Consider the following 256,953-nt stretch of genomic DNA (forward strand, 5'->3'; position numbering starts at 1 on the left):
GGACGCAGCATCCCCCGAGCTACCCAGAGCTCTTCATCATCACCACACTCCAAAACTCCGTCTGAACCTCGCCGTAGAAAACTTCCGCTTAGTGGCGCCACAGAGTTAGGCTACCCGTCACGTAGCAACCAGCTAACGCCACCCAGGATCCGGCTTTTCACCCCACAAAACCAACTTATTGTCCCTGTGACCACAACAACTGACCACCAGCCGAGAAACGCCGTGCTAAGAGGAACCCATGCTTGTAGGAGCATTCAAACGCAAGTACATGGCCCTTCATTCTGGCTGAACAATCATATCTAAGCGAACAAACTAAGGTTGACCTGCTAGTATAATGATTCTCAGTTTGTGGTTAAGAAATCATTGGGACTTCACTCCTTTCCATTAACAACCATCCCTTCCCAGTAACTGTATGAATGTGTGTTTTTGTTAGTTTGTGTGCGTTTAGAATAGTTCGATAAACTTTTGTTTACCTTTTATCATATACACAAGTGTCTTTGGCTATGTGTTTATAAGTTACTACCTCACACTGATCGATTGTGTTGTATTCCGATTCGGGATTGATAATGTACTCTAATTTCAACGTATCGCTGGACGAATAGTTGATAAAGTGTTAAATATTAATTTTGAATCATTTAATATGTATCACGGTTCCTTTCACTGTAATTCAATACCCCTTTGAGTTATTTGATCCGAATCAATTCCTTACATATATGTTGATAATGCTGAATGTGATTGCTATAAATTGAGTTGAGGACCTATCAGCCTGCGCCATCTATGGGTTTATGACATAATTTGTATTTGTGCTTTTTGATATTGCTTAAATGTCGACATATCCAATTGCCTGTGGTGTGTTTTGAAATGCATGCTGCTAATAAGAGACATGGGAAATCACCACTGGAAATATAATCATAATGCTGTTCTAGGTATTATAATACTTGTCACTGAAGATGTGAAATGGATGTTAATGTATGAGTATCTAAAGAAGCTCCCTGCAGAGCAGCCGACACCAGCTGTGCAGCACTGAACACCGACTCTAGTTATGGCATTTTAATGCTTAAATGCAGTGCTTTGAATCCATCCAGCCATGCATAGCAAATAAGCTGCAAAATACAATTACTTCTAGTTTGGGATGGTTTTCTCTATGCTGCTTCTTCAAGAATATCGGATTGTATCAGTCAAAGGTCAAGTGGATCTTTGTTTGAATATAAAACATTCTGAACTTTTGTAATGTTCAGTAGTTTTATTTCCCATTGTCTCCATGACTGGAGGACAAGGAAACCAAAGGGAAAAATCCAAAGCCAACTTAAGCATAAATCCAATCACCCTCTGAAACCATGGGGTTCTGCTGGACTTTTGACAATTTCTGCACTGATTTGGAGGACAAAATAAACAAATGCATGAACATATTTAGCATACTGAACATATGAAAATATTTATTCGTTTACGACAATCTAGATTAGACGACTGAGACTGGGGGTGCCTCGAGTGGCACAACAAAAATCAATAAGTGCTATGTCTTATATCATTCTAATCAAAATCATTGGTTTTCTAATCTCATGCAGAGTAGTCTACTTTAGAAGTTTATGTTCCCAGTATGATCGTATTAGTATTTGTACGTTATGATATATTTGGATATATAAGCTGAAATGCACAATATTGTGTGTTTCATATTGACATAATAAACATATTGAGAGCATCTAAAACTTTAAATTCAAGCTAAACTGTATTTTGAGCAACTGTAATGTTCAACAGTTTAAGCATTATTGTACAGCCATAATGCTTGACTTTATAATTATTTTTTTTAAGATTTAGCTTGTGTACCTAACAAGGTAAATACCATTTCCATGAAAGGGTGTACATGCAAAAAAAACAACAAAAAAAAAACAAAAAAAAAAACCACGTGATTCATCAGACCAGGCTACCTTCTTCCATTGCTTCATTGTCCAGTTCTGATGCTCACATGCCCACTGTTGGCGCTTCCGGCGGTGGACAGGGGTCAGCATGGGCAACCTGTGATGCATTGTTTATTCTGACACCTATCAGAACCAGCATTAACTTCTTGAGTAATTTGAGCTACACTATAGCTTGTTTGTTTGATCGGACCACATGGGCCAGCCTTCGCTCCCCACCTGCATCACTGAGCCTTGGCTGCCCATGAACCTGTCATTGGTTCACCACTGTTCCTTCCTTGAACCACTTTTGATAGATTCTGACAACTGCACACCACACACTGCAACACCGCACAAGAGCTCGTCTTTTGGCCAATTTGGCCCTTTTCAAACTTGATCAAATGCTTAGGCTTGGCCATTGTTCCTGCTTCTAACACATCAACTTTGAGGAAAAATGTTCACTTGTATATAATATATCCTACCAACTAACAGGTGCAGATTCACTTCACCTGTCACCAATTATAATGTAATGCCTGATCTGTGTGTGTGTGTGTGTGTGTGTGTGTGTGTGTGTGTGTGTGTGTGTGTGTGTGTGTGTGTGTGTGTGTGTGTGTGTGTGTGTGTGTGTGTGTGTGTGTGTGTGTGTGTGAGAGAGAGAGAGAGAGAGAGAGAGAGAGAGAGAGAGAGAGAGAGAGAGAGAGAGAGAGAGAGAGAGAGAGAGAGAGCGTGAGGTGAAGACCACATGTCCCAAGATGCTGCACTCAAACTTAGCGTCATCAAACTACACCTTTGTTTTGAATAGGCGCCCTCTAGCGGACGGAAAGTTGCATAGTGCACCTTTAAGGTATGAACATCTGACATTTTTAATATCACATTTAATTTTTGAACAATGTGTCACCTAAAGAAAAGGTCATTGGAATGCTGCTATATTGAAGGGTTATTTTATATTTTTATATTTATTTTATATGTTTTCTTTTTTCTTTTCTTTTTTATTAGGAGTGCAAAACTTACAACAGAGTAAACACAGAACACAACAACAAAACGCAAAAACAAAAATAAAACAGCAGTAATAGTATCTTGTCAATAGTAATTGTCAATATTTATATATAAACAATAATGCTACTAAAGATGTTGATCAGTTGTGCTGACGGCAATAGTATCAATAATAGATAACATCAATAATAATGATAATAATCACAGTAGTGGTACTAATACACTGTCAGAAAAAGGGACATTCCTATCACTGGGGCAGTACCCTATGGTACAAAACTGAAAAGGTACTAATATGTACCTTTAAAGTACTACTATGTACCTTTAAGGTAGCCTACTAATACACACTCTTAAAGTACTGATATGTACCTTTTAAGGTACTAATATGTACCATTTAGTGGTGAGTAAGGAACAAAGATGTACCTTTTCACTTTTGTACCTTAGGGTGCCGCCCAAGTGACAGAACTGTTCCTTTTTCCTGAGAGTGTACAATTTTTAGTGTAATGTTTTCTGAAATATTGATAGCTTAAATAGCATCATTAAACCATCTGTCTACAAATTTGTCTTCCACTTCTCTAGACGGGACACCAAAGATCCTCTCTGCCTTCAGCGAGAAGGTGGTGAGGCCGAATGAGCCCGAATGAGCCCATCTCGCTGGTGTGTCATGTGAAAGGAACGCCGCTCCTCACCGTCACCTGGACGACGACCCCGTCATCAAAGACAGCAACCACCGCATGGACCGCGTCATCACAACGGAGGGCCATGTGCTCAGCTAGAGAGTATACATAGTATATGTTTTTTTTATTTTATTTTGGGGTCATGAGAAGGGCAAACTAAATATCAAATAAATTATCAAAAGTTATGAAAATACTAAAAATTAGGTGAATAAATAGCACAATAAATCATCAAATTAAAATATCTATTTGATAAAAATCAAATTAATCAAATTAAATATTTAAAATAAATATATTATTGAACATTGAACATCATTGAACATTTTAAATTAATCAGATTGATCACTATACAAATGAACTATCATCAACTAATTCCGTGAATTTAATATTAACCTAAACAGATTTTAAAACGTAAATATATTTTTATCTCTTATTGCGTTCATACATAAAAAATCTTATTTTGGAGGTTGTCAATAAATTAATAATTTATACTAGAACCCCATTTTGCATAATAACTTGTATGAGATCACATTTTCTTTTCACTTCAGGGTTTGGGTGCAGGGCGTGTGAAACAGGATAGGGTTTAATGCTATGTTTTTCTACAATGAGCTTTTGGCCCTTCCTTGAACCGATTTACAGATTTCTCTTCCATCTAAAAGTCAAAGAAGCTCACCAGGACACCTCCTAACTGTCCTTGCTCAGATCTATCCTGCTCAGTAACACATAAAAAAGACAAAAAGAGAAACTTTTTTTACCGAAAGACTGCCTCACACTGTTCCACTTAAGTCCTGCTTTGGTGTTATAGATGCACAAATGCATTATTTTGATGTGTGCTGTTTTCCCAGAAATGTGCCTAAACCTACGGAACACTCTCAGCATGAGGAAAAGAGTCATGCTGAGCAGTGCTTTTTGGATACAAAAAAATAACATTTTTTAAAAGTTAAATAAGTTCCCCAGTCACTACGGATACACTTCCCCTGAATGCACATATTATAAATGTTCCAATTAATGGTGAATATATATAATTTTTATACATTTTTAAGAGCATTTTTTGAGAAACAAACATCAATAAATAAAAACTCTTCAAGGTGTAAAATAAAATGTGTTGATATTAATTTGTTGATATTCAGACAATACATTCTAAGTGTCACCAAGTTAGACATTCAAAACACAGCTGTATATTTGAGCCAGAAAACACAGCTGTACATTTCTACCAATTTAAGTTTAACAACCTTGCACAGCGCTTACAGTACACTTCAAACTTTCTCCCACAGATGTGAGGCTTGTCAGACTGTCTCAGTACTGCTCTGGGCAGGTTGCACTTCTGAGGCTCAACGTCACATGGGATATTCTTCAGACACCATTATGCCACAGCTATGGGAATCGTTCCATTCAAAAGTCTGTGTTACTATCTGCACGTTATCAAAAATTTAACGTGTGCGTGATGTGAGCCTCTGTCTCCTGCACGCCAGCACCCAGGGCAGTCTTTGATCAATTATTCGAGATTTGCTAGGTCCCCTTTGAGTGCGGATCAGTGTGTTTGCCGGAAGCGTGATGTTAAAGTTGTTTAATTACTGAATTGTTTGTGTGAGAGGCGCGCTCGCTGGTGCATTTGTGTACTGAAACGGTGTTTACACAGCTTCACCTCAGCAAAACAATTTACAAGCGAGTCATTTATCACAGATTATTTGAATGAAGTTTCTTAATGGCTTCTCATAAGGATAAGCTGCAGAATCTGCACTAAATACATTAGATGTTTTTCCTGGCTGTTAAAAGACAATGTGAAAGGACACTGACATTTTCTGGGAGAATGACAAAAAATAGTAATCCCAAAATGGATTTTCATAATATGGATAGATAAGGTCCTGGATCCTGATTGGATGTCATGGTAAAATAAACAGACAGTAATATAATAGGAAGTAGGCAGCAATTGCACATTTTATCGACCCCCCTACACCCCAGGTCAACCAAAAGATGTGTTAGAAGCAGAAAATAAATAAATAAATAAATAAATAAATAAATAAATAAATAAATAAATAAATAAATAAATAAATAAATAAATATTGGAGCGAGTTTGACAAGGGCCAAATTGTGATGGCTTTACGACTAGGTCAGATAACTGCAGCTCTTGTGGGGTGTTCCCAGTTTGCAGTGGTCAGTATCTATCAGAAGTGCTCCAAGGAAGGAACAGTGGTGAACCGGCGACAGAATCATAGCTCATTGATGCATGGGGGGAGCGAAGACTGGCCGTTTGGTCCATTCAAACAGACAAGCTATACTGTAGCTCAAATTACTCAAGAAGTTAATGCTTGTTCTGATAGAAAGGTGTCAGAATACACAGTGCATCACAGTTTGTTGCTTATCGGGGCTGCACATGGCGTCTAGCCAGCGCCCACACCAGCAGTATTGATCCAACAGGTGGAGTTGGTTCATAGACAGATAAAATCTATCACATCTATTACTGGGGTCAATTATTACACTCTAAAAAAATGCTGGGTTAAAAACAACCCAAGTTGGGTTGAAAATGCACCGACCCAACAATTGGGTTGTTTTAACCCAATGGTTGAGTTGTTCTTACCCAGCAATTGGGTTGTCTTAAGCAACATTTAACCCAACCACTGGGTTAAAACAACTCAACCACTGGGTTAAAACAACTCAACCATTGGGTTAAAACAACTCAATTGTTGGGTCGGTGCATTTTCAACCCAACTTGGGTTGTTTTTAACCCAGCATTTTTTAGAGTGTACCATTGGCAGGGGCCTTCACCTATTACCTTTAAAATTACTTTGCAGCATCTATTTTAGCACTACACCTGTCAAATAGTGAACTAAAATTAACTGACTAAATGATCCAGTTGCAACATTTCCCAAGTTAATAGTCCCTAGAGGGAAAGATTATCATAATGACTAACAAATAAATGACTTAAGTTGTTCCTTAAGCACATTTTGTAAGACAATATGCACAAGTCATATAGTATACATTTATGGTATCAAGTAATTCAAATGATATTGCATGTAATTTCAAGCGTGGTTAATATGTAATTATTTTTCATTTCATATTTTCCCAGAGTCAAATTTAGCTCTCTGTTGCCCTTCTCTATTTGACTCACATTGTATGCTGCCCTCCCCTTGAATAATTAATTTTTGCTTGAACAAACTGTCACATCATTTTTAAATCATAATTTGACCAAAGCTGCAGGTTAACAGAAAGAGATTCTGGTGCTGAAACATAACTGGTGTAATCAACGCTGCAAAACCTTTTGGTAAAATGAATTATATATTACCAAATATAGTTCAATATAATATGATTAGGATTGGACAGACAGACAGACAAACAGATAGATAGATAGATAGATAGATAGATAGATAGATAGATAGATAGATAGATAGATAGATAGATAGATAGATAGATAGATAGATAGATAGATAGATAGATAGATAGATAGATAGATAGATAGATAGATAGATAGATAGATAGATAGATAATTATACATAATATGATTTAATTCTCCTCTAATTAAATCCATAGTGCTTAAACATTATATAAACAAAGTGTCCACTGGGTAATGTGATATTCACTGTGTTAACAAAAGCCCTCTGTTCTCATTTTCTCAAACAACAGACCAGGCCTATGTAGCAAATTACTGAATCACGCCCCTAAAGCCTCTCCTCCCCCCCAGGAGCCCAGGTGAGGTGGTTCATTCAGCCCCTCGGGAAGTTTCAAACGGTGTATCAAGGTTGTTCTCTCTTTAATTTGAGAAGAAACATGGTAACTTGGCAAGATAACAGACAAAGTGAATGCTCCGAAATAATTTCCGCTGCATTAGCGCATCAGCACGGTGCTTCACAAATTGTTGCATTTAACCCTGAAGTGCTGTTCTACACAACCTGAATCTGTCCATTCATATTTAAACTCCCGCAGTGCATCACTCAATGATTGAGTTGTAGCGCTCGCAGAGGAGGCAGAATGGGAGGAGCTGAATAGATTGCAATAGACCTCGCTCCTCCGAGAGTGTGCTCGTTTCAAAGAACGTCTCATTTAAAATTTGTCAGATTGTCATCTGCTGTGGCACGAGAGAGACAGAGGAGACGAGGACGGTACCTGCTGGGGCCCAGATTAAAAGCATGACAGATATCCACATGCTTAAACAGAGCGTTTGCTGAGAGATGTGCCACATCCCAGTTCAACAGGTCAGTCCAAGTACAGGGGCAATCTCTCTAACAAGAGCAAAACACTTCTTTGCCAGATGAATTATTGATGTGTCTCCCTGACTGAGGCCACAGTCCAGTCCCTAACTACTCGCAACAGTCATTTGGGATGGAATCGAGTGGCTCGTTTTTCAAATGATGGTCTCTAACCTGTGAGAATTTAATTAGGGATGAGTATGAGTATGAATTGAGAGCAATGATCGATCATAAAAGCTTCCACATTTTTCAGACCGTTCACAATATAGTACAACCTTACACAGGCTGCTATTTTTATTCTGTGAATAGTTGAATGACATTTTCAATAGTAGGCCTAAACAAACAACAATGTACATACGAAACTCGCCCATATGTATCTCATTATATTGTGGCGGACTACCATCGTCCCAACATCAGTCATCAGTCAGTTTCTATCACTAAAGAGGGGGCATACTTTAAATGTTTTGAAATTAATAAGGTATCTTTGAGTGTCCTGGTTTTTCGATAATCAAAACATGGTCACCCTAGGCTAAAGCTTAATATCTTCAATCCACTTTCTTCAAGACTCTCAAAACAAAAGCACAAGAGCACCAACTTCTTTCATCACCATTGCACAAGAAATAAACAAAACCACTTAGTTTAACAACTTGCAAACTTGCTCTCCTTTTTCCCAAAGCCCTGCTACAATATCAGTAAATAGAGTTGCTCAGGCTACTTTGTGTGTATTGATATGATAGTTGCATAGGTTAGTTGTTACAACAAGTTAGTTGTTTCAATATTTACAACATAGATTACATATCAAATGTTTAAACTGAGAAAATGTATAATTTTAATGTAAAATTAAGGGGAAAATAAGTTGATTTAAAATTTCATGGCATCAACACATCTCAAAAAAGTTTGGACAAGGCCATGTTTACCACTGTGTGACATCACCTCTTCTTTTTATAACAGTCTGTACACATCTGGGGACTGAGGAGACAAGTTGCTCAGGTTTAGGAATATGAATGTTGTCCCATTCTTGCCTAATATAGTTGCTCAACTGTCTTAGGTCTTCTTTGTTGCATCTTTCTCTTTATGATGCACCAAATGTTTTCTATGGGTGAAAGATCTGGACCGCAGGCTGGCCATTTCAGTACCCGGATCCTTCTTCTACGCAGCCAAGATGTTGTAATTGATGCAGTATGTGGTCTGGCATTGTCATGGTGGAAAATGCAAGGTCTTTCCTAAAAGAGACGACGTCCGAATGGGAGCATATGTTGTTCTAGAACTTGGATATACCTTTCATCATTGATTGTGCCTTTCCAGATGTGTAAGCTGCCCATGCCACATGCACTAGTGCAACCCCATACCATCAGAGATGCAGGCTTCTGAACTGAGCTCTGATAACAACTTGGGTTTTATGGCATCTCAGTTTTTCAAAAAGAACTTCAAATTTTGATTCGTCTGACCACAGAACAGTTTTCCACTTTGCCACAGTCTTGTTTAGATATGGCTTCTTTTTTCACATATAGAGTTTTAGCCAGCAACGGCAAATGGCACGGTGGATTGTGTTCACCAACAATGTTTTCTGTAAGTATTCCTGAGCACATGTTGTGATTTCTAGCCTAGAAATCTAGACGCACCCTAGCGGCAGCAAATTTAATCTGCCCGCAAGTGTCGTCTAGGGACTCTCAATACCCTTCTGAGCTGTATTCGTCAGAATCTGGACGGGCCAATCACATTGTGTATAGAGTCGGCGGGCGGGGCCATAATGACGATGGCCGAGTTGCGTTTGCGTGCTTCTAGTAAACACAGAAACTGGCGAACGGCGGTCTTTCGAATCAGCTTTGACCGCAACTCTGGAAGACTTGGATTTAAGCTTTTCTCTGAGAAAAGAACAAAGAACGGCACTGAAGTCAGTCTGGTTGGTGTAGCGCTATCCTATCGCGTGCAGAGGGAGTTTGAAAGACAACCGTTTATCCCGCCCCTCGGATTGAGCTCTGTCTATGGTGAGTTTCCAGACCAAACATCTTGATGTGGGTCTGGCTTGTCAGGCTATGTGATTTCCATTACAGTAGCATTCCTGTATGTGATGCAGTGCCGTCTAAGGGCCTGAAGATCACTGGCATCCAGTATGGTTTTCCGGCCTTAAGCCTTACGCACAGAGATTGTTTCGGATTCTCTGAATCTTTGAAAAATATTATGCACTGATAACTTCAAACTCTGTGCAATTTATCTATTAGAAACTCCTTTCTGATATTGCTCCACTATTTTTCACTGCAGCAATTGATGATCCTCTGCCCATTTTGACTTCTGAGAGACACTGCCACTCTGAGAGGTTCTTTTTAGCCCCGAATATTTTGCCAATTGACCTAATAAGTTGCAATTTGGTCCTCCAGCTTTTCCTTATATGTACATGTAACCTTTCCGGCCCATTATTGTTAACTTTTTTGGAATGTGCAGCTCTCATGAAATCCAAAATGAGCCAATATTTGGCATGTCATTACAGAATGTCTCACTTTGAGCATCTGCTATGTATATTCTATTTTGAATAAAATATAAGTTTATGAGATTTGTAAATTATTGCATTCCTTTTTATTCACAATATGTACAGTGTCCCAACTTTTTTGGAATCGGGTTTGTATTTATTTTTATATATTAAATATTAAATGTTTTCTTTACAATTCTTTGTTCAATACAGTTATTAGTAATATGCAAAAAAAATGCTTTTTTATTATTGGTTTATTTTAAAGAAATTAAATAATTAAAGGATTAAAAGGGATTTAAGAAAATAAAGAAACAAGTAAGGTAAAAGTTCCAGGTCTGTTATGGTTATGAAGTAAACTATTTGCAAAATGTTTCTTTCAAATTTAGTTATGATTTACATGAATAATGTAAATAATGGCCAATTTTCAATTCAAAATTGTGAAATTTCATAAAGTAGTTTGCATCATTGGATATTACTGTTAGTCACTGAATGTTTCTATGGAAAAACATTTGTCATATAATACATTTTTAGCTTCTTACAGCTTACAAAGCATTTCTTCACTACTACAACTAAAGTGTTACACTGGAATCCATATTAACAGTTAAGCCATGCCTTCTTTGATTATCTAATAATGTGGGGAGGGGGGACTTGTCCCCCTCAATGTCTATGGTGGTCACAGCCCTGTGTTTAATATAATTACATAAAAGCAAGCACTTAAGTTAAGTTTTCAAGGCATAAAGCATGGATGTACAAGCTCAATTCATGTAAAATTGTGGTAATACAGCCTTTGCCCTTAAAGGGGTACTTCAGCGCTGGGAAGATGAATCTGTATTTAAACTGGGCCATCAATGCAGTAGAAATGTGAAATTATTTTTGAATTTGGTGTCTTCTAGACTGAGAAAAGACAGAAAATGTATTTTTGTCCCATGGGGATGAAAGACTACAATTCCCAGAATGCTTCGCTGCCCTGTGAGGCCATTCCCAACGCCAACAACTTCATTACTGTGACTGAGTTAGAGACACTACAATTAAAAACTGAACGTGTCTGTTCAATATAATGAGTGAGTCACCGCGTGAGTATCACAGCACTGAGCACTAACTGCACGAGTGATGAGAGCTGAGGTAATCGCGACTACACTCGTGGCATACATTCACAACGCAAGTTCAGTCTGGTGCGTTTCAGTTCATGCCTTTGCAAGCTTAACTTTCATAGAAATGAATTTGAGAAGTTAAAAGACTTACATTGCTCACCATAGCTCCGTTTAAATGATCCTGTCTGCAAGCTGAGCTCTCCCTGCAAGCTGAGTGTAATCTCCCATCCCCCAATGCCGGATTCAAAACATGCGGAAATGGCTCCCTCTGCTGGCTGTAGTCTTTAGCCTCTGGGCAAACATTCCTCCTATGATGCAAAAATCGTCATTTTGCATCATAGGAGGAATTTTTCCAGAAATAAAATGCATAAATCTCTCGTCTCAGGGAGATATGAGAGGGGAAAGCACAATAATTTGAATATTCTCCAGGGTTTCTACTGATACAAAGCCATATGCTAATCGCTGAAGTAACCCTTTAAACTCTTCCATACTGAACTCTGGACAATGGGTCAAAATTATAGTTAAACCCTGTATAAATCAGAGAGAAAAAAAAAATGTTCCAGGCTAAAAATGAAAGAAATAGATACTTCAGTCTGTAATGTATAATAAATAAAGTATTTCATATAAAAAAGAAGCCTTAGGCCTCTTTTAATTAACATTATATAGGTTTCTTTAGTGCTTAAAAAAATTGAAGTGAGTGACAAGCTTTTCTGAGTGCAGCTTTGAATAATGTGTCTTTAGACCCCTGTGTTTTGCTTCACTCTGTTGCACTCAGTCTAGCTTTTAATATAATTGAAAGCTTGCATCGTACACCTACCGTTTTATCATAATGCAAACTGCCTCTTACACTAAGTTCACTTTTGTGTCCATTGTAGACATTTCACATAATAGTTTAAAATATACACTGCATACTTAAATGGTACATAACACAGTCTCACGTTAAACTTGAATACCTATAGAACAGTATTGATCCTTCATATCTTTGAAGAGGCTTCAGTTATATCATAATTTATAAAGACAGATACGCTGTACCGATTTATTCTGAAAACAGCCGTCTAGGCGTGCAGTGGGCGGAGCTAAAGAGTCACACGCACACGCACACACACACACACAAAAAATACATCATGGCATTATCCCTGGATAACTTTCGATTCACTATATGTTTGTGTTGTTTACATTATATGCAATTACATGCAGTTACCATCAAAACACATTTGATGATGATGTCATTTGATGCAGTTTCACTCACCACCTGCGGTTTCGACTCATGACCAGGAACAAGCAAACACACTTGCACAATCGAAGTGCGAAGTTCGGATCATTTTACTGACTCAGATCTTTGAGTCTCGTTCAGCAAAATGAACAAATCTTTTTTCGAGTCATTTCGTTCATTTCAGCAAAATATTATTAAAATGACATGTTAAATAGCCCAACACATCTAGTACTTATGAAAATGTTGATTTTATAAAACTTAATTTTTGTAAAACTTTTTGTAAGTTTTTGTAAAACTTAATAAAAATAAGCTATAAGGTATTGCAACCAAAGCCAAATTATAATAAACGGAAATGTCTAATTAATTGATTAGTTGTTGGGTCAGGCTATTGCAGTCTAACTCTGTTAGTTCACCTCACCTTCTGATCCGAGACATTCTTTCTTTTGCAACTTCATATTTATCGCCTCTAGTGTCTTCGAACTCCTCGAGACGTACGTTAGTTGAATGTCGACTCGTCTGTGTCTGACTCTGACTCGTGTCCGCTCGTTTTTTCCGGAAAGACTCAGTACAGCCTATCTTTCTTTTATAATTATAATAAAACTAAAGCATTTTCAGAGATATGAAGGATGCAATACTACTCTATAGGTACTCAAGATTAACATGAGATTGACTGAAACTGACTGTGTCCCCCCCCACCCCTTTAACAGCGTAAATAAGTCAGAATGCATGGAATAGCTATAGACTCCCCTTTAATTAGTAGTCACTCTACAGCAAGATGTGCGTGAGTGACAAGATAGTAAAGGTTTGCGTGAGTCCTAAAACAAAAGCACTTCCATGCATGCATTTACCATGCGTACCATGCATTTATAAAGATCCCTGTACACTAAAGTGGAGGCACTATCCTTTTAGCTCAGTTGTTCGAATACAAAATATGACAGAACCATGCTTTCTTCTCAAGAAGGATGCTTGACGAGTATGTTTGTGGAAGAAAGAGAAGAAACAGTGCTAGAGATGCACTTATTGTCAAAACAATTCTTGAGTATGTCAGATCTGATAAGACTCATGAAAGCAATCCGTGTCTGTTGGGAGGCTGATTCTTCGGCTCAGCATCTGTGCATGTCACACATAAAACAAAACAAAAAAGTAAAGTGCAGGGCGTTTTCCTGACAACGCCTGAAAAAAATGAGCATGAGAAAATAATCAGCAGTACAAAAATAAAACTAATATTGAAAAATGAATAAATGTGATGCAACAACGCCACCGACAGCAGATACAATGTTGTCCATTTATACATTATATGTGAAGGTAAATGTGCATATCATGTAGCAGTGTTTCTTAACTTTAAGTTCACTGCACAATTAATTTGTTTTGATGAATTTAATATTCAGCTTCCTCATAAGAGTAACGCATTCTGTGCTGCTCAGCAAGAGGCAATCCATCATTTTAAAGTTGCTAAAAAAACAAAAAAATACAAAGTTAGACTGTCAGCTTCATTCGACATGCACTCACAACCCATTCTTTATTCTGTGGAGCAGAATGCCTCTTCCTGTATTTTATCTTTACTAGCTGTTTTAGCATTGTATTAGTGCTTAATGCTTCTGTGTGATTAATTACCCAGCAGCCAAGCTCCATTAGAACATACAGCCTTTTGAAGTGCTGTGTGCTGTGCTCTTAACTGCTTGTGTTAAATGCAAATGCTGCTCATCAGCGGACTGGGAGATAATCAATTAGAATCTCTAGGGAAGGACTAAAATTACCTGCCACCTTTGCCATGTGGAGATATAGGTGTGCGAGAGAGGAATTTGTGAGCAAACGAAAATAAAAAAAGAGAAAAGATTGGTAGAGCATTTGTATAATCGGTCAAAACTGGACAATTCAGTGGCACAGAGATCGCCACTATTGCGGATTACTGCGTAATTGTCAAAGCGAGAACATGACTTGTGAAGCAGAGATGCTACAGACAGTACAGTAGTCACCAACATCTTGCATTTTTCATCAGCCACCCGCAAAATTACAAACATAACCCCATTGTTACGAACCCCTGCTCTTTCTCTTATTTTCTCGTTTCTTTATGAGTATAGTTTCCAATTGGATGGGGGCGGAGCCTTTGGCCTACCTCAGGAAACCTGGTGTTTATGGTTTTGGTGTTTGATTTTTCCTTTTCTTTTGTACATGATGGTAAGTTTTGTTTTAGTTATATTAGAATAGAGGGGGCATAGGTAAGTAAGCTGACCAGAAAGATTCTTTTGTGTTTCTTGGTAGTTAGGAAAGCATTAACTCTGAGTTGTAGTTTAGATTCGTTAGCTTACCTTATTTTAAGTTTTGTATGTTTATATTTTTGTTTGTTTTTGTTACTCTCAGTTGCCAATCAATTTTATACTTTGCGATTTTTTATTTTTGCTACTTTCTTGAATAGCTCTATGTTGGTCCCTATGTAACACTTATATATACATTATAAAATGTTAGAGGCTTCTGGAAGTATTTACTATACAAAATGTAACAATATAGAAAATCAAGAATCTATAGAGTGAATGCATGACAACAAGATTAAATTAAATAAATAGTCACATTTCCAAGTCAATAGTTTTAATTAATTTAGCACAAAATCAGAATATTAGAATGATTTCTGAAGGATCATGGGACACTGAAGTCTGAATTAATGATGCTGAAAACTCTAACTCTAATTTATTCCTGTGATTTTGCCATCACAGGAATAAATTATTATCAGCATAAAAGAAACATCATATCGATCAAATTGTTCATAAATACAGCTAGAAAAATATCTAGGGTTAAGTATGTAAACCCGGTTCCCTGAGAAGGGAACGAGGCTCTGCATCAGGTGCTGACACATAGGGGACGTCCCCTCACAGAATCTTAAACATGTACAAACCATACACTATATGTAAAAAAGATGGATAACACACCTTTACTCTCTTCCGTTGAAGTAAGTGAAGCCGACAGTGTCCAAATATGGCACTGACATCCTGGGTCTCGGGTCTGAGCAGTAGCAACTTGGAGCCCAAGTCTGCATAGTAGTGAGCGTGAAGTGGAGCCACGATGTCCTGGTCCCACCTACACTCCTGCCTAAACAACTTTTTGTGAACTAAACAGTTATAACAAAATGTAAGTGTTAATGTTCCAATCTCCTCGAAAAATGTGTTCCCGAAAAATGTTTGTTGGTGCCTCAGTGACTAATTTTTTTTTAGAGAAGCGGTCAGTCTCAGGTGTAAATCATAACGCTTAACTCCCATTTTAATAGAATCAATTAACTAACTAAAGCCAAACTTATTTAAATTGACTTTTGAACTACCATCAATGTGATAAAAACTTTTTCATATGATTTAGTTTAATTTTTACGCTTCAACTAAATAAAAGCCACAAGTGGCAGACTCAACCTAATGCCAGCCTTCCCCTTTTTTACCCCATCACCCTCCTTAAATGGGGAGGGGGGGGGGTGACTGGGGAAAGGAAGAAGAAAAAGAATAAACAATAGGCAAGGGCTTATGTAACAACACTGCTTAATCACTCTATACTCTATTGCACGCCCCAACCAGTGAGGAGGCATCTGTTGAAACGGTCTTCCGAAAACATGATGCTCCAAGCCCTGCGACCTGGGACAGAAACCAAGGATTCTTCCATATGTTGAGAGAACGAAGGCACCTGCGTGTTACTCTGATTATAGGGAAAGGATTTCCCCTTTGGGAAATCCCCCTAGCTTTCAGCCACCACTAGGGGGGCACATGTGTTCGGGCTCTTAGTGAAACAGTGTTCATATTTGGACAAATATAGATTTAGCTCCCGAGTGACAGTGCAGATCGCCACGACAACCCAGCGCGCGTCGCCCGGTGCTTCAAATGCGCGGTCGAGTCTATGAAGCCTCAAACCCCTGCGCTTTTACTCCGATCTAGAATTACACATCTCTGTCGCATAGCATGTTCGTGGGTGGTTCACGTTCTCTTATCACGTCGGTGCGTTGTTCATCTTGCCAAACAGCGTGCATATTTGGACAAATATAGTTTTATCACATTTGCTAAATATTTTGTCATGCAGAATAACATTTATTTTAATTTCTCACTGAATTATGCTGGTTTGAAGAGCTGAATGATTTGTGATCTCTGCTGCACGCCACTCATAGCTCCCTCATTTGCTGTACTCATCCCTCATTTAATCTCATTAATTGCTAATCTTAATGCACCTAATGACACTCCCCTATTTATGCAAACCTTTCCCTTCTTCCACACAATACCATCCCACCTTTTCACAGTCGACCACTCCCCTTTTAACAAGCCTTTTCTTAAGGGGGGGGGGGGGGGGGGTGTTCATGACCCTTTAAGTGCAGCAGAATTTTTTTTTTAACCTTGGCCAGATCTGTGCCTTGCCACAATTCTGTCTCTGAGCTCTTCAGGAGTTTCTTTGACCTCGTGATTCTCATTTGCTCTGACATGCACTGTGAGCTGTAAGGTCTTATATAGACAGGTGTGTGGCTTTCCTAATCAAGTAAAATCAGTGTAATCAAACATAGCTGGACTCAAATTAAGGTGTAGATCCAACTCAAGGATGATCAGAAGAAATGGACAGCACCTCAGTTAAAGATATGAGTGTCACAGCAAAGGGTCTGAATACTTAGGACCATGTGATATTTCCGTTTTTCTTTTTTAATAAATCTGCAAAAATGTCAACAATTCTGTGTTTTCTGTCAATATGAGGTACTGTGTGTACATTATTGAGAAAAAAAGAACTTTTAGCAAATGGCTGCAATATAACAAAGAGTGAAAAATTTAAGGCGGTCTGAAAACTTTCCGTACACACTGTATGTTTTATTTAGAATTGTGTCCGCTATATGTTCATGACCACTTTGAGAAAATGTATATTGAGCAGTTTCATGATGCTTTGCTGCTGATTATTCATGAAACATTGAGTGACCATCCATCTGTTTCTCTGCTGATGTATTACCATCAAGATCAACACAGTTATACATATATATATACAGTCTTGTTCAAAATAATAGCAGTACAATGTGACTAACCAGAATAATCAAGGTTTTTAGTATATTTTTTATTGCTACGTGGCAAACAAGTTACCAGTAGGTTCAGTAGATTCTCAGAAAACAAATGAGACCCAGCATTCATGATATGCACGCTCTTAAGGCTGTGCAATTGGGCAATTAGTTGAAAGGGGTGTGTTCAAAAAAATAGCAGTGTCTACCTTTGACTGTACAAACTCAAAACTATTTTGTACAAACATTTTTTCACAGCAATCCTGTGAATCACTAAACTAATATTTAGTTGTATGACCACAGTTTTTAAAAATATGTGTGGCATGGAGTCAACCAACTTGTGGCACCTCTCAGCTGTTATTCCACTCCATGATTCTTTAACAACATTCCACAATTCATTCACATTTCTTGGTTTTGCTTCAGAAACAGCATTTTTGATATCACCCCACAAGTTCTCAATTGGATTAAGGTCTGGAGATTGGGCTGGCCACTCCATAACATTAATTTTGTTGGTTTGGAACCAAGACTTTGCCCGTTTACTAGTGTGTTTTGGGTCATTGTCTTGTTGAAACAACCGTTTCAAGGGCATGTCCTCTTCAGCATAGGGCAACATGACCTCTTCAAGTATTTTAACATATGCAAACTGATCCATGATCCCTGGTATGCGATAAATAGGCCCAACACCATATTAGGAGAAACATGCTCATATCATGATGCTTGCACCTCCATGCTTCACTGTCTTCACTGTGTACTGTGGCTTGAATTCAGAGTTTGGGGGTCGTCTCACAAACTGCCTGTGGCCCTTGGACCCAAAAAGAGCAATTTTACTCTCATCAGTCCACAAAATGTTCCTCCATTTCTCTTTTGGCCAGTTGATGTGTTCTTTGGAAAATTGTAACCTCTTCTGCACATGCCTTTTTTTTAACAGAGGGACTTTGCGGGGGATTCTTGAAAATAGATTAGCTTCACACAGACGTCTTCTAACTGTCACAGGTAACTCCAGACTGTCTTTGATCATCCTGGAGGTTATCATTGGCTGAGCCTTTGCCATTCTGGTTATTCTTCTATCCATTTTGATGGTTGTCTTCCGTTTTCTTCCACGTCTCTCTGGTTTTGCTCTCCATTTTAAGGCATTGGAGATCATTTTAGCTGAACAGCCTATCATTTTTTGGACCTCTTTATAGGTTTTCCCCTCTCTAATCAACTTTTTAATCAAAGTACGCTGTTCTTCTGAACGATGTCTTGAACGACCCATTTTCCTCAGCTTTCAAATGCATGTTCAACAAGTGTTGGCTTCATCCTTAAATAGGGGCCACCTGATTCACACCTGTTTCTTCACAAAATTGATGACCTCAGTGATTGAATGCCACACTGCTATTTTTTTGAACACACCCCTTTCAACTAATTCAACTAATTGCCCAATTGCACAGCCTTAAGAGCGTGCATATCATGAATGCTGGGTCTCATTTGTTTTCTGAGAATCTACTGAACCTACTGGTAACTTGTTTGCCACGTTGCAATAAAAAAATATACGAAAAACCTTGATTATTCTGGTTAGTCACATTGTACTGCTATTATTTTGAACAAGACTGTATATATATATATACAATATATATATACAGCTTCTTTTTTATGGATTCATTTTGCTCCCAGTTCCTCAGAAAGAGAGCTATATAGCCACACTCGCCTTTGCTCTTCTCCACAACAACTTGTTCCTGGAAAGGGCCTGAAAAAAGGAGTAAGAGGTTGGCCCTCAGTCCCGCTCAATCACTCTCCTCTTTCTTCACTGTAATCACTGTTCTGTTCCCTCTTCACAGCTTCACTTCTTGGAGGGGGGGCTCAGGCAACCACACTCACCTTGTGCTCTTTTCTGCATGAACCATTCTCTTTTCTCCATTCCAGGAAAGGGCATAAACGATTTAAGAGGGGCCTGAACAAGGGATATACATCCCAAAGGTGGCCAACTGCGTTCTTACCTCTCTAATCATGTCCACAAACATCTTGATGACAGTGCCAGACTCCTGAGGGTGAGACAGGGGCAGAATTTTGACTCAGAGCATCTCATCAAGGGAACTGCTCAACCCAGGACCGTAAAGCCCCACAGAGAGTGCTGTGTTCAGTGGAGCGTATATTCAAAACTGTTCTCCTTTCTCTGCACGACAACCAAACCATGCAATGCAGGGCCAGGGCTGTCAAGATTCTCGTGGACTCAACCCATCCTGGAAACTTACTGTTCAACCTGCTGCAATCCATAGCACACTGCACTTTATGTTGAGTTGCTTTGTAACTCACCCTTCTGAACACTGTAGGTTTAGTTTTAACCATCTCTGCACATTGCCAATTCTAGGTTTAAATGTGTGTATTATATTATATTATATATATATATATATATATATATATATATATATATATATATATATATATATATATATATATATATATATATATATATATATATATATATATATTGCCTTGCGAAAATATTCAGCCCCCTTGAACTTTGCGACCTTTTGCCACATTTCAGGCTTCAAACATAAACAATAAGTGAGACACAATCATTAGGTGGAATGGAATTTATTGGATATTTCAAACTTTTTTAACAAATCAAAAACTGAAAAATTGGGCATGCAAAATCAGTGCAGCAAACTCTCTCCAGAAGTTCAGTGAGGATCTCTGAATGATCCAATGTTGACCTAAATGACTAATGATGATAATAGAATCCACCTGTGTGTAATCAAGTCTCCGTATAAATGCACCTGCACTGATCTGAGACCCCTAGTCTCAGAGGTCCGTTTAAAGCGCAGAGAGCATCATGAAGAACAAGGAACACACCAGGCAGGTCCAAGATACTGTTGTGGAGAAGTTTAAAGTCGGATTTGGATACAATAAGATTTCCCAAGCTTTAAAGGGTCATGAAACCCCAAAACACTTTTTTTGAGATGTAAACAGATATGTATAGGCTGCACATCATTGAAAACACTAAGGGTACTCATTAATGGTATGCATATGTGAAAATAGTTATTTTTGCATTTTTCAGAGCGATTTCTGTCTTCCGGTTTGAAAAGTTTAGTCGGAGCAACGTCACAAATGCTGACGTCGGCACGGCCTTTTCGGCCCAAGTATGGGGTGCTGGGCACATGCTGACGTCGACCGCTCTGAGCAATTCTCGATATATATTCATGACATAAAGCTCATTCAGTCCAATCCCTGCGCTGTACTATGCATACAAGATAATTTAGTTAATATGCATGAGACAGTCACTTCTGTCAGGCTCGTCTTACATCATTATTGTAGAGATATGGTGGGGAAGTTTTGGAAGCAGCGTGCGGAAAAGTCACGGAGGAAAGCTAGGCGTTGTGCTGATACGAAGTAACGTAAAGGGTGCCGAGCTAGCTGTACCCGGCGCCCGTCTGTGGAAGCCTTTGCTACAAAGGCTCGGTAAAGTAAAATTCACCTGAGGAATCGCACGCCGAACCTGCAAGCGTTGACTATCTATGTCAGGAGTGCAAAATAACCAATCTGTAGGCTAATGCAGTGGTTCTCAAACCTGTCCTAGGGACCCCTCACCATTGCACATTTTGCATGTTCCCTCATCAAACAAACTCAATTCAAGTCTTGCAGTCTCTACTAATGAGCTGATGATTTGAATCAGGTGTGTTAGATGAGGGAGACATGCAAAATGTGCACTGGTTGGGGGTCCCCAGGACAGGTTTGAGAACCACTGGGCTAATGAACAAAAGCCACGTCCTCTCCGTTTTATTTGTCGTCACAGCCATGCACTAAACCGCATGTGTTCGGGCTCTTAGTGAAACAGTGTGATGCATATTTGGACAAATATAGATTTAGCTGCCGAGTGATAGACAGCGCGGATCGTCACGGCAATGCGCGGTCGAGACTAGCCTCAAACCTCTTCGCTTTTACCCCGATCTAGAATTACACATCTCTATCACATCGCATGTTGGGTGGTTCACGTTCTCTTATCACGTCGGCGCGTTGTTCATCTTGCCAAACAGCGTGCATATTTGGACAAATATAGTTTTATCACGTTTGCAAAATATTTCGTCATGCAGAATAACATTTATTTTCATTTCTCACTGAATTATGCTGGTTTGAAGAGCTGAATGATTTGCGATCTCTGCTGCACGCCACTCATAGCTCTCTCATTCGCTGTACTCATCCCTCATTTAATCTCTCTGTGGTAAACAATGCCAACGTGAACCAAGAACATGTCTCAGAACCGCTCAGCACCTACTGACAGACACTCCCCTATTTATGCAAACATTCCCTCTTTCCACACAATACCATCCCACCTTTTCACAGTCGACCACTCCCCTTTTAACAAGCTTTTTCAAATCGAAGGTGTGAAAAAACACCGCTGCAGCAGGGGGGTTTCATGACCCTTTAAACATCCCAAGGAGCACTGTGCAAGCGATAATATTGAAATGGAAGGAGTATCAGACCACTGTAAATCTACCAAAACTTTCAGCTCATACAAGGAGAAGACTGATCAGAGATGCAGCCAAGAGGCCCATGATCACTCTGGATGAACTGCAGAGATCTACAGCTCAGGTGGGAGACTCTGTCTATAGGACAACAATCAGTCATATACTGCACAAATCTGGCCTTTATGGGAGAGTGGCAAGAAGAAAGCAATTTCTTAAAGATATCCATAAAAAGTGTCATTTAAAGTTTGCCACAAGCCACCTGGGAGACACATCAAACATGTGGAAGAAGGTGCTCTGGTCAGATGAAACCAAAATTTAACTTTTTGGCAACAATGCAAAACGTTAAGTTTGGCGTAAAAGCAACACAGCGCATTACCCTGAACACACCATCCCCACTGTCAAACGGGGGGGGGGGGGGGGGGGGGTGCTCGATGTTTGCAAGCACACATGCTCATATGTACATGAAAATAATGAACATGCTCCTGAAAACTAAATTGTTCTGTTATTTTCTGTCTCTCCCATTCACTTTCAATGGTCGGCTATTGCGCCCATTTTTGACCATGCCTACTCTCAGATTGTGACGATGAGTGTGGAATGAGCAGACAAGGAAGCAGATCTACGTGCAGGAACATTTACTGAGGAAAACTAAGATAAACAAGGAGCTCATGACACCACAACAATACATTACGTACAACGACTGATAAACCACGGGTGAAACGCAAGTACTATAAATACACAAGCTTAACAAGGTAACAAGGGGGCGTAACAGATAGAAAACACCTGAAGAACTAAATCAGCATGAAAAACTACAAAGGACTACAAAACTAAACACACAACAGGAAATAAAATAAAAGTCCACAAAAACACACAGGGAATGTGACACAGATAAATGAGGCCCACGATTAATCAGATGCAAACAGAAATATAAAACCAGTCCTGAATTGAAAGAGAACAAGTTGACAAAAAGACTGAATCCAAGATTGGGTGAAAATATGGTATAATGATTTTTTATAGGCTGGTCATTTTTGACCGGGAACACCACAAGTGTGACTATGTGCCATATTTTTTACAAAACAAAAGTTTCAAAATAAAATTCCTGATGAAACATTAGAGAAGACTAGTATGATCAACCAGCGGCGTAGCACCAAATTTTGGGCCCTGGGTACAAACCATCTTGCTGGGCCCCCGTACCATGTATATGTATGTATAGAAAACTGACTTCTAAGGGCCCCCCCTGCCTCGGGCCCTGGTTACTCGGTACCCTTTATCCCCCCAGTCCGACGCCCCTGTGATCAACAATACCAATTTTCTTCAGATTTTATTTAATATTTACAAAATGATTCTAAAAAATTATTCAAAAAATGAAATGCCTACTCTCAAATAAATGAGACCTATGATTATTCAGATGCAAACAGAAATATAAAACCAGTCCTAATTGAAAGAAAACATGTTGACAAAAAGATTTAATCCAAGATTGGGTGAAAATATGGTATAATGATTGATTTATAAGCTATTTTTTATGGGCCGGTCATTTTTGACCAGGAACACCTGAGGTGTTATAGGGTTTTGAACACCTTAATATGGGAAAAAATAAATACTCTGAACCCCAAGTGTATTTACACAAACTGAGGCAGTCAAAAAGTGCCCTGCTCTCCCCTACATCTTTAATAATAAACTTCCTCAACAATCACAAGCATCTCCTCCTTGGTGTGTGCGTAACAATTCACGAAAAGCAATTCACGAAATTTCTTGCCACATCCGTCCATAACCCTACTCGGCTCACGCAGTTGGGTGTCTAAAGAGTCAAGGGTTAAATGAATAACTGTGGCACTGTTGAATCATCTTGTGGCAGCAGTGTATTTCTTTAATGATGTTCATGAGAGCTCTGACCCTGTGGCTCCATGTAGCAGCATGCTGATGATTTTCACAGGTGCTTCACTCTGATCTCTGGGAACAAAGACACCACAGTAACTGAAATGTAGAGCCTACACACATTCCCATAAAATTCCCACTGAATTCTTTCAGTTTTCATATTCTTCCACTCATTTCAGGTTAGCTGGTGTTTTTTTGATAAGAAGCATCACTAGGCCCATTTTAGGAGGGCTTCAGTCCCCATCAGAAGTAGAGGTAAGTAGTGTAAGTAGGTAAGTTGTGTGCTTTTATTGATATATTGTCATAACACCTACGTATGTACATATGTGTTTTTTGTTTCTAGTTTACTTAATGTTATGCAGGAACAAGATATTTTCCAATCCACTGTAATAAATTTTGCTGCGTTCACCCCTCATCACACTACAGTTGTTTTCCTCCAATGTAAAGGATTTTATAAGGGATTTTAAAGTAAACTGTCCTCAGATTTAAACATTCTCTTAGGTTGTTTCTTTCTTTTTTTCTTTTTAAATTTTGGTAAGGATTTTTGGTAATCAAGACATCCTTAGAACAAAATAAAAATTCAATGGTTTTTGGTAATCAAAATATGGTCAAAAATGTTAGAAGTCAAAGATTCCTTGTTAGTCCAAAAACAGCTTTATAAATCCAAGCTCAGAAAACTTTAAAATGTTGTCAAAAATATGGCATCATGTTGTGACAATGATGCCATCAATGCCTTCTACCTCATTGCATCTTTGCACCTCAGGAAACATGATAAAATCATTTTAAAAAACACGGTTCATGACACCTGTAAACTTTTTTTTTTTAATACACATGTATTTAACAGACACAAATGGGACCCATTTGGTAAAACAACCCATAAAATGATCATCTGTGAGAGAATACTATCAACAACTGTTATTGCCAATAAATCCCACATCGCCCCCTCTAAAAGATTTATATGCAGGTCATAAACACCTATTTAAAATATATTGCTTCTTCATAAACACATAACAGGCATTTACAAGCTCTGAATTTTCTACAGCCATTGCCTCATGCTTCATATAGAAGTGTCTTAGTGATTAAGTTGTACTTCGTAACAATTACACAAGCATGTGTCTTAGAGTCTTGAATAGACTCACAAGTCAAAACTTGCCTGACTTAAACTACCGTCCCTTTGGGTCAGGAGAAACAGGAAGTCCTGCGGCTGTTCACTGATTAATGAGGATGTCGGCAGAGGTCACACAAAGCATGTGGCAGAATAATTGGTACAATCAAGCCAGGGTCTTGCTTACCTGAAACCAGCAGTTGAAGGATTTTTTTTGGATAATATCCCTATACTTGGCAAGTGATGTGAATTAATTACTCACGAGGATATGGAGCGATAAAGAGAAGGGAGAAATTACCTGCCTGTGTGAGTCTGTCTTCTGAGAGCTATCACAATCAACCCTCTCTATCACTTACAGACACAAAGACGAACCCATTATTCCCTCTTAACCAACAAACTGCTGAAAGCATAGTGCAACCAAAAACTTAATATCATTATCGGCCTTTTATCGTCGCAAACTCATCTGCTGGATTTCACACTGCTATTTTCCAGTGCTTTGATCATGGTTGTCAAATGTTTTGAAAGTGTGTAACTCAGCCCATGTGAGCTCTAGCACACTGCAGACAGTGTGGGCTGTTTCCACTAAGTTCCAGAAAATAGTGGAAAAAAGACGTTTGTCTGTGTCATGTTGTATGCAAGATTTACTCAAATGGATCTGAAGGGAGGAACCCCCCCCCCCCCCCCCCACTTACCCTGCTACAACCCCCACCCCACTATATACAGTGGTATAAATGCAATATCCCAGTGTCATTCAATTCATTTAATATGCTGGAAACACACTTTACACACTTCCGAAATAAAAACAATAAAGCATTTTTTGGGGGGGGTTATTACAGCTCAGAAAACCTATACTTACATGTTTATCACTTTAGCAGTGTTTTATGTAACTCCAAAGGGTTTCCTGTAAAATGACACCAACATTTTGAACTTAGACCACTGTATGTGTGTATGGGAGTCTTTTCAATTTGGGCAGACCAAATCAAGGCAGAAATGATACCAGAGTAATTTAGTGTAAATGCATTACTTTGTCTAAAACAAGTGATGCATATCTCCGGAAAATAGAGACTCTAAGCTTTCAAATGGTACCACATATAAGGTCAGAGCTCCTCCACAGACATTGAATACTGAAAGTATATACATGTCAATGTCATGCAGGGTTCGCGGAGTGTGGATATAATATTTTACATAGTACTATATATCTATAGTTTGATTAGATCCAGAAGATTTACAAGCTTGTGAATCTTCTGAATCTAATCAAACTAGGAAATTGCACTTCAACATGCTCTATTTAAAAGGAATACAATGCATGTTTTTTTTGCCGTTTTTTTTTTTTTGCCGTTTTAAAGCCACGGTAATGAATTGTTGTATTGAAAATAAAGTATTGAGAAGAATCTTAGACAATTATATGGGATAATCAGAGCATAAAGATGTTTTAATGATTTTCAGGCAAGGTAATTCCAACCAAGGCTGCTAGTGTTACATTTTTTGCTGATGTTCATGAAAAGAGCAATGTAATAAAGGCTGAACATGGTTAAGTGGCGCCTACATCTCTTCTGGTGATTGACTTTCATGAAGCAGCATTCCTTGTAATGAAAAACATGTCTCTCTCAACTTTTCATGCAAGCATGAATCTGAAAATGAAAAACAACGTGAAAATGTTACAGAGTTGAATTGCAAGATACAAGTCCAGGATTATATCGGCTAATATTATTAGGTGCTACAAAGTCCCGCACCTAATTTTCTCCCATGCTGCTCTGTTGGAGAAATGGAGATGCTCTCATCTTTGAATTATGTGGGTGAGAGTTGTTCATGTCTCTCATGAAAAGGTATGCACACTTCAGCTCAGAGTTATCATATTTACGCGCTGAAGTGATTCTCAGGATAGAAAAGCTTGGTAATTATAGCGACTGGCTGAGTGGTGATTGCTTTCTCATTTACAGTGAATGCTGACTGCAATATCACACTTCACAACAGCTTATGGACCTAAGAGAGAGATATTACTGAAATATGACTGCGTGTGCAAAATAAATGCAACATATTATGAAAAACAAATTTCTTTTTTTAAATAAAAAAGCTTGATATGATACTTTAACACTCGCAATGCAAGGGTAACAAAGCTGCAATAACGGTATCAAGGTCTCAAAAATATATTGATGATGATAATTATTAATAATAATAATAATAATAATAATAATATGCTATTCAGCAGCAAATTAGCATATTAGAATGATTTTTGAAGAATCATGTAACACTGAATAATGGAGTACTGATTCTAAAAATTCAGATTTGCCATCATAGAAAATTGCATTTTTAAAATGTATCTTAAAATGTTTTATTTTTTTGTTTTCTTTCTTAAATTGTAATAACATTTCACAATATTAGTTTTTTTTTTTTTGACCAAATAAATGTAAACCCAACTTTTGAACAGTAGTGTATCAACACATATTGGGATGGTTTGACATCATGAACTATGCCGATACTCAAACATCAGGCAAATCAATCACAGCAGGTGTATAAAAAAGTCAAAAATGTATAGTTCAAAAACCAGCCAGAAATTATTAAAGGGGGGGGGGGGGGGGGTTGTGAAACACTCAGTTTCAGTCAGTGTCATGTCAATCTTGAGTACCTATAGAGTAGCATTGCATCCTGCATATCTCCGAAAAGGCTTTATTTTTTTTATAATTATATAAGAAAGATGCGCTATTCCGAATCTTTCCGAAAAAAGCCAGAGCGGGTGGGGGCGTATCGTGTGGGTGGAGATAAATAATGACGAGTGCGCGCCGCTGTTATTGTGTTGAGTGCGTCGTAAAGCTGTGTCATCCCTAACAGCGGGAAAACTTTATTCAAAATAAAAAAATTGCTTTTAATCAGATACAGCCATATATCTATGATCTGGAATCAGACCCAGAGGCTGAAGTTGAACAGGAGCAGCAGCAAAAAACGAGCACGTCTCTATGTGGTACAAGTTATACACTAACTATATAATATGCTTAGCAACTTGTGTTATTTACATATTTATACTTGAATTATACCGTCGTATTTTTTGTCTTTGAAGGTGTACATGTGGGAAGTGCAGTTGTGCACGTGTGTGTGTGTGTGTGTGTGTGTGTGTGTGTGTGTGTGTGTGTGTGTGTGTGTGTGTGTGTGTGTGTGTGTGTGTGTGTGTTTACGCGTGGTTTGTGTAGACAATTGTAGTAAGCGGGCTGGTTTTGCACGGCAGGCTAGTGTTTACATAGAAAGACACGGAATAGTAGCGCATTTGAATGAAGAAGCGCGCTTATTTAGTTCAACATATTTCCCCACTCTTTGTGTATTGTTGTTTGGAGTGCTTTTACAATACACAAACATAAAGTTACACATATAGTGGCCAGCTAAACAAATGTACACGCACTACACATCGCATGCACCATTGATCAATTAACTATACGTGATCATGTTTGGGCTACTTGATGAGCATAGGCAAAAACACAGACATTTGAAGCAGTCTCACTCACCGCCTGCGGTTCTACCGTTGGGACCTTTATCGTTGGGACTGCTCCATCATTCAGCATTAGGCGATCGGAAAATCCGGCGTCGAACTGGGCCTTGTTTATGAAACAGTCGGCACCGAAATGCAGTGAACAGACATAAACCTTTGCGCAACTCAACCTTAGCTGATCCGGAAAACCAAATTACATCCACTGTTGCCTTAACGCGGGGGTTTTTGGCGATCTGTACAGGACTGTCTTGGTCTGGAAACCAAAAACGCACTTTTTTGGTGACATTGTTAATTTCTTGAAGTCACATCACCTGTGCAGCAGCCTACGAGCCAGCGCTTTGATGGGCGTAGCCTGTTGCTTTCGCACTCTCTCTCTCACGCTCTTCCGGTAGAATTGTCCGTAAGGCCCATACAAGGAAATTCCGACCTATTAACGTCAAGTGGACCCATGATCTCAAAAAACTTGCCGAAACTTATGACTAACCGGAAGTAGTATTTTTGACAAAGAAATACTCCCATCAAACGTCCACCTTAACTTTTGAAACTTTGTCTATGTTTAGTATGGGATTCCAGTGTAAAAAGATCAGTATGCATGAAACAGCATTTCACCCCCCCTTTAAGAATAAATACAGAAACAATTTGTGAAAAGATTTAGTAACAGAGACTCTTTTTTTTCCACATGAACTAAAAGTATTTTAGTTACAGACTAAAGATATGTATTTAATGTGGTAACAAAAAAAGTACCCAAAGAAATAGGCTGGAGTTGTTATTTTCAGCTAAAACTAAATTAACCTCAAAAAGCATAACAATTAGAAAGTGATCCAATAGCAACTAACTGAAGTATTTAAATAACTTGAACTGAACTAAAAAAATAAATAAAAGTTATATAGAAATGTAAAAAAAAAAGAAAAAAAGGGGGAAAGGCAAAGGCAAAGGAATATAACAAAATAAAAGTTATCTCAAAAAAGTTTCTCTTCTAAGCTTTAGTTCGTTTTTGAAGTCCATAGTGCATCTATCCATCATACAACTGCTCCAGTAATGTGCCTCTGGCAGGGTTAATTAAGGCCTTCTGAAGTAAATGGTGTGTTTGTTTAAGAAAAATATCCTTTTTAAAACTGTGTAGTCTAAAATAACTGTCACAGGGTGTTTTGGTGTTGGTTCATGTTTATGTTCATGTTTTGTCATGCACTTCCTGCCATGTGCTCCCTGGTCTTGTGTCATGTTTTCATTGGTTTATTAGTTGATCATTGTTCACAGGTGTGTCTTGTCTAGTCCTCAGTCTTTGTGCATTTAAAGGGATACTTCACCGCTTTTTCATATTAAACTATTTTATACCCTTAACTAAAACGAGTTGATACACACCTCTCTCGTCTGAGTGCGTGCCCTTAATCTCTCTGATGCACGGTGACGATCTGATAGCATTTAGCTTAGCCCACTAAGCCCAGTTCAGAAAATCCTCCCTCACTTCTCTCATTTCTGTCAATAGGGGGGAAGGGGGAGATGTGTTTTTCCGGCATACATTATAGTTCTCCTTTTTAATCCCCTTTAGAAAAGCGCCACGTTTTATGTCATCATACTTGATTGTTCAACTATTCGTGTAACTGTATTTAAATAGGGAGAACGTGGATGTGTTTGGTCGCTTCTAACTTGATCTCTGTTTGGTACCATAATGAATGAACTGAGCTTAGTGGGCTAAACTAAATGCTATCAGATCTTCACCGCACGTCAGAGAGATTAAGTGCACGCAATCAGACGAGAGAGGTAGGTATCAACTCGTTAAGGGAATAACATAGTTTAATATTAAAAAAACGGTAAAGTATCCTTTTAAGCCCTCAGGTTGGCCTTAGTCTTGGTCTGTTATTTAATGTGTAACCCACAGTTAGTGAGTCTGTTTATGTCAAGTCGAGTTTGTTTAAGTCAAGTCAGGTCTTTTTTTTTTTTTTGCCGAGTCTTTGTTTCATGTTTGGGATTTAAATTTGCTTTAATAAAGCAACACTTTGGTTCTCAACCTCGGCTCCAAGTGAATTATGTTACAAAAACTAACTTCCGGCGGTCAGCGGTACGCAAGTCGACTTACATTGAAAGAGTAAACCCTGGCGTATGCGTATTGATGAACGCAGAGGATGGAGGAAAACAAAACACCAGTAATGAATTAGAAGTCTAAACAGATAATTTTTAAAGGGGTTATGAGCTGGAATTTTTTATTTTTTTATACTGTTGTCTGTGGTCAACTTATGACGTTCGCATAGTTTTACATTCAAAAACATCGAAATGAATAAATAATAGGCTATTTTCTACACAGGTTTTGAGGCTCTCTCCTGGATCGCTCAGTATTTATGGACATGCCGCACTGAAGACTTGGAAGTAAATGCCCACTGCTATGATTGGATAAGATTTGCATATTTAATGAGCTTCAGCTTCCCTGTCAGTGAACGTGAGGGATTGTTCTGAAAGTGTATGGGGAAACGGCAAACGGAATGAATCGCTCACAGGGCTCACAAAATAGCTTTAAAGGATTATTCAGCCTTTGACAGCGTGCTAAGGTAGGCTATTTTCAGTTAGACATGTACACAATCAATATATGTCAAACATGTAACAATGCAATACTATCCCAAATAAAAAACATTTTTATATGTTATACATACTTTTATATATACATACTCTCATTAGTGTGTTGCTTGATTCATTTATGTAATCTCATCCTGTCTAAAAATCTCAAGTACTTATACAAGTACTTTTGTTTACAAAATACATATCCGTGGTGAAATGAAGGAACAAACGTGCAATGTCTTCCCCACGTGAGCTGGATATTCATTTAAAATAAAGGTCATCCATGCATTCATTATATTGGAATCTGAATGAAGCTTATGCGGCATGTTTATTGCTTAGAAGTTCGATCTGGTTTATCTCTATGTAGACCTATGTCATGACAGGCACGAGTTGATGGATGGTGCTACAAAGTCATTCATTGTTCTTTTTCTGTTAAGGCGGTGTTTCACTACACGATGACGTTATAGAGGCACTTTTATGGACATCAAAAACGAACCAACAAGCCACTGGCATTATAAAACCAGATCTTTTTTTTTATATGACTCTGATTGTATTCGTCTGAAATAAGAATGTTATATACACCTAGGATGACTTGAGGGTGAGTAAATCATGGGATAATTTTCATTTTTGGGTGAATTAACCCTTTAAAAATATTACAAATATATATATATATATATATATATATATATATATATATATATATATATATATATATATATATATATATATATATATATATATATATATATAAAAAAAAATATATATAAATATATATATATATATATATATATATATATATATATATATATATATATATATATATATATATATATATATATATATATATATATATATATACGCACATAAATAATAACATAACAGACGATAAGGTTGGCCAACACAATCTGTACGCATCTGTACAACCTCACCACAGTAATCTTGTGCTCTCAAACCCAACAGCCCTTAATTTATGTGCCTGAAACACCCTGCTGTCTCAGATGACTCAGTGAGCGGTTTGTCTTGTGCTTGTGTGAGAAGAGGAGCTGTCTGAAATGCTGATCGCTGGCCTGTGAGGGCGGCACAGAGGGACCAGTGGAGGGCACAGTCAGTGGCCCCTAAACACAAGCACACAGGCTTTTGAAAAGTTACCCACAGGCTAGGCTCTTTGTAGGGGCTGCAATCTTCATCTCGCACGCAATCGGTCAGGCAGCAGGGAAAAGACAAGGCTGCCGAACCTCCCAGACTACAAGCTGTTCTTTAACTGTCAATCATCTAGGTGTGGATTTTAGTGGGTGAATGAATAAAGCTGTCCTGTTATATTGATGTTGGTTTACAGCGGGCTGCATTGATTTCTGTTGTGCATTTGTTGCTGGTTTTGTTTCTGCTTGTGATTTGACATGTTGGCAGTTTATTATAGCGTGACATCTCCATCATTTCATAGTTCTGCCTTTGTGACAGTTTGAGCACTCATAATGGAGTAAAACATGGTCGATTTCAAGAAATGATATGATGTGAAATGTGATATTTACTGTCACTGTCATGCACCGCTTTTCCACAGGGATTCTATTCATGCTGGATTATATTCCCAGACAAATCGAGTCATCCTTGACTTCTATTTTGCTGCATTAGAAATCCTACAACACCTTATTTATACAAATATTAACTTAATTTTTGTCCCGCTTGGCTGTTTTGAAACACGCACAATGAATGAGTAGAGAAACAAAACAACCACAATATCATTTGACGAGAACGGACAATGGAACACTGAAAATTGAGGGCATAAATTCATTAAACTACTCATTTGTTAATTAAAGTTTCTTGTTAGTTAATTGGAGTTACTAGAATGTTAATATTCTACTCATTTGTTTTTGTACAGTTATTCATCAATGACGGAACAGTATTCTAAAGTGCTACTAAAGCCGAGCATAACAAAATAAATGTCTTAACGGTACTGTAGCAAATACTTCTAACAATTTAACCTGAATGGTCATACATTGACAGTTTTTAGTATTAAAAAGAAGTCGTTTCCTGACGTTGGATGGTCACAATCTCTGCCTAAAGGGCTACTTTGGTGCATGGCCAGGGTGCTTGAGCACCTGCCTCTTTGCCCCTTGATGCCAAAAGTGCCCTTTTTGTCAAGGCAAAAAAATATAATAATAAAAAAATAATATTATATATATATATATATATATATATATATATATATATATATATATATATATATATATATATATATATATATATATATATATATATATATATATATAAAATCAAAGGCCCTTTTGTGAAGGCCTGCCCAATCTAACTATTAGTAAAATTAAATAAATTAAACAATAAAATGATTCACATGATGATGACCTTTCACCCGATGACCTCATCTCTCACGCCCCTTGCGCGCACCAGTGGAGAGTGGACTTAAAGAAGCGGTAACGTTAAGTGTTGTTCTCAGCGAAGTGTTTGTTTAGTTAGTTATTATTTGTTATCATTTGACAAGAACGACGTGGAGAGAGCATGGAGCTGTTGTTTATATTGCTGTTTCCTGTATGTGTATTGTAGAAGTAACGTTAACGTTAGTTTGTTGTTTGAGGGAGAAAAGTTTCACGGGCGTAGAGTTACACAGTCTTGTCTTTGTTATTTTACTAAAAACTATTTATACTTTAACCTATTATTTTTATCCCAGTATGTATTGTAAAAACACTGGTAAAGGCTTATACTGATTTTTCATCCTCTGAATCTGTTTTTTATTATCATTAAAAATATAACGTTATATCAATTCGGAACAGGTTTCAATCATGTTCATGTCAATGTTCATCACAGAGAAAAGTGTAGCTTTAATGATAATTAATCTATATTTTATTTATTTGTGCAGTTCAGAAAGGTGTTACTATTACATTTTTCTGTCTAAAAGGCCACCGGTAAATATAAAATTTATTATAATGGGCTTATATAAAGATTGTTTTAAGTTCACTTAAATTAAGTGTTTTTTTTTTAAGCCTAATAAATATTGAAATTGGTAGCTTTCATTTATACTGTAATGCAATGTCATAATATTTCATAGAGACATTAGTATCAGTGATACTGGCCTTCATTCATAAAATGATGCCAATACAACACACATTTGCAATATGTTGTCTTTAAATTGTTTCAACATTAATTTGGAGATTAACTGAAATTATTACAATATCAAAATATAAAAAATGCCCATGTTTTTAAATCGTGATTTATCTTGATTAATTACGGCAACAATGTGATTAATTAGTTAATTTGTTTAAACTGATTCCCAGCACTAATTTTAATATGAAAAAAAATATGTTTTTCTGTAACAGTAGTGTTTACAACAGCAAAATCACTATAGCCTCTAAACTCAATAATATATCTCTGGAAATAATACTTTAAAATGTATTATTAAAAATATCGATGTCAATATAAAATGAACCTGACCTAACATCAAAGCTCAGAGTACATGAGATATGGCCCTAGTAGATTTCAGGAAAAGGTATGAAAATACCAGGTTATGAATATGAAGGAGTTTTTATGCATGTTTATGAAAACTGTCATTAAGTGTCATTTGCTCAATTATGTCATTTTTAATGCAAAGATGACATTATGTGAGATGTCTTTGTTATGACAACTTAACATTTTAAAGTTTGTCACTATCACTAACAAAGACATCTCACATAATGTCAGCTTTGCATTAAAAAAATGACATAATTGAGCGAATGACACTTAATAACAGCTGTTATAAACATACATAAAAACTCCTTCATATTCATGACGTGTCATGTCATGATTATGAATGTGTCATGTCAGTCTGATGCACACCCCTTCAAGTAAAGTGTTAGCGCTTGTTTTAATGTCTATAGTCTCAGATATACTCCAGCAGTATCAGCAGCAACAACAACAGCAAAGGCAGCAAACCCACTAAAGGATTTATTTAGGAATTTAGAATTAAGATTTTACCAGAAAAGGTTTTAGAAGTTAATGTTAAAAATCTTGCATAATATTGCTTTTTTGTGTGTTTTTTTTTTTTTTTTTTTTTTTGCTTGGTTTTTATTTTTATTGCATAAATGTAACTCTTGTATATTTGTAATTCAGTTTTTGCCATGAAAATAGCCACAGATACTGACATGACGTTAAATACAACTATTCAGTACTGTACGTAACGGGCCACGTTGATATGGAATAATGACCATGTCCTACCTACACAGTTTACTATAACAGCTGTTCTTTACTATTCTGTATAACAGAATCATAAGTATAACAGTTTCTAATCCCAGAGTTATTAATAGGTGGAAAGTAACTAAAGTACTAAAAGTAAAACTTTTAAAATATATTTTTTAACTTTTGACCTTTTAAAGGTTTCTTTTCAGAACTGCGTCACAGCATTTTCTGCCATATCAATACAGAAACATCCGCATTGAAACGTGTATCAGAAAGGAATGTGTGACAATATATTGCTGTATTAATATTTTGAGCACAGCCCGATCCATGTGCCCCTTTTATACTTTGAGCACCTGCCCCTCTAAGGGTCTCTGCACGGCCCTGCTTAAGTCGTCTGAGGATGAAGGTTTGGCTACATTACTGCCTTTTGTATGCAGGATGGTAGGCCTGACCCAGAGCTCTTGCTTGTCCCTCCACCGATATGAAGACCGGATTCTACAGCACTTCATTGTACCCAAGAAAGTTGGTGGGTTACTCAAAGTTGAACATTCTTCAACTCTCTCAACACTCAACGCTAGACACTCAACACTTTGTTACTCTCATGCCGTTTTAAAAACATGGTGATCCCATTGAAAACAGTTTTTTGAAAACAAAACAAAAAATATGCCAGCCATGTGAAAAGAAAACATGTTGGAGGACACACAGTCTTTACAGAGCGCAGAGAGAGCAAAAAAAGTCTGACAATTACGCAACCAGTTCTTCGAACAGAAAGGTATATGTTTATCTGTGGAGCTTTCTTTGCTGTAATGTTAGTGCTAGTTGACAGCAAAAAACTACCTGGTAGTCGATTCAAAATTCAATAGGTTGTTTTTCACCATTGAAAATTAAAATAATGTAATTTTGGCTTTTGGCATTTATGTCAGTAGTACTTTTTTGTGATTTATGTGGTTTCTAATTGTTTGTTAAAAAATCCATAATGCAATGTATTGCATATTGCACTCTGCTTATACTGTATGTTTGTGTTTAATATACAGTCCCTGACAAAAGTCTTGTCGCTTGTGTACAAATTGACCTAAAATGCCGCTGAAATATATTTCTAATCAAGATTTTTTACAAGAAATGGCTCATTTTAATCCCACCAGCTTTTGTGATAATGTTTCAGTGAAAAACTAAACTTTCAAAAAGTATTCTAATATTCACAGCTTGGTAAAGCCCATTGAGTCAATTTTTTCAAAGACATAAGTGTTGTCACCTTGTCATATGAGCTTCACCTGTGACTAATAATGGATCAATTAGGTCTCAAGTGTGTATAAAAAGAACCCCAGTACACTAGACCTTGACATCAACTGCAACTAGACCTCTGCAAACATGCCTAAGATTCACCCTGAGACTAAAGTTTTGATTATCAAGAGGCTGAAGACCAGATCCACTGCTGATGTGGCAGACACCTTCAATGTGTCTCAGCGTCAAGTACAGAGGATAAAAAAAAGATTTGAAGTGACTGGAGACGTTTTTGACAAGCCCAGGTCAGGGAGACCCCGCAAGACAACTGCTCAAGAGGACCGTTTGTTGGCTCGAAAATCCAAGGCCAGCCCATTTTCCACTGCAGCAGAGCTCCACGAGACCTGGTCACCTGAAGTCCCTGTGTCAACCAGAACAGTTTGTCGGATTCTGTCTCGAAATGGCCTCCATGGTCGAATCAGTGCCCAGAAGCCAGCACTAAACAAAAGACAATTGAAAAACCGTGTGGCATTTGCCAAGGCCCCCAGCCTGCTAAAAGGATGGACGCAGGAAAAGTGGCAGAAGGTGGATTTTTCAGATGAATCTTCTGTTGAATTACACCACAGTCGCCCCAAATATTGCAGGAGACCTACTGGTGACCGAATGGATCTGAGATTCACCCAGAAAACAGTGAAGTTTGGTGGCGGAAAAATCATGTTCTAGGGTTACATCCAGTATGGGGGTGTGCGAGAGATCTGCAGGGTGGAAGGCAACATCAATAGTCTAAAATACCAAGAAATCTTAGCTACCTCTTATATTGTTATTATATTATCTTGATTAAATGATAAATATTTTTTCTGTGAAAATTATTTATTTCAGTGCCTTAAACATCATTTGGGAGGGTTTTAGCTTTTCATATGAGCTATTTCTAACACCAATGAATTAATTAAAAGTCAGGTTAATATCAGGTATTTCTAGAAAATAGATAAGCGACAAGACTTTTGTCAGGGACTGTAATGTATTTTTAATCATTGTTTAAGAATGTTGCAGTTTTTATGAATAGCCTTTTTAATTACTGTACTGTAGGCTAATTTTTGTATTACATTTATATTTGCATAATAAATAATTTGCTAGCTAAGGCCATGGTAGGTATCTGACTAAATACTGATTCCTAGTGGTCGAAAGCAATAGCAAAAGTAATAGGTCAGTATTATTACATTGCAGACAAAGATTTTGGATAACTATAGGTTAGCTTGTATGTTTGGTGCGGAATGGGTACGGTAGGGTGCCCAACCTCATATTCTCTCATAGGACTCAAAACTGCTAGTGGCACCCCTTTTTGTCACAATCACCCTGTTTGGACTCAGTTTGCACCATTTCCCGCCACTAGTTATCACCATAGTTTCTGATTTGAGTTCATCCTTATGTTCAACTGTGTTGTTGTTGTCACTTTGTTTGTCTGTGTATTTAAGTCCTTTATTTTCAGTTCACCTTTTTCCAGACTCGTTCTTGTATGGTTGTGTTTTGCTTGCTCTTTGTTTGGATTTATTTTGTTGATACTATTACAGTTTTTACCCCCTATAAAAAAAGTATGTTTTTATCCACGGTATTTAATGCTTTGCCTTATTTTATGTTTGTCTTTCTTTCCTAATAGGTAAAATACAATATGTAAAATACATATTATGCAATAATATTATAATAATATATAATATGTAAAATAATAATAATAATATAATACAATATCATGTAAAATACAAAATCTGTTTGTATTTATGTATTTATATGTAAAAGTCTTTATATGTAAAATACTTAAAAAGTATTTTTGAGCAAAATAAGAAAGTGGGAGACTTGATTGTGTTTAATAGAGTTTAATATTCAGTTATGTTGGAATTATTAGAACAATTTAAATTATTGTGGGTTACCATTGTGGAGAAGAGTGTGACTCCTGGGAAGAGCATTTGCTGTTGAGCGTCTAATACAGCTAATGTCATAATGGCTTTGTTCAAGGAGATTTTAATGCTTAGCATTTAAGATTTGAATGTGTGCTATTGCTAGCTTAAAGTTTGTCAACTAGCTAGTGCAGTATAATAATTCAGTTATATCATATAAAGTATATGAAAATGGATGAATGAATATATGAAATTGAATGTCTGAATCATGTCAGGGAGCCATATTGACCTTTTACTTTGAAACTTCTTAAATGAGTCGCTTAAAATGTATTTATTCTATGATGTTGAAGTTACATGAACAAATTATGTTTGTTTAAAGCAACTGATTCATGTGGGACCGATGTACACAATTAAATAATGTAAATCCAATGCTCTTTTTTTCAGTGTAGGCTAAATAAGGCTACATAAAGCTAAATTACATTGTAATTATGAACTAAATATAACAATATGATTGATTATTGTTCAAAACTAAAACAATATGTGTACTTTATATTCCTACAGTAAACAAACTCTAAGAGGTCCACAAGGAAATATTAAACTCAATGGATGAAGAATGTTCTAAATGAGTATTTAATTGAATTGAAGACAAGTCATCATGCAGTGACCTTTGAGTGATCAACTGTCTCATTTCAAGGTGAAAAGCAGTGCAGCCTTTCAAAGCATTGCTATAATCTATCCCTTCCTCAATAGTTAATGCAGAAAAGATGGGTGGTCCCGGTCTCCACAGGGGCGGGAAAACTATTATTCATCCCCACATGAGGAATGATGGGATGTGTGAGGGATGATAATAAGAGAGCTGTCCATGGAAGACACCACAGAGCCATGTCTGAGGAGTCCCAAAATGCACATCTGCTCATCTCTTTACCCTTTTTAGAATTGGATAATTTTGAGCATTTCATTTTCATTTAAAAATGTAAACCCAATTATCCTCCTTCACATTTCAGGTTATAAGGCTAATCAGAGAAATACTACTAGCACAAAATTCTTCCCAGAAAAACAATCTGTATTGCTCAGACACACACAGGGGGACCCGTGGACACTCAGACGCCATATTTATTACTTGTTAACAGCTTTTATGAAATATAAACCTTATTGTTGCAAACTGGCAACTCACTTCTTTTGAAGTTCACTTTCAGGGTCATTCAGAATTTAACTTAGAAAGTATTGAAAACAAAGTCAAATGAACAGTAGAATAAACAAATATAACAATAAGAACTAGATAGAATGATATAATGATAGACTGATATAATGATACAGACAATAGTTTAAAGAATAGAAAGTTACATAGATATCATGAGATAGAATGATATAGGTCACATAACACAATGGTTAAAACAATAAAAATGATACAGAAAATGATAGAACACAATGAGCGGGAACGATTGAGAGAACAATAGCAGTATACTTATAGAATATTTCGGATGAAATTACAGACAGAATGACAGATATAACAAAAGACAGACAGAACTAGAGTAAGAGCCAACTGGATACCAGGCAACAATATTTGCAATCAAAAATGTTCACCAAAACCTAATGGTTTGTATTTCTTGAGTTTCACCTTTACACAGATCCGTTTTTGTATCTTTCACTCAGCTCACCCACACACTGGTTTAACATTCTCCAGTGAGGTGATCTTACATTTTTCAGGCTAGAGAACCGTAAGGCGATCAATAAGCAGATTTTGCATGTGCATGTCCTAACACTGCAAGATTAAAACCCAAAGGAAAAAGAAAAAAACAGGAAGCATCGATACACCTCTAGCGTTTCCAGCATGCTCCTCTTACCTCAAATACCTCTAAACAGTAAGAGAACACTCAAACCACTTCATTTCCACCAATATGCTGGTGCTAGAACTGTGAATCGCTCTTGGAACATTTCCATTGACTTGAGAGTCAAGAACTATTCTTGGTGAGAATCTTATACCAACCCCACAAACCCAAACATTTCCAAACCTGGCATCAATACTGGAACAATCATACCGTCAGAGGAAAATGCGCTTTTAAAATCATAGGTTATGGTCTTCTGCTTTTCACTTGAGCGGTCTTTCATTTTTCATGACAGACATGAAGGCATAAGAACAACTGATATCCGAGTTTATTTCATTAGATTTCTTCAGATTTATAGATAGGGTGCATCCTGCATCTTTGTCAATTTGCAGCTGAATGGAAAATGAAATATACCCCTCAGATGACCAAGACAGCCACATCTACAGTGAACTAAAAAGTATTTGGATACTTCAGCCACACTTAAAAATGTATGAATGTCAATGCATTATAAAATCAAATATCAAACCATTGTAGCTGCTCTGTGAGAAATCTAGGGCCCATGTGCACAAGGAAGAGATATTATTAAAATTAACCAATTAGGCAGCATATTCAACCGTGCAATTTCACACAGTATAAGTCACAAACTACCACACACTTCTCAAAGAAATAAATGCAAAATGTTGTCCTCAAGACAACCTCATCATCCAAATGTCATTGTCATTAGGATCTGCTCATATCTGGCAGAGATACAAAACAACAGCAATCTACACAGAAAAAACTCAATTACCAATCAAAGAAATGTGTTATCTAATTAATTTGCGCCTATATAATGGAATGTGTTGGCTAATCATTTAACTACTCGTGGCAATACACACATGTATATAAACTTATCAGGTTGAGGGGGTCTATATTATGTCCTGTAAATAGCAAATCTGCCATGGTGCAAGCAGAACTGTCTTTTAAAGGGAACGGGAGATGAGACTGATTGGTTTATTGCACATTACACCCAAACTACACGCATTACTCATTAAGAGAATATGGACAACCCTTTAAGACCATTCATTTTAGACCATGCGTGCCAACCATTTCTCCAATCGTTAAAATAGATTGTTAAAACAGATCCCAATATCTCAACCGAATTGTATTACTCAAGACCTTAAAGGGATAGTTTACCCCAAAATTTAAAATGTATGTTTATCTGCTTACCCCCAGTGCATCCAATATGTAGGTGTCTTTGTTTCTTCAGTAGAACACAAATGAAGATTTTTAACTCCAACCGTTGTTGTGTGCCATTCATAAAATGCATGGGAATGGGTAACAATTCTATGAGAGCAAAAAACAAAAAAAAAAAAAACATGCTTAGACAGCATGCACAAAGAGCCCTGTTGCTCATGATGACATTGACATCTTAAAACAATCAGTTTGTGTGAGAAATTGAGCCATATTTATATTATTAATTTTTACCTAAAATACAACGCTATATTCAACAGCCTGGAACGTGCTTTACTTCTGGTAAGGTCAATATACATGCTCTGGCGGTGTGTACGTGAAAGGCTTTTGGATATAGCGTTGTATTTGAGGTAAAGAATTATATAAATATGGCTCGATTTCTCACAAAAACTGATCGTTTTGTGTCTTAGGGTGAACTATCCCTTTAAGACTTAAATGTGTGTCATGACCCACAGGGCTCTTTGTGCATGTTGTCTAAGCATGTTTTATTTATTTATTTTGCTCTCATAGAATTGTTACCCATTCACATGTATTATATGACTGGCACATAGCAATGGTTGGGGCTAAAAATCGTCTCGGGTTATGACTATAACCCATGTTCCCTGAGAGGGAACGAGATACTGCATCATCGGATGACAGATTGGGGTCAATCCTCAAAGGCCAATCCTGATTGGTGTTGCGTCACGACGTATCGAGTGACGGCATACCCTGAAGGTACAAAATGACCCATGCCCCTGGTAGAATGAGCCCTCACAGATATAAGTGAAGGCAAGTTGCACACCTGATAAGCCGTGGTTAAGCCTGGACAATCCAGTTACTGCTTGTCTGTTTTGCCACCGGCAGCCCTTTCTTAGGTGGACCAAAACCCACCAACAATTGGTCTGACTTCCTCCACTGTGAAGTCTGCCCTCTTCTGCCATCACATGAGGCGGGGGATGGAAGATTCCCCTGTTTCCCCTGACCGTTTCCCCTGGGACCACTGGAGGACCTTATGCGCCAGTCTGCACAGAGGGCGTTACCTCAGGCCCCCCTGATAGTTTAGATACGATACTACGGCCATATTGTCGGATCATATCAGGACATGGTGGCCGCGGAGGTTTGGGCGAAAGCTCCTCAGAGCTTTGTAGACCGCAAGCATTTCCAGGCAGTTGATGTGCCAGGAGGAAGGCTAGGTCCCCCATGGACCTCTCGCAAAGTGGCCTACCATGACCGTGCCCCAGCCAGTGAGGGAGGCATCTGTTGAAACAGGGAGAAAGAGCCAGGCCGAAGGGTAAGAACCCGATATTGGTTCGCTTCACCCTCGAAAGTGAACCTCAGGAACTTCCTGTGACATGGAAGGATGGAGATATGGAAATATGCGTCCTTTAGCTCTATCGTGACGAACCAGTCCTTGAACTGGATCAGACCGGTTCAGATACCTGAGATCTATTATTGGATGCAACCCTCTATCCTTCTTGGGGACTATGAAGTACCAGCTGTAGAACCCGGACTCCCTGTTTGGCGGAGGAATACGTTCTATCGCCTCCTTGACCAGCAGAGAGTGTACTTCCTGCCCCATTACCCCCACCTGCTCAGGACCGACCAACGTCTAGACCACCCTTCAGAGGTGTGAAACTGAACTGTAGTCTGTAACCCTCGACCATGCGCCGAGATATTCTGCTAAGAGAACCAGCCTCTCGCTGGTCTCGGGTATCAGCGAGCCTCCTCCCTGACCCCCTGAAGCGGATGATTGGCAGTGAATAATCAAGGAAGTTTTTTGGTGTATCACGGGCCGTTGCTTTGGTGATGCGAATAGACAAATCTTTTGCCTGTTGCCTGTTGCCAAACTGTCATCTCGATGATGCAGTGCGAGTTCCCTCAAAAAGGGAACTTCATTTGTGTTCTACTGAAGAAACATAGACACCTACATGTTGGATGCACTGGGGGTAAGCAGATAAACATATAATTTAAATTTTTGGGTAAACTATTCCTTTAATAGTTATTAAATGTAGACTATAGCTGAATGATATCAGAAATAAGAAATGTAATGAGTTGGAAAAGGTCAGTTAGCTCAACATTAGATTTCATATTTTAAAGTAAATTCTCAAGGCTAGTTTAGAGGTCCTCTCACCCTAAACATTTTTTTTTTACATTAAACCCCCAGTCAGGGCCATACTAAAATTTACACCCCAACACCCCAGCGGTCATGGTCATATAAATAGCCTAATAAATATTAATAAATATTTTCCTCACCATAAACAAATCACAGGTAAAAAACACCATTAAAGTTGGTAAAAATATCTGTAAAAATATCCTTCATAAATATAGGCAGAAACTGATTAATTTATCTACTACATGCAGCTGTACTCTGCAATTTACATGTTGTCACCCAGAAACGTCTGCATTAGATATCACCTGCTAATAACCTTGTTCCACCCTGTTTCCACCACATATCTCCAAATTCCTCATAACACATTGTGAAGGTTACCAGGTTGCCGGAATGGCAGACAGGCTAATAGAGAATTTGCACCATTACAAATTGAGCTTTACGGATGTTGGGCTCATTACAGCCCGCTGGAAGACAGACATTCAGGCCGTTAAATGCCTTTAGGTAGAATGTCACCATTTTCCGTGAGTCCTCATTACTAGTCATGCAAATCTGTTTCCATCACAAATTTCCCATGCAACGATCGTGTCACCCATCTGCACTCGCGTGTGTGCGGTGCTTCTCTTATTAGCATTGTATGATCTATTCCCACATTAAACCTGTCAGTAGTTTGATTTTTACAGACAGATGCCATATCAATACAAGTTGTTACTAATAATTCACAGCAAATTTGTGTTTGCATCTTTACGTAATTTGCCTCAGAAAGCAATTTTCGTTTATGTATGAACTTCACAAGTTATTGAACTGTACTTTAAGGTCCCGTGCTGTTCCTCCTCAATTTTCTACAGGTATCTCATCTCTATTTCAAAGGCTTAGAGGTTATCAGGTGCTCGTACTTCATGCTAGTTTGTTGGTAAAAGCTCATGGGGGAGAACTGATGATGCCAGTGGCTCTCAGAAGTTGATGTCGCCGGTGGTCTTAGGGGACAAGTAATCAGCCTGGAAGCGATTAGAGCCCTCCTGTGAACAGGGCAGAAGGTGAGAGCAATCATCTGCTAGGTTACAAGCTGCCTGAAAACTTGTAGAGACTAGCACTGAATCACTTTTACCTGACAGATATGAGGTTTGGGTAGAGTTATTAATGCTGTAAATAAGACCATTAAACTGGAAGGCAGAACTTTTAAAAGTTCGCATTGGCAAAATGAGGAAAATAAAACTTTCTGTTTCATAAATGCAATGAAGGGTCTGTATTCTACACATTTTTTTTCCCCCTAAAGACCACTCATAAGCTAGGTTTCTTGCACCAAAAGCAGCCGTGATTTAGTTTTGCACTACTAATTTTCCACCTTCTCTTTGACCCTGAAACAAGCTGGCAAATTTAAGTTGTTTGGTGCTGTGTCTATAAAGGGTAGAGCAGCAGACTTTTTGTGTCTTTTTTTTTTTTTTAAAAGCTCGATGCTGGTCACTATTCACTGCCATTTTATGCAAGAACGAAAGTAGGATGTTGAGGTCCATTTAAGAAAAAAGGGCAACAACAGCAGGCAAGTAAATTATGACTTCATTTTCATTTTCATTTTCATCTCTTTAAGGCTTTTATATTTACAGTATGAATCCTGGTATGATTAGCTAACCTCTGAGCATCAATGGTCATCAAGGTGGATCCTGATTTGAGTTATTTAAAGATAGACAGGGGTTTGCTTAAAGGGAAAGTTGACCCAAAAATGAAAATTAGCCCATGATTCACTCACCCTTAAGGCATTCTAGGTCTATATGATATTCTTCTTTCAGACGAATACAATCTGAGTTATGTTAAAAATGTCCTGGAGACCATAATTTTAAGCCCAAAAAAGGGCATCTATGCATTATAAAAGTAATCCACATGGCTCCGGGGGATTAATAAAGGACTTCTAAAGCAAAGCAATGAATTTGTGTAAGAAAAGTATCCATATTTAAAACTTCATAAAGTAAAATATCTAGCTCCCTTCAGACCACCTTCCATATTCAACTTACGGAAAAAGCGTAATTTACGCAACATATGACTTTTGACTTATTGTAAGAGTTATGAATTGCGAGAAGGAAGGAAGTCTGGCAGAAGCTATGTTTCTTTTGGGGTAAACTGTCCTTTTAAATTAACATTTAGAGAAAAAAAACACACTAAAAATAAAGGTTCCTTGTTGGCAATGATGTTCACAAGAACCTTTGACATCAATGGAAACTTTCCATTGCACAACCATTGTGGAAAATGGTTCTTCAAAAGTTCTTCTGATTTTAAATCCTCCAAAAATTGGCCCCTTTCACTCTAAGGTCTTCACTACAACCTATTTTTAAAGAACCTGAATTATTCCTTAGTTATGATCACTATAACTGCAGTCCTGAAACATGATTAAATGGACTTTGAACATCCATCGCAAAACAGAGCCAGGCAAATGTCTACTATTTAAACTATGTTAAACTTACATAATCATAAAATGATCAATCAATAATCATAAATCCTTGGGGTTCAGAAAAAAATTAAACAAAGAAAAAATTCAAACGGGGTTAAAAAGACAGTGGGGTTAAAAAAGACTTCAGAAAGATGGTATCATCATTATTTTATGTTTATATATTGGTAGGTCTATTAATAAAATGTGTTGACTTTAGCAATCTTTGTTGCATTATATGCCAACGTTAACAGAAATGTGTTTGTGCTTGAATGCCTTTAACTCAAGGAGTATTACAGATATCTTAATATCCTTTTTGATTCTGATTCTTAAACTTTTCTTTTGGTATCTCCATTTTAAAGGCCCTTGAGGGTTAATTCCAAATGCATTTGCGCCCATGGGTGTGCTGGTCTGAAAGCATAGGAGTTAGAAATAGGAGTTCTATTGAGGTGATACATTGTGGCGCTAATGATAATTATTCAGTTTCAACACCAGACCGGAGAAAGAAATCACAGGTCTGTCATTTGAATCTCTGAAGCCCTAATAAAGTAGAAACAGACAGGTCTTAGTGCCAGTTTCCCCCGTGACGCTGGTAGACAGCTCCCCTCAGAACTATGCTATGCTGTGGATGAATTATCAACAAATCGTGACGACTGCGTATTAAAGACGGCACCTCCTCGTTCACCTCGCTCAAGCAAATCTTATATTAAATCTGGGTAAATGCGAGTTAGCTGGGGTGAGCGATACATACCTCAACAAGGTGGAGGGGCAAGGACAGGGGCGTCCAGTGAGAGAAAAGGTGAGGTCAATAGACGATTATGCCACTGAGAAAGATTTAATGCATTTTCTGGGTCTGGTGGGTTTTTACAGCTGCTTTTGCAGGACTTCTCCACAGTTGGTGCCCCTTTAACTGACCTGCTTAAAGCTAAAGCACCATTTGTTTGGTCCGAATCCTGCCAAAATTCCTTTAATACAGTTAAAACTCTGCTGACTTTGGCACCAGTCCTGATGGCACCTCAGCTAAAAATAAAATAAAATAAACTTTAATATCAAGGCAGATGCCAGTAAAAGAGGGGGCAGGTGTAGTACTAGTCTAAGATAATTATGCAGGAATTGAGCACCCTGTTTGTTTCTTTTTATGGAAATTTAAGTTATCATCAGAATTACACAATCGAGAAGGAGGTGCTTGCATTAATCTGGGAAAAAACAAGATACATTTCTAGTTTAAACATTATTTATTCTTCAAACATTAATTACAACAGTCAATTACAATAGTCCATTTACCAGTTGCTATCACAAAAACACTTTAAAATTGAGGCACATTTAATGTCAAACAACAAATATGTTAACAAAACTTATATTTTAGTCCGAATTATTGTGTTCATATTCTATTGCAAATCTTTGCATGACTTCCTAATAGGGCTGTTAATTGATTAAAATATTTCATTGTGATTAATCGCACTATTGTCATGAGTTAACTCATGATTAATCACAACTAATTGCATGTTTTTAGGTAAATGTACCTTAAAGTTTTTAATACTCTAATCAACATGGGTATATGGACAAATATGAATGTTTATACAAATTTATGTTTATTATTAGTGAAACCATACTCAGAGCATGAAGACTAGACATGTATCAAAGGTCATAGATGTTTTTCAAAGAATTAGTCCATGTCTCTTAAGCCTGAGCTTAAAAATTCAGAATGTACAGTGATTTCTCTCATTTTAAGAATATAAATAAAGGGCGTTTTCACACAGGCAGTTTAGTTCAGAACTGGGCACAGTTCACATGAAAAATTGGTAATGTAAAAGCTGTCATGCAGACCTGGGAGCGCGATACCAAATCTTGGAGGAGGCACTCTAGTTTGGTTACGAAGTGAGAAAAGGGTGTGAGAAATACGGACTCGGGAATGCTCTTGTTCAGAAAAGTAAACTATGCATTCATTTTAGCTGATTGCAATGTATAGTTCAATAAAACACATAATGGTGATTGTGTTAATGATTTATCTTGAATGTGAGCGAGAGCGAACTTGCAGTGTATTTGCGCATCGCGCAGGCAATCTCCTCAAATTCCCTTTACAAGCATGCAACGAAAGCCTCCTTCATCCAATATATTGACTCACATTCTGTTTTCTATCATACCCTGTGGATGATTGAGATTATGTAAGATGCACGCAAATGCACCAGGGTTCAACAGAATCAAGTTGACCAGTACTATCCGAGAACTATCGTCCTCAGACTTGGACTGCAGCAAATGTGTTCAGTTTAATTTTCTTTTATTTTGACCTGGAGTCTAATAAAAGTTAAACAGAAAAAAATGGTATTTTTTGTAGGCTATATAATGTCACTTGTTTCCTTAATGTCTACGGCTGCTCTCGATTTCTCCAACTACGGGCTAGGCCTTAGGAAACAGATCTGCTCATGCGCAAGGTTAAAGCAAATGCGCTCATGCGATCAGACCAAATTCCACCAAAGCTCCCTAAGCATATGACATGTAGGCAGTTTTATATTTATGTACTCAATAACAATTTTAATCCTTGCATGTTTCATATTTAAAAAAATGTATGTGTTGTTGACCTCTTGACTATGTAAACCTGGATCACATAAGTGGGATTGCGTGAACTTCAATGACTTTTTATAAACCGCTTTAGTCCCAACTTGTTAGGTTCATTCACATCAGGTGTTGGAGTTTAATCACCGCTTTTCTTAGCGTCTTTTTTGAAACAGGCCTCAGGTCTCCATCCAACATGTTCTTAATGATGCCTCTTCCCATTAATTTTTATTTTTTTTACTGTGTGGACTTTGCCTTCTCTGTCCCAGTAATTGTGCTCGGGGTTGGAGTTAATCTCCAGAAAATTACATTCGAGGGAAGGACAAGGTGGGAAAAGTCATTATTTCATCTCATATTATCATTATCCCCAAGACTGGGACGGCCCTGGTTGTCGACGGCCTTACTCTCTGCGAGTGCCGGCATGTCACCATTATGGACAGCATTTCCTTTAATCATGACTGCACATTACCAGCACTGGGATAAGAACATGATTTATGGCTGCCACCGGGAGAAAGGTTACAAAATAGACTGGCAAAAGATACCTTTCATAATGAGGTAGAGCTGATTTGCAAAATACGCATTTTCGCATTGTGAGCTAGAGGTCTAGATATGTTTGCAAACAGCTGTATATTACAATTGTAAATGGAGCAATGCTAGTAAATTGATCTCAACATAAAATCTTAACCAAACATAACATAAATGGGCCTCAGTTAAAGGGTTAGTTTACCCAAAAATGAAAATTATTTCATTAATTACTCACCCTCATGACACCCGCAAGGTTCATCTTCAGAACACAATAAGAAGATATTTTTGTTGAAAGCTGATGGCTGAGAAAGGCATCAGAAAGGCCTCCATTGGCATTCAGTACATTCCCACTCACAAGACCCATAAAGGCACTAAACACACCAATACAAAGTCCATCTCACTACAGTGGCTGTACAATAATTTTACAATGCGCAGAAAATAGTTATTGTGCGCACAAAAATCAAAATAACTTTATCTGCCAAGTTATTGACGTGAACTCGACGCATGCACGAGAATATGACGCAGATCCACCATTCAATACATGACCCGGAAGCGAGGAGGAGCGCTGCTATCGTGTGAGTTCACATCCGAGACCTACACGGAAGACAATAAATTGGGGGATAAAGTGTTTGTTTTTTGTTTTTTTTTCGCACAAAAAGTATTTTGTCACATTGTAAAATGATTATACAGCCACTGTAGTGAGATTGACTTTGTATCGACATCTTTAGTGCCTTTATGGGTCTTGTGAGTGGGAATGTACTGAACGCCTTTCTCAGCCATCAGCTTTCAACAAAAATATCTTCATTTGTGTTCCAAAGATGAACGAAGGTCTTACGAGTAATAAATGAAAGAATTTTCGTTTTTGGGTTAACTAACCCTTTAAGGTTTTTTTTTTCCCTTGATTTAAAATGTTTACATCTAACTAATTACATTTTATTTTTCGAAGAATTATAATACCACTGCTGGTTTAAACCAAGTTATTTTATTCTACTTGAGGACAGCAACAATGAAATCACATGACCAGACAAATACTACTCACTAAATCTTGGTAATTAAGATATTATCTTATTTTTATTCCACAGGGTAAATATGCAATAGCATCAGTAACCAGAAACATTTGCTTCGTTCATGCTGCCAAAATAAAAATAAATAATAATAATTATTTAAAAAATACTAAATTGTTTATTTTTTTAGTTACCTGAACAGCTTATAGGTTGTTCAGGCAAGATTCATATTTCAACACACCAATACTTGGTTTTAAAGCATTTATTTTCAAGCAAGTTTGTATTTTTGTTGAAAAAATTGCAAAACAATGTTCTTTCTAAATGTGATGAAGGCTAATAGACTACTGTCCCATGACTACAACTAAACAGAAAGAGACACGAATGAATAAGTAGCTACGCATGTCCTCTTTTGTTAGTGAAATAATGGTAAATAGGCTCCCACTTTATTTCTGTCGGACTAATTTGCAATTCAATTCTCACTAGTTTCCAGTGATTTCTTCCTGATTAGTTTTCTGATAAAACTTCCATTTGTTGGTGAAATTATGTGTTTGCATGACGTTGTTCCAGAGGCTTGTTTATCAAAGCGTTGCAGAGCTTTTGGCCTGATAGTGAAAATGCAGCGTGGTTTTGGACTAGGTGCTACAGGCCCAAGGCCATTAGCCCAGCCTGGCTTGTTGAAAGCCCTGACTCACACTGGCCCAACAGTGGAAACGTTGCTAGCCACAGCTTTTACAATTTCACCCCAACAACCCTGAATCTTGGGAACTCACCAGCATACGGAAACTTGTACATGCTCAGTCTGATATTAACTGTCTTTCACATTTTGTTTCTGAGAAGGCTTTACTGACATGCAAATACTGCCAAATAAATCCAAAGTACAACCAGTTAGTCTTCTAAAGAAAAACTAAACTAAACAGCTCAAAACATTTTCGCAACTGAAATAATTATTGCAATATAACAAATAAAAAAAAGATGTTAGAAAACATCACAGGTTACATCTGTAACCCTGGTTCCCTAAAGAGGGAACGAGACACTGCGTCAAGATACTGTGGGATTACTCTGTGTGATTATGACATGAAGCACTTATGAATAATAATAATTATAATTTGTTACATATATATAGCGCTTTTCTAGGCACTCAAAGCACTTTACATAGAAGGGGGAAATCTCCTCAACCACCACCAATGTACAGCATCCACCTGGATGATGCGACGGCAGCCATATTGCGCCAGAACGCTCACCACACACCAGCTGATTGGTGAAGAGGAGACAGAGTGATTAAACCAAGCATTATATGGGGATTTTTAGGAGGCCATGATGGAGAGGGGCCAATGGGCAAATTTGGCCAGGATGCCGGGGTTACACCCCTACTCATTATCGAAGGGGATTTTTAACGACGACAGAGAGTCAGGACCTCGGTTTAACGTCTCATCCGAAAGACGGTGCTCTTTGACAGTATAGTGTCCCCATCACTATACCGGTTTGTTAGGACCCACACAGACCACAGGGTGAGCGCCCCCTGCTGGCCTCACTAATACCTCTACCAGCAGCTACCTGGTTTTCCCAGTTGGTCTCCCATCCAGGTACTGACCAGGCTCAGCCCTGCTAAGCTTCAGTGGGAAACCAGTCTTGGGCTACAGGGTGATATGGCTGCTGAAATCAGTCCAATGGTGTCATCAACCAGAAAACTTTAACGCATACCCAGAACCAACAGCTCTAGCTTCTGATGGGCTGAAGCTATGCTGCGTATCACTCCATTATTAGACACGCACTTGCAAACTTTCCTAACTACTTTCCCTCGGGGGAATCCCCACCGCCATTTTGAAGTGCACTCCACTTCGTGAAGGGAAGTTTATATGGACAGACACTTGTTTCCTTGATTTTGACCGAGGGAGCGAGTCTACCTCATATGTACACCTATATACATATAAAATACTGCATTAAAGGGGGGGGGGGGGACACTCATGTCAATCTTGAGTACCTATAGAGTAGTATTGCATCCTTCATATCTCCGAAAAGTCTTTAGTTTTATTATATTTAGAAATATAGGCTGTACAGAGTCTTTCCGGAAAAAAAGAGCGGATGGAGGTGTGGGCGGAGCTAAAGAATGACGAGTGCGAACAAAGCAGTGACGTCCTCAAGCGTGGAGAAGAAAACGCTACCCTAAATAAACCATGGCTATCAATCAGATTCAACTAATACAGATATGATCCAGAATCAGATCCGGAGGCTGAAATAAATTGAACAGGGGAAGCAACAACAGGGGACGCACATCTGAGTGAACAAAACGGAGGGAATTTTGCGAGTGAAGGGCATATTAAAAAACAAACTGGAACGCATTACAAGTCAATTATCGGCATGCATCTCATAAGGTAGGGCATCTCATTCCCTCTTCAGGGAACCAGGGTTACAGTTGCAACCCGAGACATTCCCTAGGGAACTTAAACTGCGTCGAGACATGGGTCGCCTTGAAATTTCAGTAGCAAAACTTTATTCAATTTTCCATTGCAAAATCAGTTTAGCATACAATTTTATTCTCCATTGTATTTGAATTTCAGTTTATTTAAAGTGAATATTTCATTGTCATTTAGAAATCTACACCCACCGGCCACTTCATTATAGGTATACCTTGTTAGTACCTAAACATAAAAATAAAGGAAAGGCAACACATCCATGCATTTCCAAAAGCCTTAAATCTCAGTGGTAAACTATTCCAATATGAGCAGGAAGCTGTTCATTTCTGCAGGTGCCCACATGAATCAATCAATAAAACTGTGGTATTTAAAAAAAATTATCATGTCCTTGAGAATCTCAGCATCGACATTGAGAGCAGTAATATTGATTATGCAGAACATTATATTGAGAGAGAGGGTTGTGAAGCTTGTTCAGGGCCATGTACGAGTCAGTCCTCTGGGGAGGTGCACGATCCGGACGTGGGAGAATTGAACCCAGTGAAATCCTTTTGCTCTCTCCTGCTCAGCATTTCTAATGAATGTAACTTGAGGATTCTCAAGAAGTTCTTGGGCCAGGAGAATTATCTCTATCACTGCTGACACCGACTAAAACTGGCTTTTAATGGTGACTTGGGCATTATCTACAATTATAAAACATCAATCATATCTGAAGTCTTTACTGCTGGTCAGTAGAAGCTTACATAAGCAGCCTTTAAATACATTTGCTGGCTTTCTCCATTTAAATCAGGAAAAACAGGCTGTTTTTGGGGAAAAGGTGCCATTCGTAAAATTCATATACATTTCTGTTCTCTTCAGTCCACAGTCTCTGAGCTTTAAACTCAAAATTGTAGCCTGTTGTGCAATATTAAAAATCAGAAATAAAATCTTGCACCTCAGTGCATTACATTTATGGTTCTCTTTCCTGTCTGAAAAAGTTTACTGTTCTGAACCTAAACTTGAATCAGCTGATGTATTTGTCTGGATATCCTTCCCTGCCTGTCATTTTAGTTTCTTCCTTGTATTAAAATAAAAAAACAAAGAACTGTACAGATACAGGAAAGACTGTCCTTGCAGATATGTCCTAAAAAGAGTCTCCCAAACTGAATCTGTCACTCAATTTATATTTGCAGCTTCCTGGTAGGTGTCAGTGCTAGTACATGTGGGCAGGATAAGGGCTGAGAACAGATAGATCAAAATAGATTTGAAATTGTGATATGGTTATGTGTATTATTAAACTGCAAAAGGCTGAGATTAAATATAGCCTAATAGCAAGTGCTGTAAACTTTATATAGCTGAGACACCCCATACTGTCTATTTCACATACTCTAGGTAGGGGAAGATTTGGGGAAATACCCTCTTTAAAAAGTTAGTTTGCATTTGTTTTTGAATTATAACATAGGTATATTTGAAATTAAAGTTTAGTATAGCACAAAATTCCTCCTTCCATATAGATACACCAAAATTTTGGCCGGTGAAATTGTTGGCTAAAAATTATTCGGACAAAAATAAATTTAAAAAAGAGCTGCCGCTCAAGCCTTGAAATTGAGCTGAATATTATGGCACCAGATCAGCCTCAATAATAATACATTTACAAAACAAAATTCATAAATGCACAGCACAATTCATATTTATAAAATCGGATTCGTAAATTCAAAACACAATTCATAAACGCACCAGTAAAAGCATAAATATTTCCCCAAAAGGCATCTTACCTAAATAAAAAAAAATGTTTACACAAATATGTATATATCAAGTTCTTGAATTAATTTTCCACACGCATTCATGAAAGATTTTGCATGTATTTATGGATCGTTGAATCTGCATTTGCAAAAACTCACACGTGTGTGGGCTGCTTTGAATTTGTGTGTGGGATTTTTGAGACCTTCCTGGCAGGTTACGATTTGTAAATATCTTTTTTTTGGAGGATGTTCTGTTTAGCCAATTATGGTGAACTTTTAATCCACCAATCAAAACACTCCTTACTGATCAGACTCAAGAAGCTCAACTCTGCACTTGTTCTGTGCATTGTTCTGTTTCATGATCGGTTGTTTCATCAGCTTTATGTAAAAACATTTTAATGGGTACTCTTTTTCTAGCACCTGATTACAATTTCTACAAAATTATAATTTACATTGTTCGCACAAAATACAACTGCCCGGTTAGCCTGCTGTCACCATGGAAATGGGGCGGCAGCTCTGACAAGCAGCTGTCATTGTTGTTTTCACCTAAGGTAAGTTTAGACCCTAAAATTACACAGATAATACATACAACTGTTCCTGACCCTTTCTTGCAAGCTTCTGTTGAATATTAACTTCATAGAAATTGTTTAGTGTCTTCAGAAAAAGTCTGTTAGCGTCTCATTAGGCTAAATATAAGCGGTAACGTTAGGCTAACTATAGCCAGCTATTATTGAAAGTTTAGGCTCTTAATCACATATTATATGCAGATAAGAGGTTTTAATAGTTTTGTAAATGTTTTGCTGGCAATGTGTCATGAATGGAAGTAATGTTAATCTAATTATTTAACCTTAAAGTTTTCACTGCATCATTCTGTGTAAGGTCACATCAGCTGACTGGCAAAATTCCTACCTCGCCTATATCAACTTATCTGATTCCTAGATGCACTCAATTGGCAACTCTTAAATAGTATGTCTGTCTGCTTGCATGCTGCTTTGCAACCCAGCTCCTCAAATCTCAGTGGGGGATTAAAACTGCTCTCCCAGTTAAAAAAATAAAATAAAATAAAAAACATACAGGTTGTCCCCAGAAGCTGCTGCTGTCCCCGGTCTTGGGTTTTCATGAAGCTCATGAAAAGGATGGAGAATTTAGAACGGAGCCATATAGCCAAATGCACCTTTAGAAAATATTTTCTATTAAAATTAAAGTTTGTCAGTGGTGTTTTTGACAAAAGTGGTCCTGACTGAAAGGGGTTTGAAGTACTAATAATTAAAGTTTAACATGATTTAAAATATATATATTTTCCCTCATTCATGGCATGTAGGAAGTCTGTGGCCTAATTGATGCAGGGTCTGTGCAAGGATGGATTCGGCATTCAAGAAAATTCTTCAATTGCAATTGTACAGGGGTTCCTGTACACTGGAGAAAATTTGGATTATTTTTATTATTCTTAGAGAGAATTATTATTTTTCCCATTTTTTACCCAAAATAGGGTGGAGTGAGCATGGGATCCTTCGCGCATAAGCACATATGTCTCACCATTGTAAAAGTAACTTATTATGTTCTAGGAATAACTATTGTGGACAAAGTCATCAGGCTAGCACTGTAGCTGAATAAAAAAGATTTAAATGCTTTGACTGAACAGGAAGACAATAAATATTCAACTACAAATATATGGTGTATTTGAGTTCTGCAAGACTTGTTGGGTATTTTCATATACATAAAGTATAATGCAATGCTAATTGACATGATCTTCATCACTTATAATTTTCTAAAATAATATTGTCTGTCTCATTCTATTATAAGAGGCCACAACATCTCACAAAATGAAGTTGTCTAAAATGTTGTCTTTTGTGGACAACAGGTTTAACGTTTCTCATCACAAGAGTATGAAACGTGTTGCTTTTTAAAATGTGCGTTATAAGTGACTTGACCTGGTTTCTCTCCACAGTGTAAAATTAAATCAAAGCATTTCCAAAAATTGCATTATGTACGGAAAATCAGAACCTATTCTAAATACATTATAGTATATGAACAAAAATCTTTGTAGACACAAAAAGCAAACAAAAAAAAATGAAAATTGACAAATTAAACATTTTGCATCTGGCCATAGCACTTCAACATTACACTCTCCCGCAAGACAGCAATTGAAGAATTTTCTTGAATGCCAAATCCATCCTTGCACAGACCCTGCATCAATTAGGCCACAGACTTCCTACATGCCATGAATGAGGGATATCCTGACATAGGGCTGGAGATCGTAAACCTTCCACAGCAATGCCACCTAAAAACCCTCAATGGGGTTAAGGAACAAGTGAGAGTATGGTGGGAGGTATTGGAGTGAAAACTGAAACCATGAAAACAGTTTGGGACCAGAGCAGATCGGTGGAAAGATATATTGTCCCAGATGAGAATGTATCTCATCTGCTCTGCATCCATTTGGTCTTCTGCTGTGACAATGTTAGTCAGACTAAAAACCTTGCAGACTTACAGATCCAAGATCATTTGTATCTCAATGCCTTCCTTGGGTACAATGAAGTAAGGGCTGTAAAACCCTGATTTCATATCGGCCGGAAGAACTCTGTTGCGTCCTTCCCCAGCAGAACTGCAATCTCTGTGCTCAGGACAGGGTCATGGTTGCCTGCTACTGAGGTAAAGAGCACGTCACTGAATGTGGGAGGATGCCTGGTGAACTGAATCACATGGGTCTGGTTGTTCACATGAACCAGTAGGAATGGCTGGAAAATGTTAGCCAAGCTCTGTGTGAGTAGCACCAAGGGGACAACCCGATGTACCAATACAGAGAGGACAAGCACTGAGGCCCAACACGGAAAGCGTAGCGTCCCAAAGTAGAAGCAGTGAGTGTGGTGTAACACTTACCTGGCTAAAAGGATTTTGCAAGGAGGTGGCTAGAGATGCATGAGGCAGCAACACGTCCTCGAACCGCAACCATTTTGGCTCATGGCAAATGGGGAAAGGGGAAAAGTGAAAGGCGCCTTCCATGACTTCTGCACTTCCGGGGAAAAAGTTGCCACACCCAGGAACCTATCTTCCAATTGCGAGCATTCAGGGCCTGTTCGGTGCCTGTGGCGCCCCCCGCGAGCATGCCCATCCACTCTGAATACGGTTCAGAGTGAGTAACCACCCCAGAAGGTTGAATCTCAGCTTCATCTTTCTCTCTATATCGACATTTGCTCCTCACCCAGAGTACCGCATAAAGGCCAGGTCCCCTATGAGAAGTACCCGCGTCATCACTCAGCAGCTCGAAGGCACACAATATGCTGGAGAATCGGGAGGTCTGTTGGTACTGGCCCTGTGGAAGCATTACCACTATAACCATCAGGTCTCTCAAATTGTTAATGCCTCTGTGCAGTTCTTGTCTCGGTTCATGAAATCATTGTCTCATTCTGTCTGTGTTATGTGGTGTTGTTGGAGGCGTGGTCACTGATTACTCATCAACCGATCACTCTCACCTGCTGCACCTCATTACCGGGCCTATTTATTTATGTTTCATTCGGTTTTATTGTCAGATCGTTGCAGTGTGTCCTGTGGGTTTCCTGTGTCTCTCGTGTTTCTTCATGGGATTGCTTCGCTCCGGTTCCAGCCGGTTCCTGTGCCTGCCTGTTTGCCTCCCTGCTTCACGGATTCATGCAGTGCCCTGCCGTCTTCCCTTCTTGGATCGAGCTGCCTTCTGAGACATTACTGTTCTGATCTACCGTGTGTATTGAGAGAAAAAAAATCATTGTTCATTCGCAATTGGATCCTTCTGTTCTTTCCTACCAGCACTCACGACAGTTCTGCAGAGGAACCAGGCTGGGAAACAGCAGAGAGGACTCTAGCCTCGCAACCACAGTGTCGGCAATGTCACGTTCTCACAATGAGGACATGAACCATCCACGAGCACCATCTCAGCATACCCATATTAGATTGCGATCGTGGCCATCAGATGAGGACGTGTAACGACTGCCTGCAGAAAGACACGGATGTAAAGGCATCTTTAAAAAGGCACTCGTTTAGGGAAATTGCTCTTTTATGCTAAAGTGCTCAGGGGAAAACACTGCACTTAACTGTGCAAAACACAGACAAGACACCACTAAATGCACCATAACACTAGCAAGGGGGCTTACACTGCATGTAGAGGTGACTGGAAGATTGATCACTTAGACTTCAGCTCTGAAGCAAAAATCTGAATATGTAATTTTTTTTTATTTATGAAATTTTTAGTTAATGAACTCATTGGTAGAGTTCATACTGTGCAAGTTGTCAGGATCTTGTCAAACTGATCAAGTAGGATTCAACAGGTAATAGCAAAATCGTGACTATTACCTATATTACAAATACTGGATTGACCAAATGATGGCTCAAAAATACTGTTTCAACATGCTAAAAAAAATTATAATTATAAAATGGTATTTTATTGATAACTTATTTTGCACTCAAACTAATTTTAGAACAAAAGCAACAAGAATAATAAAAATAATTCTCTTTTATATTCAAATATTTAATCTGGCCAAGTTATAAAAGGCATGCTGAAAAATATAAAATCCATTTTCAAGTCCGATTTCATTGTTAATACAACGGGAAATGGATTATTTTTTGTTTGTTTACTGTTGGCTAAATTTGGATTTTCAATAGAGAGAAGAACTGAAAACTCCTAAAGAGAGTAACTGTTTCCATCGGCAATAAAACATAAGGTTATTTGGAGGCATAAGCAATTACTTGTTATTCATTTTGTTAATTTAATCTTGATATCTTATCAGCAATATCAATGTGTTCAAATCACAAGATATTTAAGCCCCTACTGGAGACAGTGAGATGGAAAAGAGAGTGGGCCAGTGGAAACAGCATTAATCTGCTTTGAACTGCTTTTGATCTTGCTTCAGTGTACGTAGGTCACTACCTTCACTCAACAACAAAGCAATGTAAACTACTAAGTCTCTCACTAAAAAAATGTACAAACTCATGAAATCAATTGTTACGCTATACAGAAAACCCTCTGAGAATCATCTTGTTCTGCTTTCGCTGCCAAAGACATTTCAAGGAGCTTCACCACTTAGCCACTTCAGTGGGCAGAGTAGAGTAGCAGGGGATGACACTGCAGATATCATATCTTGAGAAGACATATCCAGAGCAGTTATTACACACATGAAACGGACTGTCAGAAAGGGATATAGCACGCTTTTCAAACCTCAGCATTTTCCCTGTGAAATACACTTACACACTGGAATAACATATCCTATGCATTTATAGTTGGCAGTTTAGGTACAGCTAGCTGGAAGCATGCGGGATCTGTTTTACCTCCTGAAAAGATTTTTGTGAATTCAACAAGGCATAAACTCAACAAGGTGCTGAACATTCCTTGGGGAATTTTATAGGGTTATTGTCAATTTTTGGCCACACATGCCTGTATCCTCCTCATCTCAATGCGTTCACTGTTAGAAAGATACTGAAGGGAGTGTGTGTGCCTTTTAAGTCTACACTAAACAGCATTTCAATGAAACAGCCTGAGATGCTTTGGGGGGCGGGGTGTTAAGGCCAAAATGTCACAATATTGAGCTTTTAATGATCTTCACTGAAAATTGTATCGTACTATGTTACACTATGGTAACAGCTTCCTTACCCTGTTCAAGACAGCACTTTGCTTCAAGTGTGTGACAGAATGGCAGTTTTTCCCATACATTTGTCCGAAAGCATGGTCCTTCAATTTGAAATATTGACAAAAAACACTTCGAATTTTCTGATTTTCAGTTGAGATGTTCATCTGATTGCACTTATTCTCACTAAATGTTTCCTCTTTAAATACTTGCAATCTAAAACAATACAAGTCGACACCATTATGACTAGAAGTTTGCTAAGAAGTCTGTTATTGATACGATTACTCCGGATTCATGCTTCCAAAACGCCGGATCTGCATGGATATGCTGATATGGTACAAAATGTATACGTATACAGCTAAATGCATCTCCGTGTGGACTGGACCCGAGGCTCTCCAGAACTGGAATTCACCACCCCTGAGCTAATCAAAGAGGTCTCAATCCCCCAAATACTGATCACCCGCACCTGCAGCTCATTTCCTCACCAAACACTGGCTGCACCTCACACATCTCAAACACTCACATTAGCTGTGTCTCATTTTGTTAAATTTCGAAGGCTGCGTCCTCCTGTGTAGAATGCAGTATACGTAGTGTCCTCAATCAGAATTAGACAAGACGTCCTTCGTAGGACACACAGGCAGGAAGTATCCCGTTGCTATGCCAACAAGTTCAGCCTAATTGCGCTCTCATGCCAGTTATATGAATGAAAATTATTTATAACTGGAAAATGACTATGAAATGTTTCTTGTCTTGACAGCAATGTACTGTTCTAAACGTTTAAAATGCACTAAATAGTTATAATCCTGTTTACCACAACTATCTGTTTGAGGTGAGCTTAAAAAAAAAACTTGAACTGCTTAATTTAAACACCACACCTACGCTTGCATGTATATCTGGCGGTGGTGCCGTTTTTCCATATAATAAAAAAAATATGACGGTTGTTAACGGAGACGCAAAGAATTGTGGGTTATCTCCAGCCATGAAGGATACACCTCATGCACACTCCGAATTCCTGTGAAAGAAGGACGCATTCGAAGGTCGCATTTGGAGTGTCCTTCTCACTTTTTTTAAATGAGACGGCCTTATGACGTATGCACCCTTCGAATGTGACCTCCGGAGGACGCAGCCTTCTGAAATGAGACACAGCTGTAGTCTGGTCTCATTAGAGCTAAGGAGGCTCCTAATTTCTGAAGTTTATGATCCTTCACTTGTCTTTCAGTTCCTTGTTGTCTCCAGCTTCTTTTGTTCTGTGTTCCTGCAAAACTGATACTTAAATGTTCATTTGTCGAGGCAATTGACAGCCAAGTTTTAGTGAAAGCCTATTTTGCGAGTGCAGAACTACTCCTTTAAGCAAATAAGCTTTCATTTGAGTAGACTGTTCTCAGGGAAGCAAAAACATATTTTCTGATCCTGTGTAGGCTACAGGTTTCCATTATATAGTTATATAATTTAAAGACATTTTTATACCTATTTAAGTTAATTGTTACACAACAAATGCATGTCATGGGTATTTTTGAGAAATAAAATATATCTTTTGGCAGGGTGTGGATGTGTAGCTATTGGCTTTGTATAATATCTTGCCTTGTTTTTACGCAAATTGCTATATTTTATTTTTAAATGTAGTTATATTTACATATTTGTATATTTAGCAAAGACATAATTGGTCTGGGAATAAGACATTGCGTATATGTATGCACCATGAGGGGGGCGGATTGGGGGGGGGGGTATTTAAGGGGGTCATATAATGCACTTTTTCAAGTTGATTGTATGGAAATGTGTGTTGGCAATGCCTTTACACAACCATCCTATAATGATACAAATCCATCCAGTGTTTTTTTTTTTTTTTTTTTTTTTTTTTTATCTCCACACGATTGATGATTGACCACAGTGTTTCAGCACAGACCCGCCATAAGCACGCTGTCATCATAGTCCACTATTGTTGATAAACTGGAGCAGAATGGCGTCTAAGCGATTATGGTGTTCTGTTCTTTGGTGTAATAACAAACACAGCAGTCATTTTGATTTCCTTAAATCTGACTTAAATCTGAACCGCTGAAGATGCGGTGGTTGAGCCTTGACTGTTGAATTTCGTTGGAGCTGTCATCGTCTCAGGTCCGACTCTAGTTCAAATTGATACAGTTGCACAGATGTGTTCTCAGAGACTCCCGTCGCCATTCTTACCCCTCTACTGTTGTCAAGGCATGTCAAAGAGCAAAGCTCATTAGCATTAAAGACAGAATTTCATGCACTGAAATGTCTTGCTGAAAACAGAGCTGTTTTTGAACTGGTAAAATGAGTGTTTTCTTAAAATACTAATGAGAATTTTTAATAAAAGTATATTATAAAGTTATAATTTAGACACTACAGAATCATATTAACTGGTACAAAAATGCCATTATATGACCCCTTTACAAAAATGCTCCCAATGTAAAATGGTCAAAAAGTGTTTTCTTTTTAAATGCACATTTCTTTTAGAAATGTATATAATTATAGGCTTGGGACTCATGGAAACCAAAAATAAGTAGATCCCTATAAATTAATCCCTATAGTTCCCTATAACGCATACTCTCTCTCTCATCACATGGAATAGAAGAGATAACTCTTTCTGTTGGCCTTTCCTTAAAATATAGCTATAGTTTTCATTTTCTGAAGGGAAGAGATCATTTTGATACAATAAAAAAATTTCACAATTCAGAAAGGCACAAATGCGAACAATTTCTTCTTCACTCATGAGCCCAATCGGATCATCACCCTAGTGATGTCTGGTTCACGAATGAATCATTCTTTTTAACCGGTTCTTTTTAGTGAACCAGTTCACCAAATCAGACTGAATCATTCTAAGCGGTTCGCGTCTCAAATCAGCGATGATCACACAAGTTACTTTAGTTACTCACTTTCTGACATGAGTGACAGTCCCTCCGAATTTAAATAAATTAATGTCTTGAATTATATATTGTAACTCCAACCGTTCACTGAACTGAGACATGTTTTGCTGAGAGATCTGATGAACTCACGACGAGCCGCTGATACTGAGCATGCGGGAGTAACTAAACGAGCAGCGGTCCTCAGATCAGCAGTACAGAATCGAAAACCGTTTCTCGGACACGTTCAATACTGAGAACCGACGAGCTGATCAGCAGAGCCTCTTCATACAAACGATGCTCTTTCCTGGACTATTTCTCCGTCTACAATGGCGTTCCCATGGGACTTCAGCACGAGACACAGCTAGCCGGCTAAAACAGGTGAATTTAAACAATGGCTAAGTGGCTAAACTCATCTCGTTGTCATGTAAGGGCCCTGTTCATGTTGGACAGACATTTAATTGCATTTTGTGTCTGTTAAGAGGCACAAAGAAACCCTTTACGTTATGCCCCCAAAGCTGCCGTTTTAGCTGAGGGGGGGACGGGGACTCTGGGCATTAACAATATTAATAATCCGGTTCGTTTTTTTTCTATAGACTGTACTCACAAAGATATAACGATCAAGATAAACTTAAAAAATTTGCCGGAGTTGTCCTTTAAAGTGATTCTGGAGAACTTCATGGGGTGTCTTCAGTGTGAGGGTGACAGTGGGAGAGAGTTGGTGGGGAGGGGGGATGGGGGATTCAAATTTAATTTGATTTTTAAAAAAAGCACAAGGAACAAGGAAATTAGTAGAAATTAACTGTTGCCATATGGCAACGCTGTATTAAAGATCATTTTCAGCTATCTCTGGCTCTTTGCACTGACATCAGACAAAAAACAAAACTGTAACACTTTATAATAAGGTTGCATTAGTTAGCATTATTTAATGCATTAGTTAACATAAATACCATAAACAACACCTCTGTTCAGCATTAGTTAATATTTGTTAAAGGACAACTCCGTTGAGAAATGAACCTAGGGGTAATTAACAGATGGTTACCGAGTAGATCGTTCTCTGGGATGCGTTTTCATGAAAATCGAATGTAAAGAGTTTTATCTCTAAAAACAGATTTGTTTATAGCGCTTGTCTATGGGGCACAGGGTAGACACAGGGTAGTAAAATTAAATCGCTAGTTAATACCACTAGCAAGGCTCAAAATAGCCTCCCACTAGCACAATGAGGGTCCCTACATGCAAACTGAAGCATTGAGAACTTTGTAAGTGTACAAACAGTTTAATAAGAAGATACTTTATAAAAACAGTACATTACGCGTTCGCAGACAGGTGCCATCTTGGAAAACAGTCTCGACGAATCGATCCACGAGTGCTGTTCTAAGTGAGCTGGTCGATAGGAATTAAGTTTGTGAAATGTAATAACATGGACATTTTTATTTTTATTTATTTGTTTTTTCCTTCGCAATCAGTGTTTTCTTCCAGAAACAACAGACCATATGAGATTCCAATTCATAGTTCATCACTTAGCAGAGCGCTCGTGGATCGATTCGTCGAGACTGTTTTCCAAGATGGCTGCTGTTCGTGAACGCGTAATGCACTGTGTTTATAAAGTATCTTCTTATTAAACTGTTTTTACACTTACAAAGTTCTCAATGCTTTGGTTTGAATGTAGGGATCCTCATTATGCTACTGTGTTAGTGTGAGGCTATTTTGAGCCTTGTTAGTGGCATTAACTAGCGATTTAATTTCACTACCCTGTGCCGCTACCGTTGTAAGCTAATCTGTTTTTAGAGATAAAACTCTTTACATTCAATTTCCATGAAAATGCATCCCAGAGAACAATATACTCTGTAACCATCTGTTAATTAAACCTAGGTTCATTTCTCACCGGCGTTGTCCTTTAACATTAACTAACACATATATTAATACATCTAATTACATTAACAGCACAATTAGTTAATGCATTAGTTAACATGAACATTTCTTTTCAACATGAGTTAATCTGTATTCATACATATATTAATGAATCTATTCACACTAACAGTGCAATTAGTTAACATTAGTTAATGCATTAGTTTGCATGAACTATCCATGTGTCACAATTCACCAGTGTGAGTGCCCGTGATTACCACCAGAGGGCACTCCAACCCAGACTGTCATTATGTCATAGACTACATTACCCATAATTCTGTGGCCAGATTCATTAGCACTCAGTGTTCACACCTGTGTCTCATTACCCCATTACCTCTGCCTATATATACCTTGTTCACTCTGTCATTCATTGTGAAGTTTTGTTTAGTGTAACACTGCATTTCTGGGCATTTCCCTGGTTTCATGTCTCTTGGTCTTCAATTACTTACCTGTTCTGTGGATTAACCTTGTGCGTGTCTCTCCTGTTTTGTTTGCCTGATTGGACTAATGACCTGTTATGACCTCTTGCCTGTTTTTGGATTTTGATTGTGGATTACCCTTTCATTAGGTGCACTATGAAATATTTTTGCAGTAAAATATCCAAAAACCACAAGGGCAGTGTTATATATTTTGTGCCGTCTTACAATATCCTAAATGTTTCCAACTATTTGAAAATTGTGAGAATTTCTATTTTAACTAAGGAGCCGGGATTTCTGAGTATAGTGTCTGAGGGAGTCGCCTGTCAATTGTTTTATATCTGCGTTACCCTTGTTTTCCGGTTTTATTAGTCAGAAACCCTTTACTCTTAGCAGTGTGAACAAGTGTCATTACACCATGAACAACACCGCTTTTCAGCATTAGTTAATCTTAAATCACAAAAATTAATGTGTCTATTCACATTAACAGCACAATTAGTTAACATCAATTAATGCATGCGTTAAAATGAATTAACCATGAACAATGCCTGCAGCTTTACTGTTTTGTTAAGATTATTTTACTGTACATATTTAGATTAGTTTACATAGCAGTTGAAGTGGTGGAGGAAGTAAAGAATCACAACCCTACTTAAGTAAAAAGTAAAGAGTAACTGATTTTAAATGTATATGATAATTTACATGTACATAATGTAAAAATGTTCATAGTAAACAATTTATTTTCTTAATGTCTATATTCTAATAATTAAAAAGAAGAAAACAGTATGGGCTGTGGCATTTTAATTAAATTAGTTTGGGTTAATGTAACTGCTTACCATCTGTTGACCAGTTTACATTCTGCCTTAGAGATCTGGTTATCTATCAGGGTGATCTGCATAGTTAAATATCATTATTCTGAAGCAACATTCTCATCAGCTTTGATGAATTTAAATCTTCATATAATATTTTTACCTTTTATAAATGACGTTTCCCCTCTAATCATATTACATATATGCTGCTTCAGCTTTTCTTTTATATTCTTAAATTCAATCATTAAATTAAATTAGAATAAGACACTATAGGGTTGTCACCAACTAAATTAAATAATTTACACAAAAAAAAATTCAACTGCATTAACCTTTAAATGCATGACTGTTTCGCCAAACATTCTTACATATTCGTGTCGTTAGCGACCCGGATCTATATTTAACATGGATAGACCTCTAGCTGTCGCAATAATATAAAACTCCTGATGTTAGAGTAACAGCTACAGAAGAATAAAATAAACCTATTTCGTTTCCTTTTGGAGCTTGGAAGGGTTCAGTTTGAGCAGATGTTTTATACCATCTTATTATGTCCTCATCAGAGCTCGTTTACCAGTACATTCAGCATTCACCATACATTCTGGCTCATATGTGCGATCTCACACGTATTCTCCAAACTCATTTTCAACGTCTTCAAAATCAATATTTTGATCATTGACAGCTTCTTGACCACATCCATCATCAAGAGACAGTGACACTAATATTTGATTGTGTTTAGTACTTACTCTCTGCAGTAAATCACTAAGCCATTTCAAGTTTTGCAGATTCATTGAATTGAATCATTGAGTCAACCAATTCATTCAAACGCCGAATCATTCAGTAACACACTGTTGTTGTGAGATGCGTTATGTATGGAGCCAGAATGGTGACTTTAAAATTTGGCATCACAAATTGAAAATTTGAAAACAAAAGATGAACTGAAAAAGGAAACATTTGCATTGAAAACAGTTGTATTGGCATTGAAACAAGTATTGGCAATGAAAAAATAAAATAAATAAAATCTTACAATCTTATTCTTTTATTGTATTGGGATTTATTTGTATTTTTCAATGACAATCTTCAGATTTTTTCTTCATGTCACTCTTTTTCAGTGACAGATTTTTTTTACAATGTCAGTTTTTTTTCAATGTCACTGATTTTCAGTTTCAACTTTCTGTCGCTGTTTTGCGTGGAGAGGGGCGGGGTCTGAGGGGAGGGGTAAGTAGAGCGTAGTTTGCATATCATTTGCATATAGGTATACTGAAGCAGTAGGCCGAGCCGAGCGTCACTTTACTGGAACTCGTCGTCAGCTCTGAAGCCTCTGGCATGACAAATGTCCAGTTTACCGGGAACTTCCAAGCCGCAAGTAAGTCTGTTTTTTTTTAATCTGCCATTTACATGTTTATTCACGTGCAACCTGGCCGGTTTGCTTAACTTTTAACGGCCGTTATGCTGTTTTTTTTCTCCCGACGTCGACTGGAACATGTAAATTACTAATATTAGCCGTGTTGGCTAACTTAACTGTGGTTAATGCAGGGTCAAATATAAACACTGGTCACCATGCATATGCACCGAATAAGGCTAAAAGTCCGGTTTGGCAAAAAAATGAATTAACGCTAGGTGTCTGTCGGTAGGCTGTACTTGTTGCTGTAGTATGAGTAGCCTACATCACAACAGTGGCTAAACAGTAACAAAGCCTGTGACATTAACACATACATGACTATCAGCAGGGCTGTGTAAGTTACACTACTGACATCCCCAACCCCACACCCACCCACACACACACACAGGAGAGCCGCTAGTTCGGCTTAAACGCAGCGTTACACAGTAACTCCTAGGGCCGCGAATGTGCTTCTATCTGTATTTAATGGTGCTCATGTGACGGCACTAGATTCTGCTGTGCTGGTGTGATAACAGTTACTGCTGAACGTTTTGCGTTAGCACATTTATGAGGTCTTGTGCAGCAGCAATAAGACTGGCCTCTAACTCCTAAAGAAAAATGAAAGGAGACATCACAGGGCTGGAGACTTAACGCTAACTACCATTAAATACAGATAAAAGCACATTCGCGGCCCTAGGTGGGGATGTCAGTAGTGTAACTTAGGCTACACAGCCGACGCCCTGCTGTTTATCATGTCAGTGTTAATGTCACAGGCTATGTTACTGTTAGCCACTGTTGTGATGTACTCATAGGCTACTTAGCAGCAACAATATAGCCTACCGACAGACACCTAACGTTTAATTAATGTATTTGCCAAACCGGACTTTTAGTCTTATTCAGTGCATGGTGACCAGTGTTTATATTTGACCCTGCATTAACCACAGTTAAGTTAGCCAACACGGCTAATATTAGTAGCCTAATTTACATGTTCCAGTCGACGTCGGGAGAAAAAAAACAGCATAACGGCCGTTAAAAGTTAAGCAAACCGGCCAGGTTGCACGTGAATAAACATGTAAATGGCAGATAAATAAAAAAAACGGCCTTACTTGCGGCTTGGAAGTTCCCGGTAAACTGGACATTTGTCATGCCAGTAAAGTGACGCTCGGCCTACTGCTTCAGTATACCTATATGCAAATGATATGCAAACTACGCTCTACTTACCCCTCCCCTCAGACCCCGCCCCTCTCCACGCCAAAACAGTGACAGAAAGTTGAAACTGAAAATCAGTGACATTGAAAAAAACTGACATTGTAAAAAAAATCTGTCACTGAAAAGGAGTGACATGAAGAAAAAATCTGAAGATTGTCATTGAAAAATACACATAAATCCCAATACAATAAAATAATAAGATTGTAAGATTTTAATTATTTTATTTTTTCATTGCCAATACTTGTTTCAATGCCAATACAACTGTTTTCAATGCAAATGTTTCAATGCCAATGTTTCCTTTTTCAGTTCTGCTTTTGTTTTCAATGACAATTTTAATTTGTGACGCCAAATTTTAAAGTCACCATTCTGGCTCCATATTTATTGAGAACAGCAGCACAGATGATGACAGAGATGTAGATCCAAAGCAAAGGAAAGGTATGGAAGCGCAGGGACGCTGCAGACAACCCAGACCTCTGGCGAGAGAGTGCTGAAGGTGGAAGATGAAGACGACAACGACAACGAACACACAGGACACATACAACGGCAGGAGAAACACAGGAACAGGCAGGACACAGGGAACATCCAAACAACGCTCTGACAAAGACAGGTAGAAAGCAGTGAGACTAAATAGGGTGTGATGATGATCAGCTGCGACAGGTGGAAACAATGATCAGCTAAGCAGCGGCTCCGCCCCAACACAGCCACACATACATACACACAAGAATGAGACAATGAATTCATGAACCGTGACAGGTATTCAGGAAAAAACACTCTTGGCCGTGTCATGTGATGTTTTTTAACTGTATTATATGTTATAAAATATAAAAACTTAACATTTTGAATGTTTACTGCACTATGTTACTGAGTTTCTTTGTATGAGCGGGGCTGATTTGTTTCCATTTTTCCTCGAGAGGCTGCGCGAGCCTCAACAGCGCTACTTTGTTACCGTCAGTTATACATTATATAGGCTATTATTATATATCCACTAATTATCTCGACAAGCCTTAATCTCGAGTCCTAAAACTAATCAGAAAATGTAACAAAAATGTAACGAAATGTTGTAGAAATGTAGTGGAGTAGAAAGTATATTTGCTGCAAAATGCAATGAAGTAAAAGTATGCACTATTGATTCTACTTAAAGGAATCCTTCACCGCTTTTTCATATTAAACTGTTATTCCCTTGACTAAAACGAGTTGATAGACACCTCTCTCATCTAAGTGCGTGCACTTAAGCCTAGTTCACACTGCCCGATTTTTGCCCCGATTTTGAGTCGCCGACAGGTTTTGTGAAATCGCCGACAAATGCCCGAGATCACAGGCAAATCGGTGCTCGTGCACGCGAGTGACAATCACGCAGTGTGAATAATCAAAGACGCGATCAGAGAGAATCGCCGACGAGTCGCCGACGCCGGTGAGATATTTGGCATGCTAAATATCTGGACCTGTCGGCGATTCAAACTCCTGCTGTGTGAACTGTGTTCTGACTGAAAATTACACCGACAACCAATGAGAGAGTGAGATACAGGGCAGCAGGAGGTTCAGGGAGGAGTTATAAAGCAGAATTTCAGTATTTTAATAGATATATTTACAATTCTATCAAACAGAAACAAAGGCCAAACATTTGCACATCCGGCCACAGCAGCAGCACATTACACAATTATTTATTTACCTCAAACTGTCTTTGCAGAACAAAATCCTGGCTCCCTCTGTCTCTCCAACAATTTCTTCCGCCATAATCTTTTTTCTTTTTCTCCACAAATCAGCGCACATACAATTTGAAGCAAACTTTGTGCAGTTTATCATTTTTAATAACAATTCCAAGTCTCGCGCGAGAACTCCGGTCTGACGCACGTGTGCTCTCGCGTTGTTTACGTGTCACATCGCACGTGTGTTTGGGAAACGTAGTTTGCACACCGGAGAGCGAGAGAGTTGTCGGCGATTCTTCCTCTTGTTCAGTCATGCAGTGTGAACTCCTCTGTCGTCAACCCATCGTGCAGTGAGAACACAGCAGTGACTGAATGATACCCCAGATAGTCATGCAGTGTGAATAGAGCAGTGACCCGACGAGTTTGAAAATCGTGCAGTCTGAACTAGGCTTTAATCGCTCTGACGCACGGCGACATTCTGATAGCATTTAGCTTAGCCCACTAAGCCCAGTTCATTCACTATGGTACCAAACAGAGATCAAGTTAGACGCGACCAAACATCTCCACATTTCATCTATTTAAAAACAGTTACACGAATTTTTGAACGATCAAGTATGGGGACATAAAATAAAACGTGGCACTTTTCTAAGCAGATTAAAAAGGAGAACTTAAATGTATGGTGGAATAACACTTCTGAGAGTACTATGGTGGGCTCAAAACTCTGGCCAGTTGATAATACCTAGAATATCTAAATCAATTGCAGGCGGTCGATCCTTTTCTTATTTAGCACCTAAACTCTGGAACAGTCTTCCTAGCATTGTTCGGGAGGCAGACACACTCTGTCAGTTTAAATCTAGACTAAAAACACATCTCTTTACTATGGCATACACATTCTTTCATTATTCTTTCATTATTCAAATCAATTGACTGATTGTTAGGCTGCATTAACTAGGTCAGCCGGAACCAGGGACCCGGAACACTTCCCATAACACCTGATGTACTTGTTACATCATAAAAAGAGTGGCAACCACACTAATGTTAGTCTCTCTGTATATCCCGAGGTTTACTGCAGTCGGCCGGATCCAGGCCGTGTCCGATGGTGGTCCTGCGTCTGGACATGACCAGCTCATCCTGGAGTGTCTGCAGAGACCGTGTCCATTGGTGTCTTCTCTGAATTTGCTTCGCCGACACGTCATCCTCAATTAACCCGTCTCCGGCGCAATAACTGTGTAATCGACGCCCCGTCCTAAATGAACCTGTCTCTTGCTTGATACCCCAAATTTTGAATATTCCTATCTAATATGATTTATGACCTGCAAGGTTGCCAGAGTAATAATTATACACTGGCACCCCAGCTGAGTCTGGTTTCTCCCAAGGTTTATTTTTCTCCATCATGCCCTGATGGAGTTTTGGTAGTTTTGGAGTTTGGATAAGAAAGCAGCTGATGCATGAAATCGCTGTCCAATAACACAGTGTGCCGTAGGATTGATGACATGGCCGTTGATATTGTCGATCAAGTAGTGGGAAAGTTAAATCTTTCTGGTTCATTCACGCTGCAGTTGGACGAGCCAACAGATGTAAGCGGCGAAGCCCAGCTTATTGCATTTGTGTGATACAGAGAAATTAAATTTCTGAAATTAACGAGCACATTCTATTCTGCAAGAAGCTGACAGGGATCACTATCAGTAAAGATGCGTTACGTGTTATCAACACCTTTTTCTCAGAGCACAATCTGGATTGGATGTCCTGTTTTCATGTGCGCACGGACGGTGCAGCATCAATGGGTGCGTTTACATGCACGTTCTTAAGCCAGTTATGCCAAATAAGCCGACAAAGAACATGGTCATGTAAACACAATAACCCGTTTTCTTTTATCAGAGTAAGATCATGAACGGCGTAACAATAAACCAGTCAGGACAGGTAGTTTTTTGCCTCTTACCCCGATTTTACGCTGCATGTAAACGCATTAACCTGCTTTCTGACGGCTTATTGAAGTGCGATGTGTGATAGTTGACAAAAACGCAATCTTCGAGCAGATTTAAATGCATCCAGACAGAGCGAGCTAGCGTTTTGCATGAAATAAGGACTTATATCACAAACGAAGACTCTTTTAAGACCCAGAAAATTAAAAAAAATGTGTTCTTCTCATCTCATGCAACAGAAGTAGAAGGTTCAGTCAAAACACTGCATGAGAGAATAATATGAGCTGTAAATCTCCCGCTGACACGGTGCACGCTTTATTTAACATCACAACTGATGTAACATTTGAAAAACTCAGTCAGATCAGGACATTATTATTTTTGACGTCACTACAAGGAAATAACCTGATTTATTAATAAAGTCATGTAAGCACGGTTTACTTGCGTTGTCACTTTATTGGTTTGCATGTAAACGGGGAATACTGATTATTTCAATAAGCTGATTTGTTCCTTCAGTGGGATCACTGTATCATCCACAGAGAGACACTGGCCAGTAAAATAATGACTCCTGAGTTACATGAAGTTTTGATTGACGCAGTGAAGTGATAAACTTTGTCGAATTGCAGTCTCTGAATCACAGACAGTTTGAAAGGCTCCGTCATGATAGTGACGCTGAGCACAAACAGCTGCTGCTTCACACCAATGTACTTTGGCTTTCGAAAGGAAAAGCACTACACAGGATTTTGGAGCTGCGCAACGAAGTAAGCACTTTTCTGGGAGAACACTCACATCCCCTTGTTTTTATGTTGGAGAACAAATACTAGCCAGGGTAGCCCGCCTTGCATATCTCACTGATTTTTTTAGCAAACTGAACAACCTGAATTTAACTTTGCAGGGTACAGACACAGACATCATAAACTTGTATGACAAAGTGTACAGATTCATAAAGAAGATCAAACTGTGGGAGAGTAAATGTGAATATGGGGACACAAGTTGTTTCCAGCAGCTCAACAGCTACCTTTCTGTAGGTAATGTTGACAGAGCTCCTATACTGCAACTAGTAAGCACACATTTATCCAGAAAAAACATTGAGTTCAACTACTACTTCCCTGATATTGAAAGTAAGTCTGCCAAACTTGACTGGGTCCGTAATCCTTTCATGACTGAAAGTAAGGATAACAACATTCCTACCAGACTATAGGACAATCTGCTGGATATGTCCTTAGACTGTGGACTGAAGATGAAGTACTCATAAACAAACCTGCATTTCTGGTGTGATGTGGGGAAGGAATATTCTGATTTGGGGAAACATGCACTGAATTAACTCCTGTCATTTGGATCTACATATTTATGTGAAGTGACATTTTCATCCAGAACTCGAGCTGCGTCAGCTGACGCTATGGGGAACGCCTCCAGCGTGACCGGTGTCTGAGCTACTATCAAACCACAGCAATCCTATTGACCGGCGACAGCCTATGATGTCATCAAGGTGCGACCAGGAAGTATATAAGGGCGCCTTGCAAACATGACACCAGCATCTTCGTCTTCAGGGACTGTTTTTGTCTGAATGCTTCAAATCAAAGGTAATCCAGATTCATTTATTTTCTGCCTGGGATTAAGAGCATGCACAGTCAAGCTCTTGTGGAGTCATTTGTTCGATTGTGTGTAATGTGAGCGAAGTTTTCAATCCGAGATCGCTCCGTTCTCGTCTAGCGCTCTTCCTGAGGGAAGAGCGTTTTTGCATCTGAGATTAGTGATGTGATCCCCGCTCACGCTGAGGCTGAGCGCGGATGCACGTCACATTCCCTCGGATGGGGTCGCCGATCGCCGCGAGGGGATGTTTCCCTCCGGCGATCTAGCGACTGACGAGACTAATCACGAATGCTCGTAGGGATGGCTGGTGAGAAGGGAAATTAATTTCTCAGCCATCCTGACTGTGTATGCTGAGCCGATGGCTGTTATGAGCACGCTGCATGCAGGCTGCGGCCGTCATGTGGGCGCATTAAAGGAGAGATCGCTCGTTTAAACGGAACGATCGATTTCTCCCCGGCCATAAAACCGTCGGCTCAGTTGAGCTTTTCCATTCCTTCCTGATCTCCTGACTGAGATCGTGAGGGTATGGAAGAACCCATATTCAGTGTATTCACGGACATCAGCGGGTGTTAAATGCTGATGTTTGGAGGAAAGAAGATGGGTGTTCTAGCTCCAACCCTGCCATCTGAGCTTCTTTCAACTATGTTTCAAGAGGTTTAGATGGCGGGGCATACACGGCAGCGGGTCAGCCTGGTGCTACTTTTACGCCGTGTCGGTGTTGCAAGTATACTGGGAAGACCTGCTGAGGGATCTCAATCAGGGAAAATACCCTGACCCGCGGCGCAGCTGTGCGCCATATCAGCGATAGCAGGGCCTGAGGGCCAGTGTCACAGAAGCGCGGGTGGTGGTGTCCGAGGACCCGCACACCGCTGAGATCCGGGTCCCAGGCAGGCGGGAGGCGTCACGGTATACGGACCAGTGACAGGGCCTGAGTGCCAACATCGCCTCTCATGCTCCCCGCGGTTAAGGGCGGGGCGCAAAGAGGCGGACTCCCACATAAGAGGAATAGTATCACAACGCTGTTGGCGTGAATTAAATATCCCTCCCTTAGGTGGGTGAGTTAAGAATTACATCTCATTTACTGCTCTTCTTCATTTTCTCCCCAGGCGCTTCTTACATCCGGCCCTGAGGGGGGCCATGACGATGATACTCTAGACCCCGCCTGGCTGGGCTGTGAGAAGCGCACCCTCAGGCGGTTGCGCTCCCAAACATGCATACTGTGAGTAAAACTTATGTGTGGATATCGTCGCGCAGGAGGCGAGCTGGTAAGTCCCCCTTGCGAGGGAAACATTTATTATTTATGTTGTGTGAGACTTCATGCTCCCCGCCAAGGGTTTGGGGATCACGGTATCGATGGAGGACACCATAGGGCCCTGTAGTTCCCCTGTCCGGTGGCTAGAACGATTTTTTAGATGCCGTTATGTGGTATGTTTAGAGCTAGCTTTGCTAGGAGAGAATAGCCGCCATTGTATGTACAGCTGTGCGAACAGTTTTTTTTGCCTTCTCTCTGTGTGATGAAGCAGTATTGAGGCAACCGCTCATTCTTGTAGGAATGTGCTGTTGTTTTAGGCGAGTGTGCTCTCCTAGTCAAACAGGAAGCTCTTAGCCACCCCAGGGTAAAGCGGTCAACGTTGCCCCTCGTGGAATTTCATAGACGGGAGGGTGAGTTTAGGCTTACGCACGAACTACAGATTTATGTCTAGCCTCGCAGGGCTTAGACGGAGTATTATTGAGGTTTTTTCGCTTCCCCGAGCCGCGTATAATACTCTTATGTAGGCTGGCCCTCTCCGGGCCACTGCATCGGTTGGCCTAGGCTTTTGCGGGATGGGGGGCATTTCTTTCCAAAGAAGGAAAGTAATTATCGCCCGAGGCCCTCGGTTTGAATATTGCAGGGCATTTTCTTTCGCATCCCTAGTCAGCCTCCTCTTACATTAGAGTCGTCCGGCCAAGGCCCGCCCCCTTCTCTGCGTTTTGGGGTTTTTAGTAATGCAGGTTGGTGTGAAGCAGAATGAACAGCGACTTAGCCAGTGGTCGTGGGGCGGGGTTTGGCGTCCCACGCTTGTACGCAGATGGGCTATTTTTGCGAAAACCCCGCTTTCCAGAGCTTGCTGTGGCTGCCACCTTCTGGCGGCCCCTGGCCCCATCCTGGAGGATGTTGGGCCGGTGGGTAGCATATTTGTGAATATATATATATATATTTTTTTTGCCCTCTGCTCTGTGTCTTCTGCTCCACCTTTTAGGGCTCGGGTTGAGCTGCACTCGCAACCTGCGTGCTTCGTAATGGTTCGGTCGGATGCTCCCCTGGAAGCCGAAGCATTGCCATGGCTGACGCCCTAGCGTGAACGGTAGGCCGCTGCATGAAGGAAGAGCGGCCGCCCTGACGCAGGTGACGTAAGTTGTACTCCCCTCGCTTTGAGGGTCTAGGTACTTTCTGCTGAGTACACTGCTTTTGGCAATGTGTTTAGGCTATGTCTGTAGGCACTGCCGGATGGGACTGCGTCATCGCATGGAGGACCCCGTGAGCCTCCGGGATGAAGCCAGCCCCGGGAGGGGCATGGGCTACCAGCTGGCTGTGAGCAGCCAGCTTGGGCAGTCCTGGCAGTGGACTCTGAGCAGGAGGCCTCAGCAGGCCTCCTTGCGGGTGAGTCGCGACATCGGGCCAATGTGCGCCTGGGAGGAATATCCCCGACGATGTCGGCTTCAGCAGTACCTCGTCGACAAGCAGGACCATCATGGCCTCCCTGGGGTGATTCCCCAGGTGGTAACTGGATGTCTAGGTCTTCGTCAGCCAAGCAGACAGCCACTGTCAGCCCGACTTGGAGCGGCCACCATTCATCCGACCTGCCAGCGAGCATTCGTCGCTGGCATGGCTACAAGCCCAGTTAGTAGGCCTCCCTAGGCCTCCCTGAGGGCCTGCTGGGGTGCAGCAGGCCTTGCCGGGTTTCCCTTGAGGGGGTATTCCCGTGCTTCAGGTGTTAGACGGCAGGTAGTAGGCCTCACCAGGCCTCCCTGAGGGCCTGCTGTGGTAGCAGTAAGCCTCGTCTGGCTTCCCCCAAGGGGTCGTTCCTGGGCTTCAGTCACTGGATGATAGGTAGAAGGCCTCGCGGGGCCTCCCTGAGGGCCTGCTGGGATGCAGCAGGCCTCATCTGGCTTCCCCTGAGGGGGTACTCCAGGGAACTAGCGCTGGATAACAGTTCCTGGGCTCCAGTCACCAGATGGCAGGTAGCAGGCCTCACCAGGCCTCCCGGAGGGCTTGCTGGGTTGCAGCAGGCCTCATCTGGCTTCCCCTGAGGGGGTGGTCCAGGGCCTCGGCCACTGGGTGACAGGGATTAGGCCTCGCTAGGCCTCCCGGAGGGTGAGCCCCGGTTCCCGGTTCCTATGACAGTGAGCATGGTTGCTAGCCAGGGCGGCTAGCATGATCTGCTATCAGGTAGCAGGCCTCACCAGGCCTCCCTGAGGTTGTTCCCTGGTCTCAGTGCCGGCTACGAGTAGCCTGGCAAGTAGTAGGCCCTGCGGGGCCTCCCAGGGGGAATGAGTTCCTTGGACGGAGACACATAACTGGCTCAAGCTGACAGCTAGTGGTTCCTGCCATCAGGCTTCGGTCCTAGCCGGCAGCACCTGATGGCAGGCGCATACTCTAGCACGACGAGTTTACACTGCTGCTATGCGGTCCTTACAGGACAGGGACTTGCATAGGTTGCCTACAGCATGGTACCTACCAGGCAGGCTTAAGAGCTCCCCTCTTATGAGGGTTGTCTGTGAGCTTACGGCCGCCTGGGCCTGGTCAGTTGGTCGTAGGCCCCTCGGGGCCTCCCTGTGAGATCAGCCTGTAGGCCTTCTCAGGCCTCCTGAGCACCCCTGTAATGTATGTGCTCGGTAGATCCTAGGATCGAGCAGCAGACTCCCCTCGCTAGCAAGGGTGGGAAAGCACTACGCTGAGCGCTGTTCTCCAGGATAGCCCGTCTCTGAGTTCCGGCCTGAGGCGGACACTGCCAGTTCGCAGTCCCTCAGCTTGATGCCTCTCCAGAGGCGAATTTCCAGAGGCTCTGTTGTTAACAGACTGGGCTGGCAGACGGAAGCGTCCCGCATAGTGACGCCAGGTCAAGCCTCCCTGGTGGCATTCGGTGAAGTTCTTCCCGAATAGTGACTGGCTGGGGCGCCCTCGGGTCCCCCAGCCACATTCCCTTAAAGGAACCCCTTCTGTCGAACAGGTTGGTTCCAGGTCTTTGAGCGGCCGGGGTAGGGTACATGAAGGTGCCCCAAGGCCACAGCTCGGGCTATGACCGTAGGGAATGCTGTCACTGACAGCCTAATGTGACCAGAGGGGGAGTGGTTCAGGCATTTCAGTTGAATTTGCTTGTCCTGACAGTTGTCACTGCCAGTAGGCATGCACTCCCCTCGGCATGGCGGCGTGGGTATATCGTTCCCCATAGCGTCAGCTGACGCAGCTCGAGTTCCCTTTCGAAAGGGAACGTCCCTGGTTACAAATGTAACCTTAGTTCCCTGAGAACAGGGAACGAGACGCTGCGTCACTTTTGCCATGCCTCGGGGCCTGCCTGCGAACAGTCCCTTCAGACGAAGAAGCTGGTGTCATGTTTGCAAGGCGCCCTTATATACTTCCTGGTCGCACCTTGATGACATCATAGGCTGTCGCCGGTCAATAGGATTGCTGTGGTTTGATAGTAGCTCAGACACCGGTCACGCTGGAGGCGTTCCCCATAGCGTCAGCTGACGCAGCGTCTCGTTCCCTGTTCTCAGGGAACTAAGGTTACATTTGTAACCAGGGACGTTACCACACTGTCCCCAAGACTGAGCAAGCTTTCGAGTGAGTGGCAGGATCAAAATTTTGTGTCAAACATAGGTCTAAACATATTAAGTGTTGGCTGCTACTATGTATATAAAATGTGATCTTTGTTTTTGTATAATTTGTATGGACATGTGAAGATGTGAAAAAATTGCATTATCATTATTTACAGCCAAGGTAAATGATATAGATGTTACACTGTGTAAACCTTAAATTTACACCAAATCTAAAATTACACCTATCAGATGTGGGGTACTGCAGGCAGGAAAAAAGTGTTTTGGGGATACAGTACAGTTTTGGGGGTGCAGTGGGACAGCAACATCCAATGTATAATAAATAAAATGGGGTTGACAGGTGTCTTTATGCAGCTAAGGACCTCAAACAGGTGCATCTAATTTAGGATAATAAACTTAAGAGAAGGTCGACCGTGTGTCTGCAACTGTTTATACACAAGTATGAAAATATATCTGCAATAGATTTCAGCAGATGATTTTCATAGGATTTAATATAATACAAAATTGTTAGCTAACACAACATTAAAAAGTTATCATCATTTAAAAACCTGTCATATTGAGTTAATACCAACACATTCTCACCAGTAAAAGGTAATCCTATTTCTTCAGGGAATTTAAATCTTAGCAGTTTTCATAACCACAGGCTGTACAATGTTGTGGTATCTTGGAAAACTCATTGATTTTGGAGTGACAACAGCATTTGAAGTGTCAAGATGCTGGATGTGTAAGCGTGTCTGGAGATGTCGAATGTGGCATCTACATATACATATTTATGTTTGTACTTGTGTTCTTGAGTATTGAAACTACCCTTTGACGATTGATGATGGCGCGATATGAGAAAACACACATGCAAGAATGCATATTGAGACATTTTTATGACATTTTCATCTGACATTGTTTTCCATAACCATGGTCCCTTTAAGGGCTCCTCATATGTTTACATGAAATATAAAAATATATTTAAATTTAAAATAGCATTTAACTGTGCAACATATTGTTCATCAAGCTAAGTATTTAATTTAATAATAATAATAACTTTTAACGTGTTAAATACACTCCTAAATTATTATTTTTAAACTGTTAAAATATCATTATAGCCCTAGTTGACATTTTTTAAGTAATTTTTTGCAGGCAGGGAGAGAACTTTACAGAGCATATGCTGAATAAGGATCGTCCCTGTAGCTTCAGTGTGAGTGAAGAAATGCAGTGTGCTAAATTAGCCCTCAGTCTCCCCCACATGCTATAACCTACTAGAATTCTTCATTTCATAATGACCATAAAGGATCCAGTACAATCTATTATTTTATTTCTACTTAGCCCTTCTCCTATAAGGTTACTTGATAGTTAGCACACATTTATTGCCTATTCGTGTCAACTCACAGAACACTAATTCAAAGGACAGCCAACAAGAAGCTGGCTAGCATTCAGTTTCTTGCTAAAGGGCATAACTGTGATTGGAGAAGAGGGTCCTCAGTTACTCTCCAGTCGCTAGGTCTTTTCTATTTAGCATCAAACCTAAAGCACTGACTTGAATTCAAAACAATTGGGCTCCATCAGAGGAAAGCTGTAACCTCTGAATTTACCCTTCACCTGGAGCTTGATTGACAGCCGATCTGACCAATCATAATGCAGAATCTGCCCTTTTGTCAGACAAACAAACCAGACAGTTAAGTTAGTAAATTAACTTAAAGGGTTACTTCAGCGATTAGCATATGGCTTTGTATCAGTTGAAACCCTGAAGTATATTCAAATGATTGTGCTTTCCTCCCTCATATCCCCCTGAGACAAGAGATTTATGCATTTTATTTCTGGAAAAATTCCTCCTATGGTGCAAATTGACAATATTTGCATCATAGGAGGAATGTTTGGCCAAAGGCTAAAGACTACAGCCAGCAGAGGGAGCCATTTCCGCATGTTTTGAACCCGTGCATGGGGGATGGAGATCACACTCAGAGCTCAGCTCGCAGCTACAGGCACTCATTTAAATGGAGCTATGGTGAGCAATGTTAGTCTTTTAACTTCTCAAATTAATTTCTATGAAAGTTAAGCTTGAACTGAAACACACCAGACTGAACTCGCGTTGTGAATGTATGCCGCGAGTGTAGTCGCGATTACCTCCGCTCTCATCACGAGAGCTCATCAGTTCATTTATCTCACTCCTGCAGTTAGTGCTCAGTGCTGTGATACTCGCGCGGTGACTCACTCATTATATTGAACAGACACATTCAGTTTTTAATTGTAGTGTCTTCTCCAACTCAGTCACAGTAGTCCAGTAGGTGGCTTTGGGAATGGCCTCACAGGGCAGCGAAGCATTCTGGGAATTGTAGTCTTTCATCCCCATGAGCCAAAAATACATTTTCTGTCTTTTCTCAGTCTAGAAGGCACCAAATTCAAAAATAATTTCACATTTCTACTACATTGATGACCCAGTTTAAATACAGATTCATCTTCCCAGCGCTAAATAACCCCTTTAATTTGAAAGCCTAGTTTTATTTGTATTTTTAGTTCAACATTTTATTTTGAGACTTAGTTTTTATATCAAAAGTAACCTGCTCTGTCTTGTCTGTCTGCATGCTGTTATCAGTGTCCTCTTTTGCTCCATTGAGATACTGCAGCAATCATAACATAATCAGTATCATAACACTACACCCAAAACACAATTATACCTTGAACAAGTGCACTTGATAAGTCCAAATCCTTCCAGGTTTATAAATCAGGGGCTGTATTCACAAAACATTTTATCTTATCATTAAGAGTTCTCCTGAATAGCAGTAAAAGTTCCTAACTGCACATGGGAGTTTTCTCTTAAAACCTATTCACAAAGCTGCTGAGACCAACTTTTACTAAGGTTTAGTGAGAAGTCTTAAAGCTACACTGTGTAACTTTTTTAGTTTATTCTTAGCTAAAAACAATTAGTTCTTTCAAAAATATATGTGCTCATTAATGTATATTTACTTCTTTCAAGTAATAAAGTATTCACGTAAGTTTATAATATACCATTGAAAATACATACGGGTGAAGGGTTCGAATGCCGGTGGCCATGTTGCCCCTCCATCTTGAAAGTACATTAGCCAAAGAGGGACATACCCATAAAATCAAGCTTCGTCTTTTGCGTTTTAACACTCAATGGCACAGTCTCGAATGTGAAGAGGGGGATTGCCATGTTAATCTTGGACTAAATCGGCCACCATATGAGTTAAAACGAAATCAGAATTGAGAGGAACAGAAACTATTATTCACTGGAAGGTCATATAGCTTTTCACCGCTAGATGGGGAAAAATATCACACATTGTAGCTTTAAGCTAAGAGTAAGGGGCAGGGTTGACCTCGTTGCTATGTATGATGTGATGTTAATTGGCTTATAGGGGTCTCTGTCGGTTATTTAATCATATAAATATTGTAGAACGAGGTATCAGGTTACCAAATTCTAATAAAGGTTTTAAAATAAGAATGTTGCCATATTCAAATAAACATTTTAAAATAAACATTTTGAAAAAGTAGACAACGTGTCACATTAAACTAATATATGTTTAGGTAATTGTAAGCCTCTTACATGTCTTCATTGCAGAAAACGACAAATGATGTTTTAAAAACAAAGTTCGGGAGGAACACTGTATAATCAGCACAAGTATACAGTATACACTGCTGACTTACCTAGTTATCTCGACAGCTTTCTGCATCCCTCCACCACGCCGACTCCTCACTCTTGGCCCAGCTGGGTATTTGGGGGAGAACTCTGGGTTTGGGCTAAATTCTAAGCTCGAGCCCATCTGACAGCATGCCAAATAGGCTTGTTTTACTCTTTTACTCTATCCAATCATTTTAAGTGTGAACTGACATTATTTAAACAAAAAATATTACTTATTTAATAAATAAATATTAATTTGGGCGTTTTTGCCTTTTTATTATGCTAGTACAGTGAGTAGATGAAGTGAAGTGGAAGATTAGGGTTGTTTGTAATTTGGTTTTAGTGTCTTAATTCCTCTTGACTACTCCTGACATTTCACAGATTTAGGAGCTAGTTTAATAGCTAAAATACTGTGTGAAATACACTTAGAGCAAAAATGTAGGTGTTCTAAAATTAGGACCGACACACCCATTATTTTCTCCTAAATCGGCAAGATAGGAGCTAATTCTTCTTCTGCTGATTTGATTGCCGGTTGGCAACCAATTTAGAGGTGCATTACCGGACCTATTTTTGGGCAGTTTCTCCAATTCTTCTTTGCAGGACCTCTCAAGCTCCATCAGGTTGGATGGGGTGCGTCGGTGCACAGCCATTTTCAGATCTTTCCAGAGATGTTCAGTTGGGTTCAACTACTTTGTTATCTTAGAACTGTGACCCTAAGCACACAGCCAAGAAACTTGAAGATGAACCTTCACCCCAGTCTGAGGTCCAGAGCGCTCTGGAGAAGGTTTTTATCAAGGATTTCTATGCACATTGCTGCATTCATCTTTCCATCCTGACTTATCTTCGAGTTCCTGCCACTGAAAAACATCACCTCAGCATGATGCTGCCACCACCTCGCTTGCTGACTTGATGCAAAAAGGCATGTGATGAAAACAATACCTGCCCCATGGCGTGTTGAAAGAACACAGGTTCCAATAGTCATCTTTCTCATCCAGAATGGTAAACAACTTTTTGCCAGCTAACTTACTCCGTATGCCCTCCAGGGTCGGTATGTTGAGCTTACGGATTATGGCCCTGTTAAGGTCTCTAGGGTCCTGGCAGACTCTCAGTGCACCGTTTTACTTTTCTGTGATGGACAGACTGCTAACCCTTGCAGTAGGCTTAGAAACTTGCTTATCAAATATCTTTTTTTTTTCCCAGTTCATCCAGAGTTTCTCTGAGTAGACTGTAGATTTGGACTGCATACGGAATCTACTTGCAGCCATGTATCACAGGAGGAATATTAGGGTCAGTGTAGATATAGTGCAATTCTGGAAACTGGCCCAAACCTTAAAACACTGATAAATAGTGGCCAAGGAGCTCAGTTTTTGTGGTGGGCGATGATGGTGTAAGAGCCTCTGCTTTTCTTATGAGGTCAAACTGCACACATGCCTGTCTCCCAAGAAGAGCTACATCTGATGTTGAGGTCACAAAGAACATCATGTCAGTTATTTTATTTTTAGCTTGCACATTAAACACAAGTTTAACAACACTGTCTGGTTTGATGTGAATACCTCTATATGATACAAGCACTGTGTTCGTCTTTTGAGTTTTCACTCCAAAGCTGATCAATAATTTTCTTTGGAATGACATTCGCTTCAGCGCCCTTGTCGAGCTTGAAGTTGACAATCGTGCCTGCCATGCACAGTGTGCCACCCTGTGTCAGACGTGTTTGAGTGAACTACAGTACCAACAAACAGTGTGTCTATTCCAGAAAGCTCAGTGTCCATGTCAAGCGTGTCCATTCTAGCTTTGGATTTGCACACAATTGCAAATGGTTATTTTTTGCCATATTTTTTTACAAACTTCATTAAAGGCAGGGCACTGTCTTAATGTTAATGCTTTCATATTTGCCACAAGTAGACATGTCGGTAATGCGATATATTGCAGTAATGATTATGTAAGGTATTGTTATCGTAGGCACTTCAAAATACCATAAAAAATTATTTATTATAATAAAAAATTACAATGCACTTTAATAATATTTTGCCCATCAACCAATTTTGCCAAACCCCGAAAACAAAAGCAACCATGCCAGGAAAGTTTTTTAAATGCTCCAAACAGCCATTCATTTTTGTAATCTCAATGTTGTTCATCACAGAACCAAATACTTAAAGGGGTGGTTGCATGCAATTTTACTATTTTTTTTTCTTTTATTTTTTTTAACTTTAGTTAGGGCCCGATCACACAGAACGCGTTTTTGCAGCAGGAGGCACCTTTTTTGAATGTATTTCGGTTGGCAGAGAGCAATATGCGCGCTGCTTATGCGCCCTGGGTGTTTCGCGTTTTTGAAGGAGCGCTCCGAGCGCTGAAGTTGAAAAAAAGTCAACTCTAGGCAGAAAAGCACCCGACGTCATCGTGTTTATTTTCTGTTGTCCAATTGAATGAATTGAGAGGCGGGCCTTCCGTTGTGTTGACCGTTACATTGATTTGACTGACAGTACCGGACAGTACAGGTGATTCGGGGGTTGCCTAGAAACATAAAAAAAAAAACGCAGTGCACTGCTCTTTTCTGAATGAAAAAACGCTTACCAAAAAAGGCAGTGCGCCTTTTTCGCGTTCGGTGTGATCAGGGCCTTAGTGTGTAATGTTTCTGCTTGAGCATAAACAGTATCTGCAAAATAGTAGCACTGAAAGTTCAATGCAAACAGAGATATTGTCTTTTAAAGTTATGGCAGTTTATTGCCTTCAAAAACGGCATGTCCACGGTATGGACTAAAACAAGCTTCTTCCCGGGTTGGTGACATCATAAACCCTTGCTATTAACATAAACACTGCCCAAGATGCGACTTCTGGTAAGGGGCGTGGCATTTCCGGACAACCTGTGCTTGGCACTTCAGCCAATAAAAATACATGAAACTACATTTGGCCATCTAACCAATCTAAGACCATTGCATTTTTTCAGAGGGATGGAAGCAAGCGAGCTGTTCAAAGGACAGAGGAGACAGCGGTGTGGAATAAACATAAAATATAAGAAAAATATGGCGTTAAAAAAAAAAGTATTAAGACATGTTATAATGCGCCCCATAAACACAAGGAAGCCTAGAAAAAAACACACAACCACCCCTTTAACACTTAAAGACTTAATAGGGTATTTATTTTCAGACTTAAACATGTTTATATTTTATTCTGGAGTACAACATGCCGTAACGATTAGAAATGTTCTGATTATTTGTTACTGCTCAGTAAAACTTTGAGACATATGGCTTCATTAGTTAACATGTTAATTTATTTTTACCAAACTGACAATGAAAAATAATAGAATTAAGAATTCATTATTCTAAGTAGGCTAATGTTAATTTCTTAGTTACTGTTTAATAACATTACTTAAATAAAAATAACTTATTTTATGTACCTTAGATAAAAAAATAACAATAATCATTTGTATTTCTTAACTAACATTAACAAAAAAAACACTTTCTGTAACAAATGCAGCTATTGCTCAATTTTAGTTAAAGCATTAAATAAAGAGACCTTATTATAATGTGTTTCTTGTTGTTGTTGTTTTTATAGCATTTTGCACTTTAATCTGTTTGAAAATTGTACTTTTATATGTTTTAGTGCATTGTATTATTGTATTTAAACAGAGTTATTTTTGTTATTACAAAAAGAGTTAAAGCTGTTATACTATGACAACTTATTTTAATACCATGATAATACCATATACTGTGATAAAAGCTTCAGCAATTAATCACAAAATGAAAAATTGATACTGGAACATGCCTAGCCACAAGTTTTTGTGTTTCCTCTTATTGATTTGCAAGATTGTTTATTTGCTGAAGTTTTGCATGATTTTAACACACGCTGTTAGCCATTTGAGCTTCTGATGATCCCTTTGTGACTTCTTTAGCTCTGCATATGTTGATGGCTTTTGAAAGCGTCAAATCAGATATGGACAGTAGCCGGTCACGATGCCCAGAGTCATTCATACTGGTGTCTCGTATCATGAGATCTTCAGTTTCTCTGAATTCACATGTGCGTAACTCTGTGACAAATTTGTCTATGCCTGCTTGCTTAGAGAATGTGGACCCAGAACTGGTGTCAAAGACGACATTCTTTCACGGAGCACAGTATCTCTAGAATGTCACAAGCACCTCTCACATTTTTTTTATATTGTGGATCTGCATATTCAGTCCTCAGTGATCTATAGGGGTGCTTTCACACTTTGTTTGATTGCCTGGATCGAACCCGAGTTCGATTGCTCCACCCTCCTCCTGCCCCCGCTGGACTGTCTTCATATTATATTCTTTGGGTCCGAACCGGGATGGGCATTTGCATCATCAAAGCAGCAGCTGGTTAGCGAGTTGCATAGTAACGACGCCAAGCGTTAAGGCAGCGAAAAGCGTAGTGTTGCTCACCTCACTTAATAATTTTGTTTTTAAACCGTTGGTCTTGTTTCTAAAGCTTCAGTACGTCTCTCTGAATGTGAATGTACTGCAAATGCTCTAAAAATGCAGAATACAAGAAGAAATAATATCTACAGCTCTCTGCTTGCAGTACGTCAGTGATGTTCATCAGGTTAATGAGTGAAACACACACAAAAACACATTTTTATCACATCATACGTCATTAATAGGGGTTCACTTCCGCGATTTAGTACGGTTGCATTCACATCAGTAGTGAACCGTCCTGTAGTTAAGGAGTTACAGTTTACCCTAGACCACCTTTTTAAGCGGACTCGGGTACTTATGTAGGTGTGCACCTGAGTTCGGAAGACCGCATTCACATCATCCAAATGAACAGAACTCTGACATCAATCGAACCTGGGTGCACACCAAAATTGCTAGTGTGAAAGCACCCTAAATGTCTAGCGCCTCTTTTCTTATGTAGTGCAGCAGCAAAGCAACTGTCTAGATTCAGGTTTATCCACTAACGCTGAGGGGGTTGGATACAAATAAAAAACAATTGTTCCCACTTACACCAATTTTCACTCCCCATCAGAGACAAAGGTGAAGGCGGATAAAGCATTTCCATCTTATTCCTCGCTTTAGCGTGCAGGGCTTTGCTAGTATGCTCTGGCTGTGATCCTCACTGGTTGCTGGTGCAGTGGTGATCTTTAGTCACTTCTTGATGTGTGTGGTGTTAATCAGTGGATACAGTCACTTCCGAAACCATGTTGTGTTCTTTGTTTTACTTTTTCTTACTTATAGTACATACACAGGATTTATTATGCTGAGCTTGTGCAGTTAACATGCTCAGTTATAACAACGTACATCTGTGGTTCATACCAACTAAACTGACTGGGTGACCTAGACTGAACCATTTACTGCATATACCAAAGGCACATTAGTCATATGCGTAGAAGGCGGTTGCACAATGAGTGTAGACTGCTTATAACACAGGGAAGCACTGCAGCATATAAATAGTTTTAAATATTAAAAATAAAAGGATTACAATGTAAAACCTTATTATTGTGTACATAAATATAAAAATGCCTACATGTCATAATTAATATCATAATTGATACCTATTTGCAGTAATGGTGAATGAAGTTGGCTACTTGTTTAACCCATTGTGGCAATATACACATATATTTAAACTGACTCGTCAGGTTGAGGGTGTCTATGTCACCATGTATATAGCGAATCCGCCATGGTTCAAGCACAACTGGCTTTTAAAGCAAATAAGAGATGAGACTCTGACTGGTTTATTCCATGTTACGCCCTAAACACACCCATTACTCATTAAGAGAATAAGCGTACTAAGTGCACTTGTGCTTTGTGCTTTAGACAATGCACTTAGATCGTAAAAATATGGCCCTTATAGTGTCTAAGCAAGTTCTTCGCCTTTTTCCTGGTTTGACTTTTTTACTGCATAATTTGACCTTTTTTCTGTTAGCTCCTTACCTTGGTTGGGACGAGACTTACAAGACTTGCAAATGTGCAATAGATCCTCACATTTGAAGTTACTGCTCTATTTTGTAATTTTATGCCCATCTTGATCTATTTTTATTGTTGAAATAACATTATTTCAGGGAGCAAACATGATGAAAAATGTATGTTAAATTTCAACATTGAACATTTTACATTTTAGTTGACAACATCGATTCAACATTAATTCAGTGTTTGTCTGTTATCTGGGTTGGATCTTAAGTCCAATGCCTTAACCACTCTGGTTGGGTGAAGACTTTCGTTACTGCAACATACCTTCACATTTGATGATGAGCGGTGTGTTATTCAATTTTGGCGGATGTTATCTGGGAATAACACACCGCTCATCCGGGTACTACGAGTTATCTTGATCGGTACTACTTATGTGCTGAACGTGTCACTCCGCCGGCACTGTCGTCGACTGTCTGGTGCCATCATGTGACTGGAACACTTAACCACCACGGGTTACAATCAGGCCCGGTTCTACGGGGGTGCTAGAGGGTGCTAGGCACAGTAACAATATAGTGGCGAAACAGATTTGGCATATTTTCACATTTGTGACCGAGCTCTGGAGAGAGTCAAATGCATCTATTTACAGGGTGTTTTTGCAGCTGTGAGTGGTGTAGCCAATCACAGATACAGCAGTTAGATATGCAGCCAATCACAGATACAGCTGTGAGTGATGGAGCCAATAACAGATAGTTGTTGATCTCTGGAACTATCAGAATCTCACCACTCGAAATTGCAGAGCTCTTATTCAGTGCGGAGTAAATGCAGGCTCGCGAAACCTCTTAATAACAAACAAAGTCAAGCCACTATGCAAGTAAGAGATTTACTGTTGACAACTTAATTGTTATAATGAAACTTTGTGAGATCACGATGAACTGACAAAACAACAGCATTGTAGTGAGCGATCTTGGATCTCTTTCGAGGCTACAGTCATTCATAGATCGATGTCAAATATTGCTTGCTGCAAAGTTTTGGAATTGACATCTAAATATAAATGGAACTCTGCACGAGACAGACATATCCCCCTAAGACCCAGAATAGAGGTTTGGCATCCGTAGATGACATTATTTAGCGAATTCCTCTAACAACACACAGTTTTAAGCCTGTATATTCTTATTGAATATAAGACATTCTTGTGAAAATATCATTACATCTTTGAACATTACACACATATTGCATTAAGTAAAATGGTAGCCCATATCAAACTATTCTGTATCTTTCATAACATTGAGAATCATCTTTATACAAAGTATGGGTAAAATAAATGGATTGGATGAATGAAAAAAAAAATCCACTGTTTGTCTATTCATGTCTTTTAATTTCCTCAATAAAGGGGTTCTGCTGTCCTCTGTATAGTAGAATATATCGGATATAACATAGAAATAAATAAAAAAGAACAAAAGAAATCTAAATTCAAATACCCTTTTTTAGCTCTCAGGAAGATGACATGTTAAAATACTAGAAACACATTAAAGTAAATGACCTGTAAATAAATAACCATACATTTCTCACTCTATACCGCTATGGTGTTGCTTAGAGCACCCTCAGTAATTTCAGAAGCACCCTCAGTGATTTGATTCTGGAACCGGGCCTGGTTACAATGAAGAAGACTTCAAGGTGTTTTACATGATTTACTCACTCTCGAGTCATCCTAGGTGTATATGACATTCTTCTTTCAGATGAATATAAGTTGTATTTAAAAAAAATCCTAGCTAATCCAAGCTTTTTAATTAGAATAGATGTGTAGATGATGTTTTGTTTTTTAAAGGTGCTCTAGAATGAGCTGAAACAATATGTTAAATTGTTCTCTGATATCTATATAGAGGGTGTGTGGCTTATTTAAGTGCAAAAATTGTCCAGATACAGTTTTACAGGTCCATTTACAACCCTATAAATTGTCCCTAGGATGTAATACTCTGTTTTTGCCTTTGGAAGAGTCATTAATATTAATGTTGAGCTCTGCTCTGATTGGCTTATTTCAGCAGCTCACAGCAGTTCAGTTATTCAACAAAGCGGCTTGTGAGTCCTGACTCTCAGTCCCTACAGATCACAGACCAGACTGAATGACACTCTAAGCAGAACATTTCAAATGGAGCTAAAATGCAGCCTTCTTGTTTATTGGTGTTTTCAGATCATCCGTGAGCGAGAGAGAGCTCGCATGCATATGGTTGCCAGATTGTACATGTTTAGAAAACACACACACACAATGTAGGCTACGCAGTGACTGTGATGTACTCTGAAATACAAGCATAGAAAAAACATCATACTTAAGTTCTCAAATATATATATATATATATATATATATATATATATATATATATATAAATATATATATTTTTACAAAATGAATAGCCTTGTCAAATGACTATCATTTTAACTTATATGGTGGAAAAGGTGACGTTTGCTAGAAGGATTGAGAGAACAATCTGTAAGCAAGTTATCTATGGTTGTATTTTGTAATACAAAATAAAATGAACCTTTGTCATTAGACACACTATTTAGTTTTGTATGGTACTTGGTGTTTCCTGTTGTTACTGTACTAGCATCTTGCGTTATCTAGACAATGCGCTCTCTCTAAGAAACTTTAAATTTAATCAGAAATTGTTTAAACAGTCAATAGGTGGATAAAATTGCTACTTACTGCTTGCAGGAATATAGTTGTAATTGCCTCTTTCTTCAGTTTAAGATGCTGAGCGAAGCTTGCTTGAAATGGTCCAAACAAACGAAACGATCTTGAATTAAATTGTTGTGGTATCCGATTATAATAAACATCAACCATGACTGTTGAAATGTTGTATCTGTGGGAAGAGTAGAAAAGTCATCATGTCCCCTGCACAGCCTGAAACATGACATTTGAGTCCATGAGAGATGCCGTTTTTGCTATCCTCAAGTGTCGTTTTTTTACCTGCAGATCCCGATGATTCGGATCCGTCACTTCCACCTGACAATGAACATGTTCGGACATATGCAAATGTTGGGGGGCGTACATATAAATGATACCCAAAGATGATTGCGTCCCAGTTGGCATTATGCTAAAAATCACTTATTTTTCTGTGGTGTTTTTCATGCACAAGATTTACATATGAAGGAGGAGGCAATGGTGTTTGAAACTCACGGTATGTGATGTCCATGTACTGAACTCTTATTATTTCACTATGGCAAGGTTAATTTAATTTTTCATTCTAGGGCACCTTTAAGTCTATCGCCTTAAACAGCCTTCCTCATCGGTTGAGGACTTTTTTCGTTATTTCAACAGGACTTCACATTTGAACTTACTGATCTCTAATGTAATTCCTAATGCTTCATTTGTGCTTAAAAATCGCACTTTAATTACCAGGAGTATGGTTTGAGCACAACACGACATTTGCCCATTGGATCTTGAGTCCAACAACTTACCTTGACTGGCAGACCCTTATGTTTGATCTTACTGCTCTCTACAGAAATTCCTACTGCTTAATTTGTTACTGTAGCAGACCTTCAAATTTGAAGTTGCTACTCTGCACAGTAATTTCAAATGCTTTGTGCTTACAAGTCTCGCTTTAAATACCAGGAGTGGGGTTTGAACCCACAAGGACATTTGTCCATTGGTTCATAACTCAAACGCATTGACCACTCAGGCATCCTGGTTTGGTGAGGTTTTATGTTACTGTAACAGGCCTTAACATTTTAACTTACCACACTCTACTGTTGAAAAAATCTGCAGGGTTTGAACGAGGACATTTGCACTGTGTAGTTTTTGCTTCATGTTTGAAGTTACTGCTCTGCACAGTAATTTCAAATGCTTAATTTATGCTTAAAATCCCACTTTAATTACCTGGAGAGTGGTTTGAACCCACAAGGCCATTTGTCCACTGGTTGTTAAGTCAAACACCTTCACCACTCAGCCATCCTGGTTCGGTGATAGCTTTGTGTTACTGCAACAAACCCTTACAATTGAAGTTGCTGCTCTGGCATTCAAATTTGAACTCCACTCTCTAATTTAATTCCTAATGCTTAATTTGTGCTTAAAAAGCACACTTTAATTACCAGGAGTGGGGTTTGAACCCACGAGGACATTTGTCTATTGGGTCCAACACTTTAACCTGATTGACAGACACTCACATTTAAAATTGCTGCTCTGCACTATACTTTCACATGCTTAACTTGTGGTTAAAATCCTGATTTTAACTACCAGAAATGGGGTTTGAAACCCACAATGACATTTGTCCATTTGATCTTAAGTCCAAGGTCTTAACCACTCAGCTATCCTGGCCCATTAAAGTATTTTTGTTATTGTAACAGATCCTCACATTTGGTTTTGCTGCTAATGTGAGTAAAAGTACTTTCACTGTAATTTCAAATGCTTAATTTGTGGTTTACATCCTGATTTAAACTACCAGAAATGGGGTTTGAAACCCACAAGGATTTTTGTCCATTGGATCTTACGTCCAATGCCTTATCCAATCAGCCATCCTGGTTAGGTGAGGACTTTGCTTTACTGCAACAGACCTTCACATTTGAAGTTGCTGCTCTGCACTGTAATTTCAAATGCTTATTTTTTTGCTTAAAAAGCACACTTTAATTACCTGGAGAGTGGTTTGAACCCACAACAAGGCCATTTGTCCACTAGTTTTTAAATGAAACACCTTCACCACTCGGCCATCCTGGTCGGTTGAGGACTTTTTTCGTTACTGCAACAGGACTTCACATTTGAACTTACTGCTCTCTAATGTAATTCCTAATGCTTCATTTGTGCTTAAAAATTTCACTTTAATTACCGGCAGTAGGGTTTGAACCCACAAGGACATTTATCCATTGGGTCTTGAGTCCAACAGCTTACCCTGATTGGCAGACCCTCACTTTTGAAATTGCTGCTCTCTACTGTACTTTCAAATGCTTCATTTGTGGTTAAAATCCTGATTTAAACTACCAGAAATGGGGTTTGAAACCCACAATGACAAATTTTTTATTGGACCTTAACTCAAACGCCTTGACCACTCAGACATCCTGGTTCGGTGAGGTTTTTTTGTTACTGTAACAGGTCTTCTCATTTGAACTTACCGCTCTCTACTGTAGAAAAATCTGTAGGGTTTGAAAAAGGACATTTTGTCAATTGGATCTTCATTCAAAAGACTTAACCAATCAGCCATCATGGCTCGGTAAAGGTTTTGCGTTACTGCAACAGACCCTACATTTAAAGTTGCTGCTCTGCACTGTAATTTCAAATGCTTAATTTGTGCTTAAAAATCACACTTTATTTACCTGGAGAGGGGTTTGAACCCACAAGGTCAATTGTCCACTGGATCTTAAGTCCAACAACTTAACCACTCGGCCATCCTGGTCAAGTGAGAATGATCTTTGTTATTGTAACAGGAATTTACATTTGAACTATCTGCTCTCTAATGAAATTCCCATTGCTTTATTTGTCCATTGGATCTTAAGTCAAACCCCTTAACCACACGGCCATCCTGGTCTAGTGAGGATGATCTTTGTTATTGTAACAGGCATTCACATTTGAACTTTCCGCTCGCTAACATAGTTCCCATTGCTTAATTTGTGCTTAAAAATCACGCTTCAATTACCAGGAGTGGGGTTTGAACCCACAAGGACAGTCGTCCATTGGATCTTAAGCCCAACGCCTTAACCACTCTGCCATCCTGGTCAAGTGAGGTTGATCTTTGTTATTGTAACAGGCATTCACATTTGAACTTTCCGCTCACTAACATAATTCCCATTGCTTGATTTGTGCTTAAAAATCACACTTTAATTACCAGGAGTGGGGTTTGAACCCACGAGGACATTTGTCCATTGGATCTTAAGTTCAACGCCTTAATCAATCGGCCATCCTGGTTAAGTGAGGGTGTTTTTGTTGTTGTAACATACATTCACATTTGAACTTTCCGCTCTCTAACGTAATTCCCATTGCTTAATTGGTGCTTAAAAAACACTTTAATTACCAGGAGTGGGGTTTGAACACACGAGGACATGCGTCTATTGGATCTTAAGTCCAGCGCCTTGACCACTCGGCCATCCTGGTCAAGCGACGATGATGTTTGTTATTGTAACCGGCATTCATATTTGAACTTTCCGCTCTCTAATGTAATTCCCATTGCTTAATTTGTGCTTAAATATCACACTTCAATTTCCAGGAGTGGGGATTGAACCCACGATGACATTCGTCCACTGGATCTTAAGTTCAACACCTTAACCACTGAGCCATCCTGGTCAGGCGAATATGCTTTTCTTATTGTAACAGGCATTCGAATTTAAACTTTCCACTCTCTAGTGTAATTTCCATTGCTTAATTAGTACTTAAAAACCACACTTTAATTAGCAGGAGTAGGGCTTGAACCCATGAGGATATTCATCTATTGGATCTTAAGTTCAACGCCTTAACCACTCAGCCATCCTGGTCAATTGAGGACAATGATTGTTATTGTAACTGGCATTCATATTTGAACTTTCCGCTCTCTAAAGTATTTCCCATTGCTTAATTTGTGCTTAAAAATCACACTTTAATTACCAGGAGTGGGGTTTGAACCCACGAGGAGATTCATCCATTGGATCTTAAGTCCAACGCCTTAACCACTCGGCCATCCTGGGCAAGTGAGTATGGTCTTTGTTATTGTAACAAGCATTCACCTTTGAACTTTCCGCTCGCTAATGTATTTCCCATTGCTTAATTTGTACATAAAAACCACAATTGAATTACAAGGAGTGAGGTCTGAACCCACGGGGACATTTGTCCATTGGATCTTAAGTCCAACGCCTCAACCACTCGGCCATCCTGGTTAAGTGAGGAGGTTTTGTGATTGTAACATACATTCACATTTGAACTTTCCGCTCACCAACGGAATTCCCATTGCTTAATTAGTGCTTAAAAAACACACTTTAATTACCAGGAGTGGGGTTTGAACCCCGAGGACATTCGTCCATTGGATCTTAAGTCCAACGCCTTAACCACTCGGCCATCCTAGTCAAGTGAAGGAGTCTTTTTTATTGTAACATGCATTCACATTTGATCTTTCCGCTCGCTAACGTTATTCCCATTCCTTAATTAGTGCTTAAAAATCACACTTTTAATACCAGGAGTGGGGTTTGAACCCACGAGGACATTTGTCCATTGGATCTTAAGTCCAACGCCTTAAACACTCGGCCATCCTGGTGAATTGAGGACCCTTTTGATATTGTAACATGCATTCAAATTTGAACTTGCCGCTCTCTAATGTAATTCCCATTGCTTAATTAGTGCTTAAAAATCACACTTTAATTACCAGGACTGGGGTTTTAACCCACGAGGACGTTTGTCCATTGGATATTAAGTCCAACGCCTTAACCACTCGGCCACCCTGGTCAAGTGAGGGTGCTTTTGTTATTCTAACATGCATTCACATTTTAACTTTCCGCTCGCTAAAGTAATTCCCATTGCTTAATTTTTGCTTAAAAATTACAATTTAATTACCAGGCGTGCGGTTTGAACCCACGAAGACATTTGTCCATTAGATCTTAAGGCCAACGCCTTAACCACTCGGCCATCCTGGTCAAGTGAGGAGGTTTTTGTGATTGTAACATACATTCACATTTGAACTTTCCGCTCACTAACGCAATTACCATTGCTTAAATAGTGCTTAAAAAACACACTTTAATTACAAGAAGTGGGGTTTGAACCCACGAGGACACTCGTCGATTGGATCTTAAGTCCAACGCCTTAACTACTCGGCCATCCTGGTCAAGTGAAAGCGTCTTTGTTATTGTAACATGCATTCACATTTGATCTTTCCGCTCGCTAACATTATTCCCATTCCATAATATGTGCTTAAAAATCACACTTTTATTACCAGGAGTGGGGTTTGAACCGACGAGGACATTTGTCCATTGGATCTTAAGTCCAACGCCTTAACCACTCGGCCATCCTGGTCAATTGAGGGCCCTTTTGATATTGTAACATGCATTCAAATTTGAACTTGCCGCTCTCTAAAGTAAGTCCCATTGCTTAATTTGTGCTTAAAAAACACACTTTAATTACCAGGAGTGGGGTTTGAACCCACGAGGACATTCGTCCATTGGATCTTAAGTCCAACGCCTTAACCACTCGGCCATCCTGGTCAAGTGAGTATGGTCTTTGTTATTGTAACAGGCATTCACCTTTGAACTTACCGCTCGCTAATGTAATTCCCATTGCTTAATTTGTACTTAAAAACCACAATTGAATTAGAAGGAGTGAGGTCTGAACCAACGAGGACATTCGTCCATTGGATCTTAAGTCCAACGCCTTAACCACTCGGCCATCCTGGTCAAGTGAGGAGGTTTTTGTGATTGTAACATACATACATTCACATTTGAACTTTCCACTCACCAACGGAATTCCCATTGCTTAATTAGTGCTTAAAAAACACACTTTAATTACCAGGAGTGGGGTTTGAACCCACGAGGACATTCGTCCATTGGATCTTAAATCCAACGCCTTAACCACTCGGCCATCCTGGTCAAGTGAGGGCACTTTTGATATAGTAACATGCATTCAAATTTGAACTTGCCGCTCTCTAATGTATGTCCCATTGCTTAATGTGTGCTTAAAAAACACACTTTAATTAACAGGAGTGGGGTTTGAACCCACGAGGACATTCGTCCATTGGATCTTAAGTCCAACGCCTTAACCACTCAGCCATCCTGGTCAAGTGAGTATGGTCTTTGTTATTGTAACAGGCATTCACCTTTGAACTTACCGCTCGCTAATGTAATTCCCATTGCTTAATTTGTACTTAAAAACCACAATTGAATTACAAGGAGGGAGGTCTGAACCAACGAGGACATTCGTCCATTGGATCTTAAGTCCAACGCCTTAACCACTCGGCCATCCTGGTCAAGTGAGGAGGTTTTTGTGATTGTAACATACATACATTCACATTTGAACTTTCCGCTCACCAACGGAATTCCCATTGCTTAATTAGTGCTTAAAAAACACACTTTAATTACCAGGAGTGGGGTTTGAACCCACGAGGACATTCGTCCATTGGATCTTAAGTCCAACGCCTTAACCACTCGGCCATCCTGGTCAAGTGAAGGAGTCTTTTTTATTGTAACATGCATTCACATTTGATCTTTCCGCTCGCTAACGTTATTCCCATTCCTTAATTAGTGCTTAAAAATCACACTTTTATTACCAGGAGTGGGGTTTGAACCCACGAGGACATTTGTCCATTGGATCTTAAGTCCAACGGCTTAACCACTCGGCCATCCTGGTGAATTGAGGACCCTTTTGATATTGTAACATGCATTCAAATTTGAACTTGCCGCTCTCTAATGTAAGACCCATTGCTTAATTTGTACTTAAAAAACACACTTTAATTACCAGGAGTGGGGTTTGAACCCACGAGGACATTTGTCCATTGGATCTTAAGTCTAACGCCTTAACCACTCGGCCATCCTGGTCAATTGAGGATAAAGTTTGTTATTGTAACGGGCATTCATATTTGAACTTTCCGCTCTCTAATGTAAATCCCATTGCTTAATTATTGCTTAAAAATCACACTTTAATTACCAGGAGAGGGGTTTGAACCCACGAGGACATTCGTCCATTGGATCTTAAATCCAACGCCTTAACCACTCGGCCATCCTGGTCAAGTGACTATGGTCTTTGTTATTGTAACAGGCATTCACCTTTGAACTTACCGCTCGCTAATGTAATTCCCATTGCTTAATTTGTACTTAAAAACCACAATTGAATTACAAGGAGTGAGGTCTGAACCCACGAGGACATTCGTCCATTGGATCTTAAGTCCAACGCCTTAACCACTCGGCCATCCTGGTCAAGTGAGGACGTTCTTGTGATTGTAACATACATTCACATTTGAACTTTCCGCTCACCAACAGAATTCCCATTGCTTAATTAGTGCTTAAAAGACACACTTTAATTACCAGGAGTGGGGTTTGAACCCACGAGGACATTCGTCCATTGGATCTTAAGTTCAACGCCTTAACCACTCGGCCATCCTGGTCAAGTGAGGGCCCTTTTGATATTGTAACGGGCATTCATATTTGAACTTTCCGCTCTATAATGTAATTCCCATTGCTTAATTATTGCTTAAAAATCACACTTTAATTGCCTGGAGAGGGGTTTGAACCCACGAGGACATTCGTCCATTGGATCTTAAGTTCAACGCCTTAACCACTCGGCCATCCTGGTCAAGTGACTATGGTCTTTGTTATTGTAACAGGCATTCACCTTTGAACTTACCGCTCGCTAATGTAATTCCCATTGCTTAATTTGTACTTAAAAACCACAATTGAATTACAAGGAGTGAGGTCTGAACCCACGAGGACATTCGTCCATTGGATCTTAAGTCCAACACCTTAACCACTCGCCATCCTGGTCAAGTGAGGAGGTTTTTGTGATTGTAACATACATTCACATTTGAACTTTCCGCTCACCAACGGAATTCCCATTGCTTAATTTGTGCTTAAAAAACACACTTTAATTACCAGGAGTAGGGTTTGAACCCACGAGGACCTTTGTCCATTGGATCTTAAGTCCAACGCCTTAACCACTCGGCCATCCTGGTCAAGTGAGGGGCCTTTTGATATTGTAACATGCATTCAAATTTGAACTTGCCGCTCTCTAATGTAAGTCCCATTGCTTAATTTGTGCTTAAAAAACACACTTTAATTACCAGGAGTGGGGTTTGAACCCACGAGGACATTCGTCCATTGGATTTTAAGTCCAATGCCTTAACCAGTCGGCCATCCTGGTCAAGTGAGTATGTTTTTTGTTATTGTAACAGGCATTCACCTTTGAACTTACCGCTCGCTAATGTAATTCCCATTGCTTAATTTGTACTTAAAAACCACAATTGAATTACAAGGAGTGAGGTCTGAACCCACGAGGACATTCGTCCATTGGATCTTAAGTCCAACGCCTTAACCACTCGGCCATCCTGGTCAAGTGAGTATGGTCTTTGATATTGTAACAGGCATTCAGCTTTGAACTTACCGCTCGCTAATGTAATTCCCATTGCTTAATTTGTACTTAAAAACCACAATTGAATTACAAGGAGTGAGGTCTGAACCCACGAGGACATTCGTCCATTGGATCTTAAGTCCAACGCCTTAACCACTCAGCCATCCTGGTCAAGTGAGGGCCCTTTTGATATTGTAACATGCATTCAAATTTGAACTTGCCACTCTCTAATGTAATTCTCATTGCTTAATTTGTACTTAAAAAACACAATTTAATTACCAGGAGTGAGGTCTGAACCCACGAGGACATTCGTCCATTGGATCTTAAGTCCAACGCCTTAACCACTCGGCCATCCTGGTCAAGTGAGGAGGTTTTTGTGATTGTAACATACATTCACATTTGAACTTTCCGCTCACCAAAGGAATTCCCATTGCTTAATTAGTGCTTAAAAAACACACTTTAATTACCAGGAGTGGGGTTTGAACCCACGAGGACATTCGTCCATTGGATCTTAAGTCCAACGCCTTAACCACTCGGCCATCCTGGTCAAGTGAGGGCCCTTTTGATATTGTAACATGCATTCAAATTTGAACTTGCCGCTCTCTAATGTAAGTCCCATTGCTTAATTTGTGCTTAAAAAACACACTTTAATTACCAGGAGTGGGGTTTGAACCCACCAGGACATTCGTCCAATGGATCTTAAGTCCAACGCCTTAACCACTCTGCCATCCTGGTCAAGTGAGTATGGTCTTTGTTATTGTAACAGGCATTCATCTTTGAACTTACCGCTCGCTAATGTAATTCCCATTGCTTAATTTGTACTTAAAAACCACAATTGAATTACAAGGAGTGAGGTCTGAACCCACGAGGACATTTGTCCATTGGATCTTAAGTCCAACGCCTCAACCACTCGGCCATCCTGGTTAAGTGAGGAGGTTTTGTGATTGTAACATACATTCACATTTGAACTTTCCGCTCACCAACAGAATTCCCATTGCTTAATTAGTGCTTTTAAAAACACACTTTAATTACCAGGAGTGGGGTTTGAACCCACGAGGACATTCATCCATTGGATCTTAAGTCCAACGCCTTAACCACTCGGCCATCCTGGTCAAGTGAAGGACTCTTTTTTATTGTAACATGCATTCACATTTGATCTTTCCGCTTGCTAACGTAATTCCCATTCCTTAATTTGTGCTTAAAAATCACACTTTGATTACCAGGAGTGGGGTTTGAACCCACGAGGACATTTGTCCATTGGATCTTAACTCCAACGCCTTAACCACTCGGCCATCCTGGTCAAGTGAGGACCCTTTTGATATTGTAACATACATTCACATTTGAACTATACGCTCACTAACCCAATTCCCATTGCTTAATTAGTGCTTAAAAAACACAAATTAAAAAAAACAGGAGTGGGGCTTGAACCAACGAGGACATTCGTCCATTAGATCGTAAGTCCAACGCCTTAACCACTCGGCCATCCTGGTCAAGTGAAGGCGTCTTTGTTATTGTAACATGCATTCACATTTGATCTTTCCGCTCACTAACCCAATTCACATTGCTTAATTAGTGCTAAAAAAACACACTTTAATTACCAGGAGTGGGGTTTGAACCCACGAGGACATTCGTCCATTGGATCTTAAGTCCAACGCCTTAACCACTCGGCCATCCTGGTCAAGTAAGGGCCCTTTTGATATTGTAACATATATTCACATTTGAACTTTCCGCTCTCTAACGTAATTCCCATTGCTTTATTAGTGCTTGAAAAACACACTTTATTTTCCAGGATTGGGGTTTGAACCCACGAGAATATTTGTCAATTGGATCTTAAGTCCCATGCCTTAACCACTCGGCCATCCTGGTCGAATGAGGCCACTTTTGTTATTGTAACATGCATTCACATTTTAACTTTCCGCTCACTAACATAATTCCCATTGCTTAATTTGTGCTTAAAAAACACACTTTAATTACCAGGAGTGGGGTTTGAACCCACGAGGACATTTGTCCATTGGATCTTAAGTCTAGTGCCTTAACCACTCGGCCATCCTGATCAAGCAAGGATGGTGTTTGTTACTGTAACCGGAATTCATATTTGTACTTTCCACCCTCTAAAGTAATTCCCATTGCTTAATTTTTGCTTAAAAATCACAAGTTAATTACCAGGCGTGCGGTTTGAACCCACGAAGACATTTGTCCATTAGATCTAAAGGCCAACGACTTAACCACTCGGCCATCCTGATCAAGTGAGGAGGTTTTTGTGATTGTAACATACATTCACATTTGAACTTTCCGCTCACTAACGCAATTACCATTGCTTAAAGGGGGGGTGAAACACTCAGTTTCAGTCAGTGTCATGTCAATCTTGAGTACCTATAGAGTAGCATTGCATCCTGCATATCTCCGAAAAGTCTTTATTTTTTTTATAATTATATAAGAAAGATGCGCTGTTCCGAGTCTTTCCGAAAAAAGCCGAGCGGGTGGGGGCGTGTCGTGTGAGCGGAGCTAAATAATGACGTGTGCTCGCTGCTGCTATTTTGTTGAGTCGAGTGCGTCGTAAAGCTGTGTCATCCCTAACAGCGGGAAAAAAACTTTATTCAAAATAAAAATATGGCTTTTAATCAGATACAGCCATACATCTATGATCCGGAATCAGACCCAGAGGCTTCAGTTGAACAGGAGCAGCAGCAAAAACGACTAGAGCAGGACGTCTCTATGTGGTACAAGTTATACACTAACTATATAATATGCTTAGCGGCTTGTGTTATTTACATATTTATACTTGAATTATATCGTCGTATTTTTGTCTTTGAAGGTGTACATGTGGGAAGTGCAGTTGTGCACGTGTGTTTGTGTTTACGCGTGGTTTGTGTAGACAGTAAGCGGACTGGTTTTGCACGGCAGGTTAAGTTAGTGTTTACATAGAAAGACACGGAATAGTAGCGCATTTGAATGAAGAAGCGTGCTTATTTAGTTCAACATATTTCCCCACTCTTTGTGTATTGTTGTTTGGAGTGCTTTTACAATGCACAAACATAAAGTTACACATATAGTGGACAGCTAAACAAATGTACACGCACTACACATCGCATGCTCCATTGATCAATTAACTATACGTGATCATGTTTGGGCTACTTGATGAGCATAGGCAAAAACACGGACATTTGAAGCAGTCTCACTCACCGCCTGTGGTTCTAACGTTGGGACTGCTCCATCATTCAGCATTAGGCGATCGGGAAAATCCGGCGTCGAGCTGGGCCTTATGAAAAAGTCAGCACCGAAATGCAGCGAACAGATATAAACATTCGCGCAACTCAGTTGCTGATCCGGAAAAGCAAATTACATCCACTGTTGCCTTAACGCTGGGTTTTTGGGGAATCTGTGCAGGACTGTCTTGGTCTGGCAACCAAAAACGCACTTTTTTGGTGACATTGTTATGTGCACATCACCTCTCCAGCATCCTAGAAGCCAGCGCTTTGATGGGCGTAGCCTGTTACTTTCGCTCTCTCCCTCTCTCTCTCTCACGCGCTTCCGGTAGAATTGTCCGTAAGGCCCATACAAGGAAATTCCGCCCCCATTAACGTCAAAGGGGACGCATGATCTCAAAAAACTTGCCGAAACTTATGACTAACCGGAAGTAGTATTTTTGACAAACAAATACTCCCATCAAACGTCCACCTTAACTTTTGAAACTTTGTCTATGTTTAGTATGGGATTCCAAGTCTTTAACAGTGTAAAAAGATCAGTAGGCATGAAACAGCATTTCACCCCCCCTTTAATTAGTGCTTAAAAAACACACTTTAATTACCAGAAGTGGGGTTTGAACCCACGAGGACACTCGTCCATTGGATCTTAAGTCCAACGCCTTAACCACTCGGCCATCCTGGTCAAGTGAGTATGGTCTTTGTTATTGTAACAGCCATTCACCTTTGAACTTACCGCTCGCTAATGTAATTCCCATTGCTTAATTTGTACTTAAAAACCACAACTGAATTACAAGGAGTGAGGTCTGAAGCCACGAGGACATTCGTCCATTGGATCTTAAAGGGATCCCCTGGTGTTGAGACTTGTATGGCTTAATATAACATAAATGATGTCTCTTACTGAATTATGTAGTAGACAACCCATGAAAGATCTACGTTATTTTAAAAATCGATTTTATATTTGGACCATGGGCGGCGCCATTTTGTTTGCGTTCTAGGTTGATGACGTAGAGTGGTTGAACTCCTCAATCAGCTGGCGTTACCCGTAGCTATTTTTACCACAACGCAACTCGAAAATTGTTTCAGAGTTAAACAAAACCAATGAATTCCTTTGTAATTATACTTAAAACACACTCAAACATACATGTGCACACAAACTCACCTACACAAGTCACAAACAGATCGGCGGGCGCGCACACGACAGGCAGCTCTGTCTCAATCGAGATGTTGGGCTGCTCAGTCTCCACGACAGGGGCTGAATCCGAAATCGACCCTATACCCTTAAATAGGGCATTATTTGAAGGGACGGACATTTGTAGTGTTGTCCGACACCATAGTGGACATGTTCGAGTGCAGTCATTCAGTCTCACGTTCCACCGCAATAACGAGTAAAGCCGATTTACAAACAGCTGTCCGACTTCACGCACTCAAACATACAAACTCTCTCTCTCACACAGACTCACACACACCCCAACAGATCGGCGCGAACACACACACACACACCCCAACAGATCGGCGCGAACACACACACACCCCAACAGATCGGCGCGAACACACACACACGCACGCACTGCGCGCGCATACATAACCCTCAATCTATTCCCTGTTGATATCCTGTTCAACACATCCTGTTCCCTAGATAGACTGTTGATAGTAGATTAACTATAATGCCTAATGTGACCAGCAGAGGGAAATATCTAGGTAGGACGATGGGATAAAGTAACGTGAGGAAGAGAGGCAGGATGTTTTGGTGATGATGCATGCGATTGAGACAGAGCAGTGTGTGTGCGCGCCCGCCGATCTGTTTGTGACTTGTGTAGGTGAGTTTGTGTGCACATGTATGTTTGAGTGTGTTTTAAGTACAATTACAAAGCAATTCATTGGTTTTGTTTAACTATGAAACAATTTTCGAGTTGCATTGTGGTAAAAATAGCAACGGGTAACGCCAGCTGATTGAGGAGTTCAACCACTCTACGTCATCAACCTAGAACGCAAACAAAATGGCGCCGCCCATGGTCCAAATATAAAATCGATTTTTTAAATAACGTAGATCTTTCATGGGTTTTCTACCACATAATTCAGTAAGAGACATCATTTATGTTATATTAAGCCATACAAGTCTCAACACCATGGGATCCCTTTAAGTCCAACACCTTAACCACTCGGCCATCCTGGTCAAGTGAGGAGGTTTTTGTGATTGTAACATACATTCACATTTGAACTTACCGCTCACCAACAGAATTCCCATTGCTTAAAAAACACACTTTAATTACCAGGAGTGGGGTTTGATTCCACGAGGACATTCGTCCATTGGATCTTTAGTCCAACGCCTTAACCACTCGGCCATCCTGGTCAAGTGAAGGCGTCTTTGTTATTGTAACATGCATTCACATTTGATCTTTCCGCTCGCTAACGTTATTCCCATTCCTTAATATGTGCTTAAAAATCACACTTTTATTACCAGGAGTGGGGTTTGAACACACAAGAACATTTGTCTATTGGATCTTAAATCCAACGCCTTAACCACTCGGCCATCCTGGTCAAGTGAGGACCCTTTTGATATTGTAACATGCATTCACATTTGAACTATCCGCTCACTAACCAAATTCCCATTGCTTAATTAGTGCTTAAAAAACACAAATTAAAAAAAAACAGGAGTGGGGTTTTGTTACGCCCCGTGGCTCATAGGGACGCAACAAAGTTTGGGACACACACGAAAGCCGAAATAAAATACAAAATTTATTAACAAAATAGAACTATACAGAAAAGAAACAGTATTAAGTGTAACAGTCAGGAATCAGTGTGTTGTGTAAGGAATGCATGAAAGGGTAATGTGCTGTTGTAGTGTTGGATGTACCAAAGAAACAAAGTCAAACAAAGCAATAATCAAGTCCAGCCTGCCACGCCTTTGGGCCTTTTCCTCAGACTCCTTTTAACAAGGCCCAACAGGATGTCAGCAACAGGTGTGCTTAATCAAGCTATCTGAGAACAGCCAGTTGAGGGCGGAGCCAGCAAACCAGCCTCCTCAGCCTGGGGAAACCCCACTAAACACAGGAGTCGTCACAGGTTTGAACCAACAAGGACATTCGTCCATTGGATCGTAAGTCCAACGCCTTAACCACTCAGCCATCCTGGTCAAGTGAGTATGGTCTTTGTTATTGTAACAGGCATTCACCTTTGAACTTACCGCTCGCTAATGTAATTCCCATTGCTTAATTTGTACTTAAAAACCACAATTGAATTACCAGGAGTGGGGTTTGAACCCACAAGGACATTTGTCCATTGGATCTTAAGTCTAACGCCTTAACCACTCGGCCATCCTGGTCAATTGAGGATAAAGTTTGTTATTGTAACGGGCATTCATATTTGAACTTTCCGCTCTCTAATGTAATTCCCATTGCTTAATTATTGCTTAAAAATCACAATTTAATTACCAGGAGTGGGGTTTGAACCCACGAGGACATTTGTCCATTGGATCTTAAGTCCAACGCCTTAACCACTCGGCCATCCTGGTCAATTGAGGATAAAGTTTGTTATTGTAACGGGCATTCATATTTGAACTTTCCGCTCTCTAATGTAATTCCCATTGCTTAATTAGTGCTTAAAAAACACACTTTAATTACCAGGAGTGGGGTTCGAACCCACGAGGACATTCGTCCATTGGATCTTAAGTCCGACGCCTTAACCACTCGGCCATCCTGGTCAAGTGAGTATGGTCTTTGTTATTGTAACATGCATTCAAATTTGAACTTACCGCTCGCTCATGTAATTCCCATTGCTTAATTTGTACTTAAGAACCACAATTGAATTACAAGGAGTGAGGTCTGAACCCACGAGGACATTCGTCCATTGGATCTTAAGTCCAACGCCTTAACCACTCGGCCATCCTGGTCAAGTGAGGACCCTTTTGATATTGTAACATACATTCACATTTGAACTATCCGCTCACTAACCAAATTCCCATTGCTTAATTAGTGCTTAAAAAACACAAATTAAAAAAAACAGGAGTGGGGTTTGAACCAACAAGGACATTCGTCCATTGGATCGTAAGTCGAACGCCTTAACCACTCGGCCATCCTGGTCAAGTGAGTATGGTCTTTGTTATTGTAACAGGCATTCATCTTTGAACTTACCGCTCGCTAATGTAATTCCCATTGCTTAATTTGTACTTAAAAACCACAATTGAATTACAAGGAGTGAGGTCTGAACCCACGAGGACATTCGTCCATTGGATCGTAAGTCCAAAGCCTTAACCACTCGGCCATCCTGGTCAACTGAGGGCCCTTTTGATATTGTAACATGCATTCAAATTTGAACTTGCCGCTCTCTAATGTAAGTCCCATTGCTTAATTTGTACTTAAAAAACACAATTTAATTACCAGGAGTGGGGTTTGAACCCACGAGGACATTTGTCCATTGGATCTTAAGTCTAACGCCTTAACCACTCGGCCATCCTGGTCAATTGAGGATAAAGTTTGTTATTGTAACAGGCATTCATATTTGAACTTTCCGCTCTCTAATGTAATTCCCATTGCTTAATTTTTGCTTAAAAATCACAATTGAATTACAAGGAGTGAGGTCTGAACCCACAAGGACATTTGTCCATTGGATCTTAAGTCCAACGCCTTAACCACTCGGCCATCCTGGTCAAGTGAGGACGTTCTTGTGATTGTAACATACATTCACATTTGAACTTTCCGCTCACCAACAGAATTCCCATTGCTTAATTAGTGCTTAAAAGACACACTTTAATTACCAGGAGTGGGGTTTGAACCCACGAGGACATTCGTCCATTGGATCTTAAGTCCAACGCCTTAACCACTCGGCCATCCTGGTCAAGTGAGGGCCCTTTTGATATTGTAACGGGCATTCATATTTGAACTTTCCGCTCTATAATGTAATTCCCATTGCTTAATTATTGCTTAAAAATCACACTTTAATTGCCTGGAGAGGGGTTTGAACCCACGAGGACATTCGTCCATTGGATCTTAAGTCCAACGCCTTAACCACTCGGCCATCCTGGTCAAGTGACTATGGTCTTTGTTATTGTAACAGGCATTCACCTTTGAACTTACCGCTCGCTAATGTAATTCCCATTGCTTAATTTGTACTTAAAAACCACAATTGAATTACAAGGAGTGAGGTCTGAACCCACGAGGACATTCGTCCATTGGATCTTAAGTCCAACACCTTAACCACTCGCCATCCTGGTCAAGTGAGGAGGTTTTTGTGATTGTAACATACATTCACATTTGAACTTTCCGCTCACCAACGGAATTCCCATTGCTTAATTTGTGCTTAAAAAACACACTTTAATTACCAGGAGTAGGGTTTGAACCCACGAGGACCTTTGTCCATTGGATCTTAAGTCCAACGCCTTAACCACTCGGCCATCCTGGTCAAGTGAGGGGCCTTTTGATATTGTAACATGCATTCAAATTTGAACTTGCCGCTCTCTAATGTAAGTCCCATTGCTTAATTTGTGCTTAAAAAACACACTTTAATTACCAGGAGTGGGGTTTGAACCCACGAGGACATTCGTCCATTGGATTTTAAGTCCAACGCCTTAACCAGTCGGCCATCCTGGTCAAGTGAGTATGTTTTTTGTTATTGTAACAGGCATTCACCTTTGAACTTACCGCTCGCTAATGTAATTCCCATTGCTTAATTTGTACTTAAAAACCACAATTGAATTACAAGGAGTGAGGTCTGAACCCACGAGGACATTCGTCCATTGGATCTTAAGTCCAACGCCTTAACCACTCGGCCATCCTGGTCAAGTGAGTATGGTCTTTGATATTGTAACAGGCATTCAGCTTTGAACTTACCGCTCGCTAATGTAATTCCCATTGCTTAATTTGTACTTAAAAACCACAATTGAATTACAAGGAGTGAGGTCTGAACCCACGAGGACATTCGTCCATTGGATCTTAAGTCCAACGCCTTAACCACTCAGCCATCCTGGTCAAGTGAGGGCCCTTTTGATATTGTAACATGCATTCAAATTTGAACTTGCCACTCTCTAATGTAATTCTCATTGCTTAATTTGTACTTAAAAAACACAATTTAATTACCAGGAGTGGGGTTTGAACCCACGAGGACATTTGTCCATTGGATCTTAAGTCTAACGCCTTAACCACTCGGCCATCCTGGTCAATTGAGGATAAAGTTTGTTATTGTAACGGGCATTCATATTTGAACTTTCCGCTCTCTAATGTAAATCCCATTGCTTAATTATTGCTTAAAAATCACACTTTAATTACCAGGAGAGGGGTTTGAACCCACGAGGACATTCGTCCATTGGATCTTAAATCCAACGCCTTAACCACTCGGCCATCCTGGTCAAGTGACTATGGTCTTTGTTATTGTAACAGGCATTCACCTTTGAACTTACCGCTCGCTAATGTAATTCCCATTGCTTAATTTGTACTTAAAAACCACAATTGAATTACAAGGAGTAAGGTCTGAACCCACGAGGACATTCGTCCATTGGATCTTACGTCCAACGCCTTAACCACTCGCCATCCTGGTCAAGTGAGGAGGTTTTCGTGATTGTAACATACATTCACATTTGAAATTTCCGCTCACCAACGGAATTCCCATTGCTTAATTAGTGCTTAAAAAACACACTTTAATTACCAGGAGTGGGGTTTGAACCCATGAGGACATTCGTCCATTGGATCTTAAGTCCAACGCCTTAACCACTCTGCCATCCTGGTCAAGTGAGTATGGTCTTTGTTATTGTAACAGGCATTCACCTTTGAACTTACCGCTCGCTCATGTAATTCCCATTGCTTAATTTGTACTTAAGAACCACAATTGAATTACAAGGAGTGAGGTCTGAACCCACGAGGACATTCGTCCATTGGATCTTAAGTCCAACGCCTTAAACACTCGGCCATCCTGGTCAAGTGAGGAGGTATTTGTGATTGTAACATACATACATTCACATTTGAACTTTCCGCTCACCAACGGAAATCCCATTGCTTAATTAGTGCTTAAAAAACACACTTTAATTACCAGGAGTGGGGTTTGAACCCACGAGGACATTCGTCCATTGGATCTTAAGTCCAACGCCTTAACCACTCGGCCATCCTGGTCAAGTGAGGGCACTTTTGATATTGTAACATGCATTCAAATTTGAACTTGCTGCTCTCTAATGTAAGTCCCATTGCTTAATTTGTGCTTAAAAAACACACTTTAATTACAAGGAGTGGGGTTTGAACCCACGAGGACATTTGTCCATTGGATCTTAAGTCCAACGCCTTAACCACTCGGCCAGCCTGGTCAAGTGAAGGAGTCTTTGTTATTATAACATGCATTCACATTTGATCTTTCAGCTCGCTAAGTTTATTCCCATTCCTTAATATGTGCTTAAAAATCACACTTTTATTACCAGGAGTGGGGTTTGAACCCACGAGGACATTCGTCCATTGGATCTTAAGTCCAACGGCTTAACCACTCGGCCATCCTGGTCAAGTGACTATGGTCTTTGTTATTGTAACAGGCATTCACCTTTGAACTTACCGCTCGCTAATGTAATTCCCATTGCTTAATTTGTACTTAAAAACCACAATTGAATTACAAGGAGTGAGGTCTGAACCCACGAGGACATTCGTCCATTGGATCTTAAGTCCAACGCCTTAACCACTCGGCCATCCTGGTCAAGAGAGGACGTTCTTGTGATTGTAACATACATTCACATTTGAACTTTCCGCTCACCAACAGAATTCCCATTGCTTAATTAGTGCTTAAAAGACACACTTTAATTACCAGGAGTGGGGTTTGAACCCACGAGGACATTCGTCCATTGGATCTTAAGTCCAACGCCTTAACCACTCGGCCATCCTGGTCAACTGAGGGCACTTTTGATATTGTAACATGCATTCAAATTTGAACTTGCCGCTCTCTAATGTAAGTCCCATTGCTTAATTTGTGCTTAAAAAACACACTTTAATTACCAGGAGTGGGGTTTGAACCCACGAGGACATTTGTCCATTGGATCTTAAGTCCGACGCCTTAACCACTCGGCCATCCTGGTCAAGTGAGGACCCTTTTGATATTGTAACATACATTCACATTTGAACTATCCGCTCACTAACCGAATTCCCATTGCTTAATTAGTGCTTAAAAAACACAAATAAAAAAATCAGGAGTGGGGTTTGAACCAACAAGGACATTCGTCCATTGGATCGTAAGTCCAACGCCTCAACCACTCGGCCTTCCTGGTCAAGTGAGTATGGTCTTTGTTATTGTAACAGGCATTCACCTTTGAACTTACCGCTCGCTAATGTAATTCCCATTGCTTAATTTGTACTTAAAAACCACAATTGAATTACAAGGAGTGAGGTCTGAACCCACGAGAACATTCGTCCATTGGATCTTAAGTCCAACGCCTTAACCACTCGGCCATCCTGGTCAAGTGAGGGCACTTTTGATATTGTAACATGCATTCAAATTTGAACTTGCTGCTCTCTAATGTAAGTCCCATTGCTTAATTTGTGCTTAAAAAACACACTTTAATTACCAGGAGTGGGGTTTGAACCCACGAGGACATTTGTCCATTGGATCTTAAGTCCAACGCCTTAACCACTCGGCCATCCTGGTCAAGTGAAGGAGTCTTTGTTATTATAACATGCATTCACATTTGATCTTTCCGCTCGCTAAGTTTATTCCCATTCCTTAATATGTGCTTAAAAATCACACTTTAATTACAAGGAGTGAGGTCTGAACCCACGAGGACATTCGTCCATTGGATCTTAAGTCCAACGCCTTAACTACTCGGCCATCCTGGTCAAGTGACTATGGTCTTTGTTATTCTAACAGGCATTCACCTTTGAACTTACCGCTCGCTAATGTAATTCCCATTGCTTAATTTGTACTTAAAAACCACAATTGAATTACAAGGAGTGAGGTCTTTGTTATTGTAACAGGCATTCACCTTTGAACTTACCGCTCGCTAATGTAATTCCCATTGCTTAATTTGTACTTAAAAACCACAATTGAATTACAAGGAGTGAGGTCTGAACCCACGAGGACATTCGTCCATTGGATCTTAAGTCCAACGCCTTAACCACTCGCCATCCTGGTCAAGTGAGGAGGTTTTCGTGATTGTAACATACATTCACATTTGAACTTTCCGCTCACCAACGGAATTCCCATTGCTTAATTAGTGCTTAAAAAACACACTTTAATTACCAGGAGTGGGGTTTGAACCCACGAGGACATTCGTCCATTGGATCTTAAGTCCAACGCCTTAACCACTCGGCCATCCTGGTCAAGTGAGGGCCCTTTTGATATTGTAACATGCATTCAAATTTGAACTTGCCGCTCTCTAATGTAAGTCCCATTGCTTAATTTGTGCTTAAAAAACACACTTAAATTACCAGGAGTGGGGTTTGAACCCACGAGGACATTCGTCCATTGGATCTTAAGTCCAACGCCTTAACCACTCGGCCATCCTGGTCAAGTGAGTATGGTCTTTGTTATTGTAACAGGCATTCACCTTTGAACTTACCGCTCGCTCATGTAATTCCCATTGCTTAATTTGTACTTAAGAACCACAATTGAATTACAAGGAGTGAGGTCTGAACCCACGAGGACATTCGTCCATTGGATCTTAAGTCCAACGCCTTAACCACTCGGCCATCCTGGTCAAGTGAGGGTACTTTTGATATTGTAACATGCATTCAAATTTGAAATTGCCGCTCTCTAATGTAAGTCCCATTGCTTAAAAAACACACTTTAATTACCAGGAGTGGGGTTTGAACCCACGAGGACATTTGTCCATTGGATCTTAAGTCCAACGCCTTAACCACTCGGCCATCCTGGTCAAGTGAAGGAGTCTTTGTTATTATAACATGCATTCACATTTGATCTTTCCGCTCGCTAAGTTTATTCCCATTCCTTAATATGTGCTTAAAAATCACACTTTTATTACCAGGAGTGGGGTTTGAACCCACGAGGACATTCGTCCATTGGACCTTAGGTCCAACGCCTTAACCACTCGGGCATCCTGGTCAAGTGACTATGGTCTTTGTTATTGTAACAGGCATTCACCTTTGAACTTACCGCTCGCTAATGTAATTCCCATTGCTTAATTTGTACTTAAAAACCACAATTGAATTACAAGGAGTGAGGTTTGAACCCACGAGGACATTCGTCCATTGGATCTTAAGTCCAACGCCTTAACCACTCGGCCATCCTGGTCAAGAGAGGACGTTCTTGTGATTGTAACATACATTCACATTTGAACTTTCCGCTCACCAAGAGAATTCCCATTGCTTAATTAGTGCTTAAAAGACACACTTTAATTACCAGGAGTGGGGTTTGAACCCACGAGGACATTCATCCATTGGATCTTAAGTCCAACGCCTTAACCACTCGGCCATCCTGGTCAACTGAGGGCACTTTTGATATTGTAACATGCATTCAAATTTGAACTTGCCGCTCTCTAATGTAAGTCCCATTGCTTAATTTGTGCTTAAAAAACACACTTTAATTACCAGGAGTGGGGTTTGAACCCACGAAGACATTTGTCCATTGGATCTTAAGTCCAACGCCTTAACCACTCGGCCATCCTGGTCAACTGAGGGCACTTTTGATATTGTAACATGCATTCAAATTTGAACTTGCCGCTCTCTAATGTAAGTCCCATTGCTTAATTTGTGCTTAAAAAACACACTTTAATTACCAGGAGTGGGGTTTGAACCCACGAGGACATTTGTCCATTGGATCTTAAGTCCAACGCCTTAACCACTCGGCCATCCTGGTCAAGTGAGGACCCTTTTGATATTGTAACATACATTCACATTTGAACTATCCGCTCACTAACCGAATTCCCATTGCTTAATTAGTGCTTAAAAAACACAAATTAAAAAAAACAGGAGTGGGGTTTGAACCAACAAGGACATTCGTCCATTGGATCGTAAGTCCAACGCCTCAACCACTCGGCCTTCCTGGTCAAGTGAGTATGGTCTTTGTTATTGTAACAGGCATTCACCTTTGAACTTACCGCTCGCTAATGTAATTCCCATTGCTTAATTTGTACTTAAAAACCACAATTGAATTACAAGGAGTGAGGTCTGAACCCACGAGGACATTCGTCCATTGGATCGTAAGTCCAAAGCCTTAACCACTCGGCCATCCTGGTCAAGTGAGGGCCCTTTTGATATTGTAACATGCATTCAAATTTGAACTTGCCGCTCTCTAATGTAAGTCCCATTGCTTAATTTGTACTTAAAAAACACAATTTAATTACCAGGAGTGGGGTTTGAACCCACGAGGACATTTGTCCATTGGATCTTAAGTCTAACGCCTTAACCACTCGGCCATCCTGGTCAATTGAGGATAAAGTTTGTTATTGTAACGGGCATTCATATTTGAACTTTCCGCTCTCTAATGTAATTCCCATTGCTTAATTATTGCTTAAAAATCACAATTGAATTACAAGGAGTGAGGTCTGAACCCACGAGGACATTTGTCCATTGGATCTTAAGTCCAACGCCTTAACCACTCGGCCATCCTGGTCAAGTGACTATGGTCTTTGTTATTGTAACAGGCATTCACCTTTGAACTTACCGCTCGCTCATGTAATTCCCATTGCTTAATTTGTACTTAAGAACCACAATTGAATTACAAGGAGTGAGGTCTGAACCCACGAGGACATTCGTCCATTGGATCTTAAGTCCAACGCCTTAAACACTCGGCCATCCTGGTCAAGTGAGGAGGTATTTGTGATTGTAACATACATACATTCACATTTGAACTTTCCGCTGACCAACGGAATTCCCATTGCTTAATTAGTGCTTAAAAAACACACTTTAATTACCAGGAGTGGGGTTTGAACCCACGAGGACATTCGTCCATTGGATCTTAAGTCCAACGCCTTAACCACTCGGCCATCCTGGTCAAGTGAGGGCACTTTTGATATTGTAACATGCATTCAAATTTGAACTTGCCGCTCTCTAATGTAAGTCCCATTGCTTAATTTGTGCTTAAAAAACACACTTTAATTACCAGGAGTGGGGTTTGAACCCACAAGGACATTTGTCCATTGGATCTTAAGTCCAACGCCTTAACCACTCGGCCATCCTGGTCAAGTGAAGGAGTCTTTGTTATTATAACATGCATTCACATTTGATCTTTCCGCTCGCTAAGTTTATTCCCATTCCTTAAAATGTGCTTAAAAATCACACTTTTATTACCAGGAGTGGGGTTTGAACCCACGAGGACATTCGTCCATTGGACCTTAGGTCCAACGCCTTAACCACTCGGCCATCCTGGTCAAGTGACTATGGTCTTTGTTATTGTAACAGGCATTCACCTTTGAACTTACCGCTCGCTAATGTAATTCCCATTGCTTAATTTGTACTTAAAAACCACAATTGAATTACAAGGAGTGAGGTTTGAACCCACGAGGACATTCGTCCATTGGATCTTAAGTCCAACGCCTTAACCACTCGGCCATCCTGGTCAAGAGAGGACGTTCTTGTGATTGTAACATACATTCACATTTGAACTTTCCGCTCGCCAACAGAATTCCCATTGCTTAATTAGTGCTTAAAAGACACACTTTAATTACCAGGAGTGGGGTTTGAACCCACGAGGACATTCGTCCATTGGATCTTAAGTCCAACGCCTTAACCACTCGGCCATCCTGGTCAACTGAGGGCACTTTTGATATTGTAACATGCATTCAAATTTGAACTTGCCGCTCTCTAATGTAATTCCCATTGCTTAATTTGTACTTAAAAACCACAATTGAATTACAAGTAGTGAGGTCTGAACCCACGAGGACATTCGTCCATTGGATCGTAAGTCCAAAGCCTTAACCACTCGGCCATCCTGGTCAAGTGAGGGCCCTTTTGATATTGTAACATGCATTCAAATTTGAACTTGCCGCTCTCTAATGTAAGTCCCATTGCTTAATTTGTACTTAAAAAACACAATTTAATTACCAGGAGTGGGGTTTGAACCCACGAGGACATTTGTCCATTGGATCTTAAGTCTAACGCCTTAACCACTCAGCCATCCTGGTCAATTGAGGATAAAGTTTGTTATTGTAACGGGCATTCATATTTGAACTTTCCGCTCTCTAATGTAATTCCCATTGCTTAATTATTGCTTAAAAATCACAATTGAATTACAAGGAGTGAGGTCTGAACCCACGAGGACATTTGTCCATTGGATCTTAAGTCCAACGCCTTAACCACTCGGCCATCCTGGTCAAGGGACTATGGTCTTTGTTATTGTAACAGGCATTCACCTTTGAACTTACCGCTCGCTAATGTAATTCCCATTGCTTAATTTGTACTTAAAAACCACAATTGAATTACAAGGAGTGAGGTCTGAACCCACGAGGACATTCGTCCATTGGATCTTAAGTCCAACGCCTTAACCACTCGGCCATCCTGGTCAAGAGAGGACGTTCTTGTGATTGTAACATACATTCACATTTGAACTTTCCGCTCACCAACAGAATTCCCATTGCTTAATTAGTGCTTAAAAGACACACTTTAATTACCAGGAGTGGGGTTTGAACCCACGAGGACATTCGTCCATTGGATCTTAAGTCCAACGCCTTAACCACTCGGCCATCCTGGTCAACTGAGGGCACTTTTGATATTGTAACATGCATTCAAATTTGAACTTGCTGCTCTCTAATGTAAGTCCCATTGCTTAATTTGTGCTTAAAAAACACACTTTAATTACCAGGAGTGGGGTTTGAACCCACGAGGACATTTGTCCATTGGATCTTAAGTCCGACGCCTTAACCACTCGGCCATCCTGGTCAAGTGAGGACCCTTTTGATATTGTAACATACATTCACATTTGAACTATCCGCTCACTAAACGAATTCCCATTGCTTAATTAGTGCTTAAAAAACACAAATAAAAAATCAGGAGTGGGGTTTGAACCAACAAGGACATTCGTCCATTGGATCGTAAGTCCAACGCCTCAACCACTTGGCCTTCCTGGTCAAGTGAGTATGGTCTTTGTTATTGTAACAGGCATTCACCTTTGAACTTACCGCTCGCTAATGTAATTCCCATTGCTTAATTTGTACTTAAAAACCACAATTGAATTACAAGGAGTGAGGTCTGAACCCACGAGAACATTCGTCCATTGGATCTTAAGTCCAACGCCTTAACCACTCGGCCATCCTGGTCAAGTGAGGGCCCTTTTGATATTGTAACATGCATTCAAATTTGAACTTGCCGCTCTCTAATGTAATTCTCATTGCTTAATTTGTACTTAAAAAACACAATTTAATTACCAGCAGTGGGGTTTGAACCCACGAGGACATATGTCCATTGGATCTTAAGTCTAACCAGAGGTGGGTAGAGTAGCCAAAATCTTTACTCAAGTAAAAGTACAAGTACTTACGGAAATATTTACTCAAGTAAAAGTAAAAGTAACAATCGTAATAGTTACTTGAGTAAGAGTAAAAAAGTATTAGATGAAAAAACTACTCAAGTACTTAGTTACTAGTTACTTTCGATCTGATTGATAAGATCCAAAAACCCTGAATTTCAGACTTAGAGAGCTATATATATATATATATATGTGTGTGTGTGTGTGTGTGTGTGTGTGTGTGTGTGTGTGTGTGTGTTTAATGGTTAAACAGTGTAAATTAATGGTGTGCTGGGCTAACCACAGCTCTTTTTAAAACATACTTTGCTCTTATACTTTTATAAGTATATGCATTCTTAAAAATAAAGTCCCATTTTTAAATGTATATATACACTGCAGACTGTTGTCTGTCCGGATATGTGTATAAATGCAAGATGTTACATTAGGCTATTCAATTTGTTTCGTTTTTAGCCTGATCTCATCAGTACCTATGGCAACGTTTTTGCAAACCACAAAATATGTACCAATACGTACATATTGCGACAGTTTCAAAGTGAAATGTCCACTGGGTGGCGCTAAAAGCTTATATTTTTCCAGAACAGATTTGCGTGAATCTGACATGTTTTGTTACGTTGTGTTTTTAACGTAGCCTACACCCACACTAAACCTACCCGAAAGTGGTAACAATAGCAAATATGACAAAAATAAAATTGTGTCCATGTATTTTTAGCTTGTGTTTAGAACTCGTCTTTGAGCTCTTTTATCATGACTCGTTCTTCACCGGGTTCGCTCTCAAGCTTTTCACATTGCAAATACAAATCTGTATCAGCTGAGCTATCGAGCAAATCTGGTGAATCAGAAAAGCAGAACATGGAGCTGTGACGCAAAATTCAAAATGTTTTAGTTTACAAACCATAGACTAAAAAATGCAGTTTTTCTGATAGTGTTCATTTCTGTTGGAAACTGCAGTTTATTGGTACGTATTTTGTGGTTTGCAAAAATGTCACAGGTAACGTACATTTTGCCAATGAGGTTGCTCGTTTCATGAGAAAAAAAAAGATATGTAAATGTGCAGATGTGAACGTTTGTTTGTGGACGTGTGTTCGGAGGATTCAAACGATTTGTCAATGCTTGCACAAGAGAGCATATGAGGAAAACACTCGGACAGTGTGTGAAATAGTATTACAATAAAGGAAAAGTGCCCATAGTTTCCAATTTACCATTAATAGTGTTAAAATATAGGCATCATTGTTACACTTACCGCTGTTTTCTCAGGTTGGAGCTGGAATTAATGTATGCTGAGATGTCCGTTCATATTGGTGCACACAGCATGCATTACATTATGAAACTGTTCTTTTTGACATCTTTGACTGAAAACAGGCTGAACTTGAAGCCACGTACGGGTGATCTGCCGTAGCTCACACATCTCCCTCTGCTTCGGCCATCATCTTCTGACTAAACGCGCGCTAATTTTATGCGGGTGATGCGTATCCACCTCTCGCGAAGCAGCCTCTCCAACGTTTCGTGAGACTTGCGAACAATTCATAACTTATTTTAAAATATATAATTAACTATCATCATTGACAGTAGCGGAGGAACGCCACCGAATGTAACGAAGTAAAAGTACAGTTTTTTCACAAGAAATGTACTTGAGTAAAAGTAAAAGTACCCATTTTTAAATATACTCTAAAAGTACAAGTTACCCAAAAAATGTACGCAAGTAAATGTAACGAAGTAAATGTAATTCGTTACTACCCACCTCTGAGTCTAACGCCTTAACCACTCGGCCATCCTGGTCAATTGAGGATAAAGTTTGTTATTGTAACGGGCATTCATATTTGAACTTTCCGCTCTCTTATGTAATTCCCATTGCTTAATTATTGCTTAAAAATCACACTTTAATTACAAGGAGTGAGGTCTGAACCCACGAGGACATTCGTCCATTGGATCTTAAGTCCAACGCCTTAACTACTCGGCCATCCTGGTCAAGTGACTATGGTCTTTGTTATTGTAACAGGCATTCACCTTTGAACTTACCGCTCGCTAATGTAATTCCCATTGCTTAATTTGTACTTAAAAACCACAATTGAATTACAAGGAGTGAGGTCTTTGTTATTGTAACAGGCATTCACCTTTGAACTTACCGCTCGCTAATGTAATTCCCATTGCTTAATTTGTACTTAAAAACCACAATTGAATTACAAGGAGTGAGGTCTGAACCCACGAGGACATTCGTCCATTGGATCTTAAGTCCAACGCCTTAACCACTCGCCATCCTGGTCAAGTGAGGAGGTTTTCGTGATTGTAACATACATTCACATTTGAACTTTCCGCTCACCAACGGAATTCCCATTGCTTAATTAGTGCTTAAAAAACACACTTTAATTACCAGGAGTGGGGTTTGAACCCACGAGGACATTCGTCCATTGGATCTTAAGTCCAACGCCTTAACCACTCGGCCATCCTGGTCAAGTGAGGGCCCTTTTGATATTGTAACATGCATTCAAATTTGAACTTGCCGCTCTCTAATGTAAGTCCCATTGCTTAATTTGTGCTTAAAAAACACACTTAAATTACCAGGAGTGGGGTTTGAACCCACGAGGACATTCGTCCATTGGATCTTAAGTCCAACGCCTTAACCACTCGGCCATCCTGATCAAGTGAGTATGGGCTTTGTTATTGTAACAGGCATTCACCTTTGAACTTACCGCTCGCTCATGTAATTCCCATTGCTTAATTTGTACTTAAGAACCACAATTGAATTACAAGGAGTGAGGTCTGAACCCACGAGGACATTCGTCCATTGGATCTTAAGTCCAACGCCTTAACCACTCGGCCATCCTGGTCAAGTGAGGGTACTTTTGATATTGTAACATGCATTCAAATTTGAAATTGCCGCTCTCTAATGTAAGTCCCATTGCTTAATTTGTGCTTAAAAAACACACTTTAATTACCAGGAGTGGGGTTTGAACCCACGAGGACATTTGTCCATTGGATCTTAAGTCCAACGCCTTAACCACTCGGCCATCCTGGTCAAGTGAAGGAGTCTTTGTTATTATAACATGCATTCACATTTGATCTTTCCGCTCGCTAAGTTTATTCCCATTCCTTAATATGTGCTTAAAAATCACACTTTTATTACCAGGAGTGGGGTTTGAACCCACGAGGACATTCGTCCATTGGACCTTAGGTCCAACGCCTTAACCACTCGGGCATCCTGGTCAAGTGACTATGGTCTTTGTTATTGTAACAGGCATTCACCTTTGAACTTACCGCTCGCTAATGTAATTCCCATTGCTTAATTTGTACTTAAAAACCACAATTGAATTACCAGGAGTGGGGTTTGAACCCACGAAGACATTTGTCCATTGGATCTTAAGTCCAACGCCTTAACCACTCGGCCATCCTGGTCAAGTGAAGGAGTCTTTGTTATTATAACATGCATTCACATTTGATCTTTCCGCTCGCTAAGTTTATTCCCATTCCTTAATATGTGCTTAAAAATCACACTTTTATTACCAGGAGTGGGGTTTGAACCCACGAGGACATTCGTCCATTGGACCTTAGGTCCAACGCCTTAACCACTCGGCCATCCTGGTCAAGAGAGGACGTTCTTGTGATTGTAACATACATTCACATTTGAACTTTCCGCTCACCAACAGAATTCCCATTGCTTAATTAGTGCTTAAAAGACACACTTTAATTACCAGGAGTGGGGTTTGAACCCAAGAGGGCATTCGTCCATTGGATCTTAAGTCCAACGCCTTAACCACTCGGCCATCCTGGTCAACTGAGGGCACTTTTGATATTGTAACATGCATTCAAATTTGAACTTGCCGCTCTCTAATGTAAGTCCCATTGCTTAATTTGTGCTTAAAAAACACACTTTAATTACCAGGAGTGGGGTTTGAACCCACGAAGACATTTGTCCATTGGATCTTAAGTCCAACGCCTTAACCACTCGGCCATCCTGGTCAACTGAGGGCACTTTTGATATTGTAACATGCATTCAAATTTGAACTTGCCGCTCTCTAATGTAAGTCCCATTGCTTAATTTGTGCTTAAAAAACACACTTTAATTACCAGGAGTGGGGTTTGAACCCACGAGGACATTTGTCCATTGGATCTTAAGTCCAACGCCTTAACCACTCGGCCATCCTGGTCAAGTGAGGACCCTTTTGATATTGTAACATACATTCACATTTGAACTATCCGCTCACTAACCGAATTCCCATTGCTTAATTAGTGCTTAAAAAACACAAATTAAAAAAAACAGGAGTGGGGTTTGAGCCAACAAGGACATTCGTCCATTGGATCGTAAGTCCAACGCCTCAACCACTCGGCCTTCCTGGTCAAGTGAGTATGGTCTTTGTTATTGTAACAGGCATTCACCTTTGAACTTACCGCTCGCTAATGTAATTCCCATTGCTTAATTTGTACTTAAAAACCACAATTGAATTACAAGGAGTGAGGTCTGAACCCACGAGGACATTCGTCCATTGGATCGTAAGTCCAAAGCCTTAACCACTCGGCCATCCTGGTCAAGTGAGGGCCCTTTTGATATTGTAACATGCATTCAAATTTGAACTTGCCGCTCTCTAATGTAAGTCCCATTGCTTAATTTGTACTTAAAAAACACAATTTAATTACCAGGAGTGGGGTTTGAACCCACGAGGACATTTGTCCATTGGATCTTAAGTCTAACGCCTTAACCACTCGGCCATCCTGGTCAATTGAGGATAAAGTTTGTTATTGTAACGGGCATTCATATTTGAACTTTCCGCTCTCTAATGTAATTCCCATTGCTTAATTATTGCTTAAAAATCACAATTGAATTACAAGGAGTGAGGTCTGAACCCACGAGGACATTTGTCCATTGGATCTTAAGTCCAACGCCTTAACCACTCGGCCATCCTGGTCAAGTGACTATGGTCTTTGTTATTGTAACAGGCATTCACCTTTGAACTTACCGCTCGCTAATGTAATTCCCATTGCTTAATTTGTACTTAAGAACCACAATTGAATTACAAGGAGTGAGGTCTGAACCCACGAGGACATTCGTCCATTGGATCTTAAGTCCAACGCCTTAAACACTCGGCCATCCTGGTCAAGTGAGGAGGTATTTGTGATTGTAACATACATACATTCACATTTGAACTTTCCGCTGACCAACGGAATTCCCATTGCTTAATTAGTGCTTAAAAAACACACTTTAATTACCAGGAGTGGGGTTTGAACCCACGAGGACATTCGTCCATTGGATCTTAAGTCCAACGCCTTAACCACTCGGCCATCCTGGTCAAGTGAGGGCATTTTTGATATTGTAACTTGCATTCAAATTTGAACTTGCCGCTCTCTAATGTAAGTCCCATTGCTTAATTAGTGCTTAAAAAACACACTTTAATTACCAGGAGTGGGGTTTGAACCCACGAGGACATTTGTCCATTGGATCTTAAGTCCAACGCCTTAACCACTCGGCCATCCTGGTCAAGTGAAGGAGTCTTTGTTATTATAACATGGATTCACATTTGATCTTTCCGCTCGCTAAGTTTATTCCCATTCCTTAATATGTGCTTAAAAAAAAAAAATCACACTTTTATTACCAGGAGTGGGGTTTGAACCCACGAGGACATTCGTCCATTGGACCTTAGGTCCAACGCCTTAACCACTCGGCCATCCTGGTCAAGTGACTATGGTCTTTGTTATTGTAACAGGCATTCACCTTTGAACTTACCGCTCGCTCATGTAATTCCCATTGCTTAATTTGTACTTAAGAACCACAATTGAATTACAAGGAGTGAGGTCTGAACCCACGAGGACATTCGTCCATTGGATCTTAAGTCCAACGCCTTAACCACTCGCCATCCTGGTCAAGTGAGGAGGTTTTCGTGATTGTAACATACATTCACATTTGAACTTTCCGCTCACCAACGGAATTCCCATTGCTTAATTAGTGCTTAAAAAACACACTTTAATTACCAGGAGTGGGGTTTGAACCCACGAGGACATTCGTCCATTGGATCTTAAGTCCAACGCCTTAACCACTCGGCCATCCTGGTCAAGGGAGGGCCCTTTTGATATTGTAACATGCATTCAAATTTGAACTTGCCGCTCTCTAATGTAAGTCCCATTGCTTAATTTGTGCTTAAAAAACACACTTAAATTACCAGGAGTGGGGTTTGAACCCACGAGGACATTCGTCCATTGGATCTTAAGTCCAACGCCTTAACCACTCGGCCATCCTGATCAAGTGAGTATGGGCTTTGTTATTGTAACAGGCATTCACCTTTGAACTTACCGCTCGCTCATGTAATTCCCATTGCTTAATTTGTACTTAAGAACCACAATTGAATTACAAGGAGTGAGGTCTGAACCCACGAGGACATTCGTCCATTGGATCTTAAGTCCAACGCCTTAACCACTCGGCCATCCTGGTCAAGTGAGGGTACTTTTGATATTGTAACATGCATTCAAATTTGAAATTGCCGCTCTCTAATGTAAGTCCCATTGCTTAATTTGTGCTTAAAAAACACACTTTAATTACCAGGAGTGGGGTTTGAACCCACGAGGACATTTGTCCATTGGATCTTAAGTCCAACGCCTTAACCACTCGGCCATCCTGGTCAAGTGAAGGAGTCTTTGTTATTATAACATGCATTCACATTTGATCTTTCCGCTCGCTAAGTTTATTCCCATTCCTTAATATGTGCTTAAAAATCACACTTTTATTACCAGGAGTGGGGTTTGAACCCACGAGGACATTCGTCCATTGGACCTTAGGTCCAACGCCTTAACCACTCGGGCATCCTGGTCAAGTGACTATGGTCTTTGTTATTGTAACAGGCATTCACCTTTGAACTTACCGCTCGCTAATGTAATTCCCATTGCTTAATTTGTACTTAAAAACCACAATTGAATTACCAGGAGTGGGGTTTGAACCCACGAAGACATTTGTCCATTGGATCTTAAGTCCAACGCCTTAACCACTCGGCCATCCTGGTCAAGTGAAGGAGTCTTTGTTATTATAACATGCATTCACATTTGATCTTTCCGCTCGCTAAGTTTATTCCCATTCCTTAATATGTGCTTAAAAATCACACTTTTATTACCAGGAGTGGGGTTTGAACCCACGAGGACATTCGTCCATTGGACCTTAGGTCCAACGCCTTAACCACTCGGCCATCCTGGTCAAGAGAGGACGTTCTTGTGATTGTAACATACATTCACATTTGAACTTTCCGCTCACCAACAGAATTCCCATTGCTTAATTAGTGCTTAAAAGACACACTTTAATTACCAGGAGTGGGGTTTGAACCCAAGAGGGCATTCGTCCATTGGATCTTAAGTCCAACGCCTTAACCACTCGGCCATCCTGGTCAACTGAGGGCACTTTTGATATTGTAACATGCATTCAAATTTGAACTTGCCGCTCTCTAATGTAAGTCCCATTGCTTAATTTGTGCTTAAAAAACACACTTTAATTACCAGGAGTGGGGTTTGAACCCACGAAGACATTTGTCCATTGGATCTTAAGTCCAACGCCTTAACCACTCGGCCATCCTGGTCAACTGAGGGCACTTTTGATATTGTAACATGCATTCAAATTTGAACTTGCCGCTCTCTAATGTAAGTCCCATTGCTTAATTTGTGCTTAAAAAACACACTTTAATTACCAGGAGTGGGGTTTGAACCCACGAGGACATTTGTCCATTGGATCTTAAGTCCAACGCCTTAACCACTCGGCCATCCTGGTCAAGTGAGGACCCTTTTGATATTGTAACATACATTCACATTTGAACTATCCGCTCACTAACCGAATTCCCATTGCTTAATTAGTGCTTAAAAAACACAAATTAAAAAAAACAGGAGTGGGGTTTGAGCCAACAAGGACATTCGTCCATTGGATCGTAAGTCCAACGCCTCAACCACTCGGCCTTCCTGGTCAAGTGAGTATGGTCTTTGTTATTGTAACAGGCATTCACCTTTGAACTTACCGCTCGCTAATGTAATTCCCATTGCTTAATTTGTACTTAAAAACCACAATTGAATTACAAGGAGTGAGGTCTGAACCCACGAGGACATTCGTCCATTGGATCGTAAGTCCAAAGCCTTAACCACTCGGCCATCCTGGTCAAGTGAGGGCCCTTTTGATATTGTAACATGCATTCAAATTTGAACTTGCCGCTCTCTAATGTAAGTCCCATTGCTTAATTTGTACTTAAAAAACACAATTTAATTACCAGGAGTGGGGTTTGAACCCACGAGGACATTTGTCCATTGGATCTTAAGTCTAACGCCTTAACCACTCGGCCATCCTGGTCAATTGAGGATAAAGTTTGTTATTGTAACGGGCATTCATATTTGAACTTTCCGCTCTCTAATGTAATTCCCATTGCTTAATTATTGCTTAAAAATCACAATTGAATTACAAGGAGTGAGGTCTGAACCCACGAGGACATTTGTCCATTGGATCTTAAGTCCAACGCCTTAACCACTCGGCCATCCTGGTCAAGTGACTATGGTCTTTGTTATTGTAACAGGCATTCACCTTTGAACTTACCGCTCGCTAATGTAATTCCCATTGCTTAATTTGTACTTAAGAACCACAATTGAATTACAAGGAGTGAGGTCTGAACCCACGAGGACATTCGTCCATTGGATCTTAAGTCCAACGCCTTAAACACTCGGCCATCCTGGTCAAGTGAGGAGGTATTTGTGATTGTAACATACATACATTCACATTTGAACTTTCCGCTGACCAACGGAATTCCCATTGCTTAATTAGTGCTTAAAAAACACACTTTAATTACCAGGAGTGGGGTTTGAACCCACGAGGACATTCGTCCATTGGATCTTAAGTCCAACGCCTTAACCACTCGGCCATCCTGGTCAAGTGAGGGCACTTTTGATATTGTAACATGCATTCAAATTTGAACTTGCCGCTCTCTAATGTAAGTCCCATTGCTTAATTAGTGCTTAAAAAACACACTTTAATTACCAGGAGTGGGGTTTGAACCCACGAGGACATTTGTCCATTGGATCTTAAGTCCAACGCCTTAACCACTCGGCCATCCTGGTCAAGTGAAGGAGTCTTTGTTATTATAACATGGATTCACATTTGATCTTTCCGCTCGCTAAGTTTATTCCCATTCCTTAATATGTGCTTAAAAAAAAAAAAAAAAAAAAAAAAATCACACTTTTATTACCAGGAGTGGGGTTTGAACCCACGAGGACATTCGTCCATTGGACCTTAGGTCCAACGCCTTAACCACTCGGCCATCCTGGTCAAGTGACTATGGTCTTTGTTATTGTAACAGGCATTCACCTTTGAACTTACCGCTCGCTAATGTAATTCCCATTGCTTAATTTGTACTTAAAAACCACAATTGAATTACAAGGTGTTACGGCCCGCTCGAGACCGCAACAAAGATGGGATCACCACAACACGGATTTAATATAAAAAACTAAATTTATTAAACAATCTAGGGGTTTACAAAATTCCAAATGCTGACAACAATACAATCTAGAAGCGAGGCAAGCGGAGGCCAGCCGGAGATGATGTCAACTCTCCGTCCTCCCTCCATTGCATGAAACCACGACATATATCGCTGCCTCCTAATTGGAGTCAGGTGTCCCCCATCTCTGCGGCCACCTACAAGAGAAGACAGAACCACACAAAAACACACCCATACCCATAACACCTCCCCTCTTAAGAGAGAGGATCCTTACCAAGGACCTCTAAAACATGAGAAAATTATTTTTTAATTATTAAATTAATTAATAAAAATTATGAAAAACATAACCACTTAACCCAAAATCATTAACCCACAACAAACCCAGTATGGTCTTTCTTAATCTGATCCCCCTCTGCAACTCGAACCAGCAACTCCCGATGCCCAGGAAAAGCCACGGTCACAATAAGTGAAGACAGAAAAAAGAACAAAAAAATTAGCTGCAAAAACTCACACGGGGCACGAGATAAGGCATCAGCCAGTACATGCTCCACCAGTAAACAAGGTGATGCCCAACTTGAAAATGAAGGTTTGGTTATGCCATTTTCAACCATATACTTAATTTCAGACTCAATATGCTGTTGTTTATCCAAAGAGACACGATAAAACCGCTGGCGTATTGGTTTTGCATCACCAACATCTATATCGTGCTCTATCAAATGTGTGCGTGAAGGTGAATCTGAAAACAACGTAGAAAAATCCGAAATCAAAGACAGTAACTCAGCTCTCTCATGTAAGGACAAATGCTGCACAAAACCCTTCAAGTTATTTAGCGTTTCAGAGTTTTTAAGCCGGGGCTGCAGGATGCAATCCTCAGGTACTTTAACATCCTCAACAACCTCCACAGATGAAGCTGCCGCCACCGCGACAGGAGCCTTCTCTGACACTAGCAAACGAGAATGAAAGGGTTTTAACAAATTAACATGGCACAATTGTGTGCGTCTTCTCCGTTCAGGTGTCGAGATCAAGTAATTCTCGTCACAAACTTGACGTACCACTGTATACGGACCTGAAAACTTGGCACAGAAAGGAGAAGCAGGAAGAGGTAACAGGGCCAACACCTGATCACCTGAACAAAACACACGAGTCTCTGTGCATCGATCAAACAAACGCTTCATCTTCTTTTGTTTGTTTAACAAGTTGTCTTTGGCCATTTGACCAGCTAAGAGTAAACGTCGTCTAAAACCATCAACATACTGTAACAAACTCTGAGGTGGGTCAGGCCCCTGTTTCAGTCCATCATGAAGAACAGCCAAAGGTCCACGCACTTTATAACCAAAGACCAACTCATTTGGACTAAAACCTAGACTATCCTGAACCACCTCCCGAGCAGCCAACAACAACCAGGGTAAACCATCCTCCCAGTCACGCTTTAATTCCACACAGTATGCCCAAAGCAAAGACTTCAGTGTCTGGTGGAAGCGTTCCAGAGCTCCCTGGCTCTGTGGGTGATAAGCAGTAGAATGGTTGCACTTCACACCAAGCTGCCGCAAAACTTCCTGAAACATATGAGAAGTAAAATTTGATCCCTGGTCGCTTTGAACAACCTTAGGAATCCCAAACACAGAAATAAATTGTGTCAAAGCTTTAACAATTGCACAAGTAGTGATTGAACGAAGAGGATAGGCAGCAGGATATCTAGTACTCTGGCACATTACTGTAAGCAGATAAGCGTTACCTGATTTAGAAGGGGGTAATGGACCCACACAATCTATAATCAGATGATGAAATGGTGGTTCAATCGCTGGTATTGGATACAGTGGAGCTGGTTTTAGACCCTGGTTAGGTTTTCCTGTAAGCTGACAGGTTTCACAAGTTTTAATATACTTCCTCACATCTCTTTTTAGACGAGGCCAATAAAAGTAATGCAACAGACGATTATAAGTTTTATTAACTCCAAAATGACCTGCAATGTCGCCATGTGCAGTACTTAACACAGTATCTCGAAGAGACATTGGTACAACCACCTGAATACAGGGCTCACCCAAGGGTACTTCACTACCAGACAGCCATTTCCTTAACAGGATCCCATCCTCAATAAAACAGCCACTAGCTGCACTCTCCATCTCTTCAGCGGACAACGTGGCAGAAAACATTTCCTTTAAGGTGGAATCCTCTTGTTGCGCCACCACCAAATCCTGCTGAGAAACAGAAGGGAAGAGATACGAAAGACCAGGAATCATTCTCTTTTTTTCACAATCAGACTTCTCTAGACTCTGAATGTCAGACACATTTTTGCTCATTGCCCGAGTAACAGCACAAGTCGCAAACACTTCCGAAAACTGTTGATCAATATCAGCTTGTGCTGGTAAGGAAGGAGAACCTGTTACAATAGGAGGAGGTGGCACATCCCTCCAGACACGCCCTCCAGCCAAATTATTACCAAGAATAACAGAAATGCCCTCCACTGGCAGAGAAGGTCTCACACCTACCACAACCGGACCAGTGACCAAGTCTGATTCAAGTACAATAGTGTGTAATGGAACAGGCAAAACATGTAGCCCAATTCCTTTTATTAACACCTCATTTCCAGTACTGGAATGCTCAGAAAAAGATAAAACAGACTCTAAAATGTAGGTCTCCGAAGCGCCAGTATCTCTGAGAATTTTAACAGGGACTTTCATCACTTCCAACCAGAGACACAAAGCCGTCTGTAATGAAAGGAGCATAGCTCAACTTTTCTTCCTTACCCAACACAAAACTTCCCTGAACACAGGCCAAATCATCACCAGAAACATCAACCAATTCGATAACTGAAGACGCTGCAAGAGCAGATTTTGGTTCAGATTTTGACCGGTTCATTTTTGCTTTAAGAGCTGGGCAGTCTTTTTTCCAATGTCCTTTATTCAAACAATAAGCACACTGATCACTTTTATCAACCAAACTTCTCTGCTTTTTCTCAAGTTTCACATTGCCAGGCAAAAAGGAAGGATTCTCCATAGGAGCACTTTCCACAGAGCCATTTAAACGACGCCAATTATTCTTTTTTACGTCTCTGTGAATCAAAACATATTCATCAGCAAGGACAGCAGCGGCCTCTGCATTCTGAACATTACGCTCAGTTATGAAAACAACCACATTTTCAGGTAAGGTGTTTTTAAACTGTTCCAACAGTAACAATTCATAAAGAGACTCAAAATCATCTGCCTGTGACACAGAGCACCAACGATCAAACTGAATCCTTAACTCTCTTGCAAACTCTGTAAAAGACTGCTGCATACCTTTTCGTAAAGTCCGAAACCGTTGCCTGTAAGCTTCTGGAACCAACTCGTATGCCTTTAACACCACGTCTTTCACCCTACTATAAACTTGACTGTCGCGGACACTAAGAGTCGAGTAGGCTTTTTGAGCTTTTCCACAAAACACGCACTGTAAAAGTAGCGTTCTTTCACAATCTTTCCATCCCATAAGATCTGACAAACGCTCAAACAGAGTAAAAAAAAGTATCTAAATCGTTCTCATCAAATTTTGGCATGAGGTTAAGGGAACGAGAAACTTCAAAAGCTTTTGGAGCTGAACTAACTATTGGGGCCTGCAAACTCTCAGAGTGGTCTCCCAACATACCCTCTTTAATCAAAGCAAACCTTTGAGCTTCAATATCTAATTTACGCAACTCAACTTCTTGACTGATTCTACTCTTCTCTATTTCCAAGAGCAACAACTCCTTCTGCTCTTCAAACGACAAGGATAGGGGTGTATGAACAGGAACATCCTTTTGTGCTTGATCTCCAGTGACACTTAAAGATCTCCCTGATTCAGACACAAGAATACCCAAATCAATAAGAGCAGCTTTAATAACAATTCCCACTCCCTCCTTCAAACTCTTTTCCTTAGTGGAAAGGCTGATTTTATAATTTTCTGCTACTTCTAATAACTGTTTTTTAGAAAGCTTATTAAAGCTCTCCTCAGTCGGACGCTCAAAAAAACTCATCTAACAACGAAGTCATCTTAAAGAGCACAATTGTCAACCTCTAAAACATCAGTTTCAACTTTTCAAACCTCTCACATTTAGTGACTTCCCCCACTACCTACACACAACACTACCTCAACCCTAAACTTCATGCTTCCACCAAGAGCTAAGTGACTTAAAGCACTCTAATACCGTCAGTACAGACCTCTCTCGGATAAACCAGAGAGAGACTGATAAAGCGGCAGTGCCCTCAGCCCAGCGTCAGCACAAAAATAACAAACTAAAATAATAAAGAGTCAACGCATGCGTTGCTTAAGCCTAACAAGGGAAAAGTCAACAATATGAGAAGACAACCAATTTAACCTCGCTATAATCTCCCACAAACAGAGACTACAAACAATGCACATATACCACACACAAAAGTTATTATAAACAACCTTCAAACATGTACAACGACCACAAATCCTAACTGCCTTTATCAGTCAAACAAACAAATGCCAAACAAGAGTAGCCTAAAGTCTAACTTCACAGCATTTCAATATCGCATTACAAACGTAGGTTAGGTTAAAGTTAAACTCACCTAACTCACCTCACTTCTCTCATGAGTGGAAAAACAATTGCGATGCACAATTGACAAAGAGCAGTACTAACCAATTGATCTGTCAGCACGTTCTCCTGCAAACAGCTGAGCTGTTGAAAATACCAACAGGTGCTTCTAATTACCAAACGCGGGTTTTAACGACGAGCCCCCAATTTGTTACGGCCCGCTGGAGACCGCAACAAAGATGGGATCACCACAACACGGATTTAATATAAAAAACTAAATTTATTAAACAATCTAGGGGTTTACAAAATTCCAAATGCTGACAACAATACAATCTAGAAGCGAGGCAAGCGGAGGCCAGCCGGAGATGATGTCAACTCTCCGTCCTCCCTCCATTGCATGAAACCACGACATATATCGCTGCCTCCTAATTGGAGTCAGGTGTCCCCCATCTCTGCGGCCACCTACAAGAGAAGACAGAACCACACAAAAACACACCCATACCCATAACACAAGGAGTGAGGTCTGAACCCACGAGGACATTCGTCCATTGGATCTTAAGTCCAACGCCTTAACCACTCGCCATCCTGGTCAAGTGAGGAGGTTTTCGTGATTGTAACATACATTCACATTTGAACTTTCCGCTCACCAACGGAATTCCCATTGCTTAATTAGTGCTTAAAAAACACACTTTAATTACCAGGAGTGGGGTTTGAACCCACGAGGACATTCGTCCATTGGATCTTAAGTCCAAAGCCTTAACCACTCGGCCATCCTGGTCAAGTGAGGGCCCTTTTGATATTGTAACATGCATTCAAATTTGAACTTGCCGCTCTCTAATGTAAGTCCCATTGCTTAATTTGTGCTTAAAAAACACACTTTAATTACCAGGAGTGGGGTTTGAACCCACGAGGACATTCGTCCATTGGATCTTAAGTCCAACGCCTTAACCACTCGGCCATCCTGGTCAAGTGAGTATGGTCTTTGTTATTGTAACAGGCATTCACCTTTGAACTTACCGCTCGCTCATGTAAATCCCATTGCTTAATTTGTACTTAAGAACCACAATTGAATTACAAGGAGTGAGGTCTGAACCCACGAGGACATTCGTCCATTGGATCTTAAGTCCAACGCCTTAACCACTCGGCCATCCTGGTCAAGAGAGGACGTTTTTGTGATTGTAACATACATTCACATTTGAACTTTCCGCTCACCAACAGAATTCCCATTGCTTAATTAGTGCTTAAAAAACACACTTTAATTACCAGGCGTGGGGTTTGAACCCACGAGGACATTCGTCCATTGGATCTTAAGTCCAACGCCTTAACTACTCGGCCATCCTGGTCAAGTGAGGGCACTTTTGATATTGTAACATGCATTCAAATTTGAACTTGCCGCTCTCTAATGTAAGTCCCATTGCTTAATTTGTGCTTAAAAAACACACTTTAATTACCAGGAGTGGGGTTTGAACCCACGAGGACATTTGTCCATTGGATCTTAAGTCCAACGCCTTAACCACTCGGCCATCCTGGTCAAGTGAAGGAGTCTTTGTTATTATAACATGCATTCACATTTGATCTTTCCGCTCGCTAAGTTTATTCCCATTCCTTAATATGTGCTTAAAAATCACACTTTTATTACCAGGAGTGGGGTTTGAACCCACGAGGACATTTGTCCATTGGATCTTAAGTCCAACGCCTTAACCACTCGGCCATCCTGGTCAAGTGACTATGGTCTTTGTTATTGTAACAGGCATTCACCTTTGAACTTACCGCTCGCTAATGTAATTCCCATTGCTTAATTTGTACCTAAAAACCACGATTGAATTACAAGGAGTGAGGTCTGAACCCACGAGGACATTCGTCCATTGGATCTTAACTCCAACACCTTAACCACTCGCCATCCTGGTAAAGTGAGGGCACTTTTGATATTGTAACATGCATTCAAATTTGAACTTGCCGCTCTCTAATGTAATTCTCATTGCTTAATTTGTACTTAAAAAACACAATTTAATTACCAGGAGTGGGGTTTGAACCCACGAGGACATTTGTCCATTGGAGCTTAAGTCTAACGCCTTAACCACACGGCCATCCTGGTCAATTGAGGATAAAGTTTGTTATTGTAACCGGCATTCATATTTGAACTTTCCGCTCTCTAATGTAATTCCCATTGCTTAATTATTGCTTAAAAATCACACTTTAATTACCAGGAGAGGGGTTTGAACCCACGAGGACATTTGTCTATTGGATCTTAAGTCCAACGCCTTAACCACTCGGCCATCCTGGTCAAGTGACTATGGTCTTTGTTATTGTAACAGGCATTCACCTTTGAACTTACCGCTCGCTAATGTAATTCCCATTGCTTAATTTGTACTTAAAAACCACAATTGAATTACAAGGAGTGAGGTCTGAACCCACGAGGACATTCGTCCATTGGATCTTAAGTCCAACGCCTTAACCACTCGCCATCCTGGTCAAGTGAGGGCCCTTTTGATATTGTAACATGCATTCAAATTTGAACTTGCCGCTCTCTAATGTAATTCTCATTGCTTAATTTGTACTTAAAAAAACACAATTTAATTACCAGGAGTGGGGTTTGAACCCACGATGACATTTGTCCATTGGAGCTTAAGTCTAACGCCTTAACCACTCGGCCATCCTGGTCAAGTGAGGATAAAGTTTGTTATTGTAACGGGCATTCATATTTGAACTTTCCGCTCTCTAATGTAATTCCCATTGCTTAATTATTGCTTAAAAATCACACTTTAATTACCAGGAGAGGGGTTTGCACCCACGAGGACATTCGTCCATTGGATCTTAAGTCCAACGCCTTAACCACTCGGCCATCCTGGTCAAGTGACTATGGTCTTTGTTATTGTAACAGGCATTCACCTTTGAACTTGCCGCTTTCTAATGTAATTGTCATTGCTTAATTTGTACTTAAAAAACACAATTTAATTACCGGGAGTGGGGTTTGAACCCACGAGGACATTTGTCCATTGGAGCTTAAGTCTAACGCCTTAACCACTCGGCCATCCTGGTCAATTGAGGATAAAGTTTGTTATTGTAACGGGCATTCATATTTGAACTTTCCGCTCTCTAATGTAATTCCCATTGCTTAAATATTGCTTAAAAACCACACTTTAATTACCAGGAGAGGGGTTTGAACCCACGAGGACATTCGTCCATTGGATCTTAAGCCCAACGCCTTAACCACTCGGCCATCCTGGTGAAGTGAGGGCCCTTTTGATATTGTAACATCCATTCAAATTTGAACTTGCCGCTCGCTCATGTAATTCCCATTGCTTAATTAGTGCTTAAAAAACACACTTTAATTACCAGGAGTGGGGTTTGAACCCACAAGGACATTCGTCCATTGGATCTTAAGTCCAACGCCTTAACCACTCGGCCATCCTGGTCAAGTGAGGGCACTTTTGATATTGTAACATGCATTCAAATTTGAACTTGCCGCTCTCTAATGTAAGTCCCATTGCTTAATTTGTGCTTAAAAAACACTTTAATTACCAGGAGTGGGGTTTGAACCCACGAGGACATTTGTCCATTGGATCTTAAGTCCAACGCCTTAACCACTCGGCCATCCTGGTCAAGTGAAGGAGTCTTTGTTATTATAACATGCATTCACATTTGATCTTTCCGCTCGCTAAGTTTATTCCCATTCCTTAATATGTGCTTAAAAATCACACTTTTATTACCAGGAGTGGGGTTTGAACCCACGAGGACATTTGTCCATTGGATCTTAAGTCCAACGCCTTAACCACTCGGCCATCCTGGTCAAGTGACTATGGTCTTTGTTATTGTAACAGGCATTCACCTTTGAACTTACCGCTCGCTAATGTAATTCCCATTGCTTAATTTGTACCTAAAAACCACGATTGAATTACAAGGAGTGAGGTCTGAACCCACGAGGACATTCGTCCATTGGATCTTAACTCCAACACCTTAACCACTCGCCATCCTGGTCAAGTGAGGGCACTTTTGATATTGTAACATGCATTCAAATTTGAACTTGCCGCTCTCTAATGTAATTCTCATTGCTTAATTTGTACTTAAAAAACACAATTTAATTACCAGGAGTGGGGTTTGAACCCACGAGGACATTTGTCCATTGGAGCTTAAGTCTAACGCCTTAATCACTCGGCCATCCTGGTCAATTGAGGATAAAGTTTGTTATTGTAACCGGCATTCATATTTGAACTTTCCGCTCTCTAATGTAATTCCCATTGCTTAATTATTGCTTAAAAATCACACTTTAATTACCAGGAGAGGGGTTTGAACCCACGAGGACATTCGTCCATTGGATCTTAAGTCCAACGCCTTAACCACTCGGCCATCCTGGTCAAGTGACTATGGTCTTTGTTATTGTAACAGGCATTCACCTTTGAACTTACCGCTCGCTAATGTAATTCCCATTGCTTAATTTGTACTTAAGAACCACAATTGAATTACAAGGAGTGAGGTCTGAACCCACGAGGACATTCGTCCATTGGATCTTAAGCCCAACGCCTTAACCACTCGCCATCCTGGTCAAGTGAGGAGGTTTTTGTGATTGTAACATACATACAATCACATTTGAACTTTCCGCTCACCAACGGAATTCCCATTGCTTAATTAGTGCTTAAAAAACACACTTTAATTACCAGGCGTGGGGTTTGAACCCACGAGGACATTTGTCCATTGGATCTTAAGACCAACGCCTTAACCACTCGGCCATCCTGGTCAAGTGAGGGCCCTTTTGATATTGTAACGGGCATTCATATTTGAACTTTCCGCTCTCTAATGTAATTCCCATTGCTTAATTATTGCTTAAAAATCACACTTTAATTGCCAGGAGAGGGGTTTGAACTCACGAGGACATTCGTCCATTGGATCTTAAGTCCAACGCCTTAACCACTCGGCCATCCTGGTCAAGTGAGGGCCCGTTTGATATTGTAACATGCATTCAAATTTCCGCTCTCTAATGTAATTCCCATTGCTTAATTATTGCTTAAAAACACACTTTAATTACCAGGAGAGGGGTTTGAACCCACGAGGACATTCGTCCATTGGATCTTAAGTCCAACGCCTTAACCACTCGACCATCCTGGTCAAGTGACTATGGTCTTTGTTATTGTAACGGGCATTCACCTTTGAACTTACCGCTCGCTAATGTAATTCCCATTGCTTAATTTGTACTTAAAAACCACATTTGAATTACAAGGAGTGAGGTCTGAACCCACGAGGACATTAGTTCATTGGATCTTAAGTCCAACGCCTTAACCACTCGCCATCCTGGTCAAGTGAGGAGGTTTTTGTGATTGTAACATACATTCACATTTGAACTTTCCGCTCACCAACGGAATTCCCATTGCTTAATTAGTGCTTAAAAAACACACTTTAATTACCAGGAGTGGGGTTTGAACCCACGAGGACATTCGTCCATTGGATCTTAAGTCCAACGCCTTAACCACTCGGCCATCCTGGTCAAGTGAGGGCCCTTTTGATATTGTAACATGCATTCAAATTTGAACTTGCCGCTCTCTAATGTAAGTCCCATTGCTTAATTTGTGCTTAAAAAACACACTTTAATTACCAGGAGTGGGGTTAGAACCCACGAGGACATTTGTCCATTGGATCTTAAGTCCAACGCCTTAACCACTCAGCCATCCTGGTCAAGTGAGTATGGGCATTGTTATTGTAACAGGCATTCACCTTTGAACTTACCGCTCGCTCATGTAATTCCCATTGCTTAATTTGTACTTAAGAACCACAATTGAATTACAAGGAGTGAGGTCTGAACCCACGAGGACATTCGTCCATTGGATCTTAAGTCCAACGCCTTAACCACTCGGCCATCCTGGTCAAGTGAGGATGTTTTTGTGATTGTAACATACATACATTCACATTTGAACTTTCCGCTCACCAAAGGAATTCCCATTGCTTAATTAGTGCTTAAAAAACACACTTTAATTACCAGGAGTGGGGTTTGAACCCACGAGGACATTTGTCCTCGCCTTAACCACTCGGCCATCCTGGTCAAGTGAGGGCACTTTTGATATTGTAACATGCATTCAAATTTGAACTTGCCGCTCTCTAATGTAAGTCCCATTGCTTAATTTGTGCTTAAAAAACACACTTTAATTACCAGGAGTGGGGTTTGAGCCCACGAGGACATTTGTCCATTGAATCTTAAGTCCAACGCCTTAACCACTCGGCCATCCTGGTCAAGTGAAGGAGTCTTTGTTATTATAACATGCATTCACATTTGATCTTTCCGCTCGCTAACTTTATTCTCATTCCTTAATATGTGCTTAAAAATCACACTTTTATTACCAGGAGTGGGGTTTGAACCCACGAGGACATTTGTCCATTGGATCTTAAGTCCAACGCCTTAACCACTCGGCCATCCTGGTCAAGTGACTATGGTCTTTGTTATTGTAACAGGCATTCACCTTTGAACTTACCGCTCGCTAATGTAATTCCCATTGCTAAATTTGTACTTAAAAACCACAATTGAATTACAAGGAGTGAGGTCTGAACCCACGAGGACATTCGTCCATTGGATCTTAAGTCCAACACCTTAACCACTCGGCCATCCTGTTCAACTGAGGGCACTTTTGATATTGTAACATGCATTCAAATTTGAACTTGTCGCTCTCTAATGTAAGTCCCATTGCTTAATTTGTGCTTAAAAAACACACTTTAATTACCAGGAGTGGGGTTTGAACCCACGAGGACATTTGTCCATTGGATCTTAAGTCCAAAGCCTTAACCACTCTGCCATCCTGGTCAAGTGAGAGGCCTATTGATATTGTAACGGGCATTCATATTTGAACTTTCCGCTCTCTAATGTAATTCCCTTTGCTTAATTATTGCTTAAAAATCACACTTTAATTGCCAGGAGAGGGGTTTGAACTCACGAGGACATTCGTCCATTGGATCTTAAGTCCAACGCCTTAACCACTCGTCCATCCTGGTCAAGTGACTATGGTCTTTGTTATTGTAACAGGCATTCACCTTTGAACTTACCACTCGCTAATATAATTCCCATTGCTTAATTTGTACTTAAAAACCACAATTGAATTACAAGGAGTGAGGTCTGAACCCACGAGGACATTCGTCCATTGGATCTTAAGTCCAACACCTTAACCACTCGCCATCCTGGTCAAGTGAGGAGGTTTTTGTGATTGTAACATACATTCACATTTGAACTTTCCGCTCACCAACGGAATTCCCATTGCTTAATTAGTGCTTAAAAAACACACTTTAATTACCAGGAGTGGGGTTTGAACCCACGAGGACATTTGTCCAATGGATCTTAAGTCCAACGCCTTAACCACTCGGCCATCCTGGTCAAGTGAGGGCCCTTTTGATATTGTAACATGCATTCAAATGTCCGCTCGCTAATGTAATTCCCATTGCTTAATTTGTACTTAAAAACCACATTTGAATTACAAGGAGTGAGGTCTGAACCCACGAGGACATTCGTCCATTGGATCTTACGTCCAACGCCTTAACCACTCGCCATCCTGGTTAAGTGAGGAGGTTTTTGTGATTGTAACATACATTCACATTTGAACTTTCCGCTCACCAACGGAATTTCCATTGCTTAATTAGTGCTTAAAAAACACACTTTAATTACCAGGAGTGGGGTTTGAACCCACGAGGACATTCGTCCATTGGATCTTAAGTCCAACGCCTTAACCACTCGGCCATCCTGGTCAAGTGAGGGCCCTTTTGATATTGTAACATGCATTCAAATTTGAACTTGCCGCTCTCTAATGTAAGTCCCATTGCTTAATTTGTGCTTAAAAAACACACTTTAATTACCAGGAGTGGGGTTTGAACCCACGAGGACATTTGTCCATTGGATCTTAAGTCCAACGCCTTAACCACTCAGCCATCCTGGTCAAGTGAGTATGGGCATTGTTATTGTAACAGGCATTCACCTTTGAACTTACCGCTCGCTCATGTAATTCCCATTGCTTAATTTGTACTTAAGAACCACAACTGAATTACAAGGAGGGAGGTCTGAACCCACGAGGACATTCGTCCATTGGATCTTAAGTCCAACGCCTTAACCACTCGGCCATTCTGGTCAAGTGAGGAGGTTTTTGTGATTGTAACATACATACATTCACATTTGAACTTTCCGCTCACCAAAGGAATTCCCATTGCTTAATTAGTGCTTAAAAAACACACTTTAATTACCAGGAGTGGGGTTTGAACCTACGAGGACATTCGTCCATTGGACTTTAAGTCCAACGCCTTAACCAGTCGGCCATCCTGGTCAAGTGAGGGCCCTTTTGATATTGTAACAGGCATTCATATTTGAACTTTCCGCTCTCTAATGTAAGTCCCATTGCTTAATTATTGCTTAAAAATCACACTTTAATTGCCAGGAGAGGGGTGTGAACCCACGAGGACATTCGTCCATTGGATCTTAAGTCCAACGCCTTAACCACTCGGCCATCCTGGTCAAGTGACTATGGTCTTTGTTATTGTAACAGGCATTCACCTTTGAACTTACCGCTCGCTAATGTAATTCCCATCGCTTAATTTGTACTTAAAAACCACAATTGAATTACAAGGAGTGAGGTCTGAACCCACGAGGACATTCGTCCATTGGATCTTAAGTCCAACGCCTTAACCACTCGCCATCCTGGTCAAGTGAGGAGGTTTTTGTGATTGTAACATACATTCACATTTGAACTTTCCGCTCACCAACGGAATTCCCATTGCTTAATTAGTGCTTAAAAGACACACTTTAATTACCAGGAGTGAGGTTTGAACCCACGAGGACATTCGTCCATTGGATCTTAAGTCCAACTCCTTAACCACTCGGCCATCCTGGTCAAGTGAGGGCCCTTTTGATATTGTAACATGCATTCAAATTTGAACTTGCCGCTCTCTAATGTAATTCCCATTGCTTAAAAATCACACTTTAATTGCCAGGAGAGGGGTTTGAACCCACGAGGACATTCGTCCATTGGATCTTAAGTCCAACGCCTTAACCACTCGGCCATCCTGGTCAAGTGACTATGGTCTTTGTTATTGTAACAGGCATTCACCTTTGAACTTACCGCTCGCTAATGTAATTCCCATTGCTTAATTTGTACTTAAAAACCACAATTGAATTACAAGGAGTGAGGTCTGAACCCACGAGGACATTTGTCCATTGGATCTTAAGTCCAACGCCTTAACCACTCAGCCATCCTGGTCAAGTGAAGGAGTCTTTGTTATTATAACATGCATTCACATTTGATCTTTCCGCTCGCTAACTTTATTCCCATTCCTTAATATGTGCTTAAAAATCACACTTTTATTACCAGGAGTGGGGTTTGAACCCACGAGGACATTTGTCCATTGGATCTTAAGTCCAACGCCTTAACCACTCGGCCATCCTGGTCAAGTGACTATGGTCTTTGTTATTGTAACAGGCATTCACCTTTGAACTTACCGCTCGCTCATGTAATTCCCATTGCTTAATTTGTACTTAAAAACCACAATTGAATTACAAGGAGTGAGGTCTGAACCCACGAGGACATTCGTCCATTGGATCTTAAGTCCAACGCCTTAACCACTCGGCCATCCTGGTCAAGTGAGGACTTTCTTGTGATTGTAACATACATTCACATTTGAACTTTCCGCTCACCAACAGAATTCCCATTGCTTAATTAGTGCTTAAAAGACACACTTTAATTACCAGGAGTGGGGTTTGAACCCACGAGGACATTTGTCCATTGGATCTTAAGTCCAACGCCTTAACCACTTGGCCATCCTGGTCAACTGAGGGCACTTTTGATATTGTAACATGCATTCAAATTTGAACTTGTCGCTCTCTAATGTAAGTCCCATTGCTTAATTTGTGCTTAAAAAACACACTTTAATTACCAGGAGTGGGGTTTGAACCCACGAGGACATTTGTCCATTGGATCTTAAGTCCAACGCCTTAACCACTCGGCCATCCTGGTCAAGTGAGGGCCCTTTTGATATTGTAACGGGCATTCATATTTGAACTTTCCGCTCTCTGATGTAATTCCCATTGCTTAATTATTGCTTAAAAATCACACTTTAATTGCCAGGAGAGGGGTTTGAACTCACGAGGACATTCGTCCATTGGATCTTAAGTCCAACGCCTTAACCACTCGTCCATCCTGGTCAAGTGACTATGTTCTTTGTTATTGTAACAGGCATTCACCTTTGAACTTACCGCTCGCTAATGTAATTCCCATTGCTTAATTTGTACTTAAAAACCACAATTGAATTACAAGGAGTGAGGTCTGAACCCACGAGGACATTCGTCCATTGGATCTTAAGTCCAACACCTTAACCACTCGCCATCCTGGTCAAGTGAGGAGGTTTTTGTGATTGTAACATACATTCACATTTGAACTTTCCGCTCACCAACAGAATTCCCATTGCTTAATTAGTGCTTAAAAAACACACTTTAATTACCAGGAGTGGGGTTTGAACCCACGAGGACATTTGTCCATTGGATCTTAAGTCCAACGCCTTAACCACTCGGCCATCCTGGTCAAGTGAGGGCCCTTTTGATATTGTAACATGCATTCAAATTTCCGCTCTCTAATGTAATTCCCATTGCTTAATTATTGCTTAAAAACACACTTTAATTACCAGGAGAGGGGTTTGAACCCACGAGGACATTCATCCATTGGATCTTAAGTCCAACGCCTTAAACACTCGGCCATCCTTTTCAAGTGACTATGGTCTTTGTTATTGTAACAGGCATTCACCTTTGAACTTACCGCTCGCTAATGTAATTCCCATTGCTTAATTTGTACTTAAAAACCACATTTGAATTACAAGGAGTGAGGTCTGAACCCACGAGGACATTCGTCCATTGGATCTTAAGTCCAACGCCTGAACCAGTCGGCCATCCTGGTCAAGTGAGGGCACTTTTGATATTGTAACATGCATTCAAATTTGAACTTGCCGCTCTCTAATGTAAGTCCCATTGCTTAATTTGTGCTTAAAAAACACTCTTTAATTACCAGGAGTGGGGTTTGAACCCACGAGGACATTTGTCCATTGGATCTTAAGTCCAACGCCTTAACCACTCGGCCATCCTGGTCAAGTGAGGGCCCTTTTGATATTGTAACGGGCATTCATATTTGAACTTTCCGCTCTCTAATGTAATTCCCATTGCTTAATTATTGCTTAAAAATCACACTTCAATTGCCAGGAGAGGGGTTTGAACCCACGAGGACATTCGGCCATTGGATCTTTAGTCCAACGCCTTAACCACTCGGCCATCCTGGTCAAGTGCCTATTGTCTTTGTTATTGTAACAGGCATTCACCTTTGAACTTACCGCTCACTCATGTAATTCCCATTGCTTAATTAGTGCTTAAAAAACACACTTTAATTACCAGGAGTGGGGTTTGAACCCACGAGGACATTCGTCCATTGGATCTTAAGTCCAACGCCTTAACCAGTCGGCCATCCTGGTCAAGTTAGGGCACTTTTGATATTGTAACATGCATTCAAATTTGAACTTGCCGCTCTCTAATGTAAGTCCCATTGCTTAATTTGTGCTTAAAAAACACTCTTTAATTACCAGGAGTGGGGTTTGAACCCACGAGGACATTTGTCCATTGGATCTTAAGTCCAACGCCTTAACCACTCGGCCATCCTGGTCAAGTGAGGGCCCTTTTGATATTGTAACGGGCATTCATATTTGAACTTTCCGCTCTCTAATGTAATTCCCATTGCTTAATTATTGCTTAAAAATCACACTTTAATTGCCAGGAGAGGGGTTTGAACCCACGAGGACATTCGGCCATTGGATCTTTAGTCCAACTCCTTAACCACTCGGCCATCCTGGTCAAGTGCCTATTGTCTTTGTTATTGTAACAGGCATTCACCTTTGAACTTACCGCTCGCTCATGTAATTCCCATTGCTTAATTTGTACTTAAAAACCACAATTGAATTACAAGGAGTGAGGTCTGAACCCACGAGGACATTCATCCATTGGATCTTAAGTCCAACGCCTTAACCACTCGGCCATCCTGGTCAAGTGAGGACTTTCTCGTGATTGTAACATACATTCACATTTGAACTTTCCGCTCACCAACAGAATTCCCATTGCTTAATTAGTGCTTAAAAGACACACTTTAATTACCAGGAGTGGGGTTTGAACCCACGAGGACATTAGGCCATTGGATCTTAAGTCCAACGCCTTAACCACTTGGCCATCCTGGTCAACTGAGGGCACTTTTGATATTGTAACATGCATTCAAATTTGAACTTGTCGCTCTCTAATGTAAGTCCCATTGCTTAATTTGTGCTTAAAAAACACACTTTAATTACCAGGAGTGGGGTTTGAACCCACGAGGGCATTTGTCCATTGGATCTTAAGTCCAACGCCTTAACCACTCGGCCATCCTGGTCAAGTGAGGGCCCTTTTGATATTGTAACGGGCATTCATATTTGAACTTTCCGCTCTCTGATGTAATTCCCATTGCTTAATTATTGCTTAAAAATCACACTTTAATTGCCAGGAGAGGGGTTTGAACTCACGAGGACATTCATCCATTGGATCTTAAGTCCAACGCCTTAACCACTCGTCCATCCTGGTCAAGTGACTATGGTCTTTGTTATTGTAACAGGCATTCACCTTTGAACTTACCGCTCGCTAATGTAATTCCCATTGCTTAATTTGTACTTAAAAACCACAATTGAATTACAAGGAGTGAGGTCTGAACCCAGGAGGACATTCGTCCATTGGATCTTAAGTCCAACACCTTAACCACTCGCCATCCTGGTCAAGTGAGGAGGTTTTTGTGTTTGTAACATACATTCACATTTGAACTTTCCGCTCACCAACGGAATTCCCATTGCTTAATTATTGCTTAAAAACACACTTTAATTACCAGGAGAGGGGTTTGAACCCACGAGGACATTCATCCATTGGATCTTAAGTCCAACGCCTTAAACACTCGGCCATCCTTTTCAAGTGACTATGGTCTTTGTTATTGTAACAGGCATTCACCTTTGAACTTACCGCTCGCTAATGTAATTCCCATTGCTTAATTTGTACTTAAAAACCACATTTGAATTACAAGGAGTGAGGTCTGAACCCACGAGGACATTCGTCCATTGGATCTTAAGTCCAACGCCTTAACCAGTCGGCCATCCTGGTCAAGTGAGGGCACTTTTGATATTGTAACATGCATTCAAATTTGAACTTGCCGCTCTCTAATGTAAGTCTCATTGCTTAATTTGTGCTTAAAACACACTCTTTAATTACCAGGAGTGGGGTTTGAACCCACGAGGACATTTGTCCATTGGATCTTAAGTCCAACGCCTTAACCACTCGGCCATCCTGGTCAAGTGAGGGCCCTTTTGATATTGTAACGGGCATTCATATTTGAACTTTCCGCTCTCTAATGTAATTCCCATTGCTTAATTATTGCTTAAAAATCACATTCAATTGCCAGGAGAGGGGTTTGAACCCACGAGGACATTCGGCCATTGGATCTTTAGTCCAACGCCTTAACCACTCGGCCATCCTGGTGAAGTGCCTATTGTCTTTGTTATTGTAACAGGCATTCACCTTTGAACTTACCGCTCGCTCATGTAATTCCCATTGCTTAATTAGTGCTTAAAAAACACACTTTAATTACCAGGAGTGGGGTTTGAACCCACGAGGACATTCGTCCATTGGATCTTAAGTCCAACGCCTTAACCAGTCGGCCATCCTGGTCAAGTTAGGGCACTTTTGATATTGTAACATGCATTCAAATTTGAACTTGCCGCTCTCTAATGTAAGTCCCATTGCTTAATTTGTGCTTAAAAAACACTCTTTAATTACCAGGAGTGGGGTTTGAACCCACGAGGACATTTGTCCATTGGATCTTAAGTCCAACGCCTTAACCACTCTGCCATCCTGGTCAAGTGAGGGCCCTTTTGATATTGTAACGGGCATTCATATTTGAACTTTCCGCTCTCTAATGTAATTCCCATTGCTTAATTATTGCTTAAAAATCACACTTTAATTGCCAGGAGAGGGGTTTGAACCCACGAGGACATTCGGCCATTGGATCTTTAGTCCAACTCCTTAACCACTCGGCCATCCTGGTCAAGTGCCTATTGTGTTTGTTATTGTAACAGGCATTCACCTTTGAACTTACCGCTCGCTAATGTAATTCCCATCGCTTAATTTGTACTTAAAAACCACAATTGAATTACAAGGAGTGAGGTCTGAACCCACGAGGACATTCGTCCATTGGATCTTAAGTCCAACGCCTTAACCACTCGCCATCCTGGTCAAGTGAGGAGGTTTTTGTGATTGTAACATACATTCACATTTGAACTTTCCGCTCACCAACGGAATTCCCATTGCTTAATTAGTGCTTAAAAAACACACTTTAATTACCAGGAGTGGGGTTTGAACCCACGAGGACATTCGTCCATTGGATCTTAAGTCCAACGCCTTAACCACTCGGCCATCCTGGTCAAGTGAGGGCCCTTTTGATATTGTAACATGCATTCAAATTTGAACTTGCCACTCTCTAATGTAAGTCCCATTGCTTAATTTGTGCTTAAAAAACACACTTTAATTACCAGGAGTGGGGTTTGAACCCACGAGGACATTCGTCCATTGGTTCTTAAGTCCAGCGCCTTAACCACTCGGCCATCCTGGTCAAGTGAGTATGGGCTTTGTTATTGTAACAGGCATTCACCTTTGAACTTACCACTCACTCATGTAATTCCCATTGCTTAATTTGTACTTAAGAACCACAATTGAATTACAAGGAGTGAGGTCTGAACCGACAAGGACATTCGTCCATTGGATCTTAAGTCCAACGCCTTAACCAGTCGGCCATCCTGGTCAAGTGAGGAGGTTTTTGTGATTGTAACATACATACATTCACATTTGAACTTTCCGCTCACCAATGGAATTCCCATTGCTTAATTAGTGCTTAAAAAACACACTTTAATTACCAGGAGTGGGGTTTGAACCCACGAGGACATTCGTCCATTGGATCTTAAGTCCAAAGCCATAACCACTCGGCCATCCTGGTCAAGTGAGGAGGTTTTTGTGATTGTAACATACATTCACATTTGAACTTTCCGCTCACCAACGGAATTCCCATTGCTTAATTAGTGCTTAAAAAACACACTTTAATTACCAGGAGTGGGGTTTGAACCCACGAGGACATTCGTCCATTGGATCTTAAGTCCAACGCCTTAACCACTCGGCCATCCTGGTCAAGTGAGGGCCCTTTTGATATTGTAACATGCATTCAAATTTGAACTTGCCGCTCTCTAATGTAAGTCCCATTGCTTAATTTGTGCTTAAAAAACACACTTTAATTACCAGGAGTGGGGTTTGAACCCACGAGGACATTTGTCCATTGGATCTTAAGTCCAACGCCTTAACCACTCAGCCATCCTGGTCAAGTGAGTATGGGCATTGTTATTGTAACAGGCATTCACCTTTGAACTTACCGCTCGCTCATGTAATTCCCATTGCTTTATTTGTACTTAAGAACCACAATTGAATTACAAGGAGGGAGGTCTGAACCCACGAGGACATTCGTCCATTGGATCTTAAGTCCAACGCCTTAACCACTCGGCCATCCTGGTCAAGTGAGGAGGTTTTTGTGATTGTAACATACATACATTCACATTTGAACTTTCCGCTCACCAACGGATTTCCCATTGCTTAATTAGTGCTTAAAAAACACACTTTAATTACCAGGAGTGGGGTTTGAACCCACGAGGACATTCGTCCATTGGATCTTAAGTCCAACGCCTTAACCAGTCGGCCATCCTGGTCAAGTGAGGGCACTTTTGATATTGTAACATGCATTCAAATTTGAACTTGCCGCTCTCTAATGTAAGTCCCATTGCTTAATTTGTGCTTAAAAAACACTCTTTAATTACCAGGAGTGGGGTTTGAACCCACGAGGACATTTGTCCATTGGATCTTAAGTCCAACGCCTTAACCACTCGGCCATCCTGGTCAAGTGAGGGCCCTTTTGATATTGTAACAGGCATTCATATTTGAACTTTCCGCTCTCTAATGTAATTCCCATTGCTTAATTATTGCTTAAAAATCACACTTCAATTGCCAGGAGAGGGGTTTGAACCCACGAGGACATTCGGCCATTGGATCTTTAGTCCAACGCCTTAACCACTCGGCCATCCTGGTCAAGTGCCTATTGTCTTTGTTATTGTAACAGGCATTCACCTTTGAACTTACCGCTCGCTAATGTAATTCCCATCGCTTAATTTGTACTTAAAAACCACAATTGAATTACAAGGAGTGAGGTCTGAACCCACGAGGACATTCGTCCATTGGATCTTAAGTCCAACGCCTTAACCACTCGCCATCCTGGTCAAGTGAGGAGGTTTTTGTGATTGTAACATACATTCACATTTGAACTTTCCGCTCACCAACGGAATTCCCATTGCTTAATTAGTGCTTAAAAAACACACTTTAATTACCAGGAGTGGGGTTTGAACCCACGAGGACATTCGTCCATTGGATCTTAAGTCCAACGCCTTAACCACTCGGCCATCCTGGTCAAGTGAGGGCCCTTTTGATATTGTAACATGCATTCAAATTTGAACTTGCCACTCTCTAATGTAAGTCCCATTGCTTAATTTGTGCTTAAAAAACACACTTTAATTACCAGGAGTGGGGTTTGAACCCACGAGGACATTCGTCCATTGGTTCTTAAGTCCAGCGCCTTAACCACTCGGCCATCCTGGTCAAGTGAGTATGGGCTTTGTTATTTTAACAGGCATTCACCTTTGAACTTACCACTCACTCATGTAATTCCCATTGCTTAATTTGTACTTAAGAACCACAATTGAATTACAAGGAGTGAGGTCTGAACCCAGGAGGACATTCGTCCATTGGATCTTAAGTCCAACGCCTTAACCACTCGGCCATCCTGGTCAAGTGAGGAGGTTTTTGTGATTGTAACATACATACATTCACATTTGAACTTTCCGCTCACCAATGGAATTCCCATTGCTTAATTAGTGCTTAAAAAACACACTTTAATTACCAGGAGTGGGGTTTGAACCCACGAGGACATTCATCCATTGGATCTTAAGTCCAACGCCTTAACCACTCGGCCATCCTGGTCAAGTGAGGGCCCTTTTGATATTGTAACATGCATTCAAATTTGAACTTGCCGCTCTCTAATGTAAGTCCCATTGCTTAATTTGTGCTTAAAAACCACAATTGAATTACAAGGAGTGAGGTCTGAACCCACGAGGACATTCGTCCATTGGATCTTAAGTCCAACGCCTTAACCACTCGGCCATCCTGGTCAAGTGACTATGGTCTTTGTTATTGTAACAGGCATTCACCTTTGAACTTACCGCTCGCTAATGTAATTCCCATTGCTTAATTTGTACCTAAAAACCACGATTGAATTACAAGGAGTGAGGTCTGAACCCACGAGGACATTCGTCCATTGGATCTTAAGTCCAACACCTTAACCACTCGCCATCCTGGTCAAGTGAGGGCACTTTTGATATTGTAACATGCATTCAAATTTAAACTTGCCGCTCTCTAATGTAATTCTCATTGCTTAATTTGTACTTAAAAAACACAATTTAATTACCATGAGTGGGGTTTGAACCCACGAGGACATTTGTCCATTGGATCTTAAGTCCAACGCCTTAACCACTCGGCCATCCTGGTCAAGTGAGGGCACTTTTGATATTGTAACATGCATTCAAATTTGAACTTGCCGCTCTCTAATGTAAGTCCCATTGCTTAATTTGTGCTTAAAAAACACACTTTAATTACCAGGAGTGGGGTTTGAGCCCACGAGGACATTTGTCCATTGGATCTTAAGTCCAACGCCTTAACCACTCGGCCATCCTGGTCAAGTGAAGGAGTCTTTGTTATTATAACATGCATTCACATTTGATCTTTCCGCTCGCTAACTTTATTCCCATTCCTTAATATGTGCTTAAAAATCACACTTTTATTACCAGGAGTGGGGTTTGAACCCACGAGGACATTTGTCCATTGGATCTTAAGTCCAACGCCTTAACCACTCGGCCATCCTGGTCAAGTGACTATGGTCTTTGTTATTGTAACAGGCATTCACCTTTGAACTTACCGCTCGCTAATGTAATTCCCATTGCTTAATTTGTACTTAAAAACCACAATTGAATTACAAGGAGTGAGGTCTGAACCCACGAGGACATTCGTCCATTGGATCTTAAGTCCAACGCCTTAACCACTCGGCCATCCTGGTCAAGTGAGGACGTTCTTGTGATTGTAACAAACATTCACATTTGAACTTTCCGCTCACCAACAGAATTCCCATTGCTTAATTAGTGCTTAAAAGACACACTTTAATTACCAGGAGTGAGGTTTGAACCCACGAGGACATTAGGCCATTGGATCTTAAGTCCAACGCCTTAACCACTCGGCCATCCTGTTCAACTGAGGGCACTTTTGATATTGTAACATGCATTCAAATTTGAACTTGTCGCTCTCTAATGTAAGTCCCATTGCTTAATTTGTGCTTAAAAAACACTCTTTAATTACCAGGAGTGGGGTTTGAACCCACGAGGACATTTGTCCATTGGATCTTAAGTACAACGCCTTAACCACTCTGCCATCCTGGTCAAGTGAGGGCCCTTTTGATATTGTAACGGGCATTCATATTTGAACTTTCGCTCTCTAATGTAATTCCCTTTGCTTAATTATTGCTTAAAAATCACACTTTAATTGCCAGGAGAGGGGTTTGAACTCACAAGGACATTCGTCCATTGGATCTTAAGTCCAACGCCTTAACCACTCGTCCATCCTGGTCAAGTGCCTATGGTCTTTGTTATTGTAACAGGCATTCACCTTTGAACTTACCGCTCGCTAATATAATTCCCATTGCTTAATTTGTACTTAAAAACCACAATTGAATTACAAGGAGTGAGGTCTGAACCCACGAGGACATTCGTCCATTGGATCTTAAGTCCAACACCTTAACCACTCGCCATCCTGGTCAAGTGAGGAGGTTTTTGTGATTGTAACATACATTCACATTTGAACTTTCCGCTCACCAACGGAATTCCCATTGCTTAATTAGTGCTTAAAAAACACACTTTAATTACCAGGAGTGGGGTTTGAACCCACGAGGACATTTGTCCATTGGATTTTAAGTCCAACGCCTTAACCACTCGGCCATCCTGGTCAAGTGAGGGCCCTTTTGATATTGTAACATGCATTCAAATGTCCGCTCTCTAATGTATTTCCCATTGCTTAATTATTGCTTAAAAAACACACTTTAATTACCAGGAGAGGGGTTTGAACCCACGAGGACATTCGTCCATTGGATCTTAAGTCCAACGCCTTAACCACTCGGCCATCCTGGTCAAGTGACTATGGTCTTTGTTATTGTAACAGGCATTCACCTTTGAACTTACCGCTCGCTAATGTAATTCCCATTGCTTAATTTGTACTTAAAAACCACATTTGAATTACAAGGAGTGAGGTCTGAACCCACGAGGACATTCGTCCATTGGATCTTAAGTCCAACGCCTTAACCACTCGCCATCCTGGTCAAGTGAGGAGGTTTTTGTGATTGTAACATACATTCACATTTGAACTTTCCGCTCACCAACGGAATTCCCATTGCTTAATTAGTGCTTAAAAAACACACTTTAATTACCAGGAGTGGGGTTTGAACCCACGAGGACATTCGTCCATTGGATCTTAAGTCCAATGCCTTAACCACTCAGCCATCCTGGTCAAGTGAGTATGGGCATTGTTATTGTAACAGGCATTCACCTTTGAACTTACCGCTCGCTCATGTAATTCCCATTGCTTAATTTGTACTTAAGAACCACAATTGAATTACAAGGAGGGAGGTCTGAACCCACGAGGACATTCGTCCATTGGATCTTAAGTCCAACGCCTTAACCACTCGGCCATCCTGGTCAAGTGAGGAGGTTTTTGTGATTGTAACATACATACATTCACATTTGAACTTTCCGCTCAGCAACGGATTTCCCATTGCTTAATTAGTGCTTAAAAAACACACTTTAATTACCAGGAGTGGGGTTTGAACCCACGAGGACATTTGTCCATTGGATCTTAAGTCCAACGCCTTAACCACTCGGCCATCCTGGTCAAGTGACTATGGTCTTTGTTATTGTAACAGGCATTCACCTTTGAACTTACCGCTCGCTAATGTAATTCCCATTGCTTAATTTGTACCTAAAAACCACGATTGAATTACAAGGAGTGAGGTCTGAACCCACGAGAACATTCGTCCATTGGATCTTAAGTCCAACACCTTAACCACTCGGCCATCCTGGTCAAGTGAGGGCACTTTTGATATTGTAACATGCATTCAAATTTAAACTTGCCGCTCTCTAATGTAATTCTCATTGCTTAATTTGTACTTAAAAAACACAATTTAATTACCAGGAGTGGGGTTTGAACCCACGAGGACATTTGTCCATTGGATCTTAAGTCCAACGCCTTAACCACTCGGCCATCCTGGTCAAGTGAAGGAGTCTTTGTTATTATAACATGCATTCACATTTGATCTTTCCGCTCGCTAAGTTTATTCCCATTCCTTAATATGTGCTTAAAAATCACACTTTTATTACCAGGAGTGGGGTTTGAACCCACGAGGACATTTGTCCATTGGATCTTAAGTCCAACGCCTTAACCACTCGGCCATCCTGGTCAAGTGACTATGGTCTTTGTTATTGTAACAGGCATTCACCTTTGAACTTACCGCTCGCTAATGTAATTCCCATTGCTTAATTTGTACCTAAAAACCAAGATTGAATTACAAGGAGTTAGGTATGAACCCACGAGGACATTCGTCCATTGGATCTTAAGTCCAACACCTTAACCACTCGCCATCCTGGTCAAGTGAGGGCACTATTGATATTGTAACATGCATTCAAATTTAAACTTGCCGCTCTATAATGTAATTCTCATTGCTTAATTTGTACTTAAAAAACACAATTTAATTACCAGGAGTGGGGTTTGAACCCACGAGAACATTTGTCCATTGGATCTTAAGTCCAACGCCTTAACCACTCGGCCATCCTGCTCAAGTGAGGGCACTTTTGATATTGTAACATGCATTCAAATTTGAACTTGCCGCTCTCTAATGTAAGTCCCATTGCTTAATTTGTGCTTAAAAAACACACTTTAATTACCAGGAGTGGGGTTTGAGCCCACGAGGACATTTGTCCATTGGATCTTAAGTCCAACGCCTTAACCACTCGGCCATCCTGGTCAAGTGACTATGGTCTTTGTTATTGTAACAGGCATTCACCTTTGAACTTACCGCTCGCTAATGTAATTCCCATTGCTTAATTTGTACTTAAAAACCACAATTGAATTACAAGGAGTGAGGTCTGAACCCACGAGGACATTTGTCCATTGGATCTTAAGTCTAACGCCTTAACCACTCAGCCATCCTGGTCAAGTGAAGGAGTCTTTGTTATTATAACATGCATTCACATTTGATCTGTCCGCTCGCTAAGTTTATTCCCATTCCTTAATATGTGCTTAAAAATCACACTTTTATTACCAGGAGTGGGGTTTGAACCCACGAGGACATTTGTCCATTGGATCTTAAGTCCAACGCCTTAACCACTCGGCCATCCTGGTCAAGTGACTATGGTCTTTGTTATTGTAACAGGCATTCACCTTTGAACTTACCGCTCGCTCATGTAATTCCCATTGCTTAATTTGTACTTAAAAACCACAATTGAATTACAAGGAGTGAGGTCTGAACCCACGAGGACATTCGTCCATTGGATCTTAAGTCCAACGCCTTAACCACTCAGCCATCCTGGTCAAGTGAGGACGTTCTTGTGATTGTAACATACATTCACATTTGAACTTTCCGCTCACCAACAGAATTCCCATTGCTTAATTAGTGCTTAAAAGACACACTTTAATTACCAGGAGTGGGGTTTGAACCCACGAGGACATTAGGCCATTGGATCTTAAGTCCAACGCCTTAACCACTCGGCCATCCTGGTCAACTGAGGGCACTTTTGATATTGTAACATGCATTCAAATTTGAACTTGTCGCTCTCTAATGTAAGTCCCATTGCTTAATTTGTGCTTAAAAAACACACTTTAATTACCAGGAGTGGGGTTTGAACCCACGAGGACATTTGTCCATTGGATCTTAAGTCCAACGCCTTAACCACTCGGCCATCCTGGTCAAGTGAGGGCCCTTTTGATATTGTAACGGGCATTCATATTTGAACTTTCCGCTCTCTGATGTAATTCCCATTGCTTAATTATTGCTTAAAAATCACACTTTAATTGCCAGGAGAGGGGTTTGAACTCACGAGGACATTCGTCCATTGGATCTTAAGTCCAACGCCTTAACCACTCGTCCATCCTGGTCAAGTGACTATGGTCTTTGTTATTGTAACAGGCATTCACCTTTGAACTTACCGCTCGCTAATGTAATTCCCATTGCTTAATTTGTACTTAAAAACCACAATTGAATTACAAGGAGTGAGGTCTGAACCCACGAGGACATTCGTCCATTGGATCTTAAGTCCAACACCTTAACCACTCGCCATCCTGGTCAAGTGAGGAGGTTTTTGTGATTGTAACATACATTCACATTTGAACTTTCCGCTCACCAACGGAAATCCCATTGCTTAATTAGTGCTTAAAAAACACACTTTAATTACCAGGAGTGGGGTTTGAACCCACGAGGACATTTGTCCATTGGATCTTAAGTCCAACGCCTTAACCACTCGGCCATCCTGGTCAAGTGAGGGCCCTTTTGATATTGTAACGGGCATTCATATTTGAACTTTCCGCTCTCTGATGTAATTCCCATTGCTTAATTATTGCTTAAAAATCACACTTTAATTGCCAGGAGAGGGGTTTGAACTCACGAGGACATTCGTCCATTGGATCTTAAGTCCAACGCCTTAACCACTCGGCCATCCTGGTCAAGTGACTATGGTCTTTGTTATTGTAACAGGCATTCACCTTTGAACTTACCGCTCGCTAATGTAATTCCCATTGCTTAATTTGTACTTAAAAACCACATTTGAATTACAAGGAGTGAGGTCTGAACCCACGAGGACATTCATCCATTGGATCTTAACATGCATTCACATTTGATCTTTCCGCTCGCTAACTTTATTCCCATTCCTTAATATGTGCTTAAAAATCACACTTTTATTACCAGGAGTGGGGTTTGAACCCACGAGGACATTTGTCCATTGGATCTTAAGTCCAACGCCTTAACCACTCGGCCATCCTGGTCAAGTGACTATGGTTTTTGGTATTGTAACAGGCATTCACCTTTGAACTTACCGCTCGCTCATGTAATTCCCATTGCTTAATTTGTACTTAAAAACCACAATTGAATTACAAGGAGTGAGGTCTGAACCCACGAGGACATTCGTCCATTGGATCTTAAGTCCAACGCCTTAACCACTCGGCCATCCTGGTCAAGTGAGGACGTTCTTGTGATTGTAACATACATTCACATTTGAACTTTCCGCTCACCAACAGAATTCCCATTGCTTAATTAGTGCTTAAAAGACACACTTTAATTACCAGGAGTGGGGTTTGAACCCACGAGGACATTAGGCCATTGGATCTTAAGTCCAACGCCTTAACCACTCGGCCATCCTGGTCAACTGAGGGCACTTTTGATATTGTAACATGCATTCAAATTTGAACTTGTCGCTCTCTAATGTAAGTCCCATTGCTTAATTTGTGCTTAAAAAACACACTTTAATTACCAGGAGTGGGGTTTGAACCCACGAGGACATTTGTCCATTGGATCTTAAGTCCAACGCCTTAACCACTCGGCCATCCTGGTCAAGTGAGGGCCCTTTTGATATTGTAACGGGCATTCATATTTGAACTTTCCGCTCTCTGATGTAATTCCCATTGCTTAATTATTGCTTAAAAATCACACTTTATTTGCCAGGAGAGGGGTTTGAACTCACGAGGACATTCGTCCATTGGATCTTAAGTCCAACGCCTTAACCACTCGTCCATCCTGGTCAAGTGTCTATGGTCTTTGTTATTGTAACAGGCATTCACCTTTGAACTTACCGCTCGCTAATGTAATTCCCATTGCTTAATTTGTACTTAAAAACCACAATTGAATTACAAGGAGTGAGGTCTGAACCCACGAGGACATTCGTCCATTGGATCTTAAGTCCAACACCTTAACCACTCGCCATCCTGGTCAAGTGAGGAGGTTTTTGTGATTGTAACATACATTCACATTTGAACTTTCCGCTCACCAACGGAATTCCCATTGCTTAATTAGTGCTTAAAAAACACACTTTAATTACCAGGAGTGGGGTTTGAACCCACGAGGACATTTGTCCATTGGATCTTAAGTCCAACGCCTTAACCACTCGGCCATCCTGGTCAAGTGAGGGCCCTTTTGATAAATTGTAACGGGCATTCATATTTGAACTTTCCGCTCTCTGATGTAATTCCCATTGCTTAATTATTGCTTAAAAATCACACTTTAATTGCCAGGAGAGGGGTTTGAACTCACGAGGACATTTGTCCATTGGATCTTAAGTCCAACGCCTTAACCACTCGGCCATCCTGGTCAAGTGAGGGCCCTTTTGATATTGTAACGGGCATTCATATTTGAACTTTCCGCTCTCTGATGTAATTCCCATTGCTTAATTATTGCTTAAAAATCACACTTTAATTGCCAGGAGAGGGGTTTGAACTCACGAGGACATTCGTCCATTGGATCTTAAGTCCAACGCCTTAACCACTCGTCCATCCTGGTCAAGTGACTATGGTCTTTGTTATTGTAACAGGCATTCACCTTTGAACTTACCGCTCGCTAATGTAATTCCCATTGCTTAATTTGTACTTAAAAACCACAATTGAATTACAAGGAGTGAGGTCTGAACCCACGAGGACATTCGTCCATTGGATCTTAAGTCCAACACCTTAACCACTCGCCATCCTGGTCAAGTGAGGAGGTTTTTGTGATTGTAACATACATTCACATTTGAACTTTCCGCTCACCAACGGAATTCCCATTGCTTAATTAGTGCTTAAAAAACACACTTTAATTACCAGGAGTGGGGTTTGAACCCACGAGGACATTAGGCCATTGGATCTTAAGTCCAACGCCTTAACCACTCGGCCATCCTGGTCAACTGAGGGCACTTTTGATATTGTAACATGCATTCAAATTTGAACTTGTCGCTCTCTAATGTAAGTCCCATTGCTTAATTTGTGCTTAAAAAACACACTTTAATTACCAGGAGTGGGGTTTGAACCCACGAGGACATTTGTCCATTGGATCTTAAGTCCAACGCCTTAACCACTCGGCCATCCTGGTCAAGTGAGGGCCCTTTTGATATTGTAACGGGCATTCATATTTGAACTTTCCGCTCTCTGATGTAATTCCCATTGCTTAATTATTGCTTAAAAATCACACTTTAATTGCCAGGAGAGGGGTTTGAACTCACGAGGACATTCGTCCATTGGATCTTAAGTCCAACGCCTTAACCACTCGTCCATCCTGGTCAAGTGACTATGGTCTTTGTTATTGTAACAGGCATTCACCTTTGAACTTACCGCTCGCTAATGTAATTCCCATTGCTTAATTTGTACTTAAAAACCACAATTGAATTACAAGGAGTGAGGTCTGAACCCACGAGGACATTCGTCCATTGGATCTTAAGTCCAACACCTTAACCACTCGCCATCCTGGTCAAGTGAGGAGGTTTTTGTGATTGTAACATACATTCACATTTGAACTTTCCGCTCACCAACGGAAATCCCATTGCTTAATTAGTGCTTAAAAAACACACTTTAATTACCAGGAGTGGGGTTTGAACCCACGAGGACATTTGTCCATTGTATCTTAAGTCCAACGCCTTAACCACTCGGCCATCCTGGTCAAGTGAGGGCCCTTTTGATATTGTAACGGGCATTCATATTTGAACTTTCCGCTCTCTGATGTAATTCCCATTGCTTAATTATTGCTTAAAAATCACACTTTAATTGCCAGGAGAGGGGTTTGAACTCACGAGGACATTCGTCCATTGGATCTTAAGTCCAACGCCTTAACCACTCGGCCATCCTGGTCAAGTGACTATGGTCTTTGTTATTGTAACAGGCATTCACCTTTGAACTTACCGCTCGCTAATGTAATTCCCATTGCTTAATTTGTACTTAAAAACCACATTTGAATTACAAGGAGTGAGGTCTGAACCCACGAGGACATTCGTCCATTGGATCTTAACATGCATTCACATTTGATCTTTCCGCTCGCTAACTTTATTCCCATTCCTTAATATGTGCTTAAAAATCACACTTTTATTACCAGGAGTGGGGTTTGAACCCACGAGGACATTTGTCCATTGGATCTTAAGTCCAACGCCTTAACCACTCGGCCATCCTGGTCAAGTGACTATGGTTTTTGTTATTGTAACAGGCATTCACCTTTGAACTTACCGCTCGCTCATGTAATTCCCATTGCTTAATTTGTACTTAAAAACCACAATTGAATTACAAGGAGTGAGGTCTGAACCCACGAGGACATTCGTCCATTGGATCTTAAGTCCAACGCCTTAACCACTCGGCCATCCTGGTCAAGTGAGGACGTTCTTGTGATTGTAACATACATTCACATTTGAACTTTCCGCTCACCAACAGAATTCCCATTGCTTAATTAGTGCTTAAAAGACACACTTTAATTACCAGGAGTGGGGTTTGAACCCACGAGGACATTTGTCCATTGGATCTTAAGTCCAACGCCTTAACCACTCTGCCATCCTGGTCAAGTGAGGGCCCTTTTGATATTGTAACAGGCATTCATATTTGAACTTTCCGCTCTCTAATGTAATTCCCTTTGCTTAATTATTGCTTAAAAATCACACTTTAATTGCCAGGAGAGGGGTTTGAACTCACGAGGACATTCGTCCATTGGATCTTAAGTCCAACGCCTTAACCACTCGTCCATCCTGGTCAAGTGAGGGCACTTTTGATATTGTAACATGCATTCAAATTTGAACTTTCCGCTCTCTAATGTAAGTCCCATTGCTTAATTTGTGCTTAAAAAACACACTTTAATTACCAGGAGTGGGGTTTGAGCCCACGAGGACATTTGTCCATTGGATCTTAAGTCCAACGCCTTAACCACTCGGCCATCCTGGTCAAGTGACTATGAACTTTGTTATTGTAACAGGCATTCACCTTTGAACTTACCGCTCGCTAATGTAATTCCCATTGCTTAATTTGTACTTAAAAACCACAATTGAATTACAAGGAGTGAGGTCTGAACCCACGAGGACATTTGTCCATTGGATCTTAAGTCCAACGCCTTAACCACTCAGCCATCCTGGTCAAGTGAAGGAGTCTTTGTTATTATAACATGCATTCACATTTGATCTTTCCGCTCGCTAAGTTTATTCCCATTCCTTAATATGTGCTTAAAAATCACACTTTTATTACCAGGAGTGGGGTTTGAACCCACGAGGACATTTGTCCATTGGATCTTAAGTCCAACGCCTTAACCACTCGGCCATCCTGGTCAAGTGACTATGGTCTTTGTTATTGTAACAGGCATTCACCTTTGAACTTACCGCTCGCTCATGTAATTCCCATTGCTTAATTTGTACTTAAAAACCACAATTGAATTACAAGGAGTGAGGTCTGAACCCACGAGGACATTCGTCCATTGAATCTTAAGTCCAACGCCTTAACCACTCGGCCATCCTGGTCAAGTGAGGACGTTCTTGTGATTGTAACATACATTCACATTTGAACTTTCCGCTCACCAACAGAATTCCCATTGCTTAATTAGTGCTTAAAAGACACACTTTAATTACCAGGAGTGGGGTTTGAACCCACGAGGACATTAGGCCATTGGATCTTAAGTCCAACGCCTTAACCACTCGGCCATCTTGGTCAACTAAGGGCACTTTTGATATTGTAACATGCATTCAAATTTGAACTTGTCGCTCTCTAATGTAAGTCCCATTGCTTAATTTGTGCTTAAAAAACACACTTTAATTACCAGGAGTGGGGTTTGAACCCACGAGGACATTAGGCCATTGGATCTTAAGTCCAACGCCTTAACCACTCGGCCATCCTGGTCAACTGAGGGCACTTTTGATATTGTAACATGCATTCAAATTTGAACTTGTCGCTCTCTAATGTAAGTCCCATTGCTTAATTTGTGCTTAAAAAACACACTTTAATTACCAGGAGTGGGGTTTGAACCCACGAGGACATTTGTTCATTGGATCTTAAGTCCAACGCCTTAACCACTCGGCCATCCTGGTCAAGTGAGGGCCCTTTTGATATTGTAACATGCATTCAAATGTCCGCTCTCTAATGTATTTCCCATTGCTTAATTATTGCTTAAAAAACACACTTTAATTACCAGGAGAGGGGTTTGAACCCACGAGGACATTCGTCCATTGGATCTTAAGTCCAACGCCTTAACCACTCGGCCATCCTGGTCAAGTGACTATGGTCTTTGTTATTGTAACAGGCATTCACCTTTGAACTTACCGCTCGCTAATGTAATTCCCATTGCTTAATTTGTACTTAAAAACCACATTTGAATTACAAGGAGTGAGGTCTGAACCCACGAGGACATTCGTCCATTGGATCTTACGTCCAACGCCTTAACCACTCGCCATCCTGGTCAAGTGAGGAGGTTTTTGTGATTGTAACATACATTCACATTTGAACTTTCCGCTCACCAACGGAATTCCCATTGCTTAATTAGTGCTTAAAAAACACACTTTAATTACCAGGAGTGGGGTTTGAACCCACGAGGACATTCGTCCATTGGATCTTAAGTCCAATGCCTTAACCACTCGGCCATCCTGGTCAAGTGAGGGCTCTTTTGATATTGTAACATGCATTCAAATTTGAACTTGCCGCTCTCTAATGTAAGTCCCATTGCTTAATTTGTGCTTAAAAAACACACTTTAATTACCAGGAGTGGGGTTTGAACCCACGAGGACATTTGTCCATTGGATCTTAAGTCCAACGCCTTAACCACTCAGCCATCCTGGTCAAGTGAGTATGGGCATTGTTATTGTAACAGGCATTCACCTTTGAACTTACCGCTCGCTCATGTAATTCCCATTGCTTAATTTGTACTTAAGAACCACAATTGAATTACAAGGAGGGAGGTCTGAACCCACGAGGACATTCGTCCATTGGATCTTAAGTCCAACGCCTTAACCACTCGGCCATTCTGGTCAAGTGAGGAGGTTTTTGTGATTGTAACATACATACATTCACATTTGAACTTTCCGCTCACCAAAGGAATTCCCATTGCTTAATTAGTGCTTAAAAAACACACTTTAATTACCAGGAGTGGGGTTTGAACCCACGAGGACATTCGTCCATTGGATCTTAAGTCCAACGCCTTAACCAGTCGGCCATCCTGGTCAAGTGAGGGCACTTTTGATATTGTAACATGCATTCAAATTTGAACTTGCCGCTCTCTAATGTAAGTCCCATTGCTTAATTTGTGCTTAAAAAACACTCTTTAATTACCAGGAGTGGGGTTTGAACCCACGAGGACATTTGTCCATTGAATCTTAAGTCCAACGCCTTAACCACTCGGCCATCCTGGTCAAGTGAGGGCCCTTTTGATATTGTAACAGGCATTCATATTTGAACTTTCCGCTCTCTAATGTAATTCCCATTGCTTAATTATTGCTTAAAAATCACACTTTAATTGCCAGGAGAGGGGTTTGAACCCACGAGGACATTCGTCCATTGGATCTTAAGTCCAACGCCTTAACCACTCGGGCATTCTGGTCAAGTGACTATGGTCTTTGTTATTGTAACAGGCATTCACCTTTGAACTTACCGCTCGCTAATGTAATTCCCATCGCTTAATTTGTACTTAAAAACCACAATTGAATTACAAGGAGTGAGGTCTGAACCCACGAGGACATTCGTCCATTTGATCTTAAGTCCAACGCCTTAACCACTCGCCATCCTGGTCAAGTGAGGAGGTTTTTGTGATTGTAACATACATTCACATTTGAACTTTCCGCTCACCAACGGAATTCCCATTGCTTAATTAGTGCTTAAAAGTCACACTTTAATTACCAGGAGTGGGGTTTGAACCCACGAGGACATTCGTCCATTGGATCTTAAGTCCAACGCCTTAACCACTCGGCCATCCTGGTCAAGTGAGGGCCCTTTTGATATTGTAACATGCATTCAAATTTGAACTTGCCGCTCTCTAATGTAAGTCCCATTGCTTAATTTGTGCTTAAAAAACACACTTTAATTGCCAGGAGTGGGGTTTGAACCCACGAGGACATTCGTCCATTGGTTCTTAAGTCCAGCGCCTTAACCACTCGGCCATCCTGGTCAAGTGAGTATGGACTTTGTTATTGTAACAGGCATTCACCTTTGAACTTACCGCTCACTCATGTAATTCCCATTGCTTAATTTGTACTTAAGAACCACAATTGAATTACAAGGAGTGAGGTCTGAACCCACGAGGACATTCGTCCATTGGATCTTAAGTCCAACGCCTTAACCACTCGGCCATCCTGGTCAAGTGAGGAGGTTTTTGTGATTGTAACATACATACATTCACATTTGAACTTTCCGCTAACCAATGGAATTCCCATTGCTTAATTAGTGCTTAAAAAACACACTTTAATTACCAGGAGTGGGGTTTGAACCCACGAGGACATTTGTCCATTGGATCTTAAGTCCAACGCCTTAACCACTCGGCCATCCTGGTCAAGTGAGGGCCCTTTTGATATTGTAACGGGCATTCATATTTGAACTTTCCGCTCTCTAATGTAATTCCCATTGCTTAATTATTGCTTAAAAATCACACTTTAATTGCCAGGAGAGGGGTTTGAACCCACGAGGACATTCGTCCATTGAATCTTAAGTCCAACGCCTTAACCACTCGGCCATCCTGGTCAAGTGAGGACGTTCTTGTGATTGTAACATACATTCACATTTGAACTTTCCGCTCACCAACAGAATTCCCATTGCTTAATTAGTGCTTAAAAGACACACTTTAATTACCAGGAGTGGGGTTTGAACCCACGAGGACATTAGGCCATTGGATCTTAAGTCCAACGCCTTAACCACTCGGCCATCTTGGTCAACTAAGGGCACTTTTGATATTGTAACATGCATTCAAATTTGAACTTGTCGCTCTCTAATGTAAGTCCCATTGCTTAATTTGTGCTTAAAAACACACTTTAATTACCAGGAGTGGGGTTTGAACCCACGAGGACATTAGGCCATTGGATCTTAAGTCCAACGCCTTAACCACTCGGCCATCCTGGTCAACTGAGGGCACTTTTGATATTGTAACATGCATTCAAATTTGAACTTGTCGCTCTCTAATGTAAGTCCCATTGCTTAATTTGTGCTTAAAAAACACACTTTAATTACCAGGAGTGGGGTTTGAACCCACGAGGACATTTGTCCATTGGATCTTAAGTCCAACGCCTTAACCACTCGGCCATCCTGGTCAAGTGAGGGCCCTTTTGATATTGTAACATGCATTCAAATGTCCGCTCTCTAATGTATTTCCCATTGCTTAATTATTGCTTAAAAAACACACTTTAATTACCAGGAGAGGGGTTTGAACCCACGAGGACATTCGTCCATTGGATCTTAAGTCCAACGCCTTAACCACTCGGCCATCCTGGTCAAGTGACTATGGTCTTTGTTATTGTAACAGGCATTCACCTTTGAACTTACCGCTCGCTAATGTAATTCTAATTGCTTAATTTGTACTTAAAAACCACATTTGAATTACAAGGAGTGAGGTCTGAACCCACGAGGACATTCGTCCAATGGATCTTACGTCCAACGCCTTAACCACTCGCCATCCTGGTCAAGTGAGGAGGTTTTTGTGATTGTAACATACATTCACATTTGAACTTTCCGCTCACCAACGGAATTCCCATTGCTTAATTAGTGCTTAAAAAACACACTTTAATTACCAGGAGTGGGGTTTGAACCCACGAGGACATTCGTCCATTGGATCTTAAGTCCAATGCCTTAACCACTCGGCCATCCTGGTCAAGTGAGGGCTCTTTTGATATTGTAACATGCATTCAAATTTGAACTTGCCGCTCTCTAATGTAAGTCCCATTGCTTAATTTGTGCTTAAAAAACACACTTTAATTACCAGGAGTGGGGTTTGAACCCACGAGGACATTTGTCCATTGGATCTTAAGTCCAACGCCTTAACCACTCGGGCATTCTGGTCAAGTGACTATGGTCTTTGTTATTGTAACAGGCATTCACCTTTGAACTTACCGCTCGCTAAAGTAATTCCCATCGCTTAATTTGTACTTAAAAACCACAATTGAATTACAAGGAGTGAGGTCTGAACCCACGAGGACATTCGTCCATTTGATCTTAAGTCCAACGCCTTAACCACTCGCCATCCTGGTCAAGTGAGGAGGTTTTTGTGATTGTAACATACATTCACATTTGAACTTTCCGCTCACCAACGGAATTCCCATTGCTTAATTAGTGCTTAAAAGTCACACTTTAATTACCAGGAGTGGGGTTTGAACCCACGAGGACATTCGTCCATTGGATCTTAAGTCCAACGCCTTAACCACTCGGCCATCCTGGTCAAGTGAGGGCCCTTTTGATATTGTAACATGCATTCAAATTTTAACTTGCCGCTCTCTAATGTAAGTCCCATTGCTTAATTTGTGCTTAAAAAACACACTTTAATTGCCAGGAGTGGGGTTTGAACCCACGAGGACATTCGTCCATTGGTTCTTAAGTCCAGCGCCTTAACCACTCGGCCATCCTGGTCAAGTGAGTATGGACTTTGTTATTGTAACAGGCATTCACCTTTGAACTTACCGCTCACTCATGTAATTCCCATTGCTTAATTTGTACTTAAGAACCACAATTGAATTACAAGGAGTGAGGTCTGAACCCACGAGGACATTCGTCCATTGGATCTTAAGTCCAACGCCTTAACCACTCGGCCATCCTGGTCAAGTGAGGAGGTTTTTGTGATTGTAACATACATACATTCACATTTGAACTTTCCGCTCACCAATGGAATTCCCATTGCTTAATTAGTGCTTAAAAAACACACTTTAATTACCAGGAGTGGGGTTTGAACCCACGAGGACATTTGTCCATTGGAACTTAAGTCCAACGCCTTAACCACTCGGCCATCCTGGTCAAGTGAGGGCCCTTTTGATATTGTAACGGGCATTCATATTTGAACTTTCCGCTCTCTAATGTAATTCCCATTGCTTAATTATTGCTTAAAAATCACACTTTAATTGCCAGGAGAGGGGTTTAAACCCACGAGGACATTCGTCCATTGAATCTTAAGTCCAACGCCTTAACCACTCGGCCATCCTGGTCAAGTGAGGACGTTCTTGTGATTGTAACATACATTCACATTTGAACTTTCCGCTCACCAACAGAATTCCCATTGCTTAATTAATGCTTAAAAGACACACTTTAATTACCAGGAGTGGGGTTTGAACCCACGAGGACATTAGGCCATTGGATCTTAAGTCCAACGCCTTAACCACTCGGCCATCTTGGTCAACTAAGGGCACTTTTGATATTGTAACATGCATTCAAATTTGAACTTGTCGCTCTCTAATGTAAGTCCCATTGCTTAATTTGTGCTTAAAAAACACACTTTAATTACCAGGAGTGGGGTTTGAACCCACGAGGACATTTGTCCATTGGATCTTAAGTCCAACGCCTTAACCACTCGGCCATCCTGGTCAAGTGAGGGCCCTTTTGATATTGTAACGGGCATTCATATTTGAACTTTCCGCTCTCTAATGTAATTCCCATTGCTTAATTATTGCTTAAAAATCACACTTTAATTGCCAGGAGAGGGGTTTGAACCCACGAGGACATTCGTCCATTGAATCTTAAGTCCAACGCCTTAACCACTCGGCCATCCTGGTCAAGTGAGGACGTTCTTGTGATTGTAACATACATTCACATTTGAACTTTCCGCTCACCAACAGAATTCCCATTGCTTAATTAGTGCTTAAAAGACACACTTTAATTACCAGGAGTGGGGTTTGAACCCACGAGGACATTAGGCCATTGGATCTTAAGTCCAACGCCTTAACCACTCGGCCATCTTGGTCAACTAAGGGCACTTTTGATATTGTAACATGCATTCAAATTTGAACTTGTCGCTCTCTAATGTAAGTCCCATTGCTTAATTTGTGCTTAAAAAACACACTTTAATTACCAGGAGTGGGGTTTGAACCCACGAGGACATTAGGCCATTGGATCTTAAGTCCAACGCCTTAACCACTCGGCCATCCTGGTCAACTGAGGGCACTTTTGATATTGTAACATGCATTCAAATTTGAACTTGTCGCTCTCTAATGTAAGTCCCATTGCTTAATTTGTGCTTAAAAAACACACTTTAATTACCAGGAGTGGGGTTTGAACCCACGAGGACATTTGTCCATTGGATCTTAAGTCCAACGCCTTAACCACTCGGCCATCCTGGTCAAGCGAGGGCCCTTTTGATATTGTAACATGCATTCAAATGTCCGCTCTCTAATGTATTTCCCATTGCTTAATTATTGCTTAAAAAACACACTTTAATTACCAGGAGAGGGGTTTGAACCCACGAGGACATTCGTCCATTGGATCTTAAGTCCAACGCCTTAACCACTCGGCCATCCTGGTCAAGTGACTATGGTCTTTGTTATTGTAACAGGCATTCACCTTTGAACTTACCGCTCGCTAATGTAATTCCCATTGCTTAATTTGTACTTAAAAACCACATTTGAATTACAAGGAGTGAGGTCTGAACCCACGAGGACATTCGTCCATTGGATCTTACGTCCAACGCCTTAACCACTCGCCATCCTGGTCAAGTGAGGAGGTTTTTGTGATTGTAACATACATTCACATTTGAACTTTCCGCTCACCAACGGAATTCCCATTGCTTAATTAGTGCTTAAAAAACACACTTTAATTACCAGGAGTGGGGTTTGAACCCACGAGGACATTCGTCCATTGGATCTTAAGTCCAATGCCTTAACCACTCGGCCATCCTGGTCAAGTGAGGGCTCTTTTGATATTGTAACATGCATTCAAATTTGAACTTGCCGCTCTCTAATGTAAGTCCCATTGCTTAATTTGTGCTTAAAAAACACACTTTAATTACCAGGAGTGGGGTTTGAACCCACGAGGACATTTGTCCATTGGATCTTAAGTCCAACGCCTTAACCACTCAGCCATCCTGGTCAAGTGAGTATGGGCATTGTTATTGTAACAGGCATTCACCTTTGAACTTACCGCTCGCTCATGTAATTCCCATTGCTTAATTTGTACTTAAGAACCACAATTGAATTACAAGGAGGGAGGTCTGAACCCACGAGGACATTCGTCCATTGGATCTTAAGTCCAACGCCTTAACCACTCGGCCATTCTGGTCAAGTGAGGAGGTTTTTGTGATTGTAACATACATACATTCACATTTGAACTTTCCGCTCACCAAAGGAATTCCCATTGCTTAATTAGTGCTTAAAAAACACACTTTAATTACCAGGAGTGGGGTTTGAACCCACGAGGACATTCGTCCATTGGATCTTAAGTCCAACGCCTTAACCAGTCGGCCATCCTGGTCAAGTGAGGGCACTTTTGATATTGTAACATGCATTCAAATTTGAACTTGCCGCTCTCTAATGTAAGTCCCATTGCTTAATTTGTGCTTAAAAAACACTCTTTAATTACCAGGAGTGGGGTTTGAACCCACGAGGACATTTGTCCATTGGATCTTAAGTCCAACGCCTTAACCACTCGGCCATCCTGGTCAAGTGAGGGCCCTTTTGATATTGTAACAGGCATTCATATTTGAACTTTCCGCTCTCTAATGTAATTCCCATTGCTTAATTATTGCTTAAAAATCACACTTTAATTGCCAGGAGAGGGGTTTGAACCCACGAGGACATTCGTCCATTGGATCTTAAGTCCAACGCCTTAACCACTCGGGCATTCTGGTCAAGTGACTATGGTCTTTGTTATTGTAACAGGCATTCACCTTTGAACTTACCGCTCGCTAATGTAATTCCCATCGCTTAATTTGTACTTAAAAACCACAATTGAATTACAAGGAGTGAGGTCTGAACCCACGAGGACATTCGTCCATTTGATCTTAAGTCCAACGCCTTAACCACTCGCCATCCTGGTCAAGTGAGGAGGTTTTTGTGATTGTAACATACATTCACATTTGAACTTTCCGCTCACCAACGGAATTCCCATTGCTTAATTAGTGCTTAAAAGTCACACTTTAATTACCAGGAGTGGGGTTTGAACCCACGAGGACATTCGTCCATTGGATCTTAAGTCCAACGCCTTAACCACTCGGCCATCCTGGTCAAGTGAGGGCCCTTTTGATATTGTAACATGCATTCAAATTTGAACTTGCCGCTCTCTAATGTAAGTCCCATTGCTTAATTTGTGCTTAAAAAACACACTTTAATTGCCAGGAGTGGGGTTTGAACCCACGAGGACATTCGTCCATTGGTTCTTAAGTCCAGCGCCTTAACCACTCGGCCATCCTGGTCAAGTGAGTATGGACTTTGTTATTGTAACAGGCATTCACCTTTGAACTTACCGCTCACTCATGTAATTCCCATTGCTTAATTTGTACTTAAGAACCACAATTGAATTACAAGGAGTGAGGTCTGAACCCACGAGGACATTCGTCCATTGGATCTTAAGTCCAACGCCTTAACCACTCGGCCATCCTGGTCAAGTGAGGAGGTTTTTGTGATTGTAACATACATACATTCACATTTGAACTTTCCGCTCACCAATGGAATTCCCATTGCTTAATTAGTGCTTAAAAAACACACTTTAATTACCAGGAGTGGGGTTTGAACCCACGAGGACATTTGTCCATTGGATCTTAAGTCCAACGCCTTAACCACTCGGCCATCCTGGTCAAGTGAGGGCCCTTTTGATATTGTAACGGGCATTCATATTTGAACTTTCCGCTCTCTAATGTAATTCCCATTGCTTAATTATTGCTTAAAAATCACACTTTAATTGCCAGGAGAGGGGTTTGAACCCACGAGGACATTCGTCCATTGAATCTTAAGTCCAACGCCTTAACCACTCGGCCATCCTGGTCAAGTGAGGACGTTCTTGTGATTGTAACATACATTCACATTTGAACTTTCCGCTCACCAACAGAATTCCCATTGCTTAATTAGTGCTTAAAAGACACACTTTAATTACCAGGAGTGGGGTTTGAACCCACGAGGACATTAGGCCATTGGATCTTAAGTCCAACGCCTTAACCACTCGGCCATCTTGGTCAACTAAGGGCACTTTTGATATTGTAACATGCATTCAAATTTGAACTTGTCGCTCTCTAATGTAAGTCCCATTGCTTAATTTGTGCTTAAAAAACACACTTTAATTACCAGGAGTGGGGTTTGAACCCACGAGGACATTTGTCCATTGGATCTTAAGTCCAACGCCTTAACCACTCGGCCATCCTGGTCAAGTGACTATGGTCTTTGTTATTGTAACAGGCATTCACCTTTGAACTTACCGCTCGCTAATGTAATTCCCATTGCTTAATTTGTACTTAAAAACCACAATTGAATTACAAGGAGTGAGGTCTGAACCCACGAGGACATTCGTCCATTGGATCTTAAGTCCAACGCCTTAACCACTTGGCCATCCTGGTCAAGTGAGGACGTTCTTGTGATTGTAACATACATTCACATTTGAACTTTCTGCTCACCAACAGAATTCCCATTGCTTAATTAGTGCTTAAAAGACACACTTTAATTACCAGGAGTGGGGTTTGAACCCACGAGGACATTAGGCCATTGGATCTTAAGTCCAACGCCTTAACCACTCGGCCATCCTGTTCAACTGAGGGCACTTTTGATATTGTAAAATGCATTCAAATTTGAACTTGTCGCTCTCTAATGTAAGTCCCATTGCTTAATTTGTGCTTAAAAATCACACTTTAATTGCCAGGAGAGGGGTTTGAACCCACGAGGACATTCGTCCATTGGATCTTAAGTCCAACGCCTTAACCACTCGGGCATTCTGGTCAAGTGACTATGGTCTTTGTTATTGTAACAGGCATTCACCTTTGAACTTACCGCTCGCTAATATAATTCCCATTGCTTAATTTGTACTTAAAAACCACAATTGAATTACAAGGAGTGAGGTCTGAACCCACGAGGACATTCGTCCATTGGATCTTAAGTCCAACACCTTAACCACTCGCCATCCTGGTCAAGTGAGGAGGTTTTTGTGATTGTAACATATATTCACATTTGAACTTTCCGCTCACCAACGGAATTCCCATTGCTTAATTAGTGCTTAAAAAACACACTTTAATTACCAGGAGTGGGGTTTGAACCCACGAGGACATTTGTCCATTGGATCTTAAGTCCAACGCCTTAACCACTCGGCCATCCTGGTCAAGTGAGGGCCCTTTTGATATTGTAACATGCATTCAAATGTCCGCTCTCTAATGTATTTCCCATTGCTTAATTATTGCTTAAAAAACACACTTTAATTACCAGGAGAGGGGTTTGAACCCACGAGGACATTCGTCCATTGGATCTTAAGTCCAACGCCTTAACCACTCGGCCATCCTGGTCAAGTGACTATGGTCTTTGTTATTGTAACAGGCATTCACCTTTGAACTTACCGCTCGCTAATGTAATTCCCATTGCTTAATTTGTACTTAAAAACCACATTTGAATTACAAGGAGTGAGGTCTGAACCCACGAGGACATTCGTCCATTGGATCTTACGTCCAACGCCTTAACCACTCGCCATCCTGGTCAAGTGAGGAGGTTTTTGTGATTGTAACATACATTCACATTTGAACTTTCCGCTCACCAACGGAATTCCCATTGCTTAATTAGTGCTTAAAAAACACACTTTAATTACCAGGAGTGGGGTTTGAACCCACGAGGACATTTGTCCATTGGATCTTAAGTCCAATGCCTTAACCACTCGGCCATCCTGGTCAAGTGAGGGCTCTTTTGATATTGTAACATGCATTCAAATTTTAACTTGCCGCTCTCTAATGTAAGTCCCATTGCTTAATTTGTGCTTAAAAAACACACTTTAATTACCAGGAGTGGGGTTTGAACCCACGAGGACATTTGTCCATTGGATCTTAAGTCCAACGCCTTAACCACTCAGCCATCCTGGTCAAGTGAGTATGGGCATTGTTATTGTAACAGGCATTCACCTTTGAACTTACCGCTCGCTCATGTAATTCCCATTGCTTAATTTGTACTTAAGAACCACAATTGAATTACAAGGAGGGAGGTCTGAACCCACGAGGACATTCGTCCATTGGATCTTAAGTCCAACGCCTTAACCACTCGGCCATTCTGGTCAAGTGAGGAGGTTTTTGTGATTGTAACATACATACATTCACATTTGAACTTTCCGCTCACCAAAGGAATTCCCATTGCTTAATTAGTGCTTAAAAAACACACTTTAATTAGCAGGAGTGGGGTTTGAACCCACGAGGACATTCGTCCATTGGATCTTAAGTCCAACGCCTTAACCAGTCGGCCATCCTGGTCAAGTGAGGGCACTTTTGATATTGTAACATGCATTCAAATTTGAACTTGCCGCTCTCTAATGTAAGTCCCATTGCTTAATTTGTGCTTAAAAAACACTCTTTAATTACCAGGAGTGGGGTTTGAACCCACGAGGACATTTGTCCATTGGATCTTAAGTCCAACGCCTTAACCACTCGGCCATCCTGGTCAAGTGAGGGCCCTTTTGATATTGTAACAGGCATTCATATTTGAACTTTCCGCTCTCTAATGTAATTCCCATTGCTTAATTATTGCTTAAAAATCACACTTTAATTGCCAGGAGAGGGGTTTGAACCCACGAGGACATTCGTCCATTGGATCTTAAGTCCAACGCCTTAACCACTCGGCCATCCTGGTCAAGTGACTATGGTCTTTGTTATTGTAACAGGCATTCACCTTTGAACTTACCGCTCGCTAATGTAATTCCCATTGCTTAATTTGTACTTAAGAACCACAATTGAATTACAAGGAGGGAGGTCTGAACCCACGAGGACATTCGTCCATTGGATCTTAAGTCCAACGCCTTAACCACTCGGCCATTCTGGTCAAGTGAGGAGGTTTTTGTGATTGTAACATACATACATTCACATTTGAACTTTCCGCTCACCAAAGGAATTCCCATTGCTTAATTAGTGCTTAAAAAACACACTTTAATTACCAGGAGTGGGGTTTGAACCCACGAGGACATTCGTCCATTGGATCTTAAGTCCAACGCCTTAACCAGTCGGCCATCCTGGTCAAGTGAGGGCACTTTTGATATTGTAACATGCATTCAAATTTGAACTTGCCGCTCTCTAATGTAAGTCCCATTGCTTAATTTGTGCTTAAAAAACACTCTTTAATTACCAGGAGTGGGGTTTGAACCCACGAGGACATTTGTCCATTGGATCTTAAGTCCAACGCCTTAACCACTCGGCCATCCTGGTCAAGTGAGGGCCCTTTTGATATTGTAACAGGCATTCATATTTGAACTTTCCGCTCTCTAATGTAATTCCCATTGCTTAATTATTGCTTAAAAATCACACTTTAATTGCCAGGAGAGGGGTTTGAACCCACGAGGACATTCGTCCATTGGATCTTAAGTCCAACGCCTTAACCACTCGGCCATCCTGGTCAAGTGACTATGGTCTTTGTTATTGTAACAGGCATTCACCTTTGAACTTACCGCTCGCTAATGTAATTCCCATTGCTTAATTTGTACTTAAAAACCACAATTGAATTACAAGGAGTGAGGTCTGAACCCACGAGGACATTCGTCCATTGGATCTTAAGTCCAACACCTTAACCACTCGCCATCCTGGTCAAGTGAGGAGGTTTTTGTGATTGTAACATATATTCACATTTGAACTTTCCGCTCACCAACGGAATTCCCATTGCTTAATTAGTGCTTAAAATACACACTTTAATTACCAGGAGTGGGGTTAGAACCCACGAGGACATTTGTCCATTGGATCTTAAGTCCAACGCATTAACCACTCGGCCATCCTGGTCAAGTGAGGGCCCTTTTGATATTGTAACATGCATTCAAATGTCCGCTCTCTAATGTATTTCCCATTGCTTAATTATTGCTTAAAAAACACACTTTAATTACCAGGAGAGGGGTTTGAACCCACGAGGACATTCGTCCATTGGATCTTAAGTCCAACGCCTTAACCACTCGGCCATCCTGGTCAAGTGACTATGGTCTTTGTTATTGTAACAGGCATTCACCTTTGAACTTACCGCTCGCTAATGTAATTCCCATTGCTTAATTTGTACTTAAAAACCACATTTGAATTACAAGGAGTGAGGTCTGAACCCACGAGGACATTCGTCCATTGGATCTTACGTCCAACGCCTTAACCACTCGCCATCCTGGTCAAGTGAGGAGGTTTTTGTGATTGTAACATACATTCACATTTGAACTTTCCGCTCACCAACGGAATTCCCATTGCTTAATTAGTGCTTAAAAAACACACTTTAATTACCAGGAGTGGGGTTTGAACCCACGAGGACATTCGTCCATTGGATCTTAAGTGCAATGCCTTAAACACTCGGCCATCCTGGTCAAGTGAGGGCTCTTTTGATATTGTAACATGCATTCAAATTTGAACTTGCCGCTCTCTAATGTAAGTCCCATTGCTTAATTTGTGCTTAAAAAACACACTTTAATTACCAGGAGTGGGGTTTGAACCCACGAGGACATTTGTCCATTGGATCTTAAGTCCAACGCCTTAACCACTCAGCCATCCTGGTCAAGTGAGTATGGGCATTGTTATTGTAACAGGCATTCACCTTTGAACTTACCGCTCGCTCATGTAATTCCCATTGCTTAATTTGTACTTAAGAACCACAATTGAATTACAAGGAGGGAGGTCTGAACCCACGAGGACATTCGTCCATTGGATCTTAAGTCCAACGCCTTAACCACTCGGCCATTCTGGTCAAGTGAGGAGGGTTTTGTGATTGTAACATACATACATTCACATTTGAACTTTCCGCTCACCAAAGGAATTCCCATTGCTTAATTAGTGCTTAAAAAACACACTTTAATTACCAGGAGTGGGGTTTGAAGCCACGAGGACATTCGTTCATTGGATCTTAAGTCCAACGCCTTAACCAGTCGGCCATCCTGGTCAAGTGAGGGCACTTTTGATATTGTAACATGCATTCAAATTTGAACTTGCCGCTCTCTAATGTAAGTCCCATTGCTTAATTTGTGCTTAAAAAACACTCTTTAATTACCAGGAGTGGGGTTTGAACCCACAAGGACATTTGTCCATTGGATCTTAAGTCCAACGCCTTAACCACTCGGCCATCCTGGTCAAGTGAGGGCCCTTTTGATATTGTAACAGGCATTCATATTTGAACTTTCCGCTCTCTAATGTAATTCCCATTGCTTAATTATTGCTTAAAAATCACACTTTAATTGCCAGGAGAGGGGTTTGAACCCACGAGGACATTCGTCCATTGGATCTTAAGTCCAACGCCTTAACCACTCGGCCATCCTGGTCAAGTGACTATGGTCTTTGTTATTGTAACAGGCATTCACCTTTGAACTTACCGCTCGCTAATGTAATTCCCATTGCTTAATTTGTACTTAAGAACCACAATTGAATTACAAGGAGGGAGGTCTGAACCCACGAGGACATTCGTCCATTGGATCTTAAGTCCGACGCCTTAACCACTCGGCCATTCTGGTCAAGTGAGGAGGTTTTTGTGATTGTAACATACATACATTCACATTTGAACTTTCCGCTCACCAAAGGAATTCCCATTGCTTAATTAGTGCTTAAAAAACACACTTTAATTACCAGGAGTGGGGTTTGAACCCACGAGGACATTCGTCCATTGGATCTTAAGTCCAACGCCTTAACCAGTCGGCCATCCTGGTCAAGTGAGGGCACTTTTGATATTGTAACATGCATTCAAATTTGAACTTGCCGCTCTCTAATGTAAGTCCCATTGCTTAATTTGTGCTTAAAAAACACTCTTTAATTACCAGGAGTGGGGTTTGAACCCACGAGGACATTTGTCCATTGGATCTTAAGTCCAACGCCTTAACCACTCGGCCATCCTGGTCAAGTGAGGGCCCTTTTGATATTGTAACAGGCATTCATATTTGAACTTTCCGCTCTCTAATGTAATTCCCATTGCTTAATTATTGCTTAAAAATCACACTTTAATTGCCAGGAGAGGGGTTTGAACCCACGAGGACATTCGTCCATTGGATCTTAAGTCCAACGCCTTAACCACTCGGCCATCCTGGTCAAGTGACTATGGTCTTTGTTATTGTAACAGGCATTCACCTTTGAACTTACCGCTCGCTAATGTAATTCCCATCGCTTAATTTGTACTTAAAAACCACAATTGAATTACAAGGAGTGAGGTCTGAACCCACGAGGACATTCGTCCATTGGATCTTAAGTCCAACGCCTTAACCACTCGCCATCCTGGTCAAGTGAGGAGGTTTTTGTGATTGTAACATACATTCACATTTGAACTTTCCGCTCACCAACGGAATTCCCATTGCTTAATTAGTGCTTAAAAGACACACTTTAATTACCATGAGTGGGGTTTGAACCCACGAGGACATTCGTCCATTGGATCTTAAGTCCAACGCCTTAACCACTCGGCCATCCTGGTCAAGTGAGGGCCATTTTGATATTGTAACATGCATTCAAATTTGAACTTGCCGCTCTCTAATGTAAGTCCCATTGCTTAATTTGTGCTTAAAAAACACACTTTAATTACCAGGAGTGGGGTTTGAACCCACGAGGACATTCGTCCATTGGTTCTTAAGTCCAGTCGGCCATCCTGGTCAAGTGAGGGCACTTTTGATATTGTAACATGCATTCAAATTTGAACTTGCCGCTCTCTAATGTAAGTCCCATTGCTTAATTTGTGCTTAAAAACACTCTTTAATTACCAGGAGTGGGGTTTGAACCCACAAGGACATTTGTCCATTGGATCTTAAGTCCAACGCCTTAACCACTCGGCCATCCTGGTCAAGTGAGGAGGTTTTTGTGATTGTAACATACATTCACATTTGAACTTTCCGCTCACCAACGGAATTCCCATTGCTTAATTAGTGCTTAAAAAACACACTTTAATTACCAGGAGTGGGGTTTGAACCCACAAGGACATTTGTCCATTGGATCTTAAGTCCAACGCCTTAACCACTCGGCCATCCTGGTCAAGTGAGAGCCCTTTTGATATTGTAACATGCATTCAAATTTCCGCTCTCTAATGTAATTCCCATTGCTTAATTATTGCTTAAAAACACACTTTAATTACCAGGAGAGGGGTTTGAACACACGAGGACATTCGTCCATTGGATCTTAAGTCCAACGCCTTAACTACTCGGCCATCCTGGTCAAGTGACTATGGTCTTTGTTATTGTAACAGGCATTCACCTTTGAACTTACCGCTCGCTAATGTAATTCCCATTGCTTAATTTGTACTTAAAAACCACATTTGAATTACAAGGAGTGAGGTCTGAACCCACGAGGACATTCGTCCATTGGATCTTAAGTCCAACGCCTTAACCACTCGCCATCCTGGTCAAGTGAGGAGGTTTTTGTGATTGTAACATACATTCACATTTGAACTTTCCGCTCACCAACGGAATTCCCATTGCTTAATTAGTGCTTAAAAAACACACTTTAATTACCAGGAGTGGGGTTTGAACCCACGAGGACATTCGTCCATTGGATCTTAAGTCCAACGACTTAACCACTCGGCCATCCTGGTCAAGTGAGGGCCCTTTTGATATTGTAACATGCATTCAAATTTGAACTTGCCGCTCTCTAATGTAAGTCCCATTGCTTAATTTGTGCTTAAAAAACACACTTTAATTACCAGGAGTGGGGTTTGAACCCACGAGGACATTTGTCCATTGGATCTTAAGTCCAACGCCTTAACCACTCGGCCATCCTGGTCAAGTGAGGGCCCTTTTGATATTGTAACAGGCATTCATATTTGAACTTTCCGCTCTCTAATGTAATTCCCATTGCTTAATTATTGCTTAAAAATCACACTTTAATTGCCAGGAGAGGGGTTTGAACCCACGAGGACATTCGTCCATTGGATCTTAAGTCCAACGCCTTAACCACTCGGCCATCCTGGTCAAGTGACTATGGTCTTTGTTATTGTAACAGGCATTCACCTTTGAACTTACCGCTCGCTAATGTAATTCCCATTGCTTAATTTGTACTTAAGAACCACAATTGAATTACAAGGAGGGAGGTCTGAACCCACGAGGACATTCGTCCATTGGATCTTAAGTCCAACGCCTTAACCACTCGGCCATTCTGGTCAAGTGAGGAGGTTTTTGTGATTGTAACATACATACATTCACATTTGAACTTTCCGCTCACCAAAGGAATTCCCATTGCTTAATTAGTGCTTAAAAAACACACTTTAATTACCAGGAGTGGGGTTTGAACCCACGAGGACATTCGTCCATTGGATCTTAAGTCCAACGCCTTAACCAGTCGGCCATCCTGGTCAAGTGAGGGCACTTTTGATATTGTAACATGCATTCAAATTTGAACTTGCCGCTCTCTAATGTAAGTCCCATTGCTTAATTTGTGCTTAAAAAACACTCTTTAATTACCAGGAGTGGGGTTTGAACCCACGAGGACATTTGTCCATTGGATCTTAAGTCCAACGCCTTAACCACTCGGCCATCCTGGTCAAGTGAGGGCCCTTTTGATATTGTAACAGGCATTCATATTTGAACTTTCCGCTCTCTAATGTAATTCCCATTGCTTAATTATTGCTTAAAAATCACACTTTAATTGCCAGGAGAGGGGTTTGAACCCACGAGGACATTCGTCCATTGGATCTTAAGTCCAACGCCTTAACCACTCGGCCATCCTGGTCAAGTGACTATGGTCTTTGTTATTGTAACAGGCATTCACCTTTGAACTTACCGCTCGCTAATGTAATTCCCATCGCTTAATTTGTACTTAAAAACCACAATTGAATTACAAGGAGTGAGGTCTGAACCCACGAGGACATTCGTCCATTGGATCTTAAGTCCAACGCCTTAACCACTCGCCATCCTGGTCAAGTGAGGAGGTTTTTGTGATTGTAACATACATTCACATTTGAACTTTCCGCTCACCAAAGGAATTCCCATTGCTTAATTAGTGCTTAAAAGACACACTTTAATTACCAGGAGTGGGGTTTGAACCCACGAGGACATTCGTCCATTGGATCTTAAGTCCAACGCCTTAACCACTCGGCCATCCTGGTCAAGTGAGGGCCCTTTTGATATTGTAACATGCATTCAAATTTGAACTTGCCGCTCTCTAATGTAAGTCCCATTGCTTAATTTGTGCTTAAAAAACACACTTTAATTACCAGGAGTGGGGTTTGAACCCACGAGGACATTCGTCCATTGGTTCTTAAGTCCAGTCGGCCATCCTGGTCAAGTGAGGGCACTTTTGATATTGTAACATGCATTCAAATTTGAACTTGCCGCTCTCTAATGTAAGTCCCATTGCTTAATTTGTGCTTAAAAAACACTCTTTAATTACCAGGAGTGGGGTTTGAACCCACAAGGACATTTGTCCATTGGATCTTAAGTCCAACGCCTTAACCACTCGGCCATCCTGGTCAAGTGAGGAGGTTTTTGTGATTGTAACATACATTCACATTTGAACTTTCCGCTCACCAACGGAATTCCCATTGCTTAATTAGTGCTTAAAAAACACACTTTAATTACCAGGAGTGGGGTTTGAACCCACGAGGACATTCGTCCATTGGATCTTAAGTCCAACGCCTTAACCACTCGGCCATCCTGGTCAAGTGACTATGGTCTTTGTTATTGTAACAGGCATTCACCTTTGAACTTACCGCTCGCTAATGTAATTCCCATTGCTTAATTTGTACTTAAAAACCACAATTGAATTACAAGGAGTGAGGTCTGAACCCACGAGGACATTCGTCCATTGGATCTTAAGTCCAACACCTTAACCACTCGCCATCCTGGTCAAGTGAGGAGGTTTTTGTGATTGTAACATATATTCACATTTGAACTTTCCGCTCACCAACGGAATTCCCATTGCTTAATTAGTGCTTAAAATACACACTTTAATTACCAGGAGTGGGGTTTGAACCCACGAGGACATTTGTCCATTGGATCTTAAGTCCAACGCATTAACCACTCGGCCATCCTGGTCAAGTGAGGGCCCTTTTGATATTGTAACATGCATTCAAATGTCCGCTCTCTAATGTATTTCCCATTGCTTAATTATTGCTTAAAAAACACACTTTAATTACCAGGAGAGGGGTTTGAACCCACGAGGACATTCGTACATTGGATCTTAAGTCCAACGCCTTAACCACTCGGCCATCCTGGTCAAGTGACTATGGTCTTTGTTATTGTAACAGGCATTCACCTTTGAACTTACCGCTCGCTAATGTAATTCCCATTGCTTAATTTGTACTTAAAAACCACATTTGAATTACAAGGAGTGAGGTCTGAACCCACGAGGACATTCGTCCATTGGATCTTACGTCCAACGCCTTAACCACTCGCCATCCTGGTCAAGTGAGGAGGTTTTTGTGATTGTAACATACATTCACATTTGAACTTTCCGCTCACCAACGGAATTCCCATTGCTTAATTAGTGCTTAAAAAACACACTTTAATTACCAGGAGTGGGGTTTGAACCCACGAGGACATTCGTCCATTGGATCTTAAGTGCAATGCCTTAAACACTCGGCCATCCTGGTCAAGTGAGGGCTCTTTTGATATTGTAACATGCATTCAAATTTGAACTTGCCGCTCTCTAATGTAAGTCCCATTGCTTAATTTGTGCTTAAAAAACACACTTTAATTACCAGGAGTGGGGTTTGAACCCACGAGGACATTTGTCCATTGGATCTTAAGTCCAACGCCTTAACCACTCAGCCATCCTGGTCAAGTGAGTATGGGCATTGTTATTGTAACAGGCATTCACCTTTGAACTTACCGCTCGCTCATGTAATTCCCATTGCTTAATTTGTACTTAAGAACCACAATTGAATTACAAGGAGGGAGGTCTGAACCCACGAGGACATTCGTCCATTGGGTCTTAAGTCCAACGCCTTAACCACTCGGCCATTCTGGTCAAGTGAGGAGGGTTTTGTGATTGTAACATACATACATTCACATTTGAACTTTCCGCTCACCAAAGGAATTCCCATTGCTTAATTAGTGCTTAAAAAACACACTTTAATTACCAGGAGTGGGGTTTGAAGCCACGAGGACATTCGTCCATTGGATCTTAAGTCCAACGCCTTAACCAGTCGGCCATCCTGGTCAAGTGAGGGCACTTTTGATATTGTAACATGCATTCAAATTTGAACTTGCCGCTCTCTAATGTAAGTCCCATTGCTTAATTTGTGCTTAAAAAACACTCTTTAATTACCAGGAGTGGGGTTTGAACCCACAAGGACATTTGTCCATTGGATCTTAAGTCCAACGCCTTAACCACTCGGCCATCCTGGTCAAGTGAGGGCCCTTTTGATATTGTAACAGGCATTCATATTTGAACTTTCCGCTCTCTAATGTAATTCCCATTGCTTAATTATTGCTTAAAAATCACACTTTAATTGCCAGGAGAGGGGTTTGAACCCACGAGGACATTCGTCCATTGGATCTTAAGTCCAACGCCTTAACCACTCGGCCATCCTGGTCAAGTGACTATGGTCTTTGTTATTGTAACAGGCATTCACCTTTGAACTTACCGCTCGCTAATGTAATTCCCATTGCTTAATTTGTACTTAAGAACCACAATTGAATTACAAGGAGGGAGGTCTGAACCCACGAGGACATTCGTCCATTGGATCTTAAGTCCGACGCCTTAACCACTCGGCCATTCTGTTCAAGTGAGGAGGTTTTTGTGATTGTAACATACATACATTCACATTTGAACTTTCCGCTCACCAAAGGAATTCCCATTGCTTAATTAGTGCTTAAAAAACACACTTTAATTACCAGGAGTGGGGTTTGAACCCACGAGGACATTCGTCCATTGGATCTTAAGTCCAACGCCTTAACCAGTCGGCCATCCTGGTCAAGTGAGGGCACTTTTGATATTGTAACATGCATTCAAATTTGAACTTGCCGCTCTCTAATGTAAGTCCCATTGCTTAATTTGTGCTTAAAAAACACTCTTTAATTACCAGGAGTGGGGTTTGAACCCACGAGGACATTTGTCCATTGGATCTTAAGTCCAACGCCTTAACCACTCGGCCATCCTGGTCAAGTGAGGGCCCTTTTGATATTGTAACAGGCATTCATATTTGAACTTTCCGCTCTCTAATGTAATTCCCATTGCTTAATTATTGCTTAAAAATCACACTTTAATTGCCAGGAGAGGGGTTTGAACCCACGAGGACATTCGTCCATTGGATCTTAAGTCCAACGCCTTAACCACTCGGCCATCCTGGTCAAGTGACTATGGTCTTTGTTATTGTAACAGGCATTCACCTTTGAACTTACCGCTCGCTAATGTAATTCCCATCGCTTAATTTGTACTTAAAAACCACAATTGAATTACAAGGAGTGAGGTCTGAACCCACGAGGACATTCGTCCATTGGATCTTAAGTCCAACGCCTTAACCACTCGCCATCCTGGTCAAGTGAGGAGGTTTTTGTGATTGTAACATACATTCACATTTGAACTTTCCGCTCACCAACGGAATTCCCATTGCTTAATTAGTGCTTAAAAGACACACTTTAATTACCAGGAGTGGGGTTTGAACCCACGAGGACATTCGTCCATTGGATCTTAAGTCCAACGCCTTAACCACTCGGCCATCCTGGTCAAGTGAGGGCCATTTTGATATTGTAACATGCATTCAAATTTGAACTTGCCGCTCTCTAATGTAAGTCCCATTGCTTAATTTGTGCTTAAAAAACACACTTTAATTACCAGGAGTGGGGTTTGAACCCACGAGGACATTCGTCCATTGGTTCTTAAGTCCAGTCGGCCATCCTGGTCAAGTGAGGGCACTTTTGATATTGTAACATGCATTCAAATTTGAACTTGCCGCTCTCTAATGTAAGTCCCATTGCTTAATTTGTGCTTAAAAACACTCTTTAATTACCAGGAGTGGGGTTTGAACCCACAAGGACATTTGTCCATTGGATCTTAAGTCCAACGCCTTAACCACTCGGCCATCCTGGTCAAGTGAGGAGGTTTTTGTGATTGTAACATACATTCACATTTGAACTTTCCGCTCACCAACGGAATTCCCATTGCTTAATTAGTGCTTAAAAAACACACTTTAATTACCAGGAGTGGGGTTTGAACCCACAAGGACATTTGTCCATTGGATCTTAAGTCCAACGCCTTAACCACTCGGCCATCCTGGTCAAGTGAGAGCCCTTTTGATATTGTAACATGCATTCAAATTTCCGCTCGCTAATGTAATTCCCATTGCTTAATTATTGCTTAAAAACACACTTTAATTACCAGGAGAGGGGTTTGAACACACGAGGACATTCGTCCATTGGACCTTAAGTCCAACGCCTTAACTACTCGGCCATCCTGGTCAAGTGACTATGGTCTTTGTTATTGTAACAGGCATTCACCTTTGAACTTACCGCTCGCTAATGTAATTCCCATTGCTTAATTTGTACTTAAAAACCACATTTGAATTACAAGGAGTGAGGTCTGAACCCACGAGGACATTCGTCCATTGGATCTTAAGTCCAACGCCTTAACCACTCGCCATCCTGGTCAAGTGAGGAGGTTTTTGTGATTGTAACATACATTCACATTTGAACTTTCCGCTCACCAACGGAATTCCCATTGCTTAATTAGTGCTTAAAAAACACACTTTAATTACCAGGAGTGGGGTTTGAACCCACGAGGACATTCGTCCATTGGATCTTAAGTCCAACGACTTAACCACTCGGCCATCCTGGTCAAGTGAGGGCCCTTTTGATATTGTAACATGCATTCAAATTTGAACTTGCCGCTCTCTAATGTAAGTCCCATTGCTTAATTTGTGCTTAAAAAACACACTTTAATTACCAGGAGTGGGGTTTGAACCCACGAGGACATTTGTCCATTGGATCTTAAGTCCAACGCCTTAACCACTCGGCCATCCTGGTCAAGTGAGGGCCCTTTTGATATTGTAACAGGCATTCATATTTGAACTTTCCGCTCTCTAATGTAATTCCCATTGCTTAATTATTGCTTAAAAATCACACTTTAATTGCCAGGAGAGGGGTTTGAACCCACGAGGACATTCGTCCATTGGATCTTAAGTCCAACGCCTTAACCACTCGGCCATCCTGGTCAAGTGACTATGGTCTTTGTTATTGTAACAGGCATTCACCTTTGAACTTACCGCTCGCTAATGTAATTCCCATTGCTTAATTTGTACTTAAGAACCACAATTGAATTACAAGGAGGGAGGTCTGAACCCACGAGGACATTCGTCCATTGGATCTTAAGTCCAACGCCTTAACCACTCGGCCATTCTGGTCAAGTGAGGAGGTTTTTGTGATTGTAACATACATACATTCACATTTGAACTTTCCGCTCACCAAAGGAATTCCCATTGCTTAATTAGTGCTTAAAAAACACACTTTAATTACCAGGAGTGGGGTTTGAACCCACGAGGACATTCGTCCATTGGATCTTAAGTCCAACGCCTTAACCAGTCGGCCATCCTGGTCAAGTGAGGGCACTTTTGATATTGTAACATGCATTCAAATTTGAACTTGCCGCTCTCTAATGTAAGTCCCATTGCTTAATTTGTGCTTAAAAAACACTCTTTAATTACCAGGAGTGGGGTTTGAACCCACGAGGACATTTGTCCATTGGATCTTAAGTCCAACGCCTTAACCACTCGGCCATCCTGGTCAAGTGAGGGCCCTTTTGATATTGTAACAGGCATTCATATTTGAACTTTCCGCTCTCTAATGTAATTCCCATTGCTTAATTATTGCTTAAAAATCACACTTTAATTGCCAGGAGAGGGGTTTGAACCCACGAGGACATTCGTCCATTGGATCTTAAGTCCAACGCCTTAACCACTCGGCCATCCTGGTCAAGTGACTATGGTCTTTGTTATTGTAACAGGCATTCACCTTTGAACTTACCGCTCGCTAATGTAATTCCCATCGCTTAATTTGTACTTAAAAACCACAATTGAATTGCAAGGAGTGAGGTCTGAACCCACGAGGACATTCGTCCATTGGATCTTAAGTCCAACGCCTTAACCACTCGCCATCCTGGTCAAGTGAGGAGGTTTTTGTGATTGTAACATACATTCACATTTGAACTTTCCGCTCACCAAAGGAATTCCCATTGCTTAATTAGTGCTTAAAAGACACACTTTAATTACCAGGAGTGGGGTTTGAACCCACGAGGACATTCGTCCATTGGATCTTAAGTCCAACGCCTTAACCACTCGGCCATCCTGGTCAAGTGTGGGCCCTTTTGATATTGTAACATGCATTCAAATTTGAACTTGCCGCTCTCTAATGTAAGTCCCATTGCTTAATTTGTGCTTAAAAAACACACTTTAATTACCAGGAGTGGGGTTTGAACCCACGAGGACATTCGTCCATTGGTTCTTAAGTCCAGTCGGCCATCCTGGTCAAGTGAGGGCACTTTTGATATTGTAACATGCATTCAAATTTGAACTTGCCGCTCTCTAATGTAAGTCCCATTGCTTAATTTGTGCTTAAAAAACACTCTTTAATTACCAGGAGTGGGGTTTGAACCCACAAGGACATTTGTCCATTGGATCTTAAGTCCAACGCCTTAACCACTCGGCCATCCTGGTCAAGTGAGGAGGTTTTTGTGATTGTAACATACATTCACATTTGAACTTTCCGCTCACCAACGGAATTCCCATTGCTTAATTAGTGCTTAAAAAACACACTTTAATTACCAGGAGTGGGGTTTGAACCCACGAGGACATTTGTCCATTGGATCTTAAGTCCAACGCCTTAACCACTCGGCCATCCTGGTCAAGTGAGAGCCCTTTTGATATTGTAACATGCATTCAAATTTCCGCTCTCTAATGTAATTCCCATTGCTTAATTATTGCTTAAAAACACACTTTAATTACCAGGAGAGGGGTTTGAACACACGAGGACATTCGTCCATTGGATCTTAAGTCCAACGCCTTAACTACTCGGCCATCCTGGTCAAGTGACTATGGTCTTTGTTATTGTAACAGGCATTCACCTTTGAACTTACCGCTCGCTAATGTAATTCCCATTGCTTAATTTGTACTTAAAAACCACATTTGAATTACAAGGAGTGAGGTCTGAACCCACGAGGACATTCGTCCATTGGATCTTAAGTCCAACGCCTTAACCACTCGCCATCCTGGTCAAGTGAGGAGGTTTTTGTGATTGTAACATACATTCACATTTGAACTTTCCGCTCACCAACGGAATTCCCATTGCTTAATTAGTGCTTAAAAAACACACTTTAATTACCAGGAGTGGGGTTTGAACCCACGAGGACATTCGTCCATTGGATCTTAAGTCCAACGACTTAACCACTCGGCCATCCTGGTCAAGTGAGGGCCCTTTTGATATTGTAACATGCATTCAAATTTGAACTTGCCGCTCTCTAATGTAAGTCCCATTGCTTAATTTGTGCTTAAAAAACACACTTTAATTACCAGGAGTGGGGTTTGAACCCACGAGGACATTTGTCCATTGGATCTTAAGTCCAACGCCTTAACCACTCGGCCATCCTGGTCAAGTGAGGGCCCTTTTGATATTGTAACAGGCATTCATATTTGAACTTTCCGCTCTCTAATGTAATTCCCATTGCTTAATTATTGCTTAAAAATCACACTTTAATTGCCAGGAGAGGGGTTTGAACCCACGAGGACATTCGTCCATTGGATCTTAAGTCCAACGCCTTAACCACTCGGCCATCCTGGTCAAGTGACTATGGTCTTTGTTATTGTAACAGGCATTCACCTTTGAACTTACCGCTCGCTAATGTAATTCCCATTGCTTAATTTGTACTTAAGAACCACAATTGAATTACAAGGAGGGAGGTCTGAACCCACGAGGACATTCGTCCATTGGATCTTAAGTCCAACGCCTTAACCACTCGGCCATTCTGGTCAAGTGAGGAGGTTTTTGTGATTGTAACATACATACATTCACATTTGAACTTTCCGCTCACCAAAGGAATTCCCATTGCTTAATTAGTGCTTAAAAAACACACTTTAATTACCAGGAGTGGGGTTTGAACCCACGAGGACATTCGTCCATTGGATCTTAAGTCCAACGCCTTAACCAGTCGGCCATCCTGGTCAAGTGAGGGCACTTTTGATATTGTAACATGCATTCAAATTTGAACTTGCCGCTCTCTAATGTAAGTCCCATTGCTTAATTTGTGCTTAAAAAACACTCTTTAATTACCAGGAGTGGGGTTTGAACCCACGAGGACATTTGTCCATTGGATCTTAAGTCCAACGCCTTAACCACTCGGCCATCCTGGTCAAGTGAGGGCCCTTTTGATATTGTAACAGGCATTCATATTTGAACTTTCCGCTCTCTAATGTAATTCCCATTGCTTAATTATTGCTTAAAAATCACACTTTAATTGCCAGGAGAGGGGTTTGAACCCACGAGGACATTCGTCCATTGGATCTTAAGTCCAACGCCTTAACCACTCGGCCATCCTGGTCAAGTGACTATGGTCTTTGTTATTGTAACAGGCATTCACCTTTGAACTTACCGCTCGCTAATGTAATTCCCATCGCTTAATTTGTACTTAAAAACCACAATTGAATTACAAGGAGTGAGGTCTGAACCCACGAGGACATTCGTCCATTGGATCTTAAGTCCAACGCCTTAACCACTCGCCATCCTGGTCAAGTGAGGAGGTTTTTGTGATTGTAACATACATTCACATTTGAACTTTCCGCTCACCAAAGGAATTCCCATTGCTTAATTAGTGCTTAAAAGACACACTTTAATTACCAGGAGTGGGGTTTGAACCCACGAGGACATTCGTCCATTGGATCTTAAGTCCAACGCCTTAACCACTCGGCCATCCTGGTCAAGTGAGGGCCCTTTTGATATTGTAACATGCATTCAAATTTGAACTTGCCGCTCTCTAATGTAAGTCCCATTGCTTAATTTGTGCTTAAAAAAGACACTTTAATTACCAGGAGTGGGGTTTGAACCCACGAGGACATTCGTCCATTGGTTCTTAAGTCCAGTCGGCCATCCTGGTCAAGTGAGGGCACTTTTGATATTGTAACATGCATTCAAATTTGAACTTGCCGCTCTCTAATGTAAGTCCCATTGCTTAATTTGTGCTTAAAAAACACTCTTTAATTACCAGGAGTGGGGTTTGAACCCACAAGGACATTTGTCCATTGGATCTTAAGTCCAACGCCTTAACCACTCGGCCATCCTGGTCAAGTGAGGAGGTTTTTGTGATTGTAACATACATTCACATTTGAACTTTCCGCTCACCAACGGAATTCCCATTGCTTAATTAGTGCTTAAAAAACACACTTTAATTACCAGGAGTGGGGTTTGAACCCACGAGGACATTTGTCCATTGGATCTTAAGTCCAACGCCTTAACCACTCGGCCATCCTGGTCAAGTGAGAGCCCTTTTGATATTGTAACATGCATTCAAATTTCCGCTCTCTAATGTAATTCCCATTGCTTAATTATTGCTTAAAAACACACTTTAATTACCAGGAGAGGGGTTTGAACACACGAGGACATTCGTCCATTGGATCTTAAGTCCAACGCCTTAACCACTCGGCCATCCTGGTCAAGTGACTATGGTCTTTGTTATTGTAACAGGCATTCACCTTTGAACTTACCGCTCGCTAATGTAATTCCCATTGCTTAATTTGTACTTAAAAACCACATTTGAATTACAAGGAGTGAGGTCTGAACCCACGAGGACATTCGTCCATTGGATCTTAAGTCCAACGCCTTAACCACTCGCCATCCTGGTCAAGTGAGGAGGTTTTTGTGATTGTAACATACATTCACATTTGAACTTTCCGCTCACCAACGGAATTCCCATTGCTTAATTAGTGCTTAAAAAACACACTTTAATTACCAGGAGTGGGGTTTGAACCCACGAGGACATTCGTCCATTGGATCTTAAGTCCAACGCCTTAACCACTCGGCCATCCTGGTCAAGTGAGGGCCCTTTTGATATTGTAACATGCATTCAAATTTGAACTTGCCGCTCTCTAATGTAAGTCCCATTGCTTAATTTGTGCTTAAAAAACACACTTTAATTATCAGGAGTGGGGTTTGAACCCACGAGGACATTTGTCCATTGGATCTTAAGTCCAACGCCTTAACCACTCGGCCATCCTGGTCAAGTGAGTATGGGCATTGTTATTGTAACAGGCATTCACCTTTGAACTTACCGCTCGCTAATGTAATTCCCATCGCTTAATTTGTACTTAAAAACCACAATTGAATTACAAGGAGTGAGGTCTGAACCCACGAGGACATTCGTCCATTGGATCTTAAGTCCAACGCCTTAACCACTCGCCATCCTGGTCAAGTGAGGAGGTTTTTGTGATTGTAACATACATTCACATTTGAACTTTCCGCTCACCAACGGAATTCCCATTGCTTAATTAGTGCTTAAAAAACACACTTTAATTACCAGGAGTGGCGTTTGAACCCACGAGGACATTCGTCCATTGGATCTTAAGTCCAACGCCTTAACAACTCGGCCATCCTGGTCAAGTGAGGGCCCTTTTGATATTGTAACGGGCATTCAAATTTGAACTTGCCACTCTCTAATGTAAGTCCCATTGCTTAATTTGTGCTTAAAAAACACACTTTAATTACCAGGAGTGGGGTTTGAACCCACGAGGACATTTGTCCATTGGATCTTAAGTCCAACGCCTTAACCACTCGGCCATCATGGTCAAGTGACTATGGTCTTTGTTATTGTAACAGGCATTCACCTTTGAACTTACCGCTCGCTAATGTAATTCCCATTTCTTAATCTGTACTTAAAAACCACAATTGAATTACAAGGAGTGAGGTCTGAACCCACGAGGACATTCGTCCATTGGATCTTAAGTCCAACGCCTTAAACACTCGGCCATCCTGGTCAAGTGAGGACGTTCTTGTGATTGTAACATACATTCACATTTGAACTTTCCGCTCACCAACAGAATTCCCATTGCTTAATTAGTGCTTAAAAGACACACTTTAATTACCAGGAGTGGGGTTTGAACCCACGAGGACATTCGTCCATTGTATCTTAAGTCCAACACCTTAACCACTCGGCCATCCTGGTCAAATGAGGGCACTTTTGATATTGTAACATGCATTCAAATTTGAACTTGCCGCTCTCTAATGTAAGTCCCATTGCTTAATTTGTGCTTAAAAACACACTTTAATTACCAGGAGTGGGGTTTGAACCCACGAGGACATTTGTCCATTGGATCTTAAGTCCAACGCCTTAACCACTCGGCCATCCTGGTCAAGTGACGGCCCTTTTGATATTGTAACGGGCATTCATATTTGAACTTTCCGCTCTCTAATGTAATTCCCATTGCTTAATTATTGCTTAAAAATCACACTTTAATTGCCAGGAGAGGGGTTTGAACCCACGAGGACATTCGTCCATTGGATCTTAAGTCCAACGCCTTAACCACTCGGTCATCCTGGTCAAGTGAAGGAGTCTTTGTTATTATAACATGCATTCACATTTGATCTTTCCGCTCGCTAACTTTATTCCCATTGCTTAATTTGTGCTTAAAAAGCACACTTTAATTACCAGGAGTGGGGTTTGAACCCACGAGGACATTTGTCCATTGGATCTTAAGTTCAACGCCTTAACCACTCGGCCATCCTGGTCAAGTGAGGGCCCTTTTGATATTGTAACGGGCATTCATATTTGAACTTTCCGCTCTCTAATGTAATTCCCATTGCTTAATTATTGCTTAAAAATCACACTTTAATTGCCAGGAGAGGGGTTTGAACCCACGAGGACATTCGTCCATTGGATCTTAAGTCCAACGCCTTAACCACTCGGCCATCCTGGTCAAGTGACTATGGTCTTTGTTATTGTAACAGGCATTCACCTTTGAACTTACCGCTCGCTAACTTTATTCCCATTCCTTAATATGTGCTTAAAAATCACACTTTTATTACCAGGAGTGGGGTTTGAACCCACGAGGACATTTGTCCATTGGATCTTAAGTCCAACGCCTTAACCACTCGGCCATCCTGGTCAAGTGACTATGGTCTTTGTTATTGTAACAGGCATTCACCTTTGAACTTACCACTCGCTAATGTAATTCCCATTGCTTAATTTGTACTTAAAAACCACAATTGAATTACAAGGAGTGAGGTCTGAACCCACGAGGACATTCGTCCATTGGATCTTAAGCCCAACGCCTTAACCACTCGGCCATCCTGGTCAAGTGAGGACGTTCTTATGATTGTAACATACATTCACATTTGAACTTTCCGCTCACCAACAGAATTCCCATTGCTTAATTAGTGCTTAAAAGACACACTTTAATTACCAGGAGTGGGGTTTGAACGCACGAGGACATTCGTCCATTGTATCTTAAGTCCAACACCTTAACCACTCGGCCATCCTGGTCAACTGAGGGCACTTTTGATATTGTAACATGCATTCAAATTTGAACTTGCCGCTCTCTAATGTAAGTCCCATTGCTTAATTTGTGCTTAAAAAACACACTTTAATTACCAGGAGTGGGGTTTGAACCCACGAGGACATTTGGCCATTGGATCTTAAGTCCAACGCCTTAACCACTCGGCCATCCTGGTCAAGTGAGGGCCCTTTTGATATTGTAACGGGCATTCATATTTGAACTTTCCGCTCTCTAATGTAATTCCCATTGCTTAATTATTGCTTAAAAATCACACTTTAATTGCCAGGAGAGGGGTTTGAACCCACGAGGACATTCGTCCATTGGATCTTAAGTCCAACGCCTTAACCACTCGGCCATCCTGGTCAAGTAACTATGGTCTTTGTTATTGTAACAGGCATTCACCTTTGAACTTACCGCTCGCTAATGTAATTCCCATTGCTTAATTTGTACTTAAAAACCACAATTGAATTACAAGGAGTGAGGACTGAACCCACGAGGACATTCGTCCATTGGATCTTAAGTCCAACACCTTAACCACTCGCCATCCTGGTCAAGTGAGGAGGTTTTTGTGATTGTAACATACATTCACATTTGAACTTTCCGCTCACCAACAGAATTCCCATTGCTTAATTAGTGCTTACAAAACACACTTTAATTACCAGGAGTGGGGTTTGAACCCACGAGGACATTCGTCCATTGGATCTTAAGGCCAACTCCTTAACCACTCGGCCATCCTGGTCAAGTGAAGGAGTCTTTTTATTGTAACATGCATTCAAATTGGATCTTTCCGCTCGCTAACGTTATTCCCGTTCCTTAATTTGTGCTTAAATATCACACTTTTATTACCAGGAGTGGGGTTTGAACCCACGAGAACATTCGTCCATTGGATCTTAAGTCCAACGCCTTAACCACTCGGCCATCCTGATCAAGTGAGTATGGTCTTGTGATTGTAACAGGCATTCACCTTTGAACTTACCGCTCGCTAATGTAATTCCCATTGCTTAATTTGTACTTAAAAACCACAATTGAATTACAAGGAGTGAGGTCTGAACCCACGAGGACATTCATCCATTGGATCTTAAGTCCAACGCCTTAACCACTCAGCCATCCTGGTCAAGTGAGGAGGTTTTTGTGATTGTATCATACATTCACATTTGAACTTTGCGCTCACTAACATAATTCCCATTGCTTAATTAGTGCTTAAAAAACACACTTTAATTACCAGGAGTGGGGTTTAAACCCACAAGGACATTCGTCCATTGGATCTTAAGTTCAACGCCTTAACCACTCGGCCATCCTGGTCAAGTGAGTATGGTCTTTGTTATTGTAACAGGCATTCACCTTTGAACTTACCGCTCGCTAATGTAATTCCCATTGCTTAATTTGTACTTAAAAACCACCATTGAATTACAAGGAGTAAGGTCTGAACCCACGAGGACATTCATCCATTGGATCTTAAGTCCAACGCCTTAACCACTCGGCCATCCTGGTCAATTGAGGATGATGTTTGTTATTGTAACCGGCATTCATATTTTAACTTTCCGCTCTCCAATGTAATTCCCATTGCTTAATTAGTGCTTAAAAAGCACACTTTAATTACCAGGAATGGGGTTTTAACCCACGAGGACATTTCTCCATTGTATATTAAGTCCAACCTCTTAACCACTCGGCCACCCTGGTCAAGTGAGGGTGTTTTTGTTATTCTAACATGCATTCACATTTGAACTTTCCGCTCTCTAACGTAATTCCCATTGCTTTATTAGTGCTTGAAAAACACTTTATTTTCCAGGATTGGGGTTTGAACCCACGAGAATAATTTGTCCATTGGATCCTAAGTCCCATGCCTTAACCACTCGGCCATCCTGGTCGAATGTGGCCACTTTTGTTATTGTAACATGCATTCACATTTTAACTTTCCGCTCGCTAACATAATTCCCATTGCTTAATTTGTGCTTAAAAAACACACTTTAATTATCAGGAATGGGGTTTGAACCCACGAGGACATTCGTCCATTGGATCTTAAGTCCAACGCCTTAACCACTCGGCCATCCTGTTCAAGCGAGGACGGTGTTTGTTACTGTAACCGGAATTCATATTTGTACTTTCCGCTCCCTAAAGTCATCCCCATTGCTTAATTTTTGCTTAAAAATCACACTTTAATTACCAGGAGGGCGGTTTGAACCCAAGAGGACATTTGTCCATTAGCTCTTAAGTCCAACGCCTTAACCACTTGGCCATCCTGGTCAAGTGACGAGGTTTTTGTGATTGTAACATACATTCACATTTGAACTTTCCGCTCACTAACGTAATTCCCATTGCTTAATTAGTGCTCAAAAAACACACTTTAATTACTAGAAGTGGGGTTTGAACCCACAAGGACACTCGTCCATTGGATCTTAAGTCCAACGTCTTAACCACTCGGCCATCCTGGTCAAGTCAATGCGTCTTTGTTATTGTAACATGCATTCACCTTTTAACTTACCGCTCGCTAATGTATTTCCCATTGCTTAATTTGTACTTAAAAACCACGATTGAATTACAAGGAGTGAGGTCTGAACCCACGAGGACATTCGTCCATTGGATCTTAAGTACAACGTCTTAACCACTCGGCCATCCTGGTCAAGTGTGTATGGTCTTTGTTATTGTAACAGGCATTCACCTTTGAACTTTCCGCTCGCTAATGTAATTCCCATTGCTTAATTTGTACTTAAAAACCACAATTGAATTACAAGGAGTGAGGTCTGAACCCACGAGGACATTCTTCCATTGGATCTTAAGTCCAATGCCTTAACCTCTCGGCCACCCTGGTCAATTGAGGATGATGTTTGTTATTGTAACCGGCATTCATATTTGAACTTTCCACTCTAAGGTAATTCCTATTGCTTAATTAGTGCTTAAAAATCAAACTTTAATTACCAGGAATGGGGTTTTAACCCACGAGGACATTTCTCCATTGGATATTAAGTCCAACGCCTTAACCACTCGGCCACACTGGTCAAGTGAGGGTGTTTTTGTTATTCTAACATGCATTCACATTTGAACTTTCCGCTCTCTAACGTAATTCCCATTGCTTTATTAGTGCTTGAAAAACACTTTATTTTCCAGGATTGGGGTTTGAACCCACGAGAATATTTGTCCATTGGATCCTAAGACCCATGCCTTAACCACTCGGCCATCCTGGTCGAATGAGACCACTTTTGTTATTGTAACATGCATTCACATTTTAAATTTCCGCTCGCTAACATAATTCCCATTGCTTAATTTGTGCTTAAAAAACACACTTTAATTAACAGTAGTGGGGTTTGAACCCACGAGGACATTCGTCCATTGGATCTTAAGTCCAACGCCTTAACCACTCGGCCATCCTGGTCAAGTGAGTATGGTCTTTGTTATTGTAACAGGCATTCACCTTTGAACTTTCCGCTCGCTAATGTAATTCCCATTACTTAATTTGTACTTAAAAACCACAATTGAATTACAGGGAGTGAGGTCTGAACCCACAAGGACATTCGTCCATTAGATCTTAAGTCCAACGCCTTAACCACTCGGCCATCCTGGTCAAACGAGGGTGAAGTTTGTTATTGTAACTGGCATTCATATTTGAACTTTTTGTTATTGTAACACGCATTCACATTTTAATTTTCCGCTCGCTAACGTTATTCCCAATTGCTTAATTTGTGCTTAAAAATAACGCTTCAATTACCAGGATTGGGGTTTGAACCCACGAGGATATTTGTCCATTGGATCCAACGCCTTAGTCCAACGCCTTAACCACTCAGCCATCCTGGTCAGGTGAGGAGGATTTTGTGATTGTAATTCACATTTGAACTTTCCGCTCACTAACGCAATTCCCATTGCTTAATTAGTGCTTAAAAACACACTTTAATCACCAGGAGTGGGGTTTGAACCCACGAGGACATTCGTCCATTGGATCTTAAGTCCAACGCCTTAACCACTCTGCCATCCTGGTCAAGTGAGTATGGTATTTGTTATTGTAACAGGCATTCACCTTTGAACATTCCGCTCGCTAATGTAATTCCCATTGCTTAATTTGTACTTAAAAACCAAAATTGAATTACAAGGAGTGAGGTCTGAAACCACGAGGACATTTGTCCGTTGGATCTTAAATCCAACGCCTTAACCACTCGGCCATCCTGGTCAATGTAGGATGATGTTTGTTATTGTAACCAGGATTTATATTTGAACTTTCCGCCCTCTAATATAATTCCCATTGCTTAATTAGTGCTTAAAAATCACACTTTAATTACCAGGAATGGGGTTTTAACCCACAAGGACGTTCGTCCATTGAATCTTAAGTCCAACGCCTTAACCAATCGGCCACCCTGGTCAAGTGAGGGTGTTTTTGTTATTTTAACATGCATTCACATTTGAACTTTCCGCACTCTAACGTAATTCCCATTGCTTTATTAGTGCTTGAAAAACACACTTTATTTTCCAGGATTGGGGTTTGAACCCACGAGGACATTTGTCCATTGGATCTTAAGTCCAACGCCTTAACCACTCGGCCATCCTGGTCAAGCGAGGATGGTGTTTGTTACTGTAACCGGAATTAATATTTGAACTTTCTGCTCTCTAAAGTAATTCCCATTGCTTAATTTTTGCTTTAAAATCACACTTTAATTACCAGGAGTGGGGTTTGAAAGGACATTTGTCAATTGGATCTTAAGTCCAACGCCTTAACCACTCGGCCATCCTAGTAAAGTGCGGATGATCTTTATTATTGTAACAGGCATTCACATTTGAACTTTCTGCTCTCCAATGTAATTCCCATTGCTTAATTCGTCCATTGGATCTGAAGTACAACACCTTAACCACTCGGCCATCCTGGTCAAGTGAGGGTGTTTTTGTTATTGTAACATACATTCACATTTGAACTTTCCGCTCACTGACGCAATTCCCATTGCTTAATTAGTGCTTAAAAAACACACTTTAATTACCAGGAGTGGGGTTTGAACCCACGAGGACATTCGTCCATTGGATCTTAAGTCCAACGCCTTAACCACTCGGCCATCCTGGTCAAGTGAGTATGTTCTTTGTTATTGTAACACGCATTCACCTTTGAACTTACCGCTCGCTAATGTAATTCCCATTGCTTAATTTGTACTTAAAAACCACAATTGAATTACAAGGAGTGAGGTCTGAACCCACAAGGACATTTGTCCATTGGATCTTAAGTCCAACGCCTCAACCACTCGGCCATCCTGGTTAAGTGAGGAGGTTTTGTGATTGTAACATACATTCACATTTGAACTTTCCGCTCACCAACGGAATTCCCATTGCTTAATTAGTGCTTAAAAAACACACTTTAATTACCAGGAGTGGGGTTTGAACCCACGAGGACATTCGTCCATTGGATCTTAAGTCCAACGCCTTAACCACTCGGCCATCCTGGTCGAATGAAGCCACTTTTGTTATTGTAACATGCATTCACATTTTAACTTTCCGCTCGCTAACATAATTCCCATTGCTTAATTTGTGCTTAAAAAACACACTTTAATTACCAGGAGTGGGGTTTGAACCCAAGAGGACATTTGTCCATTGGATCTTAAGTCTAACGCCTTAACCACTCGGCCATCCTGGTCAAGCGAGGATTGTGTTTGTTACTGTAACCGGAATTCATATTTGTACTTTCCGCCCTCTAAAGTAATTCCCATTGCTTAATTTTTGCTTAAAAATCACAATTTAATTACCAGGCGTGCGGTTTGAACCCACAAAGACATTTGTCCATTAGATCTTAAGGCCAACGCCTTAACCACTCGGCCATCCTGGTCAAGTGAGGAGGTTTTTGTGATTGTAACATACATTCACATTTGAACTTTCCGCTCACTAACGCAATTACCATTGCTTAAAGGGGGGGTGAAACACTCAGTTTCAGTCAGTGTCATGTCAATCTTGAGTACCTATAGAGTAGCATTACATCCTGCATATCTCCGAAAAGTCTTTATTTTTTTTATAATTATATAAGAAAGATGCGCTGTTCCGAGTCTTTCCGAAAAAAGCCGAGCGGGTGGGGGCGTGTCGTGTGAGCGGAGCTAAATAATGACGTGTGCTCGCTGCTGCTATTGTGTTGAGTCGAGTGCGTCGTAAAGCTGTGTCATCCCTAACAGCGGGAAAAAAACTTTATTCAAAATAAAAATATGGCTTTTAATCAGATACAGCCATACATCTATGATCCGGAATCAGACCCAGAGGCTGCAGTTGAACAGGAGCAGCAGCAAAAACGACAAGAGCAGGACGTCTCTATGTGGTACAAGTTATACACTAACTATATAATATGCTTAGCGGCTTGTGTTATTTACATATTTATACTTGAATTATATCGTCGTATTTTTGTCTTTGAAGGTGTACATGTGGGAAGTGCAGTTGTGCACGTGTGTTTGTGTGTTTACGCGTGGTTTGTGTAGACAGTAAGCGGACTGGTTTTGCACGGCAGGTTAAGTTAGTGTTTACATAGAAAGACACGGAATAGTAGCGCATTTGAATGAAGAAGCGTGCTTATTTAGTTCAACATATTTCCCCACAATTTGTGTATTGTTGTTTGGAGTGCTTTTACAATACACAAACATAAAGGTACACATATAGTGGACAGCTAAACAAATCTACACGCACTACACATCGCATGCTCCATTGATCAATTAACTATACGTGATCATGTTTGGGCTACTTGATGAGCATAGGCAAAAACACAGACATTTGAAGCAGTCTCACTCACCGCCTGCAGTTCTAACTTTGGGACTGCTCCATCATTCAGCATTAGGCGATCGGGAAAATCCGGCGTCGAGCTGGGCCTTGTTTATGAAACAGTCGGCACCGAAATGCAACGAACAGATATAAACATTTGCGCAACTCAGTTGCTGATCCGGAAAAGCAAATTACATCCACTGTTGCCTTAACGCGGGGTTTTTGGGGAATCTGTGCAGGACTGTCTTGGTCTGGCAACCAAAAACGCACTTTTTTGGTGACATTGTTATGTGCACATCACCTGTCCAGCATCCTAGAAGCCAGCGCTTTGATGGGCGTAGCCTGTTACTTTCGCTCTCTCCCTCTCTCTCTCTCACGCGCTTCCGGTAGAATTGTCCGTAAGGCCCATACAAGGAAATTCCGCCCCCATTAACGTCAAAGGGGACGCATGATCTCAAAAAACTTGCCGAAACTTATGACTAACCGGAAGTAGTATTTTTGACAAAGAAATACTCCCATCAAACGTCCACCTTAACTTTTGAAACTTTGTCTATGTTTAGTATGGGATTCCAAGTCTTTAACAGTGTAAAAAGATCAGTATGCATGAAACAGCATTTCACCCCCCCTTTAATTAGTGCTTAAAAAACACACTTTAATTACCAGAAGTGGGGTTTGAACCCACGAGGACACTCGTCCATTGGATCTTAAGTCCAACGCCTTAACCACTCGGCCATCCTGGTCAAGTGAAGACGCCTTTGTTATTGTAACATGCATTCACATTTGATCTTTCCGCTCGCTAACGTTATTCCCATTCCTTAATATGTGCTTAAAAATCACACTTTTATTACCAGGAGTGGGGTTTGAACCCACGAGGACATTTGTCCATTGGATCTTAAGTCCAACGCCTTAACCACTCGGCCATCCTGGTCAAGTGAAGGCCCTTTTGATATTGTAACATGCATTCAAATTTGAACTTGCCGCTCTCTAATGTAAATCCCATTGCTTAATTTGTGCTTAAAAAACACACTTTAATTACCAGGAGTGGGGTTTGAACCCAAGAGGACATTCGTCCAATGGATCTTAAGTCCAACGCCTTAACCACTCGGCCATCCTGGTCAAGAGAGAATGGTCTTTGTTATTGTAACAGGCATTCACCTTTGAACTTACCGCTCGCTAATGTAATTCCCATTGCTTAATTTGTACTTAAAAACCACAATTGAATTACAAGGAGTGAGGTCTGAACCCACGAGGACATTCGTCCATTGGATCTTAAGTACAACGCCTTAACCACTCAGCCATCCTGGTCAAGTGTGTATGGTCTTTGTTATTGTAACAGGCATTCACCTTTGAACTTTCCGCTCGCTAATGTAATTCCCATTGCTTAATTTGTACTTAAAAACCACAATTGAATTACAAGGAGAGAGGTCTGAACCCACGAGGACATTCTTCCATTGGATCTTAAGTCCAACGCCTTAACCACTCGGCCATCCTGGTCATTTGAGGATGATGTTTGTTATTGTAACCGGCATTCATATTTGAACTTTCCACTCTAAGGTAATTCCTATTGCTTAATTAGTGCTTAAAAATCAAACTTTAATTACCAGGAATGGGGTTTTAACCCACGAGGACATTTCTCCATTGGATATTAAGTCCAACGCCTTAACCACTCGGCCACACTGGTCAAGTGAGGGTGTTTTTGTTATTCTAACATGCATTCACATTTGAACTTTCCGCTCTCTAACGTAATTCCCATTGCTTTATTAGTGCTTGAAAAACACTTTATTTTCCAGGATTGGGGTTCGAACCCACGAGAATATTTGTCCATTGGATCCTAAGACCCATGCCTTAACCACTCGGCCATCCTTGTCGAATGAGACCACTTTTGTTATTGTAACATGCATTCACATTTTAAATTTCCGCTCGCTAACATAATTCCCATTGCTTAATTTGTGCTTAAAAAACACACTTTAATTAACAGTAGTGGGGTTTGAACCCACGAGGACATTCGTCCATTGGATCTTAAGTCCAACGCCTTAACCACTCTGCCATCCTGGTCAAGTGAGTATGGTATTTGTTATTGTAACAGGCATTCACCTTTGAACATTCCGCTCGCTAATGTAATTCCCATTGCTTAATTTGTACTTAAAAACCAAAATTGAATTACAAGGAGTGAGGTCTGAAACCACGAGGACATTTGTCCGTTGGATCTTAAATCCAACGCCTTAACCACTCGGCCATCCTGGTCAATATAGGATGATGTTTGTTATTGTAACCAGGATTTATATTTGAACTTTCCGCCCTCTAATATAATTCCCATTGCTTAATTAGTGCTTAAAAATCACACTTTAATTACCAGGAATGGGGTTTTAACCCACAAGGACGTTCGTCCATTGAATCTTAAGTCCAACGCCTTAACCAATCGGCCACCCTGGTCAAGTGAGGGTGTTTTTGTTATTCTAACATGCATTCACATTTGAACTTTCCGCACTCTAACGTAATTCCCATTGCTGTATTAGTGCTTGAAAAACACACTTTATTTTCCAGGATTGGGGTTTGAACCCACGAGGACATTTGTCCATTGGATCTTAAGTCCAACGCCTTAACCACTCGGCCATCCTGGTCAAGCGAGGATGGTGTTTGTTACTGTAACCGGAATTAATATTTGAACTTTCTGCTCTCTAAAGTAATTCCCATTGCTTAATTTTTGCTTTAAAATCACACTTTAATTACCAGGAGTGGGGTTTGAACCCACGAGGACATTTGTCAATTGGATCTTAAGTCCAACGCCTTAACCACTCGGCCATCCTAGTCAAGTGCGGTTGATCTTTATTATTGTAACAGGCATTCACATTTGAACTTTCCGCTCTCCAATGTAATTCCCATTGCTTAATTCGTCCATTGGATCTGAAGTACAACACCTTAACCACTCGGCCATCCTGGTCAAGTGAGGGCGTTTTTGTTATTGTAACATACATTCACATTTGAACTTTCCGCTCACTGACGCAATTCCCATTGCTTAATTAGTGCTTAAAAAACACACTTTAATTACCAGGAGTGGGGTTTGAACCCACAAGGACATTTGTTCATTGGATTTTAAGTCCAACGCCTTAACCACTCAGCCATCCTGGTCAAGCAAGGATAGTGATTGTTACTGTAACCGGAATTCATATTTGAACTTTCCGCTCTCTAAAGTAATTCCCATTGCTTAATTTGTGCTTAAAAATCACACTTTAATTACCAGGAGTGGGGTTTGAACCCATGAGGGCATGTCTCCATTCGATCTTAAGTCCAACGCCTTAACCACTCAGCCATCCTGGTCAACCAAGGGTGAAGTTTGTTATTGTAACTGGCATTCATATTTGAACTTTCCGCTCTCTAAAGTAATTCCCATTGCTTAATTAGTGCTTAAAAAACACACTTTAATTACCAGGAGTGGGGTTTGAACCCACTAGGATATTCGTCCATTGGATCTTAAGTCCAACGCCTTAACCAATCAGCCATCCTGGTCAAGTGAGGGAGTTTTTGTTATTGTAACATTCATTCAAATTTGAACTTTCCGCTCTCTAATGTAATTCCCATTGCTTAATTTGTGCTTAAAAATCACACTTCAATTACCAGGAGTGGGGTTTGAACCCACGAGGACATTTGTCCATTGGATTTTAAGTCCAACGCCTTAACCACTCGGCCATCCTGGTCAAGTGAAGACGTCTTTGTTATTGTAACATGCATTCACATTTGAACTTTCCGCTCGCTAATGTTATTCCCATTGCTTAATTTGTGCTTAAAAATCACGCTTCAATTACCAGGAGTGGGGTTTGAACCCACGAGGACATTCGTTCATTGGATCTTAAGTTCAACGCCTTAACCACTCGGCCATCCTGGTCAAGTGAGTATGGTCTTTGTTATTGTAACAGGCATTCACCTTTGAACTTTCCGCTCGCTAATTCCCATTGCTTCATTTGTACTTAAAGGGATCCCCTGGTGTTGAGACTTGTATGGCTTAAAATAACATAAATGATGTCTCTTACTGAATTATGTAGTAGAAAACCCATGAAAGATCTACGTTATTTAAAAAAATCGATTTTATATTTGGACCATGGGCGGCGCCATTTTGTTTGTGTTCTATGTTGGTGACGTAGAATGGTTGAACACCTCAATCAGCTGGCGTTACCCGTAGCTATTTTTACCACAACGCAACTCGAAAATTGTTTCAGAGTTAAACAAAACCAATGAATTGCTTTGTAATTGTACTTAAAACACACTCAAACATACATGTGCACACAAACTCACCTACACAAGTCACAAACAGATCGGCGGCCGGGCACACACACCTGACAGACTGCGCTGTCTCAATTGAGATTTTGGGCTGCTCAGTCTCCACGACAGGGGCTCAATCCGAAATCGACCCCCTATACCCTGAAATAGGGCATTATTTGAAGGGACGGCCATTTGTAGTGTTTTCCGACACCATAGGGACATGTTCACCATATAGGGACATGTTCGAGTGCAGTCATTCAGTCTCACGTTCACCGCAATAACGAGTGTACAGCCGATTTACACACAACAGCTGTCCGACTTCACGCACTCGATCGTCTTCATTCACTCTTTCAAGTTGTATTAGTGAACAAAAGTAGCGAAAGTAATTTGTGTCTTAAAAGTGAAAGTTTAAAGATTGAGGTTAATTCACTGAGCTTGTGCTCAAACTTAAATGCACAAACCAATCCCATGCATCATCACCAAAACATCCTGCCTCTCTTCCTCACGTTAACTTATCCCATCATCCTACCTAGATATTTCCCTCTGCTGGATACATTAGGCATTACAGTTAATCTACTGCATATCAACAGTCTATCTATGATATCAACACGGAGAATAGTGATTGAGGGTTATGTATGCGCGCACGCAGTGCGTGTGTGTTCGCGCCGATCTGTTGGGGTGTGTGTGTGTGTGTGTGTGTGTGTGTGTGTGTGTGTGTGTTCGCGCCGATCTGTTGGGGTGTGTGTGAGTCTGTGTGAGCGAGAGAGTTTGTGTGCACATGTATGTTTGGGTGCGTGAAGTCGGACAGCTGTTGTAAATCGGCTGTACACTCGTTATTGCGGTGAACGTGAGACTGAATGACTGCACTCGAACATGTCCCTATATGGTGTCGGACAACACTACAAATGGCCGTCCCTTCAAATAATGCCCTATTTCAGGGTATAGGGGGTCGATTTCGGATTCAGCCCCTGTCGTGGAGACTGAGCAGCCCAACATCTCGATTGAGACAACGCAGTCTGTCAGGTGTGTGTGCCCGGCCGCCGATCTGTTTGTGACTTGTGTAGGTGAGTTTGTGTGCACATGTATGTTTGAGTGTGTTTTAAGTACAATTACAAAAGCAATTCATTGGTTTTGTTTAACTCTGAAACAATTTTCGAGTTGCGTTGTGATAAAAATAGCTACGGGTAACGCCAGCTGATTGAGGAGTTCAACCATTCTACGTCATCAACCTAGAACGCAAACAAAATGGCGCCGCCCATGGTCCAAATATAAAATCGATTTTTTAAATAACATAGATCTTTCATGGGTTTTCTACTACATAATTCAGTAAGAGACATCATTTATGTTATATTAAGCCATACAAGTCTCAACACCAGGGGATCCCTTTAAAAACCACAATTGAATTACAAGGAGTGAGGTCGGAAACCACGAGGACATGCGTCCATTGGATCTTAAGTCCAACGCCTTAACCACTCGGCCATCCTGGTCAAGCGAGGATGGTGTTTGTTACTGTAACCGGAATTCATATTTGTACTTTCCGCTCTCTAAAGTAATTCCCATTGCTTAATTTTTGCTTAAAAATCACACTTTAATTACCAGGAGTGCGGTTTGAAACCACGAGGACATGCGTCCATTGGATCTTAAGTCCAACGCCTTAACCACTCGGCCAACCTGGTCAAGTGCGGATGATCTTTGTTATTGTAACAGGCATTCATATTTGAACTTTCCGCTCTCTAATGTAATTCCCATTGCCTAATTAGTGCTTAAAAATCACACTTTAATTACCAGGAATGGGGTTTTAACCCACGAGGACGTTTGTCCATTGAATCTTAAGTCCAACGCCTGAACCACTCTGCCACCCTGGTCAAGTGAGGGTGTTTTTGTTATTCTAACATGCATTCACATTTGAACTTTCCGCACTCTAACGTAATTCCCATTGCTTTATTAGTGCTTGAAAAACACTTTATTTTCCAGGATTGGGGTTTGAACCCACGAGGACATTTGTCCAACGCCTTAACCACTCGGCCATCCTGGTCAATATAGGATGATGTTTGTTATTGTAACCGGCATTCATATTTGAACTTTCCGCACTCTAACGTAATTCCCATTGCTTTATTAGTGCTTGAGAAACAAACTTTATTTTCCAGGATTGGGGTTTGAACCCACGAGGATATTTGTCCATTGGATCTTAAGTCCCATGCCTTAACCACTTGGCCATCCTGGTCAAATGAGGGCACTTTTGTCATAGTAACATGCATTCACATTTGAACTTTCTGCTCTCTAATGTAATTCCCATTGCTTAATTTGTGCTTAAAAAACACACTTTAATTACCAGGAGTGGGGTTTGAACCCACGAGTACATTCGTCCATTGAATCTTAAGTCCAACGCCTGAACCACTCAGCCATCCTGGTCAAGCGAGAATGGTGTTTGTTACTGTAACCGGAATTCATATTTGAACTTTCCACTCTCTAAAGTACTTCCCATTGCTTAATTTTTGCTTAAAAATCGCATTTTAATTACCAGGAGTGGGGTTTGAACCCACGAGGACATTTGTCCATTGGATCTTAAGTCTAACGCCTTAACCACTCGGCCATCCTGGTCAAATGAGGGTGCTTTTGTTATTGTAACAGGCATTCACATTTGAACTTTCCGCTCTCTAATGTAATTCCCATTGCTTAATTCGTCCATTGGATCTGAAGTACAACACCTTAACCACTCGGCCATCCTGGTCAAGTGAGGGCGTTTTTGTTATTGTAACATACATTCACATTTGAACTTTCCGCTCACTAACGCAATTCCCATTGCTTAATTAGTGCTTAAAAAACATAATTTAATTACCAGGAGTGGGGTTTGAACCCACGAGGACATTTGTCCATTGGATCTTAAGTCCAACGCCTTAACCACTCAGCCATCCTGGTCAAGCGAGGAAGGTGTTTGTTACTGTAACCGGAATTCATATTTGAACTTTCCGCTCACTAACGCAATTCCCATTGCTAAATTTGTGCTTAAAAAACACACTTTAATTACCAGGAGTAGGGTTTGAACCCACAAGGACATTTGTCCATTGGATCTTAAGTCCAACGCCTTAAACACTCCGCCATTCTGGTCCAATAAAGCAGTTTTTATTACTGTAACAGACCCTCACATTTGTAGTTGCTGCTTTTCACTGTAATTTCAAATGCTTATTTTTTGCTTAATAATCCCACATTAATTACAAGGAGTAGGGTTTGAAACCACAAGGACATTTGTCCATTAGATATTAAGTCCAAAGCCCAAATAACTCGGCTATCCTGATCAGGTGCAGATGTTGTGTTACTGTAAAAGATCCTCATATTTGAAGTTGCTGCTCTGCACTGTAATTTCAAATGCTTAATTCCCCACTTTAATTACCAAGAGTAGGGTTTGAACCCACAAGGACATTTGTCCATTGGGTCTTGAGTCCAACACCTTACCATGATTGGCAGACCCTGACGTTTGAAATTGCTGCTCTGCACTGTACTTTCAAATGCTTAATTTGTGGTTAAAATCCTGATTTAAACTAGCAGAAATGGGGTTTGAAACCCACAATCACATTTGTCCATTAAATCTTAAGTCCAATCCCAGCAAACATTTGGACGTTTAATGACCGTTGAAAAGACGTCAATCCTACACGTCCCGTCACGGTTGAAAAATAGTTCCAAAATGAAAGTTGAACCGACGTCTTTGACGTCATCTGGCCGTGAACTGCACGTCTCTTCTGCGCGTCCCTGGACGTCTAAATGCGACGTCTTCTGGCTGTTTAAATGTGTTGCTACATAATTTACGTGTATTTATAAGCCTGCATATATAAAATAATTACATACCCATTGTGTAACATCGTGAAAGGCAATCAGTTATGGCGTGAGGTTTAACACATCTTGACAAAGGTTCAAAAAAGGTCCAAAATAGGTCCAGTCAGACCTGAACCTCCATACAACGTTTTAATCACGTGCACCACAAACAAGAACACATTGAGGACATAAGCAAAAAAAAAAACCAGCATGTTCTGATTTACCACAACATTTTATTGTTTTGAACAGCCACAACTTTTCCTCTTTATTTATTTTGCATCATTGTTTAACATCTGTTAACCAAACTAAAATACCAAATTCAAAATACTGAATTATTAGCCTTTAAGATAACATTTTACAATAAGGTTCAAAGTTAACATTAACTAATAATGAACTTTGTTAATGTTAATTTCAGCATTTACTAATGCATAATTAAAATCTTGTTAACATTAGTTAATGCACTGTGAACTAACATGAACAGCTGTATTTTTTTATTAACTAACGTTAACAAAGATTAACAAATACACAGTAACAAATGTATTGCTCGTTTCATGTTAACTAATGCAATAACTAATGTTAACTGATACAACCTTATTGTAAAGTGATACAGCCTATATAAAGGGATAGTTCACCCATGTTTCAAACCTGTATACCTTTCTATGTTCTGCTGAACACAAAGATATTTGGAAGAACATTTGAAACCGAACAGATCTCAACACATTAACTACTAAAGTAGGCAAATAATATAATGTTAGTTAATGGGAGGTTATATCTGCTTGGTTACAAACTGGCTTCCAAACATATTTGTGTACAGCAGAACATTGAAAGGGATAACAATGAATTTTCATTTTTGGGTGAACTATCCCTGGCTTAAACACATTAAAGTTTTTTGGCTCATTTTTGTAAGCACCACCCCAGCTCTTCCTGTATAGGGCTTCAGGTGTTCCTCCATCGCTGCATCAATCTCAGAGTCTGGAGCATTCGGGTTCCACCTCGTCACAGCATCTGAGGGAAGAGAATATATATATATATATATATATATATATATATATATATATATATATATATATATATATATATATATATATATATATATATATATATATATATATATATATATATATTTAATGAATAAAAGGGAAAATGTGAGGTAAGTTACATGCATTTATTCTCAAAATAGCTTAATGGAGTACAGCAAAATAAAAAAACAATGGAACAACATGTATAATAAAAATAATAATAATAATAATAATAATACATTTTATTTATAACGCACTTCATTCCGAAGAATCTCAAAAGTGCTACATGGGAAAATGACAAAAATCAATAAAAATAAGTAAAATGATATAATAATAAAAACAATCAACACATAAAAGCATTACATTTTATTTTATTGTATAAAAGATGCTCTGCTTTAAATGGGTGTTAGATGGGTCCATCAGTTGGGGGATCAGCATCTGTCCGCTCCCTCTTCAATACCACTGTGCTGCCCTAAAAAAAAAACTTAGGTTTGTGTCTGTGAGAAAGACCCTTAACTAGGTGTGTGTCTGTGAGAAGGACCCTTAACTAGGTGTGTGTCTGTGAGAAAGACCCTTAATTAGGTGTGTGTCTGTGAGAAGGACCCTTAACTAGGTGTGTGTCTGTGAGAAGGACCCTTAACTAGGTGTGTGTCTGTGAGAAGGACCCTTAACTAGGTGTGTGTCTGTGAGAAGGACCCTTAACTGGGTGTGTGTCTGTGAGAAAGACCCTTAACTAGGTGTGTGTCTGTGAGAAAGACCCTTAACTAGGTGTGTGTCTGTGAGAAGGACCCTTAACTAGGTGTGTGTCTGTGAGAAGGACCCTTAACTGGGTGTGTGTCTGTGAGAAATACCCTTAACTAGGTGTGTGACTGTGAGAAGGACCCTTAACTAGGTGTGTGTCTGTGAGAAGGACCCTTAACTAGGTGTGTGTCTGTGAGAAATACCCTTAACTAGGTGTGTGTCTGTGAGAAGGACCCTTAACTAGGTGTGTGACTGTGAGAAGGACCCTTAACTAGGTGTGTGTCTGTGAGAAGGACCCTTAACTAGGTGTGTGTCTGTGAGAAATACCCTTAACTAGGTGTGTGTCTGTGAGAAGGACCCTTAACTAGGTGTGTGTCTGTGAGAAGGACCCTTAACTAGGTGTGTGTCTGTGAGAAGGACCCTTAACTGGGTGTGTGTCTGTGAGAAATACCCTTAACTAGGTTTGTGTCTGTGAGAAAGACCCTTAACTAGGTGTGTGTCTGTGAGAAAGTGAAAGACAGGTGGGCTGAGATGTCCCCTAAATAGATAAATGGTACCAATAAAAATTATATTAAGGAAAAAAATATTTTTTTGATTGGCATATGGCCCATCAATATAAGTACATCATATAAAGTACATCATATAAAGGATACATTAATAAGTTACAGTAATAACTTTGACTGTATCATTTAACATACTTATACAACGGTATTCTATGTATACGTTCAATGTAGCATAATTTCTTCCATTTCATTCGTGTAAAAAAAAGTAACACTCAAGCATGTTAATTAAATAACACAAAATGTACTTACCCAACAGTAGATTTTTAATAATATATCGATACAACTCCTCAATTCCTCTCCTCGTGGTTGTTCAACGGTCCTGTCCGGCCTTCCGGGAGAGCATATCTCGCGAGATAATATCCTATCGCGGGAGTTTGTAATATCGCAAGATGTATTAATAATAATAGATTTTATTTATGACGCACTATTACTATATATTGTTACTTCATCTTGGCAGCACAGTTTTGGCTATCTTCATCCAACTCAGACCTAAATGGTGAATGGAAATGTATCTGTTTTACATAAAAATAAAAACGAATAGCCTAAACTGATTGGAAAAAAAATACTAAAATGCAGCTTTACAATCACTTAACCACATGGGCACTTTGTGATTATAATTAATTAAATGAGATCAAGTAAATATATTTATTTTGCATGCAAACTGTGTATTTCATAAAGATAATTTCAGTTTTTTTCCTGCTATCTCGCTTGACGTCAGTGGACGTCTTATTCACAACCTCTTAAAAACTACTTGGTGCACTTAAATTAATTATTGCACTATTAACCAATGTATAAGGTAAGCACAGCTTTTGCATATTTCACAAGGATTTCATAACGGGTCAGGTTGGACTATAATTGCACGTGTAAAAGACGTCGCCAGGTGACGTCCTCTCACAACCGAATCACAACAGGGTGTATATTGAACTACACGGAGCTAAAAGTCAAAGTAATAATTATACATACAACTCCAGAGAACTGTAGACATGAACAAACGTATCTGAATACATTTTTAAGAAATGTTTCTGTATTACACATTTTTACTGATTCATGCCGTCCTACCACGACTATTTTTGGCCAGGGACACAACGTTGCCGTCGGACCAATGTTTGCTGGGATGCCTTATTCACTCAGCCATCCTTGTCGGGTGAAGAATTTTTGTTACTGTAACAGGCTTGTAACAATTCCTAATGCTAAATCTTTGCTTAAGAATCTAACTTTAATTACCGGGAGCAGGGGCGTGGGACTGGGGGGATAAAGGGTACTGAGTAACCAGGGCCCAAGGCAGGGAAGTCCGTTTTCTATACATACACATAAATGGTACGGGGGCCCAGCAAGATGGTTTGTACCCAGGGCCCAAAATTTGGTGCTACGCCCCTGACCGGGAGAGGGGTTTGAACCCACAGGGACATTTGCCCATTGAATCTTAAGTCTATCGCCTTAGACACTCGGCCAACCTAGTCGTTTGAGAACTTTTTATGTTACTGCAACAGGACTTCACAATTGAACTTACTGCTCTCTAATGTAATTCTGAATGCTTCCTTTGTGCTTAAAAATCTCACTGTAATTACCAGGAGTACGGTTTGAACACAGGAGGACATTTGCCCATTCTGAGTTCTTGAGATCTTACCTTGATTTGCAGACCCTCATGTTTGATCTTACTGCTCTCTACTGGAATTCCTACTGCTTAATTTGTTACTGCAACAGACCTTCATATTTGAAGTTGCTGCTCTGCACTTTAATTTCAAATGCCTAATTTGTGCTTAAAAGTATCACTTTAATTACTAGGAGTAGGGTTTGAACCCACAAGGACATTTATCCATTGGTTCTTAACTCAAACACCTTGACCACTCAGGCATCCTGGTTCAGCAAGGTTTTTTTTTTGTTACTGTAACAGGCCTTAACATTTGAATTTACCGCTCTCTACTGTAGAAATATCTACAGGATTTGAACGAGGACATTTGTCTATTGGATCTTAAGTCAAAAGACTTAACCACTCAGCCATCCTGGCTCGGTGCAGGTTCTGCTTTATTGCAACAGACCCTCACATTTGAAGTTGCTGCTATGCACTGTAAATTCAATTGCTTATTTTTTGCTTAATAATTACACTTTATTTACAAGGAGTAGGGTTTGAAACCACAATGACATTTGTCCATTAGATCTTAAGTCCAAAGTAGCGGATGACACGGGAGTGGATTTTCACTCCTGTCCCGTCCCACTCCCTTAGAAAGAAATCTTGTCCCGTCCCACTCCCAGACCAAAGTTTAAAAAATAATCCCATCCCATCCCGCTCCTGTTTAAACTGACTCCTGCTCCTATACCACTCCCATATTTTTTTTTTCTTCAATTAGTGTTTAGTTAATACATAGAATTTGATTTAATCTGCTCTCCATCCTGTTTTAGACAATCTGCTGAGCCCCTGTTTCTAGATTTTCTCCAGAAAATGGAAGACAGCAAATAAAAGAAAAACAGTACATAGTTCACACCATGTCTACAATCATTTAATAAATCCAAACAGCACATAAAGCTGCATTTTACTCATTTATTGTTGAGTAAACAATGCATTTATAGTTTACATTTATAGTTTTAGTTGTAGGAAACTACAAAATGTTGCATTTACTTTTCTTTGCTATTGGTTAATTCCCGCTCCCGTTCACCATTTATCCTTTACCGTCCAAATCCCGTGATTAATAGCAAAGATGACTCCCATCCTGCAGGAATCCCACGGGAATCCCGTGACCCATGAGATTCCCGGAAAAATGTCAGCCTCTAGTCCAAAGCCTAAATTACTCGGCTATCCTGGTTAGGTGAATGTGTTGTGTTACGGTAACAGATCCTCACATTTGAAGTTGCTTCTTTGCACTATAATTTCAAATGGTTCATTTGTTCTAAAAAAATATCACTTTAATAACCAGGAGTGGGGTTTGAACCCACATGGCCATTTGTTCATTGAAAAACCTACAGGATTTGAACAAGGATATTTGGTTTGTCTGTTGGATATTGAGTCAAATGCCTTAACCACTCAGCCATCCTGGCTCTGTGAAATTTTTGTGTTTCTGCAACAGACCCTCACATTTCAAATTGATGCTCTGTACTGTAATTTCAAATGCTTAATTTGTGCTAAAAAAATCTCACTTTAATTACCACATTTGTCCAGTGGATCTTAAGTCCAATGGCTTAACCATCCTGATTGGGTAAAGACTTTACTGCAACAGATCCTCCCATTTGATGTTGCTACTGTCTACTGTAATTCCTAATGCTTAATTAGTGCTTAAAAACCTGGTTAGGACAAGATTTATTTTTAAGGCGACATAAAAAAAAAATTTAAAAAAAAGAAAGCCTAATTAAAAAAAAAAACAGAAAATATATTACAAGATATATGCGGGGGAAGGAATATCTCTGAACATTACATTTTATCCTTTATTTTCTTAATTTTTATTTTATTTTTCTTCTTCCCCTTCTCTTTGTCTTCCTTCCCTCTTTTGTTTCCTTCTTCCCCACCTTTGTTGGATTATTGTTTACCAGCTTTATTTGCAATTGGTGACCATTTAATCACTGTACAATATTGAAAAAAATCACTGAAATAACTTTTGTCTTTTCTTGGAGTTGTTCACATTGTTGGTGTGGGTGTATGCAGATTTATTATACTCATTTAAGAATTTGGCGGGGAAAAAAACGTATTAAACAAGATAAGAGCAACCTGTCAATGTAACTTCAGATTTTCTATAACACTTCTCTCATATACAATCCAGACTAAAATAAATTAGGAAAGGCATGTCCTGTCCTCTCCTGTCAATTTTTTATTTTTTTTATTTTTTATTTTATGTACTCAAATATAGCAGCTGCATGGTTTTGACTGGGTGGTATTAGATTAATTCCTGAGTGAATTAAACTGTCCATCAGTCAATTACAAGATACTGGCCATTTGCTGACCTTCTTATCTTACCACTTAAGTGTTTATGAAGGGCAGTAATTGGAACAGGCTGGACAAAGAGCAATTACATCCCCTCCATCTCACTTTATCTCATGTCAAAAATGCATATCTCATTGACACAGGCTCCAGGTTCAGATCAAGGTCTTTATGCACAAAGGGCCTTGGTGTTATACTTTTACCCAAGCTGTGCAACCCTTCAAGACAATGGCCAGTCCATAATCCAGCCCTGACAGGATTCATGCACTTCAGATGTAAGCACGAAATCTGCGGGATTAGTAGAATTATGTGCAATCCCACGCGAAATTCAAACCGATCACAAACTAACACTAACACGCTGTCATGAGGAAAAAGTCCAGCAGAATGCGCTTTCAGAGGGTTAACCAGGCTGAAGAATGAGAATATGTGGGTGCATGTCAACTCGCTGTCAGAGATGAGAGCTGATATCGATACTGTAGAAACTGAGTATCGAATCATTTCAGATATTTCCGCATCAATATTTTTAACAACACTAGTTGCACTGTGCTGACCCAGGCTTTTTAAAAGTGAAATAAGTCCACACTTTAGAGCGCCACTTACCGTGTTCCAGGGCTGCAAGAACAAGCGGTTTGGAAAGCACTTCTGGAAATCAGGTTGCCACTATGGAATCCAAAACTTGAGCATTTGGAACCGATGATCGGAATCGGAAAATAATTTTCTAAACGATTCCAATGGCATCGTTATTTTTTTAAATGGTTCCAAGTTAGAACCGGTTCTCGATGCCCAACCCTAATTACTTGAATCTTCAGTGTCACGCGATCCTGCAGAAATTAATCTAAAATGCCGTATTTTACAACTAAAAAAAAAAATTGCAGGACCAGAATAATTTTTAAACTTAAATTTTTAAACAATTGGAGCTCTATTCCATAAAATGACTGCTGTCAAGCTCCTGAAAGGACAAATAACCACTATAAAGGCACCATATAATAGTCCAAATTTTGCACTACTTTATGTTTTTGCTTGTTTGTATAAAATCTAGTGTGTAAAGACCTCAAAGTTAGATTATCGTAATGCTCTACTGGGTGGCTGCCCTGCTCGCTTAATAAACAAACTCCAGCTGGTCCAAAATGCAGAAGCTCATTTAATATAGACTGATTGGCAGGTATTAAACTTTGGGGATATAAACTTCACTGTAAAGTAAAATAATATAATATTTAAAAATATATATATAATTAGTAAAATAATAATTTAAAAAAATACAAATTCTAAATTTTCCCCGTTTCCACCTAAATTACCCGGAACAATTTGTACCAGGAACTTTTTTACAGGAACTTTTCTCCCCCCCCCAGACCTGCAAATGTCTGCGTTTCCACCGCGATCTAAAGTTCCGTGAAGATTAGGCAAATTAGTCCGGTGATGTAGGACTGCGCGCGACTGCTCCTCCAAGTCAGTGACGGACACGAACAGTAATCATTTTTGTGTGTACCGATTGAAAGATTTAGTGTACTGTTTACATGAGACGTTATCTAAACAGATGTGGTGTTTACTTGTGATGACTTTCAATCGCATTATTTTGTCACATGCAGTTTGTCTGCCGCATCAAAAATGTCAACGCTGTTTTCTCCAGCAGCTGGAATGTGTTAACTGTAGCCATAGCAACTCTTAACAGCCACCAGGACTAATATACAGTGTTATATAAGGTATTTATTTGTTGTAAAGTGTAATAATCATCTCAGAAAAAAAAGAATTCTTCTGTCAGGCGCAGCTAAAGTAAAAACTGCCTGGGGCAATATACGCTGTGTCATTATTCCAACATTATCTTCATAACTTAGGAAATAAAAAGTTTACCCCTCAGAAAAATTAACTTTCCTCTCTTGTCAACATGAGCGCGGCGAGCGCCGTCACGTCATGTAAGGACGCACACTTAAGTAATCGGTCAGGTCGTTTACATGGTGAAAAATATAGACTGTAAAAAAATGAATAACAAGTATGGAAGAGATTCAAGCTGGGCTGCTTTTGCTGGTTATGTATAGGTTTACTAAAGAGGTAATTAACAATGACAGAAAAGAGTACTAATATGCAGATTCAGCAGCATGCAGCATATTCAGAAACCTTGTAAAGCTAGATTTAAAATTACAATGTATATTATTATCAGCTATTACGGACATTGCACGTGAGATTGCTGAGACGAATGCGCGCCATCAGACAGAGAGCAAGACTGATATTTACTGAACGTAGATCGAACCTCGCAAAAGACTTTTAAAAATGTCGGTTGAAATAAAATTCTAAACTTATCAGCATGTTCAGCGTCCAAGTCCCGCCCTTGAAAGTTCCTGAACTTTGAAAAAGTACTACCTCGCGAGCAGGGCCATTTGGAGGGAGAAATATTTACCCGGAACTTCATTTAGACCCTGGTTCCTGCGGTCTAAACACACCGAGTACCACCCAGAGTTCCTGGTTCCTGGGTAAAGTTCTGTGGTGGAAACGGGGCTTAAGTGTGCCAGCCATTCATTAATGTTAATGATAAGCATTTCAATAAATAAAATAGCATTAATATTTCTGTATAAATAGCATCTATATTGTTATGTTAGTAAGTGGTGTTTAAAATTGCTCTGTCTGTGCATAATGAGCTGGTGAGTTTATGGTGAGATGAAAAACTTTACTTCAAAAGCAAAAATTAATTTCCTACTATCACTGTAAATCTGCTTTGAAGCAATCCATGTTTTAAAAGCACTATATGAATGAAGGTGACTTGACTTGACGTATTGCGGACCGATTGTTATGGGCTGCTTTGTGCCAGAAAGTCCATGGCCACTTTTTTCCCCCAGTCTGCCCCTGTTGTATTGCAACAGGAGAGTTGATGATGAGGGTTTAAATCTGAAACTGTTAAAAACTGTTTTGAACAAATGTTTCTGAATTTGTATTTCAGGTTTTGTTTCAGTGTTTAGTCTTAAAGGCTTTTTAAACCTTAGTGAAGTATTTGATGTCTGTGTAAGTGCTTGTTATTTCTTGTTACTAAATTACTCTTAACTGCCCATTGTCACAGTATTATCTTGTCACATTATAAAAGCAACATTTAATTTATTATTTAAAATAATTACCAGCATTGCATAAACAAGTAAAATGCATTTCAAAGAGCAAATAGGTTTACCTAATTATATTAATTAAATATTAAATATATATTAAAGCTACACTGTGTGACTTTTTTAGTTTATTCTTAGTTAAAAACACTTAGTTCTTTCAAAAATATATGTGCTCATTAATGTATATTTACTTCTTTTCAAGTATTCTCGTAAGTTTATAATATACCATTGAAAATGCATACGGGTGAGGGGTTCGAATGCCGCTCGCCATGTTGCCTCTCCATCTTGAAAGTACAGTAGCCAAAGAGGGACAACCCGTAAATTCAAGCTTCGCCTTTCTCGTTTTAACACTCGATGTCACCGTGTCGAATGTGAAGAGGGGGATTGCCATGTTAATCTTGGACTAAATCGGTCACCATTTTATTTAAAACGAAATCAGAATTCAGAGGAACAAAAACTATTATTCACTGGATGGTCATATAGCTTTTCACCGCTAGATGGGGGAAAATATCACACAGTGTAGCTTTAATTAACTTTGTTAATTTCACCCATCTTATAAGTAAATTTACTTAATTTCCTTAGGTGTTACATTTACTTGAACAATAAAAATTGAGTAAGCTCTACTTGGTTTTTTTTTCATTGTGGACAGCTTCAGATTTGTAAGGTCACTGAGGACCTAATTTCGGCGTGAAAGCGTCAACACATGGTCTATGAATCTGATTTTTACTAACAATGTGTGGAAATATACCATGTCAATCAGAATCATCCACCTTGGAGTAATGACGTGGATAGACCTTAAAAAAAGTATAACTGTTGGGAAAATTGTATGTACAAGGGCGGGACGACGAGACGGGGAGAGAGGGAGTGCGGCCTACGAACTCCTTGTGAGAGCTGAAGCTGGCTTCTGCTGGTGAAACTGTAAACTATTCTTCAGTAAAAATGATCTTTAATTAATGCACTCCTGACTCTTGGTCTTCATTTTTCACTATTGGTCTTGGGTCATACACTGTTAACCCCTAACATCGTGGAAGTGATTGCACCAGAATTCACTATGGGATGACGACAAGCCAGTGGAGGGCGTGTAAAGCTCTGAGCAATGTTCTGCTGGGAAACCCTGAGTCCAGCCATTTATGTGGACATAAAGTTGACATTTGCCACCTACCTAAACATTGTTGCAGACAAGGTACACCCCTTCATGACAATGCTGATCCCTGGTGGAAATGGCGTCTTTCAGCAGGATAATCCAGCCTGCCACACAGCACACATTGTTCAGGACTGGTTTGAGGAACATGATGAACAGTTCAAGTTGTTGACCTGGTCTCCAAATTCAAATTTGTTGATCTGGCCTCAGTCTAAATGAGCATTTGTGGGATGTGCTGGAACAATAAGTTCGATTCACGGCAGCACCATCTCCTATTGGACTTGAAGGATCTGTTGTTACACTGCAAAGATGCTTTTCTTACTTAGTATTTTTGTCTTGTTTCTAGTCTAAATAACTAACAATTTTTAAAACAAGATGTATTTACTAGACAAGCAAAAGTAATTGTCTTATTTTGAGAAAAAATAACTCAAAATTAAGTGAGTTTATGCTGTTTGTCCTCTGTGTTCTGCCAAAATATTAGGTAGGTGGTCATAATGTTTTCACTCATATAAAATGAATATACATTAGATATTCAAAATAAGTCTTGGAAAATATGCTATTATGCTATATTAATTTTAACAGATCCTAATGTATGTCAAAATCAAGTTCCATTTGTGTGTTTTTATTTCCCTTTAATTATTTTAGTGGAAAGATCTGAGACAAAATTATTTCAAGGGTTGGGTCTCCTGAGTATACAGAATGAGAACAAGCTCTCAAGAGGAGTGGGGGCCATGTTTATGTGCCCTATGAGTCCTCAAAGGCCTTACTGACTTGTGGTCAAACCTGGAAGCAAGCAAACCATCCATGTGTCCATGACTCAGTGACGAGACAAACTGCTCTTGTTCCTCAAAGGACACTTGGGGGCCAGTCAAACCCATGATCTTTACAGCTCTATGAGTCCACTACAAGACGAAGTGAGGAAACACGAAGTGACGTGTGAGACATCTGTCTTGACAAAGACATAGACATAGACATGAATACAAACAGACCAATACTTGCGTGCACAGACCCACACTGGCCACAGATGGCTTCTATCGTACCAGATGTGGGAGGTTGCCAAGACAGATGGACAGCAATTTGCAGTGAAGAGCATACTGGGACACAAAGGAGCCAGTCTTTTCTCATTTTTTAAAAGCGGGATAAGGGATTCTCTGCATATGGAGATCTCAGTCTGACGTGCTGTCTTTCCACCATCAGGTTGACTGATCTCAGGGCCTTCGCTCCATCTCGTAGCAGCCAAATATCAAGCGCCATTTGCCGGAGCTGCTCTCCTCGACGTCTCCACACAAGGAAACATAATTGATTCAGGCTCTTTTGTGACAGCAATTTTCATCTGGTTGTTAAGTTCATGAAAATTAAAGACAGACTTTAATTGCAATGCCTTTATACCATCGTGTCCTTATCTGCTGAAGAGGAAAGCTACATATAATGCTTTGATTAAACAGCTGACAGGCTGTCATTGGCTGGCATTTGATATCTGCTATGGACTCACTACTATCTTTTTTAACCAGTGTGAGAAAATTAGAATCATCAACACTTGTTAGATGTTCAAGTTAAAAGTTAGCAGACACTACAGTGGCGCCACCAGGGGGTGGCCAGGGGTGGCCACGGCCACCCCTGGCCAACCCCTGGCCACCCCACTGGGGGGGACGCAAGGTACTAGTCCCAATCATCAATCAATATTTAGAATAAGCAAAATGACGCGTCCCGTATCAAACCAATACGGACGCGATGCACAAGATTGCGCTTTAGCGGCGCTTTGCTGCCATAGCGACGGAGTCTCGAGAACATGCGCTGGAAACTTGCGCGTTTTTTTAAAAACATGTCGAGCTCGCGTCCACAGTTTGAACGCAAGAGGATTTCCAGATATAGGGCTGAATAGAAAAAAAAGGTATCATGAGTGGGTCTCTCCAGTAACTTAAGATGAACCCAAGACAAACTGCACCCTTTGCAGAGAAGCATTTCAGTGTCTCAGACTGTCTGACTGAAAGCATGCAATGACAGACACATCCGTGAACTAAAGGTAGGCCTATTGTTTTTTTTAATGGATAATATAATATTTCATACATTATCAGAGCTTGGCAGACTTATTTTTCTAGATATTAGAACGGTTAAATAATAGATTATAGCATATTAATGTTATCAATTTATCATTTAGCAGTTTGATATTTAAAAAATATTTAGATTAAAATGGGACAAATAATTACATAATAATATAGTCATAATAATAAATTAATAAAGAGGATTAAACATTTGTGAATTTCAGAATTGTCAGTAAAGTGGTTACTGGTTCAGAATGACTGCTTAAAGAGACAGTGCACCCAAAAATGAAAAATCTGTCATAATTTCCTCACCCTCAAGTTGTTCCAAACCTGTATGCATTTCTGGCTACTAAAGAGATCTTTAGAAATAAATAAAATAATCAAAAGTAAAATACTTTAAAATGTGTTCTGTTGCAAGTTTACATACTTGATTCCATGTTTATTGTTGAGCTGCTGTCATTGTTTCATTGTCACTCTTATCACTCTTTAACTCTTTAACTAAGTTCATAAATTATTTTCAAAAACGGATTCAAAACTGATTTGGAAAAAAAAAAACATACACACAAAATAACTTATTTTCAATATAAAAAGTGATTGTGGACTGGATATTTTTTGACCTTTTATCACAGTCTTGGACATGTCAAAGATTAGTAACAACGGTGGCTCTGATGCATTGTTAGTTTGTGTGCAGCATCAGATTTACATTTTTTTAATCCCTCATTTATATGCAGTTATTATACTCTATACAAATGACAGACACTAAGCTTCTTTTTTTTTCCAGCACAGGCCTATCTAAAGGGTTAATGGTGCCACCTGGTTATCAACTGTAAAAATTACACATTTTACCTCTTCCCAACTGGGAAAACCACCAACAATCAAGAATGCATGATTGTATGGTGTCATGGCTTTCCAATAATTTTTTTGTGGCTATAATGGAAGTCAATGGGGCAAAAACAGCCACGAACAGTAAATGAGGGAGAAAAAAAATCTGATGCTGCACAAAAACTAACAATGCATCAAAGCTAAAGTTGCTACAAATCTTTGACATGCCCAAGACTTTTATATATGTATTTTATATTTAAAATAAGTCATTTTGTGTGTATGTTTTTTTTTTTTTTTTTCAAATCCGTTTTGAAAATCATTTATGAACTTGGAAAATAAAGAGTATTATTATTTTGGTACTGGATAATTTGAACTGAAGAGCCTCATAAATTAATAGACTTATTAATAAACTTTGCTCGCTCAGACAGCAACAGGTCAGCGCATGCCCGTCAGTCAACAATTTCAAAAGAAGTTAACGTTAGAAGACGATGACTACTGGTAAGTAAATAAGTCAAAAAATATTTTTTAGTTAAAGACGACGCGGAATTATGTGTCGTGACGTGCTACAGGCCGGTTTACTACACCAGTAGAATACAATTCTGAAATTATGGTTTCTAGTTTTGGTGTGCCACCCCAAGATTTTAAGTGGCCCCATCTGGCCACCCCTATGAAAAATTTCTGGAGGCGCCACTGAGACACTATAGCAATTTGGACCAGATTCTCTAAAATAAATTATTTTAAAAAAAAAATCTTAGAAGTATAAAAAAAAAACTTTTTTTATACTTCTAAAAATCTTAGAAGTATAAAAAATATATTTAGAAAAAACATATATAATTATATATGTTTTTTCTAAATATATTTTATAAACAAAAACATTGGTGTTGGTTTGAGAAATAAAGCCTTCACCAGAAAGACTGAAGGTGCCCTAAAATGAAAAATTGGACATGGACATCACATACTGTGAGTCTCAAACACCATTGCCTCCTACTTCTTATGTAAATCTTGTAAATCAAAAACACCACGGAAAAAGAAGTGATTCTCAACAAAACACCAGCCGTGAAGCAATCGATGGGGATCATTTATATGCACGCCCCCAACATTTGCATCTGTCCAAACATGTGCATTGTCAGGTAGAATTGATGAAGCTGAATCATCGGGGCTGCGGTTAAACAAGCTTCACGCAACGATAGCAAAAACGGTAGCTCTTGTGGACACACATGTCATGATCCAGGCAGTGCAGGAGAAGTGAGGACTTTACTACCCTTCCCACAGATAAAAAATATCAACAGTCATGGTTAATGTTTATAGCCTAATCAGATACCACAACAATTTAATTCAAGATTATTCGTTTGTTCGGCCCATTTCAAGCAAGCTTCACTCAGCATCTTAAACTGAAGAAAGGGGCAACTATATTGCTTCAAGCAGTAAGTAGTTATTTATCCACTTATTGACTGTTTAAACAATTTCTGATTAAATTGAAAGTTTCTTAGAGAGACAGCATCATCTCGATAACGCAAGATGCTAGTACAGTAACAATAGGAAAGTCCAAGTACCATAAAAAACTAAATAGTGTGTCTAATCACAAAGGTTAATATTAGTTTGTATTACAAAATACAACCGTAGATACGTTGCTTACAGATCGTTCACTCGATCCTTCTAGCAAACGTCACCTTTTCCACCATATAAGATAAAACGATAGTCATTTTGTAAAAATATAAGTTATATATTTATATTTTTGAGTACTTAAGTAAGGTGTTTTTGCATGCTTGTATTTCAGAGTAGCCCACATCACAGTCACTGTGTAGCCTACATTGCAGTTGCCAGATTTCAGTAATTTAAATCCCCCAAACAGAGCTTTTCTGTGAAAAGAACAAGTATACTATCCAGTTTTTTACCTAAACGTGCAATCTGGCAACCATATGCACGCGAGCTCGCTCTCTTACGCGCGGATGATCTTAAAACACCAATAAACAAGTAAACTGCATTTTAGCAATCTCCATTTGAGATGTTCTGCTTAAATTGTCATTCAGTCAGTCTGTGTTCTGTCAGGACTCACGAGCCGCTTTGCTGAATAACTCAACTGCTGTGAGCTGCTGAAATAAGCCAATCAGAGCAGCCAATCAGAGCTCAACATTAATATTAATGACTCTTCTAAATAAGGCAAAAACAGAGCATTATATCCTAGGGACAATTTCTAGGGTTGTAAATGGACCTGTAAAACTGTATCTGGACATTTTTTGCCCTTAAATAAGCCAAATGCCCTCTATGTAGATATCAGAGAACAATTTTACAATTTCAACTCATTCTAGGGCACCTTTTAATATCTGTAAGTTTTGAAGGTTTTATTGGCAATACTATAAAAAATAGTATGTTGGTAACATGATTTATCACACATTGCTTTCAAGATTTTGCATGTTTTAACACATTGCTAGCATGATTTAATATGTTGCTGACATGTTTTGGCATGTTGATAGAATTAATTACCATGTTGATAGCATAAATTAATACATTGCTAGTGTTGGAAGTGGAATTTAAGAGTTGTAATGTTCTATGACTTTAAATAGGATTTTGGATAAAATCACGGGGCGTTCTTGCAATATTATTTCCAAATCCTATTTAAACAGAACATTATAACTCTTAAATTCCACTTCCTACATAATACTCCCTTACCCAACAATAATGTCCTCATTTCTATAACATAGTCCTTAAGACACCCACATTTTGTTATAAATGTTTTCTAACACTAGCATGATTTAACATGTTGCTGACATGTTTTAACATGCTGATAACATAAATTAGTACATTGCTAGCATGATTTAACATATTGCTGACACGTTTGAACGTCTTGCTATAATTCATTACCATGTTTTAACACATTGCTAGCCTGTTTTAACACGTTGATAACATAAATTAACACATTGCTAGCATGATTTAACCTGTTTGCTAACTTGTTTTAGCACATTGCTAGCATGATTTACCACATTGCTAACGTATTTTAGCCCATTGCACACATTTTATCACGTTAGCATGAATTAGCATTTTGATTGTATATTTTATTACATTAAGAATGAATGATGCCACAACATTGCGCAGCTTCTGGTTGCAAAACCTCTGAGATATAAATTCCCAAAGAAATGGGATACCCTTTCACAGGTGAGAATGTGTTGGTTTGTGTTTTTAATTATATTTGTATTATATCATTATTATAGGTTTTTACTCCGGCACTATTACTATAGTCACTTTTTAATGTTGTGTTAGTTGATGTCTTTGTCTTGTTGTATTGTGTTAGTTTTGCAAAATCATTTGCTTATGATGTTCAAGTCTGTTGATATAGATATTAATTCATGTGTATAACAATAGTTGCTGTCACCCAGTCAACTTAAATGTTCACAGACCGGCTTTGACCAGTCCAATATGAGAGGACGGCTTATGTATGGCAGCCCATAGACACATAAGCCCTTGTGTTCAGTTAAATTTGTGCACATGGGATTTGGATGCTCTTGTCTTTCAAAGGCAATTGCTTTTGTTGATTTCCATCATTATTGAAAGGGCCAGAAGTTATCAGCTGAAACCTTCCCTTTCATTTTAATAACATTTCTGACGTAAATATAATAATCGGTGACAATATATTCTGACAGACACCAACATGACTGAAAATAAAAACAAATATGGATGTATTGACTGACATATGAATTGTGCTGAAATAAAAAACTGTAATTGTCAATGAGTGTCAAGAGGAGCAGACAGGGTATAATATATCAAGGCTTATGATAAATCCTGTTAAATGCTTAACCACAGTGTAGCCTTATTCTGTCTTAAAAAGTATGCGTTGTTTTCTATCCTTTTATCAAGATAAACTTACATGAAAAGCAAAACCGCATACAATATTAAAGGAAATATTCACCCAAAAATAATATCTTGTCACTATTTACTTCTACACTATTATTTTCAAGCCTGAATGCTGTTCGTTCTTTGGAAAATAAAGGGCAAATCTTCATCTGTGATGTAGTAGACAGGCGTTGGGGGCCCAGATAGCAAGCGGATGTGGGCCACTTCAGGCAATGATGCGGCACTGCAGGCCTTCTTATGGCCCGGATAAAATGTATGTGAGCCTGATGTGGCCCACAAGTAAAATGGCAAATATGGCCCAAATATTTTAAATCACATGTGGGCCTTTTTAGGCAAAGATGCGGCACTCATGGCAATGTGTAATCTGAATATGAGCCTAAAGTGGCCCATATGATAATTAATGAATATGGCCCAAATATCACAAACCAAATGTGGGCCACCTATGGGAAAAATCTGGCAAAACCGACAATGACTAATCTGGGTGTAAACCAAATATGGCCCGCATATGTTGCAGCAAATGTGGCCCAGTTATGTTATAACATATCTGGGCCAGTTTTGGCACATATGAGGGACAGTAATCACTGGCAAATCTGAATGTGAACCTAAAGTGGCCCACACTTGGCAAAGAAAATAAGGCCCGAATACTTTACATCAAATTTGGGCCACATTTGGCAAATATATGGCAAAGTCAGCACTGGCTAACCAGGGTGTGAGCCTAAACTGGCCCACACATAGTGCAGCAAATAAGGCCCAATTATGTTAAAACATATCTGGGCCATTTTTGGCAAAGGTGAGGGACAGTAATCACTGGCGAATCTGAATATGAACCTAAAGTGGGCCACACATGGAATTTGCAAATATGGCCTGGATACATTATACAAAATTTGGGCCACATTTGGCAAATGTATGGCAAAGTCAGCACTGGCTAACCAGGGTGTAAACCTAAACTGGCCCACATATAATGCAGCAAATGCGGCCCAATTAAGTAAAAAACACCTGGCCCAGTTTTGGCAAAGATGAGGGACATTGATCACTGACGAATCTGAATGTGAACCTATTGTGGCCCACACATGGCAGAGCAAATATGGGCCGAATACATCACAGCAAATTTGGGCCACATTTGGAAAATATATGGCAAAGTCAGCACAGGCTAACCAGGGAGTGAACCTAAACTGGCCCACATTAAGTGCAGCAAATGAGGCCCAATTATGTTAAAACATATCTGGGCCAGTTTTGGCAAAGGTGAGGGACAGTAATCATGAACAAATCTGAATGTGAACCTAAGGTGGCCCACACATGGTATAGCAAATATGGCCCGAATACATTACATCAAATTTGGGCCACATTTGGCAAATATATGGCAAAGCCAGCACTGGCTAACCAGGGTGTACACCTAAACTGGCCCACATTGAGTGCAGCAGATGAGGCTCGATTATGGTAAAACCTATCTGGGCCAGTTTTGGCAAAGGTGAGGGATAGTAATCACTTTCAAATCTGAATGTGATCCTAAAGTGGGCCACATATGGCATAGCAAATATGGCTCGAACACATTACACCAAATTTGGGCCACATTTGGCAAATTTATGGCAAAGTCAGCACTGGCCAACCAGGGTGTGAACCTAAACTGGCCCACATATAATGCAACAAATGTGGACCAGTTTTCTTAAAAAATATCTGGGCCAGTTTTGGCAAAGATGAGGGACAGTAATCACTAACCAATCTGAATGTGAACCTACAGTGGCCCACACATGGCATAGCAAATATGGCCTGAATACATTACATCAAATTTGGGCCACATTTGGCAAATATATGGCAAAGTCAACACTGGCCAACCAGAATGTGAGCCTAAACTGGCCCACATATAATGCAGCAAATGTGGCCCAGTTTTCTTAAAAACATATCTGGGCCAGTTTTGGAGAAGGTGAGGGACAGTAATCACTAACAAATCTGAATGTGAACCTATGGTGGCCCAGACATGGCATAGCAAATATGGGCCGAATACATTACACCAAATTTGGGCCAGATTTGGAAAATATATGGCAAAGTCAACACTGGCTAACCAGGGTGTAAACCTAAACTGGCCCACATTAAGTGCTGCAAATGTGGCCCAATTATGTTAAAACATATCTGGGCCAATTTTGGCAAAGGTGAGGGACAGTAATTACTGGTGAATCTGAATTTGAACCTAAAGTGGCCCAGACATGGCATAGCAAATATGGCCCGAATACATTACACCAAATTTGGGCCACATTTGAAAAATATATGGCAAAGTCAACACTGGCCAACCAGGGCTTGAACCTAAACTGGCCCACATTAAGTGCTGCAAATGTGGCCCAATTATGTTAAAACATATCTGGGCCAGTTTTGGCAAAGGTGAGGGATAGAAATCACTCGCAAATCTGAATTTGAACCTAAAGTGGCCCAGACATGGCATAGCAAATATGGCCCGAATACATTACACCCAATTTGGGCCACATTTGGAAAATATATGGCAAAGTCAACACTGGCCAACCAGGGCTTGAACCTAAACTGGCCCACATTAAGTGCTGCAAATGTGGCCCAATTATGTTAAAACATATCTGGGCCAGTTTTGGCAAAGGTGAGGGATAGTAATCACTTGCAAATCTGAATATGAACCTAAAGTGGGCCACACATGGCATAGCAAATATGGCCCGAATACATTACATCAAATTTGGGCCACATTTGGCAAAAGTACAGCAAAGTCAGCACTGGCAAACCAGGTTGTGAGCCTAAACTGGCCCACATTAAGTGCTGCAAATGTGGCCCAATTATGTTAAAACATATCTGGGCCAGTTTTGGAGAAGGTGAGGGACAGTAATCACTAACAAATCTGAATGTGAACCTATGGTGGCCCAGACATGGCATAGCAAATATGGGCCGAATACATTACACCAAATTTGGGCCAGATTTGGAAAATATATGGCAAAGTCAACACTGGCTAACCAGGGTGTAAACCTAAACTGGCCCACATTAAGTGCTGCAAATGTGGCCCAATTATGTTAAAACATATCTGGGCCAATTTTGGCAAAGGTGAGGGACAGTAATTACTGGTGAATCTGAATTTGAACCTAAAGTGGCCCAGACATGGCATAGCAAATATGGCCCGAATACATTACACCAAATTTGGGCCACATTTGGAAAATATATGGCAAAGTCAACACTGGCCAACCAGGGCTTGAACCTAAACTGGCCCACATTAAGTGCTGCAAATGTGGCCCAATTATGTTAAAACATATCTGGGCCAGTTTTGGCAAAGGTGAGGCATAGAAATCACTCGCAAATCTGAATTTGAACCTAAAGTGGCCCAGACATGGCATAGCAAATATGGCCCGAATACATTACACCCAATTTGGGCCACATTTGAAAAATATATGGCAAAGTCAACACTGGCCAACCAGGGCTTGAACCTAAACTGGCCCACATTAAGTGCTGCAAATGTGGCCCAATTATGTTAAAACATATCTGGCCCAGTTTTGGCAAAGGTGAGGGATAGTAATCACTTGCAAATCTGAATATGAACCTAAAGTGGGCCACACATGGCATAGCAAATATGGCCCGAATACATTACATCAAATTTTGGCCACATTTGGCAAAAGTACAGCAAAGTCAGCACTGGCAAACCAGGTTGTGAGCCTAAACTGGCCCACATTAAGTGCTGCAAATGTGGCCCAATTATGTTAAAACATATCTGGGCCAGTTTTGGTAAAGGTGAGGGATAGAAATCCCTCGCAAATCTGAATATGAACCTAAAGTGGGCCACACATGGCATAGCAAATATGGCCTGAATACATTACACCAAATTTGGGCCACATTTGGCAAAAGTACAGCAAAGTCAGCACTGGCTAACCAGGATGTGAGCCTAAACTGGCCCACATATAATGCAGCAAATGTGGCCCAGTTTTCTTAAAAAAATATCTGGGCCAGTTTTGGCAAAGGTGAGGGATAGAAATCACTCGCAAATCTGAATATGAACCTAAAGTGGGCCACACATGGCATAGCAAATATGGCCTGAATACATTACACCAACTTTGGGCCACATTTGGCAAAAGTATAGCAATATCAGCACTGGCCAACCAGAATGTGAGCCTAAACTGGCCCACATATAATGCAGCAAATGTGGCCCAGTTTTCTTAAAAACATATCTGGGCCAGTTTTGGAGAAGGTGAGGGACAGTAATCACTAACAAATCTGAATGTGAACCTATGGTGGCCCAGACATGGCATAGCAAATATGGGCCGAATACATTACACCAAATTTGGGCCAGATTTGGAAAATATATGGCAAAGTCAACACTGGCTAACCAGGGTGTAAACCTAAACTGGCCCACATTAAGTGCTGCAAATGTGGCCCAATTATGTTAAAACATATCTGGGCCAGTTTTGGCAAAGGTGAGGGACAGTAATTACTGGTGAATCTGAATTTGAACCTAAAGTGGCCCAGACATGGCATAGCAAATATGGCCCGAATACATTACACCAAATTTGGGCCACATTTGGAAAATATATGGCAAAGTCAACACTGGCCAGTGGCTAACCAGGGCTTGAACCTAAACTGGCCCACATTAAGTGCTGCAAATGAGGCCCAATTATGTTAAAACATATCTGGGCCAGTTTTGGCAAAGGTGAGGGACAGAAATCACTTGCAAATCTGAATATGAACCTAAAGTGGGCCACACATGGCATAGCAAATATGGGCCGAATACATTACACCAAATTTGGGCCACATTTGGCAAAAATACAGCAAAGTCAGCACTGGCTAACCAGGGTTTGAACCTAAACTGGCCCACATATAATGCAGCAAATATGGTCCAGTTTTCTTAAAAACATATCCAGGCCAATTTTGGCAAAGATGAGGGACAGTAATCCCTCGTGAATCTGAATATGAACCTAAAGTGGCCCATACATGGCATAGCAAATATGGCCTGCACATAATACACCAACTTTGGGCCACATTTGGCAAAAGTACGCCAAAGTCAGCACTAGCTAACCAGAGCGTGAGCCTAAACTGGCCCACATATTATGCAGCAAATGTGGCCCAGTTTTATTAAAAAATATCTGGGCCAGTTTTGGCCAATAGGGACAGTAAATCTGATTGTGACCCTAAAGTGGCCCAGACATGGCATAGCCAATATGGCCAGAATACATTACACCAAATTTAGGCCACATTTGGCAAATATATGGCAAAGTCAGCACTGGCTAACCAGGCTGTAAACCTAAACTGGCCCATAAATAGTGCAGCAAATGAGGCCCAATTATGTTAAAACATATCTGGGGCAGTTTTGGCAAAGGTGAGGGACAGTAATCACTGGCAAATCTGAATGTGAACCTAAAGTGGCCCAGACATGGCATAGCAAATATGGCCCGAATACATTACACCAAATTTGGGCCACATTTGGTAAATGTACAGCAAAGTCAGCACTGGCTAACCAGGATGTGAGCCTGTTAATAGTTAATAACATTTACAGCCATGTTTGCCAAATATACAGTACAGTTGACATGTAGCCTGACAAGCCAGACCCACATCAAGATGTTTGGTCTGGAAACTCATCATTGACGGCTCAATCAGAGGGGCGGATAAACGGCTGTCTGTCAAACTCCCTCTGCACGCGTTAGGATAGCGCTACAACCAACCAGAGCAACGAAGGTGAAGCAGAGCTTGTTTATAGATTAAACATTCGCCGTATCCGGTCGGCTAAACTCAGAACACATCTTCCCTTCTTAAGAATGACTTCAGTGCTGTTCTTTGTTCTTTTCTCAGAGAAAAGCTTAACTCCAAGTCTTCCAGAGTCGCGGTCAAAGCTGATTCGAAAGACCGCCGTTCACCAGCTTCTGTGTTTACTAGAAGCACGCAAGCGCAACTCTGGCGTCATTATTTTAAGCCCCGCCCACCAACTCTATACACGATGTGATTGGCCTGACCAGAGTTTGGCGTTTACAGCTCAGAAGGGTATTGAGAGTTGCTAGACGACACTCGTGGCAGATTAGATTTGCTGCCGCTAGGGTGTGTCTAGATTTCTAGGCTAGCTGACATGGAAAATATGCCATAAATATAATTACAGTTAATTTAGATGTATAGCTAAAAATGCCCACATTTGAAAATATGGCATAATACTTTGTAACGAAATTGGGCTATGTTTGATAGGATGCAACTCTTAATTGTACAGTTTAATCTGGACAAAAAGACTATATCAGTTGTGGATTGGCCTGCCTTGTGATAAAAAAAAGTACATAACTTTAATTTTGTGTGTGTGTCTGTGTGTGTGTGGGCATGTTTTTGTTAAATATCAGGACACTGATTAAATGTGTACTATGACATGGGTATGACACATGTGGGAGAGGGTGAAATATGAGGACATTACCCATGACCCCATTTTTCAAAATGCTTATAAATCATACAGGATGAGTTTTTTTTTTTGTTGAGAAAATAAAAATGCAGAATGTTTCCTGTGATGGGTAGGTTTAGGGGCAATGTGTGTGTGTGTGTGTGTGTGTGTGTGTGTGTGTGTGTGTGTGTGTGTGTGTGTGTGTACTTGTTTATATTATATTGTAGGGACCAAACAATGTCATATAAACCTGAGATCACCAGCCAGCGGTCCCCACAATGTAAACGGATTCATAAACATACTATGTTTTTTGAAAATGTAAAACTGCAGCATGTTTCCTGTGATTAGTGGTAGGGGCAGTGTAGGGGGATATAATGTACAGTGTAAAATCCATTACGCTTATGGAAAGTCCCCACAATTCACACAAAAACAATGTGTGTGTGTGTGTGGTCTAGGTAAACCCTATGTTATGGGGACACAAAAATGGCAATATTTGAAATCCTTGTCCATGTGGGGATGTTTTTGGTCTCTATGAAGAAAACTAAATTAAAAATTATGCTTTTTGAAATTTAAAAAAAAAGTTTAGATTTCTCTGTGAAGGGTAGAAGTTTTAGGGGTAGGTTTAGTGTAGGGTGATACAATATACAGTTTTTACAGTATAAAAATCATGTTTGTGTGTATACTGTGTACACACAGACAGCTACAGTAGGTTGGAAATGTGTGTGTGTGTGTGTGTGTGTGTGTGTGTGTGTGTGTGTGTGTGTGTGTGTGTGTGTGTGTGTGTGTGCGTGCGTGCGTGCGTGCGTGCGTGCGTGCGTGCGTGCGTGCGTGCGTGCGTGCGTGCGTGCGTGCGTGTGTGTGTGTGTGTGCGTGCGTGCGTGTGTGTGTCTGATTATGAATTGTTTGCAACAGGTCAAATTTGTGAACTGTTTTTAATGGTCCTGACTTGAATATTTGGCTGAGATACATTTTGAGTTGCTGTATGTGAAAATCTTTGTCATGATTTTAAGTAGGACATATTCCTGGGTCAACATATGTATATATTTATCCTGGAACACAATTCCTGCCATGAAACATAGTCCTAACCCCCTAACCCTAACCCTACCAAAGAGGGAAATGATAGGTAAATAACTAGCACCAAACCCTGCATTTAAACATAAACTTGACATAAACTTTAAGCTTGTCACTGAAATATGATTTGTTGATTGGAATGCAGGATTAACAAATAAATATCCAGAAACAGTCTTGTTGAAATCACATTCACCTGTAAATGTATGGAACTGTAAGGCAGTGTCATCTTATAAACCGCTTCAAGTGACCCTGATATTCTAAATTATTATAAATAAAATACTCAATTTGTCTTTCATTTTTGCTAAATATTGACTTAAATATTGAATATTATCTGTATCATATATGTCCTGTCCTATAACCTGTCAGTATATTAATTGAGATATGCATTTAAGAGTAGGCTAAATGAATGACAAATCAGCAAAACCTGCTATGAGAACATTTTATTGTTATTTTGAAGCCAACTTTTTTCAACCCTTTTTTTTGTTATGCTTTCATTACAAAAACATTTTTTATCCCTTGCTAGAATATATATATATATATATATATATATATATATATATATATATATATATATATATATATATATATATATATATATATATATAAAACAATAATAATAATAATAATAATAATAATAATAATATATATATATATATATATATATATATATATATAAAATCAACTGGTTCGAGTTCCTATTTCCGGCCCTTTAAATTTAAAAAATAGCCGCGGAAAAGGCGCCCAAAAGACGGAGCTGCAGAGGAGGATTATTGTTTGGAGATTTGACGGTGGAAAACGGCAAAGAAAGTTAAGGTAAGATTTAATAAAAAAAATATTGCTTCGTTATATTCAGTTGGAGTAACTTACTGCATGTTATGTGATATTAAAACGTTAGCTAATGAAAGCTACAATTGTTAGCTATCAAACATTAGTTAATTTGTCAATTCAAAACTTTTGCCATTGCCTGAAGGATTTTGTAAGTGACATAACGTTAGCAATTCAAGTTGATTATCGTTAGTTCACCTCTCTTTCATACATTTGTCACGTGATTTTTGATAATTACTAACTGCTAAATAAATGGTGATAAAATATTAATATCTGTCTGTTTCATTGCTGTACTAACGTTAGTCTATGCGGCTCTCACGTGACAAAAGTATGAACAAGGCCTAACGTTACCAGAATAACCTAAATTAATCATCTGTTTCTCATAATTTGTTATTTTGCCTGCAATATGTATAGTTTTTATTATCATTATTTTATTATTTATTTTAAATATGAAGTTGTTATCAAAATTTGCGCTACTTGACGTGATTGCTAAATGATTTAAAGATCCAAGTCAGTAAAATGATCTGATCTTCCCATCACTAACGTTACAAAGAAGTCCTTCGAACTGAAAATCACATTGTCTTCTGCTGAAAAAAAAGCATAGACCAGCATGATTTCACTTTCACTCACTGTATACCAACCTGCAGTCAGGTCTGTATGGTCAACGTATTTTCCCAATTATAATGTTATAATTATAATGTATAATTTCATCTATGTATAAATTCTATGTATAAAGAAATTCATCTATGTATAAATTTGACATTAAACTGCACTAACTAGTTGTATTACTTGTATTACAGAAACAACAGGATCACAGAGCAAGCGAGTAAGCTGTAGATCCCACTTCAACAGATGGCTTCAAATTGCAAGTGAGACAGAGGGAGAAGAGAAAAGGAGTAACGAAAATGGACACGCAAGTAATTTACACGGTCTATTTTACTAATTGTTTGTAATCATTTGGAGTAAATCCGGGACTACACTTCACTTCACTTGTTAGGTCTATCTCATCTATTTCATCTTTGTTAATAAAAATTTGAAGAAATATGCAATAAAAAACAGTAATAGAAACTGTATATATATATATTAGGGCCGGGACTCGATTAAAAAAATTAATCTAATTAATTAGAGGCTTTGTAATTAATTAATCTAAATTAATCGCATTTTAATCGCATATAAATATTTGACCTGTGAACAATGAGAAGTAATTTTTCACATGTATTTTTAGTATCCCATTGAATAATGACTGAATACATAAGCTTAATCAACAAAATATTGTTTATTTATTTCAGTCCAGCAGACCAGCGCAATGTTTGCCATTAAGTTTAGCAAAAGCATATTTGTGATATTTGAGGCTCGATGTGCTGCGGTGATATGCAAATTCCTTGTTGTATAGCTTGCACACAACCCTGCTCTTGACGACGCCACCATTCTTTCGTTTTTTAAAACAAAATTTCCCATCCACGGGGCCAAGCAAAGCGGTCTCATCAGCTTCTTCGTTCATGTTCACTCATGCCCTGCGTCTCAATCAGCTCCATAGTTCCCTAGTCAGGGCACTGATCAAGACATAAGTCAATGGGCTGACTCCCTGATCAGTGCCCTGACTACTGAACTAGGGAGCTGATTGAGACGCACCGAAGGTTTGTTGTTGTCTTGACTCCGGAGCGCTAGTTGGTGTTCCAGTATAATCGGTCCGTCGGAACTTATTCATTGAAAAACGTTCCGCGGTGCAAAAATAAATGCGGTTAAATTTTAAATTTTTTTGCGTAATTAATTAACGCGTTAAAGTCACGTAATTAATTAATCTTAATTAACGCGTTAAAGTCACGTAATTAATTAATCTTAATTAACGCGTTAAAGTCCCGGCCCTAATATATATATATTTTAGGGATGCAACAATACAGTTAGTCCATGGTTCAATACATAACCTTACTTTGGTTTTTAACCACGGTTTTCCGGTTCGGTTCGGTTTTTTTTTTTGCTCTTCTATTCTTAGGTGACAGGAACAGAAAAAGGTAATAAAGGAGAGTAAAGGAGAAAATGGTTTTTATTGCAATACTCTTTCTTTATTTTACTTAAAAGACTTGAAAACCCTTACTTAAACTTAAAACTTTACATAAAAAAATGTATACACATTCCCAGTGTATTGTATTAAATAAAATAAATATATATAAAGATTTACAGTGGCAGCTCAGAGATGTACAGTAGCATTTAAGTATGAAATTGAATGAATAAATGTAGAGTGTAAACGTAAATGCGGGTAAACACCCTTAACTTTAGTGCATATGATTGGATATTTGCTCAAATCAGCGCATAGACTCAGGCAAACCATTAAAAAAAGAGCAGAATAAATAAAGAGGAATATTCAAGGGGGTAATCTAGCGCTCGGAAAGCGTTTCACCCATAGGGTGTTTAAATATTTTCTCCCGTTGCTTTTGGCTCACTATGGGCTTCTCCCCATTCTTCTCCCTTGACTTGATCAGACCATTGCTAACCAAGCCATCACCTGCTGTTAGCATCCCATTGACTCCCATTCATTTTTGCGTCTCTTTGACAGTGAATAACTTTACATCTGAGACGTTTAAAGACTCCATTTGTCCATTGATTATTTCTAAAGAAACACGACAATGCATAAAAGGCTCCGTTACCTTGTATCTTACACTATCGCCCCGCAGAAGCTGTTTTTGTAAAAATAGGCTAACTATTGCGTCATAACCAACGCGACTCTGTCGCACAGTTGAGAAATTACCGTATAGACCTGAGGAGACGCTCGCAGGAAATCTTTACTGTCTATGAGACAGTCGGGGGGACGTGGAGACATGAAGTCTGATAAAGTCAAGGGGGAAGAATGGGGAGAAGCCCATAGAGAACCAAAAGCAATGGGAGAAAATATTTAAACAATGTGATTCAGCTTTCACTTTCCACATCTACTAGAAGACTCACAACTGTCAGACAGGAGGCTCACGTCACATCTACTAGAAGACTCACAGCTGTCAGACAGGAAGCTCACGTCACATCTACGTCCTCAAGCTCAGTCTGAGCCTGCGCAGTTCGCTCAGCCATCAGGAAGTGAGTGCCTCTGATTGGCCTAATTTTTCCGCCGTTGAAGTCAATGGGATAGCTCTGTCCATTTCTTTTACTGTCTATGGGAATATTTCAAACGGGGGGAAATGGAAATAAATAATTAAATGCAAAACCGAAAAAAAACACAATTCACCAGCGCATATTGAACCATGAATGCGTACCTAACGGTTCAATATTATATTGAGTATTGTGGCATCCCTAATATATATATATACAGCTCTGAAAAAAATTAAGAGACCACTGCAAAAAAACTAGTCCTCAGAGTTGGGGAACATTGTCAGAGCAGAAGGAAGCATGTTTTCTTCTACACTCTAAACACGCTGGGTTAATAACAACCCAAGTTGGGTTGAAAATGGACAAACCCAGAAATTGGGTTGTTTGAACCCAGTGAATGGACCTTTTCAAACAACTCAATGTGTGGGTTTGTCCATTTTCAACCCAACTTGGGTTGTTATTAACCCAGCATTTTTTAGACTGTAGGACAACCTTGTACGTGGTTTAATTCATGCGTCCTTCACAAAGACAAGTCTGCCCAATTCAAGCATTGCTGAAGCACTCCCAGATCATCACCGATCCTCCACCAAGTTTCACAGTGGGTGTGAGACACTGTGGCTTGTAGGCCTCTCCAGGCCTCCGTCTAACCATCAGAAGACCATGTGTTGGACAAAGCTGAAAATTGGACTCATCAGAGAAGATGACCATACTCCAGTCCTCTACAGTCCAATCCTTATGGTCTCTTGCAAACCTCAGCCTGGCTCTTCTTTGCTTCTCATTGATGAAGGGCTTTTTTCTAGCTTTCCACAACTTCAGCCCTGCCCCTAGGAGCCTGTTTCGAACTGTCCTCGCCGTGAACTTCACCCCAGCTGCCTTTTGCCATTCTTTTTGTAGGTCACCTGAGGTCATCCTATGGTTGTTGAGTGACATTCGAATGAGTTGGTGGTCATTCCAGTCAGTGTAGAGTTATTTTCGCCCTCTGCCAGTCTGTAACTTTGTTGTCCCCAATGTCTGCTGCTTGACCTTGTTCTTATGAACCGCCGTCTTTAAAATTTTAAGGATGGAAGCAACCCGACGCTCACTGTATCCCTATGCCAGTAAAGCCAGAATATACTTGTAGGCTTCCATACTTGTAGAGATGCTGATTTAAGAAAAAAATTGCAGTGGTCTCTTAATTTTTTTTTCTCCCAGAGCTGTATAGATATTGTAGTGTTTTACGTATCTAAACTTTTTAGGGAAGAAAAAGAAATAATCAAATAAAATAAAAATCAATGTATAGTCTTTAGTGTGTTTGTTACAAATGAATTGATCATTATTAAAGCTACAAATGTAGTTCAGTTAAGAACAGTGAGTGATTACCTTTTTTCTTTTATTGTTTCATTAACATAAATATAAAGACCTAATTCACAGATCTAATATAATGTTAGACATCATTTCCCCAACTGCTCCCCAAATGTTCACTTAAAACTGCATTAAGTTAGCCTGACAAGCCAGAGCCACATCAGGAAGTTAGCTCTGGGAACTCACCATTGACAGGGCTCAGTCCGAGGGGCGGGATAAACGGTTGTCTTTCAAACTACCTCTGCACGCGATAGGATAGCGCTACAACCAACCTTCTCGCAACCTTCTCTGCCGTCATTATGTTAAGCCCCGCCCACTGGCTCTACACACAATGGCCCTCATTTATCAAAAGTGCGTACACCAAATTTCCAGCGTACACCTTGCGTACACCCAAACCCAAGGTGACTTTGAGATATATCAATATGGACGTTGGCGTACGGCACGCTCAAATCCTACGCCAGCTCAGGAGGTGGTGTACGCACGTTTGAGTTAGTGGGAAAATGCGCAGAAAAGCAATTCCTAACACCACAAAACCCACTGGCAAGATATGCTATATGACCCACTGTTAAAAACCACAACAACAACATTCAGTGTTTATTTTTGTGCAACATGAACGTCAATGTTTAATTTGTGTGACTGTACCAAAGCGTTTGATTTTTAGGCATATGTATTCCTCCAGTCGCGAGCCTGTGCGCTGTATCTGACGTTTCAGGCCCGCCTGGCCCGGCAGCTGCGCACGGACTGGGACTAAAATAATTCAGACTGACAAAATAATAAAAATGACCTTCTTCTTTTAATTAATAATAAAATCAATAAAAACGACACTCTTCTTCTGAATAACAAGCGTCATTAAGAATAATAATCATAATAATAATAATAAGAATCTTACAAATCGTCATGTAATTATTAATGTGAATGAATCTTACTCCACATCACATCATCATCACTATTGTACACCCCAATACATGTGCCGTGATACGAAATTAAATGCTAATTTTTTCAAAACGTGTTGTAAAATAATGCAGTGATGGTAATTTATCATCCAAAGAGCTTTAAACTGCTGGAGTGCGCTTCTCAACCTCCACACTATAACAGTACTCGTAATTTGGGTCCATATTTTGTTTTTGTGAGCGCCTTTAATCCCACTCTTTAAACTCCCAAATAAAACAATTTCGGTTTTTTTCACTTCCCTGGTGATGGTCTCGATGGGCGCGTCTCAATCATCTCACTAGTTCAGTAGTCAGGGCACTGATCAGGGAGTCAGCCCATTGACTTATGTTCTAATCAGTGCCCTGACTAGTGAGATGATTGAGCACGCCCGATCTCCACGTCGGAGAAGTTTCGCTTCTTTGCCGTCTTCTGTTTGTCCATGGCGTAAAATGAGGGCGTGGGGGAGGCGGAGACTTGAATATATAGGGGCGTGTTATTCTAATGACGATCGTTTTCAGCCGCCGCATTTATCAAGGGCAGGTATTGCGTACACCTGGATTGCAGAGGTGCGCACAGCTTCATAAATCAGGCGATGAGAGGAGTGTAAGCATAATCTTACGCCAACATATACACCAGTTTCTACGCAAGATTGATAAATGAGGGCCAATGTGTTTGGCCTGACCAGAGTTTGGTTTTTACAGCTCAGAAGTGTATTTAGAGTTGCTAGACTAAACTCATGGCAAATTAGATTTGCTGCCGCTAGGGTGCGTCTAGATTTGTAAAATAGCATTATGTAACATTTGCAGTAAGATATCCCAAAACCACTAGGCCAATACTACATATTTTGTTCAGTTGAGAACCTTCAATATCCCAAATGTTTCCAACTATTTGTAAATCGTGAGAAAATTGCTATTTTAACCAAGGAACCGGGACGTGTGAGGGCGTCACCTAACGATGTCATCATATCTCTTAACCCTCGGTTTCTGGTTTTATTCTGCTGATGCGCTTTACTCCGACTGTAGTGTTAACAAGTGTCACAGCAGCCGCTGAGTGAACGCACAGAGTAACGTCATAACATAATTTAAAACTCACTCAAATGTGTTATATGATAAACAGAGCTGCGTTACCTCATACTCATTACCAGAAAAGCAGAAATAGTGCCGGCGACTATGGCATAATCAAAGTTTTTCGCGCTGCTCGTGAGGCTTGTGTTGTTCATCTCATTAACAATCACTCCAGCAGCCTTGCTCAGCTCCACAACACTCGCTCCTGCTCTGCTTCACACTGCAGTAACGTTAATAGGGATGTAATGATAAATTGTTATATCGCATTAATAAAATGTGACTATATGTATCGTTGATGGAAACGATATGATTTGCAATATAGTTGTTTTATCCAAGGCTCAACTTGCTGTAGTAAGCCTATTTATAAGGTACAATTTACCCAGACACAAATGTAAATTCTGTCATAATTCTCACCATAATGTCGTTTTTCGTTTAACTTCCAAACACAAATGAAGATATTCTTTATGAAACCCATTTTAAAGTCCATTACTCTCAAACTTAAACGATGCAAAAAAATAAAGTAATCAAGTGGTCTAATTCAAATCTTCTGAAATCTTCAAGTCTTCTGAATAGACACAATGGCTTTATGTGGTGAAAATATATAAAGCTACACTGTGTGATAATTTCCCCCATCTAGTGGTGAAAAGGTATTTGACCAACCAGTGATTATTAGTTTCTGTTCCTCTCAAGTCCGATTTTGTTTTAACTCCTACAGTGGCCAATTTAGTCCAAGATTAACATGGCATCCAGTTCAACCTCGTCCATGAGTGCCATCGAGTGTTAAAACGCGAAAGGCGAAGCTTGAATTTACGGGTATGTCCCTCTTTGGCTAATGTACTTTCAAGATGGAGGGGCAACATGGCGACCGGCATTCGAACCCCTCACCCGTATGTATTTTCAATGGTATATTATTAACTTACGAGAATACTTTATTACTTGAAAGAAGTGCATTACATCACATTACATACATTAATTAGCACATATTTTTGAAAGAACTAAGTGTTTTTAGCTAAGAATAAACTAAAAAAGTTACACAGTGTAGCTTTAACACAGTGAACATTCTGTAGTAAACACAGACGTTCAAATGATTGCGTGACGTGCGAAAACAACATGAGAGTGAGGTAAAATTCTTGGATGAGCTAAACATTTACAGTTTGAGAGCGGCCATTTTGACACACTTTCTTGCGATTAGAACTGTGATTGATTGCATTGATCATCTGAAATGCATGCACTGCTGGAATGACCCTCTTCAAAGTGAGAGCGCAAACATTATTTAAAGTGGCACTCCTCCAAAGTCAAAGCGCAAACACCATTTAAAGCGGCAATCCTTAGTGAAAGCGCAAACATAATTTAAAGCGGCAATCCTTAGTGAAAGCGCAAACATAATTTAAATCACCAGATCACATTTAGTTTTAGTAGTATGATTATTCAAAGCAGTTTTGATGGTTCATTCTTATACTGCATTAATAGCAGGAACAGCAGGACATAGCGAGCATGAGCAATGCTGCCTGCATTGAAAGTGCGAGTAATTCGTGAGGGATTTTTGTTTTTTAATTTACAGAGTTTCAGTGACACTATTACATTAATAATCTCATTACATAGAATCATACAATGACAAAACATAATGTTAAATATAATTAATAATAATGCAATGGGGGAATATTTGTGGGTCCTGATAATAATACAGAAATAATAATATAATAACAATAAAAAAGTACAAAATAAAAATAAAAACTTTATTTCGGCTTATCGGGATACATATCGTATCGGGATACATATCGTATCGGGATACATATCGTGTCGGGAGTTCAGTATCGAGATACATATTTAATCGTGACACGAGTGTATCGTTACACCCCTAAACGTTAATAATCACTTTCAGGAACATGATTTCTGAGTCCTATCCCGATTTTTTTCTTACCGGCTGTGAGGTGAAGACCACATGTCCCAAGATCTTTCCCAAAACTGACCTGATTGTCGCTTGTGCAGATTAATATTAAGATCTTTTTGATCTTTCTGAATTGTAGAAATTAACCAAATGATACAAGGATCAGCAGTTGTTTCTGCACTGAAAGTAAATCCAGACACGATTAAAATCAACGTTTGGGAAGCCAAATTTTCAGTATTTTTTGCACAAAATAATAAATCATGTCAATAAAACCCTAATTTTAGTGTTTAGGATGTTATAATCATACATAAAAGTGACATACACATTTTTATATAAATATGGCAGCGATAAGGTACAGTAATGGTTTTATTTGGTGTATTCTTTCCTAACAATCTTTCATTCTTATCCCGAGGTTACCATTGTCAGCTGGATCTGCTCCAAATCCAGATCAGATGGTGGACCTGCACCTAGACATCAACGCAGCCCTAAATGTCAACAGATAACATGTCAACTAGACAACTCCTAGAGACGAATCCCCTGTGAGGAACTTGCTAACAGCCATCAACACAGATCCTCTGTCCTCTGCACAGACCCCTAAGGCCAGCTTCAACTCCATGTCGGCATGTTGTATCCTGATCTTCAAGCTGGTGGATCTAGATGAAATATTCTGAATTATTGCAATCCCTAGTCTGACTTGTGATGCAGCCTGAATCATATTCACACCATGTTCGTTGGCCAGAGACAACTGGTCCCCCAACTCAGCCTGGTTTCTACCAAGGGTTTTTTCTTCTCCATTTCTGTCACCTGATGGATTTGGGTTCCTTGCCACTGTCGCCTTAGGCTTGCTTAGTTTGGGACGCTTAATATTCTACAATAGGGGTGTACTGGTAGATATGATTAACTGGTAGAAATGTATCAACTGCTACTGATTTTGGACCATCATCTCTATCGTAGTTACGTTGCTGTTCTGCTTGTGTGGTAATGAAATCTTATCATCTGCCTGCATTTTTAAGCATTATGGTTAAAAAAACAAGGGATTTTAAACTGCTAAAGTGCAGTAAGCAGTGAAAGACACCTCGTTTGACGACATGTGCACGCTGTCAGAGAGACTGTTTCTAAGCACAATTTTTTTGTATCATTGGCAGCAAGAATTACAAAATGTCTATGGTATTTCTAATGTCTATATAATATTGATTTAATTGCACTGATGCTATTGGAGGAGAACTGAACTGCGCTGGATCATGTTTTCTGCAAAGCTGCTTTATAGCAAATTGAACTGATTTCATAATTGATGAACCTTACACAGTTATTGAACAGAACTGAATCAACACTGACCTGACTTCAGCTGTGACACTATTTTCTTTTTAGGGCTGCTTTACTGCAGAATTTAACTCTGTTTGAATAATTAAATAATTATTTTCATGTTTATTCCTGTAAATCTGCTTTGAAACTTTATAAAGCATTAACAAAGAAAGGTAACTTGAATTGTGCAATGGCCTGATTGTGGACCACATTTGGCAAACAGCATGTGGGCCACATGAGGATTGTGTAAAAGACCAACTGTGGCCCACATTAGGGTCAGTTCTGGTTTATATCGGCCAAAGCAAGGTATTAGATCTGGGCCTGACCTGGGCCAGAATTAAATTTAACTGTGAGCCATATGTGGGCCATTTCTGCTTCATGTGTTTTGTTCATGGCTGACATGTGGCATTGCTATTGCTTGATTGTGGCCCAAATCTGGGAAACAAAAGTGGACCACTCAAGTGCCATCATTTCACACGGTATGTGGGCCAGAGCAAGGTATTAGATATGGGCCAGACCTGGGCCAGAATTAAATTCAACTGTTAGCCAGATGTGGGCCATTTCTGCTTCATGTGTTTTGTTCATGGTTGACATGTGGCATTGCTATGGCTTGATTGTGGCCCAAATCTGGCAAACAAGAGCGGACCGCCCAAGTGCTATTATTCCATGTGGTATGTGGGCCAGAGCAAGGTATTAGATCTGGGCCGGATCTAATACCTACACATGAAGCAGAACTGGCCCACATCTGGGCAACTGTTGTGGGCCAGAATTAAAATAAACTGTTGCCCAGATGTGGGCCATTTCTGCTTCATGCGTTTTGTTCATGGCTGACATGTGGCGTTGCTATGGCTTGATTGTGGCCTAGATCTGGCAAACAGGAGTGGACCACCCAAGTGCCATCATTCCACGTGGTATGTGGGCCAAAGCAAGGTATTAAATCTGGGCCGGATCTGGGCCAGAATTCAAATGAACTGTTGCCCAGATGTGGGCCAGTTCTGCTTCATGCGTTTTGTTCATGGCTGACATGCGCCGTTGCTATGGCTTGATTGTGGCCTAAATCTGACAAACGGGAGTGGACCGCCCAAGTGCCATCATTCCACGCGGGTAGTGGGCCAGATGAAAGTGTCAAGTGTGGGCCGGATCTGGGCCAGAGCAATTTTGCTATCTGGGCCAGATGTGGGCCAGTTCTGCTTCATGCGTTTTGTTCATGGCTGACATGCGGCGTTGCTATGGCTTTATTGTGGCCTAAATCTGACAAACGGGAGTGGACCGCCCAAGTGCCATCATTCCACGCGGGTAGTGGGCCAGATGAAAGTGTAAAGTGTGGGCCGGATCTGGGCCAGAGCAATTTTGCTATCTGGGCCAGATGTGGGCCAGTTCTGCTTCATGCGTTTTGTTCATGGCTGACATGCGGCGTTGCTATGGCTTGATTGCGGCCTAAATCTGGCAAACGGGAGCGGACCGCCCAAGTGCCATCATTCCACGCGGGTAGTGGGCCAGATGAAAGTGTAAAGTGTGGGCCGGATCTGGGCCAGAGCAATTTTGCTATCTGGGCCAGATGTGGGCCAGTTCTGCTTCATGCGTTTTGTTCATGGCTGACATGCGGCGTTGTTATGGCTTGATTGCGGCCTAAATCTGGCAAACGGGAGCGGACCGCCCAAGTGCCATCATTCCACGCGGGTAGTGGGCCAGATGAAAGTGTAAAGTGTGGGCCGGATCTGGGCCAGAGCAATTTTGCTATCTGGGCCAGATGTGGGCCAGTTCTGCTTCATGCGTTTTGTTCATGGCTGACATGCGGCGTTGCTATGGCTTGATTGCGGCCTAAATCTGGCAAACGGGAGCGGACCGCCCAAGTGCCATCATTCCACGCGGGTAGTGGGCCAGATGAAAGTGTTAAGTGTGGGCCGGATCTGGGCCAGAGCAATTTTGCTATCTGGGCCAGATGTGGGCCAGTTCTGCTTCATGCGTTTTGTTCATGGCTGACATGCGGCGTTGCTATGGCTTGATTGCGGCCTAAATCTGGCAAACAGGAGTGGACCGCCCAAGTGCCATCATTCCACGCGGGTAGTGGGCCAGATGAAAGTGTAAAGTGTGGGCCGGATCTGGGCCAGAGCAATTTTGCTATCTGGGCCAGATGTGGGCCAGTTCTGCTTCATGCGTTTTGTTCATGGCTGACATGCGGCGTTGCTATGGCTTGATTGCGGCCTAAATCTGACAAACAGGAGCGGACCGCCCAAGTGCCATCATTCCACGCGGGTAGTGGGCCAGATGAAAGTGTAAAGTGTGGGCCGGATCTGGGCCAGAGCAATTTTGCTATCTGGGGGGTCTGCAATAAAAGCCAATCTTTCCCCCACACAACTTTTATGTTTGTCCATCTTTGTTAGATTTATTTTTGGTGATTTTGTCTTTATTATAACAGGAGAGTGAGGGGGGAAGGATCGGGAAAGGTCCACCAGAAACGCTGTCGGCACACTGATTAGGTTTATGCAGGGTCTCGTTTATTTTCGGTTATGTATTTTTTCAATGGATATTCACACAAAGATTTAAAAATCTGGACATTTTCAGAGACAGAAGAAGAGCTGTTCTGATGATTACTGTGTAAATAATTTTCCAAACTCATTAGTCATGAAGTGTTAATCCAATTCAAGCCGTTAAAGTCACAGCTGTTAAACACTCGCAATGATTTCACCACAGAGTGTCAGTGCACTTGTCTTATCTATAGTGACCTGCTGAATAGCTGAAGTGTGTGACACCTGATGAATAAGATCAGTACATTTATTTATTTGTATTAAATATTTTAATCATCACTTCACTGTATTTGTTAGTTTTATGGGGTGTACAGGGCATTTGTATTAGTCGTCGTACGTTCGCTTGGGGCCTTCTGTCCACGTCTAGTATGACCTTTCCGACATGACTATGCAATCCGTGGTGTGCCACAGAGCAGCGCAAGATGAGCAATTTAGGTTAAAAAAAAAATTAAATGTAAAACATAAAAATTGGAAAATGACTGATGACCCTATTCCTTGTCTGGGATCGTGCAAAGCCCTTTGAAGCCATTTAAAGCCCTTTAAAACTGCATTGATTTGGAACTTCAATACATTGGTTGTCCTAGAAGGGCATTATGTTGAGAAACTCAAAAAACTTATTTAAAAAAAAATATTTTCGACTGATGAAAGAAAGACATGAACACCTTAGATGAGATGGGGGTGAGTAAAATATCAGGAAGTTTTGATTTTGAAGTGAACTAATCCCTTAAAGGGTTTGTAAAACACTTTCACTTTTCTAACTTAAGCTAGTGTGTAATGTTGCTGTCTGAGCATAAACAACATCTGCAAAGTTACAACGTTCAACGTTTATAGCAAAGGGAGATTTTTTTTATTTATTTTGTATTTTTATCTATTTCTAAGGACTACAGCAAATGGCCAGTAGGGACTACAGACATTCCCCAGGGTTGTTGACACCACCAGTCCCAATATTTACAAAAAAGAACCCTCCTCCGAGAATATTAAATAAGGGGGGTGAGGCCATTTTTTATTGCTGTGGAAAAAGAGTTATGATAAAGTTAGTAAGCTGGAGTGTTATTGCATGAGAACGTCATGAAAGCTTGAAGCGTCTCATGCACGCGCTGGTTCAAGCTTTCATGACGTTCTCATGCACGTTTCATCTGAAACACACATGAGAACGGACACCTCTTGTATTTTATTCTTGTTTGTTTCTAATTGCTATTATCATATATTATGTTATTGTTTGTATACTGTTGTGAGCATTAAAAAAAAAAAAAAAACGACAGCATCAGATATCCACATGACCAGAGTTTTTCGGCGCGCGCACGTCACGCTTGACGCTTCAAGTTAGGCTAAGCGTGAAATCAACCCTCGCATGCACACGCAGATAACTGCTGGTCGGATGCGATATATTGTTACTTTTCTTATAAACACTTATCCATTGGGATCGTATGGATTACTGTAGTTATTGCTGTATGTGCTGTTTGATGCCTTAACTCTTAGAAACCCAAACGAGTTTTAATTAGCAGAGATTATTTATTTATCTATGTTCATCTGAGGAAATAAAGTCGTATATGCATCTCGGATTGCATGAGGGTAAAAGACGAGTAAACGGTGAGGACATTTCTGCGCGTACTGTATTTTCAGTGTAACAGTTACAGAATACTAGCTAGAGACATGTGAGATCCTTCTTAAGATTCATCTGTGGCAAGGAAGAAAAAGAAGAGGAACATGAGGAGGTTAAAGCCAAGCAAGAGAAATGAATGTGTTCTAAATCTGTTTAAAAAAAGTTTTTATTTTTTATTTTTCATTTTTTAAATAAAGGTTTCTGAGTGATATCAGATTGTATTTGTGTGTTTGTTGTACTTACCCTCTAATTACATAAAACAAGAGGGGAACAAGAGCCACTTTAAATTAAAGCCCGCACATCCATACTTACCCTGTAACTACATGAAACAAAAGGGGAACAAGAGCCACTTTAAATTAAAGCCCGCACATCCATACTTACCCTGTAACTACATGAAACAAAAGGGGAACAAGAGCCACTTTAAATTAAAGCCCACACATCCATACTTACCCTGTAACTACATGAAACAAAAGGGGAACAAGAGCCACTTTAAATTAAAGCCTGCACATCTATACTTACCCTGTAACTACATGAAACAAAAGGGGAACAACAGCCACTTTAAATTAAAGCCCGCACATCTATACTTACCCTGTAACTACATGAAACAAAAGGGGAACAACAGCCACTTTAAATTAAAGCCCACACATCCATACTTACCCTGTAACTACATGAAACAAAAGGGGAACAAGAGCCACTTTAAATTAAAGCCCGCACATCTATACTTACCCTGTAACTACATGAAACAAAAGGGGAACAAGAGCCACTTTAAATTAAAGCCCACACATCCATACTTACCCCATAACTACAAGAAACAAAAAGTGGAACAAGAGCCTAATGATTAAAAAAAAAAAAATTTTAAACTTTAAGAAACCATTTTTAAAACATCTATAAACATTTCATAGATAGACAGACCAAATTCCAAACACTTTCTTAAGGGTTACTAGTTGGTTTGTAAACTGTCTATAAACATTATCTGGATGGTTATTATAAAGTTGCAACAGATGACTATAATACCTTGTGTAATAAAGTTCGTGGATGGAAGGAAGGAGGCGGGAACCGGCGAACGTTCAACAACTTTAATATACAAATAAATAAACAAAACGAAAGTAAAACCGCGGGCAGCCCCTCACGGACGACTGCCCACAAACACAAACAAAACATAACATAAAGTCCAGGCCTGGTCCTCTCTCGTCTTCCCCAGCCCTTGCTCCTCCTTTTATGGTCCCCGTCACATGGCCGCGAGACGAGACCGGTGTGCCATGCAGCTGGCACTCGTCAACACTAATCACCGGCCCGCTCTCGCGGTCCCTCGCCCCGCTGCCTGTCACACCACACCTTGTTAAATAGTAAATAAACAGTAACAGTAAAATATGTGGGCTGTCCTGATACTGTACATCAAAATGCAACAGTGTAAAAATTGCCACACAGAATAAAGTAACTGTTCAAGATCTATTGGTAACTTATAAAAATAATATCATATTTGCATAAACTGTTACTACCATATATCCCGACACTAGCACATAAAGATAAGCTATGAAAAAAAATAATGTTCCTCTGCCTCTTTCTGGTTAAATAATATTTATAATAATAGTTAATATAGCATGCTATATTAACTATTCCAGGTTATTTATGCATAGCATAAAAATAGTTAGTATAGATAACGTTATGCCACTTTCATCAAAATCTATTAGCAATTTTATGTCATTAAATACGATAAACAGTTATTCTGGCACAGATCTGCGACTTCCTTATCCCGTTAAAAAACATATTACAGTATGTAACCATATTCCGTCCGTTCGAAAAAAAAGTTGCAGTAATGTTCGTTACAAGCAGCATTTGCCGTCAGGCAGGTAGCTAACATAAACATATTTTTGCTAGCCTACCTGCTGCAAAATTACACTGTTTTTGTACAAATAGAGCTATTTTATATAGTGCAATTTATCACTTACCACTATCTTGTTTTTTTTGTTTTTTCTTTTCTGGCTTCCTAAACCATAATTCCGCTTTATGATTGCCGAGGAGGTTTTGTATTTTGCCGGCAGCAGAGATCGCGTGGTTGGGTGGCTGCTGTCAGCAGCGACTGAGAGGGCCCCCTTGAGGGGGATTCCGATAACAGTGTCATTGCACTTTACTGCATTGACTATCAAAGGGGCGCTCAAGCAGTTTGTTGTTGCATTTTATTCTTAACCTGTCGTTGTCTTGAGGCCCCAGGCCAGCTCGGGGCCCCAAGCAATTGCTTGACTTTCACTTTCAGACTGGTACCCGAATATGGAAGTGAATGAGGCTTTGCAAATTTTTTTATTATTATTATTTTGTATCTAGGCCTACGTGAAATTCTACATCCATTGTACGATTTTTTTATTTATTTTTTCCACCTCGGAAGGGCAACATGAGTCGAGAAGGGCATCTGGGCAGTTGCCCTGGCAACCTGAGCAACAACCCGTGCACGTCCCATGAACACGTTACAGTGCCTTCGAAAGAATGTGTTTTACCACCCCTTTAACTATTAATAAGAAGTAAATGAGGAGTTAATTGAGGCAAAAGTTGTAGTTAATAGTGATTATGTGTTCCCCATACTAAACCATACTAAAGTGTTACCTAATTTTTATGTTTATGCACAAAACGCTCAATTAATATTCAAAATAGTTGACTGTTATTATCCTCTACGCTGTTTGCATTACTGTTTCAGATTAATTACCAAAATTACCATCGTTAAATTTATTTAAGGCACGAATCACACATTAATTCATAAACCTATTTTAAAAGGCTGGAATAAGAGCACCAAATGCCACAAGCAATCCTTTCATATCCCTCAAATTAATTTAAAAATGTAAACTCAACAGGTATTAAATATGATCACTAAGAGAAAAACACTTTTAATGAGAAGACTGGATGGCTGCTGGTTAGTAGGGAAATATATAAATTATTCATTAAATATATTAATTTTTTAGAACATATTTGGAAAGAAAATATTTATATTCATTGTTTTAATCAATTGACAGCCATAAAATTTAGTAATAATCTGTGTTCTCATATGTAAGTGTGTTGAATGCAAGTAGTTGAGCAAGTTAGTACATTAGGAAAGGTGTTTACTTTGGCTGCATTCACAGTCACTTTTTGGGATTAACAGCAGTAATTGTTCATTCAGGGAGATTATGATCAAACAGATGTAATGCTTTGTAACCAGTTGCAGAGAGTAACTTTTTTAAGCCATATGCGCCTTACACTCGTACCCATGGCAGCTCGTAAACAACAGAATCCTGTACGAACTCAGCCGTATTAAGCACAAAATACGGGACTGACAACCATATTAATTATTTGTAAAACTTCACTGTAATAATCCAAATACTTGTGCTGCCATCTCGTTGTTTTAAGGTACGATGGCCCCGGGATCTTTATTTAACTCTTGCATAGAAGTTGTGCTGTTGTGTTAGACCTGTGCCATTTCAGTTTTACAGAGTGTGCAGACAGAGTACCAATTGATTTTAGCCTCTGCTAACCCTTTATGATAGAGTGGCCACATGGCAACAACTAATTCTACAAATGTTCTTGTTATTCAGAAAAACATACAATACAGGTGCTGGTCATATAATTAGAATATCATCAAAAAGCTTATTTATTTTACTAATTCCATTCAAAAAGTGAAACTTGTGTATTATATTCATTCATTACACACAGACTGATATTTCAGTCAGAAATTTCAAATGTTTATTTATTTTAATTTTGATGATTATAACTAAAAACTAAGGAAAATCCAAAATTCAGTATCTCAGAAAATTTGAATATTGTGAAAATGTCCAATATTGAAGGCACCTGGGGTCTCATTTATAAAGCGTGCGTACGCACAAAACAGGGCTGGAAACATACGTCAGTTGCCATGCAAAGGTTGTGATCTATAGAACACAAACTTGGCGGGAGAATGTGCGCACCTTTAAGCAAACTTTGAGCTGTGCGTATGGAGACAAAGAGAATTGGTGACACAGATGGTAAGTTCGTGAACTGAAGTTAGATCATGAACTGAAGTTAGATTGTATAAAATAAATGTGAGAAGAATAATTATAAGAATTAATGACATTTAATTTTCACTCCATTTCATGTTATAACCACATTATCATGAAGATTAAATTTAACAGTGTTATTTGTGCTGATTGTTTTTGGTTATATGCGTCTAGTAAAATCCAAACGTAATTCAAAATGTATTTTAAAAAAAATTAAAAATAATAATCAGCACTGGCTTACAATCACATTGTCTACAATGGGAGCGCAGGAGGAGATGGCGCGATGTGATACAGAATAGCATGAAATACCCTTTTATTAGAGAACTGCAGAACACAGCGTAAAAACGAAATATTTACTTTAATGTACATGGGCCCTATTTTAACGATCTGAAATGCAAGTGTCAAAGCATGAAGTGCAAGTAACTTTGTGGGCGGGTCTCGGCGCTGTTGCTATTTTCCCAGCGGGATTCCCGCCCGTCGCAAATCTAAAATGGGTTGGTCTGAAGTAGCTTCATTATTCATTGGTGTGGTTTGGGCTTAACCTGAATAAACCAATCAGAGCTTCATCCAACATTCCCTTTAAAAGCAGGTGCGCAAGTTCCATTATGGATCGCTATTATTATGGCGTATTTACCAGGCGCACACCAGGAGCGGTTCACAGCCGAGGAGACTGATGTTCTTGTAAGAGCAGTGAAAGACAGAGAAGTTGTGTTGTATGGGGATGGGAGAAACCCACCCAAAATAGCGTCGGTTAAACAGGCGTCGGTTAAACAGTTTTTTCCGTTTTTCAGTAGATTTTTTTTCTGGTTCTTGACAACAAACAAATTTGTCAGATGTCCTTATATATATATATATATATATATATATATATATATATATATATATATATATATATATATGTCTTGCCACTATTGGGCAAACAGGTCTGATCCTTAAAGGGGGGGTGAAACACTCAGTTTCAGTCAGTGTCATGTCAATCTTGAGTACCTATAGAGTAGCATTGCATCCTGCATATCTCCGAAAAGTCTTTATTTTTTTTATAATTATATAAGAAAGATGCGCTGTTCCGAGTCTTTCCGAAAAAAGCCGAGCGGGTGGGGGCGTGTCGTGTGAGTGGAGCTAAATAATGACGTGTGCAGCAGCGCGCTGCAGTGAGGAAAGTGAGTCGCTCTGTGAGGAAAGTGATTCGCTCTGTGAGGAAAGTGATTCGCTCAGTGAGGAAAGTGATTCGCCCGCCGCGTGAGGAAAGTGATTCGCTCAGTGAGGAAAGTGATTCGCCCGCCGCGTGAGGAAAGTGAGTCGCTCGGTGAGGAAAGTGATTCGCCTGCCGCGTGAGGAAAGTGAGTCGCTCTGTGAGGAAAGTGATTCGCCCGTCGCGTGAGGAAAGTGCTAATACAGATCGACCGCCGGCCTATCAGTGGGTAAGTCAGTAGCTACTGGTTATATCACCTGTTTAGCATCCTACAAGCCAGCGCTTTGATGGGCGTAGCCTGTTGCTTTCGCTCTCTCCCTCGCTCTCTCTCACGCGCTTCCGGTAGAATTGTCCGTAAGGCCCATACAAGGAAATTCCGCCCCCACTAACGTCAATGGGAACGCATGATCTCAAAAAACTTGCCGAAACTTATGACTAACCGGAAGTAGTATTTTTGACAAAGAAATACTCCCATCAAACGTCCACCTTAACTTTTGAAACTTTGTCTATGTTTAGTATGGGATTCCAAGTCTTTAACAGTGTAAAAAGATCAGTATGCATGAAACAGCATTTCACCCCCCCTTTAATTACTACAATTAGCCTGAATAATTTGTAAGCTAGATTTATGCCTATTTTTTCACATCTTCGTGGCACACCACAATGATTTCCGTCATCTGTTGTCTTAATATTTTTTTTGTGTAACAATTTATGATTTGCAAAAATAACTGTTGCATCTGTGTAGATTGCATGAGCAAAGTGTATGCGCGTTGTGCAAGCTATACATTATGGTCAAGCATGTGCCCATAAAAATAGCATAATGAACAACGCGCAACACGCCACTGACTTTAGACTGGGTTTTTTCTGGTCAGTGGCGCAATTGTTTAATGGAACAGCAAAATAGCACCAGGGATTGTTTGCGCCGGAACACGCCTCCTTTTTTGCGCTGAACCGCCCAGGGAGCGCAAGTTCATTCACTAGTTTAGCGACGTGCTTCTGTGGAGGGAAAAGCGCGCATTGCGCGGGTGCAAAATAGGAATGACACATGCGTCGGTGTACAAAGTCAATTGCGCTGGGTGCAAGATAGGGCCCCATATATCATAAAATGTCAAAGTCTGCAAATAAAGTCATGAAGCACAATCGCTACTCATCATCAGTCCTATAGCCTACTATTACATTACAAAACCGTCATGTAGAAGCAAGTGTTCACTATAACATTTTTGTCTTAAATTTTAGCCCACAAATTAATTCTGTGATTTTGTCAAGGTGTTAACAATCAGTCTATTTGTTAGAAACATAAATCCTCCGGTAACCTGGGTATGTAATGTTTCATGGAGGATTACGCAAGTAGCAGAATAATGTGATTGGCCATGCAAGGAGTTCTGTCTGGCAACGAGAACTAATTCACTGATTGGAGAACATTTACAAAAGGCGTTCCTTTTCACCTCGTCTGTCGTCTGTTCAAAATAAGATGGATATTTTTTCATTGGGATGCAATCTTAAATTCGATAAGTAAAAATTTGTAAGTTACTAAACCTAACAATAATATGTGAACTAACTTATAACTAACCAGATTTACTTTATTTCTGTTTTAATGAAAATAATAGTTTCGTTTAAAGTCACCATGATGGAGATAAGTGTTTGCTTTAGTTGGGCTCTTGACCCTTGACTGTGTAATATTGATAGTTCTCTGGCTGCTTTGTGTTTGTGAGACACATTTGTTAAGTCACAAAGAGTCGAGAGAAAATGTCATCAAGTGATGTTGTTAATAGATTGATGATGATAACATCATTGCGTATTAACAAAATCCTTGATATCATGCAGAGTTTAACGCTCTAATTGTCAAAGTGGTTTATAATAGTTTTAAAATATTGATGTTAATAGCCATGAGATCCTTCACTGTTGTGGTAATTGAACAATGTATTTATTTAATTATTATTTGCACTAAAAGTTTAAATCTACGGCAATAGTTAGACCCACACAGACATCAAGAATCGGCATATGAATCTCTACAATGGTGACAATCAAAAAAATAATAATGATAATTCTGATAAACAGAGCAACTCTAAACATAAAACAAGCTACAAAAACACCAGAACAAAACAGCAAAAGTAAAAGCAAATAAGAATCAAAGAAAATTAGTCACAATTTAGATGCATAATTTATTCATGCATGTTGGGACCCATGTGGAAGTTTTGATTGGTTGTACCCAGCATGTTGTGCTGAACTGGTGTACCAAGTTTAGTGAACTTAACAATTTAAGTACAGTGAACTTGAGCACCAAGTTAAGTGAACTTAAATATACAAGTTTTGGGAGACTCCATTACTCAATTGAATTGAGGTAACGAGTTTACTCAAATGAATTGAGTTAAATCAACTTATTTGGGTTTTCAGTGAAGGAGAGAATGAGTTTTCATTCAGGGACATTATCAGCAGAACTGCATGAATTTTATTTGATTTAAAGTGTTCAAAATGTACAAAATATTTTTTAAATTAAAATAACACTTGTTATTTAAACAAAAAATACCTGAGAAGTATTTTATACAATTTTGTTTTTATTGATATTTTGATATATTTATTCTACAACATAAAAAGGATATTGAATGATTTTCAGCAATGTAATGTGTAAGGCACAAATGGTATTTTAGTCCATATCTAATATTTTTCAATGTCTTTTACCTTTGACAGTATTAAACATGGTGTCACGTGGATCGGAATATACATGCAAATGATATGCAGATGAGGTCATGCATAGTAAAACTAGGCGTTGTAAGCTCCATATATGGTGATTTCAGGGAGGAGACTGGGTGGAGATGCACGTACGCACAATCTGCTGCTGGCTGTTAGCCTGACGTGGTCATACTCAATTCTAGTCAGAATATGAGTCTGATACTGCTCCATTGGGCTGTGATTATGGGGCATGTTTCACCTGAACCAGGAAAGACCTCAATTGGATAGACCTACAACCAATCAGAGCAACGAAGCGTCGTCAACAGAGCTCAACTGCTCTGTGCTGCCAAGTCCTCGTTTTTTTCCCCCGCGGGTTGTTTTCTATGTCCGCGGGTTGAAGCGACTATTATGTGATATATAGACACATGAGAGCGAATTTTAGCAAGCAACTTTGCCAGCCAAAATAACACTAATTTCACCCCCCAAACACCTTTTTTTTTTTCGAAGAACCCCCCGAGAAGCTATTGTTTAGAGCTAGTAGTTGGCAAAACTTGCCAACCCTGTCTGCACGCACGCTGGAATAAACGATCTTTGCCAGTATTGTAAAAAAATTACAGAATTTAATGATACACAGGGTACTTACCCAACATGATCATCATTTTTGAGAGAAATTGTGAAGGTGAATGCATACAAACAAGCTCTCCATTTAAGATATGAACAAATATAATCCAAGCCCCTTTGATAACGTGCATGATTACGTTACTGCTTATCATCTGTCCATCATCGTCTAAAGCCCGCCCTGATGATTTCATTGGTCCAAACAGTTTCTGTTCGGGGATAATTACTCCTCTATGGAGCGAGGCCAGACCGAACTGCCCAACCTACAAATTTTGTGGCCGGGGCTAAGTTCAGCTGGCATCCAGGCTAGCTGGTTGTTACTTATAAAGGAATTTTTGCGCAGGTTCTGGCGTAAGCATGGTTTTATAAATCAGAATTTTTTTTGTGCGTACGCAAAATCTAGCTTTTCTACGTACGTACACTTTTAGGATGAAATCTATGCAAAGTTTTATAAATGAGACCCCTGGTGCCACACTTTAATCAGCGAATTAACTCAAAACACCTGCAAAGGCCTTTAAATGGTCTCAGTCTAGTTCTGTAGGCTACACAATCATGGGGGAGACTGCTGAATTGAAAATTGTCCAAAAGACGACCATTGACACCTTGCACAAGGAAGGCAAGAAAAAAGGTCATTGCAAAAGAGGCTGGATGTTCACAGAGCTCTGTGTCCAAGCACATTAACCCTTTGACACGTACGATCACATATATGTGATCATTTAATGCTGGTCCCTGGAGCATACGATCACATACGTGATTAGAACATTCAGTGATCAACTGCCAAATTCAAAAATGTAAACCTGCTTTAGCGCGTTGAATGGCACTGAGCCAGAGACTGAGGAAGTGAGAGGCTGACTGAGCTCAGTGTCTTTAAATGTTTATTTTAGGTTTCATACACTTCAATTTACATTACACAATCCAAAAATTTCACTTAGGCTATATCAGGAAAAGTGGATGATCTTAGGCCCGTGTCTTAGGCCTTAAGTCAAAGCAAAACTATTCTTAAGAGCATTTCTGAGAAGTTTTATACATATGGGCCCTGGTCTAAAGTATTTTTGTTTTATTTAGGGTGCTTTCACACCTACCTGTTTGGTCCGGATTTTCGGACTTTTCAGTTTGGTACAAACCAAAATTACAGGTGTGAATTCTCCCTCGGACCATGGTCCGGACCAAACAGACGAAATTTGGTCCGACGAAAAGAGGTAGTCTCGGTCCGGACCAAACTGAACAAAGGTTCGGTTCATTTCTCGTGTGAAAGCATTTTCTGTATAGTTCGGACTTTCAGACCATTTACAGGAAGTTCTGGTGGTAGGATTAGTGAAAAAACGCAGATTAAAGGGGGGGGTGAAATGCTGTTTCATGCATACTGAGCTTTTTACACTGTTAAAGACTTGAATTCCCATCCTAAACATAGAAAAAGTTTCAAAAACGAATGTTGGACGTTTGATGGAATATTTCTGTGTTAAAAATACTCCTTCCGGTTTCTCACAAGTTTCTGAGAGTTTTTTTTCGAGTATGGCTCGGCTTGACGTTAATAGAAGGTCCTTGTATGGGCCGTATGGCTCTTCTCCCGGTAGGGTGCGCGCGCGCGTGACTAGAGCGAGAGAGGAAATGCACGCCCGTAAACACTCTCTCAGGTGCAGATCCAGTCGTCGTTATAGTCTGCGCCGCGCTTCACTTTATTCCGATGACTGACATCAAGCGACTTCAACGCTTCAGCACAGTATTCCGGGAAGGCAGCGCTGCATTTGAACCGATTTGAACGCAGAAATGACGTGAAGCTTCACAACATCGCTTCAGTCGTGTCGCAAAGTGGATTTCCACCGTTCACTGCTGTCACAGGACTTCACCAAATCATACCAAAGAAGTGTGTTTTTGACGCAGCGGTCCCAGCGATAAAGGTTCGGTCCTGCTTTGGAAGCAGCCGGTGAGTAAAACTGCTTCAAATGTCTGTGCTGTGGGCTCGTCGCGTGAGTAAACATCAGTAAAAAACACGATCGCGTGCTTCGTCATTCAAATGCGGTAACGGACTCCATTGTTGTTCTATGTATAACGTTACACTAGTCTGACGGTGAAAACCGTTTTGCTTGCTACTGCTAAGGTTTAGTCGCATATAATAGTCCATAAACCGAATCATGTCCTCATAAACTGCGAGTAAACACACACAAATTTTGACAGGCCACTAAATACAGTACATACCACAGAGACGGACGTCCTGCTGTTGCTGTTTCTCCTGTTCAATTTATTTCAGCCTCTGAATGATTCTGGATTATATATCTATTAGCTGAGATCGATAGCCATGAGTTTCTCCACGCTTGAGAACGTCACCGCTTTGCGCGCTCGTCATTCTTTAGCTCCGCCCACACGATACGCCTCCAGGCGCTCGTTTTTTTCCGGAAAGACTCGGTACAGCCCATATTTCTTTTATAAATATAATAAAACTAAAGACTTTTCGGAGATATGAAGGATGCAATACTACTCTATAGGTACACAAGATTGACATGAGATTGACTGAAACTGAGTGTTTCACCCCCCCTTTAAACTCAGAGCACATGCAGTGATGACGCGTGCAGCCTTTTAACAGAACCCCCTTGTGTAGTCAGCTCACGTGAACAGTGTGCTTTGCTTGACTATTTATTTTCGAGCTTATATATATATATATATATATATATATATATATATATATATATATATCATGTCTGTGAGACAATTAGGCTAGCCTATATGCTGAGACCGTTCCAGTTCATGTGCAACGCAAATGGTTGCTCCGTCACGGTTTGTCTGCTATATTATTTATTAAAGCTTATTTATTAAATTCAGGCAAATGATGAAACATTTATTAAAATTAAAATGCAATTTATACAAAGCTTTCTACAAAACAAAACCTAATGAAGGGGTCAAAATCCTTTCTGACCCGATGTCTTTGACATATATTGCACATCTGTGCACGTTTTATAATCAATATAGCCTAGATTAAATTTAAAAATAACATTATAATATTTAAACATAACTATAAAACAAAATACATCATTTTGCTAAAAAGGTATAGCCATAGTCTTCTCCTCCTTTCCTGTTGGCGCTGATAAAATGTTTGCAAAATGTTCATTTGGTGAATTTGCCTCGAGTATTGGTGCTGCAGATAGTAATGCGATAATATTAATAGTATTGGCAACGATATCATATGCGTCTGTTCGTTCATTCATTCTTGTCAAAGTTACCCGCTGAATTGACAACACACTGACGTCAGACGCACATCCTCTAACAAACCAATCAATGTTAAGATGCAGCCCGCATAGATGATGACGACAGGACGCCAGTGCGTCATGTAAACTTCTTTTGTGCGCTTGCATAACTGCAATGTGAAAGTAAACCAAAACTAACCAAATGGATACAATGTATCAAAACACAAACTTTGGTTCAGACCTTGGTGCGGACTCTCAGGTGTTAAAACGTCCTTAAAGGCTGTGTTAGTAATATGTGCCCATAAGCGGTTCCACAACACTCTGCTTATAACACACACAGGAGCAGCAGCAGCACACACACATTTTTAAATATGAAAAATAAAAGGATTAAAATGTAAAGATTATTTGTGCGCATAAATATAAGCCTACATGTCATAGTCATTGCATGTATCAGAATTACCTCTTTGCAGTAACGATGTGCAAGCAGGCATCATTGGACGAGCAGATCTGTTTCCTCTCTAGAGAAGCATTCAGTTTTCCACTTGCAGATTCCACCATGGAATGGAAAAGCAACTGGCTTTTAAAGGGAATGGGAGATGAGACTGTTTGGTTTATTGCATGTTACACTAAAAACACACCAAGGACTCATTAAGAGAATAGGGCCAACTCTCTTAGACCCTGCGCATTTATAAACATTTTTCCATCGTTAAACTAGTGTAACGTCCAGAGAAAGCAGGTTGAGGCATGTGTAACCCGCAGCTACTAGTTTACTTTGGTACGTGATCTATCTGTATCTAGGACCAGCTTACAGAAGGTGGGGGGGTTCGACTCACTGGAGTATAGGGAATTGATAATAGAAATTAAAGAAAGAAAACACTCAGACTCTTCGGCAACTATTAGTTTCTAAAAATTGAATGTATTGCTGCTGACTTAAATGAAATTAAATAAATCTTTGACAAATAAAGTTATAGAAATAAACAGGAATAATAAACAATTCAGTTCACAATTCACATTTCAGTTGAAATCAGGAATTCAACTTTTCAGAATCAGTATACAAGATTTAGAACCAGACTTCAAAGTTCACCATATGCATCCAGAGGAAAAAAAATGTCCAAATGTCACTGGATGTTTTAGTTCAGTTTCAGTTCAACAGAAGAAGGAAAAAATCCCAACGAGTGATCCAAGGGAAATCCAAAGGGAAAAAAAAAACACTAAACAACAGTTCAAGTGAGTATGGTTTGTCCTACCAGTTCAGCAAAATGAGTGATCTATTTACTTCCAGGTACGGCAATTAGATGATTGGCTCGCCATGTCCAAACCACAGACAGAACATCCAAGGAAGGGACAGATCAGGACTCGGTCGGCAATACTCAGATGCAAGAATATGAAATGGAAGAAAAACAAAGAAACAGAAAAAAAAAACCCGGCCTTGCAGAAACAAAGCCAAAAAGAATAATTATTCAACTGTTCAATAAACTGTTTAAATTAAATAAATGGTCCGTTTCATTACTCAGTTTCCTATACACTGAACATAAATGCTAATCAACCACATGTTCACTCTTTGTACATTGAAACCTATGTACACAGTTAGCAAAGCTAGCGTCACATGCAACACATTTCTTCACCAACATAAATACTTCCAACACACATTCTGAACAATTAGATATTATTTACACAATAAGTATGAAAATACAGATTATATTACCATTTTCAGATGCATTTCTTTCACATTACAGTCTTAAATGATAATTCTCCACATTTCAAAACCACTTAATACATATATTACAGCAAAAATGGTACTCACCAAGGAAAAGGTAAGTGAAAGAGAAAAATAAAAGAAGGTTCTTGTGATTCGGCTTTAATCCAGATTTTCTTCATTCACGTGTATCTAACTTTTCCCGTTAGTCTTGTACTCTCATTCCATCTGCTTCTATCACCCGTAAAGCGTTACTTTTGAGGATATTTTCCCACTAAATAATCTATTTTTAGATTATTTAAATTCTCTTTTGAGAACTATGAAAAACGCGAATGCACTCTCTCACGTCAATCGCCGTCTTTTTTTCTGCTTCTCTTTCACTCAGCTGTTCTCGTTCTGTCTCCGAACTCACTTCCAGGAGGCGGGACTAACCTCCGACCTCATCCAATCAAACTTCCTCTCGGCCAATTTCTCTTTCTAGTTTTATATTTATAATATAATATAAATGAACGTAATTCTGCTTTCTTTTGTTATAATACTAAACAGATATTAATATAAAATAAAATACTTATAATTACTAGTGACCTAGTCAGTGACCTGGGTTACACTCTCCCCTCCTGAATGTATGCAGGTCCCTCTGCATCTGAGGTTGAACAGTCACAATGGCGCGTGAACTGCCAGGAGGTTCCAGGTCTTCCAGGGAGTTCGTGAACGCTGTACTCAGGCTTGAAAACAAGGACTGAATCACCATACTGAGAGGATTTCCCAACTGGGGATAGGCAAGTCTTTTTGGAGGTTCATGAAATCGTTGGGTACGTCTTAGCCCTCCCACAGTTTCAGTTTCTT

At 40.2% G+C, this 256,953-nt stretch overlaps 320 non-coding genes across 320 annotated transcripts; all 320 read right to left on the reverse strand.

Annotated features, from left to right (window-relative positions):
- Window positions 1-93,249: 93,249 nt before the first annotated feature.
- Window positions 93,250-93,332, reverse strand: trnal-uaa (transfer RNA leucine (anticodon UAA)). Its single transcript has one exon. It is a non-coding gene; the product is annotated as a tRNA-Leu (tRNA).
- Window positions 93,333-93,438: 106 nt separating this feature from the next.
- Window positions 93,439-93,521, reverse strand: trnal-uaa (transfer RNA leucine (anticodon UAA)). Its single transcript has one exon. It is a non-coding gene; the product is annotated as a tRNA-Leu (tRNA).
- Window positions 93,522-93,624: 103 nt separating this feature from the next.
- Window positions 93,625-93,707, reverse strand: trnal-uaa (transfer RNA leucine (anticodon UAA)). Its single transcript has one exon. It is a non-coding gene; the product is annotated as a tRNA-Leu (tRNA).
- Window positions 93,708-93,813: 106 nt separating this feature from the next.
- Window positions 93,814-93,896, reverse strand: trnal-uaa (transfer RNA leucine (anticodon UAA)). Its single transcript has one exon. It is a non-coding gene; the product is annotated as a tRNA-Leu (tRNA).
- A 294-nt stretch (window positions 93,897-94,190) lies between these two features.
- On the reverse strand, window positions 94,191-94,274 carry trnal-uaa (transfer RNA leucine (anticodon UAA)). The gene has a single exon. It is a non-coding gene; the product is annotated as a tRNA-Leu (tRNA).
- Window positions 94,275-94,566: 292 nt separating this feature from the next.
- On the reverse strand, window positions 94,567-94,648 carry trnal-uaa (transfer RNA leucine (anticodon UAA)). The gene has a single exon. It is a non-coding gene; the product is annotated as a tRNA-Leu (tRNA).
- A 105-nt stretch (window positions 94,649-94,753) lies between these two features.
- Window positions 94,754-94,836, reverse strand: trnal-uaa (transfer RNA leucine (anticodon UAA)). Its single transcript has one exon. It is a non-coding gene; the product is annotated as a tRNA-Leu (tRNA).
- A 105-nt stretch (window positions 94,837-94,941) lies between these two features.
- On the reverse strand, window positions 94,942-95,024 carry trnal-uaa (transfer RNA leucine (anticodon UAA)). Its single transcript has one exon. It is a non-coding gene; the product is annotated as a tRNA-Leu (tRNA).
- A 481-nt stretch (window positions 95,025-95,505) lies between these two features.
- On the reverse strand, window positions 95,506-95,588 carry trnal-uaa (transfer RNA leucine (anticodon UAA)). Its single transcript has one exon. It is a non-coding gene; the product is annotated as a tRNA-Leu (tRNA).
- Window positions 95,589-95,693: 105 nt separating this feature from the next.
- On the reverse strand, window positions 95,694-95,776 carry trnal-uaa (transfer RNA leucine (anticodon UAA)). Its single transcript has one exon. It is a non-coding gene; the product is annotated as a tRNA-Leu (tRNA).
- Window positions 95,777-96,074: 298 nt separating this feature from the next.
- Window positions 96,075-96,157, reverse strand: trnal-uaa (transfer RNA leucine (anticodon UAA)). Its single transcript has one exon. It is a non-coding gene; the product is annotated as a tRNA-Leu (tRNA).
- Window positions 96,158-96,262: 105 nt separating this feature from the next.
- trnal-uaa (transfer RNA leucine (anticodon UAA)) lies at window positions 96,263-96,346 on the reverse strand. Its single transcript has one exon. It is a non-coding gene; the product is annotated as a tRNA-Leu (tRNA).
- A 297-nt stretch (window positions 96,347-96,643) lies between these two features.
- Window positions 96,644-96,726, reverse strand: trnal-uaa (transfer RNA leucine (anticodon UAA)). Its single transcript has one exon. It is a non-coding gene; the product is annotated as a tRNA-Leu (tRNA).
- Window positions 96,727-96,831: 105 nt separating this feature from the next.
- Window positions 96,832-96,914, reverse strand: trnal-uaa (transfer RNA leucine (anticodon UAA)). Its single transcript has one exon. It is a non-coding gene; the product is annotated as a tRNA-Leu (tRNA).
- Window positions 96,915-97,019: 105 nt separating this feature from the next.
- On the reverse strand, window positions 97,020-97,102 carry trnal-uaa (transfer RNA leucine (anticodon UAA)). The gene has a single exon. It is a non-coding gene; the product is annotated as a tRNA-Leu (tRNA).
- Window positions 97,103-97,208: 106 nt separating this feature from the next.
- Window positions 97,209-97,291, reverse strand: trnal-uaa (transfer RNA leucine (anticodon UAA)). The gene has a single exon. It is a non-coding gene; the product is annotated as a tRNA-Leu (tRNA).
- A 294-nt stretch (window positions 97,292-97,585) lies between these two features.
- On the reverse strand, window positions 97,586-97,668 carry trnal-uaa (transfer RNA leucine (anticodon UAA)). The gene has a single exon. It is a non-coding gene; the product is annotated as a tRNA-Leu (tRNA).
- Window positions 97,669-97,773: 105 nt separating this feature from the next.
- trnal-uaa (transfer RNA leucine (anticodon UAA)) lies at window positions 97,774-97,856 on the reverse strand. Its single transcript has one exon. It is a non-coding gene; the product is annotated as a tRNA-Leu (tRNA).
- Window positions 97,857-98,149: 293 nt separating this feature from the next.
- trnal-uaa (transfer RNA leucine (anticodon UAA)) lies at window positions 98,150-98,232 on the reverse strand. Its single transcript has one exon. It is a non-coding gene; the product is annotated as a tRNA-Leu (tRNA).
- A 105-nt stretch (window positions 98,233-98,337) lies between these two features.
- Window positions 98,338-98,420, reverse strand: trnal-uaa (transfer RNA leucine (anticodon UAA)). Its single transcript has one exon. It is a non-coding gene; the product is annotated as a tRNA-Leu (tRNA).
- Window positions 98,421-98,903: 483 nt separating this feature from the next.
- Window positions 98,904-98,986, reverse strand: trnal-uaa (transfer RNA leucine (anticodon UAA)). Its single transcript has one exon. It is a non-coding gene; the product is annotated as a tRNA-Leu (tRNA).
- A 105-nt stretch (window positions 98,987-99,091) lies between these two features.
- Window positions 99,092-99,174, reverse strand: trnal-uaa (transfer RNA leucine (anticodon UAA)). Its single transcript has one exon. It is a non-coding gene; the product is annotated as a tRNA-Leu (tRNA).
- A 105-nt stretch (window positions 99,175-99,279) lies between these two features.
- Window positions 99,280-99,362, reverse strand: trnal-uaa (transfer RNA leucine (anticodon UAA)). Its single transcript has one exon. It is a non-coding gene; the product is annotated as a tRNA-Leu (tRNA).
- Window positions 99,363-99,656: 294 nt separating this feature from the next.
- On the reverse strand, window positions 99,657-99,739 carry trnal-uaa (transfer RNA leucine (anticodon UAA)). Its single transcript has one exon. It is a non-coding gene; the product is annotated as a tRNA-Leu (tRNA).
- A 105-nt stretch (window positions 99,740-99,844) lies between these two features.
- trnal-uaa (transfer RNA leucine (anticodon UAA)) lies at window positions 99,845-99,927 on the reverse strand. The gene has a single exon. It is a non-coding gene; the product is annotated as a tRNA-Leu (tRNA).
- Window positions 99,928-100,222: 295 nt separating this feature from the next.
- trnal-uaa (transfer RNA leucine (anticodon UAA)) lies at window positions 100,223-100,305 on the reverse strand. The gene has a single exon. It is a non-coding gene; the product is annotated as a tRNA-Leu (tRNA).
- Window positions 100,306-100,598: 293 nt separating this feature from the next.
- trnal-uaa (transfer RNA leucine (anticodon UAA)) lies at window positions 100,599-100,681 on the reverse strand. Its single transcript has one exon. It is a non-coding gene; the product is annotated as a tRNA-Leu (tRNA).
- A 1,751-nt stretch (window positions 100,682-102,432) lies between these two features.
- On the reverse strand, window positions 102,433-102,515 carry trnal-uaa (transfer RNA leucine (anticodon UAA)). Its single transcript has one exon. It is a non-coding gene; the product is annotated as a tRNA-Leu (tRNA).
- Window positions 102,516-104,100: 1,585 nt separating this feature from the next.
- On the reverse strand, window positions 104,101-104,183 carry trnaf-aaa (transfer RNA phenylalanine (anticodon AAA)). The gene has a single exon. It is a non-coding gene; the product is annotated as a tRNA-Phe (tRNA).
- A 105-nt stretch (window positions 104,184-104,288) lies between these two features.
- On the reverse strand, window positions 104,289-104,371 carry trnal-uaa (transfer RNA leucine (anticodon UAA)). The gene has a single exon. It is a non-coding gene; the product is annotated as a tRNA-Leu (tRNA).
- Window positions 104,372-105,072: 701 nt separating this feature from the next.
- On the reverse strand, window positions 105,073-105,155 carry trnal-uaa (transfer RNA leucine (anticodon UAA)). The gene has a single exon. It is a non-coding gene; the product is annotated as a tRNA-Leu (tRNA).
- A 106-nt stretch (window positions 105,156-105,261) lies between these two features.
- On the reverse strand, window positions 105,262-105,344 carry trnal-uaa (transfer RNA leucine (anticodon UAA)). The gene has a single exon. It is a non-coding gene; the product is annotated as a tRNA-Leu (tRNA).
- Window positions 105,345-105,450: 106 nt separating this feature from the next.
- Window positions 105,451-105,533, reverse strand: trnal-uaa (transfer RNA leucine (anticodon UAA)). The gene has a single exon. It is a non-coding gene; the product is annotated as a tRNA-Leu (tRNA).
- A 673-nt stretch (window positions 105,534-106,206) lies between these two features.
- On the reverse strand, window positions 106,207-106,289 carry trnal-uaa (transfer RNA leucine (anticodon UAA)). The gene has a single exon. It is a non-coding gene; the product is annotated as a tRNA-Leu (tRNA).
- A 294-nt stretch (window positions 106,290-106,583) lies between these two features.
- Window positions 106,584-106,666, reverse strand: trnal-uaa (transfer RNA leucine (anticodon UAA)). The gene has a single exon. It is a non-coding gene; the product is annotated as a tRNA-Leu (tRNA).
- Window positions 106,667-106,771: 105 nt separating this feature from the next.
- On the reverse strand, window positions 106,772-106,854 carry trnal-uaa (transfer RNA leucine (anticodon UAA)). Its single transcript has one exon. It is a non-coding gene; the product is annotated as a tRNA-Leu (tRNA).
- A 293-nt stretch (window positions 106,855-107,147) lies between these two features.
- trnal-uaa (transfer RNA leucine (anticodon UAA)) lies at window positions 107,148-107,230 on the reverse strand. The gene has a single exon. It is a non-coding gene; the product is annotated as a tRNA-Leu (tRNA).
- Window positions 107,231-107,335: 105 nt separating this feature from the next.
- Window positions 107,336-107,418, reverse strand: trnal-uaa (transfer RNA leucine (anticodon UAA)). The gene has a single exon. It is a non-coding gene; the product is annotated as a tRNA-Leu (tRNA).
- Window positions 107,419-107,901: 483 nt separating this feature from the next.
- trnal-uaa (transfer RNA leucine (anticodon UAA)) lies at window positions 107,902-107,984 on the reverse strand. Its single transcript has one exon. It is a non-coding gene; the product is annotated as a tRNA-Leu (tRNA).
- A 106-nt stretch (window positions 107,985-108,090) lies between these two features.
- On the reverse strand, window positions 108,091-108,173 carry trnal-uaa (transfer RNA leucine (anticodon UAA)). Its single transcript has one exon. It is a non-coding gene; the product is annotated as a tRNA-Leu (tRNA).
- Window positions 108,174-108,466: 293 nt separating this feature from the next.
- On the reverse strand, window positions 108,467-108,549 carry trnal-uaa (transfer RNA leucine (anticodon UAA)). Its single transcript has one exon. It is a non-coding gene; the product is annotated as a tRNA-Leu (tRNA).
- A 298-nt stretch (window positions 108,550-108,847) lies between these two features.
- On the reverse strand, window positions 108,848-108,930 carry trnal-uaa (transfer RNA leucine (anticodon UAA)). The gene has a single exon. It is a non-coding gene; the product is annotated as a tRNA-Leu (tRNA).
- Window positions 108,931-109,035: 105 nt separating this feature from the next.
- Window positions 109,036-109,118, reverse strand: trnal-uaa (transfer RNA leucine (anticodon UAA)). The gene has a single exon. It is a non-coding gene; the product is annotated as a tRNA-Leu (tRNA).
- A 105-nt stretch (window positions 109,119-109,223) lies between these two features.
- Window positions 109,224-109,306, reverse strand: trnal-uaa (transfer RNA leucine (anticodon UAA)). Its single transcript has one exon. It is a non-coding gene; the product is annotated as a tRNA-Leu (tRNA).
- A 294-nt stretch (window positions 109,307-109,600) lies between these two features.
- Window positions 109,601-109,683, reverse strand: trnal-uaa (transfer RNA leucine (anticodon UAA)). The gene has a single exon. It is a non-coding gene; the product is annotated as a tRNA-Leu (tRNA).
- Window positions 109,684-109,788: 105 nt separating this feature from the next.
- Window positions 109,789-109,871, reverse strand: trnal-uaa (transfer RNA leucine (anticodon UAA)). The gene has a single exon. It is a non-coding gene; the product is annotated as a tRNA-Leu (tRNA).
- A 483-nt stretch (window positions 109,872-110,354) lies between these two features.
- trnal-uaa (transfer RNA leucine (anticodon UAA)) lies at window positions 110,355-110,437 on the reverse strand. The gene has a single exon. It is a non-coding gene; the product is annotated as a tRNA-Leu (tRNA).
- A 588-nt stretch (window positions 110,438-111,025) lies between these two features.
- Window positions 111,026-111,108, reverse strand: trnal-uaa (transfer RNA leucine (anticodon UAA)). The gene has a single exon. It is a non-coding gene; the product is annotated as a tRNA-Leu (tRNA).
- Window positions 111,109-111,213: 105 nt separating this feature from the next.
- On the reverse strand, window positions 111,214-111,296 carry trnal-uaa (transfer RNA leucine (anticodon UAA)). The gene has a single exon. It is a non-coding gene; the product is annotated as a tRNA-Leu (tRNA).
- Window positions 111,297-111,579: 283 nt separating this feature from the next.
- trnal-uaa (transfer RNA leucine (anticodon UAA)) lies at window positions 111,580-111,662 on the reverse strand. Its single transcript has one exon. It is a non-coding gene; the product is annotated as a tRNA-Leu (tRNA).
- A 105-nt stretch (window positions 111,663-111,767) lies between these two features.
- On the reverse strand, window positions 111,768-111,850 carry trnal-uaa (transfer RNA leucine (anticodon UAA)). Its single transcript has one exon. It is a non-coding gene; the product is annotated as a tRNA-Leu (tRNA).
- A 106-nt stretch (window positions 111,851-111,956) lies between these two features.
- On the reverse strand, window positions 111,957-112,039 carry trnal-uaa (transfer RNA leucine (anticodon UAA)). The gene has a single exon. It is a non-coding gene; the product is annotated as a tRNA-Leu (tRNA).
- A 105-nt stretch (window positions 112,040-112,144) lies between these two features.
- Window positions 112,145-112,227, reverse strand: trnal-uaa (transfer RNA leucine (anticodon UAA)). The gene has a single exon. It is a non-coding gene; the product is annotated as a tRNA-Leu (tRNA).
- Window positions 112,228-112,332: 105 nt separating this feature from the next.
- On the reverse strand, window positions 112,333-112,415 carry trnal-uaa (transfer RNA leucine (anticodon UAA)). The gene has a single exon. It is a non-coding gene; the product is annotated as a tRNA-Leu (tRNA).
- Window positions 112,416-112,520: 105 nt separating this feature from the next.
- trnal-uaa (transfer RNA leucine (anticodon UAA)) lies at window positions 112,521-112,603 on the reverse strand. Its single transcript has one exon. It is a non-coding gene; the product is annotated as a tRNA-Leu (tRNA).
- A 484-nt stretch (window positions 112,604-113,087) lies between these two features.
- Window positions 113,088-113,170, reverse strand: trnal-uaa (transfer RNA leucine (anticodon UAA)). Its single transcript has one exon. It is a non-coding gene; the product is annotated as a tRNA-Leu (tRNA).
- Window positions 113,171-113,657: 487 nt separating this feature from the next.
- trnal-uaa (transfer RNA leucine (anticodon UAA)) lies at window positions 113,658-113,740 on the reverse strand. Its single transcript has one exon. It is a non-coding gene; the product is annotated as a tRNA-Leu (tRNA).
- A 105-nt stretch (window positions 113,741-113,845) lies between these two features.
- trnal-uaa (transfer RNA leucine (anticodon UAA)) lies at window positions 113,846-113,928 on the reverse strand. Its single transcript has one exon. It is a non-coding gene; the product is annotated as a tRNA-Leu (tRNA).
- Window positions 113,929-114,033: 105 nt separating this feature from the next.
- Window positions 114,034-114,116, reverse strand: trnal-uaa (transfer RNA leucine (anticodon UAA)). Its single transcript has one exon. It is a non-coding gene; the product is annotated as a tRNA-Leu (tRNA).
- Window positions 114,117-114,222: 106 nt separating this feature from the next.
- trnal-uaa (transfer RNA leucine (anticodon UAA)) lies at window positions 114,223-114,305 on the reverse strand. Its single transcript has one exon. It is a non-coding gene; the product is annotated as a tRNA-Leu (tRNA).
- A 105-nt stretch (window positions 114,306-114,410) lies between these two features.
- Window positions 114,411-114,493, reverse strand: trnal-uaa (transfer RNA leucine (anticodon UAA)). The gene has a single exon. It is a non-coding gene; the product is annotated as a tRNA-Leu (tRNA).
- A 293-nt stretch (window positions 114,494-114,786) lies between these two features.
- Window positions 114,787-114,869, reverse strand: trnal-uaa (transfer RNA leucine (anticodon UAA)). The gene has a single exon. It is a non-coding gene; the product is annotated as a tRNA-Leu (tRNA).
- Window positions 114,870-115,352: 483 nt separating this feature from the next.
- On the reverse strand, window positions 115,353-115,435 carry trnal-uaa (transfer RNA leucine (anticodon UAA)). Its single transcript has one exon. It is a non-coding gene; the product is annotated as a tRNA-Leu (tRNA).
- Window positions 115,436-115,540: 105 nt separating this feature from the next.
- Window positions 115,541-115,623, reverse strand: trnal-uaa (transfer RNA leucine (anticodon UAA)). Its single transcript has one exon. It is a non-coding gene; the product is annotated as a tRNA-Leu (tRNA).
- Window positions 115,624-118,571: 2,948 nt separating this feature from the next.
- Window positions 118,572-118,654, reverse strand: trnal-uaa (transfer RNA leucine (anticodon UAA)). The gene has a single exon. It is a non-coding gene; the product is annotated as a tRNA-Leu (tRNA).
- A 105-nt stretch (window positions 118,655-118,759) lies between these two features.
- On the reverse strand, window positions 118,760-118,842 carry trnal-uaa (transfer RNA leucine (anticodon UAA)). The gene has a single exon. It is a non-coding gene; the product is annotated as a tRNA-Leu (tRNA).
- A 294-nt stretch (window positions 118,843-119,136) lies between these two features.
- trnal-uaa (transfer RNA leucine (anticodon UAA)) lies at window positions 119,137-119,219 on the reverse strand. Its single transcript has one exon. It is a non-coding gene; the product is annotated as a tRNA-Leu (tRNA).
- A 105-nt stretch (window positions 119,220-119,324) lies between these two features.
- On the reverse strand, window positions 119,325-119,407 carry trnal-uaa (transfer RNA leucine (anticodon UAA)). The gene has a single exon. It is a non-coding gene; the product is annotated as a tRNA-Leu (tRNA).
- A 106-nt stretch (window positions 119,408-119,513) lies between these two features.
- On the reverse strand, window positions 119,514-119,596 carry trnal-uaa (transfer RNA leucine (anticodon UAA)). Its single transcript has one exon. It is a non-coding gene; the product is annotated as a tRNA-Leu (tRNA).
- Window positions 119,597-119,701: 105 nt separating this feature from the next.
- On the reverse strand, window positions 119,702-119,784 carry trnal-uaa (transfer RNA leucine (anticodon UAA)). The gene has a single exon. It is a non-coding gene; the product is annotated as a tRNA-Leu (tRNA).
- Window positions 119,785-119,889: 105 nt separating this feature from the next.
- trnal-uaa (transfer RNA leucine (anticodon UAA)) lies at window positions 119,890-119,972 on the reverse strand. The gene has a single exon. It is a non-coding gene; the product is annotated as a tRNA-Leu (tRNA).
- Window positions 119,973-120,077: 105 nt separating this feature from the next.
- On the reverse strand, window positions 120,078-120,160 carry trnal-uaa (transfer RNA leucine (anticodon UAA)). The gene has a single exon. It is a non-coding gene; the product is annotated as a tRNA-Leu (tRNA).
- A 105-nt stretch (window positions 120,161-120,265) lies between these two features.
- Window positions 120,266-120,348, reverse strand: trnal-uaa (transfer RNA leucine (anticodon UAA)). The gene has a single exon. It is a non-coding gene; the product is annotated as a tRNA-Leu (tRNA).
- Window positions 120,349-120,832: 484 nt separating this feature from the next.
- Window positions 120,833-120,915, reverse strand: trnal-uaa (transfer RNA leucine (anticodon UAA)). The gene has a single exon. It is a non-coding gene; the product is annotated as a tRNA-Leu (tRNA).
- A 487-nt stretch (window positions 120,916-121,402) lies between these two features.
- trnal-uaa (transfer RNA leucine (anticodon UAA)) lies at window positions 121,403-121,485 on the reverse strand. Its single transcript has one exon. It is a non-coding gene; the product is annotated as a tRNA-Leu (tRNA).
- A 105-nt stretch (window positions 121,486-121,590) lies between these two features.
- On the reverse strand, window positions 121,591-121,673 carry trnal-uaa (transfer RNA leucine (anticodon UAA)). The gene has a single exon. It is a non-coding gene; the product is annotated as a tRNA-Leu (tRNA).
- A 112-nt stretch (window positions 121,674-121,785) lies between these two features.
- On the reverse strand, window positions 121,786-121,868 carry trnal-uaa (transfer RNA leucine (anticodon UAA)). Its single transcript has one exon. It is a non-coding gene; the product is annotated as a tRNA-Leu (tRNA).
- A 293-nt stretch (window positions 121,869-122,161) lies between these two features.
- On the reverse strand, window positions 122,162-122,244 carry trnal-uaa (transfer RNA leucine (anticodon UAA)). Its single transcript has one exon. It is a non-coding gene; the product is annotated as a tRNA-Leu (tRNA).
- A 105-nt stretch (window positions 122,245-122,349) lies between these two features.
- Window positions 122,350-122,432, reverse strand: trnal-uaa (transfer RNA leucine (anticodon UAA)). The gene has a single exon. It is a non-coding gene; the product is annotated as a tRNA-Leu (tRNA).
- Window positions 122,433-122,726: 294 nt separating this feature from the next.
- trnal-uaa (transfer RNA leucine (anticodon UAA)) lies at window positions 122,727-122,809 on the reverse strand. The gene has a single exon. It is a non-coding gene; the product is annotated as a tRNA-Leu (tRNA).
- Window positions 122,810-122,914: 105 nt separating this feature from the next.
- Window positions 122,915-122,997, reverse strand: trnal-uaa (transfer RNA leucine (anticodon UAA)). Its single transcript has one exon. It is a non-coding gene; the product is annotated as a tRNA-Leu (tRNA).
- Window positions 122,998-123,103: 106 nt separating this feature from the next.
- On the reverse strand, window positions 123,104-123,186 carry trnal-uaa (transfer RNA leucine (anticodon UAA)). Its single transcript has one exon. It is a non-coding gene; the product is annotated as a tRNA-Leu (tRNA).
- Window positions 123,187-123,291: 105 nt separating this feature from the next.
- trnal-uaa (transfer RNA leucine (anticodon UAA)) lies at window positions 123,292-123,374 on the reverse strand. Its single transcript has one exon. It is a non-coding gene; the product is annotated as a tRNA-Leu (tRNA).
- A 105-nt stretch (window positions 123,375-123,479) lies between these two features.
- On the reverse strand, window positions 123,480-123,562 carry trnal-uaa (transfer RNA leucine (anticodon UAA)). The gene has a single exon. It is a non-coding gene; the product is annotated as a tRNA-Leu (tRNA).
- A 105-nt stretch (window positions 123,563-123,667) lies between these two features.
- Window positions 123,668-123,750, reverse strand: trnal-uaa (transfer RNA leucine (anticodon UAA)). Its single transcript has one exon. It is a non-coding gene; the product is annotated as a tRNA-Leu (tRNA).
- A 105-nt stretch (window positions 123,751-123,855) lies between these two features.
- trnal-uaa (transfer RNA leucine (anticodon UAA)) lies at window positions 123,856-123,938 on the reverse strand. Its single transcript has one exon. It is a non-coding gene; the product is annotated as a tRNA-Leu (tRNA).
- A 484-nt stretch (window positions 123,939-124,422) lies between these two features.
- On the reverse strand, window positions 124,423-124,505 carry trnal-uaa (transfer RNA leucine (anticodon UAA)). The gene has a single exon. It is a non-coding gene; the product is annotated as a tRNA-Leu (tRNA).
- Window positions 124,506-124,992: 487 nt separating this feature from the next.
- On the reverse strand, window positions 124,993-125,075 carry trnal-uaa (transfer RNA leucine (anticodon UAA)). Its single transcript has one exon. It is a non-coding gene; the product is annotated as a tRNA-Leu (tRNA).
- Window positions 125,076-125,180: 105 nt separating this feature from the next.
- On the reverse strand, window positions 125,181-125,263 carry trnal-uaa (transfer RNA leucine (anticodon UAA)). The gene has a single exon. It is a non-coding gene; the product is annotated as a tRNA-Leu (tRNA).
- A 125-nt stretch (window positions 125,264-125,388) lies between these two features.
- On the reverse strand, window positions 125,389-125,471 carry trnal-uaa (transfer RNA leucine (anticodon UAA)). Its single transcript has one exon. It is a non-coding gene; the product is annotated as a tRNA-Leu (tRNA).
- A 5,377-nt stretch (window positions 125,472-130,848) lies between these two features.
- trnal-uaa (transfer RNA leucine (anticodon UAA)) lies at window positions 130,849-130,931 on the reverse strand. The gene has a single exon. It is a non-coding gene; the product is annotated as a tRNA-Leu (tRNA).
- Window positions 130,932-131,036: 105 nt separating this feature from the next.
- trnal-uaa (transfer RNA leucine (anticodon UAA)) lies at window positions 131,037-131,119 on the reverse strand. Its single transcript has one exon. It is a non-coding gene; the product is annotated as a tRNA-Leu (tRNA).
- A 294-nt stretch (window positions 131,120-131,413) lies between these two features.
- trnal-uaa (transfer RNA leucine (anticodon UAA)) lies at window positions 131,414-131,496 on the reverse strand. The gene has a single exon. It is a non-coding gene; the product is annotated as a tRNA-Leu (tRNA).
- Window positions 131,497-131,601: 105 nt separating this feature from the next.
- On the reverse strand, window positions 131,602-131,684 carry trnal-uaa (transfer RNA leucine (anticodon UAA)). Its single transcript has one exon. It is a non-coding gene; the product is annotated as a tRNA-Leu (tRNA).
- A 105-nt stretch (window positions 131,685-131,789) lies between these two features.
- Window positions 131,790-131,872, reverse strand: trnal-uaa (transfer RNA leucine (anticodon UAA)). Its single transcript has one exon. It is a non-coding gene; the product is annotated as a tRNA-Leu (tRNA).
- Window positions 131,873-132,165: 293 nt separating this feature from the next.
- Window positions 132,166-132,248, reverse strand: trnal-uaa (transfer RNA leucine (anticodon UAA)). Its single transcript has one exon. It is a non-coding gene; the product is annotated as a tRNA-Leu (tRNA).
- Window positions 132,249-132,354: 106 nt separating this feature from the next.
- trnal-uaa (transfer RNA leucine (anticodon UAA)) lies at window positions 132,355-132,437 on the reverse strand. The gene has a single exon. It is a non-coding gene; the product is annotated as a tRNA-Leu (tRNA).
- A 294-nt stretch (window positions 132,438-132,731) lies between these two features.
- On the reverse strand, window positions 132,732-132,814 carry trnal-uaa (transfer RNA leucine (anticodon UAA)). The gene has a single exon. It is a non-coding gene; the product is annotated as a tRNA-Leu (tRNA).
- Window positions 132,815-132,920: 106 nt separating this feature from the next.
- Window positions 132,921-133,003, reverse strand: trnal-uaa (transfer RNA leucine (anticodon UAA)). Its single transcript has one exon. It is a non-coding gene; the product is annotated as a tRNA-Leu (tRNA).
- Window positions 133,004-133,109: 106 nt separating this feature from the next.
- On the reverse strand, window positions 133,110-133,192 carry trnal-uaa (transfer RNA leucine (anticodon UAA)). The gene has a single exon. It is a non-coding gene; the product is annotated as a tRNA-Leu (tRNA).
- A 106-nt stretch (window positions 133,193-133,298) lies between these two features.
- Window positions 133,299-133,381, reverse strand: trnal-uaa (transfer RNA leucine (anticodon UAA)). Its single transcript has one exon. It is a non-coding gene; the product is annotated as a tRNA-Leu (tRNA).
- Window positions 133,382-133,486: 105 nt separating this feature from the next.
- trnal-uaa (transfer RNA leucine (anticodon UAA)) lies at window positions 133,487-133,569 on the reverse strand. Its single transcript has one exon. It is a non-coding gene; the product is annotated as a tRNA-Leu (tRNA).
- Window positions 133,570-133,672: 103 nt separating this feature from the next.
- On the reverse strand, window positions 133,673-133,755 carry trnal-uaa (transfer RNA leucine (anticodon UAA)). The gene has a single exon. It is a non-coding gene; the product is annotated as a tRNA-Leu (tRNA).
- A 105-nt stretch (window positions 133,756-133,860) lies between these two features.
- trnal-uaa (transfer RNA leucine (anticodon UAA)) lies at window positions 133,861-133,943 on the reverse strand. The gene has a single exon. It is a non-coding gene; the product is annotated as a tRNA-Leu (tRNA).
- Window positions 133,944-134,236: 293 nt separating this feature from the next.
- trnal-uaa (transfer RNA leucine (anticodon UAA)) lies at window positions 134,237-134,319 on the reverse strand. Its single transcript has one exon. It is a non-coding gene; the product is annotated as a tRNA-Leu (tRNA).
- A 106-nt stretch (window positions 134,320-134,425) lies between these two features.
- Window positions 134,426-134,508, reverse strand: trnal-uaa (transfer RNA leucine (anticodon UAA)). Its single transcript has one exon. It is a non-coding gene; the product is annotated as a tRNA-Leu (tRNA).
- A 297-nt stretch (window positions 134,509-134,805) lies between these two features.
- On the reverse strand, window positions 134,806-134,888 carry trnal-uaa (transfer RNA leucine (anticodon UAA)). The gene has a single exon. It is a non-coding gene; the product is annotated as a tRNA-Leu (tRNA).
- Window positions 134,889-134,993: 105 nt separating this feature from the next.
- Window positions 134,994-135,076, reverse strand: trnal-uaa (transfer RNA leucine (anticodon UAA)). The gene has a single exon. It is a non-coding gene; the product is annotated as a tRNA-Leu (tRNA).
- Window positions 135,077-135,173: 97 nt separating this feature from the next.
- trnal-uaa (transfer RNA leucine (anticodon UAA)) lies at window positions 135,174-135,256 on the reverse strand. The gene has a single exon. It is a non-coding gene; the product is annotated as a tRNA-Leu (tRNA).
- Window positions 135,257-135,549: 293 nt separating this feature from the next.
- trnal-uaa (transfer RNA leucine (anticodon UAA)) lies at window positions 135,550-135,632 on the reverse strand. The gene has a single exon. It is a non-coding gene; the product is annotated as a tRNA-Leu (tRNA).
- Window positions 135,633-135,737: 105 nt separating this feature from the next.
- trnal-uaa (transfer RNA leucine (anticodon UAA)) lies at window positions 135,738-135,820 on the reverse strand. Its single transcript has one exon. It is a non-coding gene; the product is annotated as a tRNA-Leu (tRNA).
- Window positions 135,821-136,289: 469 nt separating this feature from the next.
- On the reverse strand, window positions 136,290-136,372 carry trnal-uaa (transfer RNA leucine (anticodon UAA)). Its single transcript has one exon. It is a non-coding gene; the product is annotated as a tRNA-Leu (tRNA).
- A 105-nt stretch (window positions 136,373-136,477) lies between these two features.
- trnal-uaa (transfer RNA leucine (anticodon UAA)) lies at window positions 136,478-136,560 on the reverse strand. Its single transcript has one exon. It is a non-coding gene; the product is annotated as a tRNA-Leu (tRNA).
- Window positions 136,561-136,854: 294 nt separating this feature from the next.
- On the reverse strand, window positions 136,855-136,937 carry trnal-uaa (transfer RNA leucine (anticodon UAA)). Its single transcript has one exon. It is a non-coding gene; the product is annotated as a tRNA-Leu (tRNA).
- Window positions 136,938-137,418: 481 nt separating this feature from the next.
- trnal-uaa (transfer RNA leucine (anticodon UAA)) lies at window positions 137,419-137,501 on the reverse strand. The gene has a single exon. It is a non-coding gene; the product is annotated as a tRNA-Leu (tRNA).
- Window positions 137,502-137,786: 285 nt separating this feature from the next.
- On the reverse strand, window positions 137,787-137,869 carry trnal-uaa (transfer RNA leucine (anticodon UAA)). The gene has a single exon. It is a non-coding gene; the product is annotated as a tRNA-Leu (tRNA).
- Window positions 137,870-137,974: 105 nt separating this feature from the next.
- Window positions 137,975-138,057, reverse strand: trnal-uaa (transfer RNA leucine (anticodon UAA)). The gene has a single exon. It is a non-coding gene; the product is annotated as a tRNA-Leu (tRNA).
- Window positions 138,058-138,355: 298 nt separating this feature from the next.
- On the reverse strand, window positions 138,356-138,438 carry trnal-uaa (transfer RNA leucine (anticodon UAA)). The gene has a single exon. It is a non-coding gene; the product is annotated as a tRNA-Leu (tRNA).
- A 105-nt stretch (window positions 138,439-138,543) lies between these two features.
- Window positions 138,544-138,626, reverse strand: trnal-uaa (transfer RNA leucine (anticodon UAA)). The gene has a single exon. It is a non-coding gene; the product is annotated as a tRNA-Leu (tRNA).
- Window positions 138,627-138,919: 293 nt separating this feature from the next.
- trnal-uaa (transfer RNA leucine (anticodon UAA)) lies at window positions 138,920-139,002 on the reverse strand. Its single transcript has one exon. It is a non-coding gene; the product is annotated as a tRNA-Leu (tRNA).
- Window positions 139,003-139,096: 94 nt separating this feature from the next.
- On the reverse strand, window positions 139,097-139,179 carry trnal-uaa (transfer RNA leucine (anticodon UAA)). The gene has a single exon. It is a non-coding gene; the product is annotated as a tRNA-Leu (tRNA).
- A 294-nt stretch (window positions 139,180-139,473) lies between these two features.
- Window positions 139,474-139,556, reverse strand: trnal-uaa (transfer RNA leucine (anticodon UAA)). The gene has a single exon. It is a non-coding gene; the product is annotated as a tRNA-Leu (tRNA).
- Window positions 139,557-139,850: 294 nt separating this feature from the next.
- trnal-uaa (transfer RNA leucine (anticodon UAA)) lies at window positions 139,851-139,933 on the reverse strand. Its single transcript has one exon. It is a non-coding gene; the product is annotated as a tRNA-Leu (tRNA).
- A 105-nt stretch (window positions 139,934-140,038) lies between these two features.
- Window positions 140,039-140,121, reverse strand: trnal-uaa (transfer RNA leucine (anticodon UAA)). The gene has a single exon. It is a non-coding gene; the product is annotated as a tRNA-Leu (tRNA).
- Window positions 140,122-140,602: 481 nt separating this feature from the next.
- trnal-uaa (transfer RNA leucine (anticodon UAA)) lies at window positions 140,603-140,685 on the reverse strand. The gene has a single exon. It is a non-coding gene; the product is annotated as a tRNA-Leu (tRNA).
- Window positions 140,686-141,159: 474 nt separating this feature from the next.
- Window positions 141,160-141,242, reverse strand: trnal-uaa (transfer RNA leucine (anticodon UAA)). The gene has a single exon. It is a non-coding gene; the product is annotated as a tRNA-Leu (tRNA).
- A 105-nt stretch (window positions 141,243-141,347) lies between these two features.
- trnaf-aaa (transfer RNA phenylalanine (anticodon AAA)) lies at window positions 141,348-141,430 on the reverse strand. Its single transcript has one exon. It is a non-coding gene; the product is annotated as a tRNA-Phe (tRNA).
- Window positions 141,431-141,536: 106 nt separating this feature from the next.
- Window positions 141,537-141,619, reverse strand: trnal-uaa (transfer RNA leucine (anticodon UAA)). The gene has a single exon. It is a non-coding gene; the product is annotated as a tRNA-Leu (tRNA).
- A 105-nt stretch (window positions 141,620-141,724) lies between these two features.
- Window positions 141,725-141,807, reverse strand: trnal-uaa (transfer RNA leucine (anticodon UAA)). Its single transcript has one exon. It is a non-coding gene; the product is annotated as a tRNA-Leu (tRNA).
- A 105-nt stretch (window positions 141,808-141,912) lies between these two features.
- trnaf-aaa (transfer RNA phenylalanine (anticodon AAA)) lies at window positions 141,913-141,995 on the reverse strand. Its single transcript has one exon. It is a non-coding gene; the product is annotated as a tRNA-Phe (tRNA).
- Window positions 141,996-142,289: 294 nt separating this feature from the next.
- trnal-uaa (transfer RNA leucine (anticodon UAA)) lies at window positions 142,290-142,372 on the reverse strand. Its single transcript has one exon. It is a non-coding gene; the product is annotated as a tRNA-Leu (tRNA).
- A 105-nt stretch (window positions 142,373-142,477) lies between these two features.
- Window positions 142,478-142,560, reverse strand: trnal-uaa (transfer RNA leucine (anticodon UAA)). Its single transcript has one exon. It is a non-coding gene; the product is annotated as a tRNA-Leu (tRNA).
- An 857-nt stretch (window positions 142,561-143,417) lies between these two features.
- Window positions 143,418-143,500, reverse strand: trnal-uaa (transfer RNA leucine (anticodon UAA)). The gene has a single exon. It is a non-coding gene; the product is annotated as a tRNA-Leu (tRNA).
- Window positions 143,501-143,604: 104 nt separating this feature from the next.
- Window positions 143,605-143,687, reverse strand: trnaf-aaa (transfer RNA phenylalanine (anticodon AAA)). Its single transcript has one exon. It is a non-coding gene; the product is annotated as a tRNA-Phe (tRNA).
- A 106-nt stretch (window positions 143,688-143,793) lies between these two features.
- Window positions 143,794-143,876, reverse strand: trnal-uaa (transfer RNA leucine (anticodon UAA)). Its single transcript has one exon. It is a non-coding gene; the product is annotated as a tRNA-Leu (tRNA).
- A 105-nt stretch (window positions 143,877-143,981) lies between these two features.
- trnal-uaa (transfer RNA leucine (anticodon UAA)) lies at window positions 143,982-144,064 on the reverse strand. Its single transcript has one exon. It is a non-coding gene; the product is annotated as a tRNA-Leu (tRNA).
- Window positions 144,065-144,169: 105 nt separating this feature from the next.
- trnaf-aaa (transfer RNA phenylalanine (anticodon AAA)) lies at window positions 144,170-144,252 on the reverse strand. The gene has a single exon. It is a non-coding gene; the product is annotated as a tRNA-Phe (tRNA).
- Window positions 144,253-144,545: 293 nt separating this feature from the next.
- On the reverse strand, window positions 144,546-144,628 carry trnal-uaa (transfer RNA leucine (anticodon UAA)). Its single transcript has one exon. It is a non-coding gene; the product is annotated as a tRNA-Leu (tRNA).
- A 105-nt stretch (window positions 144,629-144,733) lies between these two features.
- Window positions 144,734-144,816, reverse strand: trnal-uaa (transfer RNA leucine (anticodon UAA)). The gene has a single exon. It is a non-coding gene; the product is annotated as a tRNA-Leu (tRNA).
- A 298-nt stretch (window positions 144,817-145,114) lies between these two features.
- trnal-uaa (transfer RNA leucine (anticodon UAA)) lies at window positions 145,115-145,197 on the reverse strand. The gene has a single exon. It is a non-coding gene; the product is annotated as a tRNA-Leu (tRNA).
- Window positions 145,198-145,302: 105 nt separating this feature from the next.
- trnal-uaa (transfer RNA leucine (anticodon UAA)) lies at window positions 145,303-145,385 on the reverse strand. The gene has a single exon. It is a non-coding gene; the product is annotated as a tRNA-Leu (tRNA).
- Window positions 145,386-145,490: 105 nt separating this feature from the next.
- Window positions 145,491-145,573, reverse strand: trnal-uaa (transfer RNA leucine (anticodon UAA)). The gene has a single exon. It is a non-coding gene; the product is annotated as a tRNA-Leu (tRNA).
- A 298-nt stretch (window positions 145,574-145,871) lies between these two features.
- trnal-uaa (transfer RNA leucine (anticodon UAA)) lies at window positions 145,872-145,954 on the reverse strand. The gene has a single exon. It is a non-coding gene; the product is annotated as a tRNA-Leu (tRNA).
- Window positions 145,955-146,059: 105 nt separating this feature from the next.
- trnal-uaa (transfer RNA leucine (anticodon UAA)) lies at window positions 146,060-146,142 on the reverse strand. Its single transcript has one exon. It is a non-coding gene; the product is annotated as a tRNA-Leu (tRNA).
- Window positions 146,143-146,247: 105 nt separating this feature from the next.
- trnaf-aaa (transfer RNA phenylalanine (anticodon AAA)) lies at window positions 146,248-146,330 on the reverse strand. Its single transcript has one exon. It is a non-coding gene; the product is annotated as a tRNA-Phe (tRNA).
- A 293-nt stretch (window positions 146,331-146,623) lies between these two features.
- trnal-uaa (transfer RNA leucine (anticodon UAA)) lies at window positions 146,624-146,706 on the reverse strand. The gene has a single exon. It is a non-coding gene; the product is annotated as a tRNA-Leu (tRNA).
- A 105-nt stretch (window positions 146,707-146,811) lies between these two features.
- Window positions 146,812-146,894, reverse strand: trnal-uaa (transfer RNA leucine (anticodon UAA)). Its single transcript has one exon. It is a non-coding gene; the product is annotated as a tRNA-Leu (tRNA).
- Window positions 146,895-147,192: 298 nt separating this feature from the next.
- Window positions 147,193-147,275, reverse strand: trnal-uaa (transfer RNA leucine (anticodon UAA)). Its single transcript has one exon. It is a non-coding gene; the product is annotated as a tRNA-Leu (tRNA).
- A 481-nt stretch (window positions 147,276-147,756) lies between these two features.
- Window positions 147,757-147,839, reverse strand: trnal-uaa (transfer RNA leucine (anticodon UAA)). Its single transcript has one exon. It is a non-coding gene; the product is annotated as a tRNA-Leu (tRNA).
- A 105-nt stretch (window positions 147,840-147,944) lies between these two features.
- Window positions 147,945-148,027, reverse strand: trnal-uaa (transfer RNA leucine (anticodon UAA)). Its single transcript has one exon. It is a non-coding gene; the product is annotated as a tRNA-Leu (tRNA).
- A 105-nt stretch (window positions 148,028-148,132) lies between these two features.
- Window positions 148,133-148,215, reverse strand: trnal-uaa (transfer RNA leucine (anticodon UAA)). Its single transcript has one exon. It is a non-coding gene; the product is annotated as a tRNA-Leu (tRNA).
- Window positions 148,216-148,509: 294 nt separating this feature from the next.
- Window positions 148,510-148,592, reverse strand: trnal-uaa (transfer RNA leucine (anticodon UAA)). The gene has a single exon. It is a non-coding gene; the product is annotated as a tRNA-Leu (tRNA).
- Window positions 148,593-148,697: 105 nt separating this feature from the next.
- On the reverse strand, window positions 148,698-148,780 carry trnal-uaa (transfer RNA leucine (anticodon UAA)). Its single transcript has one exon. It is a non-coding gene; the product is annotated as a tRNA-Leu (tRNA).
- Window positions 148,781-149,260: 480 nt separating this feature from the next.
- Window positions 149,261-149,343, reverse strand: trnal-uaa (transfer RNA leucine (anticodon UAA)). The gene has a single exon. It is a non-coding gene; the product is annotated as a tRNA-Leu (tRNA).
- A 98-nt stretch (window positions 149,344-149,441) lies between these two features.
- trnal-uaa (transfer RNA leucine (anticodon UAA)) lies at window positions 149,442-149,524 on the reverse strand. Its single transcript has one exon. It is a non-coding gene; the product is annotated as a tRNA-Leu (tRNA).
- Window positions 149,525-149,817: 293 nt separating this feature from the next.
- trnal-uaa (transfer RNA leucine (anticodon UAA)) lies at window positions 149,818-149,900 on the reverse strand. The gene has a single exon. It is a non-coding gene; the product is annotated as a tRNA-Leu (tRNA).
- Window positions 149,901-150,198: 298 nt separating this feature from the next.
- trnal-uaa (transfer RNA leucine (anticodon UAA)) lies at window positions 150,199-150,281 on the reverse strand. The gene has a single exon. It is a non-coding gene; the product is annotated as a tRNA-Leu (tRNA).
- A 294-nt stretch (window positions 150,282-150,575) lies between these two features.
- On the reverse strand, window positions 150,576-150,658 carry trnal-uaa (transfer RNA leucine (anticodon UAA)). Its single transcript has one exon. It is a non-coding gene; the product is annotated as a tRNA-Leu (tRNA).
- Window positions 150,659-150,763: 105 nt separating this feature from the next.
- On the reverse strand, window positions 150,764-150,846 carry trnal-uaa (transfer RNA leucine (anticodon UAA)). Its single transcript has one exon. It is a non-coding gene; the product is annotated as a tRNA-Leu (tRNA).
- Window positions 150,847-151,139: 293 nt separating this feature from the next.
- On the reverse strand, window positions 151,140-151,222 carry trnal-uaa (transfer RNA leucine (anticodon UAA)). Its single transcript has one exon. It is a non-coding gene; the product is annotated as a tRNA-Leu (tRNA).
- Window positions 151,223-151,327: 105 nt separating this feature from the next.
- Window positions 151,328-151,410, reverse strand: trnal-uaa (transfer RNA leucine (anticodon UAA)). The gene has a single exon. It is a non-coding gene; the product is annotated as a tRNA-Leu (tRNA).
- Window positions 151,411-151,704: 294 nt separating this feature from the next.
- Window positions 151,705-151,787, reverse strand: trnal-uaa (transfer RNA leucine (anticodon UAA)). Its single transcript has one exon. It is a non-coding gene; the product is annotated as a tRNA-Leu (tRNA).
- A 294-nt stretch (window positions 151,788-152,081) lies between these two features.
- Window positions 152,082-152,164, reverse strand: trnal-uaa (transfer RNA leucine (anticodon UAA)). The gene has a single exon. It is a non-coding gene; the product is annotated as a tRNA-Leu (tRNA).
- A 105-nt stretch (window positions 152,165-152,269) lies between these two features.
- On the reverse strand, window positions 152,270-152,352 carry trnal-uaa (transfer RNA leucine (anticodon UAA)). The gene has a single exon. It is a non-coding gene; the product is annotated as a tRNA-Leu (tRNA).
- A 481-nt stretch (window positions 152,353-152,833) lies between these two features.
- Window positions 152,834-152,916, reverse strand: trnal-uaa (transfer RNA leucine (anticodon UAA)). Its single transcript has one exon. It is a non-coding gene; the product is annotated as a tRNA-Leu (tRNA).
- Window positions 152,917-153,021: 105 nt separating this feature from the next.
- Window positions 153,022-153,104, reverse strand: trnal-uaa (transfer RNA leucine (anticodon UAA)). Its single transcript has one exon. It is a non-coding gene; the product is annotated as a tRNA-Leu (tRNA).
- Window positions 153,105-153,339: 235 nt separating this feature from the next.
- trnal-uaa (transfer RNA leucine (anticodon UAA)) lies at window positions 153,340-153,422 on the reverse strand. The gene has a single exon. It is a non-coding gene; the product is annotated as a tRNA-Leu (tRNA).
- Window positions 153,423-153,716: 294 nt separating this feature from the next.
- Window positions 153,717-153,799, reverse strand: trnal-uaa (transfer RNA leucine (anticodon UAA)). The gene has a single exon. It is a non-coding gene; the product is annotated as a tRNA-Leu (tRNA).
- A 105-nt stretch (window positions 153,800-153,904) lies between these two features.
- Window positions 153,905-153,987, reverse strand: trnal-uaa (transfer RNA leucine (anticodon UAA)). The gene has a single exon. It is a non-coding gene; the product is annotated as a tRNA-Leu (tRNA).
- A 481-nt stretch (window positions 153,988-154,468) lies between these two features.
- Window positions 154,469-154,551, reverse strand: trnal-uaa (transfer RNA leucine (anticodon UAA)). Its single transcript has one exon. It is a non-coding gene; the product is annotated as a tRNA-Leu (tRNA).
- A 107-nt stretch (window positions 154,552-154,658) lies between these two features.
- trnal-uaa (transfer RNA leucine (anticodon UAA)) lies at window positions 154,659-154,741 on the reverse strand. Its single transcript has one exon. It is a non-coding gene; the product is annotated as a tRNA-Leu (tRNA).
- A 481-nt stretch (window positions 154,742-155,222) lies between these two features.
- trnal-uaa (transfer RNA leucine (anticodon UAA)) lies at window positions 155,223-155,305 on the reverse strand. Its single transcript has one exon. It is a non-coding gene; the product is annotated as a tRNA-Leu (tRNA).
- Window positions 155,306-155,410: 105 nt separating this feature from the next.
- On the reverse strand, window positions 155,411-155,493 carry trnal-uaa (transfer RNA leucine (anticodon UAA)). The gene has a single exon. It is a non-coding gene; the product is annotated as a tRNA-Leu (tRNA).
- Window positions 155,494-155,974: 481 nt separating this feature from the next.
- On the reverse strand, window positions 155,975-156,057 carry trnal-uaa (transfer RNA leucine (anticodon UAA)). The gene has a single exon. It is a non-coding gene; the product is annotated as a tRNA-Leu (tRNA).
- Window positions 156,058-156,162: 105 nt separating this feature from the next.
- Window positions 156,163-156,245, reverse strand: trnal-uaa (transfer RNA leucine (anticodon UAA)). The gene has a single exon. It is a non-coding gene; the product is annotated as a tRNA-Leu (tRNA).
- A 235-nt stretch (window positions 156,246-156,480) lies between these two features.
- Window positions 156,481-156,563, reverse strand: trnal-uaa (transfer RNA leucine (anticodon UAA)). Its single transcript has one exon. It is a non-coding gene; the product is annotated as a tRNA-Leu (tRNA).
- Window positions 156,564-156,857: 294 nt separating this feature from the next.
- On the reverse strand, window positions 156,858-156,940 carry trnal-uaa (transfer RNA leucine (anticodon UAA)). The gene has a single exon. It is a non-coding gene; the product is annotated as a tRNA-Leu (tRNA).
- A 293-nt stretch (window positions 156,941-157,233) lies between these two features.
- Window positions 157,234-157,316, reverse strand: trnal-uaa (transfer RNA leucine (anticodon UAA)). Its single transcript has one exon. It is a non-coding gene; the product is annotated as a tRNA-Leu (tRNA).
- A 294-nt stretch (window positions 157,317-157,610) lies between these two features.
- trnal-uaa (transfer RNA leucine (anticodon UAA)) lies at window positions 157,611-157,693 on the reverse strand. Its single transcript has one exon. It is a non-coding gene; the product is annotated as a tRNA-Leu (tRNA).
- Window positions 157,694-157,987: 294 nt separating this feature from the next.
- On the reverse strand, window positions 157,988-158,070 carry trnal-uaa (transfer RNA leucine (anticodon UAA)). The gene has a single exon. It is a non-coding gene; the product is annotated as a tRNA-Leu (tRNA).
- A 105-nt stretch (window positions 158,071-158,175) lies between these two features.
- trnal-uaa (transfer RNA leucine (anticodon UAA)) lies at window positions 158,176-158,258 on the reverse strand. Its single transcript has one exon. It is a non-coding gene; the product is annotated as a tRNA-Leu (tRNA).
- Window positions 158,259-158,363: 105 nt separating this feature from the next.
- Window positions 158,364-158,446, reverse strand: trnal-uaa (transfer RNA leucine (anticodon UAA)). Its single transcript has one exon. It is a non-coding gene; the product is annotated as a tRNA-Leu (tRNA).
- A 98-nt stretch (window positions 158,447-158,544) lies between these two features.
- On the reverse strand, window positions 158,545-158,627 carry trnal-uaa (transfer RNA leucine (anticodon UAA)). The gene has a single exon. It is a non-coding gene; the product is annotated as a tRNA-Leu (tRNA).
- Window positions 158,628-158,920: 293 nt separating this feature from the next.
- Window positions 158,921-159,003, reverse strand: trnal-uaa (transfer RNA leucine (anticodon UAA)). The gene has a single exon. It is a non-coding gene; the product is annotated as a tRNA-Leu (tRNA).
- Window positions 159,004-159,108: 105 nt separating this feature from the next.
- Window positions 159,109-159,191, reverse strand: trnal-uaa (transfer RNA leucine (anticodon UAA)). Its single transcript has one exon. It is a non-coding gene; the product is annotated as a tRNA-Leu (tRNA).
- Window positions 159,192-159,489: 298 nt separating this feature from the next.
- On the reverse strand, window positions 159,490-159,572 carry trnal-uaa (transfer RNA leucine (anticodon UAA)). The gene has a single exon. It is a non-coding gene; the product is annotated as a tRNA-Leu (tRNA).
- A 105-nt stretch (window positions 159,573-159,677) lies between these two features.
- Window positions 159,678-159,760, reverse strand: trnal-uaa (transfer RNA leucine (anticodon UAA)). Its single transcript has one exon. It is a non-coding gene; the product is annotated as a tRNA-Leu (tRNA).
- A 481-nt stretch (window positions 159,761-160,241) lies between these two features.
- trnal-uaa (transfer RNA leucine (anticodon UAA)) lies at window positions 160,242-160,324 on the reverse strand. Its single transcript has one exon. It is a non-coding gene; the product is annotated as a tRNA-Leu (tRNA).
- A 105-nt stretch (window positions 160,325-160,429) lies between these two features.
- trnal-uaa (transfer RNA leucine (anticodon UAA)) lies at window positions 160,430-160,512 on the reverse strand. The gene has a single exon. It is a non-coding gene; the product is annotated as a tRNA-Leu (tRNA).
- A 298-nt stretch (window positions 160,513-160,810) lies between these two features.
- trnal-uaa (transfer RNA leucine (anticodon UAA)) lies at window positions 160,811-160,893 on the reverse strand. The gene has a single exon. It is a non-coding gene; the product is annotated as a tRNA-Leu (tRNA).
- A 105-nt stretch (window positions 160,894-160,998) lies between these two features.
- On the reverse strand, window positions 160,999-161,081 carry trnal-uaa (transfer RNA leucine (anticodon UAA)). Its single transcript has one exon. It is a non-coding gene; the product is annotated as a tRNA-Leu (tRNA).
- Window positions 161,082-161,186: 105 nt separating this feature from the next.
- Window positions 161,187-161,269, reverse strand: trnal-uaa (transfer RNA leucine (anticodon UAA)). Its single transcript has one exon. It is a non-coding gene; the product is annotated as a tRNA-Leu (tRNA).
- Window positions 161,270-161,373: 104 nt separating this feature from the next.
- trnal-uaa (transfer RNA leucine (anticodon UAA)) lies at window positions 161,374-161,456 on the reverse strand. Its single transcript has one exon. It is a non-coding gene; the product is annotated as a tRNA-Leu (tRNA).
- Window positions 161,457-161,561: 105 nt separating this feature from the next.
- trnal-uaa (transfer RNA leucine (anticodon UAA)) lies at window positions 161,562-161,644 on the reverse strand. Its single transcript has one exon. It is a non-coding gene; the product is annotated as a tRNA-Leu (tRNA).
- Window positions 161,645-161,742: 98 nt separating this feature from the next.
- On the reverse strand, window positions 161,743-161,825 carry trnal-uaa (transfer RNA leucine (anticodon UAA)). The gene has a single exon. It is a non-coding gene; the product is annotated as a tRNA-Leu (tRNA).
- Window positions 161,826-162,118: 293 nt separating this feature from the next.
- trnal-uaa (transfer RNA leucine (anticodon UAA)) lies at window positions 162,119-162,201 on the reverse strand. The gene has a single exon. It is a non-coding gene; the product is annotated as a tRNA-Leu (tRNA).
- Window positions 162,202-162,306: 105 nt separating this feature from the next.
- Window positions 162,307-162,389, reverse strand: trnal-uaa (transfer RNA leucine (anticodon UAA)). The gene has a single exon. It is a non-coding gene; the product is annotated as a tRNA-Leu (tRNA).
- A 293-nt stretch (window positions 162,390-162,682) lies between these two features.
- Window positions 162,683-162,765, reverse strand: trnal-uaa (transfer RNA leucine (anticodon UAA)). The gene has a single exon. It is a non-coding gene; the product is annotated as a tRNA-Leu (tRNA).
- Window positions 162,766-162,870: 105 nt separating this feature from the next.
- trnal-uaa (transfer RNA leucine (anticodon UAA)) lies at window positions 162,871-162,953 on the reverse strand. Its single transcript has one exon. It is a non-coding gene; the product is annotated as a tRNA-Leu (tRNA).
- A 298-nt stretch (window positions 162,954-163,251) lies between these two features.
- Window positions 163,252-163,334, reverse strand: trnal-uaa (transfer RNA leucine (anticodon UAA)). Its single transcript has one exon. It is a non-coding gene; the product is annotated as a tRNA-Leu (tRNA).
- A 105-nt stretch (window positions 163,335-163,439) lies between these two features.
- trnal-uaa (transfer RNA leucine (anticodon UAA)) lies at window positions 163,440-163,522 on the reverse strand. Its single transcript has one exon. It is a non-coding gene; the product is annotated as a tRNA-Leu (tRNA).
- Window positions 163,523-163,627: 105 nt separating this feature from the next.
- On the reverse strand, window positions 163,628-163,710 carry trnal-uaa (transfer RNA leucine (anticodon UAA)). Its single transcript has one exon. It is a non-coding gene; the product is annotated as a tRNA-Leu (tRNA).
- A 105-nt stretch (window positions 163,711-163,815) lies between these two features.
- Window positions 163,816-163,898, reverse strand: trnal-uaa (transfer RNA leucine (anticodon UAA)). Its single transcript has one exon. It is a non-coding gene; the product is annotated as a tRNA-Leu (tRNA).
- Window positions 163,899-164,003: 105 nt separating this feature from the next.
- On the reverse strand, window positions 164,004-164,086 carry trnal-uaa (transfer RNA leucine (anticodon UAA)). Its single transcript has one exon. It is a non-coding gene; the product is annotated as a tRNA-Leu (tRNA).
- A 105-nt stretch (window positions 164,087-164,191) lies between these two features.
- On the reverse strand, window positions 164,192-164,274 carry trnal-uaa (transfer RNA leucine (anticodon UAA)). Its single transcript has one exon. It is a non-coding gene; the product is annotated as a tRNA-Leu (tRNA).
- A 105-nt stretch (window positions 164,275-164,379) lies between these two features.
- On the reverse strand, window positions 164,380-164,462 carry trnal-uaa (transfer RNA leucine (anticodon UAA)). Its single transcript has one exon. It is a non-coding gene; the product is annotated as a tRNA-Leu (tRNA).
- Window positions 164,463-164,567: 105 nt separating this feature from the next.
- Window positions 164,568-164,650, reverse strand: trnal-uaa (transfer RNA leucine (anticodon UAA)). The gene has a single exon. It is a non-coding gene; the product is annotated as a tRNA-Leu (tRNA).
- A 98-nt stretch (window positions 164,651-164,748) lies between these two features.
- Window positions 164,749-164,831, reverse strand: trnal-uaa (transfer RNA leucine (anticodon UAA)). The gene has a single exon. It is a non-coding gene; the product is annotated as a tRNA-Leu (tRNA).
- Window positions 164,832-165,124: 293 nt separating this feature from the next.
- On the reverse strand, window positions 165,125-165,207 carry trnal-uaa (transfer RNA leucine (anticodon UAA)). Its single transcript has one exon. It is a non-coding gene; the product is annotated as a tRNA-Leu (tRNA).
- Window positions 165,208-165,312: 105 nt separating this feature from the next.
- Window positions 165,313-165,395, reverse strand: trnal-uaa (transfer RNA leucine (anticodon UAA)). The gene has a single exon. It is a non-coding gene; the product is annotated as a tRNA-Leu (tRNA).
- Window positions 165,396-165,693: 298 nt separating this feature from the next.
- trnal-uaa (transfer RNA leucine (anticodon UAA)) lies at window positions 165,694-165,776 on the reverse strand. The gene has a single exon. It is a non-coding gene; the product is annotated as a tRNA-Leu (tRNA).
- A 105-nt stretch (window positions 165,777-165,881) lies between these two features.
- Window positions 165,882-165,964, reverse strand: trnal-uaa (transfer RNA leucine (anticodon UAA)). The gene has a single exon. It is a non-coding gene; the product is annotated as a tRNA-Leu (tRNA).
- A 481-nt stretch (window positions 165,965-166,445) lies between these two features.
- trnal-uaa (transfer RNA leucine (anticodon UAA)) lies at window positions 166,446-166,528 on the reverse strand. Its single transcript has one exon. It is a non-coding gene; the product is annotated as a tRNA-Leu (tRNA).
- A 105-nt stretch (window positions 166,529-166,633) lies between these two features.
- trnal-uaa (transfer RNA leucine (anticodon UAA)) lies at window positions 166,634-166,716 on the reverse strand. The gene has a single exon. It is a non-coding gene; the product is annotated as a tRNA-Leu (tRNA).
- A 298-nt stretch (window positions 166,717-167,014) lies between these two features.
- trnal-uaa (transfer RNA leucine (anticodon UAA)) lies at window positions 167,015-167,097 on the reverse strand. Its single transcript has one exon. It is a non-coding gene; the product is annotated as a tRNA-Leu (tRNA).
- A 105-nt stretch (window positions 167,098-167,202) lies between these two features.
- On the reverse strand, window positions 167,203-167,285 carry trnal-uaa (transfer RNA leucine (anticodon UAA)). The gene has a single exon. It is a non-coding gene; the product is annotated as a tRNA-Leu (tRNA).
- A 105-nt stretch (window positions 167,286-167,390) lies between these two features.
- trnal-uaa (transfer RNA leucine (anticodon UAA)) lies at window positions 167,391-167,473 on the reverse strand. The gene has a single exon. It is a non-coding gene; the product is annotated as a tRNA-Leu (tRNA).
- Window positions 167,474-167,578: 105 nt separating this feature from the next.
- trnal-uaa (transfer RNA leucine (anticodon UAA)) lies at window positions 167,579-167,661 on the reverse strand. Its single transcript has one exon. It is a non-coding gene; the product is annotated as a tRNA-Leu (tRNA).
- A 294-nt stretch (window positions 167,662-167,955) lies between these two features.
- On the reverse strand, window positions 167,956-168,038 carry trnal-uaa (transfer RNA leucine (anticodon UAA)). The gene has a single exon. It is a non-coding gene; the product is annotated as a tRNA-Leu (tRNA).
- A 481-nt stretch (window positions 168,039-168,519) lies between these two features.
- Window positions 168,520-168,602, reverse strand: trnal-uaa (transfer RNA leucine (anticodon UAA)). Its single transcript has one exon. It is a non-coding gene; the product is annotated as a tRNA-Leu (tRNA).
- Window positions 168,603-168,700: 98 nt separating this feature from the next.
- On the reverse strand, window positions 168,701-168,783 carry trnal-uaa (transfer RNA leucine (anticodon UAA)). Its single transcript has one exon. It is a non-coding gene; the product is annotated as a tRNA-Leu (tRNA).
- A 293-nt stretch (window positions 168,784-169,076) lies between these two features.
- Window positions 169,077-169,159, reverse strand: trnal-uaa (transfer RNA leucine (anticodon UAA)). Its single transcript has one exon. It is a non-coding gene; the product is annotated as a tRNA-Leu (tRNA).
- A 105-nt stretch (window positions 169,160-169,264) lies between these two features.
- Window positions 169,265-169,347, reverse strand: trnal-uaa (transfer RNA leucine (anticodon UAA)). Its single transcript has one exon. It is a non-coding gene; the product is annotated as a tRNA-Leu (tRNA).
- Window positions 169,348-169,645: 298 nt separating this feature from the next.
- trnal-uaa (transfer RNA leucine (anticodon UAA)) lies at window positions 169,646-169,728 on the reverse strand. Its single transcript has one exon. It is a non-coding gene; the product is annotated as a tRNA-Leu (tRNA).
- A 105-nt stretch (window positions 169,729-169,833) lies between these two features.
- On the reverse strand, window positions 169,834-169,916 carry trnal-uaa (transfer RNA leucine (anticodon UAA)). The gene has a single exon. It is a non-coding gene; the product is annotated as a tRNA-Leu (tRNA).
- Window positions 169,917-170,021: 105 nt separating this feature from the next.
- On the reverse strand, window positions 170,022-170,104 carry trnal-uaa (transfer RNA leucine (anticodon UAA)). The gene has a single exon. It is a non-coding gene; the product is annotated as a tRNA-Leu (tRNA).
- Window positions 170,105-170,402: 298 nt separating this feature from the next.
- Window positions 170,403-170,485, reverse strand: trnal-uaa (transfer RNA leucine (anticodon UAA)). The gene has a single exon. It is a non-coding gene; the product is annotated as a tRNA-Leu (tRNA).
- Window positions 170,486-170,590: 105 nt separating this feature from the next.
- Window positions 170,591-170,673, reverse strand: trnal-uaa (transfer RNA leucine (anticodon UAA)). The gene has a single exon. It is a non-coding gene; the product is annotated as a tRNA-Leu (tRNA).
- A 105-nt stretch (window positions 170,674-170,778) lies between these two features.
- On the reverse strand, window positions 170,779-170,861 carry trnal-uaa (transfer RNA leucine (anticodon UAA)). Its single transcript has one exon. It is a non-coding gene; the product is annotated as a tRNA-Leu (tRNA).
- A 293-nt stretch (window positions 170,862-171,154) lies between these two features.
- Window positions 171,155-171,237, reverse strand: trnal-uaa (transfer RNA leucine (anticodon UAA)). Its single transcript has one exon. It is a non-coding gene; the product is annotated as a tRNA-Leu (tRNA).
- A 98-nt stretch (window positions 171,238-171,335) lies between these two features.
- Window positions 171,336-171,418, reverse strand: trnal-uaa (transfer RNA leucine (anticodon UAA)). Its single transcript has one exon. It is a non-coding gene; the product is annotated as a tRNA-Leu (tRNA).
- A 293-nt stretch (window positions 171,419-171,711) lies between these two features.
- Window positions 171,712-171,794, reverse strand: trnal-uaa (transfer RNA leucine (anticodon UAA)). The gene has a single exon. It is a non-coding gene; the product is annotated as a tRNA-Leu (tRNA).
- Window positions 171,795-171,899: 105 nt separating this feature from the next.
- On the reverse strand, window positions 171,900-171,982 carry trnal-uaa (transfer RNA leucine (anticodon UAA)). The gene has a single exon. It is a non-coding gene; the product is annotated as a tRNA-Leu (tRNA).
- A 486-nt stretch (window positions 171,983-172,468) lies between these two features.
- On the reverse strand, window positions 172,469-172,551 carry trnal-uaa (transfer RNA leucine (anticodon UAA)). The gene has a single exon. It is a non-coding gene; the product is annotated as a tRNA-Leu (tRNA).
- Window positions 172,552-172,656: 105 nt separating this feature from the next.
- Window positions 172,657-172,739, reverse strand: trnal-uaa (transfer RNA leucine (anticodon UAA)). Its single transcript has one exon. It is a non-coding gene; the product is annotated as a tRNA-Leu (tRNA).
- A 298-nt stretch (window positions 172,740-173,037) lies between these two features.
- On the reverse strand, window positions 173,038-173,120 carry trnal-uaa (transfer RNA leucine (anticodon UAA)). The gene has a single exon. It is a non-coding gene; the product is annotated as a tRNA-Leu (tRNA).
- Window positions 173,121-173,225: 105 nt separating this feature from the next.
- On the reverse strand, window positions 173,226-173,308 carry trnal-uaa (transfer RNA leucine (anticodon UAA)). The gene has a single exon. It is a non-coding gene; the product is annotated as a tRNA-Leu (tRNA).
- A 105-nt stretch (window positions 173,309-173,413) lies between these two features.
- Window positions 173,414-173,496, reverse strand: trnal-uaa (transfer RNA leucine (anticodon UAA)). The gene has a single exon. It is a non-coding gene; the product is annotated as a tRNA-Leu (tRNA).
- A 293-nt stretch (window positions 173,497-173,789) lies between these two features.
- Window positions 173,790-173,872, reverse strand: trnal-uaa (transfer RNA leucine (anticodon UAA)). The gene has a single exon. It is a non-coding gene; the product is annotated as a tRNA-Leu (tRNA).
- A 280-nt stretch (window positions 173,873-174,152) lies between these two features.
- trnal-uaa (transfer RNA leucine (anticodon UAA)) lies at window positions 174,153-174,235 on the reverse strand. The gene has a single exon. It is a non-coding gene; the product is annotated as a tRNA-Leu (tRNA).
- Window positions 174,236-174,340: 105 nt separating this feature from the next.
- On the reverse strand, window positions 174,341-174,423 carry trnal-uaa (transfer RNA leucine (anticodon UAA)). The gene has a single exon. It is a non-coding gene; the product is annotated as a tRNA-Leu (tRNA).
- Window positions 174,424-174,520: 97 nt separating this feature from the next.
- Window positions 174,521-174,603, reverse strand: trnal-uaa (transfer RNA leucine (anticodon UAA)). The gene has a single exon. It is a non-coding gene; the product is annotated as a tRNA-Leu (tRNA).
- A 293-nt stretch (window positions 174,604-174,896) lies between these two features.
- trnal-uaa (transfer RNA leucine (anticodon UAA)) lies at window positions 174,897-174,979 on the reverse strand. The gene has a single exon. It is a non-coding gene; the product is annotated as a tRNA-Leu (tRNA).
- A 105-nt stretch (window positions 174,980-175,084) lies between these two features.
- trnal-uaa (transfer RNA leucine (anticodon UAA)) lies at window positions 175,085-175,167 on the reverse strand. The gene has a single exon. It is a non-coding gene; the product is annotated as a tRNA-Leu (tRNA).
- Window positions 175,168-175,272: 105 nt separating this feature from the next.
- On the reverse strand, window positions 175,273-175,355 carry trnal-uaa (transfer RNA leucine (anticodon UAA)). The gene has a single exon. It is a non-coding gene; the product is annotated as a tRNA-Leu (tRNA).
- Window positions 175,356-175,653: 298 nt separating this feature from the next.
- Window positions 175,654-175,736, reverse strand: trnal-uaa (transfer RNA leucine (anticodon UAA)). Its single transcript has one exon. It is a non-coding gene; the product is annotated as a tRNA-Leu (tRNA).
- A 105-nt stretch (window positions 175,737-175,841) lies between these two features.
- Window positions 175,842-175,924, reverse strand: trnal-uaa (transfer RNA leucine (anticodon UAA)). The gene has a single exon. It is a non-coding gene; the product is annotated as a tRNA-Leu (tRNA).
- A 105-nt stretch (window positions 175,925-176,029) lies between these two features.
- On the reverse strand, window positions 176,030-176,112 carry trnal-uaa (transfer RNA leucine (anticodon UAA)). The gene has a single exon. It is a non-coding gene; the product is annotated as a tRNA-Leu (tRNA).
- A 293-nt stretch (window positions 176,113-176,405) lies between these two features.
- Window positions 176,406-176,488, reverse strand: trnal-uaa (transfer RNA leucine (anticodon UAA)). The gene has a single exon. It is a non-coding gene; the product is annotated as a tRNA-Leu (tRNA).
- Window positions 176,489-176,769: 281 nt separating this feature from the next.
- trnal-uaa (transfer RNA leucine (anticodon UAA)) lies at window positions 176,770-176,852 on the reverse strand. Its single transcript has one exon. It is a non-coding gene; the product is annotated as a tRNA-Leu (tRNA).
- A 105-nt stretch (window positions 176,853-176,957) lies between these two features.
- On the reverse strand, window positions 176,958-177,040 carry trnal-uaa (transfer RNA leucine (anticodon UAA)). Its single transcript has one exon. It is a non-coding gene; the product is annotated as a tRNA-Leu (tRNA).
- Window positions 177,041-177,333: 293 nt separating this feature from the next.
- trnal-uaa (transfer RNA leucine (anticodon UAA)) lies at window positions 177,334-177,416 on the reverse strand. Its single transcript has one exon. It is a non-coding gene; the product is annotated as a tRNA-Leu (tRNA).
- A 98-nt stretch (window positions 177,417-177,514) lies between these two features.
- Window positions 177,515-177,597, reverse strand: trnal-uaa (transfer RNA leucine (anticodon UAA)). The gene has a single exon. It is a non-coding gene; the product is annotated as a tRNA-Leu (tRNA).
- A 293-nt stretch (window positions 177,598-177,890) lies between these two features.
- On the reverse strand, window positions 177,891-177,973 carry trnal-uaa (transfer RNA leucine (anticodon UAA)). The gene has a single exon. It is a non-coding gene; the product is annotated as a tRNA-Leu (tRNA).
- Window positions 177,974-178,078: 105 nt separating this feature from the next.
- trnal-uaa (transfer RNA leucine (anticodon UAA)) lies at window positions 178,079-178,161 on the reverse strand. Its single transcript has one exon. It is a non-coding gene; the product is annotated as a tRNA-Leu (tRNA).
- A 298-nt stretch (window positions 178,162-178,459) lies between these two features.
- On the reverse strand, window positions 178,460-178,542 carry trnal-uaa (transfer RNA leucine (anticodon UAA)). Its single transcript has one exon. It is a non-coding gene; the product is annotated as a tRNA-Leu (tRNA).
- Window positions 178,543-178,647: 105 nt separating this feature from the next.
- trnal-uaa (transfer RNA leucine (anticodon UAA)) lies at window positions 178,648-178,730 on the reverse strand. The gene has a single exon. It is a non-coding gene; the product is annotated as a tRNA-Leu (tRNA).
- A 105-nt stretch (window positions 178,731-178,835) lies between these two features.
- Window positions 178,836-178,918, reverse strand: trnal-uaa (transfer RNA leucine (anticodon UAA)). The gene has a single exon. It is a non-coding gene; the product is annotated as a tRNA-Leu (tRNA).
- A 298-nt stretch (window positions 178,919-179,216) lies between these two features.
- trnal-uaa (transfer RNA leucine (anticodon UAA)) lies at window positions 179,217-179,299 on the reverse strand. Its single transcript has one exon. It is a non-coding gene; the product is annotated as a tRNA-Leu (tRNA).
- A 105-nt stretch (window positions 179,300-179,404) lies between these two features.
- Window positions 179,405-179,487, reverse strand: trnal-uaa (transfer RNA leucine (anticodon UAA)). The gene has a single exon. It is a non-coding gene; the product is annotated as a tRNA-Leu (tRNA).
- Window positions 179,488-179,592: 105 nt separating this feature from the next.
- trnal-uaa (transfer RNA leucine (anticodon UAA)) lies at window positions 179,593-179,675 on the reverse strand. The gene has a single exon. It is a non-coding gene; the product is annotated as a tRNA-Leu (tRNA).
- A 293-nt stretch (window positions 179,676-179,968) lies between these two features.
- Window positions 179,969-180,051, reverse strand: trnal-uaa (transfer RNA leucine (anticodon UAA)). Its single transcript has one exon. It is a non-coding gene; the product is annotated as a tRNA-Leu (tRNA).
- Window positions 180,052-180,331: 280 nt separating this feature from the next.
- trnal-uaa (transfer RNA leucine (anticodon UAA)) lies at window positions 180,332-180,414 on the reverse strand. The gene has a single exon. It is a non-coding gene; the product is annotated as a tRNA-Leu (tRNA).
- A 105-nt stretch (window positions 180,415-180,519) lies between these two features.
- trnal-uaa (transfer RNA leucine (anticodon UAA)) lies at window positions 180,520-180,602 on the reverse strand. The gene has a single exon. It is a non-coding gene; the product is annotated as a tRNA-Leu (tRNA).
- A 473-nt stretch (window positions 180,603-181,075) lies between these two features.
- On the reverse strand, window positions 181,076-181,158 carry trnal-uaa (transfer RNA leucine (anticodon UAA)). The gene has a single exon. It is a non-coding gene; the product is annotated as a tRNA-Leu (tRNA).
- A 105-nt stretch (window positions 181,159-181,263) lies between these two features.
- trnal-uaa (transfer RNA leucine (anticodon UAA)) lies at window positions 181,264-181,346 on the reverse strand. The gene has a single exon. It is a non-coding gene; the product is annotated as a tRNA-Leu (tRNA).
- A 105-nt stretch (window positions 181,347-181,451) lies between these two features.
- trnal-uaa (transfer RNA leucine (anticodon UAA)) lies at window positions 181,452-181,534 on the reverse strand. The gene has a single exon. It is a non-coding gene; the product is annotated as a tRNA-Leu (tRNA).
- Window positions 181,535-181,832: 298 nt separating this feature from the next.
- trnal-uaa (transfer RNA leucine (anticodon UAA)) lies at window positions 181,833-181,915 on the reverse strand. The gene has a single exon. It is a non-coding gene; the product is annotated as a tRNA-Leu (tRNA).
- Window positions 181,916-182,020: 105 nt separating this feature from the next.
- trnal-uaa (transfer RNA leucine (anticodon UAA)) lies at window positions 182,021-182,103 on the reverse strand. The gene has a single exon. It is a non-coding gene; the product is annotated as a tRNA-Leu (tRNA).
- A 105-nt stretch (window positions 182,104-182,208) lies between these two features.
- Window positions 182,209-182,291, reverse strand: trnal-uaa (transfer RNA leucine (anticodon UAA)). The gene has a single exon. It is a non-coding gene; the product is annotated as a tRNA-Leu (tRNA).
- Window positions 182,292-182,584: 293 nt separating this feature from the next.
- On the reverse strand, window positions 182,585-182,667 carry trnal-uaa (transfer RNA leucine (anticodon UAA)). Its single transcript has one exon. It is a non-coding gene; the product is annotated as a tRNA-Leu (tRNA).
- A 281-nt stretch (window positions 182,668-182,948) lies between these two features.
- On the reverse strand, window positions 182,949-183,031 carry trnal-uaa (transfer RNA leucine (anticodon UAA)). Its single transcript has one exon. It is a non-coding gene; the product is annotated as a tRNA-Leu (tRNA).
- A 105-nt stretch (window positions 183,032-183,136) lies between these two features.
- Window positions 183,137-183,219, reverse strand: trnal-uaa (transfer RNA leucine (anticodon UAA)). Its single transcript has one exon. It is a non-coding gene; the product is annotated as a tRNA-Leu (tRNA).
- A 97-nt stretch (window positions 183,220-183,316) lies between these two features.
- On the reverse strand, window positions 183,317-183,399 carry trnal-uaa (transfer RNA leucine (anticodon UAA)). The gene has a single exon. It is a non-coding gene; the product is annotated as a tRNA-Leu (tRNA).
- Window positions 183,400-183,692: 293 nt separating this feature from the next.
- trnal-uaa (transfer RNA leucine (anticodon UAA)) lies at window positions 183,693-183,775 on the reverse strand. The gene has a single exon. It is a non-coding gene; the product is annotated as a tRNA-Leu (tRNA).
- Window positions 183,776-183,880: 105 nt separating this feature from the next.
- Window positions 183,881-183,963, reverse strand: trnal-uaa (transfer RNA leucine (anticodon UAA)). The gene has a single exon. It is a non-coding gene; the product is annotated as a tRNA-Leu (tRNA).
- Window positions 183,964-184,068: 105 nt separating this feature from the next.
- trnal-uaa (transfer RNA leucine (anticodon UAA)) lies at window positions 184,069-184,151 on the reverse strand. Its single transcript has one exon. It is a non-coding gene; the product is annotated as a tRNA-Leu (tRNA).
- A 298-nt stretch (window positions 184,152-184,449) lies between these two features.
- trnal-uaa (transfer RNA leucine (anticodon UAA)) lies at window positions 184,450-184,532 on the reverse strand. Its single transcript has one exon. It is a non-coding gene; the product is annotated as a tRNA-Leu (tRNA).
- Window positions 184,533-184,637: 105 nt separating this feature from the next.
- On the reverse strand, window positions 184,638-184,720 carry trnal-uaa (transfer RNA leucine (anticodon UAA)). Its single transcript has one exon. It is a non-coding gene; the product is annotated as a tRNA-Leu (tRNA).
- Window positions 184,721-184,825: 105 nt separating this feature from the next.
- On the reverse strand, window positions 184,826-184,908 carry trnal-uaa (transfer RNA leucine (anticodon UAA)). Its single transcript has one exon. It is a non-coding gene; the product is annotated as a tRNA-Leu (tRNA).
- A 293-nt stretch (window positions 184,909-185,201) lies between these two features.
- Window positions 185,202-185,284, reverse strand: trnal-uaa (transfer RNA leucine (anticodon UAA)). The gene has a single exon. It is a non-coding gene; the product is annotated as a tRNA-Leu (tRNA).
- A 281-nt stretch (window positions 185,285-185,565) lies between these two features.
- Window positions 185,566-185,648, reverse strand: trnal-uaa (transfer RNA leucine (anticodon UAA)). The gene has a single exon. It is a non-coding gene; the product is annotated as a tRNA-Leu (tRNA).
- Window positions 185,649-185,753: 105 nt separating this feature from the next.
- trnal-uaa (transfer RNA leucine (anticodon UAA)) lies at window positions 185,754-185,836 on the reverse strand. The gene has a single exon. It is a non-coding gene; the product is annotated as a tRNA-Leu (tRNA).
- Window positions 185,837-185,933: 97 nt separating this feature from the next.
- On the reverse strand, window positions 185,934-186,016 carry trnal-uaa (transfer RNA leucine (anticodon UAA)). Its single transcript has one exon. It is a non-coding gene; the product is annotated as a tRNA-Leu (tRNA).
- Window positions 186,017-186,309: 293 nt separating this feature from the next.
- trnal-uaa (transfer RNA leucine (anticodon UAA)) lies at window positions 186,310-186,392 on the reverse strand. The gene has a single exon. It is a non-coding gene; the product is annotated as a tRNA-Leu (tRNA).
- Window positions 186,393-186,497: 105 nt separating this feature from the next.
- trnal-uaa (transfer RNA leucine (anticodon UAA)) lies at window positions 186,498-186,580 on the reverse strand. The gene has a single exon. It is a non-coding gene; the product is annotated as a tRNA-Leu (tRNA).
- Window positions 186,581-186,873: 293 nt separating this feature from the next.
- Window positions 186,874-186,956, reverse strand: trnal-uaa (transfer RNA leucine (anticodon UAA)). Its single transcript has one exon. It is a non-coding gene; the product is annotated as a tRNA-Leu (tRNA).
- Window positions 186,957-187,061: 105 nt separating this feature from the next.
- On the reverse strand, window positions 187,062-187,144 carry trnal-uaa (transfer RNA leucine (anticodon UAA)). The gene has a single exon. It is a non-coding gene; the product is annotated as a tRNA-Leu (tRNA).
- A 294-nt stretch (window positions 187,145-187,438) lies between these two features.
- Window positions 187,439-187,521, reverse strand: trnal-uaa (transfer RNA leucine (anticodon UAA)). Its single transcript has one exon. It is a non-coding gene; the product is annotated as a tRNA-Leu (tRNA).
- A 104-nt stretch (window positions 187,522-187,625) lies between these two features.
- On the reverse strand, window positions 187,626-187,708 carry trnal-uaa (transfer RNA leucine (anticodon UAA)). The gene has a single exon. It is a non-coding gene; the product is annotated as a tRNA-Leu (tRNA).
- A 105-nt stretch (window positions 187,709-187,813) lies between these two features.
- On the reverse strand, window positions 187,814-187,896 carry trnal-uaa (transfer RNA leucine (anticodon UAA)). Its single transcript has one exon. It is a non-coding gene; the product is annotated as a tRNA-Leu (tRNA).
- Window positions 187,897-188,001: 105 nt separating this feature from the next.
- Window positions 188,002-188,084, reverse strand: trnal-uaa (transfer RNA leucine (anticodon UAA)). The gene has a single exon. It is a non-coding gene; the product is annotated as a tRNA-Leu (tRNA).
- A 105-nt stretch (window positions 188,085-188,189) lies between these two features.
- Window positions 188,190-188,272, reverse strand: trnal-uaa (transfer RNA leucine (anticodon UAA)). Its single transcript has one exon. It is a non-coding gene; the product is annotated as a tRNA-Leu (tRNA).
- Window positions 188,273-188,378: 106 nt separating this feature from the next.
- Window positions 188,379-188,461, reverse strand: trnal-uaa (transfer RNA leucine (anticodon UAA)). Its single transcript has one exon. It is a non-coding gene; the product is annotated as a tRNA-Leu (tRNA).
- A 294-nt stretch (window positions 188,462-188,755) lies between these two features.
- On the reverse strand, window positions 188,756-188,838 carry trnal-uaa (transfer RNA leucine (anticodon UAA)). Its single transcript has one exon. It is a non-coding gene; the product is annotated as a tRNA-Leu (tRNA).
- A 105-nt stretch (window positions 188,839-188,943) lies between these two features.
- Window positions 188,944-189,026, reverse strand: trnal-uaa (transfer RNA leucine (anticodon UAA)). Its single transcript has one exon. It is a non-coding gene; the product is annotated as a tRNA-Leu (tRNA).
- A 105-nt stretch (window positions 189,027-189,131) lies between these two features.
- On the reverse strand, window positions 189,132-189,214 carry trnal-uaa (transfer RNA leucine (anticodon UAA)). The gene has a single exon. It is a non-coding gene; the product is annotated as a tRNA-Leu (tRNA).
- A 293-nt stretch (window positions 189,215-189,507) lies between these two features.
- trnal-uaa (transfer RNA leucine (anticodon UAA)) lies at window positions 189,508-189,590 on the reverse strand. The gene has a single exon. It is a non-coding gene; the product is annotated as a tRNA-Leu (tRNA).
- A 104-nt stretch (window positions 189,591-189,694) lies between these two features.
- Window positions 189,695-189,777, reverse strand: trnal-uaa (transfer RNA leucine (anticodon UAA)). Its single transcript has one exon. It is a non-coding gene; the product is annotated as a tRNA-Leu (tRNA).
- Window positions 189,778-190,070: 293 nt separating this feature from the next.
- On the reverse strand, window positions 190,071-190,153 carry trnal-uaa (transfer RNA leucine (anticodon UAA)). Its single transcript has one exon. It is a non-coding gene; the product is annotated as a tRNA-Leu (tRNA).
- Window positions 190,154-190,823: 670 nt separating this feature from the next.
- trnal-uaa (transfer RNA leucine (anticodon UAA)) lies at window positions 190,824-190,906 on the reverse strand. Its single transcript has one exon. It is a non-coding gene; the product is annotated as a tRNA-Leu (tRNA).
- A 294-nt stretch (window positions 190,907-191,200) lies between these two features.
- On the reverse strand, window positions 191,201-191,283 carry trnal-uaa (transfer RNA leucine (anticodon UAA)). Its single transcript has one exon. It is a non-coding gene; the product is annotated as a tRNA-Leu (tRNA).
- Window positions 191,284-192,138: 855 nt separating this feature from the next.
- On the reverse strand, window positions 192,139-192,222 carry trnal-uaa (transfer RNA leucine (anticodon UAA)). The gene has a single exon. It is a non-coding gene; the product is annotated as a tRNA-Leu (tRNA).
- A 516-nt stretch (window positions 192,223-192,738) lies between these two features.
- Window positions 192,739-192,821, reverse strand: trnal-uaa (transfer RNA leucine (anticodon UAA)). Its single transcript has one exon. It is a non-coding gene; the product is annotated as a tRNA-Leu (tRNA).
- A 483-nt stretch (window positions 192,822-193,304) lies between these two features.
- Window positions 193,305-193,387, reverse strand: trnal-uaa (transfer RNA leucine (anticodon UAA)). The gene has a single exon. It is a non-coding gene; the product is annotated as a tRNA-Leu (tRNA).
- Window positions 193,388-193,806: 419 nt separating this feature from the next.
- On the reverse strand, window positions 193,807-193,889 carry trnal-uaa (transfer RNA leucine (anticodon UAA)). Its single transcript has one exon. It is a non-coding gene; the product is annotated as a tRNA-Leu (tRNA).
- A 293-nt stretch (window positions 193,890-194,182) lies between these two features.
- On the reverse strand, window positions 194,183-194,265 carry trnal-uaa (transfer RNA leucine (anticodon UAA)). Its single transcript has one exon. It is a non-coding gene; the product is annotated as a tRNA-Leu (tRNA).
- Window positions 194,266-194,370: 105 nt separating this feature from the next.
- Window positions 194,371-194,453, reverse strand: trnal-uaa (transfer RNA leucine (anticodon UAA)). The gene has a single exon. It is a non-coding gene; the product is annotated as a tRNA-Leu (tRNA).
- Window positions 194,454-196,210: 1,757 nt separating this feature from the next.
- On the reverse strand, window positions 196,211-196,293 carry trnal-uaa (transfer RNA leucine (anticodon UAA)). The gene has a single exon. It is a non-coding gene; the product is annotated as a tRNA-Leu (tRNA).
- A 105-nt stretch (window positions 196,294-196,398) lies between these two features.
- Window positions 196,399-196,481, reverse strand: trnal-uaa (transfer RNA leucine (anticodon UAA)). Its single transcript has one exon. It is a non-coding gene; the product is annotated as a tRNA-Leu (tRNA).
- Window positions 196,482-196,586: 105 nt separating this feature from the next.
- On the reverse strand, window positions 196,587-196,669 carry trnal-uaa (transfer RNA leucine (anticodon UAA)). The gene has a single exon. It is a non-coding gene; the product is annotated as a tRNA-Leu (tRNA).
- Window positions 196,670-198,091: 1,422 nt separating this feature from the next.
- trnal-uaa (transfer RNA leucine (anticodon UAA)) lies at window positions 198,092-198,174 on the reverse strand. The gene has a single exon. It is a non-coding gene; the product is annotated as a tRNA-Leu (tRNA).
- Window positions 198,175-198,280: 106 nt separating this feature from the next.
- trnal-uaa (transfer RNA leucine (anticodon UAA)) lies at window positions 198,281-198,363 on the reverse strand. The gene has a single exon. It is a non-coding gene; the product is annotated as a tRNA-Leu (tRNA).
- Window positions 198,364-198,599: 236 nt separating this feature from the next.
- Window positions 198,600-198,682, reverse strand: trnal-uaa (transfer RNA leucine (anticodon UAA)). Its single transcript has one exon. It is a non-coding gene; the product is annotated as a tRNA-Leu (tRNA).
- Window positions 198,683-198,788: 106 nt separating this feature from the next.
- On the reverse strand, window positions 198,789-198,871 carry trnal-uaa (transfer RNA leucine (anticodon UAA)). Its single transcript has one exon. It is a non-coding gene; the product is annotated as a tRNA-Leu (tRNA).
- A 294-nt stretch (window positions 198,872-199,165) lies between these two features.
- On the reverse strand, window positions 199,166-199,248 carry trnal-uaa (transfer RNA leucine (anticodon UAA)). The gene has a single exon. It is a non-coding gene; the product is annotated as a tRNA-Leu (tRNA).
- A 105-nt stretch (window positions 199,249-199,353) lies between these two features.
- On the reverse strand, window positions 199,354-199,436 carry trnal-uaa (transfer RNA leucine (anticodon UAA)). Its single transcript has one exon. It is a non-coding gene; the product is annotated as a tRNA-Leu (tRNA).
- A 2,703-nt stretch (window positions 199,437-202,139) lies between these two features.
- trnal-uaa (transfer RNA leucine (anticodon UAA)) lies at window positions 202,140-202,222 on the reverse strand. The gene has a single exon. It is a non-coding gene; the product is annotated as a tRNA-Leu (tRNA).
- Window positions 202,223-202,328: 106 nt separating this feature from the next.
- trnal-uaa (transfer RNA leucine (anticodon UAA)) lies at window positions 202,329-202,411 on the reverse strand. Its single transcript has one exon. It is a non-coding gene; the product is annotated as a tRNA-Leu (tRNA).
- Window positions 202,412-202,646: 235 nt separating this feature from the next.
- trnal-uaa (transfer RNA leucine (anticodon UAA)) lies at window positions 202,647-202,729 on the reverse strand. Its single transcript has one exon. It is a non-coding gene; the product is annotated as a tRNA-Leu (tRNA).
- Between the last annotated feature and the right edge of the window lie 54,224 nt (window positions 202,730-256,953).

This window comes from Pseudorasbora parva, chromosome 10 (assembly GCF_024679245.1).
Source record: "Pseudorasbora parva isolate DD20220531a chromosome 10, ASM2467924v1, whole genome shotgun sequence".
NCBI lineage: Eukaryota > Metazoa > Chordata > Actinopteri > Cypriniformes > Gobionidae > Pseudorasbora > Pseudorasbora parva.